General features: G+C 41.4%; 4 protein-coding genes and 1 long non-coding RNA gene across 16 annotated transcripts; 2 read left to right on the top strand and 3 right to left on the bottom strand.

Moving 5' to 3' along the window:
• The first annotated feature begins 38,176 nt into the window (after positions 1-38,176).
• XPO1 (exportin 1) lies at positions 38,177-74,619 on the top strand. Of its 3 annotated transcripts, none has more exons than XM_084202107.1 (25): positions 38,177-38,658; positions 42,227-42,358; positions 46,001-46,102; positions 49,907-49,979; positions 57,242-57,303; positions 57,381-57,425; positions 57,513-57,694; positions 58,168-58,216; positions 58,309-58,428; positions 58,533-58,661; positions 59,248-59,406; positions 61,691-61,888; positions 62,481-62,619; positions 63,937-64,118; positions 64,936-65,092; positions 65,203-65,366; positions 65,929-66,063; positions 66,939-67,122; positions 68,263-68,369; positions 68,722-68,916; positions 69,361-69,529; positions 70,244-70,378; positions 70,510-70,669; positions 70,748-70,844; positions 71,582-74,619. In XM_084202107.1, the coding sequence occupies exons 2-25, from the start codon at positions 42,233-42,235 to the stop codon at positions 71,726-71,728; spliced, it is 3,216 nt and encodes a 1,071-aa protein (XP_084058233.1). In that variant the 5' UTR covers positions 38,177-38,658; positions 42,227-42,232; the 3' UTR covers positions 71,729-74,619. The 3 variants fall into 3 exon arrangements, with proteins under 3 accessions (XP_084058233.1, XP_084058232.1, XP_084058234.1); XM_084202106.1 differs by lacking the exon at positions 38,177-38,658 and adding an exon at positions 39,113-39,294; XM_084202108.1 differs by lacking the exons at positions 38,177-38,658; positions 42,227-42,358; positions 46,001-46,102 and adding an exon at positions 47,328-47,386.
• Positions 74,620-76,250: 1,631 nt separating this feature from the next.
• Positions 76,251-78,957, bottom strand: LOC311151872. Of its 2 annotated transcripts, none has more exons than XR_014616038.1 (3): positions 78,704-78,957; positions 77,334-77,378; positions 76,251-77,062 (listed from the first exon to the last, which is right to left on the bottom strand). It is a non-coding gene; the product is annotated as an uncharacterized lncRNA (long non-coding RNA). The 2 variants fall into 2 exon arrangements; XR_014616039.1 differs by lacking the exon at positions 78,704-78,957 and adding an exon at positions 78,538-78,688.
• A 511-nt stretch (positions 78,958-79,468) lies between these two features.
• Positions 79,469-192,427, top strand: USP34 (ubiquitin specific peptidase 34). 7 transcript variants are annotated; one of them, XM_084203102.1, is made up of 81 exons: positions 79,469-79,558; positions 96,580-96,667; positions 100,017-100,437; positions 105,468-105,518; positions 105,672-105,821; positions 109,996-110,063; positions 117,011-117,203; positions 119,995-120,056; positions 126,489-126,570; positions 126,663-126,755; positions 128,723-128,848; positions 129,228-129,357; positions 129,915-129,950; positions 130,296-130,426; positions 130,866-131,482; positions 132,189-132,403; positions 134,103-134,218; positions 134,302-134,429; positions 135,702-135,791; positions 136,287-136,382; positions 137,454-137,536; positions 138,126-138,280; positions 139,136-139,249; positions 139,940-140,039; positions 140,180-140,339; positions 140,774-140,900; positions 140,995-141,142; positions 142,797-142,897; positions 143,694-143,903; positions 144,525-144,650; positions 145,398-145,520; positions 145,636-145,719; positions 146,037-146,123; positions 147,407-147,607; positions 148,961-149,022; positions 150,552-150,592; positions 152,461-152,585; positions 153,681-153,833; positions 154,774-154,878; positions 155,351-155,406; positions 155,508-155,628; positions 156,863-157,046; positions 160,525-160,688; positions 161,697-161,762; positions 162,816-162,962; positions 163,055-163,111; positions 163,208-163,285; positions 163,970-164,064; positions 164,983-165,155; positions 165,730-165,883; positions 166,627-166,705; positions 167,568-167,621; positions 167,717-167,812; positions 168,723-168,787; positions 168,884-168,959; positions 169,057-169,104; positions 169,466-169,597; positions 170,682-170,762; positions 171,837-171,922; positions 173,153-173,321; positions 173,403-173,477; positions 173,993-174,144; positions 174,550-174,598; positions 174,690-174,794; positions 174,916-174,960; positions 175,920-176,024; positions 177,920-178,067; positions 179,017-179,651; positions 180,721-180,878; positions 181,686-181,764; positions 184,015-184,141; positions 184,496-184,603; positions 185,608-185,712; positions 185,837-185,961; positions 186,993-187,145; positions 188,019-188,142; positions 188,837-188,916; positions 189,472-189,612; positions 189,740-189,886; positions 190,304-190,463; positions 190,714-192,427. In XM_084203102.1, the coding sequence occupies exons 1-81, from the start codon at positions 79,516-79,518 to the stop codon at positions 191,307-191,309; spliced, it is 10,839 nt and encodes a 3,612-aa protein (XP_084059228.1). In that variant the 5' UTR covers positions 79,469-79,515; the 3' UTR covers positions 191,310-192,427. The 7 variants fall into 7 exon arrangements, with proteins under 7 accessions (XP_084059228.1, XP_084059230.1, XP_084059227.1 ...); XM_084203104.1 differs by having other exon boundaries at positions 148,940-149,022; positions 169,466-169,531; XM_084203101.1 differs by having other exon boundaries at positions 148,940-149,022.
• A 1,798-nt stretch (positions 192,428-194,225) lies between these two features.
• On the bottom strand, positions 194,226-203,689 carry LOC311151432 (activator of 90 kDa heat shock protein ATPase homolog 2-like). Its single transcript, XM_084201880.1, has 9 exons — positions 203,563-203,689; positions 203,292-203,482; positions 199,610-199,695; positions 198,881-198,995; positions 197,738-197,826; positions 197,411-197,533; positions 196,583-196,684; positions 195,733-195,784; positions 194,226-195,520 (listed from the first exon to the last, which is right to left on the bottom strand). Exons 1-9 carry the CDS (start codon positions 203,640-203,642, stop codon positions 195,345-195,347), a joined length of 1,014 nt encoding a protein of 337 aa, XP_084058006.1. The 5' UTR covers positions 203,643-203,689; the 3' UTR covers positions 194,226-195,344.
• Positions 203,690-244,832: 41,143 nt separating this feature from the next.
• SANBR (SANT and BTB domain regulator of CSR) lies at positions 244,833-262,953 on the bottom strand (the record flags this gene model as incomplete). Of its 3 annotated transcripts, none has more annotated exons than XM_084202258.1 (20): positions 244,833-245,949; positions 246,360-246,451; positions 246,814-246,902; positions 247,539-247,612; positions 247,706-247,734; positions 247,851-247,945; positions 248,900-248,999; positions 249,570-249,602; positions 250,073-250,172; positions 250,532-250,737; positions 250,911-251,063; positions 251,339-251,462; positions 253,152-253,262; positions 253,375-253,461; positions 254,093-254,253; positions 254,892-254,950; positions 256,263-256,501; positions 257,483-257,576; positions 260,719-260,905; positions 262,804-262,953. In XM_084202258.1, the coding sequence occupies 20 exons, from the start codon at positions 262,951-262,953 to the stop codon at positions 245,913-245,915; spliced, it is 2,220 nt and encodes a 739-aa protein (XP_084058384.1). In that variant the 3' UTR covers positions 244,833-245,912. The 3 variants fall into 3 exon arrangements, with proteins under 3 accessions (XP_084058384.1, XP_084058386.1, XP_084058385.1); XM_084202260.1 differs by having other exon boundaries at positions 247,851-247,942; XM_084202259.1 differs by lacking the exon at positions 260,719-260,905 and having other exon boundaries at positions 247,706-247,737; positions 262,804-262,938.
• Between the last annotated feature and the right edge of the window lie 259 nt (positions 262,954-263,212).

The following is a 263,212-nucleotide window of genomic DNA, read 5'->3' as shown; positions in this document are numbered from 1 at the left end:
AGCTGGGAAAGGGGAAATTATCTTTCACTGAAGAGTGAGAGAGTTTTACCATAAAAGAACAAAATTGGCATTTTCAAATTACAAAGCAGTAGCTTGGAATAGAATATAAATGCTATTAAAGACTACTAAAAATAAAAACAATTGTTTTCCCAAGCACTGACAGTGACTATAAGTCATTCACACATCTTTTGCTTCTAATTTCTCCCTACAGTTTTATTTTCAAAGACCTCAGACACCTTCTTGTTTCAACATTTTAGGAACAGGTATCTCATTTATTGTAGCCAATAAAGCACCGAACCTAAGTCAAGCTCAGCTCCATTTGTTTTACTATCAGGTACAACAGTGCTGCAAGCCAAAAATTTAAAGGCAGGTTTTGGAACTAAGACAATGCCTATTTACAAACAATTATTAACTACAGCCTCCTTATGCAATTGTTTCCACAATTTTCAGGATTGGAATCTGTCTTCCCAGCTTTTTTTCCTCAAACTGTACCAAGCACCAAGAAGTTCTTAGTGGCATCTTCCAAGCTAAACACTCTACACCAAAATGCTCTCAAATGACTCATTTTTTAAAAGACAGAATGATTTAGGCATATTAGTGTTTTTCAGATTCCTTGTGCTTAAATATTCTGTTGAACTACTCAGAATTGAAGAAGTCTTAGAGATGCTGATTTTACTAATGCTGACAAATATGGCCAAAAGCCAAATCTGCTTTCTCCAGGCTCCAGAAGGTCAAAGATGAATAAATGGAACTATGAATCAGCCCAGAAATGTGGGATTGGAAGATGTGCATTCAAATCTTAGCCTCATCAGAGTCACTACAGCAAAACTCCCACTGCATGTCTTTAGTGGCTACAGGGGGAACACTTTGCACCCAAAACATCCTGATTAAGGCATGAACCACTCCAGTTTCCACGCTGCAAACCACTGGATCTCAATTCCAGCAGGGCAAATTGCTAAATCTACTTTCAGGGCAGCTCTGCTTTATGTTGGCAGGCAGCATGCCTGGACTATCAGGCACTTCTCCCTGTCTCCCATTCCCTTATTTGACTTTGCTGACCCCAGCTGAGATATGGGGAATCACATCTCGTCCCCAGGCACGCTCCTGCCCAGCCCTCCCTGTCCCAGACAGCCCTGCTGAGGTGGGGGATTTATTTACAGGCACAGGAGTTCAAAGAGCTTTTGCACCTTTTCATTAAAAACCAGATTCTCTCCAACCTGCAGGTGTCAAGACCATTCTCCTGCAGTTCCTGCTCTGCTTCATGGGCTACTCGTGCTGTGAACTCAGGTCAGCATTTTGTTGGCAACTAGAAAAGCTCGTGCAATCTGCCATTCTACTCATGGACAGAAATGAGCCCAAGAACTTACCAAAGCTCACATTTATCACTGCAAATTCCTCAACAACAAAGATAGAATGTGAATTTAACTTGCATGCTATTGAAATAACCTGCTAAACATTAACACACAGGCAGCAACCAGTGGCTCAAGGGATATTTTCTTCTTCTAACACATCCAGTAGAAGCTTAAAATCCTTTTGCTACCTAGCAGAGAGGCCTGTTTAATGTTTAAAAATAGCACTGAGAGAAAAACACTTTGATTCCTCAGCACCAAGTGCTTAAGCAAGCCCTTGTGCTGAGGAATCACAAGCAATTGATAGAGGCCAAGAATCCAGTGCAACACCTTCCAAGTAGTTACAACCAGAAATTGGAGAAGAATTCTTTTTTTGGTGCATTTTTTAACCAGCTTTTTACAATTCTCCTTACAAAACCTTGGTGTTATGTAAGAAGTCTGACTCCCACAAAAAGCTTAATAGCTCTCTTAGAACTGGGATAAATGATCCTGCTGGCCAAGCAGCCCCAGCCAAAGGAAGTTTGTGCAATGGGCATCTCCAGAGCGATCCCAAACGTGCTGTCACATCTGCCCTTGCTCAGGGAGGGTGAGCACTGTGGGTGGCAATTTCTCCAGAATACACCAAGGCCATGGGAAGGGATCCCAAGGATTTAAGGGCTTTGGATCACTAAAATCAGGATGGAACCAAAAGCATTTCCAGGCTTCCTCCTCCCAACTGTTGCTTTCAGACTGGTAGACAAACATCCACATTTAAACTGTATTACCAACAAACATATTTTCTCTGGATGCTCTTCTTATTTTTGAATAACCTCTTGAAAACAAACAAAGAACTGTATTTTGAGGATGAATAAACAAGCTGCTGTTGTTATTATCATCATCATCATACTGTGTTCTCATATCCCACTGATGAGGGTAATAGCTATGGAAAAGTGTCAGGAAAAATGAATCTCAATATCTACAGAAAAAGTTCTTTAAAATCTGAAACTGATCTGGGCACGGGCACAATTCAAAAATTAAAGCAACTCTGGACTAGTTTCAAGTGCTCTTACCAAAGAATTTCTGCGGCAGATGTAGCAGTGGTAGCTGCAAATGTTTGGAGAAAGCAAATTACAACTTTAATAACATTGCTGGGCATGGGTACTCACCAAGGAACAAGCAGAAGTACATTTATGCAGTGCAGGGACAAATCTCTTCAAATGAGGACAGCAGATAATTAAAAATACACATCCTGCACAGGAACAGGCACTGCAAAGGGAAATAGGGCTCACTGTGGACAAGAAGAAACATGAAGCTGAGTGAACATGCAGACTCTGGAAAGACTAAATCACCACCAAAGGAAATTGGTCAGAGGAGAGAAGCTGCAAACATGGGGAGGGCATGCATTTGTTCAAATTTTACTGAAAGTCTGGTTTTCTACAATGACCTTGGCTGTTGGCTGCTTTAGTTGCAGTAGCAAAACAAAAACAAAACAGGAAATTCCACGGTTGTCTGAATCAAAAAGTGGTCAGGAAAAAAAAAAAAAAGGAAATGACAAAAAATGGAATTATTTTGGCAGGAATTCAAGCAGAAAAATTGAGTGCAGTTGACATGATTATGATCTCTTTAAAAATAATTTTTAAGATATTTTTCTTATTGGTATTTCATTTCAAAGCTTTGTTGAGATAATATCTTGCATTTACATAGTTGAGCATAACATTTTGGCTTTTAATCACTTAAAGTAGTTGCTGATAATATTTTAGCAGTTGTTTTTCAGTATTAGGTAACTTCAACTGTAAAATCTCAGTGACCTCCATTCACACTGAATGTGTGACAGCATCTGTCAGCCTGAATTAGTTTTATTTTGGGATCATGCATGTTTATCAGAATATGCCAACAAAGGCACTAAAAAGCATCAAAGCAAAAATGATCACCCCTGAATTAGGAGGCCTCTTCCCATCAGTGGCTGCTGATATTTCCTTGAGGATGGGTAGGTGGAAGCCTCACTGGGTTGTGTTTTTTTGTGCACTAAGAGCACTCACTGACTTCAACCAGGAACAACAGAGCCTGAAACAGGGAGCACAGAGGGGCCAACACCTGTGCAAAACTCAAATGGAACTAGGAATAAAACTGCACAATGTAAAATAACTGCAAGAAAAAGTCCTGTATTCCTCCTTGGTGCGTAACTTATTCGAGCACAGCCCTGAAGAAAATTATCAACGTGTCTTTTATAAATGTCTTAACACTGTTATCACATATAATGTGCCAGCAATTGGTGTTGCATGTGAGTTTCACAAGAAATAAGTTTAATGACTATTATTTCCTCAGTTTCCGTGATGAGCAGCCGGGCAGCACCAGGGAATTGGGCCTTTTTTATTGTCCCAACAAGAGAAAAAGATGTTTCTCTGTAAAATAAAGGCTGGCAGATAGATCTAAAATATGACAGAACAACAACAACAAAATAATCTTATCTGCAGCTAAAATATGAGATGGAGTTACACAGGGTGGGGGGAAAAGTAAAAGAAATCTCAATATTCCTATTTGAACAAGCACTTGTGTGCCTGTGTTTCACCTGCCAGCTCCAGCTGTGCACAGCAGTTCCACACACTTTACTCACAGACTGCTCCTATTGTCTTGGGGGACTTTTGTTTAGTCTGTGCTAGATGGCTGCATTTTAAAATCATAATAAAAGAGAACTCTGCATTATCAGAACTCATGCCAAGCAACTATAAAGAATTTTGATGGCTCTTTCATTTCACGGGAGGCTTTAATCTGCAACAATTACCTTCTTCCAGCATGTGTGTGTTCCCCCTTTGTGACTGACAGGGAATACAAAAGCCAGGATAAATGATATTGGCTACAAGCCACGTGGATTTGACCTTTTCATGGAAATGTTTAAAGCATTGGCTGCTCCTGAGGTTTAATCCTCAGTTGTCACTTGGGCAGAACACTTACAGATTTGGAATTTTTCCTACAATGATTAATTGAGGCATTTACTTCTGTTCCCTTGCTTTCACAGGCAATTTGATCACGTGTGGCTGACTTGAGCACACACCTTCATGAGATCAACAAAAAAGAGGCAGAATTGCAGTTATTTCTGCATTCCTTCTGATTATCAGGTGGGATGTAGAACATCTGGAACAGAGTTAACACGCTCCAGATAATGCAGGGTTCTTTGCAAAGATATTCTTCCAGTAAAATAAGGAGTCCTTGTGTTTGTGTTCACTTCTAGACCCACTGCTAAAATGATTGTTTTAACAAGATGTAGCTATTGTGTTGTTATAGTAACTTCTCATGGGTTTAGATTCTTACTGCTATAAAACCAAGTAAGCAAATAAGCAAAAGAGGAAAAAATATTTTACTGAGGCAATTTAGTGCACACTATCACAAATATTCAAGAATCACTTCTAAATGACCACTAGGTGCCATTTTCAGTTTATGGCTGATTTGTGACTTGCTTTTTTTTTTTACCTCTTATCCAACTAATCAATAGAAATCCTTGGCTTCTGAGGATGCTGGAAACCACAGAATTATTTGGAATCCAAGGCTGCAAACAAAGCTCTTGGATTCCACGTGGCTGTAGATACAGGCAATGTCACAGCAAAATGAAAATTGATGGGCTTGTACATCACTGATAAATCTCCCTAAAGAAGTCAGAGGAACCCCAACCCACCAGTGCTACCACTGAAAATCACCCCTGGGGGAAAAACTGTGTAAATGGCATGTGAGAAAAGAGCTGGATCCCTGTCTTGACTGAACTCAAAGCTGCCACTGAAACAGAAACAAGTTGTTCTGGAGCAGTCCCTCACTTCCTTCCAGGATACCAGTGGGATCTGCTCTGCTTGCAGGGGAAAGGGATCGTCTCCAAGTGCCTGCACTGGGGGGAATTTTCCCTGCAGTTGTCACAGGCTGCAGTGACTGACACTGCTGCTGCAAGCAAGGGTGAAAGTGAAGTGTCTGCAAGATGTGCCAAGCCACTGAGGCAATCATGCAAAGGCACAGAACTTCAGCCAACAGCAAAGGAAATTCTTTTGCTGACCAACTGCAGCTACAACACCTCGATAGATTTCTCTATTTAAAGACTAAAATATAAAAAAGAATATATTTGAGGTATTTTCTCCTTATATCAAGTTTCTGTAACTTAATAGATGCTCTTCCAGAAGGAGCCTTGCCCAGCAAAAGCCAGAGGGTGATGTGGCATAAAAAAGCAAGGGGGATCAGATTAGGGTAAAATTTAATTCTTCAGTTTTAGAAACAAGTGGTGTTCCAATTGTTAAAGTTTACCTTTATCAATGCCCATTGAGGAGTGACACTGCAATGGGGTTAAAGGGACAGTTCACAGCTCCTGTTTGTCACACTCCCGATTCAAAACTTCCTCTCTAACACAGAGCAGAGCTCCTTAATGAGGCTTTTTTCTGAAAAGCTTGAACAGCACAAACATTTAAGAGGCTTCTGAAAGCTCAGTCAGCTTTCACACCCAAAACACTCAGTGTGGCATCACCCAGCCTTACAGCAGCTGCTCCAACCTTGAAGTTTCCAACCTCTGTGAGCTCCCAAACCCACTGGAGGTGGCAGCTCTGCACAAAGGCTTGGCCATCCTAACAAAATGAAACCTTCAAGCTCAGCCCCTTCCCAGTATTTCAGAGAGACAGGCTGCCAGTCTGCTTTGGAGTGTGGCAAACTGCTAATTAGCAAGTTTAACATGTAGCAAAATATTTGTGGGCTGGTTGTTGAGCAATTATTTATTCAAACCTGAATTCTGGAATTTCTCAAAACTTCTGATGCTTTCCTGTGGTTACTCTGGGAGAAGCAGAGCAATTCTCCAAAAGCCCCCCCAACAAAATGCCATGAAATCTTCATTACCTGTAATCAACCATTCCTACCTGCACCTTCAGCTGTGCTGACATAATCAGAGAATAGAACTGGTGCCTATTGACCACAGAAATCACACCCACAAATTAAGGATAGTGCTGCACAGACCATTGTGTAGGTAATTCTCAGCCTCATCTTTTAAACAAACCTGTGATCTACTGCCAAATTTACTCTAGCACTGATTTAAAAGAGTTGGAGGCTGAAAACCCTTAATGACTCATTTTCAGGGCACATGTTTGTATAGATGCATTATTGTTTATAAACATTGTCAGTATAAAAGGACAAGTAAATGCCAAGATACATGGTTTGAGAGAAAAAAAACAAACCACCAAACTTCTGGAACTTTCATATGAACTCTCAGCTTTCATATAAACTCTTAGTGGTTTTAGCCTAATAATAATTAAAACCCTCAGAAATTTGGTAATATTTATCAACACTTACCATCTCTGGTCACACTACAATTCATCAAACCTCTGCAATTAACTAGCTTGATGGAAATGAGTCTGGTAAATGTGCAAATTGCCAGACACACCCATGGACAGGGTGAGAGGAAGGTTCTGCCTTATTTTATTTACTTCTATGAACAATCTTTCACTTAAAATGCTTACCTTCTTGTTAAACACTTGTAAATGTAGGATACCGAAATAATGGAGCAGCAAACAAACTGTCAATCAAAACTTTCAGTTTTTCTCATCATCAATTAACTGTTATGCTCATGCAATGGAAAACAAAATGTTACATCCTAAAAGATCTGTCAAAGATCTGTCAAAAATCTGTCAAAAATTTCAATTATATAAACATGATCCCCACAGTAAATAAAGTTCATGTTAGACATAGATCAGGGGAAATCTTCAGGTTCACATTTATCACAGACAAATTTCAGGGGCTTCCTGCAAATAATTTATTTTGGTGCTCAGAAACTCTAAGTGCTGTTAAATAAACACAGGGAGTGTCCCTGCACAGGAGCCTAAATGAATTTGAGAGCTCCTCTGTGATCTAAAGCAGTTTTCTTGTTAGAAAGAGCAGGACTAGAGAGTGGTACTCAAATTACACCCATATTATGAACTTCCTCCTCAGGATCCAGAGAGCAGGGAAGCAAACACTGAATTACTGAGCTGAAACTGAGAACAAGTTCTGACAGCCTCACACTCCCAGCTAAACAGGGAGAAAGTCACTGGAATTCAGCTGCTCTTTTCTCTCCACAGGGGTTGTTTTCTGTGCAGCAGAGGAGAGACTTGGATGTGGGAAAACATTCCAAATATTAAATGCTTCTGAAAACTCTCCAAGGTATCTTTCTGTGCCTAAATAGATCTCAAAATGTGACCACTGAACACCACTTTTAATTGGGCCTTTGACAAAATCAAACAGGAGGAAAAATGGATTTTTTACATAAGTGATATGAAAAGTTATTTGTTGCAAAGTAATAATGAAAGTTGGTTTGTTGGGGTTTTGGTTTTTGTGGTTTTTTTGGAGAAAAAAGGATGCTCAGCACCTCAGTACCCAACCTCCAAGTGATCCTTCAATGATGTGCACACACAGAACACCAGTGGAGCTTCTTGTGAGAGTGTCTCCCTTGAACTGGTGTTTAAGAGATATCACAAATGGGAGATCCTAAAAATCTTCAATCCAGTTCTGGCCACATTGAAGTACTGAAGCTGAAAATACCTCACTGACTCCAAGTGTGTTCTCAAGAGCAGTGCCCTGTACATAATGACCACAAAAATGCAACACTGGGTGTGACTGCGCACATTTCTTTTGTTTTGATTTGTCCTTGACTGCTCAGGGAGAAAACCACTCCAATATTCTGTGCCATTACTCATCTCAGAAGGGATTATCTGTTACAACAAGAAAACTCCAGCCATGCAAAATCCAGTACTAGTAAAGCAAGCTAGAGGGAACCTACTGCTGATGCTATAAAATGTGTATATAAAATTTCTAAACTACACATGCTCCAGTTCTCAATGTGAAAATAAATTTCCCATCAGGTTTGCAGGCTCAGAACCACAGAGAGAGTAAAGCATTAAGCAGGTTATACAGTCATATGTATAATGACTACCTCAAGCAATCAGTGTTTTTCCCCCTCCACTGAACTTTATTCTCTTGCATCCTTTTCTCTGTTGTCTGACAAGAACTAAAATCAAGGATTTAGAGTTGATGTGCACAAAAATGCCCCCGTTTTCTCACCACAAACTTGTGTATAAACGAACAGAAAATAACTCCCATTTGTTTTGTCAAAAATAACAGCACTTGAGGACTGGGAGTTGAGATCTCTATGAACCAATGTGGTGGTTGGTGACATCTGAAAATACTTTTTTCTTACCCTGGCTCAGATTGTGCCAGAACTCTGCTGCAGTCCCAGTCAAGCAGAAGACCAAAATGAAGGAATTGCAGAGTAATGTGAACAAGCAGCAACGTTTACAGCTGGTGGCATCACCTGAGAACAGTCACTTACCAGAGGAGGAAGAGCCAAGGGGCTGATTGCAGATCCATTCCACAAGAACTACCTGGAATCACACCATTGCCTCAAAACCCACTTTACCTACGAGCTCACAACGTTACTTTGATGTTTAAGCACCAGACAACCCCTTAACCTACTTTGAAAGTGCCCAGTGGAACACATGTTCCAGTTCTACAGGGAAGAGAAGGCAGAGAGAAATCACAAAACTCTGTTTCCCTGATGGAAGGAGGCAAGAGGAAAAACAAGGCCCAGCATCCCACAAGCTCCAGGAGCATTCCTGGGAGCCCAACTCCACCCATGTGTCATCCTCACTGCTGCAGAAAGGAGCTTCTCCAAAGGTCTGGTGAGGCAGAAGGGGAGCCAGAAGAGCCTCAGGACTCTGGATTGCTCTCCACTTGCCAGCCCCATCCCCATGCCAGCCCTAGCAGCTGCTTCCTGAGCAGGGAATGCAACATTATCACCCCCTCATCCAGCAAAACCCTTCTCACAGGAGCCTTGAGGCCTCAGGGGAAGATGCTCAAACTTTTATTGTGCTCTGCTTCTTTCTGTGTTGAGCAACAGGTCCCAGCCTTCCAGTGACTTTCCCTGAAGGGTGGATTCAGCAGCATGAAAACTTTCATAAGCTCCAACACTTTCAGATCCCACACCAAATTCAAGCATATTTCAACTCAATTGGTCGGCACTTTCAACAAGAAATTTGCCTCACGCTAGAAACCAAGAAATCCTTTTTTCCTAATTATTATTATTATTCCCAGTAGGATCCACAGCACGCCAAGCATTTTGCAAACACCCTGTTCTTGCCTTGAGAAGTTCACAGTGCCTGCAGTAAAGGCCATGGGGTAAGGCACACCCACATCAGTGGCCTGGACCAGAAACACACACAACACCTCTGTCTGGGATTTGTGGGATTCCTTCCTGCTGCATGGAGTGCTTCCACTATTGCATCTCATTCTCCTGAGCCCAGGGATTCTCATCTCTCCTAGATGCCCAGGTAAGATTTGGGCAGTTCTGTTGTGATTAACTTTTACAAAGATCATAATTCTTTACAAGTTTCACTCATGGTGAGTCAGGCCCATCACCTCCAGTAACCCCACTGAAATGTTCCTCACTGTGTTCTATTGTCCAGACAAGGAAATCCAAGGGGACAAAACAGGGTAATAAAAAATTAAGTTTTACTTCTCACTGTGGAGAAGTGAGTACTCACAGAAATCATTTCAAGTTGAAGCCAACGTAGTTTTAATCCCCCTCCCTTCAAATATTGTGTTTGGGTTGCACTGAGGTCAAATTGCCTGTCATTTATCTAAGGTACAAACCCAAATGCTTTCTTTAAACCAGCTGGAAAATATTATGTGAAATTCATAAAATGAACTAATCTTTCCTAGAAGGAGAATAAAGTCATGATTCAGTCACCACCCTGCCCTCTCCAAAAGCACAGGTGAGTTTATGCAGTGGATTGGCACTGAGCTGCAGGCACAACTCCATCATTATTCATGGCAATTCATCAAGAAAAAAAGAAATTCACAAGAGAAATGTGTGAAATGTTTATCCAAATGAAATAAAGCCTCTGAGCCTTTAGAAAAAGGTTTATTTCTAGAGAAGTAGTAATAATGCTCAGAAAGCTCCATGCAAATAACCCTACTGAGATGTTTTACCAGTTAGCAACAGTTCACAAACATCTGAATCAAACATGAGGCAAGAACCTGGCATAAACCTTTCCTCTGTGGATAATAAAATATGAAACAGTGCCTCAGTTCTAATCAGATTATCACATGAAAGGACAAACTTTAAAAGGCAAATTACACTACTTTAATCTATATTCCTCTTTCAGAATTATATTAGAATTTCATCCCAGGAGATCTATGACAATCCCAGAAGCTCAAGACTCCTCAATAGCAAACACCAACAGTTTTGTGGTAGAATAGTGACAGCTTCTTCACCTGTTTGGATGAAAGAGCTGAATCACAACGAGGCATCAGAAACTGTCAGGTGATTTGAGGCTAAAAATAACCATTGTTTCAAGGAAATTCCTTGTTTAAGAGGAAAAATGCATCATATGACAAGAGCAGGGCAGAGCCAGACCCTGTGTGCCTGCTAGCACAGGGAACAGAGCTGGAACTCCAGGGAAAGTCACCTTGGAGTGTAATGCAATTCCCAGAGCATTCTAGGTCTACAAGAAATCCATTTCCAGCTAAGAACTATATAAATATCACATGCAAGAGAATGCCAGGACAGCAATGTGAGAAGGGGGGAAGGAAGATGGGCTATTAAGAGGAGGGAAATGAGGAAATACAGCTCTGGGATTCTTTGGTTGGATGAGGAGGAAGTTGTGAATGATGCCTGATGTGGGGCACTGTACTTTGAGATGTTCCTCAGAGGGCCAGGGAAGAGATTGCAGCGTTGCCTGGAATAAAATTTAAAAATAATAAAGAATATAATATAAAAATAAATAATAATCTAAAATAAATATTATAGTAAAATAATAAATTTTTTTCTTCCTTTTTTGGACATGGGATACATCCTATGCTTTTGATACTTCAGGATTCCAAATGGAAACTGGATCTAATAGAAGGTCTCATAAATTTAGTCTTAAATAAGGGACTCAGCAGCAAAAATGATAAATGGCAGTATAAATGAGAACAGAAGGTTTTCTTCAGTAACTAAATATTTAGCTGGATGATCCCCAAGGATTCCTCCAGCCCCAGATAAATTCTTGCCAGGCCCAGAGCACCCTTCCAGCCTTATTTGTACCCTTCTGAGAAGGGCTCAAGGTCCCAGGGACCTTCATCTGTGCTCTGTTCCAAAAGAGCCTCACCCAGCCCTCGTGGAACAGGGGAAAACAAGCCCAGGGAGGAGAGGAAAACACTGGATGTTCTGAGAGAGCACCACAACAGCTCCTGCACTGCCTCACTCTGTCCTCAGGACTGAAGAATTTTGCCTCCTGCCAGCAGTGGCTGCAAGTGGAGCTGCCAGCTGGGAGCTGCCTGGGGTCAGCAAGCCCCAAACCTGCAGGATGCCAAAAACCTCCTCCAAAGAGGGGGGACAGCAGGAATTGCCACATGGAGGGACAGCTCTTAACAGGGCTCATCTCATCAGCCACTTCCCTGTGCAGGCATTTTTGATTCTTTGGTGTAGAGGACCAAAATTAATTCCTTTTAGTAGATTTCAAACTTATCAAGTTGGAGGAAAATTCCTGCAAGCACAAAGTGTTCTCTATCAGAATATTTCATGGCTGCAGTTCAGGTGCTCATCTTCTTGACACCTCTATTTAGGTTAGTTCCTCCTTTTCATTTGAATGAAATCACACATTTCATTCATTATTTTAGGTTAGTTCCTCCTTTTCATTTGAATGAAATCACACTCTTTAGCCATTAACAGACCTTCCCTCTTAACTCTGGTTCTACAGTTTCCTTTGCAGCCATCACTTCTTTTTCCACATTAGCATTTTAATACAGCTCTGCATAATTTTAGTAAGGAAAAAATTCCCTACATGTCAAGTTTCAGAAATGATTATAGTATTAGAGCTACAAGCAATTGTAGCTGCAAATTATTAGAAATTGGGATTTACAAAAAAAATCAGCAAACAAATTCTCAACATGCTATTTGTGATGTGATCACATAGAGCACTGAACTGTTCCTTGTTAAAAAAAAATTAAATCTTATCTACAGTTCCAGACATGTGACATTGTGCAAAGAAAAACCCCATGAATAGAATCTACCAAGACTGAGCTCTATTTTCTAGTTAGAAACAAAAGTTCCTAAAATTCTTATTAGGGGAAAAAGGTCAATTTTACTCCAAGAATGCACTTCTACACATACACCATTTTATCAGAACTATGGATACAGTGCCTAGCAGCTACACCACAGAATGTTTCATTCATTTGCTTTTGAGTGAGAAGTAGAAATTCATTTTCTCTGAGGAGTAAATCCTGAACAACTCTTAAATTAGGGTACACAGCAGTGCCAGCACTCCATTCCAGAAAGGACACCTGACATGCAGATTAGCCCCAACAGGAATGTTTTATTGATTATAGCCTGTCATATGACAGTCCCTCTGCTATTTATGTACAATTAGCATCAAGTTTCATCCTGGGCCACTGCCACTTTGGATTTAATTTTACTTGGATCCAACTACATACACACACATGGGTCTCCTGCAGTTGCACTCCTTGGTGTGGGAGCTGTTTTCCCTTGAAATTGCTGGGATATATTTCCAGTAAGGGCCTAAAAATGCTGCAATTCATCATTTGGGCCCTCAATCCACTGCTTTCAAAAGGCACCCATCACTAATCTCAGGCTCAGTAACACTTCAGGCCAGGACACAGACATGAGCTCAGACTGAGGCTTTCTTTAGTTTTTCACCCAAAATGAAGTTAATAGATTACAGCAGTCATTGGTACCTGTGTCACAGGCAGCTCACTGTGCCAGACCCAAGAGTACTCTCAATAAAAAGGTACCTGGGAAATGCAGGGAGCAGCCCCCCAGGCAGGACAGTTTTTCTCCCAGGATGTCGAGTCACTCAGTGCCCAGAGCTGCAGAACACCAGCCCTGTGCTGAAAAGAGAGGGGGCAGTGAAGCCTCACCTGCAGCACTTTGGATTTCTTCAGAATTTGCAGAAGATTTTATGGTGCTCTCTAACAACAACAACAAAAAAAGCCTAACAACAACAAAAATCAAAATTCCCATTAGTCCTGTGTGACCCTACTTTTATTCAGTCATTTCAGATTTTGCTAGAAGGGGACACATGATACAGTTAAACATCAAACTCCACAGTCATGTGGGGATCCAATACCAAAATGAACAGAAAATTTCAGCACCAGGTAAGAAGGAGCCAGAGCCCAGACACTGCTCCTTCACAGAGCCAGCACAGGGCCATGCAGAGTTACCCAGGATCATTTTAATCACTATCTCCTCCACAGGGGCTTGGTGTCAGCCTTATCAATACAGAACATTCCTCTTTTTCCTCCACTGCCCTGCAGCCAGCCCACTGCTAAGTGTGAGGGCATTTAGAACACCATGGGACACACTATGACCCAGCAAGCTCAGGGGACAATAAATGCAATTTCAATACAGCCATACACTGCTATGCTACCAGGGGACTAATATTTTTTATTGCTACAGGAAACTCAAACTATACAAACCAACTCTGAATTTCCTAGAACCGTAGAATTGGCTCCAAGTACACATATTCCAATTGTTTGTTTAAACCCACTGAAGTTAAGATACTCATATTGGAGTCAAATTTATAAAAGAAAAAAACAAAAAAAAGTTACTACTCCTAAAAGAGTAAAAAGAAAAGTTTGTGTTTTCTTGGTGTGTGGGTCCAGTTTAAAAGGCAAAGTCTTGCATGTAAATCCATATAGATTGCCTTGGGTTTGGGTTTTTTTTTTTTAATTTGAAACAATCTGTTGCCTTAAGCAAGATTTCTTTCCCCAAACCACTGGCTGACTATGGGGATAAATCCAAGCCATTTTTTACAGTCCTCAGCTGAGCCTGATGGTGGATCCCTTACTGCTCTCCCAAGTAGGTCACTGAGCACTCCTAATCAGTCCCAGTGTGCCATTCCTTTAATCTGTGGCCACTCCCTGGCCAGGGATGGATTTTAAGTACAAGCCATAGCCAAAACAGAGCTGAGAACTGCAGTGGGCTCTGCTAGTGCTGGGGCTGATCTGCTGCCTCCAGGAATGCCAAACAAGCCCTGCAAGCCACTGAGAGTGTCCAAGGCACTCTGAGAGCAGCCTGGGCTCATACTGGCTCTGCAGCCCCATGGAAAGAGTCATGCCAGAGGTCACAAACACCCCTGGCACCTCAGAGGGAGTCTGTTAGAACAGGAAAAGCAATGCTCACTTACCTGCTGCTTGTTTCTTGCCTTCAAGGCATCTAGAGCTGTTTAGGCTTTAGGAAAAAGAAAGGCTTTGCATTTTCAGAGCCTGTCCAAGGCATTCTAAAGAGCAACAAAAGCTCATCCTCCTGCTTACCTTTACTAATGAACTACACATTGCCTCAGTGTCACCTATAAGTGCTGCACACTGCAAGTGTGACATATCTTCCTTTATTCAGTGAATATCACACAAAAATTGTGATGCTGCTGCCAGAACTGAGAACTGGGTTTTCAAATGAAAGAAAAATTTGGTTACATAGCCCACAAAAGAGAAATATGTCAGGAACAAGGAGAATCCTCTCTTTGTGTTTTAGCCATCTGGTTGCTGAGCAAAAGTTCTCTTCCCACATGAGGTAACTGGATGGCCTGTTAGACAACAGCATTTCCACACAGAAGGAAGCTTCCTGAGGCAGAATCTGTGCTTGAACTTTTTTTGTCCTGCAAATTTTTCAGAAAAGACACTTTCCTGAACATACTGAGCTGTCCCAATGAAGTGACAAATGTCATCTTTACCTCTTCATGGAACAGAGCATGGTTAGATATTTAGGGGACAGGGAATCCAGCTCAGAACATTGCTTTTCTCTCTTTCACTGATATGGGAAGGGAGCTCAGGAAAGCTGTCAGTGTTCAGCCAAGTGGTCAGGAACAAGGCTAGAAGACAGGTCCCAGCCCTTTGTCCATATGGTCACTTGGTTTTCATCCATGGACCTTATCACCACAGCCTTTTATGGAGCAGTTGCTGAGGAAAACCTAAGGCTGAGAATGTAATGGATAGCGCAGACCCTGGATAACAGAGTTTTGGAGCTGGATTCCTGTCTAGAGGTTCTTACTCCCACTACCACAAAGCTGGGCAGCCACTTCAACCAGCCTGCCTGGCTTCCTGGGTGAACGGCACATAAGAAGCATCAAAGCAACATTAGGAAAAAAAAAAAGAAAAAAGATCAAAGCAACATTTGAAATGCTGCAGTTATTGCATAAGGTTGTGATTACTGAGTCGAGTAATTCTTTGCTAGACACGTGGCCTCTCACAGCGAAGGGATGTGCAAAACAGTAGGGAGCAGGTGTTAAATGCTCAGCAGTTTGCAAGACTCTCGTGAGGTGTATACCAAAGCTTATCTACATAGCTTCATTCTGGTGCCTGCTATCAGCTCGTTCTGAGCAGCACTGTAAAGCACATCTCTAGTGAAACACTAACTCATACTCTGGGCTTTCTCTGTGCAGTGCCAGAGTTCAGTCACCAGTTAGTGATGCACTTCTGGGGACTTACAACCACACAGGTTGCCATGGATGTTAAAGTCACCCTGAACTGACAACGTGCCTTGTCTGAAAAACTTTGAATTACTCCAACTCTTATCTTTCCTGATAAAACTTTCTAGAGACATGCTGGTATTTCAAACACTATAAAATGTCTATATTTTTGTGTGTCTCTAAATAGAATGGCCAAACAACTTTCAGGTCCATGACAGCCCAGATTGCTGCTGGTTTAGGTCTCACAGGGTTCCCAAGACCGGCAAGTTCTGATCTGTTCCCTGTCTTATCAGACTTGAGGCATTATTGAAATATAAGCAGAACAGTCAGTTCACAGTAGGGAAAAACCCATCCTTTCCAAATAACCAGACCCAAAACATGCTGCATGACCCACAGCTCCAGCTACAACATGCATTTCACGAGGTTTTCTTCCTCTCCTTCCTTTTCTTTTGGAGGTTCACATTAGTTAATGAAATCTCTTTGTAACTGCAGCACATTCATTCACAAAGCATTGGGGAATTCTTACTTCACACTGGTTAAACAATTCACTGATTTGTTTACAGAAAACATGTGCCAAATAGCTGGACTGTGGTCATGAACCTTCACCCAGATCTTTTTTATAGCAGTTACTAGAATGTGATTTAAAATTAAATTAAACAGCATTGAATGAGTTCCTACAAAAGCAGAAAGACAAACTCCATGTTACATTCAGCAAATGAAATTTGGACAACAGCTCTTTCTTGTGGATGAAAGACAGTTTTACACTGGGATTTACCACTGATTTTCACTGGAAACACAAACAGCTACTAGCAAATATTATTGCCTGGCCACGCTCATGGGCTCTGGTACAATACACAGGGAAGGACTAAAGACAGAACAGGATTTGATAAGAATTGGCCTATTTTTGTCCATCACTCTCCTCACACTGAGTCATGTTTGCTATCATTTTCATGCAGAATTATCATGCCTGAGATCAGGATAGTTTTCAGTAAATAAATACTGATAAACCACAAATATTTGCAGTCCCTGGCACTATAAGCAGCAGATTTAGATTAGGGGGATTAAAGCAAATTTCCTCTAATAAAGATACACTATAGATCACCCTAAACTCTCTCCTCCCTTCAAAGGAGAGGAGCACTTGGAAGAAGAGCCCTGAGCCTTTTGCGCAGGGACTCTGCCGAGCAGGTATCACATTTCCGAGGAGCGGGCAGCTCCTGCAGCAGCTCAGGGCTGTAACTTTCCACTGCCCAGCCGGCTCCTCGCTGTGCCCCAGGCTGGCCTGACCTTTCCCAGCGCTGCCCCTCGCTTTGGGCCCTGCTCGTGCACATTCCAGCAGCCAGGGGAAAGCCGGGAGCGAAACTGCTGGGACACAGTGAAAATGCCAGCAGGAGAGGAAATCCAGAGTGAGTTTTGCTACACAGGTCCTGCTGCAAGTAAATGAGACCCTGATCCAGTTTGTAGAGAAGTTTGTGTTGCATTAACCATAAAGCAAGGAGAATCAGGCTCACAGGCTGTTATTTTGTCATAAACACAGAACACTGAGAACAGGCATCTTTTCATCAAATCTTTGACCTGACACATGTGGACCTGAAGCTGATTTTGCAAATTGGAGTCCTAAACATAAAGGAGCAGCACTGTTTTACCTCCAGACAGCTTTTTTTAATAACCTGTCGTGTTTTAGAAAACAACTTGAAGAGGAAGGACACACATACTTCCTTTCCTGTTCCTCCTACCACCAAACTTTCTCTTTTGACCTGAGAGAAACTCAGCTCCTGCTCCCTGTCCTGCCAGACCCCCAGGGACAGCAGCCAGCCTCTGCCTGGCACTGCTTGTACCCCACAGAGGATTTTACTCTTTTGCTCTATGGTCCTTGTCTCCTATTGTCCTTTCTTAAACTTAAAATTTTCACAGGAGAGTGAACGTGTTTTTCACAGCTCTCAAGTCCAAAACAAGAGAAACAGACATCTGCCCTGAAGAAATGCTCTCCCCTTTGTGATCCTTCACCTTTCCTTCTCACACCTTCCAACATAACCAACCTTCCTCAGAAGCACAAAGGGCTGGACCCTGTGCTGAGCTCCTTTAAGGTTATAAATTCCAGGAGCAGAGAGAAGCCTGACTCTGAGTTTGCTGGGCTTTCAAGGCCAGCTGTCTGTTCCCTGCTGTCCTGGAACATGGAAAGGGGTGGCAGTGCCACAGGAGGCATGTGAAAGACCTGGCTGGGTAAGCAGGAACAGAAGCCATATGAGGTCAGAGGAGGAGCTTGCATCACTCCTGTACTGGTGCTAAAAAAGCACGGCTGTACACTCAGTACAGAAGGCAGCAAAAAATAAAGTGCAAGTTTCAGGGTGAAGGGATGCAGGAGTTTGCTCCTCATGTGCAGAATATCAGGGAAGACATGGTTTGATGCAAGGCTTCAGGAGGCTATCCCAAGCTTGGCTAGGCCCTACAGACTCAGCTTTTGCTTAGTTTTATTGACAGTAGGAAAGTAAGAGATTAAAATTTAGTGCTTTACCATGACCACTGTGCTGCCTTCACTGTGTTCTCAGACACAAAACATAACCCTGACAGATTAACTCAATTTGATTTTAGCTACAGCCATGAACATTTTACTCAGGGGAAACAGCATGAGACTTCCTGCAATCCAAGGCTCATCCATCCCTTCTCATCAACAGGATTCCTTTAGGATGACCAACACCTGCCAAAGCCCAGAGTTTTGTCTGAGTTTTGTGGTGGAAACCCTTGCATCCAGAACAGCTTTCCTAGTTAGTGATCAGCAATAATTGATGAACTCTGTATCACCAAATGATTCCCATGAAGTACTGATTCTGTTCTAAAGGCATATTTTCACCACTGGTAGTAACTTCCACTTTATACCAGTATTATCCAATCACCTTTCCTCCCAAAAGAGATTTTCCTTACCTTTTAACCTAGTGACTAAATGACAGAAGGCGTTAGGAGTCATTCCAATTGGCTCTGCAGTATCTCAGCTTGTCTCCACCACAATGTCCTCTGAAGACAAAAAAACCTTTGTGCTGACTCATCTAGGTCAGCAACTGGTGGCTGTGACTTCTTTTCTTGTCTCAGCAGGATGAAAGCCTGCTAAGAGCCAGGAATCCTTCTGCAGGTGGTTGTATGGCAATGGTGGACCTTGGGGTCCTGCTGCTGCAATTAAACAGAACCTGCCAGTTCCTGTCACAAAGAAATATTTACTACCACATTGTCTTGAAATCAATTCACCTGTGCTGGGAACAAAAGCAAGACAACTCTGCTCTGCATGGACACAAGCCCATAAAGCATGGGATTTGTATAAAAACCTCACAGATATAGGTACACATGGCATGTGGAAGCTGTGGGATTTGCCAGTTCTACCCATGACACCAAGACTGAAATGCAGAGGAAAGAAAACATAATTGGAATTTAGAAGAAACAAAGTTATTAGTGAAAAGTACTCCCCCTTTGAATAAATTTGTTTAAAAACATTGCTTTTAATTCACTGGGATACAGTAGGAGCTACTAAAAAATGTTTGTGTAAACCTGCAACTATTAGCTCATCCACAGTCATTTCCCCCTGTGTGTTTAGTATATTAAAGAAGGTAAAAGTTTGCTTCAATCCTAAGCAGCACTTTCCAGCTTGGCCAGAGTAAAAGTGTGTTCTTTTCTTCCACTGGTACAAAGTAGGTTAGATTTAAATTCCAGTCTACATTACTTCCCACTGGAGTGACTATAACCCAAATTCACAGCCTTTTACAGATGACAGAGAGTGTAAGAGCAGTGACAACAGTCATTAGAAAGGGAATAAGGAGGAATATAGAAATCACGAGCTTCTTCTGGTTTAAACAATGAATATGTGAAATGTGCCAGAGTCTTATGGGAAACATTTTCAGCCTTGCTCCTGATAGGAGCTGGGGACATGGAGCTGCAGCAGTTTTGTCTGTCTCAGGCTGTCAGACAGAACTTGACATCTTTCTAATAATTACACATATATTAAAAAAAACCAAAAACAACAAAACCAAAAAGACCACAAAAACCTCGCAGCAAATTCCAGCAGATTTTGAAGGGAAAATAACTAAAGAAAAATTAACAGCTATACACAGGAACAAGAATGTTGGAACCCAGCTGACTTCAAACAAATTACATGGACAATTATATGCTTGACTTGCATGAGTCACTGCTCTGATCATAGTAGCTCTACTGTTGCAATAATTAACTATTTTTCCCCCCATGAAAGTTCATGTTAACTGTGCACTTACTGCAGCTCATTTTCCCAGGCATAACAATCAGTACAAAAAAAAGCAAAGATGATTGTTTGGGACATTTACCTGCAAGAGAAGAAAAAAATTCAAATATTAAAAGGCTGAGCATTTTTCCTATATCATTGCATTTAATCCACCTGTTCATACTTGCTGAAAGCAATACTGTTTCTGCTTAAATTGATATTTGCACTTTGAAATACAATCTAAAATCAACTAATTTACTGTATTGATTTTTGTACCTGTACTTGTAGCAGGTAACATATTTTAATTCAAATATGCATTTAGACAACTCAAAATTAAAGAATTTTAATATCCCACCCATCCAACTTTTCAAAGTATGTACAGTTAGATCACTAACTACATGTATCAAAACCAGCCCAAAAATACATTACTCGCTGCTTATATAGTATTTGTAACCAAAAAAACCTAAAAGCCCTTTGCAAATGAGGTAAACACCTTCATTCTGGACAGGGTAAATGGGGTTTTACTTGAAGCAGACAGAGAATCCTCATTTCTAGGCCAGGCGTGTTTCCTGCAGATTACACTTTATCTGGGAATGAGTTCTTGAGTGTGGAAGAAAGTGAAGTGTCTGGACTCTTGAACATGATACCAAAGCACATAATATTCTAAATTGTAAAGGGGTTTTTTTTGGTTTTTTTTTTTTTTTTTCTTTCTGGTGTTTTGGGTTTTGGTTTTTTTTTAGGGGGTTATCTCTTTTTTTTTGGTTAATAATTTCTTGGATGTTCTCCCTTTGCATAGAACAGCCATAACTAGAGGGACACTGGAGCATTTGTGGATCTGCTCCTTATGCCCTTGAGAGATAAAGGAGTAAAAACCAGCAGAGAAAGAACAAATAATATTTACAATCAGAATGTACAGCAAATGTATTAAACACACCAGTGATAACACTGATGATACTGAAACAACCAAGGATTGAGTGTGACATCTGAGCCTCATAAAAACCCCAGAAAATACAATAGCCTATTATGAGGCTGTAGGATACAAAGAGGTTTCAGCTAAAAGGCCTTATTTAACCCTGCACTGAGTTAGGCTGAGTCTCCCATGCCAGCAGCTTTATAACTCCAGGCTTAACAAGGGAACGAGCATCAGGGAAAACCCAGAGGGGAGAATGTGTTTGGGGGAGTTACAGTTAATTATAAGTGATCATGACATACACTGTAATTAGGAATTATTAGAGAAAGAGCAACAGGTCTAGACAAACCATGCTCACATTCACAGCACACTCAACACCATCAGCCTGGACTGTTCCACTCTGTTAAAACATGAACAACCTACCTGCAGAACAAAATGCTTGCAGAGTCTATAAAAATGGGGATAAAGTTGTAGGGCCCGGTTGGGAGAGCAGGGGTAGGAAAGGGGTTAATGCGTGAGTTAATTAGCACGTGTTTAAGATTAGTTAGCACTAAACTAAAAGGCTGTTTATTATTCATGTCTTTATCTCCAGTGAAGTTCTTTCTTTCCCCCACTGCCCGCTCGAGTCCGTCCCAGCCGCAGCTCCCAGCGGCACCAGTAGATGGCACAAAGCATTTGTTTCACTGGATCCATCACCAGAGGCATTGCAGTGTCTCAGAGGCAGAGCCAGCTCCGGAACATCTGCTGGGATACACCCCTCTAACCTCTGTCATCTCCAAATCAATAGTTTGTTCTAGAAAAACTCAGAATATATACATAGCACTGAACAAAAATTATATTATGCACATGTAGATACATTGCATCCCTTCACGGGTAAAAGTGAGTATAGGTAACGAGGAGAAACACCAGGCATCAATTAACTACAGCAGTTGCTAAAATATCCTGTGCCTCAGAAAATAAATCAGAAGTATCCAAGTAACACAAATCAGGTTAAATTCACCAAAAAGGCAACTATTTAAGAATTAGATGGATAAATAAATCTTCATCTATTTAGGTTTAATAGATGAAGATTTAAAAGAAACAACAAACTTGTCAAAAACTTTATAAAAATTTGACAAGGCAAAAAAAAAAAGGACTAAATATTAGTTCATGATCAATCATACACTATCATCTATGAAATTCACATGATTTCTAAACAACAAGTAAAACAGACACAAAAAAAAAAAAGATTTTTTTATGTAAAAAAAGAAGATACACACTCCTGGAACAGCTGCTTTGCTGTTACAAACATGTTGGAAAACCCCAGTTCCTGGAAAGAGAACAAAAAGGGAATTACACTGAAATACAGGGCTGGGGAAGCAGCTCATGTTCTGTAAAGCACAACACTTGCTCCTGTACAGTTTTGACAAAATTCCTGGAATACTATAGCAAGGAGAATCAGGCTGCCTGACTCCATTTTTCAAGTTGCAAATATAACCTATAGCTACCTAATTATAGGATCTAATGATACTTAATTTTGTATTTTCAGAGAAATATTATGACATCATGTCATTTTACAGGGCAAACCACTTAGCTTAATAGCTGCTATTCACTGCAGAAGCACACATTAAAAGCTATGCAATCATATGGTAAATTATGCTCATATCTCTTGGTCAAATTACAGCTTAATAACATGAGAAAAACTGTAAATAACGTGAAGATTCATGGTTTAATTATTTTAATAGAAAGTAATGTATCAAATAATTATGAAAAATAAAGAAGCAGCCAGGTCTAATGGGCTGGAATACAGAAGCAACGTTTTTCTGCGTTAAGCCAGGAGCTCCTGGACCAAAATGTTCATAGGAACAACATCTCCATTTTTCCTCCAATCCAGGACAACTCCAGGCAGGCAAAGCACCAGGCAGTGCTTGCCTCTGCCTCTCCCGCCCCTGGTGAGACCCAGTGGTTGTGCAGATCAGCTCAACAGGTTGATCTGAAAGGCAAATTTGGTTCTGGCAGGTTTGTTCTCTGCTGGCCCAACCCAGGCTGTGCCTCATGCTCAGATGTCACCCATGGGGACAGCAGGGAATATGCAGCCAGGATGGAAGAGCTGTTCCAAATCAAAGCCTGTTTACCCCAGATTAAGGTGGAAGGCCCAGCTGATTAAGTTTGGGACAATTTAGTCAGGAGCATTTGACAAGAGAATGTTTGGGTGACAACAATTTTACAGATCAACCCAGAAATAACATACATGCCCACCACTGTAAAGAAACCCTATGAGCAGAGCTAGATGACTTAATGAAATTTAGTGTCCTGTTCCCAAAGCAATGCTGTGACAATATCATTTTGCAGGGTAAATACCCCAGTTTCATTGCTGCTAGGGACAGCTGGGCTGTTTGCCTTAATTCCTGAGCAGCTCAGGTGCCCACAAGGGTATCTAGGGGAAGGTGTCCCTGCCCAGGGCAAGGGGCTGGAACAAGATGGGCTTTAAAGCCCCTTCCAACCCAACCCATTCTGTGATTCTGGGAGTGACCAGTGGAAAAACATCTCTTGTGATTGTTGATGTTTGCTACTAGAGAAGTGAGACCCTAGAGAATCTGGTGGGGGCAAATACCAGTTATAACCTTTGTACACAAAGCTTTTTAGGTCTTGGTGGCCTTCCCACTGCACATCACCTTAAAACTCACCATGGAGAATGCACAGACTCATGGAATGGAATTGCTCCTGCTCTGAAGGGCTGGTTTGCTGAGGAAGGCAATGATAGCAGTCTTCACAGTTTTGATCACCCCACAAAGGGCTGAGGAGGGAATCAGAGATAAAGCGAACAGGAAGCCGATACAAATATCTGTCTGTCTCCAGGACATGTGAATTCCCTCCTGCCTGAAGCTCTATGCTGCTTCTCCACCTGACTCACAATTCCTCTGTGAGACATTTCTGCTGCAATGAGCTGCACTGAACATACCTGCTAGTAGGGCTGTTTATAGTCACCCACCTCCATTTGACTTAAACATATTAGAGAAGGATCACAGAAAAAACTTAATTGGCAGTTCTGGGGGAAAAAAAAAGTAGTAAGAGGGATTAGTCATGTCTGTAACCAAGATGGAACAGCACTGATAGTCCCTCATGGTGGGAACAGGCGACAGCTACTGTGCTTGCCCTGGAGATAAGAGAAATGTTTCCAGACTCAGCAAACTGTCACTGCTCCTCTCCAAAGCAGCACGAGGGTCACACAGGGCTGAGGTTTCACTTCTAACCAGGCATCCTGGCAGTGGTGATTTCCTGAGGGGGACAGAAAGCAGAGCACAAACTAAACCAGACAAACTGGGCATCTCAAGGAATTAAGGGAGGTTGCAGCAGTGGACATTTCCCTGGTGGCTGCACCAAGAGCAGCTTTGCATCTCATGAAGATGTCCATATAAACACAGAAATGCATTGGAGCATGGATAACCTGAGAGCACTTCAAGTACAGGAATACCTTTGCTAAGCCTGCACTGGGATTATAACCCCAAATTTACAGGACAGACCTGGAATTTCATGGACCAAGATCCTAACTCTACTGACAGAGAAGCAAATTGTAAAACATCAACACCCTTAACCCTTTACTTCAAAGTGCAAGTTGAAATTTTGCATCAGTAGTAATCCAAGGGCAGATTTGTAAAACAAACCAGAATTTATATTTTTGTTTTTCTAACCCCACAAGGAGGCAATTGGGAAAAGGTTCGCACAAAACTCAAATCCCATTGTCAAAAGAAGGAATATGCTGGATCTGAAACAGGCCAAAAAGACAACCTCAGCAGGAGACAGGAGGGAGATTAACAAGTGAAATTGCTGTTTGACAATGAGTGCTGTTGAGATGGAAAGCACAAAGGACTGGCTGACAAAAATAATTATTACATTCACAAGTGTTTTAGACGCGGGATGATGGAGCTGATGATTTCTCTCAGCTCAGCAGTAAAATACTCCTGTTGGCTGTTTAATTGCAAACCTGGCTGAGCAGCCCCCTCCAGGACACAGAAATGTCATACATTAAGATTTATGGGAAGTTTTCTTCCAGTACAAACCATGTGACTATTAGCCTCCCAAAACTTCAGTAAAAAAGCTCCTTATTAACAAAAGAAATATGAATTACACTGCAAAGGGAAGTTAGTTTAAAAATAAAAGCTATTCTAGGTCTCTGAGAAGACTTTAGAGGTCCCTTCTCCCAACACTGGGAGACAGAAATAGGCATATTGAATTTGCAGATTGGTCAAGGTCCAAAAATTTTCCAAGGTCCTTAAAATTTTATTTTCTGAAGGCACAAAAGACATAGCTTTTATTGCTGCTGAAATTAGCTTCCCTGGGTCACAGGCTACTATTCAAAGAGTGATTACAAACTAAAGAGCTTTTCTCCAGTCAAGAAAGGGAAATAAATGCCATACTTACAGTATTTTAGCAACTCTTGCCACTGAGAATTTATTGTCTCAGAACAATGAAAATAAATGCAAAATAACTCAATTGAAAAATGCAGGCTACAATCTGCAGAGAAAAAACAACCACCCAAAAGCAGAATAAAACCTATTTCTTTGGAGCCTTGCCAGCTTCTTCCTGAAACACACTGATTTTGGATGCCTTCCAAGGCCACCATCTCACCTGTTGTGGCAGTGGTCTGGTAGAAAACATGTTTGACTTCACAGTTTTAGGTCAAAAATATTTCTTGTGCAAGCATGAGCAAGCCAGAGCCCAGAGACTTCTCAGCCCTCACTTTGTGGGGATGTTGTGAGACTTTTTTCCTACATTATTTTCTGATTTGGTACATTTTCTTGGGGGTATATCATCAGTCTTTGGCTCTGACTGTGCACTGTACCTTCAACTACCAGGACCCAAAATTTACGGTACCCTCAGTTACAGGAAAAAAAATAAATACAAATTATAGCTCAGAGGTAGAAACTCTCTTCTTTTCCTCTTGTGGGTAGCAATTGCAAAGCTACAATTAACCTCAATTAATAGGAAGGGTAAACGTTCTACACAGAATATGCTGTTCAGGTGTTCTTGGTGAGAGCACTTGGCACTGCTTCATCTCTCTGTAACAGGGAGCTCTGCTGGGGTGAAAATTAAAAGTGGCTAAACTTTAATCCAAGTGCAAAGTAGGCTTTTCCCCCCTAGAGAAAAAGCAGTCCTGCTAATAAAAGCTACCTGGAGAAGCTGAGAGTCTGTTTGGATCCTGAGTGCATCACTGCCCTGAAGAGCCTCCCCTGAGACCCCCATCCCACGCTCTGGCCACAGCCACGTTTCAGCTCAGGCTGAATTCCTTGTTCTTCCCTGAGGTCGGTGCCCAGTCCTGCCCCTGCTGTGCCCGACTTGAGTGGACTCCCTGGGTTCCTGACCCCCAGCCTGCCCAATCACCACACACTTGAGTCATTTCTGACAGTCACCACATTTCTGCTGATCACTGGGCGGCACCCAGAGCTTGGGAGTGCACCAACCCTGCCCAGCTCCTGGAAAAGTTTCTGCAGCCCTTACCTTAGGCAGCAATGCAACAATTAGGCTATTTTCTCTTGCTCTCACTGTTCATTCCTCCTCTTAGAGGAAGAAATATTCAAAAGTGCCAACTTCCACTCCACCTACAAGATTGGTGGAACTGATAGAAAAAGATCAAGGTCACAAGAGATAAAAATTTGGGGAAAATGACTAAATCTTGTACAGAACTGTCCCCTTAAAGGTTTCTTCTGTTAAGATTACAAATTTCAACCCATCACATCTCCCTCACATCCACTGAGATATATTTTATATTCCATATCCAAAAGCCATTTCCTACTGGCTTTCTCAGTGTTACAGCTGTAGTAATTATGAAAAAATAGCACTCCATGCATGCTATTTGTATGGGTTATGTCTATCCCACAGACCAGCAATATGTACCTTTAGTTGAATCTTTATGCCATCAAGCCAGGCTGCTAATTACTTACATATACTAATGAACTTTTGAACTAATAAACAGTGCTGCCCAAAGTAGAATATAGAATGCTTTCTAGAAACATGCTTTCTAGAAAAAAATAAATTACATCCCTTGAAGTCAAATGCTTTGACTTCACAACTTTAGAATTTTAATTTTAAACCTCCCTGTGCATCTGAATGTAACTTGGCTTTTCAGCTGAGTGCTTTTGAGGGGACTTCATACTGCCTTGTATTTGATTCAATGGGCTCAGTCTGAAGGAAGGAGAGCAAACACCACATCACTGCCTGAGATCAGGTGGCCTTTGGCTTGGGAGTGTCCTCACCTAACATAAAAAGGAAGGTACAACAGAAAATCTGAGTAAGAGAAAGACTGAAAAGATAAAAAGCTTCAAAAGCAAGAGGATACATTTCATTGTTTTATTTTCCCCTTCCTAAATTCCAGATACAGGTCCTGCACCTCCCTTCCCACTTAATGCTAGCTCCATACTCATCCCTACTGGAAAGAATGTTTTCTACAGCCACAGTGCTGCATATTCAGGTTAAAACTAATCACATTTGTCAGGTGAGATTTCAGTGCTGGCTTAAAGCATACGTGAAACCATGGCCTCGTTAATCAGCAAATTTTACCTAATTACCAGGAGCCACAAGGGATGATCCTGCTGCTGTAACATTTCACAGCTCCCATTCCCAAACTTGATGGGCTGTGTTGTCCCCTTCCATCAGGCTTGTGACCCAAATATCAGCACACACGAACAAATTCCCATCCCCCTTGAGACCCAGTTTGGATCTGCAACGGGCTCCAGCTCACAAATTGCTGCTGTTCTGCAGACTGAGCTCTGAACAGAAACTTCTCCCGGTTGGCAGCCCTGGCCTCACGTGCACCTCATCCCACCTGGGGCCAGGAAGCAGAGTGAGGATCAGCATGGGAAGGTGCAAACAAACCCAGGCCCCTCTTGCAGTGTTGTTCCCTGACCCCCACTACAGGCAGCAGAGCTGAGGAGAAGCCTTTGTTTCCCACTTGGAAAATCTGTTCCATTGAGGATTTCAGCAAACAGAACCATTTCATTCCAGCTCAACTCCATAGCTTGGTTTGTGCTCCTCTGACAAGCCATTAATCTAGCTCACATACACAAGGGTCCATATAGGAGAGGAAGAGCCTTGCTCCTGGGCTACTTGGGAGACAACACAGGGCTTTTACAGGCCCTTATTACTCACCCAGCAGAGGAGGGCTGACAATGGCACATTTTCTTCTAGAACAATCTACTGCAGCCATTTCCCCCCCGCTAAGAAAACAACTGAACTATTCTGAAAGGTTAGAGATTGGACTACTTATCTAAAAGAGATGAAGCACTGATTTTAGTCTTCTGTTATCTGTTTCCATGAGAAAATCTCCATGCTTGCCCCAGAGTTCCCCTTTTGTGTCCTGTCTAGACTATCATAATAGATCTGACAATTGTTTTTATTACATAACTTTGGGAAACAGACTCAGAGAATTTGGTTATTAGAGAAATTCTGCTTTGAATAAGATAGGACAATGTGTGGCTTTTAAAAAACAAACCATGAATGCCTCTATTGTTGGTTTGCTTTCAAACTTGATTTCTCAGTCTTAAAAAAAAACCCCAAAAGCCATTAACATATTTTAGATTGTGCTAAACAGTAATATCCACAGGAAGATTTCCTTTTCCTACACTTCTTCCTGTGGATAAGAACACAGTGGAATTCTTGATGCATGGAAAAATAGGATTTGACCTTAAATTTCTGTCCCAGATGATAGTCAAGCGATAATCCCAAACCAACACTGGATAAAACTCATGGTCACCAATTCACCAAGTTAATCTATTAAACCATCAGGGCTGGCCATCCTGCCAGTCACTCACAGCTAAAACTCTGATGTATCATCCTTTGTCATGACTTGCTCCTCCAGGCTGGATGCACTGCATGCTTCTGAGGACTGAGGTGAGATAAATCTCTGCAAAGCAGTTTTGTTGCATTCATGGCCATGATACTCCACTCTCTACTGAAGAAATGCCCTCCCTGTGCCTCTCAGCTGCACAGCAGCCACAGGCAGCCTTACAAGGCAGTCTGTATTAAAAATAAGGCTGATTCAGATGTGGTTTCTGCTAAGCACCTTCATATTAAACTATTTTTGGTACTATTTTGACTTCCTCCACAGTTCAACCTTCCAGATTACTTCTCTGTCCTGCTTTACACCTGGAAGGGATGGAAAAACTTGTTAGTGCTGTTAAATGGCACAAAGATTGCTGCTAATGGATTATTGATCATACCTGAATGATCTTTAGAGTATCACAAGCAGAATGCTTTTCTTCCCTCTGTATAAGAATCTAATATTAAAAATACTAGCATTACATGCTGATTATTTTCATGAGGGAAAGCATTAAGCACAAAGCCCACCTCTGTAAGAGGAGGTGGCATCTCTGTTTTTAACCAAAGATTTTATGGGGTATTTCATCAAACACAGAGAACCCCTTCACAAAAAAAAAAAAAACCCAAAAAAACCCAGTATGAAAGTTCTCCATTACTCAGCCATAACCACGAGATTGTTTGGCTGAAACACATCACAAAGTAATTTGCTACCTCCCCACAATACCAATTTTAAACAGAGCAAGAATGAAGGACTTGGCAGATGAAAAGTGCAATTTTATTTCATGTACATTGTCCTAGAAACCTTTTTCAGCTTTGTGGGTTGTATCTAACAGGCATCTTGAAACCAACTCAAAGTCCTTTTCCATCTACAGTCTAGGACATATTAGACAGATTTGGGTTTAAGGTTAATTTGCTATTAGTGGCACCTAACTAAACCATAACATTTCTTTCCTACAGCTGAAGTCAAATGCCAATATTTAGTTTTACTTTTTATAAAGTCAGTTTTCAGAAATAACTTCAGCAATAGGCTGGTCAAAAAATGATACGTAAATAGAGATCTTCATCTAAGATCCTGCCAGGGGAAAAAAAATCACCAAACTGGAAATCCTATGTATAAATAGCCCCTGTTTTCCACTCAGTTTGTAATGAGGTTAGAATGGTTAAAGGCACCCCAGGTTTGCACCGGCACAGTGCTGTCACACTGTGCTAATCCAGCCCTTCACTCTGGCCCAGACAGCTCCCTGGAACACTCACAGCACAACACATGCTTCTAATTACCCATTTTCTCCGTGCAGGCAAGCTCTGAAGACCTGCATTTCCCAAATGGTTGAAGTCTAATTCCCCAGGAAGGAAAGAGGGAATGACAAAAGGCCTGTCTCCTCTGTCAAACAAAGTGCTCACCTACACCAGCATCTTTCACATTTTGGGAAGTTACTTGGAGATCCTTCCCAGCAGGGGAAGTGAAGCTGGCTTTTGCCATGGAAGGTGTTGCTGACGTGCCCCTCAGAGGTGTGCTGACCTCTGTGACACAAGGAATGTGTGGCAGCCCTGTCCTTTGCAGCCTGGGATGCCAAGTATCTCACTTTACCCCACCTACAAAATTGCTTATTGCTACCTGAACACTGAGCTTGCAGGGATGCTCCCTTCAAATCTAATTCTCCAAAGGATGCTCACAAGGGAAAAATTATTCTAAGGATAGAAATACATTTTTTTTTTTTTTAGTTCTAATTTTCCCTTCACAGTGGAAAAGACCAGCCACAAAGGAACACGATCAAAGACTAAGTTTAGTCACAGGTATGACAGAAGAGAGCAGCAGTTCAAAAATACAGCTTGCCAAAGGCTGAACAATAATTTATGGATTGAAACAGAGAAAAGATTGAAAAACAAGGCTTAAACAGGAAAAAAACCCCATACATAAAATCAAGGAGCTCACTGTGAAAACATGAATAATAACCAAGAATCCTAATGAATTGGAAGACGATTGTGTACATACCATGTGCATTCAAAAAGGTTGGGAAGAATGTGACAGCTTTTCCTTCAGCACAGGGTTATTTGCCCAAAAATGAACACTGCATTTTCCTCCAAATTGTTTCTTAGTATCACCTCTCCAAGAAAAACCTAAATAGTTATTTGGTTTCTACTCCTTCCATCCTCCTACCTCTTTCTTTGCCCAACATTAAAAAAGACATTGCTGATTTCCAAAATGATCAATCTAAAGGAGCCTGTTTTGGAATCACAGCCCCATGTTCATCACTTGGGGAATACATTTTAATTTCAAGGCTGTTCACTGTAGCACTGGGAAGGGATAGCCAAGTTGTACATGTGACAGCATGGAAGGTAAAGGCAGTGCATTAAAAACACCTGGAACTGCTGAGGGACAGTTTGGAATTTAGGCTCAGTTATAAAGCTGAGACTGGCCTGAGAGAAATCAGTTATAAAACTGTCTCACTTGGAGCTAAAACCTGTATTTTATCCTGATGTGTTTATGAATTTGGCAGCCCCCAAAGCCACCGATGATCACGGAAGTGAGACCTACCACAGACTCATCAGTACCTCGGCACTCACATCCTGTGAGCCACAATCCCAGCTACAGAAGGATAACTGCTTTTCCAGTACTGTTACCTGTGGATATAAAGTGGGGTTTTTTCATTTTAAATCAGGTTAATGACTGAAAGTTACCACATGCCTGCTAAACCATAGAGAGAACAGGGCTCCACCAATCTTGTAAATACCAAGAATTTACTAAAGACAAAACAATCTTTAGTGGAGCTGTTCCTCAGTTGCCATCTGGAGCTGTTTTACTTGTTGGAGGGAGATTATTGCCTCAAAAGCTGAAAGATCAAGTAATGTCCCAAATAAAGACATTATCACAACGAATTTAGCAGTTCCATTTGAAATACAAAGTGGACCTAAGTACCAGACAATTGCCCAGAGACAATTGTTAGCTTTAACACTGTGTAAAGTTTATTGGGGAGAATCAATAGTCTCTGCCAATGGCATTTGGAGCACTGACACTATAGAATACTTTACCTCAGATTCCTGAATCCTACAGTTTGATTGCTATTTTGGGACACAAATCCTATTAACTTTCCTAAATAAACCCCAAACCCTTTAAAAGTTGCAATGGGTTAGAGGAAAAAAAACTAAGAAATTGTATCAAAAGCAGGCATAAAAAAAAAAACCAAACAAAAAAGCAAAAAAACCCCAACACCTCCAGAACTAATGAATGCTTCAGAGATGAACAGATCTCGTTTAACAAAAGGGTGGCATCTTGGGGTTTGCCTCCTTGCAAGATTTTATTACCATGGCTTTATGGCAGTCCCTGTGTCAGCAGAACAGCTCTGCTGGGACACACAGCAAAGTTCCCACCATCTTACTGACAGTCACAGCATCACAGAAAATGCTTCACAGCTGCAGATTCTAGAATTGTTCCTAGAGCTGAGCCTAACAGAATTTGTGCTAAGCTTATTACAAGTTAAACAGCTCTTGAAGAGCAGCTGATTTCTCTTAAGTTATGAGTATTACTTCCTAGGTACATAATGCAAAAGGAGTACTTCGATCTCACTGTGCTCACTTGTTACATAGATGCTACATTAAAGACTTATCAGTAGAAATTTTCTAAACCCACTTATTTAAACGTTACTAGAGAAAGGAGGAAATCTCTTACCTTTGCCTTCTGACCTCATTTCAGCATCAGCACGATTCATATGAATATGGCAAGCAAGGTTTGCCTAACAGAAGACCTCAGTTAGCAGTGGGACACCAAAAAGGTGGCATCTTTAAAAGACTGCAGATGGAAAATTTGTTCCCTGTAATAAAGTAGTTTTTCCCAGTGTCTTCTTAGAATCTGTTTTTCATGGATTTGTACATACAGTGAAAAGTTGCTCTACAGTTTGAAGTTTAATACCTAAACCTTTCTGAGAGCTATTTTAATTACCTCAAAATATTCATCAACTGACTAACAGTTAATGACTTGACGAAGTTTATTGATGAATACATCCCTATCTGGCTTTTCCTTGGTCATGTTTTCACATTTCATACCTTTACTCTCTCAAGTGTTAATCACCAACCATCTCTGAAACTGTGCCCATCTGTTTAAAACACATTGATAATGAGATACCCCAGTTCAGCTAAAATATTCTATGAGTGCTCCTGAAATTACTTTAGGCCACTTTTCTGCTGCTGCTTCAAGCAAAGCCCACAGATACTCCCTAACTGTTGTCCTTTCCTGTGCCCTGTCACCAAGCAAAGGAATATTTAATTTGCTCTCCACTTTCTCCCTCAGCTCTATTTTCCAAGTTTTCTCTTGCACTGACTTCTGATTTCCCCGCCCCCCAAGCAAGGACACATCAGTTTTTATTTCTCCTTTCCACTCAGTTACATTCAATTTCCTATTTCCAAGATTTTTAGGTTATGTTGTATTATTTCTTCCTACTTGTGTTTGTACCACCTGACTTATGATCATCTGCAAATGCTGTTAATATTCTTCTTACATCCAGTCTCTCTGAAATCATTGATCTGGGACATTCATCAAAACAGACAGTCTTCCACAGAAGAATAAATGAAATTAAGTGCAAAATTTGTTTGGCCAAAGACACGGTAAAAGTGGAGTCAAACAAAAGTAATTAAAGACTAAAGAAAGTACATTAGAAGCTCTCCCAAAATAAAAATAAAACAATTAGGAATGGCAGCAGATGCTCAGTGAGAAGAGGGATGCTCAGGCAGGATTAGTTCTGCCATTTCTAGAATGACACGAGGCAAGAGTGGAAGGACAGAACAAATTCTCTGCATTCCTTTCATTAGCCAAACATATTTCCTGGTCCTAGCACGTCAATAACCCCAGAACAAAGTGGGACAGCTGCAGGAGAAAGTGGAAGCTACGAGGCATCTTCCCCTGCTTTGAGAAGAAAGCTCTGGCAAGGGACACAGCGTGGTAAAGCGAGAACCAGCAGTCGGGACACGCCCCCCATAAAGGCAGGGCTGGGGAAAGGGCCTTTCCTGGAGGATGAGGTGGAGGCGGGAGCTGTTCACAACGACCCCCGACATTAACAGATTGTTTCACTTGTGTGTTGCCCAGACATCCTTGAAGATTTACAGCTGGCAATTTCCTCTGAATGCCTCATTCCTTCCACTTCAGCCTCACCCAACACCTGCCTTCTCTTTGCCTTATTTCCCCAGCTCTATTTTATTCTCTTCCCTGCTCTTTCCACTTACAAGTCCTACTTCACCACCCAAGAAATTATGATACCAACAGGATATTTTTCCCTTATTTTTATGCCTCCTCCCTCAGCTTTCCCAGATGCACAACTCCTAATGCTGACACACCACCCAAGAAAATCATTCTGGTTCTGAAAAACCAAACTGACCACAGCTAAAGGAGATGATCTGCTAAAGCAAATTTACAGGAGGAGTGTCCAAAAACAAACGAAAAAGTTTTAAAGAGTAAAAAAAAAAAAAAATCTTTAGTAAAAAGAGTAAAAGGAAGGGCTCTCTAACTTCAGGGTGAAAGTTAATAAGCACTGCTTACCTATCCACATAACCTTTATTTTGTGACACTTTCAGACCTTGGTGGCCCATCCCATCACCCCGAACAGGGATTAGACAAGCATTCAAAATATATTAACTCCCATAAATTCCCCTGTGAAGAACAAATAGACCACAAAGCTCAGTTGCTTAATTCTGCTCACATGGCACCCACTCCCTGCTTTGCTTTGTGCTACTGGGTCTCCCCCTCACCCTTTTTTTCTTCCAGGCTGAAGAAGCCCAGCTCCCTCAGCCCCTTCTCTGCCTTGAGGATAGGCTCTGTTGGACTTGCACAGGGTTTTCCACATTTTCTTGTTGTGATGGAGCAAAACCCAGTCATGAGGTGCCAGATGCAGCTGCTGAGTGGCCAGCAGAGAGAAAGAATCACTTCACTTGATGTCCTGGTTGTGCTCCTTTTGATGCAGCCTAGTGTGCAGTTAGCTTTTATCACTACCAGGCCACACTGCTGACCTGAAACCCAAGCAAGTTTTTCTATTGATTCCAGCAAGGCTGAAATACCAGACTGAACATCGAATAAAGGAGCCATCCAACAGGGAACAGTGGCAACAAAACAGCAAGCACAAGCTTACAGCAGCTCCTGATAGCATGTGGGAGAAAAGCTGTGATCAGATACACCCACCCTGCTGAAACAGCTGCTTTTTACTGCCTGCCCCGAGTTCCTGAAGCAGACTTCACCTGGCTCCTCGCAGAAAGGAGGTGGGAAGAGTTCAGTTTCCACAGAGCACAGCTTGCAGGAAGATAGGAAGGCTATTTCAAAAAGAAATTAATTTGTTACTTGAGGTAACAGTGATGAGGCAGGAACCCTCCCCTACTCAAGCAGGATTTAGCAAACAAACTTTAACAGAGCCAACCCCTGCTGTATTTGTTACTCCTGCAATTTATTAAAGCCACATTGCAATCTGGGCATTACCAGTACCTGATGAAATTATGAAGCTGCATCTACTCCCAAAGTAGTTAACATTCATTTAAGAACCTGATTTAAGGATTTAAACATTTGTCTCTTACATACATGTACACACTAAAAAAAAAGTGAACCTTCTGCACAAGCAGAACAAGTTAAAAGAATCTGACTTTTTTGGTCTCTTACATCAGTTTGTTTTGAACACCAGCACTAGCTAGAACATCAAAACACACACTGGACCTGTTTATTTGAAGTGCTAGTGTTACAGCCCTGCTTTTAACCCACCAGCAGCTCGCCATGCCTGTCCATTCTACTGGAATCACTTTCAAATCCAGCCCCAGCAGCTCCAGTGCTATCTTCCATTACAGTCGCTCTGCGGAGGCCAACCCCCCAGAGCAACACAAACAAGCTGAATTAAACAAAGCGCTGTTGCCACCCTGACACAGATGTGAACAGGATGCAGTTCCTTTTAGGCGTGATAAAAAATAAACGAGACCATTCACATTCCAGCTCTTCAAGCCTTAAATTCTGCAGTTTTCCCAAGAAACCTAACTGAGGAATTAAGTGCAGTAATACATCACATTAAGCCAGTATTACATCACGCAGCATTTGATTTGGCACCACGCCATCTTGCATCCTCTGGGATTCTGCCCAAAACACAATTTCCCCCCAGCTGTCCCAGAAACAAAGTAAAGAAATCACATAACACACACCCACAAAATGAAGATTGAGGAACTGGAATCCCCACAACACTTCTAGAATTGGTCAGGCAATCAGAGCAGTGTAAGTATGTGTAATTGTATTTATTTATATGTTATGGTTTTCATTGCAGTGGTAATGTTTTGGGGATGACTACAGATGCCTAACTTCAAACTGTTGCATTCCACAGAAAGTATGGATTAAAAAGATCCTGTGGAAAAAAAAAATACAGGTTTTGACCCCCATCCAGCAGCTATATGGCTGAGCACACAGCCTGTAAACTTAGAAAGCTAACGAAGGCTTCAAAAACATAGTTAAGTGTCCTTCTTGTGACTTATTAGCAACAGCATGGCACCTACCTGCTGGATACAAACTTCACACCAGTGGTAATTCAGCCACTACTCCCAAGCAGCCTACACACCACAAAACTCTATTTATTTTTCCCTTTAAAACTATGCACAAGTGCTTAGGCATCCCTCCCATACTCCCAGCCACAGCACAGGTAAACACCACCTCAACAAAGCTATAGAGAAAGTTTCATTTGAAAATCAGCTAGAGGGCATTCCACAAATCAAAAGTATCACTCCTACAACAAGTTTCACTGACCAGCCTAATGCCCTCCCAAAAACAAAGTAACTGCTTGAATTGAAGTGATGAAAAAGAAAGCTTGTTCCTAGAAGGGTATTTAAATACTTCCTAATAGTAGCCTCCTCATTAGAAGTGAGTCATAAGCTTCAACAGCTATGGCTTTTTCAAATAAGGAGGTAAGACTGAAGAAATGCATCTCTAGGTACAGAGTACATTCAGTGGTAGGAGGTTTTTCACATGGAAGTTGGCAAGTACGTTTTCTGCTCCTTCAGGCAACCATGAGATGAGGAAGCACAGCATGCTGAGCTTGTGCTGCCACAGAAAAGCCCCAAGCTCACCCTGTTCATGTCTGGTTACCTACTATGCCTCACACAGCTTGAGACTTGGATAAACCTAAAGCCAGCCTTGCTGAAGCACACTTTGGAGGGCAGCTGCAGGAAGCTGGACACCCTACGGACAGAGGCACCATAGAGGAGGGGACACACCTCACTCACAATGTGCACAGGCTCTGGTGGAGAGCACAGCACTCACGGCAAGCACCCACCGAGGGCTGGGGCTCCTGCTGCTCTCGGGGCCCACTCCACTGCTGAGATCATCTGCTCCTCTCCACTCCCTCCCAGAGAAAGACCTGTGGGGACATGCTCACCATTTCCACACAGCCTCCACACAGAGGGTACCCCACCTCCCTCAGATACAGAGCTTCAATGTGAATGGGATGGTGCTCCAACCCCTTCCCCTCACGGGCCAGCTCCACAAACCTCCTCTCCTCATAGGCCGGCACCCCCGAGTCGCTTCCCCTCAGTGAGCAGAGAGGCCCCCAAACCCCTTACCCTCAGCGAGCACAGAGGCCCCCAAACCCCTCCACCTCAGTGGGCACAGAGGCCCCCAAACCCCTTGCCCTCAGCGGGCAGAGAGGCCCCCCAAACCCCTTGCCCTCAGCGGGCAGAGAGGCCCCCCAAACCCCTCCGCCTCAGCGAGCAGAGAGGCCCCCAAACCCCTCGCCCTCACACGGGCCAGCCCCTCGAGCCCCTTCCCCTCACGGACCGCCCGCCCCGCTCCCGCCATTGCGCCTCAGGCACGCGGCCGGGGGCGCTCAACGGCCGCGCCTTTCCCGCCCCCTCCCGCCGCAGCCCCGAAAGCCGCGCTCTGGCGCGCGCGTCACGCCGCCACCACCGCCGGCCAATGAGAGCGCGCTGTGGCCTGCGCCCGCGCTTTAGGAGCACGGGGGCGGGGCCTCTCTGAGTGACAGAGCGGTTCGGCCTATCGGAGAGCGGCAGCCCCCCCCTTAGCGCGCAAAGCGCTGCTGGAGAGGGGGCGGATCCCCTCGGCTCACCCCCCCCGCCGCCTCTCGCTCCCCCCGCCCATCCGAGGCGCGCAGCGGATTGACAGCCCGTCCGACCAATCAGCGTGGCGGCCGCCTTCGCGGCGGCACATCCCGGGGCCAATGGGAGCGGCGGCTGGGCGGGGCCCCCGAGGTTTCCAAACGCTCCGCGGCGCCATGGGCTGAAAACTAAACCGAGATGGAATCTCCCAGTCTGAACCGGTTTGAGCCGGTTCCGAGCCTGTGGCATTAGGAGGGGGAGACGCGCCGCGCTCAGTCCCCGTCGCCGCCGCCGCGTGTGTGACCTGCTCGTAGGGGACCCGTAGCTGAGGGGGCGAAGTTTAGTGCGAGCCGCGGGGGGGGCGGCGGGAATGGGGGCGAACTGAGCGCCGGGTGGGGAGGGCGGCAGCCGCAGGGGCAGCGAGAGCCGGCGGGGCCGGGCCTGGGCGGCGCGGGAGGCGCAGCCGGGTAGATCCCCCCGCACCAGCGAGGCCGGAGCGCCGCGCCGGCCGCTTTCCCGGGGCTGAGGGGAAGGCGCGGAGCCGAGCGCGGAGCCCCGAGGGCCGCTGCGGGCGCCTGGTGCAGCCAGGCCGGGCACGCTGCGAGGGGAGGAGTGGCGCCACTAACCCCGACCCACCGCCGAGGAAGGAGCGCTCGCCTTCCCCCCCACCTCCCGCCGTGGTGGTTTTTTCCTTTCTTCCCTGCTGATTTTTTTTCCCCCCCTCCTTCCGTGGTGTTTTTTTTTTTTTTTTTTCCTTCTTTTTGGGAGGGGTTATTTTTGGTGGTCTTTTTTTATTTTGCTTTTTTTTTTTTTTTTTTTTTTTTTTCTTGTGGCGTGTGGTGGTTAGAAACTTGGCTCGCCCGCCCCTACTTTCTGAAGGAAGAGGCTGTGAGAAACCCCTAGGTAAGCCGGGGTTGTGGGGGGGTCGCGATGGGCAAGGCGGAGGGGGCAGAGGGGGGTATTTTGAGGGGCAGAACGGGGGGATGTGCCCGTGCAGGGGCCCCAGAGCCTGGCCTGTGCTAGGAGAGATGTGATGGAGCCCGCGGAGAAGCCCTGAGGGGCGGGGGTGCGCTCGGATGGGGTTCGGGGTACGAGCATCCCCGGCCTGGCCGAGCGCAGCCACGGATGCTGCGGGGGATGCTCCTCGTTAGGAGGGGGCCGGGCGGGCTGGGATCGGCTACGGGCAAACCCGGCGACATAATCTGTAAATTATTAGGAGTGGAAGTTTCCAGAAATATTTTTTTGTGTGTGTGTGTGTCTGTGCAGCAGTATTGAAACGTCCGCCTGGATCACGTGGGGAGCCCTGTATAGAGCGCAGGGCTGGAGCCCAGGGGAGGAGGAGGAGGAGGAGGGAGGGGCTGCGGGGCCACCGCGCTCCGCAGGGCCCCGGCCCGCCCGACCCACCGCCCGGGCCCGCTCCCCGCCGGGAACCGGGGCCCTGCCGGCCCGAGCCGCAGCCGGAGCGGCTGCCCGGGAGCCGGGGCGCTGCCTGCCCGCCGGGGCGCTGCGGCAGGAGCCGGGGAAGGGCCGCGGCGCTGGGTGGGTGTGAGTTATTTCCAGCCGAAAATGAACGCTGCGAGGTGCCGGGCAGATGTTGCTTAATCCGTCTCGTCCTTCTCCTTCACGTGTGTGTGTGTGAAGGAGCGAAGGGAAGGGGCGGTTTCGTTGCCATTGCTGGTGTGTGATGCGAACGCGTTTGTCGTGCGCTGCGTTTCGGAGCCACTCGCCCCTCCTGGGTGGGATTTACAAGTGATGCAGCTAATTCCGTGGAAGAGGGAGGAAATTCATTTGCATTGCGTGCTTGGAAATGGGGCACAGTGACTCTCCCAGGGTGGGTTTGCTTTTTTTTAGTCGCTGCCCCCAATGAGCTTTAAATATCTGGGTTAAAGGTGCTGTAGGATTCATGATAAATGCTCGGTGTTTCTTACTATTAAGTGCCCGCTGTTATTCCTGTGTGCTGCATGCCAAAATGAATCGGGTCTACCACAACAAGCTAACTGTTGTGTTAAAGGTCCAGGGTCATCGAGAGTTGGGATAACTGTGTAAACAGTGCTGTAAATGCAGTTCTTTTGACCTTCGGTAGATGTCACATTCTTGCTGTGTTGTACTTCAGATTTTTTTTATCGTTTGGTTTTTGTTTTTTTTTTTAAACTTTTTCTCTTTTGTTTCTATTAGCCCATTTATTGAAGGACTGATCAGTGGTGGTTCTTGGAGCCGAGGCTTAAATCTGTTCCGGAGTTCAGGCACGATGGGGGAGGGAAAAGTGTAGGAGTACAGTAAATCAGAGATTATGAGCTTCATGTGGGTACAGGGTTAGGAGTGGGAGATGGAGTTGGTTGCAGGTGCTGCTGGCCACAAAGCCGCCATTTCTGTGTTTCGGCTGGCGAAGTAGGTAGGTCATTTTGAAGATAATGCTGGGAGTGGCGAAGGGCCCTATTCAAAACATTTCCTTTCTGCTCCCATGTGTTGAATAACTTCTCTCGGTCACGCTGCTCCTCCTTGGCGCTCTCGGGGTGGCCTGAAAACCACCGAAAGAGACTCAGGTCTGAAATGAATGGCTCTACCTGAGTGTACGACATTTATTGTAGTTTGGAAACCGCTTTCCCGGCTCAGCCATGGAGGCCAGATGTGGACAAAAGGGGCGTGCCTGGGAGCATTAACTGCTCTGAGCCTCTTCGTGGGGGCAGTTTCCTTCCAGTGGTGCTGCTCACTGCCCCTCATTTGCCAGGTGACATTTTCTGCATCCTCCTGAGCCAAAAGAATGAAATGAAGAATGAAGTCAGCCTTTCCTGCTGCTGTGTTTCTCGCTCCCTGAGTTAACATCGCAAATAGAAAACATTCGGGGTTGAAGGAGGGAAGAACAGACATGGAGTGTTAATTTTAATTTATTTTGTTCCCTACTTGATGTTTATTTTCTCCTGATTTTGCAGGAACAGGTTGTAAAAAGATTTGACTGGATGTTGAAATGAAGCCCTTAAAATGGTTGTGTTAATGTAGTAATACTGAGTTTCCTAGTCGAAAATACAATTAGAGTATTTGGGTTTGAAGCTATTTTTATATATAGAAGTAACAGAAATTCCTTGACACTGCATGCAAATACACATTTCCGAACAAAAGAGTTTCCTTGTCTGGATGCTGCAGTAAAACTTTCACTTAATTAGTAATTACTAGGGTTGAGGCACAGGTTTGTCTTGCTCCTTACTTTTGAGCACGACTTGAATACGTAAAGCATGAGTTTATTTAGTTATTTAGTGAGAGCATGGAGTTATTTAGTGAGAGCACATCTGACTTTCTGGGGTGTGTTCCTGGAAGAGTTTCAGGTTGTATCTTTGAGTATGCTGATGGCTCTGGGGTAACTTTTTGATTGATCTTGCACTTCCCAGACTTCTGGCCGTCTGTGAAGTGAGCGGTTTCATGTGGGATCTGTAGGTTTACAGGGTTGGGAAAGGAGGGTGAGTGGCACAGAGGTGCTATAGATGGCAGGGTGGGAGTGTGTGTTAGAGTTGCCATTTTCTGTGAGACCAGGGCAATAAACTTGATTAGGTGTTTGAGCTTTGAGGAGGCAGGGTGGTGTGAAAAAGGTAAAGTGTAACTTACCATCCAAAATTCTGTGGCTTCTGGCTTGTTTTCCTGCTCTTCACCAATGTCTTTATCTTGCACCAGTCTCTGGCTGGTAAAGAATCTCACACACTCCACCTGACTCCCTTTGCATAATATCAGGGCTGCTCTATCTAGGACAAAGAGTTAATGCTTGTGTCCCTGGGTAGTAGTAGAATTCCATTTCAGTTTGGAGTGATCTCACATGGCACACAGAGCAACCTGCTGATTTAACAGTCCCTGTGCTTCATGGTCTCACAGTGCCTTCAGTCAGCTTTAGTTTCAGTGGTAATTTTTTACTTGGATGTGGTTAACTTGTAAGGTGGTTTTCTTTTTTTTTCCCCAACAATTTGAAAAATGCCCTGCGGCTAATTTCTTGCTCTGAGTGTAGATCACGTTTCACCTCTATACCCAAGTGTTTAAAAGCTTGTGGAACTGAATCTTCTGAATGTGCACGTTGGCCTTGGGAGAACTCTATAGTGGCTGAGATTGCCAGTCTGGGTTTTGGTTGTAGTGACAAGAGGCTTTTCGGCCAGCAGACGAGGAGGGGTTGGTAGCTGCTGTGAAGGAAGCCCCAGGGTGCTGGTAGCAGCCCATCCTCTGCTCAGACTGCCATTGTGTGTTTTACCTGTTGAAGACCCTGAGAGTTGAGCCGGGGTAGTGATGGGTGAATTTTTCTGGGGGGAGGGAAAGAAAACTTTGTCCTGGTATGTGCCACAATCAAAGCAGTGTTGTACCCTGTGTTATCTACTACTGCTAACATAAGCATCTTGTTTCAATGAGACAGATGAGCTAAGTTGAAGCACTTGCTTTGCAGCTGCATCTGATAAGAATTTTTTACTAACTGATCAATTTTTAAAAATTTATTTTGCAGTAATCTATGCCAGCAATTATGACAATGTTAGCAGACCATGCAGCTCGTCAGCTGCTGGATTTTAACCAGAAACTGGATATCAATCTCTTGGACAATGTGGTGAACTGCTTGTACCATGGAGAAGGTGCACAGGTAAGGTGGACTTGGAACATACATTTATTGACCATGTTTAACCTTACAGCAAATCAGCTGAGCAAAATCAATTTTCAGCAACAATTAGTAATACTAGTGAATTTACTGAGCTAGTTACTGGAGTATCACTGGCAATCACATGAAATCTGAATTCACATTGAAATGACTCTTGGAGAAATGTTTATTTGGTGTGTGTTCATTTCTGATGTTGAGAATTATTAGCAATTATGATTTGGTGAGGACACTTGGTGCAGCTCACCTTTCCTGACTTAGTTCTTCAGGAAGGTCTGAGCTACCTGTTACTTGTTATCATGGACAGGATTGTGAAGCCATAAATGTAATGTTTGCTCCAGTGAAGAATTGTGTTTAAAAGAAAAATCTTTGTGATGTTATTACTGTGTTTGTATTTATAGAGAAGCATGTCATGCATATTTAATAGAAGAGTTTGTTCCTTTCTTGTGTCTGGACTTTTTTATTTTCCATTACAGTTTGCACAGGTTCTTCTTGCATTCTTTCCTTTGGACTTAGTGCAGGTTGTGAAATATGAAGTTGAAATGGAAGGACTGTGCGTTTGTGTGTTTGCATATATTGCCTTGAAAGTGGATTTTGTATTGCCTTTTTTTTAAATCTCTTTCTTGAACTTCATTGGAAAGGAGACTTAAATGTTGAGAGCAAGTATTGCTACAAAGGGTGTTGGCATAGTTCCTCTCCTGGCAGATTTTAATTGTTCAGGCTCAACAAATGGGAGTTTCAGTGTCAGGCATCTCTTACTAAGATAGTCTTGCACAACAATAAGTGAATTAAATAGGACAAAGTAGTTGATGCTTTTCTATTCTTTCCAGCTGTTAGAATAAACAATGATACACAAAGCAAGTATATGCCAGTATATCTCTTTAGGGAAAAAAAAAAAAAGGCTTTTGTAAAGATGACTAATGTGAATTCCAATAGGTTTTGAAATACCTTGTTGTTTTTTGAAATATTTGCATTTTGGGTGTCCTAAATTCAAATAGTTACTTGCTGTAGTTTTTTAAGTGCTTAAGAATGACAGAAGACTCCTTGTAGCTTTTATCTTTAGAAGTATGGACATCTGTAGTACTTGTTTTGTGATCTTTTACTGCCTGCAAAACAGGTGATGCTTATAATGTTGTTTGGTTTGAAAAGAGTTGAAAAAGTTGGGAAGGTTTGTAGGGAAAATAAAGGATTAACACTAAATACAATGATCAAATTGCCATTGTTCTAGCACTGTGAGAAGTTGCTTCACTTAAAACAGCTGGGAAAACTCTCCAGTATTTAGAAAATCAATGCAATAAAATGCAAAAATTCAAGAGGTGGAGTTTAACTGGCAAAAGTAAATAATGATATGAACTTGTTTAAATACATTTACTTACACTTGTTACCTCAATGAAGCTTTGATCAGCTATTTTAGTACCTTTCCAAACTGGAGACATTTCAGGGAGTCTGAGCTTTTTCCTCTTCCAAGGAGTTTAAAAAAAAGCAGGAAAAATGGTTCTCAGTGGAGCCTGACAGCTCAAGTCCTTTACTAAAGGGTGACAGGAATAATAGGAGTTGAGGAAACTGAATATTAAAATTGAGAGATTACCAGTGGTTTTCCTGGAACAGGTCAGGGTAATGTCAGGGTAGAACAGGTTTAGAATGCAACCTGAATGGCCTGTGCTGAACTTGCTTTCAGATTCACCTGCCTCCTCCTTCTGCTTAGTTCTTATCTCTGCTTGCAAAACTGTTATCTGCTGATCTGTATTAGGCAAGAAAGAAGCTATTTTCTGTCCTGGAGATTTGAATTTTTTCTTTCAGCTTTTTTTTGGGTATAGTTCTCTGAAAAGAAAGAATGTCCCCACCCCAGTGCAACACATGGCTAAGGAGATTTCTTGCAACTCCTAAATGTTTACCCGGACTCATCCCAGCCTCTTAATTCCATTGATTTGTTAGATCTTCACACGTCCAGAAAGATTATTTGCAAATTCCTTTTTGGTACCAGCAACATGATAAAGCTTTGTTCTTGATTAACCATTATTACTAAATTTGTACTGTTTGTGAAACTGCAGGGTTTGATGTCCAGAAAAGGGGTTAGTGGGTATGAGAGTAAACCTCTCAGCTCTGGGAGAGGGATATGGACTGTCTGTGTTTTGTTGGTGTTGAAATTTGATCCTGGGATATGTCACCAGTATTAGAAGCAAACAGGAGGTCAATATAAAAACACACTTGCAGATTGAAATACAGCCATTCCTTCCCTTTTAAAACTCAAGTGTATTAAAAGTGCTGGTTTTTCTGTTTGGTTTTTTTTTTTTGCTTTGATATCACACTGGGGCTGTACTGGTTGTGGTCTTAAACAGAGTATTTGTGTGGTACTTGTCCATATCAGATCTGCAGGCACTTGCTGGTCCAGTTGCTCCACTGTGCTCAATTACATCAAGTAGGGGTGCAAATGATGTTGTAGAGATAGTTTGGACATCCTTGCCCTTTTCTGTTGAGACCTCCAATTTTATTTTGTAACTCCCATGCCTAATTTGTCAGTTTGTTGTATTATATATATATATAGATTTGGGGTCTTGGTTGGGTTTCTAAGTTGCTGAAAATACAAGTTTTCTTACATGAATTGCTGATTAGCTCAAGTATGCACTTGGATGAGACTAGAAAGCTGCATGGCTGTAGTGAGTTCTAACTGTTGAAGTTAATCCTAAAGCAAAGCTTTAACTGCTCTCTAACTGTCCAGTTGGCTCTGCAGTGCAGTAAAGAATGAACTAAGTTGTGTTAATTGTGTTGTAAAATGTCCACCTTGTTGGTCAGGCAGTGCCTGGTGCTTGCAGGGGGTACAACTTGCAGCAAGATTTGTCAGTTCATGGCGCTTCTGGAAATGGCTGACATCACTTTGGCTCCCTAAAAATTCCTGAGGACATGCAGGCTTTTGAAGAGGATAGCTAAAATGAATCCAGCTATTTCAATGTGTAATTGCTTCAGATGAGGTTTTCAGGAAACCACAGCATCTAGGACAGTAATTGATAATGTCAGTCCCAAGGAAGGAGCAAACCATTAGTGTGACTAGCTCCCTTCCTCCTGCCAGCAGGTTTTTATTATGGTTTTGTAGGTTTTTAGGTACACCAAGGATCCCTCAGAAGGAGGGATTGGAGACCTCTAATGCTCTGTTCTGTGGTTCTTCAAAATAAAATCAACAGTTCTGCAGCACAAAACCAGTGTTCCTGGAACCTGGCACTTTATAAGTGTTTCCACTGGAACTAGAAGGTTTGGGTGCCGTAGAGCAAAGTTTTATCTAGAGGGCTTTGTGGAAGGGGAGAGAACTTCATTCCCTGGTAGGTTTTCCCCATCATGTGTGCTGTTCTTGCATGTTTGCTGCTGGTCTGGTTGAAGCATTCAGGATGGAAGAGGGGAAATGAGGAATTACTGTCCTGCATTAATGGGCTTTTGGAGTTTGGTTGTTACTGAACTTCAGCTGTCACAGAAGGAGGCTTAAGGGACTTGTTGCTGCTGGTTGAGTTCTGCATAACTCTTAGATGAGTAATTTAAATGGAGTGTTACATATTGATGTCTTCAGTGACAGTGTATAACTTAAATAATCTAATCTTAAATAATATCTAAATACTTTTTTCAAATCAAATTTTCTTTCAGCAAAGAATGGCACAAGAAGTGTTGACTCACTTAAAAGAACATCCTGATGCGTGGACAAGAGTTGATACAATTTTGGAGTTCTCTCAGAACATGAATACCAAAGTAAGCAAATTAACTTTTATTTATTTGGTTTTCCTCTTTCTTCCATTCATAAACTTTGAGGAAGGTATCTCATTTTTAGCCATAGACTTTCTCGATTCAAACCATATTTTTTGATTGTCTTGTTCGCAAAGATTGCTTTAAGCAAGAACTGTAAATGAAAAAAATATTCAGACTTCATTTTACATTGCCAAGAGTTTATCCCTCCCCCCCCCCTTTTTTTTTTTGAGGATGAGCTAAATTGGATACACAGAATTTTTTTTCAAGGCACATACAAGCATTATGCCAGTTCCCAAGATTGGTATTGTGTCTGTATAAATCTGAGTTATGAAAAGTCTCCTAGAGCCACATTTTGTCCTTGGGTAAGTGCTTGGCTATGTGTGATCATAATGAAAGCCACATGCATGTAACTGAGGAGAAAATTTGTCCCTAGGTGTGTTAAAGACAAAACAAACCTCATTAGGCCAAGGTTTTGAGCAATCAATAAAGGTTAAGCACCCCAAAGTTTATAGTACGTCAGTTCTTTGCTACTATGCAGAACACATTTGCTTTTTACTGCTGTTGGAAATCCATCCATCATGGTAGAGGCTAAAATGGGCAGCACTCAGGGCTTTTTCTGCAGTTTGAAATGCTGTACCTAAGACTTGTGAAGTTTGAGCCAAAAAGATAAGCAAAATGTGTTTTCACTGTCTTAAGCTTGATGATTATTATCTCAAATAACTGACATGCATGTTTTTCTGCTGGATACATACTGTGTTCAAACAGAAAAAAAATTGTGTTTGGATGGTTTCTGAAATCATGTGGTATTCATGAAGCAGTTCATTTTTTTTTTTTCATTGCTCTCTGAAGTTGAGGGGAAAGCAGTTTAAAGAACTTCCTCAAAGTAATACCTTTAAGCACCTTTAAGTAACAGTGTTTGCCTGTTTGCTTGCCTGGTAAACTTTGCTTTTTATACTGACAGACATTACTAATGTTTAAGTTGATTTATCAACAGTATTTTTAAAAACTCAAATTTGTCTTGTGAAAAATGAGATGATTAGAGGAACAGAAAGAAAGCAACAGGTAAAGAATTCTTCAATTTACATAAATTGCAAATGATTTGGTGCTAAATTTATGCACTATGACATTTGGCTTTTATGCAATCATATTTTTTCTTTAATTAAAGCTGTTAACACTACCTGATATTAATCATAATGTTCCATTATGTTGATTGCTTGTAATAGGAAGAAAAGGGGTGTCTTCCTGTGCAACTGACACAGCTAGGCTTTGACGGCAGGCCTCCACAAGGTCTACCCTTTTGATTCCCTTTAACTGAATTCTGTTCATCAATTGTTTTTTGTTTCTTGGGAGGTGGGAGGGAAAGGGATTCGGTGCATAAAATAAGTAATAAGGGTGCCATAGAAATTTCTACCATAGGGATCATTCCATGCTTTTTTTCTTTTTGAGTCTTTTGCTGTTGCCTGTCCCTCATCTTCATAACTGGGCAGTGAATTAGTAGTAGGCAATTAGCAAACCAAGAGCAAATCAGTTTTTGAAAAGCTTCTGTCTTACGCAGAGATAAGATGTGTTCACGTGTGCTGTTGCAGTAGTTTGATTACAAGGCAGGACTTTGTAATTGGTTATCAGAGTGGAGTTCCTCATTGTCAGAGAAATAGGAGTAATTAGAACCATCTAATAAATGAAACAAAGGAAGGACCCCTGAAGGCCCCCTGCAGGATGTTGGGCTGCTGGAGCTCTTGCAGTGAGGTGTGGCAAGAAGGATGTGCAGGTGAGGGTTGTACACTGGTTTTACTGCTGCTGTTCAGTGCCACCTGTGGGTGTCAGGGAAAAGGAGTATTTTTGGGACTGAGGAAGAAGTGAACAAGACACTGCAGAGGGCAGAACTGAAGGCACAAAAGAAGGAAGAGATGAGATGTTTGAGCAGGTAATGAGGGATAGGTGTGGCAGATGGCTAGAGGTGTCTGTCCTTTTCTTTGACTCCAGGAAATTCTCAGTGAGGGAGAAACCCACTGAAGATGAGGTCTGTCCTTAGTCAGTTGTTAGGTTTTTCATTTAAGTTTCATTTGGTCATCTAGTGTTTATTTAAAATGAAAGTAGACTTGCCATTCTGGGGTAAAAGCTAAATAAGTTCACTTGTGGAAAAAAATTTGGGAGAAAATGAGCATTTCTAGTTAGCTGATACCTGAAAAATTACTGAATGTGCCTGTAGAACGTAGAAATTTCACTAGAGTTTTGATGTGCTTCAGGAAAGTTAGCGCTGTCTGATATAAATATTCATACTGTCAACATTGTTAGGAGCTTTTGTAAGTATGTTTTGCATCATGAGCCTGGATCACTTGCAGATGGTGTCTGTAAATTTATAGCAGTGGCCAAAATCAATTCCTGTGGAGCATTTTGCTTAAGAACATTTTTGCACGTTTTCCTACATATAAATTCCCTTGATTTCATTTAGCTTTTATGCCACGTGTATTAAATAAATTTTCAGGTTAAAATCTAGTTGATAAGCTTTTTCTGATGACCTCCATCTGCTTCTGATGGAGGCAATAAAAGTACCCTTCCAGCTTTCTATTATCCCTTCTCTTGGTGCCCAAGGTTTTGGAAGGGGACAGAATATTTTGCAGCTCCAGGATGTGCACCTGAAATCTCCTGGGAACTGGGATCAGATAGGGAAGCAAAGGGATGTAGGTTATGTTAAGATGAGAACAGCAAAACTGCTCTTTCAGTACAATGTAGCTTGGGACAGTCTACATTGTGTATTTTTAATTAAACTGAAGTCTGGATGATCCCTTTGGTGGAAATGCTAATGATCCTACTTTGTGTAACAACTAACCATTTTAAAGAGGAACTCTTATTCTCAGCCAAACTTGGAACTGTGAAAACTTGAGTTTACCTTTCAGGCATTGATTTATTTTTGTTTTTTGTTTTTTTTTTCTCTTCCTAATCCACTGTAGATAAAGTAAATGCAAAACTCCTCATCCCCTTTTCTCTCCTGTCTATTCATGCTAATGGGGTTTTACATAATAAAGTTTTTTGCTTGTACCATGACAAACTTCTTTCCCTGTTACTGTGAGTTGGCAGTAGGGACAAAAGGGCAGAGGGAATGGCCATTTGCAACGTTAATGGTTTGGGTAAGAACATAGGAAGGAATTCCTGAAAGGTAAAATGATTTCCAAGAGCTTATTCATGTTTTTATTGTTCTTTGACTGAGCACAAAAGTTCATCTTTAAATATTAGAAATAGCTGCCATATTGGGGTGGGGATTGAAATTAAATAAACCTGTGGGTTGTCTTGCTGTTCCTAAAGTACACACCAGTGAAGTTTGGGAAATATTTTCTCTAGAAAGTGCCAGTTTTAGGACATGTGATGCTAGGACAAGATTTTTTTTTTGCAGCTCTTAGAGGAACAGTAGGAAGCTTGAGACACCATCCAAGCTGCTAAATATTTTAGGAGCCTGGTTGTGTTAATACTCAAACTTAGGAGCAGTCATTTGTGATGCAAATTCATATCTGGCTGCTACTTTTCCAGATAGCCAAAACTGGCTGCCAGAGGGCTTTTCATTATTGTTTTTCCCCCCTCCTGGTGTGAGCATGATCAAACAGCAGGACTTAGTATAGCCAAGAATAAAACAAGAAAATACGATGCATGAAACCTCAGTAAATGGGTGAATAGACATATATTTAATAAAATTGTTAGTTTAAGAATCTTGAAGTCTTAGATGTTAAGTGTGAATGTCTGATTGAATGAGAGTCCTGCAAGTTAGTTAGTCCTACAGTAATGTACTCACATTTTATTCTTCTCCAATTTCAGTATTATGGACTGCAAATCTTGGAAAATGTGATAAAAACAAGATGGAAGATTCTTCCAAGGAACCAGTGCGAAGGTAGGGAGGGATTTTTGTCTTTTCCTCAGAACTTTGTGTATGAACTGAGATTTAGACTGTCAATCTCGAAGTAACATTCTGTCATGTGTTATGGTATCTTGAATGGTGAAACCACATCTTTCACTTTTGTGATAGTGATCTCAGCGGGTTGGGGAGCAGCTGAAATTCTGTAGCTTTGTGGAAAAGGTGTCACTGATAGTTTTGAAACATATGAGGTGAGCCACTGGCATTGAGGTGGAGGTTTTCATTCCCTGTACTTGGCACAGGAGGTTTTGTTTTCTTCACCCTCTGGAAGCTGAGTGTGCAGCCCCAAGCAGACTCTGTGGCCCACTTGTTACCTTGTGTAGGTTTGTGTTATTATTTTGAAATTGTCAGCAGTTACAGTGATTTTGAAATGGAAACACGAAGTAAATGGACTGTCTTACCTGTTGATGGTTCTGTTAGGCAGGGAGGTGCTGTGCCCTTGGCTTTAATTCCTGAGGTGTAGAAGCAGGCAGATTGCTGTAGTTGGTGCAGTGTAGGGGAAGCCCCGGTCTCCCATCAGTGCAAGGAAGCTGGAAGTCTGTAAATCAATTCTGTGTTTAGTTTGTGGGTTTCTCCTCCCCTGTAGCTTGCAGTGTTGCTGACTTTTAGACATGGCCTCCAGTAAATGGAGGTACCCCTGTGGTTGCAGGGTTAGTGCTTCTCACGTGGCTGGCTGGCAAGTCATCGCAACTTGGACTTCAAAACATTAAATGCAACCACTTCAGATTCTTGACATTAAATGGTGTCACCTTTCTGTACTTGGCTTTTTACTAAAAGCTGGTCTTGGAACTAATTAACAGTTCCATATTTCTGTGTTCTGCTGAGAGCTTTTATTAACCATGCTGAGACATGCTTTAAATTTTTTACTACCAGTGATTAGGTTCTGAAACTATATTAATTAAACCAGAATTTGAAGTGCTGATGAAAACAAATGCATAGAGAGGGACTTTACACTTTTGTGCTCACTCCTCTTCTCAACTTTCCCCCTTCCCTTCCAACTATAGCTTGGCAAAGGGTAGCTGTCTTTGAAAGTAAAACTGAAAGTGAGGTTTCCATTCATGCTGCTGTTGGAGGTTTCTAGGGAACAGCTTCAGCTAAGGCTCAGACACAGCCATGCCCTTTTGAGAAACTAAACAGTGCCTTAGTTAGCTAAAGTTAACTGTTCTTTGTGCTTTTAATTACTGCAGTATCTCAGCTCAGTCAGATTTTGTTACATCCCTGACTATGAGCACTTAGTTTCAGCATTTTGAAGTTGTGGTCCTACAGTTTTTGGCTGTGGGAGCAGAGCAGGAGGAAAAGGAGTTCAGAGTATTGCCCACTGGTGGAGGGAGATGTAGAACAGATGTTACAGGGATGGACCTAACTTGATAGTTTGGAGCTGAACAGGTGCCAAATGCAGGATGTAATTCAGGAATTCAGAGTCTTAGAATTCATGCTCTTAATGCATAGGAGAGCTGAGAAACAGTGGTGGAGGGACGAGGTTGCTGCTGGCTGTGCTTTGGGACATTTTCTCTCCAACAGTGACAGTGCTGTTGGAGTGGTTCCTGCCATCTAAGAAAATGCAATAACTCTATGTTACAAGGCAAAATAAAGTTACTGTCTGTAGGTGTGTAATCATCTTGAGGTATCTTATTCTTACTCTTTCTGACTTACATATCTATAAAAACTCTAGAGGAAATAAAAAAATCCTTTATAATAACAAAAGTGTGTTGTTTGTTCAGCTTTGAAAACGTTTCCCTTTGACAGAGGCAAACTGAAATTGTGAAATTGACTTTTATCCTGTTCTAGGGAAACTAGATTAGGAGCTTTCACTTGTGTGGTAGAAGAGGAACCAAAATGTATTTTCTCTACCATGGCATTTTATCCAGCTTGGCCTCAGTGGTGTAGGAGGGAGAATCTGTTTCATGTCTAATCCAGTTTGATCTGGTCTGTGGTAGTTGTTTTTTAAATTTTTTTTATTTGGCTGATGATACTGGCTCGTACAAAAGAGCTGCTCCAGAGCTCATTCAGGTGGCTTGATTACCTGGGAGATAGTAATGCTGGCTAAATTGAGGTTTCCTTGACTCCAGCCATTCTTTGGTTGACAGGATTTTCCTGTTTGAAGTGTAACTGGTGGAATGCGTGTGCAGGAAACTGAAACTCTGTGTACAATGGAATGCTTAGTGACAAAGCAAATCATGCAGGTTTCAAATCAGTTTTACCTTATATCATAATTTATAAAACATGTCTTCTGCGTGTCTGCTTGGTTTGTGTAGTAAATACAACTGACGAATCTTACTGTTGGTGGAGAGGAAACTAAATGCATTTATGAGGAAACCACTCTTCCCCCTTTGTAGCAAAAGCAGTGCTTAAAAGTTAAAGTCAAGAGCAGATCTGAATTAAATGGTCAGTGAATAAAAAAAGTTTTTGAAATTACTTCCTTAAAACTTGTTGGTAGAAATAAAGCAATGTTGCTAATTACGGAGCATGAACTGTAACTTTTTTACAGGTTTTTTTTTGTTTTTAACAAGTTGTACATCAGAATGACTTGTTGGGCTGTGAGGTTAGCCAGAGGTTTGTTACTGCTTCTGTGTGCTGGAGGGTTTTAGCTTCCAGCCTTGAATTTCAAATGCAAGGTGGAAAACGTTTTCTTCAGATGTCTTCTTTAGATTTGAAGCTCTGTTCTGAAGTTTTTCTTTGGTTTTAAAATAGCTTTTGAGTTTGAGCTTTTCTGGACCTGCTGGCTTTTAAGTTTTGTAAAATAGCTTTCTTTTCCTCGGGTGGTGGTGTTTGTGAGCACATACAAAAAGTAAGTTTTGTCTTTCCATGATTCTGAAACAAGAATAAGGCAGAACAATCAATTTACAATTCTAAAATACTGATGTGATGGCTTTTTGGTTTTTGGTTTTGATTTTTGGTCTCCTTTTGGAGTTAGCAGTGGGAACTGGTTGGTTCTGTAGACAGAAGTGGAGTTTATGAGGCACAGAAAGGGTAAAATTCAGTTAAATCAGATGCCTGACCTGCGTGTTCAGCCTTGAGACATGTTTGGTCATAGCCCCCAGCAATGGTTAGCCTTGTCTGGGTGATTTATTTAGTCCTGGGAGGGTGCTTGGAATGGCTCTTCCACGTACACAGATGATGTCATGTGGTTTTCATTGAAGCCTGGCTGGGCTGGTGATGGATTCCAGAACATCCCAGGCAGTGCTGAACCTGGCTGCTGGCCAGGGTGTTGTGCCATCATTCTCAAGTTGAGTTCTGAGCTTATTGAGGTGCGCTACTAAATTGCTTTAAACTCTGATATCCTTTAGAGTTGATTGTTTAATAACACTCAGAGAGGATGGCATTTGATTAAAGTGCTGTGGTCTCAAAAGGATTTTCTCTGGCAGTGTGAAAACCTGCCTGGAAAGAAAGGCTTTTTGGTCTCCAGTGCAGTGATACGTTTCATTAATCCTGCATTGTGAAATGAAATACTGTTGCCCTGAACAGAGAGAGCTTGTCTGGAGTGTTTGGAGCTGGAATGGATAAAGCACTTCTTCATTATGGAACACAAATTGCTTGTACAACTTTTCTCATCCTGAAATAAAAAAGTGAAGTGTTCAGAGATGCAGCTCAGTGTTTTCCAGGAAGGTCCTGGAGTTGAGTGTAAAGCTTTTGATGCAGTGGAAACTGCTCTAGAGGAGGTTTTTCTGTGCAGTGATGAGATATTTTAATGGAAATGCCTGGCCTGCTTCATGAGGAAGATGTTTCTTTGCTTCTCTGTAATGAAGAGGGGATGAGCTACATGGCACTTCTGTGTGTGTGTAAAGACAAACTCGTGCCTTTTCTGTTGGAAAGCAAACAGGTCATGGATTGATTCACTTCATCACTAAGGGGTAAAGGTGATTATGGGACTCTATGGGAAAGCATTGTTTCTTAACACTAAAAATAAGATGGTATTTTGACTACATTTTGGGACTAAATAGTTCAGTGTGTGTATGCATACACATGTCCCAGAGGGGACAGCTCAGCTTTAGCATTTGAAATTCTAATTTTGATCGCAAAATAATGTTAATTTGCTGAGTTACCTGATTAATTTGTGCCTATTATTCTTTAATAAAAGCAGAGACTTTATTAATCTTAGTAAATTAGAGTGAGCTTGCATCTGCAGCACCAGCTAGAATAATTTTGGACACTTGTTAAGTGCTTGTGCTCTGTGATGGCACAGAAGGCTCTGCTTGTGTGCCTTGAGGACAAGAGGGTTTGTTGCAGGTGTGTGTTTGCCGATTGTGTCCATGGTTATTTACCTGCTGTCCTGGGCTGTGACAGCTCTGTGCTCAGGGTACACAGAGTGCAGGAGAGGTAATGGCTTCCTAGAGCACTTCCAAAGGTTAAACTGGAGGATATTTCCTCAAGTTCAGGCTGCAGAAATTACTCATAACGTGACGTTCCTCACTGTCCCAGTTCCACTGGAAGCGCTGCAGAGCTTGGGTCACTTGGGAAAACAACTTTCCCTCCAGGAAGGGTTTCAGTTTTACTGCCTGTTTGCCTCTCTGTCGAGGAGCAGCTTTCATAGAAGGATGACAGTATCTAGTGGATATCCAGGAATGTTCTTCAAGGCCTCAAGTTCATGCCCTTGTTCTATCATCCCTTTTATGGGACTTGGTACAAAAGCACTTCTCAGGCTTCGCTTTCTAGCAAATTCCAGGCCTGGAGCAGGGTCTGCTCCCTTTGGTTGTCCTGAGATCAGTGCAGTTGCAAGGTCAGATAATCTTTGAAGAACATTTTGTGTGTCCTGGGTGTTGTGGTTGGTGTGGTTTTGTTTTGTTTTATTGGAAGGTCTGTTTTCCTGCCCTGTCTGTCTCTTCCTGCTTGGCTCAGTGAAGGGCCTGAGCTTGGCAGCTGTGGTGTTGGCCTCTTCAAGACTTGTTCAGCTGCTTCTGTGATGGAAGGAGACCTTCTAGGCAGTGGTTGTGGGGTTTGTGCATGGCCTGTGCTTTCCTTTCTAACAGAACACTTCCTTTGAAGTTCCCCAAACACAGTGCTTTTAGCTTATCCCATGGATTACTGCCCCTGAACAGTTTCTTGGACATGTTCTGCTGAAAAATGGTAATGAGCCTCTGGGTTGATTCTTGTCAGAATATAAATTTGACATGTATTTGTTCTGATGAAAATCATCTTTCCTATGGAATGATAAATAAATGAGCTATTAAATATGGAGCAGGAACCATAACACTTGAAGTTGAAGAAGTATAAAATGGCATCTGTGCCAAAAGGAGCATTAGAGAATTGGATAGCTGCTGCTTTTAGGGGATTAAGAATATGACTTTGTTCACTGGATGGACAATCTCAGGAGCCAGCAGCATCATGTGTGAAAGGGAGCAAACCTTTTAGGTTGTCTTTTGAGCAGTGGTCGCCATTTTTACTTCTATTTTAATTTTTTAAATAAAGAAACTGTGAAGCAGAGCAGCTGTTCTCCTCTGCTGGTCTCAAGGCCGGATCGATGGCAGCACAGTATTGGAGTTGTTCGTGAACTGCACAATGCCATTGATGCAGCAAGATGGAAAGTGCCATGGATTTGCAGTTGGAACTCTAAAAGCAATATTAACTTTTTAATTCCTTTTTGAAATGCAAAGAATTGCAACAGTAGGCTTCCCTTAGTGGTTTGGCAGATGGTTATAACAGTTTAGTTTCTGGCATTGCAAACCTATTTCCATACTGTTGGGGCCTTTCATATCTCATTTGTGAATTACTGTAATGCTTCAGCAAAGAGTGTGCTTTAGGTTTAAAACATCAGGTCTGTGATGCTTGGTGGCAACTCTTACCCAGTGATACTTTGATAATGACCATTCTCCTGGAGCAGTGGGGATTGATCCCTGCTGCTGATGATGAATAGTTCCACTTGCAACTACCTGTAGAACAGCTCCTGTCTAGTATGGATCTAATGGCTCAAAGTCTGGAGCTAGTTTTTCCAGATTTCACAAGAATGCAATTAATAAATTGTCCTTTCTAACCCTCTTGCCTAAGCCTGAAATGAAAAAGAAAATACCCTAGTAAATTTGGTCAAGTCTTAGACAAGTTTTGAAACTTGGGGCAGAGGATGTGGATTATGTCTTCAACAGAAGACATTCTTCTTCTGAAAGTGACAACTTCTGAAATCTTCAACATATGCATGTTGTCTGTGTGAGTCAGCTGACTTGTCTTGTGGAAGAAATGATTGAAACAAGATTTTTGGGTTCATGAATTTGGATAGCAAAGTATCCAGCAATTCTCAAACTTCCTTACGACAAGAAAACACTTGCCTGGTTTGAAGTGTGGTGTCAGAGCTGAACTCCTGAAATGTTCACCTGCGTCATGACTCCAGGCCCTCTGTGTGTGCCTTTTCCTGGGATTTGGGTGGTTTACAGAATGGATATTGTCTCTTGGAAAGTCATTGTTCCCATGGATTTAGGAATTAGGAGTGAGTTAAGGGTTAAGTGGCAAAAGGAAACTTTGGGGCTGTGTCACTTCCCTACAGTGATCTGGGTTTTTCTGGTTTTATGGTGGAGCTGAACGCTCTAAAATAATTTAAAAACATTTATAGAAGAAGCACAACAAAATTAACAGTTCTAGCGCACTGTGTGTCCCTGGTTGTCCAATTGCCAATGTAAGGTAAAAAAAAGAAAAAGCACTACAGCAGAATTTACTGAGATGGGGGACTCACAGCATCCATGTGTGCTATAAAAGTCCAGTGGTTCACACTCAAATTGGGCTGTATTAGTGAATGAAGGTTTGAGTTCTGTTCTTGTAAGATTTCACAGGAGAAGCTTTGCTAAGCTTTTACTTTAAAATGCTGTGCATAGGAATTCCTGGTTTTAAAATGGATCACCTGAGTAGACTGGAGCAGCTCTGAACTTCTGCCTGCAACGCAGGTGATGTGTCAGAGCTTTCCATGCACTTCAGCAAATCTGGAATTACAACTGGAGTTGCACTTAGGAAGTTCTGTTTATTCTTGGAGTTCACTTACAAATTGCTGCAAGGACACTCTAATCCTTAGTCTTTTGCTTCAGTGAAATAGTTTTGGTGTAAAGCCCTCTTGTACATATGAGATATCCCCTGTCAGGATTGATAAAGGTGCATTTTTCCCATGTAGCACACAAGAAAGATGCTCACTGACTCAGGCTTGTCTGGCCTGTTAGAGGTGTTTCTGGTTTGAAACCATGAAGAATCTGAATTCAGAAATACTTGTTGCTACATCTGTGATATCTGGCATAGCTGAAAATAAATCCTTACCTCTTCTGCAGGTATTAAAAAATACGTTGTTGGCCTAATTATCAAGACCTCATCTGACCCAACGTGTGTAGAAGTAAGTGAGGAATTCTCAGGGGAGGAGGAGGGAGGGGAGCGTTATGCAAAACCTGACTCCTCTCCTCTCTTTTCCAGAAAGAGAAAGTGTATATTGGGAAACTGAATATGATTCTTGTTCAGGTAAGCCAGAGCTCCTAACACTTGAAACCCTGCAATAAAGCCTGTGCCTTTGCTGTGTGTCTGACGTGGGGCTGGCTCCCTTGGCAGATCCTGAAACAGGAGTGGCCGAAGCACTGGCCCACGTTCATCAGCGACATCGTGGGGGCCAGCAGGACCAGTGAGAGCCTCTGCCAGAACAACATGGTCATCCTCAAACTGCTGAGTGAGGAAGTGTTTGATTTTTCCAGTGGCCAGATTACTCAAGTAAAAGCTAAGCATTTGAAAGACAGGCAAGTATATCTGTTTAAATCTTAATGAACAGGGTAGACTTAGTGCATGCTGCTAAATAGTTGCTCTCACTTGGAGCCTTTGTGTGAGCACCTACAGCTGTGTAATTCCATTTCTGAGCCCAAGAGGCTACTGATTTTTCTTTGAAGCACTACTCCTAGGGGAGCCCTAACTTCATTTTGTACACACAGGGATTTGTACCTAGCTGCAAGTAGCATCTCTTGACTGATGGTTCCTACTCTTTTAACACAGCATTCAGCATTGATTGATTGACTTTTCTTCTTTCCTGACTTAGCATTTGCAGGCACAGGCTTCAAGCTACCTCAAATATACATTATTACCATGAAAAGGGGATAAACCAGATGGCTTTAGAATGCCTCCATGGGCCTATGTCTTAAGGACCTGTCCTGTGGGCATAGATATTTTGATTTATGAAATGGGGAAATGCTTAGTTTTCAATTATTTTGTTTTACAGCATGTGCAATGAATTCTCTCAGATATTTCAACTGTGTCAATTTGTGATGGTAAGTCACATTTCTTTAATGATGTTTTCAAAATTCCCTCCTTTGTGTCTAACAGTGTCACAAGGTCATAAACTCCAAATTGTCATTTACAGGAAAACTCCCAAAACGCTCCCTTAGTCCATGCAACTTTGGAAACTTTGCTACGATTTCTGAACTGGATTCCTCTGGGATATATATTTGAGACCAAGTTAATCAGCACACTAATATACAAGGTATTCTTGCAAAAAAATGATAGCTCTTAATCCTAAATGCAAGTTGCAGAAAAGCTGTACAACAGTTCTGTAATGCTCTTTATTTTTTTTCCTTCCCTCAACAGTTCTTAAATGTTCCCATGTTTCGAAATGTCTCTTTGAAGTGCCTCACAGAGATTGCAGGTGTCAGTGTAAGCCAGTATGAAGAACAGTTTGTAACGCTTTTTACACTGACCATGATGCAGTTAAAACAGGTAAATGGTTATCAGAAATCTCCCTTTGCATTTCCTATCACAAAATCCATTTCTGTAGGAAGCTGACAGGTTTATGGTCATTACAGAGCCCTTGATAGGAAAAGTATTGTTCTTTGATGGTATTTCTGGCTTGATCAGAAGATGCCAAGTGTGTTTTTCTGAACTTGATTGCAGCTGTATTCCTGCTCTATCGATTTGATTAATTTAAGAGCTATTTTGAGCTCTTGGGCTGTCTCATGGGGAAATGTGAGCTATGTGTCTCAAGACCTAAACTGACCTAACTTCTGCAAGTTTCTTTTTAATTTTTGGAACAGATAGAAACATTTCTCACCAAAAGCCATACATCAAATCTATAGAATTTGATGATTCCCCTCTGAGCAGTTCAGAGTCAGGTGCATGAGTCCCTTCCTCAGTGTATTTATATCATAAGTGGATGGGTGAAGGGGTTTTTTGTGACAGTCTTTTCCTCTCTTGGCAATGTTGGTCCATCTTGAAGGTTCTTTATTAAAAGCAAAAAGCAGCATACTTGTTAATACAAAGTAGTTGTTTATAAAAAGGGAAATTCTTGATGATTTGTTTTTGTTAGATGCTTCCTTTAAATACCAATATCCGACTTGCATACTCCAATGGAAAAGATGATGAACAGAACTTCATTCAGAATCTCAGTTTGTTCCTCTGCACGTTCCTCAAGGAGCATGGTCTGCTTATAGAAAAAAGGTTAAATCTGAGGGAAACACTAATGGAGGTAAGGAGCTTGGTTTATCTGGTTTAGAAATGCAGGTGTGTTCTCATGCTCAAAGGATCATTGTAATTCAAGTTGGTAAGAGAAAAAAAAAACCCAGAAATACAAAACCCCCTCAAAAGGCTTGTTTCCTAGAATGCTTCAATGGCATTCTCTTTTCAGTGATCCTTTACCAGTGCAATGTCTGAAAACTTCACTCTGTCTCGCCCTCTTCTTGACTTGTTCCTGCATGGAAGTGTCAAATAGTGCTTCAAAGTAAATGAATATATTCTTTTTCTGTGGGCTTACATGTTTCTGTTTACAAAGTCTCACATGAAGAAGGTAGTTGCTATGACTAAATCAGTCTGTGTTTTCACTGAGCACCCAGAGCTGCTCCCTAGGGCCCAGCACATGCTCCAGGCCAGTTCCTCCATCCTGGTGGAGCTTCCTGCCTAGTTTGCCATTTCCCAACTGAAAAGCTTTAAATAGTCTTCATGGATGAGACTTTTTATGCAATAAAGACTGTGTGTGGCAGTGGCAGAGCCCTGCCAGGTGACTGTAACAGTAAAACCACTGGGACTGTGGCAAATATTGGAGATTGAGTTAAGAAGGAAGGGTTGGAAAGGCTGAAGCTCTGAGGGGTAGATGGGGTAAACCATAATCCAAAGATTAGGGTTTTCAGTTGTGTTGCTTCGCTTGTGAATAACAATTTTGCTGGGACTGAACTGTTCTATGGTGACCTTTTTGCTACTGCTCCACGCCAGGAGAATGGAAGTTGCTCCGTATCCCCTTGAAGCGCCATTTTCTGTGTGCAGAATCAAGCCCTGTGCAGGTTTGGAGCTTGTAGGCTGAGGAACTGTCCTGAGACAGGGGGGAAAACACCACCCCAATTTTTAAACCTGGAGACCAGGTGTATTGGGAGGGGGAGGTGCATTTTGCAGGTTGATTAGCTGTAATCCAATGTGTCCATCTGAAAATTCCAGTCTGTTCCAGCCCGTGTTCTCAATATCTTCTGGAGGTAGCCCTCTAAAAAAAGACAAAACAAACAAAATTGGCTACAAATATCAAATTATTCTAGCTCATTTAGAAGATGGACTCAGAGCAGCTGGGCAACAGTTCCAGATGATTCCTGAATTTGCAAGTGGTAAACTTAAAAAAAAACCTGGGAATCAGAGGCTCAAGGCTCAAGTTGCTACTTCAACTGTGGCTGTACTAGGAAGACCTGTGTAAAAAGTCATTTACAAAGCTGGATTCTGAAGACTTTCAGTCTTGAAATGTTTAACAAAGTTCTTATGCCTACCTAAAATGGCAAATTAAACTTCTGTAAGCTCTGGTGTAACAGAACCTGAGTACAGGTTTACTTTAAAAAGCTGTGTGTCATTCTAACCTGTTAATTCCTGCACTTTGCATGTAGCAGCTGCCATCATTCCATGAATTCACTGGATCTCTGTAGGACTAGCAGAGGAATCTGCATCAGTTATTTTAAGTGAAATTGCCTAGAGAAATTGATGTGTAAAGACTAACGTATGGCTGTCCTGAGTCCCTCTTTTGACACTGTAGGTGGAGATGCTGTATCAGGTCTTTATCTTTCAAAGTGCTTAATATTGGAGTGTTTAAGCTATGAAAATATCTTCAGATTTTATCATTTCATTCTGTTTGTTCACTAATGGGCAATTGCTTTGATATCTTTCACCAGGGACTGCATAATAAGCTTAGGCAAAAGAGGTTTGTCTGTGTAGTTTTAATTTCTCTGGCTGGTATCTGAGCTTGTCAGAATTGCATCAGTGGCTTTCCCTGCTCAGCCTGCTCTGGCTGTTCTGTCAGGAAAGAAGTTGAAAATGTTCTGGTAGATGACTTCTCTGAAGCAAAGGAGCAGTATGCCAGGGTCAAAGGATCCAGAACAAAGCAGCAGCAATAGTCTTGAGAATAGCAATCACTGACACCAGCTGGTGAGGCTTTTTGAGGTTCTGAAAATGCCTTGCAGAAGCTCCAGAGACTGTGGGTTTGATAATTTACAAACAGGCTGGTTTGGTGATGGCATTTCTAAGATGTCTTTAGGCTGTTTCAGATTTCAGAATACAAACACGCTTTGAAAATAACAATAAGTGACAGGAGTGCTTGGTTAGGAGTTGTTCTGCCAGTCACAGCTCTGACCTGTAAGTAATGTCATTGCAATGTTAATGCCTCTTGTTCCAAACTCTCAGATTCATTTGGCATTTGGTCAGGATTTGGATAACTGAACTTGAAGCCTTGTGGTTTGATCTGCAGATACACTCACCAACTGGGTGTTCAAACCACTCTTTTCCAGGCTCTTCATTACATGCTGTTGGTATCAGAAGTTGAAGAAACTGAAATTTTCAAGATTTGTCTGGAATATTGGAACCATTTAGCTGCTGAGCTCTACAGGGAGAGCCCGTTCTCCACGTCGGCGTCGCCGCTGCTCTCGGGGAGCCAGCACTTCGATGTTCCTCCAAGGAGACAGCTTTATTTGCCTGTTTTGTCCAAGGTAACCCATGCTCAGGGGAAGGCACTCTGGAGATTCAGGTTCTCCTTGTGAATTAGAGATTTCACTTTGTGTAAGGAGTGACATAAGAAAATTTACCTTTGAGTAATCGATAGTTAATACAACTCTAGTTATAGGATCAATGTGAAAATACTTTAAGATGACATCAGTGTACAAGAAGATAATTAATGTGATATTTCAGGTTTTTTAAGGTGCTTAATTTTAACATAAATCTGTATTAAGCAGTTTCTGTAAACAGAAAGGCTAGGGTGTTAGAGTTGGAGGAAAACCTATGTGTTTGGGAAAAGTGGTCCTTAAAAGACCCCTAATATGACATAAGCATTTTGGACTTACTATTGTAGCACACATACTACATAGGTTGAGGTTTCTTCAAGTACTCTTGTTCCTTGGAAGGAGAGAAGTCAGCAGGCTCTATCTTCAATGGAAGAAGCTGACATTTGTTAGCTGATATTTCTCTATAGGTGGATAGAACCTGTCTGTGGTTGAGGCTGCCTGGGCAGAGTGCTCTGGAGACACTTGTGCAGCTGGGACAGAGGTGGTGGTTGCAATTTGATGGAGTTTGAACTTCCCCCAGGTTCGGTTGCTCATGGTGAGCCGCATGGCCAAGCCTGAAGAAGTCCTGGTTGTGGAGAATGATCAAGGGGAGGTGGTCCGGGAATTCATGAAGGACACGGATTCCATAAACTTGTATAAAAACATGAGGGAAACCTTGGGTAAGTGAACTGGCTGCAGTGGGGGTGCTCTGGGTTTGTGCAGCTGCAGCAGAGCGCTGCAGTGTGTTATCTTAGCATCTGAAGTATTGTGTGGGTGAAATGGTTATCAGCGAGGAGCACTACACAGACTGGAAGGGGAGGAGGCAGTGGCTGCTCTGAAGTTTCCTGTTTGAGGCTTGTAGTGTTTTAGAACCTGATGGAGTAGTAATGCACTACTTAATTTTTGTCCTTAGGTATTGCAGTGATAATGAGTTTTTTTGAGGCAGGAAACAATATCGAGAATCCAAATCATAACTTGAAGGAGCAAAGGGAGTAGAGTTGTCAGATATTCAGGACATTAGACCTTCAATATTAAATTTATTTCCTCAAATGCAGATGGGAACACTGAGTGTTGAGCATCAGGTTGATGCACTAGGAATGTGTGTGTTGGAAAGTTGGTGAGGTGCAGAGTGTATGTGGGTGCAGTGGGCCTTTTTATTCTCACCTGTCTGCTGGGGATGTAGGTATAGCCAGTGTTAAATTAACTGTTTTAATACATTTGCATGTGGAATGTGAAAACCATTTTTGTTCTGGGAAACAATTACTGTATGTCCTGAGCCGAAGTTGTTTTGCCAGATACAAGATTATTTCTATGAAAATGCAGGCTTGTATTATGTTGTGTTACCTATAAGATTCACTTGGAGAAGAAAAAAGAAAAGGGAGGAGAATGTGGTGGAAGCTGTATTCTGTGGTACAGTAAAAATCTATTTCTGAACCTGGCCATAAATTGCTCTTGACTTGCTGGGATTTAGAGTTTTATATTGGAGACACTAATCCTATTAGGGGCTGATGCAAGTGGCTGAGTTGTGATACCTGAATCTTCCACCTAGACCTGTTCAGGAGCACCAGCTCAACTTTATTCGTGGCTTATTGCAACCAGCAGTAAAATCCAGAGCTGAAGAAAAGGTGTGGGCTTACGCACTGGAATGTTCCCCATAGGCAGCCAATCCCATATTCCCTACAGGCCATCAGTACAGATGCCTTTTGATAAAAATTTGCCTTGTGTCACGTGGGATGTACATTGATTTATGCTTCTCACATCACCTGCATGTGAAGTTTTGCTGAGGTCCTTTAGAACTTAAATTCCCAATGAAATTTATTGTCCATCTTTAAAATAATTTGAACAAATTTCTGCTTTAATTATTACCTCATGCTGTCATGACTTCAGGAAGGAAACAGGACGCTTCTGCCCGAGAGCTTCAGTGGGTTTTTATGTGAGTGCTGATGGAGTTGAGCTCCAGGCTGCTGCTTTCAAAGGCTCACATTGGTGTCTTTCAGTCTATCTCACACACCTGGACTATGCAGACACAGAACGAATTATGACTGAGAAGCTGCACAATCAGGTGAACGGGACGGAGTGGTCGTGGAAGAACCTGAACACGCTGTGCTGGGCCATCGGCTCCATCAGCGGCGCCATGCACGAGGAGGACGAGAAGAGGTTCCTGGTCACAGTGATCAAGGTGTGTGGGGCACAACTAACAGCCTGCTCACACTGCAGTTTGAGCTGGAGAAACCAAGCTTGCAGAAGTACTGCTCTGTCGTCTTAGAAAGCTGCCCTGGTGGAGAAGAATAAATGAATGGGAAATCTTCCATCCTGAATTTAGGGGTGATGAATAAGTTAGTGATGAAAAATGCATTGATCCAAGGAGCCTCTTCATCAGATAAAATTTAATTTGTGGCTAAATGTGTTCTTTGGGGATGCAGAAAGAGATGGAAAGGGATTGCTTATGAAATACAGCAGAGTGGCAAAGTAACCCATGACTGTAACTAGCCTAACACACTGTTCTTTTGCTGTATCTGTATGTTCATTGATCAAACTCAAAGCTTGGTTAATATGTGGATAATATTTCTACAAGAGTAACAGACTTTAAAAAGTCACACAAAGATGCTTGCAGAATATTTTGTTTTTAGCCATACAGAGAAGATGTAGTTTAATTTCTTCTATTTGGTGGGGAGTCTGTATTTTTATCTTATCATCTACTCAGTCACTATTGAGTACTGTAAGGCTTGTTGAGCTCCCCCTGCAGGAATCCTTAGTTATAATTTAAAATGGAGATTCCTCAGTTTAAAACACAGTGATCAGGGTTTGGATAAAACTTAAATGATTGCATTGCCCCAATCTTATCACACTTGTTTGGGTTTTTATTTCTTCATTTGGATTTTGGATTGTGGGCAACCACCTTTAATACAGCTGCTTATAGGATGTTATGCTGTTGTAATGTTTTTAGTGAGACTAAACAAACCTGAAGAGGAACCTAAGAATCTGTTGTGTTGTAGGATCTCCTGGGACTCTGCGAACAAAAGCGAGGGAAGGACAATAAAGCCATTATTGCATCAAATATAATGTACATAGTAGGTCAATACCCACGGTTTTTGAGAGCTCACTGGAAATTTTTGAAGACAGTAGTCAACAAGCTGTTTGAATTTATGCATGGTAATTATCTGCTTTTTTTAATTTGCTGGTTTAATTATTGAAAAAAAAAGAAAAGCCTATACGTGGGGAGGGGAACAATACAAAGCAGTAACTGCCTGAATTTCATTTAGAAACCCACGATGGTGTCCAGGACATGGCTTGTGATACCTTCATAAAAATAGCACAAAAATGCCGCCGACACTTTGTCCAGGTTCAGGTGGGAGAGGTCATGCCATTTATTGATGAAATCCTGAACAATATTAACACAATCATCTGTGACCTTCAGCCACAACAGGTAGGTTCTATTTGGGGTTGTGGATAATTCCTAAAGATTAATGCACAGTTCCTTCCTGTGGAGATATAGGGGTGTTTTGCAAGGGTTGAATTACATTCTTTAGTTTTTGTTAGGGACAGTGTTAAGGTATGAATGCCTTGATCAAGATGCATTGCTTAGATGGCATTTGGAATGTTTGGAAGGAGAATTAAAGTGCATTTAGTTGGAATTTTGATTTCTGGAATGTCTTCAAGAAGACACTGCATGTAACTTGGTGATTCTGCTTTGGGAAAGACCAATATCCTACTCTAACAGTATACTTACAGCTCTTGTATTTGGGAAGGAGGGAGTGGGGACCAATCCAAAAAGGGAAAATGCAAAATCCAGTCCTTTCCAAACAGGGAGCAGTGTGCACCTGCACACTGAATGCACTGAAACTTAAGGCAGAGCCCATCTGGCACCTGGAAAAAGATATTTCCAGGGTTGATGGGAGCCAGTGCACAGTTCAAACTTGTCTGGTAGAGCTGAGTTTTTCCTTAGTCCTTTTTAACCTTGGTGCTTGTGGTGTTGCTGTTGCCATCAGGTGCACACGTTTTACGAAGCAGTTGGATACATGATTGGGGCACAGACAGACCAGAGTGTGCAAGAGCATCTGATCGAAAAGTACATGTTGCTGCCCAACCAGGTGTGGGACAGCATCATTCAGCAGGCAACAAAGGTGAGCTCTTCCATTTTAATGTGTTCTGTGTTCAGGCCAAAAGCCCTGCTAAATGTTTGCCCTCTCCTGGCTGTAGTTTTCACACTAAGTGCACAGAGTTGGGCTGGACTTCATTATATGATGGCTGAGACAGAGACTGACATGACAATGAAGGTGTTGCTTTGAGAGAGGAGACTTAAATGACAAAATAAATACCTGTTTAAATCTGATTTAAAGTACAATCTGTTACTGTACAGACTTGATTTCAGTAGTTTTTTCTAATACCTCCCTTTCACTTGGCGTTTGGGTAACAGCAAAGTTACAATGCTAAAAATACTGTTCACTGTTCTTCCATTCTGCTCCCACCACTCTCTTCAAGTACATCTTTTCTTGCTTTATCTTTTATTTCTTTCAGTCTGCTGAAAATACTTTTATCTCTACACATTAGAGAACAACAGTCTTGCGCTTCACAAGAGACAATCCATTTGCAGTTAATCTAATTAAGGGCCTGAACCTTAAGCAAGCTTGAGTTACTTTTCCTACCATGACTTCTCCCAAGAACATACTGCATTTCCATTGGACCTCTTCTATCCGTTTTCAACTTCTTAATCTCCTTAGTTTTTCTTCTTTCTCTAACTAGAGTAATGCTTGTAGCACTGCAGCAAAATAATTTCTGCAGAAAAGCAGAATGAAATGAAGTTTTATCCTGACTCTGTTGGAGGTAGTGGCAAACGCCATGAAATAAACTGCAGGATCTGTATAAAAAGTCCATAGATTTGAATGATCTGTACTTTAAGGCAGTGTATAAAATAAATTGTTTAAAGTTAGGCTTTTATATTGCAAGCCAAAGGGTGGTTATATTCACTAATGAAGATGAACTCAAATTTTTTTCACAGAATGTTGATATTCTAAAGGATCCTGAAACAGTTAAGCAGCTTGGTAGCATTCTGAAAACCAATGTACGAGCATGTAAAGCAGTTGGCCACCCCTTTGTGATTCAGCTTGGAAGAATTTATTTAGATATGCTGAATGTGTACAAGTGCCTAAGTGAAAACATTTCTGCAGCTATTCAGGCTAATGGTAAGAAATTCCACGGTCTCCCTGAAAATGGGGTTTAGCAGTGTCTGCCATTGGGTTCCAGAGTGCATCCCAGTTAGGTTAATTTTCCTGTTTGGGAGAGTGCAGAAGGACTGGAAGTGCTCACTTAAGTCTTTGCTTGTTAGCAGATGTTGTATTCAAATAAAGAATTCCCAGCTTTAGAGGGAAGAAGAAACATCTATAAATGATCAAGTTTAGGAGAGTGCAGAACACCAGGGCTGCTCACTTAAAATTGATAAGCATCTTGCTGAGATGCAGTGTAGCCTGTGTTCTTTTAGCTTGCTCTGGTTTTGAGTGTTAAAGGACTGTCTGTAAATAGGATCTCATTCATTGCTTCAGAAAATGTCAGCAGGGTTTGGGATGAGAGTGTGCTGCTACAAGGCTGTCTTGCAGAAGTGTAATGAGTGAAGATGCCTGAAAGCCCTGGTAAACCAGGCTTGCAATCACAGAAGGAATTCTCAATTACCTCCCTTATTTTTACCAGCTAACTTAGGGCCTGTGGCATCTCAGCAGAATGTGCTTCTGTAGTAGGGCATTACAGGATGAAATGAGTCAGTTGCTGAATTCTGTGCTGTGCCCAGTTTTCTGGCCAGTGCACAAGATGTACCTGGAAACTGGGATGCTAAATGCAGCTTGGTAACTGCACCGCTGCTTTACCTTGAAGTGGCTTCTCGGAATCCAGAGTAGAACTGGCAGAGAAATCAATAACTTTTCATTCAGCTGATCTAATGGCCAGAATTCATCATTGCCAGACACAGGGAAGTTGAGGAAGGAGTTGCTGAGGCTGAGGGCCTGGTGAGCTCCTAGAGCAGCAACTGCTGTGATTGCAGTTGCCTCTGAGAATGTTTTTACAACTGGCAAAGATTAAAGACAAAGCAAGTCTTTAATAGTCTTTGTCATTCAGATATAACAGTCAAGTATTTTCTGTTTTGGTAAGATCAAGTTAATTTGGTGGGTTTTTTTTTTTTTCCCTGGGTTTTTTGGTTTTGTTTTGTTTTTTCTTCTTTTTTTTTTTTTTTTTTTTGGTGGGTTGGTTGGTTTTGCTTGTTTTGGTTTTTTTTTTTAATTTGAGGGTTTTTTTTGGCACCTCACACAATTAACTGAAGCTTTAAAATTTTCCAGGTGAAATGGTAACAAAGCAGCCCTTGATCAGAAGTATGAGGACTGTAAAAAGGGAAACTTTAAAATTGATTTCTGGCTGGGTGAGCAGGTCCAATGATCCGCAGATGGTAAGTGGATGCATTTTGTACAAATAACTCCTAAGACAGAATTGGGAAGAACCCTGCTTTGCGTTCAGTTGTTGGTCACAGGAACTTGCTTCAGGAGGTGTGTAAAATATAATGGAGGAGGTGGAATTAGAAGAGGTAAGCCTGAGCAATGCTGGAGATACTTCAGTTAATTTTAGCTGGGAGTAATCATAAAGGGAGATGAGATTAAAGATGGAGACAGAGGATGGAAACTTCAACTTCCTCAGGAAAAGGGTCACCTGCAACTGAAGGAGGAACGAACTTGGCTGCTAACTGTGCTGGAGACTCTGCCCAGTAGCTGCTCTGCCATAACCTGGCTTACTCTTCCAACCAGGTAGCTGAAAACTTTGTTCCTCCGTTGTTGGATGCAGTTCTCATCGACTACCAGCGGAACGTGCCGGCCGCGCGCGAGCCCGAGGTGCTCAGTACCATGGCCATCATTGTCAACAAGCTGGGGGGACACATCACTGCTGAAATACCTCAGATCTTCGATGCTGTGTTTGAGTGCACCTTGAACATGATCAACAAGGTATTCATGTTTGAAACTTGGGATAAGGCATCTCCCTCTGAACATCACTGCAGCGTCTGGGATCTTGGGATTTACGGGTTTTTCCAGTCACAGAGCGCATTTGTGGCACGTGACAACATTTCTGCTCAAATGATTGTACTTGTTTTATAGTTGAGCTGTCTAATTAGATACCTTAAATTGCTTTAAATTTCTCTGGTTAGCTCTTGGTTTAAGCCATTAGTAATTTTTCTGGGGACTTGGAGTGCTGCACTTCTGCAGGTAGAAGTCAAATGTCAGTGTAGGACAAAGTGCTAAAATTGATAAATATTTAAAGTGTAAGAACACCACTGCTGCTCAGTCCAGTATTTCCTCACTAAGTGTGCAGTAGTACTGACTTGCTCTGTTTGATGGAAGATGCTGTGATGGAACTTAAGGAGATTTGGCTTTTTTGCCCTTTCCCTTTAGGACTTTGAAGAATATCCTGAACATAGAACAAACTTCTTCTTGCTACTTCAAGCTGTAAATTCTCACTGCTTCCCAGCCTTCCTGGCCATTCCACCTGCACAGTTTAAACTTGTCCTGGATTCTATTATTTGGGCTTTCAAACACACAATGAGAAACGTTGCAGATACAGGTAAATGGAAGTGCTTAATACAGATCAGAGATCTTCTGATATAATGCTGTTATTTTTCTTTCTATTCTTTAATCAAGCTTAGCATATTGTTCACATGAATCTGCATTTGCACAAGGATAGAATTCCTCTGTCTCACCTTCGAGGTGTCAGCCATGGATCCATGGATGGGCTGAAATGTTTGGTTTTTTCATTCCTGTAGCTGGAAGAGAGCACTGCTAGAGTTTCTTCTTGCTTTCTTTGCCACCTGAGCATTGGCAGTCTTCTGAAATGGCTGAACATTTTCAGCAGCACCTTAAAATGGTGCCACAAAAAATTGTGGAACCAGTGATTCTTTTAGCCATTTGGGGATGGGGAAAAAGGATGTTTTTCAGTAGCATTTCGCCAAATCTAAACATTGAGACTTCTTTCCCTGTTTAAATAGCCAGCACTTGTCTGGGTGGAGAGTTTTGATCATCAAGAAGTGTGATTGGCTCTTTATGCTAATGATATGCTAATGATAGTATAATGAAGCTGAAGGGGTGTGCCATGTCTGGGAGGCAGTGCCCTCTAGTGCCAGCCTGGGCAGTGCCTCGCAAAGCCAGCACGTGTGCCCTGCTGGGCATCCTGCTGCCCCTCAGAGTTTCTTGGGCTATTCCTGTTGCTTGGAAAAGGACAGAATCTCCCAGCTGTTGGAATGTTGTTCTCTTGGTCACTCTTTCCACGCCTGTTCTGCAGGACTGCAGATCCTCTACACGCTGCTGCAGAACGTGGCGCAGGAGGAGACGGCTGCCCAGAGCTTCTATCAGACGTATTTCTGCGACATCCTGCAGCACATCTTCTCCGTGGTCACAGACACCTCGCACACTGCAGGTGGGCACGGGCCTCTGGCTGAGGCAGGTGCTGCAAAGCATCCTCTGAACATCACAGGAATGGCTCACATCCTGTTCTGAATAACAACTGCTTCTGAATAACAGCTGCCTGTGTGTGCCTTTGATCTGCAGGTTTGACAATGCATGCGTCAATCCTTGCCTACATGTTCAACTTGGTAGAAGAGGGGAAGATAAGTACTCCTTTAAACCCTGGAAACCCAGTGAACAACCAAATGTTTATTCAGGAGTATGTGGCTAATCTCCTCAAATCTGCATTTCCTCACCTGCAAGAGTAAGTCTGCCATGATTTATTCGTGCTTCTCGGTGGGTTTTTACTTCTTGGAATTCTAACTGATGTGTTTGCTGTTAGTGCCCAGGTTAAGCTGTTCGTAACAGGACTCTTCAGTTTAAACCAGGATATTCCTGCCTTCAAGGAACACCTAAGGGATTTCCTGGTCCAAATCAAGGTATGTTGGGCATACTTTTCTCAAGAAATTAAAAGTCATTTTCAGCAGGATGTTGTTGGAAAGCTTTTGGACAGTGTGGAGTCAGTGCTTGTTTGAGAAATAGAAGTTATTTTTGCATCTTTTTAAACTGCAGTGAGAACTGTCCAATGGCCTGTGTGACTGAGTAGCGTTCATGGAACTTGTTTCACTGGGATTTCACTTCACAAATTGGGTTTGAACATCATTGCTCCTGTTATGCATTGTGCACACAATCCTTATGTCTTAGGACAACTGCAAAACCAATTTTAATGGGAAATAAGTTTTTAGTTTTAAGTTTTAATGGTAAGTCTGTTTTTTAACCAGATTTTTTTCATTCTGCTTGGAATTGGGACCAGTTTTGAAATTCACTACACTAGTGCTATGCCTTTATTTTTTTCTAAGGATGCTGGAATGATAAGATTGTAGGAAATAGTTTGTTAATTTGTTTAGAGATTGCAATTGTCAGGTATTTCAGAATTGTAATGATTCTGCTTGAATGGTGATAGACTTCAGATGCTGGGTTTGGCATCCCATTCTGTAACACACGGTGAACATCTTGAAATATTTCTTTATATTGGTTGTGACCTTAGGAACAGAAAACCATGCAAAAGTAGCCTGTCAGGAAATAGCAAAGGAACATGTTTCCTGTATAATTTTGGAAGCTATTACTCTGCCTTAAGCACTTGACAATAAACTGATGTTTGTGTGAATTATCCCAGGAATTTGCAGGTGAAGACACATCAGACTTATTCTTGGAGGAGAGAGAAACAGCCCTTCGGCAGGCCCAAGAGGAGAAGCATAAACTTCAGATGTCTGTACCTGGCATCCTTAATCCACATGAAATTCCCGAGGAGATGTGCGATTAAAACAAAAATAAAACAAGTTTTGCAGTTTTCTTTCTGTACAGCTACTTTGTTGTGATAGAAGAAAACAGCACTTGGATATTTGTTGACCAAAATGATGCCAATTTGTAAATTAAAATGTCACCTAGTGGCCCTTTTTCTTATGTGTTTTTTGTATAAGAAATTTTCTGTGAAATATCCTTCCATTGTTTAAGCTTTTGTTTGGTCATCTTTATTTAGATTTGCATGAAGTTGAAAATTAAGGCATTTTCAAAGTAATTACTTCATGCCCATTTTGTGGCTAAGGGGAAAATAGGCAAAGCGTAACTTGTAAAAGACTATATTGCAAAATAATACAATTTCCTGTAAGAGTATCGATTTTTAATTCGGAGTCATTTTCTTTCTAGTCTGTCCTGCAGTCTAGGAGAAAAGGTAAAGAGTAAAGCAGACAGAATTAATTGTTAAGCAGAGGATTCTAGCGCTGCGTTTGTTCTGATCAGTTAGCAGCTTTCTGGACTGAGTGGTAAGGCTATAGGCTACGTGTATTTGCAAGTTGTATGGCAAGTTTGCAGCAAGATCATGTGCATATCATCCCATTGTAAAGCAACTTCTAAAGAGTATGGGAACACAGTACAGTTAGTTATTTTTACACAGTTCTTTTGTTTTTGTGTGTGTGCTGTCGCTTTGTCGACAACAGCTTTTTGTTTTCCTCAATGAGGAGTGTTGCTCATTTGTGAGCCTTCATTAACTCGAAGTGAAATGGTTAAAATATTTATCCTGTTAGAATAGGCTGCATCTTTTTAACAACTCATAAAATAAAAAAAAAAAAACTGGCTTTTGAGATGACTTATACTAATTTACATTGTTTACCATGCTGTAGTGCTTAAAGAACACTACTTAAGAGCAAAATAAACTTGGTTTACATTTATTTTTCTTTCTTTGGCTTATTCTTTTATTGGATGAAAATGCTGTGATCATATTTAAGATTTGTATTTGAAGGCGTAGGAAAAGCTCCTTGAGGTCTAGATAACTGTTGCTTCTGGCTTGCCTCATCTCAAGGACTTTGGTTGTGCTCGAAGTTACCACGAACTAAGTTGGGTTCCATTTGGAAGTACAGTAGCTGTTCTGACTTACCTCCGTGGATAACTATTCCGTACCACGTTACTATAAAATGCCAGGAATGAGGTACTCTTGCTCTTTCTCTCTCTGGACTCTTTGCAATTTATTTCAAAGAGGTATTGCACTGTATCTTGACTAAACAGTTAATAATATAGTCCATGTTAATAACATGTGTAGACAAGATCTACGGTTATTTTTCTACCTAAAGTTTTGTAGTTAAATGATTTTCACAGATATATGAAGCAGTATGAACACTAAGGTTGTGTACAGTCTTGGCTTCCCCATCTCTGTCGTGTCTTGTCTCTGTTCTCTAACAGTCTGTGTCGAGCTCTCCCCAAAGTTCTCCATGGATTTGGTGTCCGGTCTCCAGGCTGTTCTGGGATGAAGCGTAGCCATTGTCAGAGCTGGCACAGGGGCCAGGCAGGCGTGGGGCTGCTGTAGTTGTTAGCTTTGTGCTGTGTGTTCCTTTGGAGTAGAAGTGCATGAGTTAGTGGTGTTCCTGTAGGATGTAGCTGTGCCCAGGATGTTTCCAGGCCGGGCTCTCGCTCCCCTGTGTCTGGAGCATCTCCTGTTCCTTCATGTGCTCGGCCCTGGCGAAGCTCAGCCGCTCCCAGGGAAGGGCCTTGGGCAGTGGCACTGAGCTGGCCCTGCTTGGAGACCTCCTGAGACCCCCATGGCTGGGACTGCCTACAGCCTCCCAAAATACTGCCAGAGTTACAGAACCCATTTCTTACTGTCCTTAAATTTCCCAGTTCCAGCTTTTTCATGTCTTCCCATCGGCCTGGAGCCTTCTGCTCCACCCTCAAGGCAATACTGCCTTTATTGGGCAGTTTAAAGCGCAGCAGTTGAAGTCCTGTTGAGGGACACGTCTGGAAAGGACATGAAATGGCTCGTGAGCAGCAGCAGAGCTACAGCTCAGCAATAGCTGTGCAGAGCAGTAAGAGAAGGTTATTAAAATGGAAATGAGCCCCACCAGTAGTGTGATGGCAGATCACATCCCGTGAGTCACAGCCGAAGGCTGAATTGGTTCTGACTCTGCACTCAGAACAGTTCTGAACAGAAACACACACGTGTGTTTATGCTCCTTCCTTCCTTCCTTCAAGGCTGGAGTTAGGCTGAGGCTCACGCTCTGGTTGTTCACTGAAATTTAAATGTGACCTAAACTCGAAAGCAACGAACCCAAAATGTATTTTTTATGTTGATTCAAAGAAGAGTTGTTTGGTTATTTTGATACCTTAAGAGTTCTCTAGTAACAGCATTCTAATCTTAGGTTTTGCTTCCCTTTTAGATCTAAAAATTTAACTGTGGTCTTGTCTTGTTCTCTTAAGATAATTGGTGCCTTTCCCTGATCTCTGCAGCTGCTATAAAAATGCAGCTTGTGTGGAGTTCTGGATACCATTAAAGATTTGACTTGTGTGTGTGCATATTTCTAGTGCAGTTATCCTGAATGTGAAAAAAAAAATATTAATAGGCAATGTACATCTAAGAAAGTTCTAGTTCTAATGCACACTCTGTAAATCAAAATATATGGATAAAAAGCATGAACCATCATATAAAACATCTCCATAACTTGTAATTATATGTAAACCAATGTTTTGTGCATATTTCTATACAGATTTTACTAAAAAAAACCCAAAAAACAAACCAGTTCTGTGTACTCGAGGTACATTGATAAATACAAATATTTTGGGGTGTTTTCTGTGTTTACATGGATTGATTGTCAGCTGATGAAGACACCCCAAGTACTTTGTTTCAGGCTGCCATGATGTGTTTGCTACTGTAACTGAAGCAGATTATCTTCCAAAGCATTTTAGGTTAGTTGGTTTTGGTTTTTTTAAACTAGAATAATTTGGTGTGTGTTAATCTGAATGGTTTAAGTGAACTATTTTCCAATAAAGCTAATATTTATGCAAAAAAAAAAAAGCTTTAGAAATGCTCATCTCTCTAGGAAGCTCTAAGAGTTACTGCTGATAGTTTTTAGCACTGGAAAGGCAGTAAAACTTCAGCTTGAAGGGGGGAGGAAAAAAAGCTGAAAAAGATGCATTAAACTGCCTGAGGTGAGGAATTTGCCTTGGTGCTGTGGTGAGGGACCAGCCTGTCCCAGAGTCCATTTATCACTGGGTAAATGACAATTCCCAATCCCAGACTCCAGGGGTGCCGGAAGGTGTGGCTCAACTTCCTTCTCCCTGCTAGGTGGAGACAGCTCTTTAAAAACCATCAGTAAAAGAATGATCCTGGCCACCAGGAATGCTCCTCTGCACTTCAGTCCTTGAGAGGGAATTTAGGCTTTCAGCTTCAGGACATCCTCACCTCATTGTCCAAGGCTGTTCCTGTCAGCAGGGTTCCCTTGGGAAAAGGCTTGGCCGTTCCCATTGGGGGAATGATTTTTGAGGTCATTATCCCATGTACAATGCACCTCAAGTACCTAAAAATCCTGGAGTTTACACCTACAAACCTGTGAGCACTTTTCTCTGAATTTTAAGTCTGGACAGGGAAAGATGGGATTGAGGAGGAAGGAGTATTTTGGAGCTTAAGAGTATGGAAGAAAACAAAACACTGAGATTTTCAATTTTATTTACTCCTTGTAAATAAAAGTCACCCAGCACTTTTCCTTGGGTAATCTCTTCCCAGTCTCAGATCTGTGTGGGGTGCCTATTTTTTGGTTGTGAACACCCTGTAAATCTTAAATCCTTTCCAATAGCCTCAGCTTTTCCTGAGCCTTGAAGTCTGCAGTCTTTTGTGGATCTTGAGATTTCAGCCAAGATTATCAGCAAGAATGGGCCAATTTAACAACTGGAGCAGGAAGGGGAGTTAAAATTTTCCCTCATGTGTTGGGAGCAGGCTCCAGCCCAGTTCCTGCCCCACTGCTGGTTATTTTAACAGGGACACTGCAAATGTGTGTCACCGCTAAAAAGTCCAAAAGAGATGCAAATGTGCAACAGGAGCTGCCTGGACCACTTTGGTAGTGGTTCAGTTTCTGGTGGCAGCCTCTCATGCTCAGCAATGCCTTGTCTGTGCTTACATGATATTTCTGGCCAAATTTTGAGCATTCTGTATGATCTGGGGTAAATCAATTTGGATTTGTCTTCTCAGGGTGCTGTGACACCAAAGCCTAGTTAGACATGGACCCTGTTAAAAAACTCAGAGTGCTAAAAGAGCAGTGAAAGTCAAGTGCTAAAACTTAAATGTGGGTAAAACCTACAACTGACTCCTGCTCGTGGCTTCCAGTGGTTTCCAGCAGCATTCCAGACACGAGGTCAGGGATTTAACTGGACTCCAGTTAAACTGCAAGCTCAGTGTTGGGGCATGAATTTTGAGAATTGATGTTCTTGCTCTTAATCCAGCCCCAAACTTGGATTAAGGATTTTAGTTTTGCCCAAGTCTTGCATTTATCTAATTTACTCCTCCAGAAACTCTGCTGGCACTTTATCAGAGCAAATATTCCCAGATGAGGAGCACGGCAGCCAGGGGAAGGGAAGAGGCCTCCTGGGGATAAAGCAACCTTGCTGGGCTGGCACACAGAGAGAATAAAGGTTAAGAGGAAACACAAACATGCAAGAGCAGGAGCCTGATGATCTCTGTAACCAGGCCACTGACAAGTCTCGTTTTCAGCTTGGAAGCTAACATTTAATTTTATTTAAAAGAATTCAATGTGGTCTCCAGCTCAAAAAAAGAAAAAAAAAGTGTGCAGTGAAAGGAATCAGGCTTTCAAAATTGTGTTCTGCTCAAAAGCAGGAGTGACTCAAGGTCACCCATGCTCTTGTGCTGTACTCCTTGAGCCTGGCATGTGACACCAGGCTCCAGAAGTCCCTTCTGCTGACTCTGGTGTTTGTGTGGGGCTGCACTCAGATCAGACAGCTGATTGCTCAGGAAAACCATCTCTGAAGATGTTAAACAGTTCATTTTGAGTCTGCTGGAAAAGCAGGGCCTGCTTGAGGAAGAGAGAGCAGAGAGGAAAGTGCAAATTCAAATGAGATGATGCAGACTGTAGAGTGAGGTGTTCTCTACAGTAACTGAAATCCTCTTGGACACACAGAAGGTAAGGCAGCACAACATCAAGTGAAAACTCAGTGCAGATGCACAACATAAAATCCTCTGATCTACCTTCTGATGGACCTCAAGCTTTGAAATCGGTGCTGTAGAAGAGAAAGGTGTCACTACATTAATTCAGGCAGGAGCAGAACACAATTGCAATGTTCTGGACTCCTTTTATTCTTCCGTTATGCATTCTCAGGCCAGCTGGAAGAGATGAAGCAACCAAAAAAGGCTTGGCAGGGTCCATTACATCTGTGACATTTTAATAACCAAACCAGTTAGCTATTAAATAGTTGTTATTATGGAGGTTTAGAGATGTAACCAGTTAGCTTAATAGCTAACTGGCTCGTGCTGGTCAGATTTCTATCAACAGAAAATACATAATTTAGAAAAGACACTGCCAGGAATTAAAACATCTATAAATAAAATATAAGCAGAAAGATTAGTAAAAAGTTTCAGGCAAGTTTTTACTCACAGTCTTCAACCTCTCTCTTGCATTACTGCCCCTTGTTATTCCCATCTGAAATACATTTGCATTAACATGTTACGTGAATTCAAGTGACAGACAAGGAATCTGTGTCTACTGTAGACTCTCAAATTAATTTTCTGTATTAGTTTAAAATAGTAAATTTCAGCACGGAATATTTAGGAATAGCTATCTTTGTTGATAAGCTTAACTTGGAAAGTATTTCAGAACCAAGCAGTGACAAGAACTCCGAGCAAAACATCATTCTAGTATATCCTGACTCGCACTCTAGTTGTTCCCTACCTGTTGTTTACAGTAAATTGCCTCTTACTTTTGGACAGCAGCGGGATTTTTAATGTTAGTTTAACAAAGTGACGCCTCGAGGATTGTTTGGAGTTGAGCATTCTGTGGCCTGCAGTGGGAGGTTAGACACACAACCACCGCGCTGTTATCAGGCTGGATAAATATACACACGGGATTAAAAAAACCCCAGAACTGTACCTCCACCATGCCAACAGATTTATTTCAAGTGGAAGAAATACGAGACAGCCACTGAGGAATTCAAAACAACTTCCCCCCCATCCCCATTTGGTGATTCTATTTGACTTTCTGCTAAACTCTATCGCATCTGCATTGCGGCTATTAATAGGTTTGTGTTCTTAACGCCGCGTCCAGGTGGGCGCGCCGGCAGGTTCGGAGCCGCGCCCGGGCCCGCCGCTGGGCGGCGCTGCAGAAACACGAACCGCGCCTGGCCTCGGGAAGCGCCTCCTGAGGGGAGAGCGCCCGGCCGGGATCCGTCATGGGATCCCCATGCCAGTTACAGGCTCCTGGGACAGGGAGCGCGACTCAGATGGCACAAAAAAAATGGGTTGGCTTTTTTTTTTTAAAGGAAACTGATGCTTGCCTGAAAATTTGTCATCCACGGGTTTGAAACCTCGTTCGAAACGTACCCAAGACAAAGTGAACTAACTGCTAGTTGTAACAGCATAGATTACGTATCCTCAATTAAAGTTTTTCGTTCATTTTCACCGTGTCTTTTATTTAAAAAAGGCTATTTCCAGCCAATGACAGATGCCATTACTGACTGTACAGAATAAATCACGGTGCAAGAAGGGGGGGGGGGGTGTGCACAAAAACCCCAAAACACCCCGTAACAAACCAGGACAGAAAACTACGAGGTAAAAATAAATTAGTTATTAGTAGAAAACGCTACCGTAGCCCTCCAAATGCCCATTCCCGGGGTCCGGGTCGGCGGCGCCCACAGGTGCCCCCGCTCCCCTCAGCCGCGCTGGGCGGGAAGGAGATGGCGGCGGCTCTTCCGTCCCGCGCCCCGACGGCGGAAAACGCCAAGAAGCCACCCCAAAGACCTGGAAACGCGCCTGGAAGCTGGGAGTTTCCTCGCCACGGAGCTCTGCTTTGCGTGCTAAGCGCTCTCTTCAGGCGGGAGGTCCCCGAGGCAGCCCGGCGAGCGCGGCTCCAGGCACCGAGGGAAGGGGCGGGCAGGAGAAGCCGCTCCCCCGCCGCTGTCAGAGCGGCGGCGTGCGCGCGTTCCTGGCGGAGATTCCCGGCGGCGGGAGGCGGGAAGAGGGCAGGGAGAGGGCAGGGAGAGGCGCTTCCCGCCCTTCCCCGGGCGCGCGCCCAACCGCCGCCGCCGCCATTTTACCCTCCCGCCCCCTTGCCTCCTCCTCCCCGCTCGCCATCCCGCCGCTCGGAACCGCGGTGGGAAGGCGGGGCGAGAGGGAAAAGGGAGGAGGAGGGACTCGGCCACCTTCGCCTCCTCCTGCCTGGTCGGAAACTGCCGAGCGGCGCCCGAGCGCCCTGTCCCCCCCTTCGCTCCCGTCGCCTCCTCCTCCTCCTTCCCCCTCAGCAAAATGGCGGCGCGTGGAGTCCCTGGGAGCCAGTGAGTGACTCGGCTTCTCCTCCTCCTCCTCCTCCTCCCCGCCGCTGCCGCCGCCGCCGCCACAGGCTCATTTGCATTGATCAGCCGCCCCGGATCCCAGACCGGCCCCTGCCTCTCCCCCCCCCCCCCCCCTCCCCCTCCCCTTCTCTTCCCATTCCTTCCCGCCCCCTCCCTCCCCTCCCCCCCGGTGACCCCCGCCCCGGCCCCCATCAATCATCAATCAGCAGCACCGAGCGGATCAATCAATGGTCGGGAGGAGGCGGCGGCGGCGGCTGCTGCTGTTAATGAACAATGTGTGAGAGCTGCGCCGAGCTGCTGGAGGTGTTAAATGAGAGTAAGTGCGGCCGCCCTCCCCCGCTTCCCTCCCCCCGGGCCGGGACCCCGCGGACCCTCCTCTGCACCGGGTTACAGCCCCGCTTCGCTTCCTTCCTCGCCTTTCCCCGCCCGCCTCGGGCCTCCCGGCCGCGGGGTTCCCTCTCCCCGCTGCCATGGAGGAGCTCCCTCCATGCCCTGCTCGGCGCTTCCTTCCCCCTTCCTTCCCCGCTCCCCGCGGCCTGGGGCGGGCCTGCCGCCGCCGTGTCCCCGCTCCATCCCCCCTTTCCCTCGGGATCCGCATCCCCGGCAGCCGCGGCGGGGCCTGGCCGGGCTGAGGAGCTGCCGGGAGCCGCTCCGGGGCAGCCGGGCCTGGGCTGGGTCCCTTTTAACCGGCAGCAGGAGCGGCAGCAAAGGCGGCTCGGAGTGATCCTGCCTCCCCTCCCTGTGCCCGGCCTCGGTGCGCGGTGCAGGTGCTTTTCGGGCACCGATCCTCCCGAAGCTGTGAGGGAAGCGGCGCCTGGAGGAGCCTGGCTCGGCTTGGCGAGGCTGGGAAGCTGCTGCCGGGTGTTTGGCTTCGGGGGTGGTCTCTGACTCCCTCCCGAAGTTTCCTCTTTCCGAGTGTTACCGGCAGGGTCGGAGGGGTGATACAGCAGGTGTTCCCCCCGCTGCCGCTGGAATCAGGAGTGTTTGGGGCACGAAATTCCCTGTAGGCCTCGTGTATCCCTTGGAACCTGCGCTCCGTGGCAGCCAAGGTACCTTCCCAGCTTCTCAGGAGCTCTGCCTCACGAACAAAGACGAAAAAACCACCATTTGTACGGATGCTGAGGAATTGAAACAACTTACCGGCTGAAGTTTGTGATTAGAGCGAAGTTTAACTGTCTCGGATCTTAAACATGGCATTTTTCCTGGTTACGCTCTGCAAATGCTGTTCCAGCAGAGTGGAGCACAGAATGCTGCCTGGACAGGGTTTGGGTAGGGTTGTCCTCACTCTTCTGAGGCCCACTTCCATGTGCTGTTTGTTCTTCCCTAGGATCCTGCAGAAGTTGAATGTTGGCCTCTTTCTTGCTGGGGAAATAGGGTGTTCAGTGATGGCCAGCGTTTCGTTTGGGAAGTAAAAATTGTAGGTGTAAAAGTAACTTCTAGGAGAGTTGAGAGGCTGGGTTAAATCAGAATATGTCGATATTGCCCACCAAATGGTTATTTAAACAGTAGGTTCAAAATAAGACCTAATTATCAATTATATATGATGACAGCTGCTTGTTGGAACAGAAAACTTCACTTGCTTTGTATAGCTTGATAAGTAATCATTGCTTAAACTTGATTTGGATTGGTATGATCAAATAGAAAAATGTTGTAACGTTAAATTTGATATTTCAAGGAATCCCTGAAATGAATTGATTTTTGCAGATGTTTTAAGGTAGTTGGGATTGAAGAAGATAGATATTTCCCTATAGATAAAGCAATGTCTTCAATCACTTTAACAATTCCTTTTTAATGTAGATATATATATATATATATAAAAAAAACTGGAGAATGGATAATTTAATGGTTCTGCATTATACAAGATATATCTCTGCTATTAAGTAGAAGGAAATATGTCTTTGAAAGTCAAAATTCATTAGGAAAATTCTGCAGTACTGCTGCTATGTAGTTAATTTTAAAAAAATGCTGCTTAAGTGACATGAGGTTTGGCCTTCCCTGCAGAGAAAGAAGCCCACTGTAAATCAGCAGAACTGTTTGGAGTGTGTGTTTGGGTACAAAGACATGTGATGGTGCTCCCTTCTCACTGGATGAGACTGAGTTGTGAGGAAGGGATGGTCTCTTTTATAACTTCCAGTTGAGTTCTTTGTGTTCCTTAAGTAATAATGAAAGGTACCTAGTACCGAAATGATGTCAAGCTCTGGTTTTTAAAACACTGCAACAGAAATGAAAAGTGGTAGTAAAGAATGAGGTCATGCCTGAAGTGTGAGCCACAGGCTGCCAGCAGCTTCCTTTGCTGCCCACGGAGCATTTGGGATCAGCTCTGCACCTGAACTGCCCAAGCAGGGTCTCCAGAGAGGCCCAGGAAACAGCATCTCCTTCCTTTTGGAATTTTCTTGCTGAACCAAATATCTTTTCGGGGCACGCACTGGCCTTTGTTTTCATTTGCTCTGATGTTTACAAAGTAGGATTTGGTGTCAGTTGCATTGCAGGTGACTTGGAGAGGGGAGTGACAGCAGCTCCCAGCGTGGTGTTCGGGCAGGAACACGTGGGAAGTTCCCTTTGCCTTCCTAGGAAGTTCCCAGCTGAGGGGTGACAGAAGGGTGAAACTGAGCAGCTCTGCCCTCAGACAGATGTATTTGCATTGGAGCGTGTTAGTCCCCCTGCAGACTGCTCCAGTGTTAACCCGCCCCCAGAACTGCACAGCTGGGCCTGCTGTCCAGCAGTGACCTTTGTGTAGGCCCAGGGTGGTGTCCTGGTGACACTCCAGGTCCTGATTTTGTCACAGGCACTCCGTGGTCCTGGCTCTGGCACTCAGGGGCTGCCTGAGCTGCTGAGCTGGACACCTGTGGATTGGTAAGCTTATTTTTTTGGCCAAGAGTGTGTAAGTATGCATGTATGTGTTTGACATGCATTGCTGTGCTTAAGCATGAGAAGCAGGCAATATTCTGTGGGCAGGATCAGCAGTGTTGGGTTTTTTTGTATATATTTCTTTTTCTTCTCTCGCAGCATCTTGATTTGCAGCATTTGATCTGCACGTTCAACCCAGTAAATTCCCTGATCTTGAAGTTATTTCCTGAGAAGTAGTAATATCAAGTTTTGATTAGATCCAGGAACTTGATAAAATGCAAATTCCCCTATGAAATGTCCAGACTTTAGAGGAGTTTTTGCACTAGAAGACAATCTGTTCAATCAGAGCAAACAGTCTTAATTTCTCACTGTAGGTTTCTTAGCATCATTTGCATTATCCCAGGCAGGGTTTAATAGGAGTAAAGTCTATAAAGAGTCTGATTTTTCTTTAATTAATCTTCCACAATATAAACATTTTTAATAGCCTTTAATAGAAGAAAAAAAAAGGGAAGACACAATGGGCTGCTTTTTAAGATAAGGCCACTTATTTGCAAAAGGCTTAAGAACAGATTCTCACGGCATTAATTATAGGGGCTCATTTAAATGTGCACAAATTTTACAGGAAAAGTGCATTGAGGACATTCTGTGCTTTTGTGTTAATCTACAGCATTCTGTATCCCAAAATGAACCCTGATACACTTTGCATTCCTTGGTTTCTCTGGATGCCAGGTCTTGTCAGTCTAGGAGGGTTTATATTGAGTTTCATTTGTTCTTGAGTAGTATTTACATTTCTGTGCTGTCCAGAGGCCCTGATCAGGACAGCTCTGTTTTGCTAGGCACTGCACGGATACCCAGATAATCTCAGCCCCAAAGTGAGCCAGAAGACACAGAAGTGGAGCCTCAGAGGTGGGTTTGGCTGTCTCAGGTCTCTCACGGGAGTTCTGCAGGTTGCTGTGTCCCACTGGAGCCACGAGCATGGTTTGAGCTGCCTGGAGATCCACGCCATCCCTGTGGAGGCTTCACTCCCAAGTGCTGAGGATGTGGTGCTCAGTGCTGTGTTTGTTGAGTGCAAGGCTGTCCTGGGAGTGCCTCTTCTTAGCTGGTTCTTAGCCAGTGTGGTTCTCAGGCCAGTCCTGAGTCAGTGCCCCCACAGTCCTGGCCCTGGGGTGTCCCAGAGAGCCCAGCTCAGCTCGGTTGCTACGAGGCTTCCCTTTGGGACTCCAGCTGATCTTGGTGTGTGTTGACTTAAAACCCTGTAGATGATTTTGGTTTAGGTTTGGTTTGTTCTTCTTGTTTGGTTTGGGTTTTATAAAAGTAAGAAACAAAGATTACAACATGGAAAAATAGGTTTTATTATGTAGTGGCAGCTGTGGTTTTAGGTTACCTTGGTAGGCCTCGGTTATTCCCAGTTCTTGGTTTCTGGGAACAAAGTTTGTTTTCTTCCCAGCATTCTGCTTCACTTTTTTCAATTACTACCTTTTCAGCCCATTTTTTTTCCCAGTCAGCTCTGAAATCTTGTAAAATCAGTTCACACTGATGATTAGAGCCTTCTAGATGTTGTTCTACTACACCAGCTTGCAGGCTATTATTCTTCTTATGCTTTCTCTTTAGTAAACCAGAAAAATAAAAACCCCCAAGGACCAACCCAAAACAAACACCCCCAATTTACTGAAGCAAGAGATGAATGTGGACTCACACTGTTGTTTTTCTCTCTGTTATCACTATCTGCAGAACTGCTCCCAGAGTGGTCAGGTCCATAAAACACTTGAGGTGCTGGAGTGCTTGACTGTTTGTGTAGTTTCAGGATAGCCCTGAATTTGGATGCTGGAGATTCTTGGTTTGACTCCTTGTCATGTTCTGGTGTGTAGGGGGTACAAAGAGTGGTCATGGAGGTTGGGTTTGAGGGTATGTTTACCTTGAGGTAGGTGAGAAATTGTGTTCCAAAACATTGCAGCATTCAGTTTGCTCTTTGGGATCTGGAGAGGATCAATATTTTATGCTGTGAGAACTCAGATATTGAGGATGTGCTATAAAATTATTACAACTATTGCATCATTAACATCACTTGGTCTCCAAGAGCTGCTCTCACTTGTTCAGTGGTTACCTGTAAACTTAGGATTGATTACTCTGTGTTTTGTGCAGATCTAAGGTTTCATTTGGCTCTTTGATGATGCCTCTTGTGCAAAACTGTAGAAGTTGTCTCTGTTGCATGGCTTTTTTCTCTCTTCTTTTTTTTGCCTTTTTTGAAAGATTCATCTTTTTTCTCCCTAAGTGATATTTCCATGTTCAGAATCTCTGCAGAGATGCTATGGAGGATTTATTGGGGTAACTTCCCAGCCTGTTGGATTGTTGCTGTCTCCTGTTGAAGAAAAGAAGGTCACTTGTTTATAACACTGAAATTCAGTAATTTCTTCATGTTTACTTTCGTCTTTGACCCTTTTTAAGGCAATAAGCACCCAGGCCTAAAGGAAAATGAAAATAACCTTTTCTTTGTAGCAGCATTGCCAAATTGCAGTTATGGACTCTGAAGTGCTACTCCAAATGAACTGGAGTAAACAGAGGGGAAAAAATGGAAGGGGAAACTTGTATCCTCACTAATTGTGAACTTTCTAAAGTGAAAGGGAAGGTGGCACTAAGACAATGTTGGTTTGTTTGTAAAGCAATGGAAGGAAAAACTCTGTGACTTTAGTAGCTTCTATTTTTGGAAAGACATTTCAGCTTTTGTTCTGTACAATTATTTTGGTTCGTGTTATTTGATGTGATCAGGAATGATTTTGTCCTGAGACTTTTCCTGTTCAGGCTGCTGCAAACTGGTTCCTTCTCATAGCTCAGGCCACTTGATCAGTGATGCTGAAGATGAGTTATGTAAATCCTGTTCTGCTGAGTTTTGGTGTGACTTACACAGCACTGAGGTGTATTTACTGAGGTGCTTCTCTTTGTACACAGGGAAATCTTCTGTTGGATCAGTACTTGGACTAATATCCTTAAGGCCATGAGGTTCTAGCACTGTAGAGTAGTCAGGGGATATGTTCAAGGAAACTGAAGAAAGCAAGAAAGGAAAAGAAAAGCATCCCTTGCTTCATGTCCAAAAGAGACTTGATCAGTGTAGAACTTGAAGTCATCATGTTTCCCATGCAGGAAATCTTCCTGTTTGATCATTCTTTTGGTGTGTTTGTTGCTGTGTTGTTTTCCATCCCTACGGGTAGTTTTCAAGTCACCCAAGTCCCAAGCAGTTCCTGAGCCCAATCCAGACAAGGTGCTTTAGGCTGGCTGGGGGGTTGTTGGTGAGCAGAGCAGCTCCTGGAGCTGTCCTTGGATGCAGAGGTGGGCCAGGGTGTTGTGGGGCACGGTGGATGCTCGGGCTCTGCCACTCTGGGGTCCTGGGGAGCAGACCTGGCTCCATTTCCCTTGGCCTGCCTTGGAGTTGATGCTTTGGCTTTGGGAGATTGGTTTTGTCTGCCAGGAGACACTTAGGAGTCTCACCCTTTCCTTTAATTCATAGAATTCCTTTTTGCTTCTTTTTCTTCTGTGTTTCTGCTAATACAGACTTTGTGTTAGAGGTTTTAATTCCTTGTTTACTTGATTTCTCCATGTCACTGCAGTTTGCTTCCATCTTTTTGTGCTCAACTAACATTGAGTCAGAACAGCAAATCTTGGAATTGTGTTCTGTGTCCAAGTGATGAGCAGGCTGTAAATTGGCATTTTAGTGACTGGGAGGGAAGAGCAATGTTTACTTCTTGGTTCCTTTTATTTCATCTGTTTTCTTCTCTGAGTTTTTTCAGGTAGCTAATAGGATTTCTGCAGCCCAGGTTACACCTTTGTAGTTGTCTGGATGCTGGGACAATGTGAAAAAGATTCTCACAATCCTCAGGAGCAAGTGGTTGCACTGATTACTCAGTGCTGCTTGTAGTAACAGCATGCTGCAATTAAACAGAGTTGTGGCCATTTAATTTCTGTTGTTTAAGCTTATATTGAGGTGATTTTTTCTTTCATTTTGCACAGCAAATTGGCAATTTCTTGAAAATGTGAAGAGGTGAGAAGCCATTCTTTCCGCTTTGTTCCTTTCCTTGTATGGGAATTGATTTGCAATCTGAATGCTGAACACAGACATGCAACTGTGAGGATTTCTGTGGTGTTCTTAACATGTAGTAAAAATATCCAGCTTGTTGGAGATTTGCAAGGTTTTATTTCTGGAGTTGTTCAGATCCAGCATGTCCAGTGGACAGTGAGCTTAGAACTGCTCATGAGATTTAGTGCTGGAACAACTGGTGGAAGAAGATGAAACTTGTCAGAATAAGTCCCTGTGGAAAATGCACCTTTGGGAGTGGACCCTCTTCAGCTAATTTGTAGAAGGGCTGTGAATAAGACTTGAGAAACCTGTGCCAATTGAGACATTTCTAGATCAGCATCCCTGCAGAACATTGGTTCCCATCAAGGAGATGAGGAGCAAAACTTTTTTTGCCTTTTTCCACACTTTCCACACATTGAAGAAGCCTCCAGTTCATTGCACTGACTTCCACTTGAGAGTTTTTAATCTATGTAATTGCATATAGAAACATGCTTTATGCTGTTTTGTTCAACAGTCATTGTCTTTATTTTTCTGTTGTGCTGCTTGGCTCATTTTGGGGGGGATTTGATAATTTTTACCAAGAGTTTATTTTCATCTTCAGGAAGTGCTCTGTTGCCTATTTATTATTCTGTGACATGTAATTATTGAATTCTTCATAAAAAACCCATGGTTTTCACCAGCAGTGAAATTACTTTTAAGTGGGTGTGAACTGAAAAACTGGTATTTTTCAGAGTCATTTTCTGCCTGTAGCCTCTGTTCTTCGCAAATCTCATCATCAAATTTCATTTTAAACTCTGTGGGCATCAACAAAACTGACAGCGCTTTCACATCTGTGCTCTGCTTGGAGGAGCTGTGAGCAGCGCTGGAAATGGACAGAGAGGTGTTTGCTGGGGAGGGCAGCTCCAGAAATGGGGCCAAAATATCTGCTGAGGAATTTGGGATGTGGGCTGTCTGTGGAGGGGGCGTGGAGCACAGCTTACCCACCCGTGTCAGGCACCTGTGTTCTGACAGGAGCTGTGTGCTGGGGCTGCGCTCTGGGCTCACAGGCAACAGCTGGTAGGAGAGACTGAAAACTTTGTTTTTCCTTCTTGGAACTGTTGTGGGATAACATTGGGGAGTGTGAACTCAAAAGCTTGATAAAAGAAAGTTCTGCTTAGGTGAAGGGTGGTGAGTGCAGTAAATCCTTGTCTGTATTGGCTGGTCTCTTGACTTTTTTCACAGTTAATTATTGTTAACTGTTGCTGGTTTACTTTGGGTTGAACTATTTTTCCCTCTGAGCTACTTTTTTTTCCTTTATATTTGAAGTGAAACTTGTGCCAGAGTATTTCAAGTCCAAGTGTCAGTGCTTGATCTATAATATTTAGAGTAGATGCAGTCTGGTCAAGCTGATCAGGAATTGGAATCAGTTTCCATCAGTGTTTGGAAACTTGGTGGGTGTGAGCAGCAGTGCCAGTTTGAGTCTTTCCAGAGTGACTTGGCTTTGAACTCAGTGTAGCCATAGCTGTACTTGCTGATGTGAGGCCTGGAAAAATATTCGTTTATATCAAAATGGCACCTGTAAATATGTTTTCTGATCATGGAGGATGCTTGTCATGAAACTGAACTGCTCTCTTGGATATGCTTGTATGGACCCTGTGCATTGCCTTCCGCCATCTCTTATTTCTCTTACTTCTTTCTACCTATCAGCTTTTAAAAATTATATAATTGTTTTAGCCAATAAATTACCTAATACACCATGTGTTAGACAGGATTACTAAACACAGATTATCTGGCACAAAGGAATGTGAAATTTGAGTGTATATCTGAGGGTTGAGAGACGGTGACTTCATTGGTAGCCTGTCCTTTCTCAGAATTTTATTGTCCTTTCTGAATGAGTGTAGCTTGCACCTGTGCTGCTGGAAACAAATAAAGCCTTGGAGTTCAAATGCTGAGCAAGCTCTTCTGGGCTTTCAATGAACTGCCTGAAGCTCCATGGAGGATAATGACCCATTGCCCATTTACCTCTCATCTCCTTGTTTAAGCAGCCTTAAATATACTCTGTGAGAAATGAATTAATCATATTTGTCTCTCACAGATTTTGTCCCTGAAACCCAGAGCACAGTCATTACATGCTTTTGTTGTAAATCTACTGGTAATCTGTTGCTTCTTATGGACCAGGGTGGCTCAGTCCTGGGCCTTTTCTTTCTGGTTGTGGGGGAAAGCTGCTCTTGTTGTCTGAAACTGATTCACAGCGTGCCAAGTAGTACAGCTGAACTAATTTGCAAAGTTCTCTCTTGAAAATAGAATGCTTCTTGGAGTAGGTATTTTAATTTTTGCATTCCTTGCTACTTTTAATTAAAACTGATAGAAAACGCTTCAGTTTTTGGAACCTTGTTCATGCAATTCAGTGTTTGTTCTACTTATAAAGCAGTTTGATAGACTGAGTTCTGTGTCTTCACCTTAAAGTAGTATTTAAAAAGAAGTTCAGAGCTGGAGTATTAGAGAAAATGACTCAAACCCAGAGTCATTCAAGTACTGATACATTATGTTACTGAAAGGGAAGCAAGTACTCTCTTGTAAGCTGAAGGCGAGCAGTCCTTTATCTGAGCAGTAGTTTTGGCACTGGCACTGCCAGCCCTAGCTTGGAAATTCACCTTGGGATAATTAGTGATATGCTGGGAAATGCTCGAATTATGCAGCGCTTGTCCAATCCTGCGCTGATTCCTTAAGAAACTTGCAGTGGCTGTTGTCAAAATATTATGATGGGCAGCCTGACTTCCCACATCTAGTATGTGTTTTGGTGATGTCAGGCAGACTTGATTGTGGAAATACTGCCTAAGTTGAGCTGTTTGTTTTGTTTTGTTGGTTTTTTTCTTAATTGAAAGAGGAACTATGACAACTTCAATACAAAGAAAAAAACACAGCCCTCCCAGAATTGTAACATCTTGTCTTGGAGTCAAAGGCAATTCACAACACTGAGTTAAAATAGGGCTCTGAAATTGACTGCTACTTTTTTTTCAAAATTTTTTTTAAACTCCAGTGAGTGGCATAGATGCTTTGAAATTGCTTTGTGGTTTTTTTTTCCTTAGTAATATGTAACTTGCCTTTCCCTGGAGAGGGGGGACTGCTGCTGAGAATCCCAAGATAACAGAAACATGAGGAGGTGCAGTGCAGAGATCCCACAGGTCCTTCCATGTACTGCTGTCTGACATGACTGCCATGGAAGCAGCGCTGAGGAACACTGCTGGACCCAGGCTCAGCCCTGCTGTGCTGCCAGGCTTCCATGGAAATGCAGCAGCCTGGACATCCCGCTGGCCAGGAGCAGCTTTGTGCCTTTCTGCTGTGCTGGGCCCAGGGAGCCCTCTCAGAAGCTGAGGGTGTGATAAGGACAGTGTGGAGACTCCTGGTCAGTCTTCTTGGGCCAGCAGAGCCAGAGCAGGATGCAGTTTGGCCTGGTGAATTCCATGCCCAGCCTGATATCCCACACGCTGGTCTTACCCATTTCCTCCTGGTGTTTGATCAAAAAGGCCATATGTGCATTACACAGTGTTGAACTGATGGAAGCTCATTCTGCTCCCTGAACCTGTGATGGGCATCTCCTTTATATCCATGCCACTCAGTGCTGCATAGGGTACTGCTGCTTCCTCAGTCATTGGCATAACCCAGCCTCAGTGATGTATTTCACATTCCCATCTTATCCTGGCCAGACTGCCACTGTCAGGCATCTGTGCATTCAGTATTGCTGAACTTTGAGCTGTGGCTCACTGAGTGGCAAAAGTGAGTTTCCATGGTGTAGTAACTTAGGCTGGGCTTTGTGTGCAAGGTGCAGTGCTGCTGCTAGACCTGGCCTGGCTCATGCTGCAGCACAGCTGTCCTACATTTGAGATGCTGTATCTAAGAGTTTATTTAGATTGTGGTTCACTAGGGTAGTTCTGGGTAGAGCCAGCTCCAGTGTGCTGGGTAAATCTGGATGTTGTCTGATAATTGGCATTTGACTGCATTTGAAACAGTGTGGAAGTGCTCCGTGGACCAGTGGCTGTGGCAGGTTCTCTTTGAGAAGGTGGAAGTCTAAAGATGCTCTCAAGAAGGACTTTTTTTGTTTAGGTGGACGTCTGCAGCCATTCCAAAGGGGGCATTTTAACCCAAAGCAAACGTGGCCTAGCCTGATGAAAACCTCAGGGTGACATCACTCCTGCAAGGTGCCAATTCTTAAATTGCACACAGCTGCCCAGAGCCAGCTGCTGCTGGTTTGCTCCAGAGTGCATTCACTTATGATTAAAGGAGGACAGGTGTTTGCTGGAGAAGACAGGGAGGTGGGATGGGAAGGGAAATGGAGAGATGGAAAGAGAGAACTTGTTGGTGTTTGCAGAGGAGCAGAAGATAAAGGCAGCAGTTACCTGAGGTCAGCTGATTTGCCCTGTTCTGGTGAAGTTGTTTCTTAGAAGTGCTGTTTGGTTGGTGAACGTACCAGGGCTGGTTGTGCTCTTTGTGTAACTGTGCTGTGCCCTGGAATACTGAATTAAAACTCCTCAGTTCCTTCTGATCTCAGGGTGTGAGGAATTACTCAGGTGCTGAATAACCAGCAGATGATGTTGGGACACCAGTTGAAACTGCTTTTTCCTTGCCCTTTTAAGTAGCTCCTGTATTGCCATTCCTAAGAACACAGCACTGCTTAGACTTGGAAACCTTTGCCAGTTTTGTTGAAATTGCCTTGGTTCAAAAGTTTGTGTCTGACACGATCACATTTTGTTTTTTCCTAGGGAAATGGGACTCCTAAACTTGCTAATTCCTGTCTTTAAGCTATTATGTTGTCTTCAAAATATTTGTGTTTTAATATTTGTATACTTCATAGTCAAAAAGTTGCGGGAAAGCAATCTATTTATCAAGGTGTAATATTTATAAGTACAAGAAGTTAAGAGTTTGATGTAGACTTGAAATGAACTGAGGTGTGTTATGGGATGGAGATGGCTGTAGGTACCTGTAATGTTCTAGTGGTGTGATGAGTGTGATCATCAAGGTAGCATTAAAGGCACTCAAGCACCTTAACCAGGCCATTATTATAGAATTTTATTGTGGTAGAGTTTGGGGTTACACATCTGATTGTTCCTGGCATTTGAACAAGTGTTTCTAATACCAAAGAATTAACTTTTTGTGCTTTCTAGTACATTCTGCATTTGGGTTTCTCTTTGATTATGTGTATCTAGTGAGTATTCTGGGATGCTTTTGTGTTACAGAGACTGAGAGGTAGAAAGAAGACTTTATCCTCACTGAAAAGTTGTAGGAAGTTTGGCCAGTTGAATTTGAAGCTGGCACTGTCCTATTAAATGCTTGTCAAGGATGGCTCGATAAAGGTTGGGAAGAGTTCTGGAGAATCAATTTAAGGCAGTCATGAATTCTTTATAATAAAAATAGTAATTCTAATAGGTGAAAGTAGAAAGGGAATGGGAGATGCTGAGCTCTGTGGCTATCATCTTACATGCTGTTGATCCTAAGCAAAAGAAACCCCCTGCTAATCACTGAAAACATCTCAATGCATTGAAAAAAAGGTGCTGGGTCTCTGTGTGAGCAATGGTACTCACAAAAAAAGTTATACATTTTTATATATAGAGTAGATTTCTTTCAAGATTCGTAGTATTGCTCCTAATGCTGTTTTGTTTGGTGTATGGCTCATTTCCTCTGGTTATTCTGTACCAATGACCAATTTCTGATACTAATGTCCATTCTCCAAGTGGTCTGGTCTTTCCCATGAAAAGCTGATACCACATGAGGCTTGGGGGAGGAGGGGGAGGGAGCACAATCCATATGCAATGGACCTCGTCACAGTTTGGAATATGGAGGAATTAAGAGTTACAGATCTTAAAAGAGCTTGAATTATTTACTTTTGACTCTTATGTTGCTGAAACTAGAGAAAGTATGCTTTTAAAAATTATTATTTTTCCTTGCCATTTGATTTTGTACTTGGTATGGTAAGTGACCTTTGGATATAAGATATTCCCCACAAGTCCAGCATGATGGTTGTCCTTGAGGTCTAATTACAGTGTGTTCCTCCAGCTCCCAAGTTCTTGCTAAAAATGCACTTAGGAGCTTAGCTTCCTTTGGCCACAGTTGTATTTTGAAATTGTATTGCCTGGTTCTTTGCAGTTGATTTGTATTTTTCTCGTCTTCTGTTGTTTTCTTGCTTTAGTCAATTTATTTATAGGGGTTTTTCTGAGTTGAGGAGCTTGTGTTGTTTGTAGTACTGTAACACACTTTTAGCAAATCACCCTTCTGTGAGAGATTAGGTAAATCACCCAAGTTTTCATTTAGAGCTGGCCAAGTAAAACAGGAGACTGGGGAAACAGCAAGGAAATTATATATATTTTTTATTTTTTATATGAAATGTTTTAAATTTTTACTTTGACCATGGTGTGTTTTGGCTTCTCATCAGCTGCTTGAATAAACAATTACACTTCAAGTCAGTCTGTTTGTCTGTTTTGGGTTTTTTTTCTCTAGTTTAAGAAGACTTATACACTAGATGTTAAGTCAGGTTAGTTCTGAGCTCAGCTTTTTGTTCTGTGGTTTTACTGTGATAAACAGATCTCTAAACCATCTTGTGACTCCTCAGTGAAATGAGCCCTTGCAGTATGTGGAAAGACCCCATTTCCTGCATTATATTGAGAAAATATTTAGCTGGAATTTACCTGCATCCTAGTTTGCCTTCTTTCTGCTGGTTAGTTCTGTGTGTTTAAAGCCTTCAATATTCTGGTTTTTGAGACTCTACTAGTAACCACATCTTTACCCACAGATGGGCAATGTTGGGGTGAAGTTGCTCCAGGTGGGGCAGGGCAGTTTTACAACTCTGGTTACTCCAGAGGTGTTTACTTCTCCCAGCTTTACATTCCTCACACTTCCCAGCTTCCCCTGCTCCCAAGGTGTCAGCCTGAGTGTTGCATGGTTTACAAAGCCACCAGGAATGTGGGCAGATTTCAGCTGGATTGGCCAGTTGGGTTTGTGCAGTTCCCAGGGGTTCCTGCAGGAATGCTGATGCTGTTGGAAATGCGTGGCCAGGATGCCGGTGTAGCGTGGGCTTGAACTGGGGTCCATTGGTTGTGAAATTGGATCTGGTGCAGGGGGAAGGTGTCTGTGTGCATGGAATAGAAGAGGGAAAAGGAAGGACTCAAGGAGGGAAAGGTCTAGGAGGCTTTAACTGAGCAGGAAGAGTTGATAGAACAAATTTAAGGAAGGAGAAGACAACTGAGCACAGAGGTAGAGAAGGGGAGAGCATCTCTGACATTGCTGCCTTGTGAGTGCCTGGGGCAAGAAGCAGCCACTGCAGATGTGAAGGAGCTTGAGCCTAGGATGGCAGTGTCCCTGCTGAGACAGAAACTTAGAGATCCTGGAGTGCCTGGCTGGAAAGCTCTGGAGCACATCTCATCAGTTCTGGTTCATGAGAGCACTCTGGCAGCTCTGAAGGGACACAAGGATAACTTGGTGCATTCTGTGGGGATCTCTGTCTTAGGTGTGAAACCAGGGAGCAGTCTTGGCTATCAAATCAATTTGCAGGATGGAGGCTTGGTGAAGTAGTTGGTTTTGGAAAAGTTTGACATGATTGGTACTGCTGGATTTGAAACAGTGTGTGAGAAAATGGGGAGGCAGCAGACTGAGGAGTTTCTGAGACGTGGCAGGGTGCTGGAGTATGGGAGAGAGTCAAGGACAGGCTTTATTCCTAAAGTCTGGTTTAACTACTGGCCCCTTCAAGGTAGAAGAGAACTGATTTAAAAGGAGAGGCAGGCATCATCATTTGAGAGTGAAATCGTGCAGCAAGGAAGTTCTTACAGAGCTGACAGAATCAGAAAATGCCCAGGAAAGACAGTGAGTGCATTTGTTCCTATTAATTTTCCATCTGTACTTTCCTTAATGAAAAAAATCTTTGAAATGCTTCAGAACCAATTGTATCTGTACTTGGAGCTGCATGTGCCCCTAAAGAGAAGTGTTGTAAATCAAGAGCATCCACAGAGCTGATACTCTGATGAACTCAAAGGCCTAAGACTGAAATTTTGGTTGTGAGGACACAAATTAACTGAACAAGATCATTTCTGCTGAGGAGCAAAAGAGAACTCAAGCTAAAGTCCAAGGGGAGAAGCCCTGCCACATGTAACACTGCCCCTTTGGATAGGGGCACAGACTTAGCTAAGCTCCATGGAAAACTGCAGCCTCCCTGTGGTTCCTCCTGCATGGAGCCTCCTGCCTTTTCAGGAATAAACCCAGGATTATTTCTAGGCATAGAACCCAAAGGGAAATCACCTCTGTAGCCACTGTATTAATTAGCAGTGATTCATAAATAAGACCAGTAGAAGTTGGTCAGTGTGTGAGATGTAGAATGCATAAACAGGAAAATAACAGGTTCTTCAGCTTGTGCAAATACCTCCCTGTTTTTTGACATTAGTTTGGCATTAGTCTCAGTATTTCCATAACTTCTCTATTCTGTCTTCTTTACATGGCAGTTGTAGCTTTTAAGGAGCCAGTTTGCTTAATTTTCAGTTCTTTGTAATCTCAAAGAGGGAAATTTAGGAGTGATTCAAACTTTTGCAACAAAAAGGCTGCTCTGTGAGTTGGAGTTACTCCTGCTTGTTAGAGTGGGGTCATGTGGGGGTGAGGGAAGTGTTAGAAATGTGTGTGTAAGATCCTACAAGGTAAAATCCCATTTGTTGCTACTAAATTGTCAATATTTTTCTGTCAAGTTTCAAGCAATTAATCTTAGGAAACACTACTCACAAAATTGGGAAAAAAGAGGTTTTATGAAGCTTTGATGCTGGGCAGGGTTTTTTTGGTGGCTTTTTTTTTTTTAAAGATCCTATGTATAGCTAAAGATCTGTCTTTTGTGGTAAGCTTGACCTAAATTGTGTGATGGTTCTGAAAGCTTTGGCTTTCAGAGAGTTAACTGTCCTGCTAATTTGTAGTGTTGAAAATAAAAGGTGATATTGAGTGATTCCCATCTTTTAGTCTTCTTCTCCATCTTGAGTTGTGTCCAGTGTTGTGTAGCATCTTTAGAGCCTTCTAGGAGTGAGACAGAAAAGTGGTTTTGAAAGTTTGATGGTATCCTGCTCAGAGGCTGCTTTTTGGGTAGTTTTTATTTGTATGTTTGCATATGCATGGAAATGTGGATGTCTGCATATGTGATGTTCTTATTTCAAAGAAGTCATAAGTATTTGTTCAGTGTGATTATTCTGTGAAGTGGTTTCCTTCTGAACTTTGCTTTCTGATCCATGCCCACAGACTTTCATTAGCTTTAGCTTTTGAGAACCTGGATGGATGGATGGATCACACAGGACCTTGCAGGGCTGAGGTTGGAGAGGAGGTTGGGACAGGGATGCTGAGGAGCTCAGTGCTGTTGGAGAGCCTTTCCCACAAAGTTTGCTCCTGAAGTGGATTTGTGAGTGTGTGATACTTGAAATGCCGTGTGAAACGTGGAGATGAAAACTTACATGTGTTAAAAGTGCAAAGATCCACTTAAAAGAAATGCTGCCCTTGATTTGTGTAGCAATTAGATGATTGTACAAATGTTTGTAAGTTCAGGACAATGAGGAAGTGGGAATTGTGCACTGCTAGTTGGGGAAAGCTGTGTGGCAGAATCCAGTGCCCTGGGATATAATCAGGTGCTGCCTAAGTGGAGCTTGGGCCTACTGATGTTGGCCTTATTTGAGTGTAGAAGCATTTTTGGAGGAAAGTGGGACATTTGATAATCCCTCAGTGAAGCATTCAGGGTTTGAACTCAGTACAGAGCTGTTCTGGTTTCCTGTGTTATAAATGTGGTAAGCCTTTATCATTTTGCCAATTAGTGATTCATTATGGTTAAATGTCATGATAGATGTGTCTGTATTTGAAAGCAGTGATCATCAGCTCAGTCTGAAATAACCTTATATGTACACAGCACATTGTTCTTATCTTGATGGTTCTGTTGTGGTTCGGGCTGTATTTGTTTGCTTGTTTTTCTCAGTTTTTATCTGATCAGGAGAAGGAAGTGGAGGTCTCAGGGTCATCTCAAAGTGCAGGCATTTAAAAATCTGAGGGGGAAAAAAACCCCAGCAAAACAAAAGACCAAACCCAAGGTGTCTGGTTAATGAGTAAAGTTGTTCAAAGTTCATACTTGAAAGTGCACATCAATCAGGAGTTCCCAGTAAAGCTTATGAGGAATATTTGATAAAAATAGAATTACAAGAAGGGTCTGTTCTCAATCTCAAATCTTTGGAGCAGTATTCAAGAACATTGTGCACTTTGAGTTTCCAAGTCACTTGCATCTAAACCTTGTTAACCAAATCTACAAGATTTTACTTCAGTAAAGTATTTATTTTCTGTGCTATCAAAGGTAGTTTCTAATAACAGAACAAGTGCATGTTGGGTTTTTTCCTCCTAAAAATCTGTTAATGGTTTTATTTATGTGTTTATGTTTTTGTTTTCTTTAGTATCAGACATTGAAGGTGGTGATGCTTTGCAGCTCAGAAAGGAACATGCCCTCAAGATATTTGCTTACATCAATTCATGGACGCAAAGGTAATTTTGGATGGAGTTTGAATGCTGAGGATGCTGAATCTCAACAGCAGCTTTCCTTTTTCAAATACAGTAGAGTGTTTAGAATTAGCAAATTATTAATGTGTAGCTAAGTGATACCTGGAGAATAAAGACTGTTTTACTACTTGGGAAATAAAAACAAACTCGTTACCCGGTTTTGCATGCATTTTGGGAAAAGCATGTTTTGAATGCAGTTGGCATTCTGGATGCTGTAATAATTGTGTAGAAAAACAAACTGCTCTATTGTGGTGACAAACAATGTGTCTTGCTGCTTGAACATGAAATTTTGGGACTGTCTTCTGAAAGGCAGGGTAGGGTAAGAGGAATTTAAGACAAGGTGACTGAATGGAACCATCATGTTAAATTTTTCTGCATGTTCTGAGTCCAGGTGATGGATTGCAGCCTGTAGCTAAACTGATAAAGAAAAAGAAAATGCTTTGCATGTTTTTGTCTTAAATTACATTATTCCTTTTAATCTAGTATTTAAATTCCTGTTGTTTTGAGTTTGTTTCTTTAAAGTAATGATATCATTACATTACGATATAATGATAAATTACTTCACAGCTGCTTATTTTTTTCCAGCACAAGGAAATGTATGGATATAACTTTTTAGAAAAAATCTACAGTGAAGGTGTTTGGGATTTAGTGTTCAGCAGTAGTTTTAAAACCAAACTGAATCCACTGAATCATAAGTAATATTGGGAAAAACATGGAGGATAAATTGGAAAATACTAGTTGGGTGTTTAGAAAGAAAGAAAAAAAAATGGAATGTCACATTTTGGATACCTGTGAAAGTAGGAAACCTCCTCTTTCTCATTTTGCCCAAAAGTTACAAGCCAAGTTCATTTTCTTCTGCCATGTGCTTTTAGACACAGAGAAGGAATTTTTAAATCAAAATAAACAGCAGGCATGGAAACCAGACTCCTGACATTTCTTGACAGGTCCTAGATGCCAAGTTTGTCAGAGAACAATTGCAACCCAGTTTTCCAGGTCATCATCTGTTCAGAGTTTTGTTCTGTCCTACAGCTTGACAAATCCAACCTGAAGGAAAAAAAAAAAAGATTGGATAATATTTAACTCTTTATTTTCTTCTGGTTTCCTTGTTAGCTTTCATATGTAGTGGGTTCATACTGGAAGAGCCTGGAGAACAGTCCTTAGGCTGGTTAGAGTCTAACAGAGAGGCCACAGGAAGGAGTTTTAGTTGACATTTTAATTTCATGTCCTGTCTCTACTCTGCCAAATGGGCTTTTGAGAGTTCTGCTTGGTTTGGGTTTGAGGCCTTCCTTAAGAACTACTTTAGCCTTTGTTGCCTGGAGTTTAAATCTCTGCTTTCCTTCAGAAGATCACTTGGTGACTGGTCCTGAAGAGCACCTTTTTCTTCCATCTGCATGTGGTGTTTCCATTTTAGTTTTCTTCTGGAAATTGTTATGTTCAAAGAAGTAGCATCCTTATTTTTTATTGATCTCCTCAATTTTTGGTGGAGCTCTTCTTCCACATTCCAGCAGAGCAAGACTTAAGAGGTTTTGCACATACCTGACTTATAAAAGAATTCTCTAGTATGTGAGAAGTCTCTACCAGACTGTTTTCATTGTTATTGAGGATGATTTGTTGCTCTTAAGTGGGGTAATAATTTGTAGGCATAAGTGATGGACCTTTTGAACATCATTTTCCCCCAGGATAAATGCTTGAGGATGCCCTGGGTTTTACCTGCAGTCCCTTGTTGTCATTTGTTGACATGAAAATACATTTCCAAGTAAATGACAAGAATGTTTTTCACATGGGTGAAATTCCATTTACACAATATTAAAGGGATTTTTCTTCCCTGCACAAATGAAACAACGAGGTTTATGTGCTTCAGTCACTGTATCTGTGCTGGAATTAGGGAATCCTGAATGTTACCTTTTGGTCTAACCCACTGAAAAAAATAAATATCTGTATTCAGAAAGTATGTGTAGCTCAAAGGCATGTTGGTGTTCCATCAAGAGAGGCAGCACCCTCTACCTGTCATAGCTCTGGCTCTCTTGATTTTTTTTCCCCGTAAAAATTATAATTTATTAATCCCAGTCTCTAAATTAAATGCTGTGTTTGCAGAAAAAAAATTTAGTTGCTACTTACTGATGATTTCTTGCCCTGTCTTTTGTCTACTGATTTCTTTTTGAAGTGGTAGATGTGATTTTTGTATTATTTTAATAGCTGAGAGCTCTGGTTGTGGAGTGGAGTCCATTGTTCTGTGTCTGACAGGAGATGGAGAAGATCTCTGCTGCAAGCCAGCTCCCAGTTTATGTAGCAGTTACTTTGTGCAGTAGAGTTTGAGTCAGGAAGGGCTGAGTCCATCTCCCAGAGTCTGTCACAAGCATGTAGCCTTATTTTTGCTCCCCAGTCAGTAAGGACAGTGCAGTGATGGCTTTCTTTGCTGTGCTCTCCAGGATTTAAATCCTTCTACAGGAATATCCTCCACCTTTTCTGTCAGAATGAGGGAGGTGCTTGTTTGCATGGAAGGAGCAGCTGTTCCCAGACAGCAGGTTTAGGTACCTGCCTCAGGGGTTTGTGCACCCACAGTCTCTTTGGCATCCACAGTTAATCCTTGCCCACAACTAGAGTTACGTTAGAGCTTTTGAACTTGATGGTTTAATTGATTTTTTAATGATATTGTCAAAGGGATGTTTTCCCCTCTTGTTCTTTGCAGTTTACAGTGGGTCAGTAGATAAGCAGGGGAATAATCTCTGAGCCTGCCAAGTGAAGGAAGTACTGAAGATACTTGAGCTGCCTTTTCCTAGATGGATAAAGGATATCAGTGTGCATGGGATCACCATCCAAATGCAGATAAAGGAAGTGAACTTGAATACTCCATTAAAAATAAAAGTACTTTGCAGCCCTGTTGATTTGAAAATAACAATAACGAGTTCTTACACAGCTGACAAGAATGTCAGGATGATTTATTACAGTAAAGAGCAGCAGAGAAAGCCTGATGAGGAAATGGAGTCAGAAACATACTGAAAAACGTGACTTCTTCAGTAGCACAGTGACCTTGCCCACAAGGATTTTTTTCTGTATTTTACTTGCTGTACCAGCTGCTAAGTGATAACAGGGACTTCATAGTTTGGGTAAGCATTTGGAAATAATGGGATGTTCTCAAGGCTTGAGGAGGGTTCTGTGACTCCCACTTGCTGCTGGGCAGAGTCTGTTTCATTTGGATTGCCTTCATTTTATGATTCTGTCAAACGAGTTGTTGTTTAAAATGTATTATTGTGAGGAGTCCTCTCGGTTAAGTACCCAGCTGATTTTAACAGTAGGAATTTTTATTCATTTCTTTTTTTCTCTTTTCTTACAGGCAATGTTTGTGCTGTTTCAAGGAGTATAAACATCTGGAGATCTTTAACCAAGTAGTTTGTGCGCTGATTAACTTAGTGATTGCCCAAGTGCAAGCTCTGCGGGACCAGCTCTGTAAACATTGCACTATTAACATCGATTCAGCATGGCCAGAGCAGAGTCACCATGCTGATGAGCCCCTGAATGTAGAAAGAGAGTCTCACCAAGAAGAAAATGGAGAACGACAAAAACCTCTAGAGAAAAAGTTTGATTCTGCAAGAACTTGTATCCTGAGCGAGGAGGAGCCCGCCAAGAGCACGGAGCCTTTTAGCTTGTGGAGCACTGATGAGAAGGAGAAGCTGCTGCTGTGTGTGGCAAAAATCTTTCAGATTCAGTTTCCTCTGTACACAGCTTATAAGCATAATACTCACCCCACAATAGAGGTATATCTTCTCTTTGTGTCTGTCTTGGTGAAAGGTTCAGTGTTGTCATTAATGAGCAGATTGGTGTTTGTTGCTTTCGCTCAGGATGGGCACATTCAGCTCTCCTGTTGACTTCAGTAGAGCTTTTCAGAGAAGCTTTTGAAATATATACATTCTCTTGCACTTTCTTTAAACTATCCTTGATTGTTATAGGTAATATATTGGTAAGAGCTGGCTGGAACTGTACGCTGAATTATTGTGCTGTTTAAATAACAGGTAGGCAGAAAGGGGACTGTAGCAAAGCCTTTCTTCCAGAAGGTAACCCATTAATAGTTTACTATTTTTTCTTTCCAATCTGTGGTTCTTAAAGCAAAACTTCATAAACTAAACTTTGTGCAAGACCAGACTTGTTAGAACAGCTGGTTAATGGACTGGGATAGCTGAGATCAACACAGATTGCTTTGTTCCAGGGTGCTGATTTTTCTCTCTGATATTTCTTATGGCTGCCATTCACATTTTCCCTGATTTTCCTCTTAAAAAAAATTAATTAATTCTAAAATCCTGCCATGTTTAATTCACAGTTGCTGAAATAAATATGGTGGTGTTAGCATTTCCTAGTGGAAACAACACATTTTTGGAATGGTTGGCTTTTGATTCAACCTGTGGTAGTCTAATAACAAGTAAAGAGTTATTTTTCAAAATTTGTATGCAAATTAAATGTACATTTCACTACATAGGAAAAGCTTCTATCCAACAAACTTCTGAGAAAGTCAGAGTGGAGAATTAAAGTGCAGCTCACCCACTTCTTTTATTTTATATTTAGAGAGTTGTGGGAGCTCACTGGAGCCCTGAGGGTTGAAATTTGCTTTTTAAACTTCAGTCCAAAATGAGGAAATGCTGAGTCAGATATAACGATGTGAGTTAGGGTGGTCACATCATCTGATCAGTTCTGATGGAATGGGTGCTGCCCTATCTGACAAGAAATGGAGTTAAACTCCCTACACAGCAGGTTTTTTAGGTGGGCTGGATCTTGCTTCTTGTCCTTCTCCAAACCATATGGGCATAAGTTAACAGAGGTAGTTTCAAGTATATCTGAATAGCTCTAAAGTGAATTGATTTATCTCCTGCACTCCTGTGGGACATGTACTAGGACTGGCTTCAGAGGAATGTGGAATGAACAATTCTGGAACAGCTTTTCTGTGGACTATCACATGTCCTTCTTTTAAATGACTATTTCATGTATTTTTTTCCTTCTCTTTGAATTTCACTTCCAAACGATCAAAAGGAAATCTCCAGGTGCCTGATGGGATTTCTTTTCCCTTGGTGTGCAGCCTTGGAGTGATTTAGAGCCAGATCTGTTGTAGCTTGCTGTACTGTGATGATGCCCATCACTCCAGACATACTAATGTATATCTAATATATGTATCATCTCTTATACATCACTTGAATTATCAAATACATTCATTAGCTAGCCTAAAACATAACTTAAGGAGAAGCTGGAAAGAAAACCACTGTCCTGAGGTACAGGCAGGTAAGGGAATTTCTTTTTTCCTTTCTGCTAGACTTTGTGTGTTTCCAGGTCTGGATTATGGAGGTGTGCCCGCCAGCCATATTTGTAGACCCTTTTTTAGGGGGGGTAGATTTTTAAATTTTGCTTTTAAAAGGTCCCAGCATCAATAATTTTTCTTACAAACTGATATTTTCTGTATCTGGGAAGCACTAGGATTCTGTTATTCTGCTGTTTTAATGTCAGAACTTTCTGCTCCCATGAATGACTCACTGAAGTTTAGAATTTAATTTTGGATTTCAGTCTAGAGCGCATCTTAGCTGAACTGAGACAAGTTATTAGTCCCAGTAATAAGAGCACTTCTTGCTTTAAATCAGGCTTGGTTTCAGTCCTCAAGAGATCCTAAAATAAAAAAAATCTCTGCTTTGAGTGCATTAGCTATGCTTGTAAGTTAAACAGGTCCCTGAACAGCCTAAATTTGCAAAAAATTTATTGGGAGAAGCTGGTTTAGCTCTCCCTCTCGCACCAAACATTTCCTTTGCCCTGGAAAAAGGGAGATTTGCTGATCCAGAACAGACTCCAGTCTCCACTCTGAGTGACTTCAGAAATTCCTTGTTTTAGATTCTTGAGGTGAACTTTGCCAGTTTGATGGCATCCACAAAGGTTTTGCTGTACCTAGGCTGCCTCTTAGGCTGCCATTTAGGAGTTCCCAGTGTGAGGCTTTCCCACAGTAACAATTAGTGGTCAATATTTCCCTTGTCCTTTGCTCTGAGACACCTCCAAGGGCTTTGTTCTTAATGGCAGCAGACAATTCTTGAAGTCTGATCCCTTCTCAGCTGCTGGCCAAAGCCATTGGACACTGGGCTGTCTGCTGGAGAGGGAAAACATTCATGTGGAAGCAGGAGGTTTTCACTTCTTCAGGAGTTCATGAAGCTGGATGAAAATGAGCACAAAGGTATCTCTACCTGTAGGATCGTGCAGATCTTTCCTTAAATGATATGGGCTAGGAATTGTTCTTGTCCCTTACAACATCTCTAAAGTGAGAGAGAGGACCACAACAGCCTGATTGGTGTTCAGAGGAGCCATGTACACACCTCTCTGAAATTCATCGCTATTTTTGGTGCCCAGAGGGGTATTTGTGTCTGTTTTTCATCCTAAACAAAATTAACTCGAAGAGTATTTTTAAAATATGGTTGGTTTTTTGAGGAATATTCATACTTTGAAATTTTTTTAATGGGATATTTTTATCCCCTGCCTACAGGGTGGTTTATAACTGTATGCCCTCTCCTTTTCATACTTAGTGCAGTCAGTGAAATACCTGGAATGGGCACTTCAGAGGAGGGGAAAAAAGAATTTATAAAAGGAAGCTCTCAAAATCCTGTAGAGAAAGAAGCAGCAATGTGAAGTGCACTCTTGAACTTTGCACTGTCTCAGAATGAACAAAGAATCTGAAGGGAGTTCCCCAACCATTTAACAGATCTTGACAGGATGAAATGAAAGAGGAAACAAAATCAGCTGTTGAGGTGCCTCTAGCTGCAGTCCCCAGCTCTCTGGGGTCTCGTGCTCTCTGCTTCTCCTTCTCAAGTAAATATTTTCTTGGAAGATGTGTGCTTTCTGCCAAGGTTGTGCCCAGGTCAGACCTCAGCCAGTGCATTTTATTGTGGAATGTTTGGAATGGACCTTAAAGCTCGTCTCATTCCAGTCCCCTGCCATGGGGACACCTTCCACTGTCCCAGCTTGCTGCAAGCCCCATCCAGCCTGGGCACTGGCAGGGATCCAGGGGCAGCCCCAGCTTCTCTGGGCACCCTGTGCCAGGGCCTCCCCACCCTCCCAGGGAAGGATTTCTTCCTAATCCCAAATCTGCCCTGCCCTCTGGCAGTTTGGAGCCATTCCCCCTTTCCTTTTTGCTCTGAGACAGCTCTATCCCTGCCTGCCTGTCTCAAAAGTCCCTCTCCAGCTTTTCTCCTGGTAGAGGTCCTGGAAAGCTGCTCTGGCTTCTGCTGAAGTCATGGTGGGTTTTAATGCCCTGTTAGATTCTCTAATTTCCTCATACATTTGGAGGAGTAAGAGGAGGAGAGTAAGGAACTTCAGACTGTTCTGTTTCCCATCTGCAAGAGCAGAAGTCACATTTCCAGACTCAGTCTCTCAAAGCAGCATTTTCCAAGCTTTGCAGGACTCGTGCAGCAGCCCTCTGTGAGTTTGGGATTTCTGCATTCGAAGAACTGCAGTTCACTTGATAACAAATCTCTTGTTTTTTCAAGAAAACTAATGAAATTTCTCACACCATTTCTGCAGTTTCCATGAGCAGAGCACTGAACACCTTTTCTTGCTGCTTAAAAACGTACCACCTACTGCCTTCAAAGCTGGTTTAAAAATAACTGGTAGAGTATCACGAGTTCAGGCATGACTTAGAGTTCAGCAGAAGAAAAAAAGAAAATAAATGCTTAGTTATAATATGAGCATATTGAATAATTCAAAATGTTTGTATCACACTTAATCCATCCAAAATTGCTTGCCTCCAGCATCCTCTGGTACAGTTCTAAGATTACTCCTACACAGCTATTTAAAATATATTCAGGAAATTTCATTAAAAAACTTAACTTTGTGTTAAACTTGCATTTGATTTGTGACTATCAGTACTGGGTGTTTGCCGTGGAGGGATGAGAAGAGGAATGTGTGTCTTTACCTACAAGTATCCATGGCAATGCTGGGTTTTACAGCCACTTTTTATACCTCCAGTGCCCTTTTGCCCCCAGCAAGTGCATGAAACCCACAATATGTTACAGCCCCAATAAAGAAACTTCCCACTCTGTCCTGCCCAACAAGTGGATGTTGTGGACATTAAAAAGAAAAGCTATTTTCCCAAACCATTTTAAGTTTAGTGCTTCTAGAAAATAGATTTCTTGTTGCAGCAAGTAGCTAACAGAGTGATAGGGTGATAGAATTCATTCCCCTTCTTCACTTCACTCACTCCAGTAAAAGTCTGGCATTTATTTTGTATGAGGTTTTGTTATGTGTAAAAATGTAGTAGTTGAAATTAAATGACAATGAATGTTTTGACATTGTAACCCTTTCAGTCATTATATGTAGGATGTCCTGCAGTACATTGGAATTCAGATGTTTGCATGTATGTCTCATCTTTGTTAGAAATTGCATTCCAAAGTCCCTGGATTGGTTCTGTTCTGGATTTCTCAGGCTGCTGTGACAGACTGTGCCCTTGGCCATATTCCTGTTGAAAAAGTGGCTGATCTGAACAGGGGTGGGATGGAAGAATAATCTGTTCATCCAGCCTTTGAGAGACCCTGCTGCAATGTTCTCTTAAGTATATTTGTGTATTTATATATATTAAAAGAGATAAAAAGTATGGAAAAGTCTGTTTTGCAGTGGAAAAGTGGAGCAAAACTTGAGATTCTGTCTTCCTCTGAACGAGGAGTTTGGGTTTTTTATTGTTGACTGTGATACCTGGTAAATGGCAGTTGGTTTTTTTTGTTCTGTAAATGTGTTTTTATTGCTTGAGTTAATTTTAATTTTTTTCTTTAAACAGGATATTTCTGCTCAAGAAAGCAATATATTAGGGGCGTTCTGTGATATGAATGTAAGTTGTTCACTTTTAAATAGGTGCACATTTCCTAGAAGCTTAAAATAACCAAGTTCTATGGATTTGTGTTACACTCGTGCAGCTTTTGAATTTCCTCTATGTGTGAATGATCTGGTGTTGATGCTTGTGCTGGTTTTGGACTCTTTGCAGGATGTAGAAGTCCCTTTGCACTTGCTTCGTTACGTGTGTCTGTTCTGTGGCAAGAATGGGCTCTCCCTGATGAAGGATTGCTTTGAGTACGGAACCCCCGAGACGCTGCCGTTCCTCATAGCTCATGCATTTATCACAGTGGTGTCTAATGTAAGTATTCCCTTTCAACTCTCCACTTCAACACCACAAATAAAAGCAGTCTGAAGGCTGCAAGAAGTCCCTGGGACCAGGGGAGGGATACAAAGGCTGTAAATTTTCCATGTTGGCAATGAGGTTTGCTGGTGTTGTTATCCAAGCCCTCTGCAGCTCCTGGCAGCACACAAGGAGGTTTCCAGGTTGTACCTAGATAGGAAGATTGTAACAACCCCCAAAGATACTTTAAAGAATGTTGTCAGAGGCCATTTTTATCCCTGAAATTGTGCCATGGAAGTGGTTTTAGTTTCTTTTAGGGTATTTTAACTTCTTAGCTATTCCCTATGAGGCACAGAGGAAAAGCCTGTGGATTTTTTTTCTCTTCAATTTCCTGTGATTTTATACCATTATACACATTTGCAGCATAGAGGTAATCATCTTTTTTTCCCACTTAGTTTTAGAATGCATATCCTCCATCATGTCTGCATTTTGAAATCACAGGGATTTTTGATTGGCAGAATTATGGATTGATTTTAGTGGAGATTTGAAGGAGATTGGTGCTAAAAATAAAACCCAGTCCCTGAAGAAGGACATATAAAGACTCAGTGTAATGTCAGGATAGAAGTTGTGACCTGTCTTGTGGGTGGGCAAAAAGAAAACCAGAAGTTTGTTATACCTTGTACAGAGTGAGTTTGACACGATTTTGACACCGATTGCAGTTTGAGATGCTTCAAATCAGATCCTTCCTCCCACACACCTTCCCTGCTTCCTCACTGCTGTTACTGCCCAGCCAGGAGGATGTTCTGGGGGAGCCAGTGCTGAAATCAGCCTGGTTTGGGGCTCTGTGCTGATCCTCAGTGGGGTAATTCCTGGCTTGCAGCTCAGAGAACAAATGGGTGAGGCCATGGTCTGCTCCATTCTCCTCCTCCTGCCCAGGAGGGCTGTGCAGCACCTCTGCATGTTTGGCTGGGACATGTTCTCTGCTGGCCCTTTTGTGTGAGCTGTTCTTCACCTCCAGCTGCTGCCAGTGCAGTCCTCATCAAACCATCTGCTCAAAGGGTGTGTTCTTGTGTTACTCTGGTTCACAGGGAAATTTTGGTCATGGAACCAAACAGTTTTGCATTTTTGTTTTAGTTTTTGTGAGAAGGGGCAAAGCTGCTTGAATAATGAGTGGCAGCTCCCTATAACTCCAGCATGTTTTTAAACCAGCATTCTGTCTTTCTTCATTGTCCTTTTCAGAAGTCTTTATTTTTTTCCACATAAATAGTTTATTTTCTTTATTCTTAGTGATGTGCCCTGTTCCAAAATACTTCTCAGCAAAGGTTTCTCCTTTCAGATCTTTACTTAGCCACTTTGCATTTCTCTTTGGTTCTAGTAGGTAACCCATTAAGCTGGCTCTTGCAGCAGTTTTAGGTGAGTTCTATAGCTAAATCTGGCAGATAAAATGAAATTCAACCCAAAGCATAACTAAAAGTACTGTTTCTTCAGCCTCTTCCAGCATTGCAGCTTTTCCCATTCAACAGGCATCTTTCTTTTGAACTCTGGCTTTGCTGACAAATCTGTGTGAGTTGAGGAAAACTGTTTAAAAAAATTCTATTTAGATTTTATTTTTATGTGTCAGTTTACTACAGAAAGTATGAGAAAATGTTCTGTGTGTAAGGTGCTTTATTCATCCACTTGCTGCATTTTGGTATCACTCAGTGTACTTGGAAGCACTGCTGCTGCCTTTCACATGCAATAATTCTCATTGCAGCTAATTATTTTGGACAAAATACATCTTATCTTGCCAATATTAAAAAGACATTTCTCCACCTCTCTAATGATGCATGAATTTAGGATTTTGATGTAATGTTCCTCTTTCCCTGTTTTTTATATCGTTTCACTGTATAATTCCTAGAACTTAGGTAAATATAAATAATTGAAGAAATGTTGCTGATTGTCAGCCAATGCACCAAACTCCACTAAAACAAAAAGAATCATTCACAAAACTGAACAGGATAGTGGTGGTCTCAGCAAGAACTCTGCTAATCTGCCTTGGTTTTATCCCAACACATTTGATTTTATGAGATAGAAATGTTTATTCCAACAATAGCTCAACAGTGTCAATTGTTACCTTGTTCCCAATGTGTAAAGGCAGCCCAGAGTGTGTAGTAACCCTTAAATACAATTTCACAGCTGTAGGAATTCTCGAGAGTGGCAGTTAAGTAGCCAGTCTTGTAAAGATTCCTTGAAATACCCACGCTGGAATTTTTTTTCAAGTCTGTAAGATGGAGTTCTTCAGCCACTATCTTCTAGAAATTCATTACCTGTGGTAAAGAGCAAATAATAGGAAAAAAAAAAACTCTCTGAAACCTGAGAACAGAACAGATGCAATGAATATTTGTCTTAAAAGCAGGTGGAAGCAAAAAGTGATGTAATTTTATTTTTTGTCACTTTGCAGATGTCATTTTATTGATGTTCTTTTATGTAATTTTAACAAGTTAGTATACAAATGTGAGCCTGTGTTCAAAATCACAATTTCATTTTTAACATGTGAAATGATGCTGTAATTGAATTCAGAGGCTGAAGGTTGTGTGCAATGCAAGTTTACAGATGCATGATTTCAGCTTAGGAGTTGGGGCTGATACAGAGTGAAGAGCTTACTGTGAACAGTGAAAGCTGTAAAACAGAATGATAAAAACATTTCATCCTTTTATTTCAGAAAGAAATGTATTTTCTTTGGTATTTCAGACTGTATTTTAAAAACCATTTCATACTCTTATTTCACAAAGAAATGTATTTTCTTTGGTGTTTCCTACTGTATTTGAAGCAGAGTACATGGTGTTAAAAATCAAATGGTGTAATCACAATGGTATCTTTGTCACCCCTGCAATTCCTTGTCAAAATGTTATTTAATTCCTGTTTCTAGAGCAAGCATCTTCTAGTGACACTTTGTATCTTTGGGATGTTAGCATTTTTTTCCTTCTTGAGGCTGCCAGTTGGATCAGAAGCTTATTCCGAGTGTGGTCTTTTTTTGCAGTGGGAAGATTTGGCTGGTTTGTCTTGCAAAGTAGGTTATATTGTTACTGTGCAGTGCTTGTTGCCTTGTTAAAAGTAAGCCTGCAAATATTTTTGTCAGAACTGCCTCAAAAAGTTCCTTGGCAAATGCTGGAAACGTTGAAAAGAAGCTGCTGAGAAGTTTGACTGCAGCCTAATACTTTTCTCTCCTGTCAAGAAGGAATATATACATTTTCTGCATGTGGAATTGAGTCCTTAGGCAGAATTTCTTGCATCAGCTGCAAAGCTGAAATTCTTTTAAGAGCAGAGGTGGGGATGCAGAGGGCCCTGAGTGAGTGGCTGGGTTGCTTCTCACAAGGGCTGTGCAAAGTGCTCATGATTGAATTTACATTGAATTTACGTGGGCAGGAGCAGCTGCTGCTGCTGCTGCTTCATCTGTGCTCCAGTCCTTACCTGGCACGGAGTAACAGGTTTAACAGGCTCTGAATTCCTTTTTGAAATGCAGATGGCACTTCTGACTTTGCCTCTGGAAGTCCTTTGGTTGGTGCTTTTCCTCACAGCGGTGCTAAGTAGCTGTTTCAGGTTGTTTGTTTGGTTTTTGGTTTTTTTTTCTCTGCATTTCTTTTCTTCCTGCAATCAGCTTTGCAAAGGTAGTAAAGGCAGAATGGTAAATATGAGAAATGCAAATATGGTAGGAAAAAACTGTGCTTAATCACTGCTTGTAAAACATCTTATTTTAAAGGATATGTAAGCCCTAAGAAGTAAAACAACACAAGTCAAACAGTGTTACTTGGTTTAGGAGTGGTTTGCAAGGAACTGAAAGAATGGAATAATTTTCATGTAAACTTTTAAAGAAAAAGGGAAAAAAAACCCACGAGGCTGAGTAGCAGTTTTTCCTACTGAAGAAATTACAGAGAATACAAGATACAAAAATACACCTGGGCAATATGATCCTATTTATACCAAGTCTGTATTTTCCAGCTGACTAGCAGGAAAGATGCAAATCCTCGTTATAAGTCAAAAAAGCATTCCTCAGGTACCAGTCTGGAAAATCAGAAAATGAAGAAGCTGAACAAAAACCACCAGGAAAGCCTTTTTTAAAGTGGGGTTGCATGTGAAAATGTACCAAGAGTATTTCAGTTCTCTTTAAATGTCATTAATGAAATCTTTATCTATTTATGTTTTTGTATTATAGATCAGAATATGGCTACACATCCCTGCTGTCATGCAGCACATTATACCCTTTAGGACTTATGTTATCAGGTAAATTTTTATTTTAAGACTTTTTCTTGTGGGTCTTTTTGACGGCACCTATTTCTAATTGCAGCTGCTCCTTTTAATTGTACAGGTTGTTGCTCTGACTATCATTTCAACAAGGAGGGTGGAGGTGATGTTTGTAGTTTGGGCAGCTCCTTGCATCTGATTTCAGTATCAGTCAGATCAGTCTTGTTAAGAACGTTGTGAGTGTGACATCCAGCCCCATTCTGCCACGTTGGGCCAGGTCCAGCTGTACTCCAGTCTCTCCCTCACTGTGATGTCTTCAGAAAACTGCATCAAGTTTGCAGTGAGATGCTGGAAGTACGAGAGCAATGAGCAGTCACGGAGATTTCAGCCCCTGAGTTTGAACACAGCTTCACATTCTGATGTTCTGGGTTTCCAGCTGGCAGGAGCTGAAGTGTGATCAAAAGTCTGCTTGCACTTTTATGGAGCTAAATATATCCAGTCCCAAAGATTTGCTTTATATCAAGCTGTCTATCATGAAAATAACACTTTCAAACTGAAGTACTTGTAAGGGTATTTAATTATACAAGCAATTTGTTTTTATTGGCCTTCTCAGGACAATAGAAACATTTCAGTGAGCTGCTGATGAAATTATCTCTGTGTGTGTATCTGCCTGGAGGTGGAGGGGTGTGGTCACAGCTAATTCCCATTCCAGTGGCCCAACTTCAATTTTCCTGGTGCAGGCCACTGCTTTTGCATAGACCCACAGCTCCTCCAAGGCTCTGGCTTTCCTCTAACTAATGTTAGAAATGTGCTCATGCTGCTCATAGCAAAAAATGGGCTTTTACACATTATTCTGTCTTTACTATACCAGTGTAAAATAACACTTAACAAAAATAATTACATTGGCTACAAGCAGGGTCCCAGAACAACGACACTGGGAATTGTTTCATATTTTAAAAGGTCTGGTTTTATATTGACTGTAAAAATTTAAGTACTGACTTGGCTGTCAGTCTAATTTCCTATACTGTGGTTTCTACTAAAATGATACCAGCAGAGAGAAGAGTATTTTGATCTTTTATTAAAACCCATCACTCTTGAGTTACAGTCCAGCCTTGTGCACTCCTTTAATGCTGATGTGCTGTCTTTGAAATCTTCCAAAGGTAATTATTAATCTTGAGGCAGTCAAGAGAGGGCAGGCAGAGGATTTTCAAGTGCTTGTCTCTGTACATACTCCATTAATGCTTGTTGGTGTACCTGGGAATTTGGTCATGAGCCCTCCCTGTCTTCTTGCAATGTATGGAAATGAAAAAGAGCATTGAGGGACCAGCAATTAGAGTTAGGCTGATGATAAGGAACTACTTGAGGGAGACAGAATAACACATCCTGTAGTTGCTGCTGCTAATCCTTGCTTGTCATCCTGTAATGCTTAAAACTTTTTCTATTTTATTACTATAGGTGCAACTGGGTCACTGGAATGTATAGAAGATCTTTTTTTTTTTGGGTCCTCATGTCTTCCTCTTTACCCATTAGAAGATTTGATTTGCAGTGTGATTTGTCAGCAGCTCCTTGCCATAAGTAATGCCCCTGATGTCTCTTTGTAGAATTTCCAACAGGTTGGCATCAGTCAGAAAGGTAGCACTGACACAGGATGCATCCATGGAAAACCCAGCTTAGAGCAGGAAGGTGATGTTCTCCCAGGTTTTATTTTTCACAGCTGAATCCTGATGGGATCTGAGGTTGCTCAGTGTTATGAAATCCAGAGCTTTTTTAGTGAAGGTTTTCTTAGGGAGTGTGTCTGAAGCTTGGAGCCATCTAACAGAAATAAGCTCTGGTGCTGTTCCTTTATGTGGGACAGAAGTGAACCCAGATGCCTTCAGGGAAGGATGACTTTCCTGATGGATGCAGCTCACCCACCCCACGTGGCTGTCAAACTTACAGATCTTGGCTTAGCAGCTTGGGTCTCTGGGTCTCCATCTGCTTTTACTTCAGGAAAAAGGCAGAAAAAAGGGGACACAATCCTGGGCACAGCAGCACAGCACCTTCTAAAAAATGATGCAGAGCTTCTGCTGCCCTGCAAACTATGGGGCTTTGGAGAGGGTTTTAGTGCAGAAGGAGCTCCTGGGGCTCTGATTTAGTTCCAGTTGCTGCTCCTGTAGATTCCTGGCAGGAAGTGCATTTTGCAGGGGTGACCAGCAAGAGTCATCACCTGACTCTTTATCAGCTGAGGGCAGCTGAGGTTGCCCTCATGTAATGGTTATTTCTACAAGGAGTAGATGAAGGAAGCAGCAAAGTGTGTATTTATACAGAGGAGGCCACTGCTGGAGTTTCCAGAGATTGTGGACACAATCCTGTCATTATTGCTGCCACTAGAAAAAGATGAATAAATGTTATTTTCTGCCTGGCCAATAAAGCACAGGCATTATTCACATGTTGCCTCTGAAGGGCCTGTGTTTTTAAGCAGTTTAGGAAAGAAATAAAGGATTAAATTTAAAATTGCATGAAATAAAATTTACATCTTTCAGTAAGAAAACAAAGTGGTTTTGACCTCCTCAGAAGGAAGCTCTTACTGATCCTAATACCTTAGAATTCTGCATTTAAAATTGCAAAACTCCCATTAAATGAGACTTCCAAAAGTGACTTGAGAAAATAAGTCCTGACTTACTGCAGTGATGAATGGGGGTGGGTTGATGATGTCTCTTATGAGCAAAGCCATGGGTTCCATGTCTTCTGCCTCAAGATCAGAGATGAGAGGTGCTCTGCAGGGTTGCAGAGCCTGGCTGTCTCAGGGCTGCAGGAGCTCTCAGCAGTGCTGCTCACAGAGCAGAGTTTGTTCCCTGGTGAGGCTGTTGGCTGAAAGTGCCATGGAGAGTTCAGTCCTGCAGAAAGTGCAGCAGTACCCTGCCCAGGATCCATCCTTTGTGCCATCCTTTTTCTGCTCCCATCCCTTTCTCCCTGTCTCCTGCTTGAATATGGATCTGGAGACATTTTTGGTGAAGGATTCTGTCTCTGCCCCAGTTAGGCAGAAGCAGAACAATCTGGGCTGGAGAGGGAACTCCAGGTGGCAGTGGCTCCTGGGAGGCTGTGGCACAGGGCAGACTCAGCACTGGTGTGTGCAGAGGAAGTGGAAGCTCCAAACAATTCCTGATCCATGATGCTTCCCATAGAAATGCAGCTGAAAGAATTCAAATTACTCTCCTGTATTAAAAATATTCATCTTAAGATGGGGTTTATGGGAGTACCCAGGACCACTCCTTGCCCCACTACATGTCATAAAAGCCTCTTGTAATGAGTCTTGAAGGTTTGAATCACAAAAAAAATAATTGCCTTCTCCAAAAAGTCTGAAAATTTACAGTAGAAGGAATAGATAAGACAGAAGACAATAGCCAGACACTTCAGGAGAACTGACTCATTCTGCTGGATGCCCGTTTGCAGCTGTGGTTCAAAGGAGTCAGATTAAGGAAAAAAAGATGATTTCACTGATGAGTAGCTGAAGTCCTGAAGCATAAGATGTGATTGCAAGCATTACATTAGCATGGAACTGCATGTTTAAAACTGAACTCTCTCTGTCCCAAATACAGCAAAGTGGAATCATTTAAGTGGGTTAAAACTGATATTTAAAAAGCTAAACTTAGATACTATCTATTATTTGATTATTGTAAGTATGCCAGGCTGGCAGGAAACAGCCTATAGTATGTGAAGTATCCTTTCTGCAGTTGTATAAAAAAGTTATGTTTTATTCTGAAAGTCTCATTTAGGCTAAAACTCCAGATTAAATAGATTACACAGGTCCTGGCATATCATTCATCTCTTCCTTAAAGACTTAATGCTCATCAGACTCAGAAAGATAAAAATGTAGGAATTAAAAAAATCATGAAGGACAGAATGGAAGCTATTATTAAGCCATTACCTGAGTCAGTCACACGTTCACATTTCTATACTGTCTATACAGTTCTGGTCCTTCCATCCTGCAGATAATAACAGAACTACCTCACTGGTAGGAAGGGTGACAAAGAAGGTGGCAATAAAAAATTTACGTTGAGAGGAGGAGAGACAGAGTCTAGGAGGGTTTTTTTTTTTGACAGGGCAATTCATATCATGTATGAATTATATGAAGATAACAAGTAGGAAATGGTAATTCACAGGTTTTTAAAAACAAGGAATGGAGAACGTGCCACCCAGTTGTCAGGTTGCAGGTGGAAGAAGTGAAAGGAGTTTGTTTTTCACTCAAGCATAATTGTCAAACTGACTGGCACAGGTTAATGAGAGAGCCAAAAGTAGAAATAGAAAGAGATAAATGAATTCACAGGAGTAGATGGGTTCATCCATTTTTTTATACACGGGATAAATCTTTAATCTGCTTTTAGAGGGGCTCTTTTGGCTTAAATAGACATTTCCCTTGCTCCACTGTTCTTACATGAGGCAATGCAGCAAATTTACAGCTCCTCAGTGTAGGGGAAGGTGTGAGTGAATTGCCAGTGCTAGGTTTAATGTTATACCTCTAAAAACATGAAGTGTTCCTGATGCAGACAAGTTTAAGCCATTCCATCTTTCCACAATAAAAAAGGAGGTGTGGCCTACTTGGCAAGTTTGCATGGTTTTAATCTTTGCTATAAAGATAGGATCATGTTTGATTTATGACCAGTGTAGTGGTGCCAATAAATTTTCTAGTGTTGGCTGCTGTTACACTTCTGAGAGAAGTTTGCCATCTTCTGCTTCTTTTTAGGTTAGAAAAGCCTGTTGTGTTAAAAACTGGGTGGTAACAAGTGCTCTGTTCTCTTGCTTTAGGGCCTTGGCAAAACAGAAGACACTGTTAAAGTGCTTCTGTAGCTTTGAAAATGCACCTACACCATAGTTCACTTACTATAAAGTGCAGGTTTTTTAACAATACACTCTCAATATCATAATAAAGAAAATATGACACAAGTCTGATTCAGGTTCAAAATGTGGATGTAATGTGAATTGTATAAATGAAAGTAGGTTTAGACTGATAATGTTGCATTAAAATAAGAAATGTTCTATTTTATTAACTATATTAATGTAGTTGCTTTACCAAACTTTGTAGTGTGAGGAAGATTTCAGGTGCAAGTCCTGCTCCAGAAATTGAGTGAAGCCACCAAAGCACCTTACCTTTGTGTGTGCAGGTGTGTCCATGGCCCTGCTCAGTGCATGCAAACACTCCTCTGTCCTTTGTCAAGTGAGGGAGTTCATGGGATGTGTTTGGGCATGTCTGAGATCTTTAGAAATGCTTCACCAAACTATTGAGTCTGATTTGATGGGAATTATGGACACAGACAAGCTCTGGGAACCAGACCTGACGAGAGTTTCCATATAACAATGGGAAGATGAAAATGGGTCTGATATTGCTGAGAGCTGTAGGATCATGAAGGGTGGGAAACACCCCTGAGATGGAGTCCAGCCTTTGACCTAGCCCTGCCATGCTCACCACTAAACAGTGTCCCCAGGTGCCACTTCTGCCCTTTTTTGAGCACTTCCAGGGATGGCAACTCTGAAATCCCAAACTCTGTGCCTGCTTAGGCTGTGGGAGCTTAATTATGGCCTCTGTTCTTTCACTCCCTGCCACTCCCAGAAAAGAAATGCTCAATATTTCATTTGCTGTTGGCACAGCTGGACAGAGATGCTGGATGTCCCTTTGTCAGAAGGGCAGGACGTACAGGATGGTGGCTGGAACACAAGTGCTGTCATCACTATTTGCTGGTGACAAATCACCTGGTTTGCTAATCACAAAGGATTGTTGGGTAACACAGGTCAGGACATTTTCTCCTCGGAGTGAAACTCTCACCTGTGTGCAGGTTAAAGGCCGGGCACTGGCTCTGCTTTGCTGCTGCCCTTTTCCCATGAATGTTCCCCTTGCATCCCTGCTTTGCTTCTGTTCAGAGCTCAGAGCACACAAGCAGCATTTTCTTGTCAGAACTTGATTTCCAGTGCTCCACACAAGGAGACAAATTTCACAACAAAGAGCAGGGAAGGCTCTGACTGCCTTGGCCTGGAATGGTCCTGCCTTTGTCTCCTGCTCCTGATGTGTGATTCCTGTCCACATCTCCACTCTCTGGGATTATTTGCACTGAAGTCTCTTTTCTCTGTTTGACAGTGTTAAGTATCATTTAAGTGTGTTTATTTTAGGCTTCTACACAAGAGCTGTGGAAAAGAACCATCATCTAAATAAGAGTCACAGCCTGTAATTTTGCTTTTGACAAAAAAGTACTGATGTTTATATGATGTAAATGCAAAGGAATGGTGCATAAATCTGGTTAAGTGTAGTTTAATATCTTGTGTGTTTTTTAAAAGATTCATGCATCTATTTGGCCAGTCTCCAAGGAGAGATCCAGGCTTAGACTGTCAAACAAATGGATTTTTAACACATTTCTGTGTAGTTAAATCTAGTTTGGATGTAGCTGAAACTTCAAAACCCTGAAAAAAGCAGAAAAAATTATTTATGCTAACTTTGTATGCATGTACCTTTCACTGTGCCATCTTTAATGGCATCAAAATAAGCTCAGGAAGGCTTGTTTCTAAACATTTTTCTGTTACACATTCACTTAGAAGAAATTCTCAGTTGTGCTGGTGTTTTGTATATGAACTTTACTGGCATTTCACTGTAGATTTTCTGTGCATTGGTCTTCTGAGGTTCCACCAGGTTCTGTACATTAGCTTTTGTAAGTATTTCTTATGCTTTCCATTTGCAGGGAATATTTGTGTTGCAACTCATTGGGCAGGATTAGAATACTGCAAGAGAAAGGGCTTAAGCAAAGTTCTTTAGCAATTGTCTTACTTTAAAAAAAGTATTTATATTTATATTTCTGGTTTGCCTTGGTGGTTTTCATTAATCGATGCTAACTTTTAATAGTGGTGTTTTAAGACTGAGTGATCTTAGAGCTATTGGAAATCCATCTTGGCTGTAATCAGGATGGCTGCAGGAATGCTGTAGTTTGAGTCATGCCCTGTTTGTTTTGTTGTGATTTCTGCAGGTATTTGTGTAAGCTGTCAGACCAGGAGCTGCGGCAGAGCGCGGCCCGGAACATGGCAGATTTAATGTGGAGCACGGTGAAGGAGCCCTTGGACACAGCCTTGTGCTTTGATAAAGAAAGTCTTGATCTTGCATTCAAATATTTCATGTCACCAACTCTGACAATGAGATTGGCTGGGCTGAGCCAAATAACAGTAAGAACTTTTTTAAAATACCAATTATGTTTGCAAAAAATGTTTCTTGTTGAGATTTATGATTTACAGGCTTGTTTGGGGGGGCTTTTTTTTAATGTGTGAAAGCAGCAGGATCCTCTTACATGCAGCCTTAGGGGATTGCAGCCACGGTGGTGAGGGTAGGGTTTGCTGGGAGCTGACTCCAAGTGCTGCCTGTGTTTGCGCCATATGGAACTGGCTCACATTACCTGAACATTCACTGAACAGCAGCCTCAGAGCTGGCCTTTGTGACAGCTGGGTTGAAATGGAGCCCCCTGCCACAGCAATATTTGGTGTTGAGAAAGGCTTTTAATCTGTTTGCATTTTTAGCTTTGCAGCATCTTGACCCTGCTGCAATTAGCTGCTGCTTTGTGTTGCACAAACCTCTTTTTCTGTCCCTTAGTGCAGTCTGCTTCTTCAGAAAGAGCATTTCTGCACTCATCTTTAGCACAGGGTGCAATTGAAGAGGTAAATACCTGCAGCATCAAATGGGAAACAATTAAAACTAAAAACATCCCCATCTTTTCCCTTTCCCATGGAAATGCTCCACGTTGCACCAGGCAAGATATATTGGGTATTCTTGATTTGTCATTGCTGCCTATCACCACAGAGAAACAATCCCACAGAAGGGCAAAAGTGAAGTTTTTATCCATCTGAGCCTTCTCAGTTTTGTGTTTTCTGAACATATTTGGCCTTCTCTCTTTTGGTGATGTGGTGTCACTGAGTACAAGTTTACTTCAACTTGATTTTGCTTCTCACTGTAGCCATATGTAGAAGTACCTTCAATTTAATAAATGGCAATTTAAAGAGATCTCTAAGTACTTTAAATCAGATTGTTGCTGGCTTTTACCCAAAGTAAATATTTATTTACATACAGGTAACTTACTAGCTTGTAAAAACAGGCTGTGAACTACATCCACCACTATAATTGATCTTAAAATCTGTTTCCACTTTTGCATAGTTCCAATTACATTAGATTTCAATTCCTATAAATACTTTCCTTTGGTTTTATACAATTCTCCTTGTTCAGCTACCAGTGTCTGTTTTTTTGTGTATCCTTGCCAAAACAAAGTCTGAAAACAAGAATTTTTCAGCTGCTTTATTTTTTCAGGCATTTTCTAGCTCATTTAAGGGAGTGTGAAGTTGTGTTAAGTAGTTATATGTTTTCACCTGTTGTGATTGATGAATATTGCTGTAAAAATGAGAGTTTTTAAAGAATAGACATGTATTACCAGAAGAAAAATTTTACAGTGTTTTTAGACTCAAGCAAATAGATTTCAGCTTGCAAAAATGGAATATTGTAAGCTAATTTAGGCTAATAAGTTACTGAGTCTGGGTTTTTTATGTGAATAGTCTTTAAAACTGCCCTGAAACACTGAGACAATTTTATCTTCTTATTCAAATCATAGAAAGTTTTATTTTTGTTGTTACCTCGTTTCTCTTCCATTTCATCTCTCAGTCACCTGTAGAGGTGGTTCAGCTCTAAAATACCCTCTCTGTCCACTCTTGCCTCACAAACAGAATGTTATTCTCCTCTCCTTTGGTGCCTGGCTCTGGAGATGAGCCCAGGGACAGCTTTTGGTGCTTTTTCTCTGCTGAGGCCTTTCCACCTTTGTGTCCTTTATCATTGCCACATTTGTGTTGCATCAATTGAGTGTCTTTAGTGCCTTTAGTTTCTTACCATGTTTCATAGATAGTAAAAAATGAAAGGATTTTTTCTCTTCTGGCATTGAAGGAAACAAAACTTGAAGTGAGAAACCTGTAAGGAAGAGAGGGAGAGCAAGGTGTTGCAAACTGTGCTTTGACTTGTGCTGCTGGGGCAGAATGCTGAGAGTTTAGCTGAAGTTATTGGAAATATTGTTTGCAAATCCCAGTATGAACAACCAGCCTTTGTCAGAATTGCTTTGGAGAAGGATTTGCTATTATGGGAGGTGTTGGGCAGGGGTGAGCCTGGATTTAAAACTGGTGATAGGAACAGCTCAAGACTGTCATCCTTTCGAAATATTTTCATTTGGAGGTGAATCTTGAGAAAAATCAGTGAGCTTCCACTTGTTGTCTGACCCAGCTCTAATTTCCACTCCTAAATATGTTTCATTTGAAATTCTCTGTTGGTAACCAATCTATTAATAATTGTGTGCTCAGGCTCCCACATCTCACCAATTGCAGTGCATGTTTACCAGTTGGGTTTTTCCAAACTGTTTTTCCCCCCTGAAGATTGTTGAGATTGGACACAAATAACTCTTGAGAAGTCTTTACACACAGAGTTACTGAGAAGATTAGTGAATTCACCTGAATTATAGAGTGCATGTACTAGACTTCTTTCAAGAGAGTAAATATTTTGACAAAGTTATGCAACAAGTTTAATTTTAACCTCAAAAATTCACATTAGTGTGCCTTTAATTCAATTTTTTTTTTTTGGAAAGTAAGTTGCCAAGTAAGGTCTATTACATAATTTAAAGTATTTTTAAAAATGCTGTGTACATGCAAAGAATTGGATACAGAGCCATTGATGCTGAGGGAAGAAGTGGAAAAGAGATGCAAAACTTTTAACAGGCTGGTTTTTTCCTCTTAAATTTAAGAGCTTGGACATGTTTGAAAGCTTCATTTCCTGTAAAAATGCATGATTTTTCTTCTCTAATTTTGTCTAAACAACTTTCTTAAAAACATATAAAGTCCTGTAGTGTCACTAATATTATTTTGAAATATAAGAAAACTGCCTCAGCAAATATTTGGATGAAATTGTAATTTTTTTCCTTCCTTTTTCTAACTATAGAATCAACTTCATACCTTCAATGATGTGTGTAATAATGAGTCATTAGTTTCAGACACAGAAACGTAAGTAGGAACCTTATTCTGAATTCTTCAAGTGTTTTACATGATTGCATTTCTTCTCTGTTGTTGTTGTGGATTGTACACAGTGGGGGAGCAGGGAAAATCTGAGACATTTATTAGAAATATTCTAATCAGGGGGTTAATAAATGCTTTTAAATGGCAACTGTAAAATATTTCTGAATGTTTCTGGGTTTGGTTTTTTTTTGTATTAAAATACTTAATCAAGGTAAGCTTTAGAAAAACACAGATACTGAAATAATAAATACCTCTAATGGCCAGTTATTTCCATGGTGATATATAAATAAGAACCAGCTAATTCAATCCAATTCATATCATTTTTGCCATTTTCTCATTTCTCTGGATTATTTGTTGAACCAAGACTTATATTGCCATCACTGGCTCCCAAACTTGTTACTTTTCCACCCAGTTTGTGAGGCAATGCTCTTGTTGTTTTTTTCCTTCAAAGTCCTTACTTGTGTAACTCAGGTGTGTTGAACAATTTTAGAGGGACTCACATAAATCTTCAGGAAGATTCACCTGTGGGATTGTATTCCAGCCAGGAAATGTATTCACTTCTCTAGTAACTCTCAACTTAATGGTGGAACTGTCAAGGATTTAAATTAAAAATATGTATTTTGGTAGTTGAAATAACTGTTCTTATGAAATAACAGGCAAAATGTGTAAATTGTAGACTTTTACTCATAATCTACTTGTTGAGTTTCTCTTGGGGGGGGATGTACTCTGCTGATGTTGGGAGCCACAGACACTCTCCAGTTCTTTATTAATGGCAAGTCTCTCACAGCAGCAGTGTCTTGCTTTTGTCTGGATACTTTTATTACAAATTGCATTTGAACACTTTCTGAAATCTGCCTTCAGTCATGACCACAATTCTGGAGACTTCATGAAAAAAGCACCTTAGACATTTGAAGAGAAATTTCTGGGAATATGTTGCTATTTTAAACACAAAGAACCAGAATTGAGGGCACTTTTGCTTCTGTGGAGATGTGGAAATACCTTGGGAATAAGAAATAAATAGGAAATAGTGCAGGAGGGGAACATGTTGGGAATGTGAGGTCCCTGCACTGTCCTCCCAGTTCCTGGTGTGTTGTTACACTGGGACTGACAGACCTCAGATTTACCCAGTTCTTCTTCTTCCCTCCCACTGAAAATCTGAAACAGAGGTTGTTTTTAGGTCCCAGTCACAGGTGATTGTGCCAGTTCAACCTAATACAAAGCTGTTTGATTTTCTGTGTCACATGTGAAAAGGAGAAGTTACTAAGGTGGAAAAAGAGAAGAGTGGTTAAATTTCCCTGCAGAAGAGCAGATGTACTCTGCAAGAGCATCAGAGTTATTTTAAAGCTGAAGGAAATTGTCAGATTCTCCTTTGGGATATTACTTTCTTGGCAGGGGCATCTGTAAACAGGCTGTCATTTGAAAGGAATGCAGCACGAACAGAAAACGTTCTTTTCCACTTTTGTAGTATGTGATTTTTTAAAAAAATCAGAATTCCAGTTGTTCTGATGTTGTACCTGTAAGGTTGGTTGCAAGCCAGTATCCAGCATTGCTGCTCATCTTCAGATATCTTGTGGAATCAGTGTTGTCTTCCAGCCAAGTAATCAGGAAGGGCTGGAGCAGAAGGATGGGGAAATGTCTCACTTCTCCAGTTTGTCCAGTACAAAGCTTCCCTCTCATTACAGACTCTGCTCATGAGAAATTTTTGGATGAAAAGGCACTTAGGGAGTTGGCAGTGACTGAATGAGCAGCAAAAGGAAAGCTTTTCATTCCTGTGTTCTTTCCTCAGTGGAGAAAGGAAGTCTTAAGAAGTTTTATTTTGTACCTTTGTAGCCTCTGCAGATTTGCCAAAAGAAGATGTCCTGCATTATGTCTGGTCATCCCCATTATATGTTTTGACTTTTCCAGATGCATTTGGAACTGTCAACCTTTGGGATTTCTCCTTCTGTATCTTGATAAGGTGGGTTTGCGGGAGGTACCTTTAAAAAAAAACCAGCTCTCAGTTAGTCCTGGCTCTTCCCTGTTCAGAATTAATAGCAGGAATTTTTTAGCAAATATTTTGCTATGGTAGCTTCCCACCTTTATCCTCAGCACTGCAGTTTTTCCTGGTAAGACAAGCTAAAGCATCCTCTGTCTAGGAAAGCACTGGATTTCACAGATTGCACTGGGGAGCAGCAGAAAGCTGAGGCAGAGGGATCTGGTTTGTAGCTGCAAGTGTTGGTTTGTGTGGCTTTTGAGATTTCATTTCCCTGTCCTCTCAAGGGCTGAGCTTTGTGCTGACCGTGCTCCAGGTGTGGGCAGTGGCTCAGCCACCCAACTTCATCATTCCCTCAGAGATGGACTTCTCATTTAGCTGGTCCTGCCTCTAAAGATAGAACCAAATTCTTTGCAATCTGAGGTGCTGAGGAGTGTGAAATCTACTGAAGCTAAAAATAACAAGCCTGAACAGAAGAGGCTCAGAGTCTTTGAATAAGTGATTCCTGCAACTGTTTCACTGATGTCACTTAGTGAGAAATGATGATGCCTTTCAGGAAGTGAAAGATACTCTTTTTTTTTTTTTTTTTTTTGGTGTTACTTGGACCAGAGGAGGAAAAAGTGTTGGTCTTTTCTTTGGTGAGGACACTGTCAGCTTCTGGAAATAACATGTGTAAAGAGAGATTTTGTTTTGCTCTTCCCTTGGCAGGCAGCCAAGTGTTCCGGTTTCAGGTTCCAGGTTGACACTGAGGCAACTTCCTGACTCATTTAAAAACCTTGATTACCCTCACTTGAAAAGCTTCCTACAGAGCAATTTCAGGTGTCCAAAATTCCTTTCACAGAAAGAACTGGAATATTTCTTCTTTCTTTCCTTATTTATTGAGATATTCAATTGCAAGTTCTGTGTTGCTTTTTCCCTTCGCTCTTTTACCTTATGTTAACTCTTGCTATCTCCATTTTTGTCTGAGCTTACTGACTTGAGTTTCTGGCAGCATTATTTAAACACCTCAACTCTCTCTGCCCCATTTCAGGGATCTTTTCAGATTTTCTCTGAAAAAAAAAGGTGAATTTTTTCGCTCAGCTCACGAATGTTTCTTTCTTGTGGCCACACAGCAGTTAAACAAATATTCCAGATGATGTCAGAGTGGTGGTTTCAGAGCATCAAAGAGGAAAATTTGTGCTCAGAAGCAAAAACATGTGCTTGAATGTGTGTTGGGAAGGTGCCTTCTGTATCCTCTTTGCATTTCTGATCCTAAATAGTTGAGATCAGGGTTTCACATCTGTTGTTGTGTTATAGATCCTATTTCAGTGATGTTGTCAGGAGGTGTTAGTGTTCCTCCCTTGCAAGCTGCCAGTTGCAGAGCTGCATTTTTCCCTTGGAGCTTTTCTGTTCTGTGTTCAGTGACGTTGTGGACTGGCTGTTGTGTTCCATCCAGCTCTGAGCTGGTGTGTTTTTGTAGCTTTGTGGGGAATGGACTGCTTGAATAAATAAAGTTTTCTTTGGGGGGGGGTTACTTTGCTGTGGGATTTATTGCTGGATTTGGGTCATGTGGGTACCAACTATTGCACCACAGCCTTAGATTAAAATGTTTCCAGGACTTTAACCCAGTCCTTGCATAGAGGGGTGTTCTTTGACCTGCCAGGAAAATGCATAAACTGGAGGATAAGAATGAACAAAATTCAGTGCAGTTCCAGACATCAAGTTTTATCACCAGCTGCACAGTCCCCCTCTCTTCTTTGCAGTCTCATAGAATGCTTGGGGAAACTCATGTCAGAAGTGCTTGAATTACATTTCTTGGAAGTAAAGCAGTTATTTTTGACAGACATGAATTATCTGTGAACTCCCATTAAAAAATCCTACAGAGAAATGGATTAAGTGTTATGTACAGTGCCAGTGTAAGAGAGATTTCGAGACAATTAAACCAGAGTAGCTGCTACCTTTGCCTTTTTATTCTCCTCTCCTCCCTCAGCCACAATACAGAGCCATAGAGAATATCAAGTTCTTGAAATAACTTTTCCTATTGCTACCCAATTATTAAATCCATGATAAACACCTACTATGTGTTACTGCCAAGGTGAATTTTCTTACCCCTAAAGTCTGTCTGATTTGGATATCTAATTTGTGAAGCCATTCCTTGTGCTGCTCCTTTGATGTGAGAGGGAAAAGCACATTAATGCTTTGATCATAATGCATGATTTTCATTTTCACTCTCACCATTTCCTTTAATACAAAAGAGTAACTTTTTTTCAGGAAAACCTTTGCTGAAATGGAAGTGTTCAGAAAGGAAGACAGACACCCTTCATTTACTCTGAAATTTGCTTTTTTGGTGAATCCTTGAATCTGATATTGTAAATATATTCCTTAGTAAATCAAAGAACTAAACACTTTGTGGGAGTAATAACTTGATGATTTTAAAAGGTACTGATTGCTGTGCCCTCAGCCAAATTTTCTGGGAGGAGAAGTTCTCTCTGGGAAACACAAGGGCTTCATTCTGCCTTGCACAAGGATCCTCTTGTTTTTGGTCACCCTCAGCAAATCCATATCAAATGCACACTTACCTTCAGAAATCTGAGATGTTGTTTTACCAGAGTTGAGCTCACCAGAAGGATAAAGAGTTTGTTACTGCTGAGAATACATCCATTAAAAAAGGCATTTCTTCAAAAGAATTAGCTGTGGTTTTTCAGAGTAAACATGGAGTGAATTAGAGACAGAGAACTACCATGGTAATTTAATAAAATGTGAAGGCACTCATTCTAGAGGAGAGCTTTTGTTCTTTCCTTTGGAGTGGTTAAAATGCAACATATGACTGGATACAAAGGCTGATGGGTGTTGTGCCATGAGCAGAAGGGTTGGGATAAAGAGACCCCATGAGGAATGTGTCCTTTCATACTGGCAGTGCCAGTGAGCCCAGCAGTGGTTATTTATCTGGGATTCCTTCTCAGAGCTGCAGGCTGAAAAACTCAGATGCAAGAAGAAAGGAAAGGTCTTCCTTCAGCCTTGGTTAGCCAGAAATGCAAACCCTGGCTGAGTCACAAATGTGCATGTGCCAAAGTTTGGTTTGGGTGCTGGGGATAGCTGGGGTTTGCTTTGGGTTTGAAGTGAGGCTCTGTGGGAAGCTAAGGACGTCTTGGATTCATGGAACAGATGCAGTTTATCTTTTCAGTTCCTCTTTGAGCAGATTCTCTGTCAAACTGACTTTGCAGTGTGAAACTCATTTATTGATAAACCAGAAATGATAACTGCTGGCAAACTTTTGTACCCTGCAGGCCAGTCATTCCTTCAATGTTATGGGACATTATCTTTGAACAGTGGGGGAATATTTGAATGCCAGTGTCCTGGAGTTAGAAGAGAACAGTCCAGAAAGGATGTGGAGTAACAGGAGCTTTGCTCCTTGAGCTCAGCCATGAGGATCAGGCAATTCAAAACAATTGGAGCACTGGCAGCGTGCCCCTGAGTAGTGAATCCTGCAGTGTCTTTTTACCTAGAGAATCCTGGTTCCTTCTTGAGGATGATAAAGATTGGCAGTCCTGGATTTTAATAGTGACCATAAATGTGACATGAGCTGGAGTGGTAAAAATAACTCTTCCTCAAGTCCTCCAAGGCATCCCCCCCTCCATCCTCTCCTCCCTGTGAGACACAGCTCTGTTATTCCAGGGCCATTTAAACCAAGAGCTGGGCTTTGAATGTTCTGATGTCCTGTAATTGCTTCTGGTGCCAAAATCAGGGTAAACAAACGTTTGCTTGAAGAGAAGGAATCAAAAGCAGCTTAGGCACTGCTGTGCAGACAGGGCAGTGCTTTCTGGAAGTTCAGCTTTTGTTTTGGCAAACTCAATTTCCTTGTCCTGGTCAGTTTGGATATTTGCTCAAGGAATGGCACTGGGTAAAGGTCTCTGTTGGTGTGGATGAGCAGAGTGAGAATTTGGAAGTGTCTGTGTGCTGCATGTGTGTGAGTATGACCATGGCAAATGTAGTTTGGGAGAGCTGCTATTTGTGTAAGAGAATCTCAAAATATATCCATGGCTTCCTTAAGAAAATAATTTCTGTCACTCCCACCTTTAGCTACATTTCAATACTTGTGGAATTTCATGATAAACTTGGATTAAGTAGCAGTGTGAGAATCTTACCTGAGAGGTCTTTGCAATTGTTTGCACATGGTCTGTTGCACATTAACTAATACAATTAGTACAATTATTGGTTGTGTTTGCTGATGATCAGTGGGGAAATGTTGATATCTGGCATTAGTCTTCCAGCTAAAGAAAAAAAGTACAGAAATAATTTGCTTCCTGCTTGGAAACATGAACATTGACCATGGTTTGTGTTCAGAAGGTTTTGGTGCTCTCACTGCAGCTGCAGATAGCAGCTTGCAGGATGTGCTGTGCTAGAGAAGAGCACTGAGTAAATATTAACAGGCAGATCATTTTATGTTTCCACTCTTTTTTCATCTCCAGGTCAATTGCAAAAGAACTTGCAGACTGGCTTATAAGCAACAATGTAGTTGAGCACATTTTTGGACCAAATTTACATATTGAGGTTTGTATTTGATTATTATGAATTCAGTATAAACATGGAGCATGAACTTGTTGTTCTAGTAAATCTTTCCTCACTATGTTCTCACTTTGCAGATCATCAAACAGTGCCAAGTGATTCTGAATTTTCTTGCAGCTGAAGGGAGACTTAGTACTCAACATATAGACTGTATTTGGGCTGCTGCACAGGTATATATTGAATTTTTGTAATTGCAGGAGTGATAAAAGAAAACCAAAATAGAAATTAAGTTGATTTTGTTTCACATTTTAAAGTTCAGTATTTTGCTTTTTCTTGGCTGTCTGAGCATTTTGCTGACAAAAATGTCAAGTTAGGTAACTGGCACAGTTACTGGGTTATTTATTAGATGCAAAATATCACCCTGGCTACTTTTATACAAGGAAAAAAATGAAGCTGTATAGCAAGGACAGAGTGTTTTCACTGAGAATGGGGATGAAGGTTGTAGGCTAGTTGCAGTATTTTTACTATTGTGCTAAATTGCCTTGCTCCTGTGTGTTGTAGCTTCCATCTCTGGTACTCCTGGTGGGAACAATCAGGTGAAAATTGTGGCAGTGAAGTTTACAGCTGTGCTCCTCTGCTGCTGTTAAAGTCTATAGAAGGCACTGAAATTTTATTTTTTGCTTGCTAAAGCTGGAAACTCTGATAGGCTTTTTGCCTTCAGAAAGATTTATTTGTGTGCTACTTTTAATGGGTCACTCTGCTTGTTATTTTAGGTTGTGACATTTTTTATTTAGGGGATTTGAATACAATAGGCATGAGCTGGCCTAGGGAACACACTGTTACAACAGGTTAGAATTTAAAGAGGGTTTTTTATGTGTTCAATATTTCTTAGTCATTTATTTCAATCAAATAGTACCGAACACACATTCTGAACCAGTGTGGTCCATTGTCATTAAGACATGTAGCTGGAATGTTAATTAAATGCTCATTGGAACAGCATTTGCTCCACCATTTTTCTGTGTCAGAGTAATTAATAATTACTTCTTTTACACTGCATTTTAAAGCAGTATTTTCACTTCCTTGATGTTTTCACACAGTATGTCACACATTGTACAAGCTCTGGATTTTTTCAGTGTATTTTATACTGTTTTAGTAATAATATAATTCCCTAACTTTGATAATGCTTTTGCAGTTTTAGGTGTTCATTTTGACATAGTGATATTTTCACAATATGTTTGATATCAGAATTGAGCGTGTCCTGATCACTTCCTGTAAAAGGCTTAAACCTCTAACGTTGTTTAAAAGGCTGACACTTTTAGGCTGAAAGAACAGAAGGCCTTCAAGTGTGTTTTCCACTTTTTAAATGAACTTTCAGATAAAAAATCATCTTCCCTAAGTTGAAGTTATCTCAAGATGTTTAAATGCATCTTTGCATAGAACCCACATGATTTCCTTCCACTGTGAATCCTGTGAAAGTTGGCCTGTACACAGTGAATTGCTGACACAGATATTTTAATGCCAGGAAGGCAAAATGAAAGAAATCATGAAAAAAACCCTTTTGAGGTGCAAGTGTGGTAACACACGTAAGAATTTTTTTTTTCTAGAAGTTTCCTGTAACCATTATTTTATTTTTTGAATAACGACATCCTTACAAACGTAAAGAAACTCTTTAAAGTGGCTGTGAAAAGCAGCATTTAACCAAAGAGGAGTGATCCAGGAGCACTGTCCCTTTCATGTGGAAATGGAGTAGTTAGCTGAACACACTGTCATATTTTTTGACATCCATCCCTGGAAAGACAAAAGATTTCTTTATAATCCTCACACAGTCTGTTCCTGAGTAGTCTTTATTTGTATTTACCTCTGCTAATAAGGTAATCATTGCAAATACTGCTTCCCTCAGATTTAGCATAATATTTTAGAAGTTATATTTAAGTTCAAATACAAAACAAACTTCCAGTTCTTCTTTTCACCCAATCTCTCAGAACTAGAACTAAGGAAGGAGCTGTTGCATTTGATTTGTACCTTTGTGGGCTTTACAGTGTCAAAATTACTTGAGTCAAAATAGCAAATCTGCCGGAGTTTGAAATTATTCTACAGCTGCTCCTGAGAATTTGTACAAAAATATTTATTTGCTGCAATATTTGATTGATTTGTTGATTTTGCTGTTCCTGTTACCTTCTCTGTTTGTACCTTGCAGCTGAAGCACTGCAGTCGGTACATACACGACTTGTTTCCTTCTTTGATCAAAAACTTGGACCCTGTCCCACTGAGACACCTCCTTAACCTTGTCTCGACTCTTCACCCCAGTGCTCACACTGAACAGGTAAAGACAAGGCCAGCAACACCACTGGCATGAGAAAAGCAATTAAAGGAGTGTTCAACAACCATGATGGGTTTGTCTTCCTAAGGGAATATTCCCTAATGCAGAGAGGGGAAACTCTAGGAGTAAAGTTGTCATGTTTCTTCAATTACACCTTTCCTGGCTTTTGAAGGATAATTTTTAGAGATTATGTAACCACTGATGGAAGATTTTAACTCCCTGTCTGAAGTTAGAATGTGTTTCACACAATATTTAATTGAATTGTTTATTTTGATGAGTTTATTTTGGTGAGCTGTAGTATTGGCCTAGAGAAAAATGAACAGTGGCTCTTTCTATCCAAAACCTGCTGCTTAATGGGACTGTTCCCTGGTTTTCTTTCCAGACCTTGTATTTGGCATCCATGCTGATCAAAGCCCTGTGGAATAATGCACTGGCAGCTAAGGCTCAGCTGTCAAAACAAAGCTCCTTTGCATCTTTACTGAGTACCAACCTGCCCATGGGAAACAAAAAAGGTGTGTGCTTTTCCAGTAGATCTGGGAGTTAAATTTGGAATTTTCATAGTCTCCATGTTGAGTTTGGACAAAAAGCAGGTATAGAACTTTCTCCTTTAAGTATTTTTTAAAAGTGTCATGCTGGTATATTTTTCCAGCAGAACTTGAGGCTGTAGATGAAAGCATGAAAAGTCTGAGAGTGCTTTTGGGAAGCTTTGTGTTTCAGACCCATTCTGTTTGTATAGCTATAGTAGTCTGCATTTTTCTTTTTTCTTTTTAATTCACAAAATTATCCATAACTATTCTTGTTCTGCTGCACATCTGTAACTTAATAGCTGCACAAAAAGCTGGCTTACCTTTTACCTAGTTTTTGGTATTACATGCTGTTTCTGATTTGGTGATTTTGTTTTTTACTGGACTGTGTAATTCCCCACAGTCATTACTAAAGGTGCTGCCAAGCCATTTTCCTGTAGTTTCTCTTTCTCTTCATACTGCTGGCTTTTATGAATCATTGACAACTATATGCTGACAGAATGATTTTTAGTCACTTATTTTTCCATCCTGCTTTTTTCCTTCAGAAGAAGAGGAGCTCAGAAGAGCAGCCCCTTCCCCTTGTAAGTATAATTTTAGTTGTACACCACAATCTGGCTCATTTGATTCTACAGTGCTTTTGAATTTGGAACAGAATTAAATTTGAAATTTGGTTTTTATGAGAAATCAGATGAAATGGTGTTTTGAGTAGAAATTTGTATAACCCTGGCAAGAAGAGGCATCAAAGTACAAACTTTGTAAAATGCTCAGTGTTGGAAGTGAAATTTTTAGTGTTGGGGTACACATAGTTTAAGTTATATCCATGTTTCCTTCAAGAATGCTCAATATTTGAGGCAGATTTATGCAATGCTGTTACATTCCAGTAATTACCTGTCAGTGAGTAACTGGGAAATGTGGTTTTGAATTAGGGTCACCAGCAGCAAGCCCTCAAAGTAGTGACAACAGTGACACCCATCAGAGTGGAGGCAGTGACATTGAAATGGAGGAACAGCTGATTAACAGAACAAAACACGTCCAGCAGCGACTTTCGGACACAGAGGTGAGAGTGTGGCTCTGACTCTAGCTAGAGCTGCCTGTTACTGGCTAGGAAATGATGTTTTATCTGTACTTGTTTCCAAACCACCTCAGATAAACGTATTCCTGCATTTGAATTGTGTTCCAGTTAGGTTAATCTCTCAGTAACAAACAGCAGGGCATTGTCACACTGGGGCTCTGTGCCCATGCAAAGTCTGCACATACACCCTGCTAGCAACAAGGTAATGCAGAATATCAGTTATTAAATCTGAATCTTGCTTGGAGCATTTTGTCCTCAGCAACCAAATTGAGAAGGAATGAATGGGAACTTCTAGAGGTGACACATTTCCTCCTAAAGGAAGAATGATGTTTGAATGATGATGATGATGATGGTATTAATTACGTGTTTCCAGTGGTGCTTTATTTTTTCCCACCAATCTAAAAAAACCCCAAAATAATTTCAGGAATCCATGCAAGGAAGCTCTGATGAGACAGCCAACAGCGGTGAGGATGGCAGCAGCGGGCCTGGGAGCAGCAGTGGCCACAGTGACGGATCCAGCAACGAGGCCAACTCCAGCCACGCCAGCCAGTCCGCCGGCAGCCCCGGCAGCGAGGTGCAGTCGGAGGACATCGCGGATATCGAGGCTCTCAAAGAGGAGGAGGACGAAGAGGAAGAAGACAGGAGTCACAATGCCCAGAAAAGCAGCAGGAGCACGGATCTGCGAGGCAGGAAACTGGAATCCCAGGCGGGCATTTGCCTGGCAGATGCGCAGGGGGCAGCGGAGAGGAGCGGCGCCAGTAACGGGCAGGGCAAGGAGCACGTGTTCAGCGCGGACGCCGTGGCGCCCGGGGACGGCCGCCTCCGCATGCTGGACGCCTGCCCCCACAGCGAGGAGGCTGAGCACGACATGGCAGGGGAGATGAGCACTGCTCACATCTCACAGGGCTCTCAAGATTCTTGTATCACTCACACAGGGGACTTCCTTGGGGAAACGATTGGGAATGAGTTATTTAACTGTCGGCAGTTCATTGGGCCCCAGCACCACCACCACCATCACCACCACCACCATCACCACGATGGGTAGGTAGCTTGGCATCCCACAGAATCACAGAATGGCTGCTTTGGAAGGGACCTTAAAGATCATCGAGTGCAGTCCATGCCCTAACAGCTCAACTAAACCATGGCACCCAGTGCCGCATCCAGGCTTTGTTAAACACACCCAGGCATGGTGACCCCACCACCTCCCTGGGCAGCCATTGCAGAACTTTATCACCCTTTCTGTAAAAACCTTCTTCCCAATATCCAGCCTATATTTCCCTTGAAGCAGTTTCTTCTGACTCCTTCTATAACAGAAATAAAAGTGGTAGCAGAATGCTCCATCTGGGCCGAAATTGGTGGATGGCCGTTCTGCTGTAGCTCAGGATAATTTTGTCTTGCAGAGATGATCATTATCACTGACAGTTACACAGATACCTGATTTATTAACATCTGATTAAAGGTATCTCATAAGTTTTGGTATTGAATAAATGAGACAGCATTTAAGAGAATGTTAAAAATGTTTTGCAGAGTGCTGCATTTAGTTAACATTAAGAACCCAACTCAGTCATCATGCTAGTGAGACCTTCAGTTTACTTATCTGTAGTTGTTTTTCCAATTCATCCAAGGGCTGCTGTTCAAACAGATGATTCATCCTGACTTTAGCTTTAGGGAGATGTCTGCTCACTTGTAGTCTACTATAAACAACTTCCTCTTTGATATTGTCCATTCTGATATTCTTCTTTTACAGGCATATGGTTGATGATATGCTTAGTGCAGATGATGTCAGCTGCAGTAGTTCTCAAGTCAGTGCAAAATCAGAGAAAAATATGGCAGATTTTGATGGGGAAGAGTCTGGCTGTGAAGAAGAGCTTGTACAGATTAATTCCCATGCTGAGCTAACATCTCATCTTCAGCAGCACCTCCCAAACCTGGCCTCTATCTATCATGAACATCTGAGTCAAGGTAAGAATGATCAAAGAAAACCTGAAAAACTTGGTTTGTCATTTTGAATTAGTCTCCAGTAATTCAAATAATGAAGTTATTTTAACCATTTATTTGTATTTGTCCAAAGAAACCATGATGACTGCTGAGAGCTTAATGTTCCTCCAAGAGATGAATTTTTGTTTCTCTGTTCATTTGTCAACACAGAAATATTCATTTGTATTTAGTTGTGTTTATCTTTTTGAATCCCCCACCTTTCCATTTTATCTGGAACTTTGAATGCAAGTTAAAACAAATAAAGGCACAAAAGAAGCTAGTAAGTGATTTTTAATAGGTTATTTAAGTGTAAAGAAAGGTGGTACTGAAATGCAAGATTCTTTAAAAGATTTTCCACTCTGAAACTTTCTGCAGTTTTTGTGATGGTGGGTGCACATTGCTGTGATTTTGTACATTTGACATCATAAATTAACCTATAAATGAATTAACCGTAATGGGCTCTAGAGAAGATAATTCTGGAAAAATGACTTAAAATATGACCTGATACTTTTGGGAGTTTGCTATAAAGGGCATTTTATGCTATTTCATCTTAAACTGCCAAATCTTCTGTTTTACTTCAGGGTGAAATTTAAAATGCTCCTAAAACACTTCACAAGAATTATATCATCTTTCCATATGCTATTTTGGCAGCTTTATTTTCTCTTTTACCCTGTTTTTAAACATAGTGGAGAGTAGGGTTGGGGAAGGGTTCATGTTTTTCTTCACTGGCCTGCAAGAACCAAGTTTGCTCTCATCCAGCAGACAGCAAACCCAGTGCTGTTTATATATTTCCCTGAAGTAATTGATTGAAAAGTTTTTATGATAATAATTTTACCCTGACATTGAAAATTTGGATTTTTTTCCCTACACTGCACAGTTGAATAAACTACTAAAAACTTTATAAATCTCTAAATCAGCATATTTTTTTCAATATTTTCCATCTATATTATTTGTCTAACTGAAGATTGAAATTACTGGCTGAGCATGAGGCCTCCAGTGCATTTTATTTTTGACACCCCTAGTTTTGCATGTGCAAATAATTACAGTGTTCTGTGTGCAGTCTGAATTTTCTACTTGACTTTGCTGTTCCTTGAAATGGTATTAAATAGCAGATCAATGAATGGTGCCAGCTGTGGGCACAGAGAGCAGAGAAAATGTCTATCAGTGTTTATGAAAACATGATGAATTTCTGAAACCCTGCACTTAGATGTTGTGGCACATGGAAAAATGCTCTTTGTTTTCCCTGGTTTTCAGTTGGATCAAGGGAGTCCTGTAGTAGGAGGGGAATTTATTGAAATGTGCTCCTGCCCTGCATTCCAGCCCTGGTGGTTATGGAGATAACGCCCTTTGGACCACAGCAACACAGAAAGGCTTAAGAAATACATTAATTACAGTATGATTAAATTAAAAAGCAATTGCATCTGCAGTTCTTCAGTGCTGTTTTTAATTGCACTTTGCCATTAGCCAAAAGCAGTGTAAATATTGGCCCAACTGCCCTGTTGGCTTCTGGTATGGTCTTTTAAGAACCCATATGTGAAAAAAGGCTGCAATTACAGTGTTGTTGCACTTTGAAATAGCCCAAGTTAACAAATAAAATGTGTTGTTGTTTGTGCACTTAGGGAATAATGTTCAATTCAGATGGTTCCTTCTGTTTGTTCACTAATGCTCTTTATATTTTGTGCAGGACCAGCAGTTCACAAACATCAGTACAACAGCAATGCAGTGACAGACATTAATTTGGATAATGTTTGTAAGAAAGGAAATACCCTGCTCTGGGATCTGGTCCAGGATGAAGATGCAGTGAGTCAAATACCAGAAAACACTATTTTTACAAGGGAAATAAATACAAAATATTCATTGACCTTTCTTTCTGCTTGCTGTAGATTCATCTCTCTGAAGGGTTAATAAATGAGGCAGAGAAGCTGCTCTGTTCTTTAGTGTGCTGGTTCACTGACAGACAGATTCGAATGAGATTTATTGAAGGCTGCTTAGAAAACTTAGCAAACAACAGGTAACTTCAACCATAAATGATCTGTTTTATAAGTATCTTATTTTTGCAACATACCAGAAATCCAAGTTGGCTATAATGGTTATTTCATTTTACAAGAAGACAACTTAAACTAGGCAAAAGCAGAAGAATAAAAATAGTTTCCAAAGTGCTGTGGGTGTTTCTGATGCTCCATTTCTTTTTGTTTTTATTTTGTCCTGAGTTTCTCATTTTGTTGCATTTGTTCTCCTTTGTGCCAGAAGTTTTTGCTTTCCTGCCTTTAGTAAAACCAGGTCTGCACCTCAGTCAGTCAGGGGCAAGGTCAGGTGCCTTGGCCTGAGCATTTTATACTGAATATTCAGATTTTACACACAGGTGACTGAGGGACAGCCAAGTTCTTTTCCACCAAGTCTTTTAGGGGATCTAGTTTCTGTGAGGAAGGAGCACCTTGACCTCAGAGAACTTGTTTTAATACCAGCCAAAGCTGTGAGATTGTACTGGTGGGAGTGGAATTTGTTTTCATGGTACATATGACTGCTAGACATCACCTGCTGTGTTATGGTGTTACCTTTTTGCTGAGAATGCATTTGTGAGATGAGGTAGAAGCATGCTGAGAGGTTATTCTCACCTCTGTGTCCAAGGAGTTGCATGTAAAGAAATTGAAGTAAGTGTAGTTCAGGTTGAGAAAACTTCTTGTTTGACTTGATGGGAGATTTCACAGGCGCAGGAAGGACATGAGCCTGTTGGAGCACCTCCAGAGAAACTGATGAGAGGGATGGAGCCCTCTCCTGTGAGGAAGGGCTGAGAGAATTGGGATTGTTCAGCCTGGAAAGGAGAAGGCTGCAGTCCCCAATTGTGGCCTTCAGCTCCTAAAGGGACCTGGGAGGGAGACTGTTAAAACAGCCTGGAGTGACAGGACAAGGGGCAATGGCTTCAGAATCAAAGAAAGTAGATTTAGATTAGGTAGGAGTTAAAAATATTGATTGTGGGGGTGGTGAAGCCCTGGCACAGGCTGCCCAGAGAAGCTGTAGCTGCCCCATCTCTGGAAGTGTCCAAGGCCAGGCTGGATGGGGCTTGGAGCAACCTGGGACAGTGGAGGGTGTCCCTGCCCATGGCAGAGGGTGGAATGAGGTGACTTTTAAAGTCCCTCCCAACCCAGATCACACTATGATTTATGATTTACAGCACTTTCCTTTAGTTGGTTTGCTCACAGATGTGGAGCTTCTCAAAGGAATTTTTCAGTCAATTATTTCAGTTTTGTAACAATCACATCTTGCCATCATTTTTCTCCCTTAGATCTGTAGTAGTTTCACTTCGTCTCCTTCCCAAGCTGTTTGGAACATTCCAGCAATTTGGGAGCAGCTATGATACACATTGGATCACAATGTAAGTAGGCCCCTGTCCCAAGAATTTAGGGGGCTCTTTGGTGTATAAAACCCTGTGAAAGGTGAAGATAATCCAGAGTTCAGCATTCCTTAGCAGAACAAACCATGCCTGGTGTAGCTGTAGGGAATGGACTGACAGAACTGATCAGGGGACAGGGATAATCAGCAATTTTTCTTGGCCTTTTGGATGTGACAGTCAAACATATGCCCAGTTCTGTGTTAGACCTTTTCTGAATGAGGACCTTCAGGAACAGCTTTCATGGGCTCCACAGGGAGTGTTCTGTCAGTCCTACACCTGAAAATAGCATTAGGAAGCCTTAAGGATTGCAAGGAAGAGGAGAGTACAGTAGTGGAAGATGCTCCTGAGATGGAAAAATGAGTGTTCATTCTGGGGGGTTACATGTGTGCCATTTTCCTGTAACAGCTTCTGCTTCCTGGAGCTTTTCTGATCTTTTTGAGCAAACCATAATACTTTCTGTCTTTTAAATTGCCACAGGTGGGCAGAAAAGGAACTGAATATGATGAAGCTTTTCTTTGATAATTTGGTACACTACATCCAGGCAGTCAGGGAGGGACGGCACAAACACGCACTGTGAGTACACAGCTGATTTGGGATGTTTGGGATTTTATGCTTTTAACCACTGGTGCTGCTGATGTGTTCTTGTAAGTAAAGGCTTTCTGTAGGGACATTTCCTACCTAGGGAGACAAAAGTCTGTAAAAACATTTCAAATAGCTCCTTTTTCTTAAAAACCCAACTCTCGTGTCATTTTTTGTTAGACATCGTTGAATATTTGTGTGCAAATTAAACATGAAAGTTTTGATCTTCAAGTTAATTTTAAATTTCATATACTAGAACTGTTGAAATGTTTTAGTTTTAAAATTTGTCATTAGCCTTTGCATGATTTTTTTGTTTGAATACATCCATCTGCACTTTCTAATCTGTGTGATTAAAATCAGGTGTATATAAACAAGCAATGCAATTTCCAGCTCCCCAGTCCCAGAGGAACAGACTGTTCATGTTTTGACAGATGTCAAAGTCAATATGGGCACCCACATCTGAAAAATGTTGCTATTTATGGGTCCAATTTAACTTCTTCAAATCTAACTTCACCCTTTATGTTAGATGTTGCTTAAGTGAGGATTTACTTAGGAAGGTGGGATCCTTTGAGTTCAGGTAAAATGAGAAATTCTTCTGCTCCTTTTACCATCAAGCTTTTACTGTATAAATAGAAGTAAAGTCAATATTTATATGTAAGTTATGAAAATATTTTCATAAAGAATATGTATCATTTGGAATTGGAAATTCAGAGTAGAAATATCAGCATTTTGCAGCTTGGGGGGAAAATAGGGTAGATCCTGCAAGGTGACAAAATGATACACTTGAATTGAACTGTAAGACAAAAAAGCCCCTCCTATCTCCCTTTTCAATTCTCAGGAAAAAAGGACTTTATCTAGTGACAGCTGTTGTGTCATTCTGCTGTTTGGGGTGCTTCTGCAACATCTTCAGCTGGGGTTTGGGTCATACACTGAACTAGAAATTCAGAAAGAAGCTTGGAAGAAACAATTATTTATGCTTTTAAGAGGCAGAAGGATGAATAGTAAAGAAGTTATGGAAATAAACAAAGAAACAAACTTCCATTTTTTGTCCAAATGTTCATTTAGATACAGCCACAGTGCAGAGGTTCAGGTTCGTCTCCAGTTTCTGACGTGTGTGTTTTCAACTCTGGGATCCCCAGATCATTTCAGTGAGTATTTCAGGTTATCCTACCACAGCAGCACCCCAGAGGAAGGCAAAAATGCCTCTTAGCAATCCATGTCAGCTTACTTAATGTGTTCTTTTAAACATTCCATTTGGAATAATCTCTGAGACAGTTTCAACAGAAGGAAGTTTTTTTGGCAAAGGCACAGAACCTGTGTTGGAGTTCAAAATCTGTTGCAGTTCTGTGAGAACAAATTTTGACGTTCTCTGTGCTGCAGTTTTCCTAAATAATAGGATTGTAGTAATTATTAAAGGAAGATAATACATTATGTACTTATGGGCTTTGGTTTGTGTCCATAATGTTCCCAGAGATCTTTTACTGGAGTACTATATTCCAAAAAGAAATAATTCTTCATATTTTAATACTGTAAGAAATTAATTTTCCTTATGAAGACAGAAATTACATTTTTTACAATTAGTATTTGGGTGGTCTCCCTATAGATAGTCAAATTGTCATATGATACATTTATATGCTGTGACCTGACAGAAATATTCTGATTTTTCTGTGTGTTCTTGGGTTTTATGGAATATTTGGTGTTATAAAGGAGTAGTTAAAAATACTTCCCCAAATGTAGGGTTGAGTTTAGAACAAGTGGACATCCTGTGGCACTGCTTAGTAGAAGATTCTGAATGTTATGATGATGCACTACACTGGTTCTTGAATCAAGTCCGGAGCAAAGACCAGCACGCCATGGGTATGGAGACTTACAAGCATCTTTTTTTGGAAAAGGTATGTGCAGAGTTAATTGCAGCCTCATCATTCCAGTAATGAATAGAATGTTTCATTCCATATCAACACTGTTTATTGCATTTCAAATAGTTTCTATGGAAATCATCTCTTCTGTGGTCCAGGAGGGCCCTGCTTGTCATGGAAAGGTTTTTCTCTGCTTGGAGAGAGGAAGGAAATGGATTAGTGGGAATTCTTTTCACACTACAATTTACCTGATTGCTTCTTTACAAATAGCTCACAAGTTCTGTCTGCAGCTGTGTAGTGCTTTATTTTAATTTGGAAAAAAATCTTCACAAAGCTATAGTTTGCTTTATGCTGTACACCTCCACCTGACTGAAAAATTGACTTTTTCAGGGGGGCCTATAAATATCAGCAATACAGCCACTGAAAAGACAAACTTGCAGAGCTTTCTCCAGGGGGTTCAATTCATCCATCTATTTTGACAGATGACATTACAAAAATGGGTAGATTGTGCAGTAATGAACGTGGTCTAGTTCTTTCCCAAGATTTGTCTAGTTTTGCACATGTGTAAGTTTTTTTGGGTGGATGTTGTGTATGCTAACAAGTTCTCCTGCTGTTGATAAGTTAAGCAGCTGATGTTAAAATGAAATAACTTTTTTCCCCCTCTGCATTGTTACAGTTCAAATCAGTGGTGAACTGTTTAAGCCAATGATGATTGATTTTGTTACTCTGTCTAAAACTCAGGCTATGATCTTTTTCAAGAACAAATCTATTTGATCGACTGCGTTTGAGTGGGATTAATAATAGCAGTGATTAGTAATAACAGTGCTAGTGCAATAAATACCCTGCAATTGCTCTCTGTGCCAGCAGTGACTTTTATTTGTATTTGTTTAGATGCCCCAGCTAAAACCTGAAACCATCAGTATGACTGGCCTGAACCTCTTCCAGCATTTGTGTAACTTGGCTCGACTGGCTACGAGTGCCTACGATGGTGGCTCCAACTCCGAGGTGAGCCTGCCTCCTGTCCCTCTGTCCCTTGCTTTTCTTCTCTCTCCCACCTGTGGAGTTTGTCTCTCAAGGCAGAGATAGGAAACCACCAAAGCCTGATACCTGTTGCCTGCATCTCTTGATGCAGTTTGTCATATTTTATCATAACTCAACTGTATCCACTGCTGAGTTTAAAAACCAGGTTTGTAACATTTACTGACCTAGTGAAGAGTCAAATGACATTGTTAGTCATACTTAACTCCAGACATGTGTTGTAAAATGTGTCTCAGTTTATGTATTATATACTTAAGAAGTTTTTTATCCAGAGCAATTACCTCATAAATAAAATTATATTTAGAATATATTCTCCAAATTGATTTGAGGCATTTTTTTCCTTGCAATGAATATTGATTATAGTTTTGGTTTTATAGCTTCATTTGGAAGTACTCCTGTTTGTCAAAAATGAAATTTCACTAATTTGAATTTCAGCCAGCTCTCCTCATGTGTGACTTTGAAACTGTTTCTGAGAAATTGACAGTACTGTAGTGATTGGTGTGTGCAGTGATGGCAGTGCAAACAGGGGACAAGATGAGGTGTTGTTAGTGATTGAGTCAAGAGGTATAAAGAATGTCTCAGATCAGAAATCCTCACTCCCAGTGAAATAATGAGGCAATGTTTTGTTCCTGTGCTTGTTTTCCCTTTGTCCAACAGCTGTGTGGCATGGACCAGTTCTGGGGCATTGCTCTGAGGGCCCAGTCTGGAGATGTCAGTCGAGCAGCCATCCAGTACATCAACTCCTACTACATCAATGGTATCAGCTTGCATTTGCATCTTGCTTTTGCCGTTTGAAATGCTTTAAAGAACACTCAGCACTATCCTTTTATTATTCTTAGTATTAAAATCTGTTGTTCCAAAGCTGTGCCTATAAATTGACTTGAACTGATATTGCAGGTAAAACTGGTCTGGAAAAAGAGCAGGAATTTATTAGCAAGTGTATGGAGAGTCTGATGATAGCTTCGAGTAACCTGGAGCAAGACTCTCATTCAAGTCTGACCATTATTGAAAGAGGGCTCTTAATGCTGAAAACACACCTGGAGGCTTTTAGGAGAAGGTAAAAACCTCTATTGATCTATTTGGATGCAGAATTTATTTCTATTCCTCTTACCATAATGATGAGTGTGTTAAGAGTGATTATTAATTTAAGGAATGGTTTCTTTGTGTAGAGGAAAGACAGTAGGGAGTAATTGTGAAAGGTAATAAATAAAGTTTAAACAGTTACCAGAGCTGGCCCTTGTTGTTGTATAAAAATGTGTTTGTAAAATAAAAATGTGTGGATGTGTTTGTATTTCCCCATCCCTCACCAAAGAAACTTCTTAAAAGTTATTTTAATTTTATTTCCAACTCAGCAAGGCTGTCAATAACTTCTTACTGAAAAAAATCACATCAACATTTGTAGGTTTTGTCTTTCTTTCATTGTTCAGCAAACATTTGTGTTAAATAGCTTTGACAAAACCTCTTTTCCCATGTTTTTCCCTGCTTCCTAAGGTTTGCATATCACCTGAGGCAGTGGCAGATTGAAGGCACTGGCATCAGCAGTCACTTGAAAGCCCTGAGTGACAAACAGTCTCTACCTCTAAGGATTGTCTGTCAGCCAGCTGGGCTTCCTGACAAGGTGAGGGAAAATCCCTTTCCAGGCACTCCCTCCCCTGCTCAGTGCCCTAATCCCAGAGCTCTCTTGGGAAAACCAAACTCCTCTTTCCTTCCAGATGACCATAGAAATGTACCCCAGTGATCAGGTGGCTGATCTGCGAGCAGAAGTCACCCACTGGTATGAAAATCTGCAGAAGGAGCAGATCAATCAGCAAGCACAGCTGCAGGAGTTTGGCCAAAGCAGTCGCAAAGGGGATTTTCCTGGTGAGCTCTTCCTACCTGGAGGTTTTGCCTTTACAACTTAAATGATTGTGGGTTTTTTTTTCCCCAGGTACCTCAAAGCAAGCATGATTTATTATGATGTATTTTCTTTTCTTGTAGTTCAAATTAGTATCACCCTCTCTTCTAATTAATAGTGTTGTTTCTTAAGCACTGCCATTTATTTGGAAGAGCAAAGAAAATGTAAATCCTTTTAAGTCCTTGAATCTGTCCAAATTCCATGTTCCAGCAGATTTTTCCCCCACATTATTTTTCCTTCTTGTTGTTTGAATGATGTAATTTTCTGTAAACTGGAGATTCTGTTGCACATGACTTGATAAAATTCTACATTTCTGTATATCTTATTCTGTATTTCATCTGATTCATACACTTCTGCCTCTGCCATTGAGTCAGAGTTTGAAGCCACTATTCAAATCCATAATTTATGCTCTGTATACATGTATTCCAGTCAGGTGGAAGATTTTCCTTACTCCTGCAATTGCTTTTTAATTTATGGTCATCCAGTAGCAGAAATGATTCTTCATCCTGCTTTGAGGCTGCTAATGTGGAATATCACCTTGCTTTGTATAGTGAATATGAGTCCTCTTGTTGTTCCCTCTTTGTGTTTGTGAGTGAATGAAAATTCCTGCTTTGTCCTTCAGGAGGGTGTTATATTCCTGATATTATATATTACAGCATTCTTATCACTTACAGCTGTTCAAAGTGTTTGCTGAATTTCCTTTATGTTTCTTGGTTTTTCTTTCTCATTAGAAGCATGAGTTAGCATGTAATGAACAATTGTCTGAATAAATTCTGTCCATGAACAGCTCTTTCCAACCCCACTATTAGTATTTGTTTAAACATGATTTAAATTTGCTCTTCACAGTTTAACAACTTCTAAAAAACACATTTTAATGAGACACAATGTAAGTCAACCAGACTGAATTTTGGACACATTAATTGCCTTCTTTGTAGAGAATCCTTTTCCAGCCACTCATTAGAAGCAGTTGTAGTAAAGAAACTGTCTTGTTTTCCACCACATAGCAGAAAATATTTATTTTTGTTGTAACTGGCATTTTAGAAACATGGTCATGTTGGGCAGTGTGCTTGTTAGAAGAGAGGCTTGGTTTTCTGCACCTAATGGAATTGAATTCTTCATCTTCTGATTGTTCAGGTTTCTTGTTCAGTGTTGAGTTCTTTGCAGGGTGTTCTCAGTTTTTCCCTTCTGAAGTGGGCGTGACTTATTTGGTTCCAACTTACATTTAAGTAAGATTAATCAATGTTTCTTTGACTTGACCATGAGTGTGTGGTACAAGGCATTTTGTTGATGATCACAATTATTTTCTATTATCCTTCTGTGGCACAGTGTCATTTACTACTAAACGTGGAAGGCATGTTTGAATTTCTATTATAAACACTTTCCACTACAAAGTTGGGTGACCTGGTGTTGCAAAGGTTATTTGTGAATACAGATGCAAGTGAAGTAAATTTATGCAAGTAAATTTCGTTTATTTATGCAAGTTTAAATTAGTTTAATGTAATAACCACTTTTGTTAAGGAAATGGCAGCAAGTTTTTGCCTCTGCTGAGGGGCGTACTGTTAAAACTGTGAAACTGGAACAATGATTCCAGAATTCTGCTGAAATAGGCTTTTATCCTAGGTGGCCTCATGGGACCTGTGAGAATGATTTCATCTGGGCACGAGCTGACAACTGACTATGATGAGAAAACGCTGCACGAGCTGGGCTTTAAGGACATGCAGGTACTGCAGCATGGCTGCTGTGGCCAGGCTTGGCTCTTGTCTTCTGCAGCTGGTCCTGCACCTGGGGCTGGCTGGGAGCAATCCCTGGCTGATGCCAGCTCAGGACTGGAGTCTCCCCAGCCTCAGGGGCAGAATCAGGAGTGTGATTGATGCCTTGTGAGGGTTGACCTAGAGCAGAGGCTGGACAGAGCCAAAGAATAAAGCAGGGATTTATCCAAAGGATCTCCTCCATGGATGCACCTTGGGCAGCACCAGAGCCCAGCCAGGGCTGCACCCCAGGTGAACCAGAATGGTCCCAAAATGCACAGCCGGGCACGGGGTCTCTCCCTGGGATCAGTTCTGCTCCATTTGCACCTTGGAGCTAATTGTCCAATTCCAGCTCCAGCCCATCAAGTCTCATCCTTCTTGTTTTTTCTCTTCATTCTGCCATTATGCTCTTGGGCCTGAGATCTGGGTCATTTGTCCTTGTCCCCAGCTACAGCAGGAATTGTTTTGTCTCCCTGCTCCGTGCACAGAGATCACCATCCCCTAATATGAGCCTCAGACCCACACACTAATGCAGCACAGAACCTGAGCAATAGAAAAGCTAAACCTGAGGCATCAAGTGCAGCTACACCATGAATGCCTTAAGTGAAATCAAACCCAAACTTCATTTGTGGCACTTGCTGAAAATGCCGCAAAGCCAAGATTTGACTACAAAACAAAATATTGTCTTTAATTTTTTTAATTGTGCCCCTTGTGAAAACATCCCATGCTTGTCCTGAAGCTGTCTCTCTGCTCCTTGTCCCTGCTGCAGATGGTGTTTGTGTCCCTGGGTGCCCCCAGGAGGGAACGCAAGGGTGAAGGTGTCCAGCTCCCAGCCTCCTGCCTACCTCCTCCTCAGAAGGACAACATTCCAATGCTCTTACTCCTGCAGGAACCTCATCTCACCACCCTGTTTGATTTGTTAGAGATGCTGGCCTCTTTTAAGCCTCCTTCTGGAGAAGTGGCTATGGAGGATAGTGAGGTAATTTAGAGGGATTTTATTAGAACAATTACATTTAAGTCTTACTTCACTGGATCTGCTTTTCCTGTGTAGGCTATTTTTTGTCTACTCTGTTCAGGTGCTAGAGATGTTTAATGCCTGCTCATTCATGTGGTAAAATCTTTATAATTCTCCTTTTTTCTTAGCAATAATATTGTTCTGATACATTTGAATGTTCTAAATATTGTAGAAGCTATAAAAGCAATACTTAAGAAATGATATTGATTAGTTAAGATGATGTGGTGACTCATAATGGGAATTGGCTTGAAGAAAGGTTTGTAAAGTTTTATTGCAAAAACCCAAGCTTCATCTTGTATGCCATAATTAGCTTGAGGGAAATTAAATCATATATAGTACATTTGACCCTGTCATTTATTTATAAGTTTTATCTGCATTTAAATATTTCAAAATATGTGATATGGTTTAAAGATCATGTAACTTAGTTTCTTGCAAGTTGAGACCTCAATTATCATGTCCTAATTATGGATTTAGTTATTAGATAGGAAACAGCTTCTTAACTACAAATAAATAGATTTTTGGGCTTTGACATGTCGTTTTCTCAAAGAAGTTCACAGTAAGAATGGTTGTGGTTATGTTTGTCAGAGTGCAAGGTGTGAAGAGCTCCATCTCCATGCAGAAAACTTATCCAGACGGGTCTGGGAACTGTTAATGCTCCTACCAACATGCCCCAATATGCTGCAGGCATTCCAGAATATTTCTGATGAGCAGGTGAACCAAATTTTACATGTTTTTCTCTGTTATACTCCATTTTTTTAGCATCCAGTGCTTTAGCTGAAATTTCCCCAAATAAGAACGTTATGCAGTAAATCTGTTAAGTGTGCTGAGACAAGAGTAAACCTAATAAACCTAAAACTAACAGAGATGTCAGCTTAGCTCCCAAAGTTTGTTTTTATCTTTTCTTTTCAAAGTTTATTTTATAAATTAAAAGAATAGTCAGTACTAATGATCACAATCTTTTTACTTGGATGGAAAGAGCAGTTTCTTCAGCTGCAGCCTGGCTTTAACACTGTGCCTGTTGTGATAGTGATACTTTTGGACTTTATTCCCTCAGCTCACAGCACGGCTTGCTTGGAAGCACAGTTGATTTCTATAGATAAAAATATTATTCAGCCTCTTTAAAAGTGGTTGAAATTGCATCCTAACAGATTGTAGACATTACAGCTTTTTATGCACGCATGCATCAAAGTTTTGGTGGCAGTTACAGTGTGACATTTGCTTTCCTCTAATGTGAAATTGTGTGTATTTTAGCATGTAATGATGTTGCCTTTTCATTATTCAGATTGTTAATCATGTATAGGAATCTGTTTGATATTGTCTAATTTCAGATAACAGATGAAATTAAACCCCAAATAATTCATCCGTGCCACTTGAAAAATCCTCTCCTTGAATTTTTAGATAGATAAGCATTACATATAATTGTATTAATTGTTTTTTATCTTTTTTTCATCTTCTAAGGGTAATGATGGCTTTAGCTGGAAGGACCTCCTGCGAATCAAAAGTGCCCATAAACTTTTGTATGCCCTGGAGATCATTGAGGCTCTGGGGAAGCCCAACAGGAGGATAAGACGGGAATCGACGGTAATTCCCTTGCACAGAATCTCAGTGTTTCTCTGAACCAGTCACAGATTGGTGATTTATTCTATAATATTGCAATTCCTTAGCTCTTTTTACAGCTAATCTTGTTTATCTTTAGGGAAGTTACAGTGATCTTTACCCAGACTCAGATGATTCAAGTGAAGATCAAATAGAAAACAGTAAAAACACGTGGAGCTGCAAGGTTTGTTTTTCCTACAGTATTCTATGATACTTAAGACAATTTTTCAGGAGAAATATAAAATAAAAACCCATTTAAAACATTATCTATCAAAAAAATCTTTTCTCTCAAATTTAGGGATAACATTTGCAAGTTTTTCTGTGTTATCAGGCTTGTAAATTTGTGGTGGCCATGTACAATTATTTCATTTGTTTTCATAAAATATCCAGCCGAATAGTTTGTAATTTATTAATTTATAAAGCTTAGGTTGGTATCTAACTGATCTTAGTGGTATTTCTGTATCTGCTTTTTCTCACATTGATTCCAATATATGCTTACAGTTTGTTGCTGCTGGAGGGCTCCAACAGTTACTGGAAATTTTCAATTCTGGAATCCTAGAGCCTAAGGAGCAGGAATCGTGGACTGTGGTAGGTGTTCACTCTGCCTTTCTCTCCAGAATAACATTCCTGGTATTTGTAAAGACTTTTAATACTTTGAGCCTTTGTTACAGTTATTTTTCTGTTGTGAAAGAGATCCATTCTCTGATTGAGACCACCAGAGTCTATGTAGTAGCATCTTTTTTTTGAATATTTTATATGCCTGGAAGACCTTATTTAAAAAAAGAAAGTATACATATACTTCTGCTTTTTTATCTTTTAAAACCACCCTTCCTGTTTTTCTGTGGATTTTGGGGAGGGTTGTCTATTCTTCTATGTTCTATAAGAATGACTAATAATCATCTTTTTCATTATTATTCTATCATTAGTTTGAGCTAAATTCAAGTTACTTCTAGATTTTTGTCCTTTATACCTTGCTGAGGTTTTCAGTTGCAAATTCCATAGCAGGCATTGAATAAATAAATCCCTCAAAATTGAAGATTTCTCTTGTATTTGTGGGGTTCCCTGATAAAGGGAGGAATGATGAACCTGACTCCATGTTTTTAGAAGGCTAATTTATGATTTTATTATATCATATTATATGAAAGACTACTAAACTAAACTATACTAAAGAATACAGAAAGGATACAGGCAGAAGGCTAAAAGAAAACAGTAAAAACTGGTGACTCCTTCCAGAGTCCCGACACAGCTTGGCCCTGATTGGTCATTTGTCACAGACATACTTTATGAAAAATTCTTTTGCCAGGATTTTTCTCCTGAGAAGTTGAGAAGCCTCAGAGGAAAAGAAAAGCAATGATTCTCTGCTGCTGTGGAATGCAGCAGGTGCAGCTTTGATTGGTCCATGGTGGTTGTTTCTAATGAATGGCCAATCCCAGTCAGCTGGCTCGGATTCTTTGAGAGTCACCAGCTTTTGGTATCATTCCTTTCTATTCCTTGCTGGCCTTCTGATGAAATCCTTTCTTCTATTCTTTTCATATATAATTTTCTTTTACTATAATATATAACATAAAATAATAAATCAGCCTTCTGAAACATGGAGTCAAGATTCTCATCTCTTCCCTCGTGCTGGGACCCCTGTGAACACCTCCACAGTCATTAAGTTAAAACAATTCACATGAGACCAGTGAAACAACCACCTGTTGGATAAAATATCTCCAAACACATTCCAAAGCAGCAAAACCCAGGGGAAGCAAATGAGATATTGTTTTCCTTTTTCTCTGAGGCTTCTCAGCTTCCCAGGAGAAGAATCCTGGGCGAGGGAATTTCTCCAGAAAATATGACGGTGACAGATTTCTTTTCCTTCCCCATCCCAGTGGCAGCTGGACTGTCTTGCTTGCTTGCTGAAGCTGATCTGCCAGTTTGCAGTGGATCCCTCAGATCTGGATCTGGCTTACCACGATGTCTTTGCCTGGTCTGGGGTAGCAGAGAGCCACAGGAAAAGGACGTGGCCGGGCAAGTCCAGGAAAACCACGAGTGACCACGTCAAGGGCCTTCATATCCCCCGGCTGACAGAGGTAGGAGACACACAGAGGTTCTGGGAGCTGTAGGAAGCAACTCCTTTGCTAAAAGAGTAAATGTGAAGTCCTTATTTTAGTTATAAAGTCATGGAGTGGAAAAGTTAGTAGTAGTGATTGAGCTCAGTAATATAATTGATCTCGTACTTGTTCTCTAGAAAAGTATTTGAAGAGTTTTTGGCAACCAAGAGGTGTTTTGGTGATTGATGAACACATTAATTGGGAATTCAGAATTCTAGTGCTTTGTCCCTGTTTCTTAGATTTTGCTTCCTGAATTGATCAGTCCTTTTTTACAGTAGCATATTATTATTAACCTGTATTTATAACATGAGCTGCCCTTGTCCTCACTAAATCCATGTTGGGTTCCTTTAGTAAACACAAAAATAACCTTTTTAGGGATATCTGAGTGGGTGTGAGCTTACCTGCAGCTGTGAACCTTCCTGCCAGATTCCTGCATGCTGATTTCCTAAGGCAGGCTGAGCACATGGGATATTTTGGCATCAGGGGAACATTCAGTGTAAATCAGCTTTCTTGGGCACAGGACCAGCTGTGACTGCCAAAAACTGCAGGTCTGGACTCTGAGCTGGAGCCAAACTTCCCCTTTGTTATACCTGGAAAGACCTTAACTATTCTATAAATATCAGCCTTTTCTGGTAAATCCCTAAATCACCAGGGCTACTGTCATACAGGGAACTTACCACATGTATTAAATTTTTGAATATGTAAATGCTGCTGTTGTTTTCTCTGACTGGCTTTAAATTTTTAGTTGTCAATTGATTAGTATTTTTGATTGCTGTGGCTTTGATATTTCAGTATTTTAAGATTTTCTTCACACTTGCATTTTAATATTCTGTGTAGTCTGTCATTTGGCTAAAGATGAATATTTTTAGAGAGTGGTTAGTCAGTAAAATGTGTTGATCACAGAGATAGGCAAAATTTAAGTGTCCAACCTCATCCTCAGCCCTGTCTCCTCAAACAGAAGGTTTTTAAAAGGCTGTGAGTAGTTTATGCTTTAAAAAAACACCGTGTTTTTACTAAAAGGATTGAATAAATGGTTGATTTTCCTATTCAGTTGAATTGTCTTCTTTAGAGAATGAAATTTTAGCATCTAGACCTAGTCAGTGAAACATGGGATTTTAGCTCTGCTTTAATAAAACCAGTAAATTGTTAACTGTGAAGATGCTGTGATTTGCCTTTGATCCTTCCTCCTCTGCACAGGTGGGTTGATTTAGATTCACACAGTGTGTATAATTAAAAAAACAGATCAAAAAGCTTGTTGTTATATTAACTTGTTTTTTTTTTTTTTTTTTCTTTCGACTTCAATTTTTAAAGGTGTTTCTTGTACTTGTCCAGGGAACCAGTTTGATTCAGCGACTTATGTCAGTTGCTTATACATATGACAACTTGGCACCTAGGTACAAATCTTCTTATTTTTGTGATAAAGCTGATGAGTGTGCGCATTTCCATCGCTGCTTCCCTGCAGGACCCACCCCGGGGCTCTTCCAGCTGTGCTCCCACTGGCAGCCACATCACACTGAGCTCCAGAGGCTCTGCACTTGCTGTTCTTAGTCACCTCCTGCAGAGGGGAGAGGGGGGAGAAGAGAGCTCTGTGCTCAGGGTGTAAGGCGTGGATGGATAAACTGGAAATGACACAAATTCTCCTGCCAAAATGTGGGAATGCTCCTCACTCGGGATCACCAAATGTGGAGGTGTTCACAGGGCTCCCAGCACGAGGGAAGAGATGAGAATCTTGACTCCATGTTTCAGAAGGCTGATTTATTATTTTATGATATATATTATAGTAAAAGAAAATGATATACTAAAACTATACTAAAGAATAGGAGAAAGGATTTCATCAGAAAGCTTGAAAGGAATAGAAAGGAATGGTAATAAAATCTTGTGACTGACCGAGACAGTCTGAGACAGCTGGACTGGGATTGGCCATTAATTAGAAACAACCACATGGGACCAATCACAGATGCACCTGTTGCATCCCACAGCAGCAGAAAATCATTGTTTACATTTCATTTCTGAGGCCTCTCAGCTTCTCAGGAGAAAAATCCTAGCAAAAGAATATTTCATAAAATATGTCTGTGACACCAAAATCCCTTCTTTGTTTTCTCCAGAGCATTCTCAATTTCAAGGCAGCATAAAGGAGAAATTCAAATAAATTCACTTTCATGTTGCTTAGTTGTCTGTCAGTTTTTACTTATTTTTCCCATCCTGCTGATACTGAAGGCAAAATCTGACCTATTGGAGATTTTGGTCCTGTTGCCTTTTTATCCTGAGAAAAGCAATTCTGTGTAAGGCTGCATTGTGGCAGGCACACTGATGCTGGGGAGGTCAGGTTTTTGCTACATTGGTGTTGTAGAATTGATTCCAAGTGATGGATAGTTGTTTTACCTTATTTTTAAAAGATTGTTAAGGAGATTCAGAACGTTTCCAGTCTGCAAGTGTGCTTAACTTTGACCTCTAGTTGAGTTGCAGGAAAATTTTTTAAGATATATCCTATATTTTTGGTTTCATAACCTTTTATTGTAATTAATAAAAATGGAAGTAAATAAATAGAAACATTTAAAGTTTGCAAATGCTTATTCAGAGTGTGGTTCCTTTATGAAGAAAACTAAATTTCTTCTGTATGGGTCAGTTCTTAGCTCTGACACCTCTGTTTTGGATAAAATAAAGAAGGGGCTGTGGGTACTTCTCCTTGGCTTTTAATCTTGTAGTCAGTAAAGCTTTATGGGGGGGATTTGAAGGTTTTCATAGTTTTAGTATTGTTGCTAAGTTTGAATCCTGCAAGCAATGAATCCTTTTGAGATGAATCATTTTTCCAAGTGGTTACTTAAGAGTAACTGTGTTGTGCCTTGTGTGTACTTGTATTTCTGAGTGATAATCTGTTATGTGCTGTGATAAAATTCAAATGATTTTCTCTTCTTCCCATCAGGGTGTTGAAGGCTCAGTCTGATCACAGGTCAAGGCATGAAGGTCAGTGCTGCAAAACAGCTGTGTCAGGAACTAATAATAGGGACAGCAAATTGATAATTTATTATTTTGGTTTATTCCACCATTAGAATGATGGAAAATCATTTTACTCCAAGGAGATGTCCCTGGTTCTGAGTGCAATCCAGTCTGGGCTTTTTCCCCAGTCTGGATTCAGGTTGAAATCTGGTCGTGGTTATTCCCCAATCCACTTCCCAGGGGAAACCCAGTCCATGTTTTCCCCCATTTGGATTTTCTGTGAAATCTGGTCCAGGTTTTTCCCTGAGCCACTTCCTGGGAGAAATCCACTCCAGTTTTCCTTCAGTCCTAATTCCAGGAGAAATCCACTCCAGTTTTCCTTCAGTCCTAATTCCAGGAGAAATCCACTCCAGTTTTCCTTCAGTCCTAATTCCAGGAGAAATCCACTCCAGTTTTCCTTCAGTCCTAATTCCAGGAGAAATCCAGTTCGCTTTTCCTTCATGCCTAATTCCAGGTGAAATCTGGTCCTGGTTTTCCTCCTGTTGTAATTCCAGGTGAAATCCAGTCTGGGTTTTTCCCTGATGAAGCATTCCAGAGAATTCCTGTCTGGCTTTTTCCTGCTTCTGTTTCTGGCTGAAACATCATTGAGATTCTCCCAATCCTCTTTCCAGACTAAATCCCATCTGCTCCCCATTCCCCCATTCCTGCTCCCCAAACTTTATCTAAGACCAGGAAGGGGGGGAAATTCAGTTTATTTTGGGAGTAAAGCTGGGGCAGTGGTTGGAAGCATCTTTTGCTAAGTGAGTTTTTCAGCTGCTTCTCTCTTGCCAAAACATTTCTTATTGGGCTTGTGGCAGAAATTCCATGTGAGAATTTTCAGCTCAAGTTGCATCCATGAGGAGAACAGCAAATTCAGACCAGTGCCATACTGCACTACATCCTGCATTAATAACCAGTGGCAGAGGTATGCAAGCAGGATTCTATGGAAATGTACCACTTTGCAAAGAAGAAAATAGGAAATTCAGGTGGAAGTTAAGTAGAAGGTGAGGGAGATACCAGGAATAAACTCTGATTGCACCTGAAAAGTTAAATTCAGACCTTATTCCAAGAGCAGCTTTCTTTATTCTGCCACGAGGAAAAGCTTCATTGGCAAAACAGGTGGGGTCCATAAAAAGCTGCTCTGGACACATCTGTAATTGAGTGTTCAGGCCTTGTTTGCTAGGAATAAATCCCAGATGATATTGGCCCCAGAAATTGCTGCCATTCATTTGATAGGTCTGTGCTTGGGCTCTTGCTGCTGGCAGTCTCTCTCCTAAATAATGAAAGATGAGGAATGGTTTCTCTGCTGATAATTCCTTCAGAAAATGGAGTAATTGAAGTGGTAGTCCTGGAAAGCATGCTGGCCTTATTACCAGAGGAAAGGTGACACTGGATGGAGTCTGAAGCACTGCAAAATTCTCATTCTGATTTCATTGCAAAGACACGACCTAAGAATTTCCAAATTTCCTTGGGGGCTGCAGGGTGATTGAAATGGAACTTTTGTTTGAGTAACACAAACGTGGCCAGAGAAATTAGTACAAAACAGGAAATCATTGTGAAGATATGATAAAAAGCACCAGCTCACAGGTCAAGAAGTAGAGATTTAGGAAAGGACTGTGCCCCTCACTGGTAATATTTCTAATATTAATTGATCATCTAATTGGATGGTCATCATTAATACAGTGGTGAGTATTTAATCAGCATATTGGTAAAACTCTGAGGTTTTTGTATCCTAAGTGCCAAGAGAGATTTTGTCTTGCCTGTTATTGTGACTGAAATAAGTCATTTTGGGCTGTGCAGCCCTTCTGCCCAGGAAGCCTTTGCTGTGCTGACAGGGGGTTTCTCTGCTCTTGCAGTCACTCACTATTCCATGTGGCTCCTGGTGAGCTGGGCTCACTGCTGCTCCTTGGTGAAATCCAGTCTGGCTGACAGTGACCATTTGCAGGACTGGCTCAAGAAACTCACCCTGCTGATTCCAGAGGTATGCTAATGAGGAGCTTGGTTCCTAATTAGTGTCATTACCTTTGGCTTGCCTTCAATCCAAGACTTGTGTTTTCCTGCTCAAAGGGGCAGGATCTGCTTCAGTTCCTTGCAGTGCTGGGTAAGAAGGGATCATTGGAAGGTGGCACCTGGCAAACCAGGTTATAAACTCTCACCTTTCTCCTTGGCTTCTGTGTGGAGGTCATTTTTTCATTGCCATTTGTTGAAATTTCTGGGTAATTTGTTGAAATTTCTGGGTGATGCCACCTGACTTGAATTAGCTGAAATGTACTTCCCCCATTATGTTTTTTACATGATTAGATTTATTTTTTTTTTACTATTTATTTTTCTATGCTTAGAATCACAAAATCAGGTGAATGAGAATTGATACAAAAACCTTTGTCATGACCAAAGACTGGTCTAGCTTTAAGGAATATTTTACTAAAGCTAAACCAAATTTTTACTAAAGCTAGACTTATTTTTTACTAAAGGTGGTCCATAGGCTTAAATGGAATAAAGGCTTAAAAATTGCATCAATTATATTTACAGTAGAATTTTTTTGTATTTATTGGTGATTGCTTAAAGGTGCAAGGTGGACATGGTGTGATAATTCTTATCTGTTGTTTTATTACTCAAGCACAGGAAAAGCTTGCAGGCTGGCTCCATTTAAAATCCCTGGAAATGAGAGAGTGCAAACTTTCAAAGGTTGATTAGACTGTGGATATTTTTCTTAATAAAAGGAAGAAGAAAATAGTTTTTCTAGTGAAATTAAATTAATTAGTAGTTATGAAAGAGTAAGGGTAAATTGAGGATTCACATAGATTTCCTTGATTTGCCTGATGTGATATTTTCTATTCTAGTCACTGCAATCATTCCCATGGAAAATACATAACTTGAGACACAGAGCACAAGCAAATAATCTTTTTAATTAGAATAGTAGCAGTTTAAATGCACCTTATTTCTAATCCCTGTTTTAGAAAGACGCATTCAACCCTGATAACCTCTTGGATATTATGAGAGGAATTTATGTACCTATACAAAAGAAAAAACCTTCCAAAAATGTGTGTAATCAAGTTAATTTCATTATTTTTCCCAGACTGCAGTTCGCCATGAGTCCTGCAATGGTTTGTACAAATTGTCTCTCTCTGGCCTGGATGGGGGAGACTCCATCAATCGTTCCTTTCTGCTGCTGGCTGCATCAACCTTGCTAAAATTCCTCCCTGATGCTCAAGCTCTGAAACCAATTAGGGTAAGAATTTAAAAACTGACAAGACTTCCTCAAAGATAAATTTCAAATTAATGTAAAAAAGTAAAAAAATTTAAAATTCATATTAAAAAAAAAAAGAGAAATTAATTGAATTAATTAGTTGCAATTAAAAATTAAAACTAATATTAAAAAGTAAAATAGAAAACTATAAGATGTAAAATAAATAGTTTAATATAATCTATAATAATTTAATATTATATATAAATAATAACACATATCATATATATTGTTAAGGATTTAAGTCCTTAACAATGTAATATATAATATATATTTTATAATTTAAAATATAAAAGCTAAACATGGTAGCATGGTAGTTATTGCTGTGTCTGACATACTGTTTCAGATACACAGAGATGTGAAGGCTTCTGGTTTAGATGTTTCCAGAAACTTTCCAAAAATGTGACCCTGCAGTAATTTACAGCTTGGCTGTGCCTGGAGAAATGCAGGACAGCTTTTGGAAGGTGCTCTTGTTTTTAAATTTCAGTGTTCATGTACACAGATATTTTTAAAAAGTTAAATTAGAACAATCTACAGAAGATTTTGCAATATGTATCTGCTTTTCAGGAGAGTTTAAAATTAGAGATGTATTTACTAATTGAAATCAACCCAAGTTTTTCATGTTTTGTCCAGTCTAATCCTGAATATTTTTGTGATTTGCAGTGGGTGGGATGACTCCACACTGTTCCACAAATCTTTTACAGGTCTGGCAGATCATCCTGACAGTTTTTCAAGAAAATTAATAAATATTGCAGAAGAAAAACAGAGCATACACTGTTACCCTTGTAAAATACATTGTTCTTATACTCACCTTGGAGGCTTGAAGAAAGCAATACTCTTGTAACACAGTTACTGGCTTCACTGTGCTTTTTTAATACAGCTGTTTTGTGTTCTGCTTCAGAACAAAAGCAATTTCTTTCCACAGATAGAGGATTATGAAGAGGAAGCTGTGCTGCGACCTGGTTGTAAGGAGTATTTTTGGCTGCTGTGCAAACTGATTGATAACATTCATGTCAAAGATGCAAGTCAGGTAGGTTTGCCTTGTGTTCATACCAGTGTTTATTGCTTTTAATGAGAGTCTTCAGACATTTTTTCTTAGGATCTGATGGACTGTGAGCAGCTCTTGGATGTTTTCCATCTCCCAGTTTACTCTGTACTTAGTAGCTCTTGAAGCTTCATGTAGTGACTCTGTAGGGTCAAGAAAGGGGGGTTGTAACACACAAGGTGAACTTAGTTGAAGGTCACAGACATGGGAATAGTGTAATTACCTGTGATAAATACACTGTTGATAATTCCAGTGTGTTCCAAGGAGGAGCTAATCAAGTATTTGATTAAAGCTGAAAGAGTTAAATTCCCTTAGCAGCCACTTAGCATAAATCAGAAAACTTACCTTAGAGCATGCCTGAAAATGAGTTTGAATGATCTCTGGTTTTCTGTGTGCAGTAATAACATTTCCTCCATAATTCTTTCCCGTTTGTGTTCTTTCCTTTCTTTTGGATCAGACCACCCTGCTGGATTTGGATGCTCTGGCCAGACACCTGGCTGACTGCATTAGGAGGTGAGCTGTGCCCCCAGCAGTGTCCCTTGCAGCGTGCCCTGGCTGCAGTGGCAGCGGGGCAGAGCTGTGACATTCCTTCTGTCCCTGTGTGTGCCCTGCAGCAGGGAGATCCTGGACCACCAGGACGGGAACATCGAGGATGACGGGCTCACGGGGCTGCTGCGCCTCGCCACCAGCGTCATCAAGCACAAACCGCCTTTCAAATTCTCCCGGGAGGGCCAGGTGAGCAGGGCACTGCAGCACACTAAGAGATCAAATCTGGGCCTTTTTCACCACATCTGGATTGCAGGGCTCCATATATGAAAGTTTGTCATATTTCTAGCCTTAGGATGATGGACAAACCCACACACGTTCCTTTATTAACAAGCAGCACATACAGTTCCTTCTCTTGCTATGTAATTCCAGGATAGAATTCTTCCAAGATAGAATTCTTCCATCCCTCAAGTTTTATCTGGTTTCATTTCTTGTCTTTAAATGTTTTTTCTATTGACCAGCATTAACTGGTTTAAGTCCTTAAGAACAGATGATTTTGACTAGATGCTGGGCAGTCTAATCTAAAAGTAACAGTTTAATCCACACCTGTGCAGTGGCAGAGATCTGTTACGAGATTATTGCATTCCACCTGTACATGTAAGGTGCAAAAGTGGTAAAACAGGGGAAGTTTGCTAAAAAACTATTTTATTTGTATCAAAACTGTTTGTTTATATTAAAACGATTTTATTTATATTAAAGCTATTTATTTTATCTTTGAGAACTGCGTTGTCTTAAAAAAAAAAGGCAAATTGTGTGTAAACAACTTTAGATTGATTTTTTTTTTTCTGTAGGCTCTATTATTGGGCCTTTTTAGCTGAAGAGTAGACCCTGGTGTCTGATGATGTTGTTTATATCTTGTCTGTTTATTCTGTTGCCATAAAATGGCCCTGAAGGTAATTTGGTTGTCCAAATGTGACATTGCTGACAGCATTTGAACAGACTGCTTCTCTTTTGCTGGATAAATGTATTTAACTTAGCGAGAGCTTGCAGATTAAATTAGAGTAAGAATTCAATTCACAGAGTGCAGTGTGGAGGAGGATGTGGAAATTAAGATAGAGGTATGCAAAGAAAGGTCAGGTTTATGTAGCTTGGATGTATGGCAAGCTTAAGAAAAGCTTGAGAAGCTAGTCCTAAAAGTAACTGCAAATCCACGTCTGGTTTGTCAGGTTATCATAAAACCAATCATATTTTTTGATTCTTTTCCAATCAGTATGTTCCTCTTTAGCCTGTAATATGGTTACAGTGCACTTCATGCAATATAAATTGTTGACATTTGTGATTCAGAACTTGTATTCAAGTCAGAAACTTCTGCATGATAGGGGTCCAGAAAGTGTGCAGAAGTTCCTAGAAAATTGTTGATTTATGTTTCATGTTTTAAGAATACATGCAGGCTGCTCAGTGTGCCAGTTTAACTGTTTTCCAGGAGTTTCTGAGGGACATCTTCAACCTCCTGTTCCTCCTGCCCAGTCTGAAGGACAGACAGCAGCCCAAGTGCAAGTCCCACTCCTCCAGGGCTGCTGCTTATGACTTGCTGGTGGAAATGGTGAAAGGCTCAGTGGAGAACTACAGGCTGCTCCACAACTGGGTCATGGCACAGCACATGCAGTGTAAGAACCTCTGGAGAGTTTGTGGCCACTAACTCTGCTCTGGGAATTCCCTTCATAGCTCTGCTCTTTATCCCCTGTCACCTGGAGCAGTGTCACACAAGTGTTGGCATCTTTGCTCACCTACCAAATGAAATCCCATAATAATTTATTTCCATATCACCCATTCTTGAATATTATTGTGTAGAGTGTGTGGTCCTGTTAAACGACAGGGTAACACTGGATTCTACATGGGTCATCCTCTTGGGCTGGATTTTAATTTCCCTTTTTCCTTTCTGACATGAACCATGGAATATTTTTACATAAAGCAAAGTGTAGAAACCACATGGAAGAATTGGAGTTCTGAAGGGCCCTGTCATGTTTGCAGAGCCTCTGGTAGTTGACTCCAGTCTGTCCCCAGATATCTGCATGAAGCAGTTCAGCTGTGCCTCTTGGCTTCCATGCTTCCTGCCTTTTGGAACCACAGTTCTTATGTATAATATGGAAATCACCAACATTTCAAGCTAGTTAATATTTTATCTTTGGTTTGCAAATCCTCATTATGCATTTTTAGCTAGATTTCCTTTCACATTCCCAGTTAAAGTTTCTCTAACCTCAGGTTCTGTAATTTATTATAATCTGTGGAATTGATTTTAGTGCCTTACAATTCAGCAAGCAAAAGAGAAATCTGATCATAATAATGCTTTGTGTTCTATTCTCTTATGCCTGGGGCCTTCAGGGTCTCCTGTGTACAGAGGAAATATTATGAAGAATATATTTTATGAAAAGATTGGCTATTTATGTTTGCTATGGGCACATTATCTGCTGCTGAGGTTGTCTCTGTCTCTCCAGGTGCAATCATTTGTTTTTAACAATCAGTGTTTCCTCGCTCCAAGTCTCAGTAATTCCTCTGTAACATTTACCACAGTTGTTATTTTCTTTCAAACACTCTTCCCTAGATTGTTTGTTCATCCCAAGTTCTCCAGAGCCATCTGCTCTGTGCTCCTGCTCCATATCCAGCATTTCTCACTTGCATGAATGTTAATTTTATTACAACTGCCACAGTGCTGTTGTCCCTGTGAAGTGCACCCAACACAGGACTTGTGATGCCTCATTTGTTTAAGGGCTTTTTATTCCATTGTTGTGATCCAAAGATTATTGAAACTGGGCTTTTCCACTTTGTTATCCCTGTAATCTTCTAGTCTTCAAAAATCTTAGTCTTAGGCCTATCCCTCCATCCTTTTTGGAGAAACATTAAGGGAAATAGTAGAAATTTCCATCCTGACTTTAGTTTTAATGTGGTTTTTTGGCAGGAAGGGCTCCCAGTTCATTCAGGTTGATCTCACTGAAGAGTGGATTTAGGTATCTTCAGTTATTCAGAAAATTTCTTGCAGTATTTTGGAGTTTTGCTTCTTTAAAGACTGATAAAACCCTTCAGTTCAAAGAGTGGTGCTTCACTTTCCAGCAAGATAAAGATCATGTCTGGTGTTAGCAGTGGAGCAGGAGCATCTTCAGAAGGTGGAATATAAAGAAATGCATGGTCATTCTGAGAGGAAAAAAATCATCTTTAGTTTGCTTAAAATAGAATGTGAACATGGCAAGTTTGGTTTCAAGTTTCCCCATCTCTTCCTGAGCAAAAGCTGGTTTCTATAACAACAGTGAGGAATAAAGAAGATAGACATCAAGGAGCCTCAAATTTGCCTTTCTAGTTAAGATCCATATGGAGAAGGAAAAATTTTATTACACAAATGAAGTCAGTCACTTAAAAAATCCCAGGGTGGGGAACACAAGGTCATCCTGAGAAAGTCCTTGTCAAATTCCTGAATGCTCTTTGTCAGATGGAAGGAGGTGGAGGAGCCTCCCAGCTGCTCTGTGAAGTACAGAGGAGTCAACTGATTGCTTTGCAATTAGAGCTTGATGAGCTCTAGGCAGGGAGAGATGCTGAGCCCTTACACAGAAAGGGTGAATCAGGATGCTGTCATTTAGGGATTGCAGTTCAGGGAGGGAGTTTTGGATTATTCTGCCAGGCTAATGACCTCCTTTAGGAGGTGAAATGTGCAGGGGAGCTTTGTTTCAACTGGCTGACCAGCCCAGGTAACCTGAGGTCACAGCACTGAGGTTTGCTGAAACAGGAGAATTAAACCTCTTTTCTTCCCTCCTTGGAGCTTCAGGGCTAATAGTTGTTTTGGTGCCAGTGCCAAAATGAAGATTACAACTATTATTTGTTGTGCAACAGAAAGTCTTGAGTGTCTGGTCTCTGAAGATGTGAGGATGCCAGATATTTCCTGAATTTCTGTCTGATAGTGTGGATTGAGAAGAATCCCTAATGATTCTTTCATCTGTGACAAAATAAATGAGGATTTAAAGCTTAAGTCTTGAACCCCACATAGCTTTTATGGATTGTAAAATAAATCCAGGCTATTTTTGGGGATTCTTTTTCCTCTTTACCTGAACATGTACTTCAGCAGAGGTACTGAATTATTTGTGGGACACTGTGCTTTCAGAGAATGACATCTTTGGGAATGAATAGCAAGCTGGAGGCATTGCAGGGGTTTGTGTCCAACTTCTTGGGTACCAAGGAAGATTGTCTAAGCTGGTTACCATCTCCCTGACTGGCAGATGAGAAGAACTTTGCCATTCTTCTGATTTCTTGGCAGCCATGTCAGAACAAGGCTCATGAAAGAGTCACTCAGCCCTGCCAAACTTGTCTGGTGCCTCCCTGTGTAAGAAATCCATCTCTACATCTGATATGAAATTCAGAGGAATAGAAAGCTTAGAGGGAAAGAAAATGGCTTTTTCAGTCTGATTCACTTGACATTTGGAGAGCACAGAGAGCCCCTTGCAGCCCAAAGTGATGTTGCAGGATGGCTGCTGCTCTTTCCAAAGATTTTAAAGATTTTCCTGAGGAATATATAATCCATTTTCCCAAAGACCAGGCACAGTCTGGCTCATGCCTGTACACGTACTGTCACCATGATATTTTCTGAAAAATCCCTTCGCCAGGATTTCTTCTCCTGGGAAGCTGAGAAGCCTCAGAAAAGAATGAGAACAATAATTACCTGATTGTTTGGGAATGTGGTCTGGAGGTTGTTTACCAACAGGTGCATCTTGGACTGGTGCCATGTGAAAGGTTTTTAGTTAATGACCCATCACCATGAGCTGGGTTGGACTATGAGGAGTCAGTCACGAGCTTTCATGATCATTCTTGTCTAGCCTTCTGATGTATCCTCTCTCTCTGTAGTATAGCTTTAGTATATCATTTCTTTCAATATCATATCATACAATAATAAATCAGCCTTCTGAGAACTTGGAGTCAGAGTCTCATCTCTCACCTCGTCCTGGGGACCCTCCCAACACCACAGTGTGCAGTGCATAACCAGTGACATTTTATTGGTCAGTAAAATGACTAGCTTGAACATCAAGCTTTTCACTGTATTTGTATTTTTGCAAATTGCACTGTGAATTGACTGTTTTCCTGCCTGTGTGATTGCTGCTTTCCCAGCTTCCCATGCCCCTTACAAGTGGGATTACTGGCCCCACGACGACGTTCGTGCTGAGTGCAGGTTTGTGGGGTTAACCAACCTTGGAGCCACCTGTTACTTGGCCTCCACTATTCAGCAGCTCTACATGATCCCAGAGGCCAGACAAGCAATTTTCACTGCAAAGGTGAGTGGGGGGCTTGGGTAGAAATTCACATTCAGAATCTGTGCAAATACTGAAAAAATACAGATTGCTTTCTAAGACTTACATCTAGATCAAGAATATTTCTTCAGGGTTTAGTTGGCTTTTTGTGTAGTTGGATGCTTTTGCTGGTGTCTGAAGTGAAAAGATTTTTTTCTTAAATATTTAATGTGGTAGGTTCTTAAGGTGGCAGTGAAATGAAATGTTCTAAAAGTCATATTTCTGTTGCTTTCAAGTAGCTTGATTCAGGTTTGGGTTTATGTGAATTGTCTGTTGTTTCTTAGCTGCTGATTTGTCATTTTGTTAAAAAATGTTTTTCCATGAATGTTTATAAAGTCCCAGAGCACGTTATCTCATGCTGCCAGAAGTACAGCAGGCCCTGTAAATTATGATACTTTGGTTGACTTCCAGAAGTTCAATATTATCACTTTTGTCTCTTTATTGTAAGAGAGAAAATATCATTTTGGTCCCTGATATCAGCAGGGCACATGGAATGTGTGAAACACCCTAATTGGCAGTGCCCTCATAATTTTCTGTTATTGTTCATTGCTGGTACTTGCCATGTAGCTTCTGGATTTGCCATTTATAAATGCAGCTAAAAAGCTAAATAAGAGAAGCTGCTGGTCTGCACAGGAAATGCATTATGGAGAAGGCTGTTCAGAGCCCTCACAACATCTGTGAATTAAAAAAAATATTCCAAAACCACTAATCCTTGGCAGTGCTTCCCCAAAAGCTCCTACCTGCAATAAATTTTTAAAAAGTAGAGTTATTTTATTCTCAGGTTTAATGCTGACATCCAAAAAAAAAGTGTAAAATAAGTATAAAAATTCTAAATAGAAAATAATAGACTGTGTGTTCATGTCCACAAGCATTTTTCCTAATGGTCCATAGTAAAGTAATTGGGTTTTTATTTGGATATTACAACTTTTTAATGTATGTTTTTGGAAAGTAACAAGCAAAAAGATCAAGTCTTCTTTTATTAATTTCTGATAGTATTCAGAAGATATGAAACACAAGACCACTCTGCTGGAACTCCAGAAGATGTTTACGTACCTAATGGTAGGTGTGAAAGGGTATTTTCGAAAGTGTCCTATTTTAGAGGTTCTTTGTACATAGTTCAGGTGAATCAATGAATTACAGAGGTGTAGGGGAGGTGCTGATAAAATACAATTCATTAGTTTTTTTATTTGCATTTTCCTTGCTCCAGTATTTAAAGATTAATCCATTGAAATGCAGCAAAATATTGAAATTTTGGACCAAACAAAATTAAAGCAGTTGCCAGGTGTTCACTGCTGTTAAAACACTGAAATAATCCTGAAATAATGAAAAACACCTGAGGAGAGTTGAGTGTCTTGACTGACACTGGTTTTGTGTAAGAAATTCACAAGCACTTTGGAAACAGATGGGGAAAAGAATCTTGACTTGTAATATCTCCCATGAATCTTAGAAATTATTAAATTAGGTGTTCATTAAGCAGAAAATAGCCTAGGAACAGGAAGTCATACCAAGACTTACCATTTACATCTTTAAGACTTTTTTTCTAAAAAAGGCAATGTTTTATTTTTTCTATAAAAGGCAACATTTACAGATGTGCTGTCTTGCTGCACATCCTTGAAAGAGAGCAGAGTGAGTGAGTCCTGCATTCCCAGTGTGCAAGGCAGTGGGATGGGCGTGGATTCTAAAGAATTGCTTTGTACTGCACATTCTTTGCTCTGGCTAAACACATCATGTTGAAAACCAGATGAAAACATAAAGGAGTCTGAATGAGAATTGAGCACTTGGCAAGATTTAAGTCATCAATGTCCAGAAATACAGAAATACAAGCTGATGTTCTCACATTTTATTTTAATGATTCATTGAATGAACTACTTCCTAAATAGTTTAATACTTTTTTACTAATGATATTTTACTCATTGGTATCATGATAATGGTTATCAATTAGTTAAAAACTGCTTTGCATTTCAGAAGAAATATTTTAACATTTAGGAAATTTTTGTATGTAAAAGTTTTCTTTTTTAAAACAGATATATATGTGTGTGTGCTACATCTGTGTAACTTAAAAAGAAAAAGATTGGGGTTGATTTGGTGTTGTTTGCTATCTTTTATCCAAAGGAAAGTGAGTGTAAGGCCTACAACCCAAGGCCTTTCTGTAAAACCTACACCATGGATAAGCAGCCCTTGAACACTGGAGAGCAGAAGGACATGACTGAGTTCTTCACTGACCTAATAACAAAAATAGAGGAAATGTCTCCAGAACTGGTGAGTTATTAAGAGGGAGCAAAAGGGAGCTTGAGAACTTAGGGATTTGCTCAGATTTCCTTGACAGAATGTATTTCTTCTTTCCTTCACAGAAAAACACAGTGAAAAGTTTGTTTGGAGGTGTTATCACAAACAACGTCGTTTCTTTGGTAAATGCTCCTTCTCTAGCCTGATCTTTTAAAGATAATTATTTCCTAACTTCTCAAAAAAGGTGATTTCATTGCTTTTCTCTTGCCTTTGTTCAGGACTGTGAGCATGTGAGTCAGACAGCTGAGGAGTTCTACACAGTGAGGTGCCAGGTGGCAGACATGAAGAATATTTATGTGAGTAATGCCAGGCTGAGATGAAGCTCAGATCTCAGTACAAAGGGCACAAAACACTGCCACACACCTAAAGGTGTCAATGCTTTTTGTCTGCACTCCAGTTTTGGGGTGTTTGGAGGTTGATATTATGGGGTAGTTTCAGCTTTCACTGCTGTGTGCCATCAGCTGGAGCCAGCAATAGTCATTGGCTGTCGTTTCACAGTCAGTAATCACTGTTTACTTGTTTTAAACATGCTGTGGTCATTTTATATGAGATCTGTAAATGTCAAAAGATTTAACCTTTGCAAGTACTACTGTTAATGAAATTAATTTAAAGCATACACTGGCATAATTCTGTGGTTTCAAGCTTTTTAAACAACCATTATTCCCACCATTGAATTTTGAATTTAACGGATTTGAATTCTTGGAGACAGCTTGGAATATTGAGTGCCGTTTTTAAGAGTTGGTTCCTTAATTCTGTGTATGGGTTAGGAACTGTTTTGCCTGTCAGGCTCTTCTCTTAGTTCAGGTCTGTGCTCTTCTGTAAAAAATTGTGGGGCTTTATTTTAATAACTTAGGGAAATGTTAAATAAACTCAAAGTAAGATTGAAAGGGAGGGTTTTTGGAGAGCAGGCCATGTAAGCACAAGATAGAAATATCCAAGATAAATGTAACCTGCTTTTTTGTTTGGTTTTTTCCATGTAGGAATCTCTTGATGAAGTAACTATTAAAGACACCTTGGAAGGTGACAACATGTACACGTGTTCTCACTGTGGGAAGAAAGTGCGGGCTGAGAAAAGGTGTGGCCAGGAAAAAATGAATATCCCTAATGGTTCTTTCTAGTAAATCCCTGGAATTCCATTGGGAGGAACAGTAATCCTTCAGATGGACAGGACTGCTCTTTCATTCATTTCATACCATGTAGGCCTGTAAAGATCCCTCTGCAAACCAGAAATTAGAAGGAAATCAAATTTCCATGACAGAGAATCCAAAGTACCTAAGCAAAAGACACAGGAAAATGATCATGACCTTTGAAATTAAAAACCCCAGAAATTAGTACCTTTGGAAACATTAGTCCTGGGTTTAAAATACTAAATGCTTTCAGAGGTTGGTTGGTTTCTCATTATGCAGGATAATTGCTTAGGTTTCATGTCACCCTGAATTTCTTAATTAGAATTTGTAGTTTCAAAAATGTTTCCATGTTTTGCAAAATCTGCTTATAAAGTAAATTAAAATTTTACGTTATCTTGGTATTGGAGCTAAGAAATTCCTTTGTTAGAGTTGGAACACCTTGTTGTTATAAATGACATGGGTGAGAGAGTCACTTACTTGAAAATCCTTATTGGAAATAATATGAGATTTTATGCAGGAGATGTTCTGCCTCTGTCTTTTGGAAGATGGTAACTCCCTGCAGGGAGGGGTTTTGCATTGTTGAATTCATTCATGGCTTATCTTATGAACTATTTTAGAAAGCTGGTTCCTGCCATATGAGTTATTTGCTGTTTCTTCCAAGGTACAATGACAGCCTAAACAGAATTGTTTAATGGGCTGAACTTGACCTTCCTGCTGCCACTCAGTCTGCCCTGCTCTGGGGCACTGAATTTTATATTTATGTCTTAGCAACAATGTTACACTTGAAATAAATGTTTAAAATCTCTGTGAAAAGCCAAATCACCCATCAAAGCTTTTGTAAATCATGTTTGTTTGTGATCCTCCAGGGCATGTTTTAAGAAACTACCTCGTATCTTAAGCTTCAACACCATGAGATACACATTTAATATGGTGACCATGATGAAGGAGAAAGTCAACACCCATTTTTCATTCCCTTTACGTTTGGATATGACACCCTACACTGAAGATTTCCTCATGGGAAAAAACGACAGGAAAGAAGGTTTGCCCTTAAAATGGATTCAGCAAGCTCTGGCTCTCTGTCTGTGTGTTTATTTGTGTATTCACTTTCTGTATGGAGAACAGAAGCAAATAAAATCAAACATAGCTTTGATCAACCTATATTACCCCAAAGTCACACACATATTTCACATAAGAAAAATGGCCAATTTTTGGTTTCAAATATTTTTTTAATTTGAATTAATCTTATATTTTTTCATAAAGTATGAGAGAAATTGCAAATAATTGCATCCAGTTTGTTGCTGATGTTGAAGTTTGGGTGTTAGGAAATAAGTGATTAAATATGCTATTGAATTCTTTCAGGTTTTAAGGAAGATGGTGGTGTTTTAGTTTACTGCATTGTTTAGCTTATCTTTTTATTTTCTTCCCTAAAGAACTGTTATTCCTGCTCCTATATTTTTTGCCTGAGAGCCCCTTAATTTAAAATTTATAGCAATTAGGAGGGAGGAAGTTTACATTTTCCATTTCAGGGGAGGCTCCTGCCTGCCTTAGCAAACACCTGTCTTTAAACCCAAGACAGGAAATAACTGATTAAATATGGTGTTGGATTCTTTCAGGTTTTAAGGAAGATGGTGGATATCTGAAGGAAACTGAGAGTTATGAGTATGACCTGATTGGTGTAACAGTTCACACAGGAACAGCAGATGGGGGCCACTACTACAGTTTTATCAGGGACATTGTCAATCCTCATGCTTACAAAAACAACAAGTGGTGAGCTGTGCCATCTCTGTTTCCATATTTTTAATAACTAAAGCTTGTTGGCTTTGTTAGGTGCAGTTATGGGGGGGATTCATCCTGTAGGTTCCTCTGGAAAGCACACAATGTTGGAATTTGTATTGATTTATGGGCCTACAGATCAGTAGCCAGGAGAGTTTTGTGGTCCCTCAAATACAGGGGTGGCAGGGAATGCTGTGCTGGCCTCAGCACAGCCAGGGATTGCTTCCTGATGGGACTGGATTGGAATTATTGCAGTGCAAAAGATTTCCTAGATTGTCCTTCCTGAAATCTGGTGGTACCTTGGATGAGGATCCAGCTACATTTCTGGCTGGAGAATTTGGGAAAGGGGAGGGACATGGACGTGGGAAGGAGGAGGGAGACAGAAGAAAGCAGGGAACACTCTGCCTGCTGTTTTGGATATGGTGTCTCCATTTCTCACTGGAGCCCTGGCATGGGAGATAAGGTTTCATTTCTGCCTGTTCTCCAGAGCATTTCTGAAACAGAAGCAGCTGATGACCTAATCCCTGCTCCAGTGGGGATCCCAGAGGTGCCTCCTGGTTTGGTGTTACTGGAAGGACGTCACTTTGGGACCAGATTTTCATTCGCTGGGATCTAAACAAGACATTAGAAATGAATAGGAATATTTCAATCTGAGCAATTTTTGGAAGTGCTCCTGAGGCTTTGTTTGCCCCTGGAGATGAGCAGCAGTTGTTTCAAAGCCTCTTCCTGCCTTGCAGGTACCTTTTCAATGATGCTGAAGTTAAACCCTTCGACTCTGCCCAGCTTGCTTCTGAATGCTTTGGTGGAGAAATGACTGTAAGTTGTGACCTGAATTTTTGTCATGTTCAACTCTTCCAGTATCTGTTCCAAGCTCTTACAACCCAGCTCTTTGTGTGAGCCTTTAAAAGGAAGCTGTCAGAAGTACAGCACAGGTATTACCAATGAAGCAAAGTTAATTAGTGAAGTGTCTCTCCAAACAAGAGGTATTTCTGTAGTAGATCTGCTTTTTATCATACCATTTATTCAGGTATAAAAAAGTGAGTCTGAAGCTGATTTAGGAATCCTTGCTTGGGGTGGCTGCTTAGCTCAGACCATTGATGAAGGAATCATTACTTCCAGCTTAGGTGTATTCTGGGGAAAAAAAAGGGCATTTTGATCTTTGTCTATGCCTTATGTTGCTGCCTGTATTAATAATTTTTACACATTGTTAATACAAACAGCACTCAAATGTTCTCAGGTTGTGCCTGAATTGATCATTGTTTATAGCTGTGTACAGGATATAAAGCACATTATGGATAACACAGTACCTTACTAAAGCAGTTCTGGGCATCAGACAACTTCTCTTGTCTGGGAAAGACAATATGCTGAAATAAAACCAAAAAATTCCTTTGTTTGGCACATAGATAAAATATCTTTAGATGCCTCTAAAGAAGAGGTGTCAGTGAGATGGATGAGCCAGGAAATTGCTTGGGATGGGGGATACAGCATTGCATAGTAGTTTGAAAATTCAGAAGAGGCCAGAGAAGAAAAAAAGAACAAGACTGCTTTGAGCAAGAGCTAAATTGTCAGCAACCCTCATAAATATCATGAAATAAATGTGCAAGTGGACTATTACAAACTGTTAGAAACTAAAGCATTAAAAAGCTTGTAATTAATGGTTTTGCTTTCTTCTTGACAGACAAAAACTTATGATTCTGTTACTGATAAATTTATGGACTTCTCCTTTGAAAAGGTATTTCTCTTCCAAACCTTTATTGTGTGATTATATTTCTGCTGTAATGATTTCTCTCTCAAAGCAAAAATTATACAGATGTTTTTTTCTCCAAGACACACAGTGCTTACATGCTGTTTTATAAACGGATGGAGCCAGAGGAGGAAAATGGCAAAGACTACAAATTTGATGTTTCATCAGAATTGCTAGAGGTACAAGTTGATTTGTTTTAACACCAATTTTAAAACACTCTAGGAAGCCCTAAACACATCAGAAATCTGAATAGGAAAGCAAAAATAATTTAAAGCACTAAGGTGACAGTCCTTTCATTTCACTGTCTTCTTTAGGAGATTGTCATGGGGTAGGAAGGGAATTAGGATTTACATTTTATGTGAATTTTAGATGTTTTCTCATTCTGTCCTGCTTATGGGATAAATCCCTTTTTGCCACCTGGAAAATTTAATGTCCCTGCTCCCTCTGGCCAGAAGTGTTGCTTCAGCATCTGCCGCATTTTAGGTTCTTAATTGAAAATGTCTCTCCATTCCCAGGCAGCAAATCAGATCATGCTTTTGTCCTTCTTGGTCTTAAAAATATTAATAGATTTTTATCAGAATTAAATGTTTAAGCTATATTGCTGTGAAAATCACTATGAATTGATGTGACCAAAAGCATCACTTTAGAGAGAGGAACAGTGGACATGGCTGAAATCCTGTTCTAGTGTAATGATGGAGATTCAAATCTTACTCTTTAGGAATTTATCAGAAGTTCTCAGAGCTCATCAAACTTTGGGTTAGACTTCAGCTGTGGTTCTTTTTAAACTTGTTCTCAAAATTTTAGCCCAAAACTGAATAATTAAGTTGTAAAATGAGGCCACAGAAGGAGGAGAAGGTTTGAAGCTCTGCTCTGCAGTCCCATGGCAGGCACAACCAATACTCACTGTAGTATGAATAAAACTGCTTTGAGCCACTTCTTTGAACTAAAGAAAGTGCTTTCAGAAATAGTTTTTCATACAGAAAATTTTTGTGGCTTTTAGCCTTGGAATCATTTAAATATTTTTAAAATCATGCTTAAGTAGTGAAGTAAACTGCTTTCTTGTATCTGATGGTAGCATTTTTTCTTCAGTGGATATGGCATGATAACATGCAGTTCCTTCAAGACAAGAACATTTTTGAACATACATATTTTGGGTAAGTTTTTCTTTAAAAATGTAATATTAATGCTTCTTTTCTTCTTGCAGATTATCATTGTTTATTTTAATTAACAAATCAAATTACTGACTCTAGGTTTATGTGGCAGTTGTGTAGTAGCATCCCAAGTACACTACCAGATCCCAAAGCGGTTTCTCTGATGACAGCAAAGGTAAGGATTTCCAAAGAATCTCCTCTTCTCTTAACTATTTCCTTGTTGACATTTTAATTCATGCATTCTAAATTAATGGTTCCATTTTTTTTTCCAGTTAAGCACTTCCTTTGTGCTAGAGACATTTATTCATTCAAAGGAAAAGGTATTCCATTTACTTGTAAATTCTCATTAAGTAGCTGCATGAATCTAGTGAAAAGCAGATCTGTACTTTCCATGTTGGAAGTGGGATTTTGAGCTGTAAAATTACTATATATGGTGCAAAGTTAATGTTTAGAGTGTCATTTACCACATTTATAGTGAGCACTGCACAATGGAATATAATGTGGGTGTAAAAATGTATGGACTGGTATTATCTGTAGGTGCAATGTATTATTAATTCATAAAATGTTTATTGTTTATAATTCTTAAGATGTGGTGCTTTACTGAACCATTTAGAAATGTTTAAAGATGATGCTGAAATTCATTATTTGAAGTTACAGTTTTTCCTGTATTTCTTTTCACAGCCTACAATGCTTCAGTGGATTGAACTGTTAACAAAACAGTTTAATAACAGTCAGGCAGCTTGTGAAGTAAGTGACTTAGGAACTCAGCAAAGTACAAACCAACTTTCTATATATTGTTTAACTTTCCTGGAGGTTCGTATCCCTGGAATATTTTGGACTATGAACTGCTGTATTTGGTATATTTGTGCTCTGTGAGATGAAATTAGTTCTCTCTGATTACTGCAGATCCTGGGGAATGATTTAACTTTTATTTGCAGAAATCTCTGTTGAGACCACAGGCCAAAATCATTTTGTCACTGGAATAAGAGAGAGCCAGTGTCACAAACTCTTTATTTGAGTAATTTTTATATAGTGGCTTGTGCAGTAAAGACCTGCTTAAATTAACTCACCCAAGAGACATGGAAAGACAAAGAATTTGCTGTGGTCTTGCTGAAAGCAATTTTCAGGTACTGTAGAGAAGTTTTGGGAGTGTTTCTGTAATAATTTAAATGTCCAAGGAGCCTAGCATAGACTGTGTCCTGCCTTAGACTTTATTCAGTAGAAAGGTGTTAAATTGGTGATGCTTTTATAAATTCATTCTAAGTTGATAAATTATGTGACATTCAGTATTGGGCTGTACAGTTACCTCAGTGGGATGTAGTAGTAAAGAATACTCGAGTACAAATAAAAGTGAGAACATTGACTCTTCATTTGTGACTCAAAATTCTGGGAGTGAGAAGACTGAGCTGTGTTATTTGCTGAGTCTGACTTGGAATGAGTCATTCTCTGGTAGTTTTATACTTTTTGGGTCTCTGGAGGCCATGAGGCTTTTCCACATGTTAAAATGCAGAAGAGATCTAACTTGGGAAGCTCTGTTTAATCCTGTCATTCTTCTACAAGATTCTTCAGGATATGCTTTTTTGTAAGCACAGTTTTTATGCTGTTGACATCACTTTGCAGGATAAGTGTGTTCTTCCAGGTCATTTTCTAATGGCATGCAGAGCACAGGGATAAGAAGATACCAGATAGAAATTTATATTGCTGTTTACTGCTGTTGATCTTTATTTCTTTATTCCTTCATGCACAGAAGACATTTTAGATTTCCCTTGGATTAAAACTTGCCTATTCCTTAATAATAGTAACATCGATTTCTCTTCAGACTTTAATATCATGCAAAAAAGAAGATTGGACTAGAGCAAGTGTGGAACAAAACTAACACAGTATGTATCTTCTGCAGTGGTTTTTGGATCGTATGGCTGATGATGATTGGTGGCCAATGCAGATTCTAATAAAGTGTCCCAATCAGATTGTGAGGCAGGTAAGAACAAAGTTCCTTTGCAAGTCAGGTGACTGCTTGAGCCATGAGCAGAGGCAGCCAGTTCTGGTGGCTGTGATTCTGCCAGTTTCAGTGAATGCCTGTCACTGTCTGGAGCTGTTTGGCCATGGGAGTGTTACTGTAGCTGTACAGGCAGCATCACTAAATCACAGTAGATACAAATTAAGGTTTCTGTGACTCCCTCTTGATCTCTACAAATCTGAACACTTTACATTTTAAAAAATTGTTTTTTTCTGAATTAATGCAACAGTAATTCATCAAGCTCCACCATCAGAAAAAAAAATCAAAGTGCTTGCATTCAGTACTCCTCAAAGCTCCAATTTGAAACTTCTGTAGTAAATTCTTGTGGGTAGAGGTAATTTTACAGTACTATGCCACAAAGCTTTGTTAATACCCTTTTCTGGAAATATTTTTTAAAACCCTTATATTAGTAGCATTTGGACATTCACAAATCCAGCTATTAATGGTGTTACTTACAAGTGTATACTTCTTTACAAGTTGTTAAGGAATACCTTTAACAGTTACTCTGTCACCTGAATTCTTCTGTTGGATTTCTGGCTATTAAAGTGATGTTTCCATGCAGACCTATACATAGTTTTTGGATGCAATGCATCAGTAAAAGAATGTATTTCATGGGAAAACTCTGTGTAAGGTAGGCAAGGTCTTCTCATGAATGCTTTACAAAATAAAAATTACTGGAACGAATTTCCTTCAAATTTTCACATGAATTCCTACGATCCAGCAGCAAAATTCAAAAACATCTTGCCAAAATATCAAAATGTTTCAGACAGTAGAGATAGAAGGAAAAAAGTGGAGTTATGTTTCAGTGCACACCAATAATTAAAGGCTGGGTTTAGGGTTCCCCCATGAGATCTGTTCATAAAAACCAGGTTTGGCTCTTCTGTTAAAATACAATCTCAGCTTTGTTTTTGAAACTTTGAACCTGTGAGGAGCTGGCAGTGGGATTTGGAGCAGAATTTTCTTTGCTTAGGAGTGACACATTGCCCTTCTTGTGAAGGACTGAGGGTGTGCAGCTCATTCCCTTCTCTGTTGCAGATGTTCCAGCGTTTGTGTATCCACGTGATCCAGAGGCTGAGGCCAGTGCATGCTCACCTTTATCTGCAGCCAGGAATGGAAGACTGGTAAAATAAACCCCCTGCCAACTTCTGTTCATTGCTGCAGCTGCTTTTATTGATCAGTCACTCAGAACAGTCATATAAAGCTGAAATAGTGCTAATTGCTCTTCATTATTCTGCCCAAACTGCTCTGATTTATTTAAAAATACCAGTAGGATTGCAAAGGGCAGTGGCACATGGTGGGAAACATTTGCTCCCTTAGAGCAGGTTTTCAGCATGGTCTTTGTTTTTCCTATCACTTGGATACTACATCCACTGCTCAGGCTTGAGAGTCCTTCTGTGAATTGGACCTGGAGGCACAAAGGTGGAAGTTTTTATTTCTACATCCTGTAAAAGAGTTTGGAGATCAGACTTTAATCCTATAACTAAATCACAGGTTTTGTCAAAAAGGAGGAAGAGCCCTCTTGTATTCTCCTTTGCTTTGCTTATTATCAAGAAAACTGTCACTTTTATCTCCAATTACAAGATACTTAAACTCTTTTTGATACACGATGAGAAGAAAAAGAGTGGTTTTTCTTTCACCTCTTGAGTTGAAGTTCTGTTTGTGATAATAAATTTCCCCCAGAGCGAAAACGGCAGAGTTAGTAATAACCAGTAGTGCTGCCATATCAAAATTCAGGACATGAAGATACAATTTTCATGGCAAAAAGCAGAACTTCATTTGCTTTGGAAGCCTTACTTGTGTCTGTGACTTGGTTTTGTTCAGTGACAAGGTCCAACCTTGAGCAGATGTCTGAGGCTGAAATTCTCATTAAGTAGCTACGTGAATCTAGTGAAAAGCAGATCTGTGCTTGCCATTGTAGAAGTGGGATTTTGAGCTGGAAAATGACCATGTATGATGCAGAGTTAATGTTGAAAGTGTCTGAGGCTGAAGGTGGATGGTGCTCTTGTGTTCAGGAGCGTGCCTTGCCTCGGTTCCATAGCTATAATTACATTCCCATTAAATTCAACAAGCAAACCAAGAGGATGATTTTAAATAAAAGATCCCCACTAGTGTTCTGAGAGTTCTTTTCCTGAGTAGCATCTTGATTCACAACACCAGTTTGATGAACTCTTCAGCATTTCAAGTGCCTGATGCTCCCTCGGCTTGGGCTGGTTGTTCCCCGGGCTGCAGACGAGGGGTGGGGGATCAGAGAGGAGGGCAGAGCGGGAGTTGTGGTGACCTGCTCAGTTTGCACTGGCTCAGGGTGGCTCTGTGCCCTGTGTGCCATGCCCACCTGGCTGTCCTTGCTGCAGCTCTGATGACATGGACGGGCCCGTGGAGGACATCGGGAGCCGCTCGTGCGTGACGCGCTTCGTGAAGACGCTGCTGTCCATCATGGAGCACGGCGTCAAGCCCCACAGCAAGCACCTCACCGAGTACTTCGCCTTCCTCTACGAGTTTGCCAAGATGGGAGAGGAGGAGGTGGGTGTGCCCTTGGCTCTGGGTGTGCTGCTGCCTGGGCACAAATGGCTTTTCAAGTAACCCCGTGCCTGCGTTTTTCAGAGCCAGTTCCTGCTCTCTCTGCAAGCCATCTCCACAATGGTCCACTTCTACATGGGCACCAAAGGGCCTGAGAATGTGAGTTGGAGTATTTTATATGACAGGAACTAATCTTGCCTCTTTTACATCTGTGATCATTGCTGCTGGATCTTTCAGCTGTTACATTAGAATTGCTTCACTTCCACAATTTTTTTCAATGTTTAAGTAAATATAATATTTTAAATTATGTTGAATTGACAATTATTGTTTAGTATAGAAATAGGCGCTGAGTAAAAGCAATTAAAGTTGCCCTTAACTTGTTACTAATGCTAATGCTATTAACAGTTGATTGCTTACTCCTGTTGTACAACTTAGGTTCTTAAATTTACCTGCTCTTTTTGATAAATAGACCACATCTTCAGCCAGCCTACCTCTTGCATTTGTAAATGGAATTTTGCTTGTGCAGAGCGAATGTCTCAATGTGGAATTCGGTTGATTAGGTACTTACCTGGTTTGGTTCATGCAGGTTGTTTGCAATAAGGACAGGGTAATGCAAAGGCCTTTGAAATGAAGGCGCAGAATGTCCACACTGAAGTTCTCTGGTTTTTCCCTAGCCCCAGGTGGAAGTGCTTTCTGAGGAAGAAGGGGAGGAAGAGGAGGAAGAGGAAGATATCCTTTCTTTAGCAGAAGAGAAATACAGGCCTGCTGCTCTTGAAAAGATGATTGCCCTGATAGCTCTTCTGGTGGAACAGTCTCGTTCAGAAAGGCAAGAGCTCCTGAAAAAACAAAATCAGTTCAGACTTTATAGTTCAGAAAGGAGTCAGAGATTTTGTGGGTTTGTCTGAGGGTTTTATTGTGGGCTTTTTTAACAGCATAAATAAGCTTGTATATGAGCCCATTATATTTTTAATAACTCAAAAAGGGACTGTTATTGTTGACCAAATGTAAGACTTGGGATAAAAACTCGAACACATTCAGTTGGCCACATTTGGTTTTCTTTTGTTATCTCAGTCAAGTACAGTATATTTTTTGTTGTTCAGTTTTACATCAACACCTTTATTGTCTCTTGTATATTGTGATACTGAAGAATATGAACTAACACTCAGTCCTGAGTGTCTCCCTGACCATAATCATGGCTGAAGTAAAATGATCATTTTCTTTTGTATTTTAGGCATTTGACCTTGTCACAAAACGACATGGCAGCACTGACAGGAGGAAAGGTAATCAGGTTAAAAATGAGTCCTGTAGCCCCCCAAGCCCTCTGTGGTGTGTGGCTGTAGGCAGTGAACTACATCTGCTTATTTGTTGCAGGGTTTCCCTTTTTTATTCCAACATATCCGTGATGGGATCAACATCAGGCAAACCTGCAACCTCATTTTCAGCCTGTGCCGCTACAACAATCGCCTGGCAGAGCACGTGAGTAGCAGGGACCTGGAGCTGCTCTTTGAGTCTCCTCCAATCACTCCCAGGGGGTAATTGGGGTTATTTTGACTGAATAAACACAAATCTGATGAGTTTTGTGTGTTTTCTTTCCAAGATTGTGTCCATGCTGTTCACATCTATAGCAAAGCTGACTCCTGAGGTATGTAAACACACCACCTGTCAGTAAATAATCTGTAGTCATAATTTCCCAGTTTAAATCACTGAAATAATCCTTTGCTCATCAAAAATCTTGCATGGAAGATGGAAGTCTTTGTGCCATTGAATGAAGTCTAACTGCACTGTTTGTGGAGTTCTGTAAAACAGAAATTTGCTGTGCCACTTGGGATGAAAGTTTTATTCAAATCAAATAACATTTCTAGATTCTCCACCCATATGTATTTCTTTTAAAAAGTTGGTAACATTAAATATTGTATGCAAGAATAAGTGGAGATAATTACTTATTATCAGACTCTTCAAGATTTGGGGCACTGTTTTGCAGCTCTGTGCTGGCAAACACGTTTCTCATTCAGAGTAAATTCCTGCCCTGGTAATAACAGAAATACTGAGAGTTCCAAATGGGTTCCAGATGCAAAATATATAATTATAGTTGTAACCACTTTGTTGAAACATTGTTAAAAGCTGGATGAGTCTTAGTAGTGTAAAACCTCAAAATGAGATGCTTTTGGATAAACTTCCCAGGATCCATATTCCATGTTATGTAACTACATAAAAATTATAACTTATCTGAGCTAGTGATATAAACCAGGATAAATTGGTGAACTCTTCTCACAATGGACAGTTTGATTCTTTCCTTTTTCCAGAATAATGTTTATATTTCCTGTAATACATCCATATGTACATACATATATATATATATTTCCTGTAACTTCTCCTAGACTGATCCTGTCTCATGATCCTGTTGCTTTGCACTGACTGTAACCAGTGGCTTAATTTATAGCTCTATATGGATTATGCACAGATTAAATAGTAAGGGATTAAAGTATTATAAATGTTCATGTCTGAAGTTCATAGAAATCCTACAGACATTGGGAATTTTTTAAAATACTCTTAAAAAAAAAGTGGATGAAATTGGGTATTTTTCCCTTTTCTGCATTACAGGCAGCCAATCCCTTTTTCAAACTGCTCACCATGCTCATGGAATTTGCTGGTGGACCTCCAGGAATGCCACCCTTTGCTTCTTACATTCTGCAGAGGATATGGGAGGTACAATATGTAAAATAAAACAGAAGCTAAATTGTCTTCTCTTGTTGGTTCTTTTATGTCTCTTCTGCATTTTGTTGTCATCCTTCCTGCATCAGTCCATGATTTTTTAATTATCATTCCTCTTCTGAATAACCAGCAACAGCCAATAGACATGAAAAAGTTCTATTGTAACTTAATGGCTCTTCCAGTTTAACTTCAAATTTTAGTTTAATGAGAAATTAATTGATTCATAATAAGGACCTAGAATGCTTTTTCTAGACAAATTCCACATTGTTTTCTGTTATCCTTTTGCAAGGCCTGTAAAATGTTTCAACACCCATCATTTGGTTGTGGGGTTTTTTTGGCCTTTATATACAGATTCCTTGAAGATTCATTTGATGGTTTTGGTTCTCTGTAAAATGTCCATTAACACTTTTAATGCTTAAAGTAGTGCCAGACTGAGTCTGCTGGATAATTGCTGCATGCAGGACCAACCTTGCATGTGTTTCCAAATGAGAGAGACTTTTTAACCAAGTGGGCACAAGGATGAATTCCTTTATCTGAGCCATGGATGAGCCATTAAAGCTTTCTCTTCACCTGCTGCTCTGAGTTCCCAGTACAATTCACTGTCTTCATTCCTGGCTGAGAACAGCATGGCCAGCCTGGAGACTGCTGAGGAGCAGCTCATTCCCCTTAATTCCCTTTAAAAATGGGGCTGGAGCACTGTGGCAGGGGACATGGATTGCTGTTCCCAAGGGTTTCTCTGCTCAGGAGCAGCTGTAGGGTCACAAGGGATGTGATGGATGAGCTGTAGCTGCTGCACCTCAGGTAAAGGGAGTTCAGATGGCACATCTCAAGGGGCACAGTGACACCCAGCTAGTGACACAGGTCCAGGGATGTGAGACCCAGCACTGAATACACAGACTTGGGGTTAGAATCTACTTTCACAGCCTCTCCAGCTTCTGGAAGTCATTAAAAGTGATTGAGCTCTGCAGACACTGAGAAATGATTGTCTCTTTCTTGGACATTCCCTCCAGCCATTACCCAGGAAACCTGACAGAGCAATTTGTCATCTCTAAATAAAGGGAGGAGATTGTTCTTAAGGTGTTTATTTTTAAAATGAGATTAAAATTTGATAAGGAGAATTATGGTCGTGTCAGCTGCTCATATTCTTCAGGTGGAGTAGGGGAACTGGGAACAGCTTCAGCAACCCAGTTACTACCTCTGGTTCCTTAGGGTAAAACTTCTTCTTGTTTGGGCACCTGGGCCTTGAGGTAGAAAGAAAGTAGTTTTTAAAAACTAACAAAAGAACAAATGACATTTATTGGCCTCATGCCAACAGATTTCCAGCTACACAGAGCCAGAAAAGCACAGGAAGCCTTGTTTTCTCCTTATTCTCTCAAGGTTGCACAGCAGCACTCATTGCCTTTGGAAAGTACTGGATGAATTTATTCCTTGAAATTGTATCTTCAGTAATAAATGCAGTAGTTACCCTCAGCATGAAGCTGTTTGAACATCTTTGCATATCATTTATTTTCTTTTGATGTAACTTATAAAAATACTGATTCAGTGTTAAGGTTTTGTGTTAGATATTTTTAAAAAATACTGGTCTATAAAGACAAGGTTTTCCCATCTTGGGAACTCCTAAATATCTCATAATATGCAGAAAGAATAGGCAGAGTAATTTCCTGGGCTTACACTGAACTTTCAAAACTCTGAACAAGGTTCAGAAGCTCAAACCAGTGAAATTTAATGAGGTTTCCTTTCTGTGTAGAGCAGCTCAGTCTTGCAGGTGCTTTGACAGCCCTAAGTGATTTTAAAAAGAAATGTTGACAGTGATTTTAGGAGTTTCTAATACAGTCAGTGCATAGTAGAAAGATTAATGTATTCCTTTTGCTTCTGCCCCTCTCCTGCAGGTGATTGAGTACAACCCCTCGCAGTGCCTGGACTGGCTGGCTGTGCAAACCCCTCGCAACAAGCTGGCTCACAGCTGGGTCCTGCAGAACATGGAGAACTGGGTTGAACGGTTCCTCCTGGCACACAACTACCCTCGAGTGAGAACTTGTAAGTGCATTTTAATTGGAGACATTTGTCACCTCTTGCAGTGAGTTGCATGCTCCTGTGTTTGTCTGTTCTTCCTTTTCTAGTTGTTTTAGAATTGCTGGGTTTTAAAATCTTAGGATAACTGTGGTAGAGGTGTTACCAGTTTTGATGAAAAAACTGTTTTCCTTTGGTACCTTGAATGATACATTGGTAGGTTCTTTATTTTAAGTGGTTTATCTGCAAGGTCCAGGAAAACCTAAAGAAGGAAAAGGGGTAATTCCAGAGGTTTTCCATTCTGTCCATCACGTGGCTGCACAATAGGTGGGAGGAGTACATGTTGTTCTTCCATGGGAATCTCAGCTGAGTCCTTTGAAGTTGTGGATCAAGGAGAAGCCGTCTGTGCTTTCTCCCAGATTCCAGGGTATCCTGGCTCTCTGGTTTGTCCTGCTGGGAATCACACTGTCACATTGCCAGGGAACATTTTCAGCCTTCCCTGTGTCCATTTTTTTAACAAAGGAGGCTCCACAGTACAGGCCATTTTAACACCTTTAACACTGTGTTTCTGTGGCTGAGGGAGATGGGAAAACTGGAGGTACAGCTTTGCAACACGCTCCAGTTGTAAACATCTCTGAGGGGGTGATGACCTCTTGATTGAGCAATGGCCAACTTCACTCATGGAAAACCTCTGGGATGCATTGTGTGATGGGATCTGGGGTGCATTGTGTCAGCACAGGGAGGATCAGGCAGCAGACAGGGATGTAGGTGGCACATCCCAGCACCGCTTTAAGGTGCTTTGCGCTGCTGTTATCCACTTGGGTTTTCTTTCTAGTGTGAATACAGTAACAGCAGCTTCTGTAAAACGCTTTGAAATCTGTCAAGGGAGCGCGGGGTGCAGTTGAATTGCTGTTTGCATGGCTGTTAAGCAGGTATGTCACTGTCAAAGGCGTAACAAATCTGTTTTTATTTGAAGCCGCAGCCTATCTCTTGGTGTCGCTTATTCCGAGCAATTCCTTCCGTCAGATGTTCCGATCGACGCGCTCTTTGCACATCCCCACGCGGGACCTGCCCCTCAGCCCCGACACCACAGTAGTTCTGCACCAGGTCTACAACGTGCTCCTCGGCCTGCTCTCGCGAGCCAAGCTCTACGTGGACGCCGCCGTGCACGGCACCACCAAGCTGGTGCCCTACTTCAGTTTCATGACCTACTGCTTGATCTCCAAGACCGAGAAGCTCATGTTCTCCACTTACTTCATGGACTTGTGGAACCTCTTCCAGCCGAAGCTCTCGGAGCCGGCCATCGCCACCAACCACAACAAGCAGGCCCTGCTGTCCTTCTGGTACAACGTGTGCGTGGACTGTCCCGAGAACGTGCGCCTGATCGTGCAGAACCCCGTGGTGACCAAGAACATCGCCTTCAACTACATCCTGGCCGACCACGACGACCAGGACGTGGTGCTCTTCAACCGCGGCATGCTGCCCGCCTACTACGGCATCCTGCGCCTGTGCTGCGAGCAGTCGCCCGCCTTCACCCGCCAGCTGGCCTCGCACCAGAACATCCAGTGGGCCTTCAAGAACCTCACCCCGCACGCCAGTCAGTACCCGGGGGTAAGGGACCGACGCCGCCCTGTGCCAGCCCCTCCTTCCCGTGTCCCCTCTCACCCGGCGTCTCTTGGAGCTTAACACGCCCGGTGGTGAAAGTGTTCTGTGCATTTCCCACTGGGAGTAATTTGTGTCTTTCAATCCATTGGATCTTCGGGGGGGTGGTTTGGGCTCTCCTCGCCATGCAGCAGCTGCACAGCAGTTGTTGTTTTCTGGGAGCAGGCGCTGGTGTTTCCGCTGTTCAGTATCCAGCCTAGTCATAAGAAACAAGGAGTAAGCTTTGATGGTGGTCTCTAGGGAGGAGGTTGGAGGTGGAGGAATAACAAAGGTGGAGGAGTTCCCAGTTTCTTCTTTGCTTTCAGCTTCTGGAATAGGGCCAAGACTTAGCCTGTAGCATTCCAGGGGAGGACAGCCTGGTGCTCCCCTTGGAAACACCCAGGTACCTCTGGCAGAGCTGGGAGTTGTGCTGTCAGTGACACACAGTGACACCCGCAGAGAGCAGGTGCTAGGTAAAACAGGCTGTGTGCAATGCTCAAACAACAGGCTTACAGAGGCTGGCAGAGACAGCAGGCCTGGCTGTGAGTGATCACACTGTGAATATTGCTTTGGGGTCCTTTGGGGTGTGCAGGGACACAAGGAGTACAAAGCTTCCCATCAATGTGAAGAGGAGGAGGATGCAGGGGATCTTCCATATTGAACTTCTGCCTAGATCAGCTCACAGGGAAATTTTGCATCTGACAGTCCCATTGCTCTCCTCGTTGGCATCTCCCCTCAGAAGTCTGTTTGTCTGGCAAGGGGCCTGAGTTACTCCGCTGTGTTTGGTGTCTGCCAGGCACATGGGACTGCAGCAGGGTTTGGCACAAGCAGCTTTCTGCATATTTGGTCCCAGAGATGGGGATTTCAGATTGCTTTGTACATGTTATATATCTGAGACACTTGTACCTTATGTACACACAAATGCAACAGTGAGCTGTGCTCTTAGGCAGCATCAGAATATCTCATAACTTTGAAAGAAAGTCTGAACTGTAGCACAGTGAGAGAGCTGACTCTAACCAAGTATTTCTGTGTGTTTTAGGCAGTAGAAGAGCTGTTTAACCTCATGCAGCTGTTTGTAGCTCAGAGGCCAGACATGAGAGAGGAGGAGATTGAGGACATAAAGCAATTTAAGAAGACCACCATAAGCTGTTACCTGCGCTGCTTGGACGGACGCTCTTGTTGGACAACTCTCATAAGGTACAGCCCTGTGCTCATCCACAGCTCAGCTGGAATTCCATCCCCAGCCTGCCCCCACCAGCAGAGCTGTGCTTCCAGCTGCTCCTGCTGGCACTTGTTACTTTGGAGCAGAAATGTGATGTAGAAATTGTGCCTGTGGGACAGTTTTATTGTATCGTGTCTTCAAAGAGTGTTTCATTTCTGCTCTGAGGAGGTGCAGCTGAAAGTGCTGCTTGGGCATTCTCAGCAGAGCTATAAATTGCTGTGCATGTAGGTCAGGGCTGGGGTTTTCAATGGAGCTGTTGGTGCACTGAAAGCCTGGTGCAAAGGACAGCCTGTGTTACCTGGACTGACCTGTCACAGAGCACAGCCACGTTGTCCCAAGTCATCTTTATGGTGAAAGAAACCACTCATTAGCATAATGCTTTCCTTTCTGTTCTGCTGTAAGCATAAAATATTCTGATAAAAATGTTTTCAGACATTTAAAAAGCCAAACAGATGCTTGACTGAATCTATTTAAATGGGTTATTTAAGAAGCATAAACTTCTGGCTTTCCAAGTACATAATTTTCCACGTTTGTGCAGGGGTTGTATGGGAAATATTTCTGTAAAGGTTTTATGTAAATTACTTTCCATAACCTAAAGGAGGTTGATGGCAGAAGCATTTTTAAATTAAAAAGGGGGTGGGGGGGTAATGATGAGAAGAATTACTTTATTTTGGGGTTTCTTTGTTCTTTTGTATTATTTTCCAAAATAACAGCATGAGTATAACAATTTTAATCTTGGGATGAGATTTTCAGTGTTCTCAATGTTTGGATTTTTTTCCTAGTGCCTTCAGAATATTATTAGAATCTGATGAAGACAGACTTCTCGTTGTGTTCAATAGAGGATTGATTCTGATGACTGAGGTAATTACTTTGTTATTTAATTATAGCAAACATCTCACCCTGGTACTTCCCCTGTCAGCTTTAATAAGATTTCTTTTTAGTACTAAAAAGATCAGGAAATTGTTTGTCTGCTTCTCAGGACAGAGGGAAAACCACCAGCAGATTATGCTGAGAGGAATAAATTCATGGTTTTTTGGTGTCATTCCTTTTATTACAGGTAATTGGGGATGAATGGCTCTGTGCAGTCACACAGTTGTTAGTAGTTAAAAAGGGTTAAGATAACAGGTTAAAATCCAGAAATAACTTAAAGGGTGCTCAGCTGCAGTTGTGGTTGAGATTTCTGACCCTCCTTTGAGGCCCTCCTGAGGCAGTTCTCCTTTTCTCTCCTACCTGTTGTGTCTTTGTTTGCAAGGAGTGGTCTGAAACACATAAACTCGATTTCTTTCTGATGGAATCAAACCTAAAATGCATTTCTGGAGCACATCTAACCGTTGTAAATGGATTTTTGGTCGATGAGACCAGACCAGAATTCTTTCAGAATTGAATGGAAAAAAATGGACTAATGCACCTCTGAAATGGATGCAGTTGGAATGTCAGGGCCCTGCTGCCAGCAGTGCACATCCACATGTCCTGAGGGGTGGAACATCCTGGATTTCATTCAGCACTCCATGGTGGAGGTGATGGATGAGAACCTGCGTTCATGGAAAGCTCCGTGGGGCAGGATCCCTTTGAGAACAGGAATAAAAATCTGCATGTGCTGGAGAAAGCATAAAGCCAAGATTCATTCTTGGCACCTGCAGAATGGTGTATTCAGGAGATATTAAACTGGGAAAATCCATGGTGCAAGACAAGTGGCTCAGAGGGAATTGTGGCTGTGCAGAAAGTGGAATTTTGGAATGGGATTTTTGCTGCAGGAGGGAGCAGCGGGCACAACTGGAAGTTGTCAGAAGGACTTGGAGCAAACATCTGTCAAGGATATTTTAGTCTGCCTTTAGCCATGTAGCTGGACTGGAGGGTGATTGCAGGTTGATTCCAGTCCCATTTTTATATGGTTTCTATAAAAAATTCTTTTAACTCTTTCTGTGTCACTGGTTTGCATTTTCTGGGAAAAATTGTAGTAGAAAGAGCTGGAATTACAGAAACAATGCAGTGCTGTGTGAAAATTGAGTTTTCAGGAGCTTGTTATAAATATAAGGCTATATATTAATTAATTGTAGTTAATTACTCCAGAATATCTGTTCCTTTTTGTTATGAAAATATCTCCATCCAGTAAACTGGGTGTAAAAAGTCAGGAACTGGGCTATAAGGTTATCCCTACATGAAATGGAAGTAGATCAAGGTACATACATAGATATGTATAAAAAGAATTTGGTTTAGCTTAGTTAGCCCTCATCTGTGCTCACACTGGATAATTAAGTTTGTGAAGAGTGTGTAATAAAAAATCAGTTTATCCTGTGTAAAACATAGCTAGAAATTAAATTAAATTGATGCTACTTTCCTGCTTGAGGTTACAGGCCTTATATTGTTGCTGGCTGGCAGTTTTTTGCCTGGAGACAAAAAACTGCATGAAGGAGTTGTCACATCCAGGAAAGTTTTCCACTTAAGGGTGGCTGTGTGTCTTTTGTCTTCACTGTAATATAAAAAGGGCCTGGCAAGGGTTTGCATTCTAGGGGCTGAGGCTGCTGTTCCTTTATCTTTCAAATACCCCAGCAGATTAAATATCTGCTCTTACATCCTGTGCTGGAATTTTTGCAGCTCGGAAATGAGTTGCTTTTCCTTTCCAATATTTCTATAAATCACAGATGCCCACAAGGTATAAAAGGAGAAGTAATTCATCTGATGTACAGCCATATATCCTTCAGCAGCATTTTGAAAAATGACTGGCATCCATCTTAATCCTACCTTTTTTTCCCCAAATTCATATATCTGTCTGTCTTTGTGCACCTCCTGTATCACTTTGTCTGCTGGCTAAGGCAGTTTGGGATTATAGGGATATAAAAATACTGTGTCTCAAATGACACTTTGTTCACTGTCTTGTAGATAAAGGTGGGATAACTTGGTAATTATTTTGAGCTGGTAGCACAGACCTTTTACCTGGAAAACAAATGAAGGACTTTGTGATTATATCCAACACCTTTTATTTTTTGAGTATAAAATACTTTGTTTGAGCATAAAATAAATGTAAATCTATCTGTAGGATAAAAAGAGGAATACTGACAAGTACCTTAGTTTGGCAACATGAAGTTTTGGCATTTTTTTTCTTCCTCCCAGTCCTTTAACACGTTGCACATGATGTACCACGAGGCCACAGCTTGCCACGTGACTGGAGACCTGGTGGAGCTTCTGTCCATTTTCCTGTCGGTTCTGAAATCCACACGTCCCTATCTGCAAAGAAAAGGTTTGATGAGAACTCTTGAAAGGATTATGCCTCTTGTTTCTAAGTTAATTTTCCTCACCCAAACCCTAGTGGTTTTTCTTGCTGACTAGCTGGTTTTTTGAAACTTGCTGTACAGTAGAATATGTGTCTGTTAATGGATAGTAAATTGTTACTTGCTAAATTACTTCCTGACTTAATACCAAACTAGAGTTCATCAATTTAACAGCAGTAGACCCAGTGAGATTTAGCAAATTCCTAGATGCATTAAGACCATGGTAGAGGAAGAAGAGAGTCCTCAGCAGTAAAATTCTGTGCTTTTTCTAACAAGCTTTTGAGCCATGAGCTAAGCAGCCTCCTGGGATGTTTGCATTGCAGATGTGAAGCAAGCTCTCATTCAGTGGCAGGAGAGGATTGAATTTGCCCATAAGCTCTTGACTCTGCTCAATTCCTACAGCCCTCCTGAGCTGAGAAATGCCTGCATTGGTAAGTCCTGGCCATGCAGACCTGTCCTGCACAGGCCCCTGCTGTGAGATGGAAATGCCACTTGCACAAGGGCTCTGCTAGGAGCTGCTGGCAGGTCGGGAGGGTTGGTGTGGTACTGTCAGTACCTCTGTTCTTGCTCAGACAGCTCTGGGTTTGTCAGCTTGCTGTGAAAACTCCTGTGGTCAGTCAAGGCATGCAGATGGGGGGCACAGAAAGTCACAGGTCACTTTGTGGGACTGATCTGCCACCTGATAAGGGGCATGACTGAGGAGGAGCTCCTCAGTTCAGGTGTCACTGAGTTTAGAGTCAGATCGCAAATCTGAGATTAAAATTCAAACATGAACTAAAGCTCCCCTCAGAAGGCAGTGTGGAGACCAAGTTATTCTGAGGAACAGCTTTTCCTGTTCATTTTTATGATTCAGTACTGTGAAGTGCAATAGTGGAACTAAAGCATAAATAGCTTGTAGAGAGGAATGGATTTGCTTTTTAAGGTGTAGACACAGATAATACATACAAATGCCTCTCTTGCATTAGCAGAGCTATTTCAGAAAGGCACAGATTTTCTCTAGTTTAGATTTTTTTAATATTATTTAATGGATTTCTGGTAAAGGCCTAACACTGTGTCCAAACCACCCTTTTTGTGTGTGATTTGTATGCATTTCCCCCTCTTTTGAGTATTTTCTCGTTGTCCTCCTGACTGCTGCTGGTTGCCATTTTCCAGGCATCAGACGTGCTCTGTTAAAGAAGAAGCAAAGAGGGTAATTGTGCAGAGGCTCTCCCTGTCCAAGCTGGCCCCTCCCTGGTGGTTGCTGCAGCCCTGGGCAGGGTCTCTCCGGGGGCAGAGGTGAAGGGAGTGGGGATGGAGTCAGGGGTGTCACGCTCTGGTGCTGCTCACGGCAAAAGGGACACGAGAGAGAGTTTGCAAATGCATGAGCCTTAAGTTGAACTGTTTGCTCTTAAGAAATAACAATTTTGTAATAGCAAAAACAACTTTTTGTTTGTAGATGTCCTCAAGGAGCTTGTACTTTTAAGTCCTCATGATTTCCTACATACTCTGGTTCCATTTCTACAGCACAATCATTGTACATACCACCACAGTAATATCCCAAGTAGGTATTTCAGTGATTGTCTTTTGAAGTTCTCTTATACTGTTATTACTCTGTCGTGTTCCTTGCTGATGTCAAATATTGACCTTTTTAATATATCCCTATTTTATCCAAACTTACACTACAGTGTCTCTTGGACCTTATTTTCCATGTCGTGAAAATTTGAAATTAATAGGGGGGAAAAGCAATATTCGTCCTCCACGGCCCGAACTCAACATGTGCCTCTTGCCCACCATGGTGGAAGCCAGCAAGGTATGTAAACAAGTGGTCCTAATAAAGAATCATTTCTCTGTTGTTTTCCCATTTTTATAAAGGTATTGGCAGAATCCAGTAGCTCAATGCTTTTACCTTTTCTTTGTAAACAAAGCATAATTCTTCTTCAAGATGTGTTGTCCTCATATACTCCATTCTAGATGTGCACTTCAGGAGCACCATTTCCCTGCCCTTGGGGATACACAGCTCCACACTGCAGGCACCAGAAGGCTCTGGGCCTTGCATCAGGAAAAACCCCATAGCACACATTTTGATAGTTTCCCACTCTGTCTGTGGCATTTATAAAGGAAACTGAGGCACCACCCAGGGATTGTCGAGATGGGTTTCACACTATTTTAAGATTTATTTCCAGACAGCCGAGGAGACCCCGCAGGTTCCATTAGAGTCCATTCAGCTGGGGCTGAGGCGTAATCTGCTATTTGTTTGGGTAAAATCCAGTGCCTGAAATGTCATCAAGGGCTTTAAGTCTTTTCACTTGCCATTTTCCCTTCTGTGGGCTTCCTGATGGGATGCCAGCTTTGGTGGGGCTACTCCGTAGTGACTTGCCACATCCCGTTGTTACAGCTGCAGCAACGGTGGGATTCAGCTCACGTCACTTTGCCTATCTAAAAGGTCAGCATCCAGCTCCTCCTGGGGCTCCTCCCGGGGCTCCTGGCCATAAATAGTTACCCTGGGAGGGAGAGAAAGAGCTCCCCTCCTTCCCGTGCCAGGCACTGAGTGTGGGCGAGGCGAGTCCCTCTCCACGGCGTGCAGGGAGCGGCAGTGCCTAGATTTTAGATAGCTGAAGTCAGGTCAGGTGAATCCCACCCGAACAGGAATATGTATGGACAATCATTTGAAGCAGGAGAACTGGTTACTTGCTGTCCGGTAACTGTGGTTCTTCAAGATGCTTTGTCCACACAGATTCTGTGCTCCTCCTGCTGTGCTAATTCCGAGTCCTGTCCTAGGGGATTCTTACGGGTGAAGGAATTGAGTGGTGGTTGAAGCCGCCATACCCCTTGTGCCCTCAGGTACAGTGGTCGCAAGGACACACTGGGTGCAGGCACAGCCCCAGTGGACACAGCTATTCAGAAAGAATCCAATCTCCTGCACATGGGGCCTATGTGCACGTAGATGGGAATCTGTGTGGGCAACACATTTCGAAGAAGCACGGTTACTGTAGGGTAAGTAACCCTTCTTTTTTAAAGCTTTCAGAATGATGCTGTGTCTATTTGTGCACCATCAAATTGACTGTGTTTGAAAAGATGGTAGAGAGCCAGAAACTGCCTCTAGTGGGTTTCCCCGTTGTGCATCCGGCAGTGATGCTACAAAATGTAAATATCTGGACTTAGAAAGTTGTCGTGTTACGTGACAGTATTTCACCCTTTATATCCAATTCCTAATACATTAGGAAGGAGAATATTTTTAAAGCTCTAGAACCACATCCACAGTCACATTGCCCTGTGGGCTTGCATGCTTGTTTTTCATTCAGTTGCTTTGTATAAGGTTGTGGTTTTTTTGCTTGAGTTTTAGAGGTTTCCTTGTGGCTCTCTGATGCCATTCCTCTGGCTGATGCCATTTTAAGCTTATGTATGTCCAAAATACTAAAATATCCACATATATCTGTCATTGGGTTTGAGACATTCATGAAAATTCTGCTCTGAAGCTGAGTCTTGAGAAAATTCTGATTTCTGCAGATCACAACTGACAAGCAGTAGTGTGTATATATTTAGGTGTCTGTATGTCATACAAACTTACCGTGTTCTTTTCTGTCCTCTTCAAGCCCTGGTATTTGCACAGCTTTGCACCCTCTGGGTGCTGGCTCAGAACCCTCCAGTAAGATTTTCCTGGCAGGGAGTTGCATTTGCCCTCCATTCCATCACACCCTGGTGCTTGCCAAGGGCTGGCCTTGGAGGCACCTGGAGGTTCCCAGTGTTCTCCTGTAGTCCAGGATGAAGCATTGCAGGGCAGGTGGCAGCAGGGAGGTGCTCAGGGCAGGCTGGGAGCTGTGGCTTTGCTGGCTTTGGAGGTTAAATGAGGCTTCCTTAAATCTGCAGGGCAAGGACGATGTTTATGACAGGATGCTGCTGGACTATTTCTTCTCCTACCACCAGTTCATCCACCTCCTGTGTCGAGTTGCAATCAACTGTGAAAAGTTTACTGAAACTTTAGTGAAAATGAGTAAGTATCCAGGTGGAACAGCCACAGATTTTTTTTTGGTGTGTGATACCTCTGAGTCCTTCTGCACTAAGTTTTATATTCAGAGTTTTTAAGGAAAAGCAGAGCTTGTGAAACTTGTTGTGGTTTGGGTATTATTTTATCCACAAAGCTTTTGATGTATGTATCATAAAGTGCAGCCTTACCCACATGACTGAAATGTTTTGGGCTTGTCTAGAAAAGACTGAGGTAACCACTGAGAATTCAGTCTTACTGTACAGTAAGAGTTTAATACAGGACTCACTGAGGCTGTTTCTGGGTGATTGGCTGTTTGAATGGCTTTGGATCACACCCTGAATCCTCAGCAATGGCAATTAACCTGCAATATTTTAATTTTTGTGTACCTACACAACCCCGAGGGCGAGTTCCTCAGTGTGCACAGACCACAGTGTCACACCAATAATCTCACCCAAAGAGCAATGAGAGAATGTCCTTTTATCCCCTGAATCACCCATCTGCTTGTTGTTTGTCACACTTCCCCAGTGTGTTTATTATCCAACTGTGAAAAGCTCACGGACACTACAGCTTTCTGATCATACAGAATGCTTGGAATGTGATCCTGTAAAATGACAGAGCACCTTGGCACTGCTTTTCTGAGGAATTTGCCTGTGTCTCTCAAAGTTCTCCCCCACTGACTTCTTCCCTCATGCCATTGCAGGTGTCCTGGTTGCTTATGAAGGTTTGCCACTTCACCTTGCGCTCTTCCCCAAACTCTGGACTGAGCTTTGCCAGACTCAGGTAAGAGTCAGAACCAACAGAATGGAAACACAGGCAAAACACCCTGAATGTGGAACAAAGAACCCACAGCTCTAACTGCTGGGTGGTGTTCAGTAAAATACTCTGCCTGTGTTGCTGCTGTGCTTGAGAAGCCCTGCTAAATCAGATACAAAAATCTGGTAAATTCTGATTGCTCTCTGCACATCCTGCAAAGGCTTAACAGAGCAGCTCCCCCCAGTAATGGTGGTGGGAGTGCAGGAATCCCCTCATCCTGCCTCTGAAATTCCAGCTTTTCATGTAGCACAAACACTGGGAGGATGAAGGAAGAGTGAGGAGGTGTCAAAGTCTGGGTGTGACTGCAGAGCAGCCTGTGGTTGGCTCACAGATCAGGAGGCTCTGTCCCTGTCACTCACTGGCCTTTCTGGGGAAGGAGCTTCATCCCAGGAAAATGGGGAATAAGAACTGTCAGTAATTGATCTGTACCATTTACTGGCATCTGATAGAGCTGAGCTGTTCCTCAGTGGGTCTGGCCTGCAGTTCCAGTGCTGACTCTGCCACCTTCTCTCTCCCTGCCAGTCTGCCATGTCCAAGAACTGTGTGAAGCTGCTCTGTGAAGATCCAGTTTTTGCAGAATATATCAAATGTATTCTGATGGATGAAAGGACCTTTCTTAACAACAACATTGTCTACACCTTTCTGACACATTTTCTCCTCAAGGTAAGTGATCTTTTAGCAATAATTATTACTCCAAGGAACGTAGGCACTGATGCTGCTTCCTTTTTCAATTTTTTTTTCACAGTTCAAATTTTTTGTGGCTTAAAAAAAAAATACTTTGTTTCCACAGGTGCAAGGGCAGGTATTTTCTGAAGCAAACTGTGCCAACTTAATCAACACTCTAATTACAAACTTAATAAATCAGTATCAAAGCCTAGAATCTGACTTCAGCAACCAGAGAGTTGAAATTTCCAAAGCAAGCTCTACATTAAACGGGGTGAGTCTTTTCTAAGGAACAGGAGGCAGCTCATTTCCTCCAGAAACTCCTCAGTGCCTTGTGCCAGGTGTTAGGCACTCCCTGCCTCACCTGAGCTCCTGGAGGGGCCATGGGAAGTTGGGAATATGAATCTGACTGTGAGGAGCAAAGTGTTAACAACTGCAGGAGCATTAATGGTGGGAGTGCTGTAACCCAGCAAGGTTTTGTGTCTTGGCACGGCTCTGTCACCTCCAGGATGGATCTGTGTTCAGGTCAGCAGATAGTGAGTGGGCAGTTCCAGTGGTGTGAGTAGCTCCAGAATGGCGTCTTTGGGCTGCTCAGAACAAGAAAAGCATCTCCTTATTGCACAGCCTCTGTGTGCAGGATTCATCAAACACCAGTTTGAAGTAAGGCTCAAGTTTGTTTCTCTATTTGCAGGACCTCCGAGCACTTGCCTTGCTGCTTTCGGTGCACACTCCCAAACAGCTCAACTCGGCTCTGATCCCAACTTTACAAGAGCTTTTAAACAAATGTAGAGCTTGTCAGCAACAGAGGAACTCATTACAAGAGCAAGAAGCCAAAGAAAGAAAAACTAAAGGTTTGGTGTTGCACGAATGAGCCTGTTAGCAAACGAGTGCAAGGTTATTTTGTTATACAGAATACAGGGCGGGCCATTCCCTGGCTCCAAGTCCCAGTAGTGCACAAAAATCCCGTTTTATTGCGGAGCTGAAGTTGCGAGTGGCACGAAGTCTGTGAGGAGATGAGTGTGTGCTGCTGGCTGTGCTGTGTGCAGGAGGGGGGGTGTGAGCGGTGTTCTGAGCGTTCTGAGCGCTGCCCTGTGCCCGCAGATGACGAAGGAGCCACGCCGGTGAAGCGGCGGCGCGTGAGCAGCGACGAGGAGCACGGCGGGGACGCGGGGGACGCCAAGGGCGAGCCCCGCGAGGCGCTGACCCCCAGCAGCGCCTCGGACAACGAGACCCGGGACTCGTCCATCATCGACCCGGGCACGGAGCAGGAGCCGCCCTCCCCCGAGAGCGGCTCGGGCCGCGAGTTCCGCGTGGAGGGGCCCGCGTTCCCCGAGGAGGCCGCGCTGGCCCGCGCGCAGCACGAGGAGCAGCCCGGCGAGGCCAAGTTCGAGGAGTGCAAGGAGTTCAAAGAGCTGCAGGCGCCCAAGGACGCCGCGGGCGCCGAGGAGGACTCGGAGTTCCCTTCCACGTCCATCTCCGCGGTTTTATCCGACCTGGCGGACTTGCGGAGCTGCGATGGCCAAGCCTTACCGCCCCAGGACCCCGAAACTAATTTATCAATCAGTTGTGGCCATTCCAGAGGACTTCTTAGTCACATGCAGCAGCATGACATTTTAGACATCCTGTGCAGGACCATTGAGTCTACGATTCACGTGGTCACACGGATATCCGGGAAAGGAAACCAAGCTGCTTCTTGACATTAGATGGAGCATGTCTGCTTTTAAGTCTTCTTTTTCTTTTTTTTTTTTTTTGTTTTGTTTTTTTAAATCCTTCTTCCCCCCCCAAAAATGCTGTTTGTATAAGTTTTGCTTATTTCTGTTTTGTGCTTCAGTTTGTCCAGTGCTCTCTGCTTGAATGGCAAGATAGATTTAGATGCTTAATTCTTGGTCAGGCAGAATTCAAGATTATTTTTTTTTAATTTTATTTTATTTTGCATCTACCGTACACTTTCTTAAAGGGCAATCAGATAATGGCTATGTTTTATGTAATTAAGAGTTCACTGTAGTGGCTTTCATTTAATATGGCTGTCTGGGAGACAGGGCCTCCTGGCCCTGTATGATGTAATTTAAACTTATGGCATTTTTACTGTGTATAATATGGTGTCCTCTGTGCCAGTTTTGTACCTTATAATCGAGGCAGATTGCCTCAGATCGCTGTGGTTCTTATTATCAAAATTAAGTTTACTTGTATACTAAACAACCACAAGAAATTTGATTCTGTAAAGAATCCTCTTTAGCTGTGGCCTGGCAGTATATATATGGTGCTTTATTTAACAGAATACCTGTGGAGGAAATAAAGCACACTTGATGTAAAATTAATTGTTTTATTTTTATTGACATGATCAATTGCTATTCTGTGCACTTCATTAAACTGATTGTGATGACTTTTCATTGGTTTATAATATGTTGCTTCAGTCTTTGGATTTCTCAGCAAAGAACTTCATAAGTGCCACGGCAGCAGAGAGAAATGATGGGCAGAGTTGAGATGTGATGCAGATTTTGGTGCCTGTTCAGTGTGCACAGTGTTCAGCCTCCCACTGGAGTGGGACTGGTGCTTGTGTTGGACCCCGAAGTGCTGTCAAAAGCCAGCGGAACTTGGGACCTCCTCTTTCCCTTATTTTAACATCTCTTACAAAATTTCTCTCCTGTACCATTTACAGACTTCCTTTCTTCTTTCCCTCTGCTCTCTCTGGCTGTGCCCCTCACTTTCTGACAGCTTCTGCACCCCTGCAATGACTTTATCATCCCTCCCATTATACTTCCCCCTGTTATTTCTGAGTAATAGCAGTTTCCTATGTGACCTTATGGACTGTCAATGCTACTGGTTCTAATATCTGATTAAACTCCATTTTCAGCTTCATTTTCCAGTTGCTCATTTGTTTTTCTATTGTCTTCATCTACCTTGGTCTTTTTTCTTCCAAGTTCTTTCATTCCATCTACCCTTCACTGCAGTTTTGCATCACTTGCTTCTCCTTGAGTCTGTGATGCTGTTGCTTCCTTTGAATTTACTCTCATTGGTTTCAATGTTCTGTAATTAATTTGTCTTCAAAGTTTACAAATTTATATGCATTTTTATCCTGAATTTACAGTCACTGCTGACACTGGTAAGTGCTTAAGTTGGTATCCTCATTATTCAGACATGAAATAATTGTGGGTTTGTTCTCTTTAGGAATAATTTTATTACTTTTTCTGATAAGTCTTCCCCAGATTGTAACTCCAGAGAAATCATCAACAGCTTCTAGTCATAGTCTTCTACTATCAGAATTTTTCTGTCAAGGAAAACATTGGCCTACGGATGAAAACCTGAGCTGCAGCAGTTGTTGGAACCCCTTTGGGTGAGTAGTTCTCTCATTTAATCATCCTTATTAACACTGTGCAGTTGGGGTGGTGTCTGAGCTGCTGCCTGTTGCTTTATGATTTCATAAAGGACACACAAACACTGCACCATTAATCACGTCAGGATGACCAGAAATACGGTGACTCTTACTGCTCTTCTTTACCTCCTCATTTCCCCACTGGGTATTCCTGCAATTTTTACCAAGACTTTTTTTGCAATAGAGTTTTTTGAACAGAAGTCAGCAATACCTGCACAAAGGTGTTTTCATTTTCCAGAGCCTGTTTCCAGGTGTTTGTCCTCTGTCTCCCTCACCTTCTGTGCTCTGGAAGTCATTATTTCCTCCGTTCTGTTCCCCTTCTCTCACTTGAAATCAGTTTTCTGGTTGTATTTTTCTGCCTTTAAAAATGTTCCCTTATCCCACCTTTGAAGGCCCTTTAACCCTAAACCCTTTAATCTTCCATTGGTTTCCTCAGTCTCTTAAAAGCTTTGATTTTCTTCCAGGTGTTATGCCATTTCCCATTTATTATTACTTATTTCTACCTCCCATTTAACCCCTTCAAAATGAAGCTTTTAAATACCTTCTCCATGCACAGGCAGCCTCTCCTGTGGCACTTGAAATGCTGAGATCTGTGAAGAATTCTGCCCATAATCTTACAAACCATGTCTTTCCCATTGCACTCTTTTTCTCTTTGCCTTTCTCAGAGAATTACCATCTAACATCTTTCATTGGGAAGTCCAGGAGAAATTTGAGCACCAGTTTTAGAGGGAGATGGAGCAGCTCCTCCTGATTTTCCAAGGGTTTGGCAGGCTCACACATGGAGCAGGGACTGCAACACTGGGAGCACAAGTAAGTCCTGTCTTTTTTAACACCAGTGAGGGCAGGGAGACAGGAAAACCAGGGGATTTCAGTCACTGGGACTGCAGTTTCACTGTTTGAAGGAACTTGGAATGCACAGAACCACCTGCTCTCAAGGATTAAATCACTGCAGTATCTCTTCAACCACCTCCCCAAAACCTGCTGAAGCCTGAACTGTCTCAGACCTGCATTTCCCTTTGTCAACCCCTAGCCTGAATCATGTTTGTATTCAAGGCATCTGGCTTTTCTTCCTTGAATACTGAGGGGGCAAAAGGTAACTAAATTTTGAGCATTCAGAAACAGATTAAAATCCCAAATTTCTCTAGAGGTTGCTCCCCACCCAGCACCTGGACACTTCAAGCAGCAGCAGGCAACACCCAGAGAGTGCCCTGTGCCTCTCCTGTCCCTGTGGGGACTTTTTTCTTGTCACTACCACAGAGCTCACCTCACTTCAGAGGGGTTAAGAACTGACTGCAAACGTTTCAGGAGAGCCTGGCCTCTAGCAGGGAGCAGCACCTCTGGCTCCTCAGGGTGATGGAAGCTTTTTGGGTGGTAAGGTTGCCATGTGTTGGCATTCTGTAAAAATAAAATATATAGGACTTAACTTCTAAGAGACTTATTTAGTGTGGCAGTATCAGTTTATGGAGAAAATCAGCTTGATGTAAAGTCATATTTTTATTGAGCCAAGCATGTTTTCCAAAAGCAGCCTGCCCTATTGTGGTCAAATTGTTTCAGATTGCATATTTCATTTGTACATTTTATTTATAAAGCATTTGAGACCTAAGTCATCCTTGCTCACCTCGAGATGGTTGTATTAGGAATTACAATTTGTTCCTGTCAAAATTCTCTTTACAGTTGTTCTCTTTGAGGCACAGCATTGCAGAGGGCTGTCAGTCATTGCAGTGGAAGGTTTTACAGAACTGCAGAAAGAAAGCACTACTACTGTTTGTTTCTTCCTAAATAAATGTCACACTGAGGTCAAGGAAAGGAGTACAGTGCATGCAGACCTAATAATTACATGACATTGTTAATTATCTTTCCTAACACTGCAGCTGCAAAGAGTCTGCAGTTAAAAGCATCTAGCAAGGATTCCACAGAGGCTGTAAATGTTCCCCCCCCCCCATCTACTGCCATGGATCAGCAGTTTTGTAATCCCTTGCAGCTCACCTCTGCTGGGAACTCCATCTCCTACAGGGATTTAATTTTGCCACTTGATACACTGAATATTAAGGAACTGGAAATGCTTCTATTGATGGTGTAGCTCACCTACCTCTGAGGCAGGGCTCGCTGCAACTGAATCATTATCACTCTCAAGTTCCAGGCAAGCAGAACAGAGATCACTGTCCCCAGGTAAAGCTGTTGATATACACAGTCTGACTTGCCTCTCAAAAAACCCATAAATAGCGCTTAAACTATGTACAGTCTCATAGAAGTGGGTCTTTATTCTTCCCACAAATAAATTATATTTCTTCTTTTTTTAGAAAACCAAATGTTAACAAAGTATAAAAAGTAATGCCCTAACAAAACTACAGTGCTGTTATCATTCCATGTTGTCTTTTGATTGCTGCAGTAAAATATGTATTTCTTCAAAATATTGCTTCTTCCAGCATTGTCTTGTACTCTCTTCATGGGAGACAGGAACCCCTTTGCATTCCAGCTCCAGTTCCGACTGAGCCGCCAGGTCCTGGAAGGTCAAGGCCACGGTTGCATAATGTTCTGAGGGAAGAGAACAGGACCCTTCAGTCAGGAGCTTTTTAAAGAATGCCATTCCTTGCTGCTGCTTCCCTCTCAGCCCTGCCTGGCTGAGCACAGCCTCTTTTCACAAGGCCAGGGACCAAGGACGTGTCCAGCCCAGGCTGCTCCCTGCCAGGACCGGTTCTTCCCCCTGCACAGGAGCCCTGCAGCAGCAGAGCTGCTGGAACACTCACCCTCAGGCCAGCTCCTACACCGCCACTTCAGGACAAGTCTTTGGCTTGGCACCTGGAGAAGAGAAGGAGGTTCTCCCTGTTAGCACCTGAGAGAATTCCCATTCCAGTTCTCCCTGAGACACAGGGAGAGGAGCAGCATCCTCTGGCATCCTGGACACATGCATGTAAACAAGAGCAAGACTGGGGTCTGGTTTTTGAAATAAACTCTCTTCATTGAGCTCTCAGTGTGCTGCATTCTGTTCTGTTTCTGCTGTGGGAAAAGACCAGGACTCACTGGTTACTGCACATAAAACACTGATTTTCTTGCACACTTGGAAACAAGGACAAGCCCAGTTTTCCCCACTGAAATTTCAAAGTGTGACTGAGTGATTGTGTTACACAACCCAGCTTGGCCCAATACACAAGTCAGGCGCTCCTGCAGATGAAAATGGTTTTTAGGACATTTCAAAAATGCAGCTGAGCTCTAATTATCAGGTTTTTCCCTTCTATTTGCAACAGCATTCAGGTGGGACAGGGTAACGCTTGCCCTGAATAGAACAGAGATCATTTCCCCAGTTAAAAAGAGGGATTTGGTTGATAAACCTTAAACCCTTCTCCCTCCTCTCAGTTGCAAAGGATTGTGCTGGGTTTTCTGCTCCCCGTGCAGGTCCTTAGGTGTGGTCAGTCCCTGCTCTTTGGATGAGACACAAAAACCACACAAAAAAGACCATCTGTTTGGCTTTGAAATAGAGGAACTGAAATAGTCACTAGGCAAGCTGAAATTCACAAATTTATGCTGCTTTTTAGCTCAGAGAAGGAGGCACCCTCCCCCCCCCCCCCCCCCTTTTAAAGCAGAGCAGGAGCTTTTTACCAGTTCTGTGTATTCACCACTGACACAGCCCTCAAACATCTGGAGTTTGCCTCCTTTCTCTGCTTCAATCACAGCTGGGCACTTGGAGAACTTCTGTACCAACTAAAAAAAAAAGAAAAACACAAAATGCACCAGGCTGGGAGACAAGGGAGGGGAGCTGCAGGAATTAAATGAACTCTGCTACACCTGGAAGTATTTAAACACTCATGAGAGTTTTGATTTTATAGAGCATGGCAGGGGCCAGTGAGAATGTTAATGCTGAGAAAGTTGCACTGGTAAATACAGACCAGCACAGGCTCTGCCTCCAGCACAGCCACACAACTGGCTGTTCCCAGTCTGGGAAAAGGAGCAACAGCTTTAGGAGGGCGCAGAAGAGCTGCTAAGAGCCATTTCTGTGTCCCAGAGGTGGCCCCAGGGTGGTAATTTAAACCTCTCCAATACCAGCCCAGACTTGTTTGAAGGACTCAAACCCAAAATTGGTGATTCTGTGTTTCATACCCCATAAGCAACAGTATCATCAGCTCCAGTAATTAATCTAATTAAGCTGTGGCTAGCAGCAGTGCCATTACTGAGCCCTTCAGGCTCCTCAACAACACCAACATCAAAGAGCAAAGCTTTTGTTAAGGACAGCACAAGGAAGCTGCACCCAAACACCACAACAATGCAGCTCCACTTTGTTAAGGGAACAACTGGCAAAAAAAGCTCTAAGGCAGCCTAATAAACTCTCATCAAATGGAATTTGTACTTGATGTGTTCATTATTTATACAACTCTTCATCAGCATCAGCAGCCACATTCAGTTAAAATGCCTCCTGAAAGTATCACTTACTTCCTTCTTGGTGAAGATGCTGTAAAGTTCATCAGCTGGAGAGTTGAAGACTTCCCTCATATGTATCCTCACTGTTGGAATTTTTACTCCAACCATATCCAGAGCCTGTGATGTAACAGAGTCCTGCAAAGCAAAAGCACATTCACAGGAATTAGGGCGAGATCTTGACCCTTCCAAGTGCAGGCAGGGCCAGGGAGTTGTCACCTGCACCTTCTCAAACACAGGCTGTGAGCACATGGCAAGTGCACACTGTGTTTCTGCATTTCCTCAGCAATTTTACTACTCAGGAGTCACTCAGTTCAGAGGGAAAACCTGAAGCCAACACACCTGCACAGGGCTCCCACTTGGTTTTCGCTCCGTGGCCAATTCCTGACCAACAGGAGCTTTTGTTGGCAGAATCATTCCCAAGGTGAACTCTGCAATGAAGAAAAGCACTTTTCAGTGTGAAATTGAGCTGTTCAACACCCCTGACATTCAGATACTCAGTGGAGATCACCAAAACCCTGGAGAATGGGTAAGACTGGGCAGGACATAAAAATCCAGTTTTCCCAGTTTACTCTTATGCTGCCATCAGGAACAGACCTAACAGCAATTTCCCTTCAAAAGGCTTTTCCAAGTTACCTGACCCCAAACCAGAAACATCTGCACAGACAGATGTTCTGATCAAAGAGAAATAACACCCAAAGAAATTATTCTAAGTATGGCAGAAGGCTGGAGTGAAACTCAGTACAGCACAGGAGCCATCCCTGTCAGAGGCTGCTGCCCTCTGAGTTTCCAAAGTTAAAGAATCTTTGGATACCCTGAAAATCATACACAGTAGTTTCTCAAGCCAGAAACTGGTGGATCCAACTTGGGAAAATTAAACAGCATTTAACAAAGAGGTAATAATTTAACAAAGTATTTCACAATCAGAGGTGTACCTGATAACAATTTGACTACAAGCTGTAAATTTCGGAAAACTTAAATTTGGTTCACCTCTGGTTTACAAGAACAAGTGAAAATTTATAAATTTAGCAAGTTCAGGGTAATAAAACCTTAGAATCTCAAACAATAATGGCAAGCTTAAAGATGAGCAGAGAATGAAATTGTAAAGAACAGAAATAAAGACAGCATTATAAATTCTATATAAAACAAAGGGACACAAAAATAAGGCAGCAGTTGAGGCAAGGAAAGCAGTTTTTTAAAATCAGGCAACAAAAAAATCCAAATATTGGCCAGTCCAAGTAGGGCCAAGCTGAGCCCTGGCAGGGCCTGTGACCCAGCACAGCCTCAGTCACTGCAGGACCTCGTGGACATGGCCAGAAGAGATGCTGAGTGTCAGCACTGGCTGAACTCAGCTCAGCTGGTGACAGTCACAGACCCCAGCAGTGCAAACCCGGGGATCTGTCACCATCTGGGCAAGCTGTTCAGGAGAGGCACCTGCACAGGAGCGCTCCCAAGGTGCTGATTAATCCACCTGCTTCAATTTACCTGTTTTAAGTGCTTTCAGGTAGTCCCTCAGGGCCTCTCTGACTTTGGTGGTTCCTTCAGTTCTCATCAGCTCCTTCAGAACATCACCTTCCCCTTTCTTCTTGCTAACATTTATCTAGAAACAGAAAAATGACAGCATGTAAGAGAGCCCAGCCACGAGCCTTTGGGATCTGCCAACAAAGGAAAGTGTTTGGGCTTTGTTTACTATGCTCAGAGGACAGCTGCAATTTCCAATTCATGATCTTGGGGGAGCCAACCTTTGCTACAAGTCCTCTTAAGACACAAATAAATGCAGTAGCTCTACTCAGTCTAGTTCATCAAGCACAGCCAAGAGCTGCTTCCCAGCAGAGGCTGAAGGATCTGTGGAAGCCCAGTATCCATCATTATCCAGCCAACACAGAGATTCCCTGAGGTCTTAGGGCTGGGAGTGGTTTGCTGTGTTGGTTTGGGGTTTTTTTAAGACTACAAGCAGAGTTCTTCTCAAAATTGTAGTTAAAATATTATCACAATCAATAATTAGCAAAGCAAACTGCACATTCCTCATTGGTAAATGTGAGAACAGAATAAGGCATTATTCCAAGTATAATAAACAAAAGCATGAAATAAACTATCCACCTGGTAATTAGCCCACTTATTAACAGCATCAATCAAAATATGATGCCTAGATGTTGATTAACTTTATTTAAGAACTGTGGACCTATAACAGCCATAGCAGTGTTGCACACCTACCTCTGTATCATCTACCTCATTTTCTTCTGACAGGTTAGGAATTTCAACAGATCCCTTATGTTTCTCACCAGACTCTTTCACTGTACCTGTATTAACATAACGAATTCTTAAATGCATCATTAAAAACTATTTCCCCCACAGCAAGAGTTTTACACTTGGAACTCATTTGTACAAAGGTGTTACCTGAAGGGAGGGAGGTGCCTCAAGGCTGATTTAGAGGAACTGAGCAGCAACCTGAGCCTCTCGTGGGAGCTGTGTTCCCCATCCAGGTGCACCGAGGGAAGGACAGGACCCAGCTGCTCCCTGCACTGTGTCACCTGCAGTTGTCACCTGCTCTGACAGCCTCCACAGCCTGTCCCCAGCCCTGCCTGTGCATCTGAGGGTGGGGAGGGGAAAATCTTCTCCTTCTCCCCTGAATGTGTCTGCTCTGGATTCAGAAGCTCCCTGGAATGCTGGCCTTGCCCTCTTTAATTGTGAGAAAGCTCCCAACGTGTTACCAGGAGACACACACGAGGATAATGGAGAGGATACAATTGACATTTTTAAAATAGGAACTTGAGGTGCACATTCAGAGCACTTGATATCACTTTTAACCACTTTACAATGACTGCACACTGCAGAAAGAGTCAGCAAGCACAGGAATTATGCTCCACTTCTGATCCTTCAGGGCCAAGGCCCACCCCACTGAGCTGTCCCTGTGCTGCTCTGCCTCAGATTACACTGCAAAGATGGAAGTGAAGGTCTGAGGCTTTTTTTATTACACTGAAGACTCTTCCCCTTGGCCTTGCAGAAGTGCTTTGTTATTTAAATTAATTCACTAATTGGTAAGATCTCTTCAGAAAGCAACAAGAGATACAGGCAGGTCTGTCAGCTCAGTGTTAGAACATAAAAAAATCTAACAAGGTGCTTCATCAGCGAAACTCTCCAATTCCAACAGCCCAGGGCAGAGCAGGACTGCACAAGGGGAATTATCAGGAAGGCAGATGCAGAATTTCTGGGGATTCTGCACTTTCACAGGAGCCACCTGGGTTCCTCTGCTCCTCACCATCACTCTCACTACTTTAATGACTTCCCTGAGCCCCCATGACAGAACCCAACTGGTTGAGATCCCAACAAAAGCCCAGGTGCCTCCTGGCACGGAGAGGAGTGCAGAGCTGTTGGACCAAAGTGCAAAGATCCCTCCCCACTCGGGTCTGAGGCCAGGAGGGATTGCACAACACACAGAGCTGTCCATCCACACGCACACAGGGACAGCAGAAGCAGAGCTCCGAGTCTCCCAGGAGAACCTGGCACTCTGTAAAGCCCTGGGAACTGGTCAATGCCATCCTTGGGACACTCCTGGGCCCACAGAGCCACTCAGGGTGCTCTTCCCTGTCCTCTTCCAGCACCAGGATCAGCACAGGAAAACCACACAACGTGCTCTCTGCAGACAATGAAACCCAGCTCATTTTTGGCTGCTCCCCAGAAAGGAAGTGCAGGCGTGCAGGAAGGAGTTTTGGGGAGCAAAACACAAACCTGACTTCAGTCAGCTAGTCCTACCAGCAATGTTCACAACTCTTAAAATAAAGTTTCACAGTGACAGTGTCTGTGCTGGGCAGCAAAGTCCAAGCAGTGATCAAACAGAGCTGGTGCATCCACACCACACAGGCAGAACGCTGGTGCAGCTCTGCATTTTCACTACCACTGTAATGTGAACAAAGCTCTACTGCCTTTTTATCAATCAATCAAATTATGTGGTGGAATTTCACTGGAATTCAATAACAGACCTGAGAATAAATTATGTTTTGGTTTCCTGCCAGGCCAGTGTGAAGCACACATCTCAGCAAGAGCCAGCTATAACACACTGTTGAAATACCTGCTTTAAAAGGACAGACGTGTTTCCACAAAGCTTGCACCACAATGTGGAATGATCCATTAAAATCCTCATTACATCCTCTAAAAATGATAGAACGGCCATTTTTCTCAATTTTAGTGCCATTAAGTACACTCAGTCCCTCACTTTCTTGCTCCTTTCTTACCTAAATTGCTAAACACAATGTTTTTCTTACACTGGACTTTCCAAACCAGCTGCAAATCTCAGGGTTTTTATCATTTGTCCTTTCATACCCACCTTTTAATCAAAGCTTGAAGTCCTAGTTATCCTTGAAGACTTGTAGAACTAATTACAGTTTTTTAGTTCAATCTGAACTCTCACTTCTAATTTAGAGACCTCAAAACACACAACATGATGGCTAGCACAAAAAAAAAATCATCAGCCTCTGGGGTTTTTTTAGAATTCCCTGTGTAGTAGCCAACTCATTTAAAATGAAGCTCTCAAAGCCATGATTCACTCAGCACAGCAAAGCAGCCAGCACAAGTCAGAGCTGTCTCTGAAACACTGACCAGCACAAACACCTTGTAGAGAAACAGACCAGAGAGAACTTACCTAGAAACACAAACAAAATAGTCTGCCTGCTTCTAACTTTATACTCTGAAATAAACCACACAAAGCCGAGCTAACCTCTGCTTAAAGCTTCAAGTGATCTTAGCTGAACGTAAAGAAGCCAAAAAACTGATTACAATTATTTTATCTACACTGATTTAAAGTGCACGAGAGTCTAAGATTTGCCTTGCTCTCTGTTAACATTTACACCACAACTCTTTAAGTGTGGTCTCAGTTTATAACACTTGGCACATATAAAACTACCTAAAACAAACAAGAGTTCTCAGTTTGAAGTCCCCTCTTATTGTGGGTGCAGACTTCAATTCTAGATCTGTTCTGGTCCCAGCAATATTCCAGCCAGGCCGGGGCTGAGGAATGAGGACAGCATTTGGGGAAGCACAGCCTGTCACTTGGCACTACAATATCCAGGGACAATTTCCTGTGCAGGCTCATTCCATCAGCTGCTCCTGCTTCTTACTCCAGTGCAAGACAGGAGCCACAATGCGCTGTCAAGTTTTAGGCATTTAATAAACGGGAAGAATTCCTTGGCATCACCAAAAGCCAAACTGCAAACAAAGAACTTGTCATGGGACAAGCACAGCAGAGGGCAACTCCAAGAGCCGGGATTGCAAATGGATATGGCACAACAAAAAAACGCACGGGCATAGCCCCCACCACCCCAAATAATCAAAATTTTTTCTATTTCCCACTAAAGAGTTTTATCCTCCTGTAATTCGTAATTCTCAATGTAAACTACAGTTGGTTTTTGGAAAGAGCTGTAATGTGGGGTCTCCTCGGTTTTCCCGCTCCCCAGAGGCACGGAGGAGCACAGAGCTGTAACCAGGAGCTGTAATCCGGGCACAGCGGAGCTCCACCAGCGCCGGCACTCCGCTGTCAATGCCACCGCGACGCAGGCATTCACTTCTTGCAAAGCAAAGCGAGTAACCGCGCTGGCAGAGCGGGGACGCAGCGTTGAGGAATATGAATATGCGGTGGGAAAAGCCTGGCTGAAGGGGAAAGCCAAGCTCGGGTTTCAAGGTTATTTGCGAACACGCATTTCTCCGCTCCGGACTCCCGCAATCGCCTGCAGCCCCGGGGCCGAGTCCCTGCAGCTCAGCGAGACGCTCGCCTTCCGCCGGCCCGGCTGCTCTGCGGAGGGGCGGCCGGCCCGAGGGCACCGGGACAGCGCCGAGCCCCGAGCCGCCCCGGCCGGGCCCGGAGCCGCCGCCAGGGCCCCGCAATCCCCGCGTCCCCCCGTACCTTTCCAGCTGAGGCGCAGGTTCCACTCGTAGAAGAAGATGAGTTTCCCTTTGCGGCTGTTGCAGGACGCTTCGCCCTCCACGTGTTTGAGGTCGCCGATCTCGCAGCGCCCGGCCTCGCCCTCCACCACCAGCCCCTCCAGCACCTCCTTCAGCTTCCTCTTGGACCAGCTGGTCGCGTCCCGCTCCGTCCTGCCCCGGGAGCGGCGGGGTCAGCGCCGGCCGCCCGTTCCCCCAGCCCTTCCCGCATCCCGGCCCGTCCCGGCGCTCACCAGTGCCAGTTGTTCACGTTGGTGGCGTCCGCCCGCTCCTCCACGATCCAGCGCGGGTCCCCCTGGCCCCACTTGGCCATGGCGCTGCCGCGGCGCCGCCTCCGCCGCTCCCCCCGCCGGCCGCTTCCGCCGCCACCGCCAGAAGGTGCCAGAAACTTCCCCGCCCCGCCGGAGGAGGAGGAGGAAGGCGAGGCCCTGCCCTGCCCTGCCCTTCCTCCCGGCGCGGGGGGCGGAGGCAGCGGGGACGGCAGCGCCGCCGGCTCCGCGCTGCTCTGGCGCTCGGCGGCCGCTCCTGGGCCCGGGGAAAGGCTCCTTCGGGAATGCTCCGGGGAAAGGCTCCGCCGCGCTGGAAAAGAGGAGAGAAGGGGGTAAAAATGGAGGAAAACAGGAAAATTAGAAAACAGACTCTCGTTTTCAGACGCTGCGGCGGACGCTTCTGCGCAAAAGAACAGAATTGATGTCCCAAAATTCCTCGATGTGAAGCAATGACACGGCAGCGCCTCTGGAATCGGGTTTATTGTCTTGCCCATTTGACACGTGCCAGAAGAAATTAAATACACAGTGAGCCAGCGCTGCTGCTGGGGAAGCAGCCCTGCAGCACGGCACTGCAGCCCTTCCCGCATATTACACGTTGTCTTCCTTATCCATCCTTAAAACAGCAACAAAATTAAAATCTGGATAACATTCCCATATTCTTATTGCTCTTTTAATTCTGAGCTGTTCGAATGAGTCTCATTGTGGTTTTTCTAAAAATGTTCTTCATCGAGTGTCCTTATCAGAGGGATAGATCATCACCAAACTCATCGTTTTCAGACTCATCATCTCCAGGCTTATCGTCTCCGGGCTCATCATCTCCGGGCTCAAGGTCCAAAATCACTGCCACCTCTGAAAATTTTACTCCTTTCAGTTCTTTCTCAGGGGCCGGCAGTGTGGGCTGAGGTGTTAAGGAGAGAGCTGGCTTCTGATTTGTGTCTGTTGGAAAGGAGTCCTGCAAAAAAGCATAGCGCAGGTGAGGCAGAAAGCACAAATTATATATACCAATATAATTTCTCCAGAAAGCGTGGAGAAATTATAAACGGTGGAAATCATAGAATTGTGATCCCCTTACTGTTCACATTCCATGAAGAGAGTCATCACTTCTGGATGAAAGTCCTGCTCCTTCTTCTAGGCATAGACAAACAGCCCCTCCTCTTAAGATTTTTTTATAGAATCACAGAATGGTTTGGGGTGGAAGGGACCTTAAGAGATTGTCCAGCCCCAACCTCCTGCCATGGGCAGGGACACCTTGCACTACACCAGGTTGCTCCAAGCCCTGTCCAGCCTGGCCTTGGACACTCCCAGGGATTACTTCACAAGACTATTTTTTAATTCCATCAGATTAGATTTTTTGATAATTGCTTCAGTTACTTGGTGAATAACGATAAAATACTTTTCACTCCATGCTTTGCAGTCAAAAATCTCATTACCTGTTCTGTTGTGAATCTCGCTGTGGGCTGGACCTCCACATTTCTACTTTCAGCAGCTTTTTCAGGTGCTCCATTTTCCTCACTTGCACCCTTGTACTCCAGCAGCACTGTCTCCAGGTAATTGTCTTCTTCAGGGGCCTGAATTTTGTCTTTTTCAGCATCATCTCCTCTGGTGCCTTCCAGGTTGTGAAATGACATCACCTCAGTTCTCCTAAGAGAGGTCAGAGAATTCAGAGCACCACAGACAAAAATCTCAGCCTCCCTAGAACCAAGAGCAGCATGTACACTGATCTCAAAATTAGTGGGGTTGTACCCAGGAGAATTAAGTAGCTTATTGTATCCTGAAGGGTCTTTTCTGCATTAGGATTAACGATTTGCTAAAGAGTAAGTAGGAGTTTGCCTTTGATACAAGATTAAAAGGTATTAACTTCCTTCAAGTGTAGAGATTTTTAATTTGTCATTTTAAGGGTCCTTAATAATGGACCTACAGCCTAGTGGGAGATCCAAGGAAAATCCTATGGTACCAAAATAAACTAGAACCACGGTTTTTATATGCAGTTTTTTATAAATTTGTGATTGTAGTAGTCTACTTACCCATTATTCATGTGCTCTGGTTTCTCTAAGCTTTTCAGACTTCCATTTTTGTCATCTGCCCACGGGTTATCAATGCCCTCCATAATATCAACTTTCTTAACCAAATCCTGTTTCCCATACTTTCTGAAAATAATACATTAAAATAATAATTTTTTTAAAATCTTTTTGAAGATTGGCTTTACAGTTGTTTTAGAAACAGAAGATGAATTATTTGTGTTATAAGTTTAATACACAGCATTTATTTTCAGTGTTGTTCTGGGGATTAGTTTGGAGTATTTCCTATTTTTCCATAATGGTAGCAGGGTAAATTGTTTGGAAATTGTTTTCCTCTACCATGTGGCCCTGCTGCCACTGAAGTTAAGCAGCAAAAACCCCCCTTGATTTTGTCATTCATGGTGTTGGAAGAGACCCATGTGCCCCCCTTGACAGTGAACATTTCTGCTGCCCACATTTCTCTGTTTCAGAATGATTTGTTTCTGCTTTTGCTGTGTGACAAGCACAAGAAGAAACAACTTCCAGCTGTGTGTGGTGCATCCAACAGAACAAATCTCGGGCAGTGCTCCCCCAAAAGCCGCTAATTTATCAGACAAACACCTTTCATTAACCCCAGCAGCTGTGAAGGTGAATGACAGCGTGAAGGCAACCCCTGGGTACCTTTTCCTCTTCAGGTCCAGCAGGACATAGGCCAGGAAGGCGATGGAGGTGCAGGCCAGCAGCACCCCCAGCACGATGGCAGCCGTGAGCTCCGGGGGTGCCGGGGCCGCCGCAGCCTCCGGCACGGCAGCGCTGACGGATGCTGAGAACACCTCCTGCAGCCCCAGCTCAATGGCAGCCCTCTGCTCCCTCAGCTTCCTGGGGACACAAGGGGAGATGGCCATGTGCACCTCACCTGCCTGCTGCCTGCAGCAGGAGTGAAGATAATACAGGATGTACCCCCCTGGTCTCCAGGATTCGGGCTTGTCGTGCCTGCCCTTCAGGAAAAGCTCTGCTTTCCAGCCAGCGGCCCTGCTGCTTGTGACCTAAAATGCTGCAGAGCTTGGGCACCTGAACTAGAGCCACATCACTGAGAGTCACCAAAGAAATGGAAAATACACCTCAAGTGTGGGGTTTTAACCAACAGTCTGCCACTCTCATATATATCTATCTATATCTATATATCTATATGGCATGTGTATATATATATCTCTCAGGTGTATATATATATATAAAAATATAGATATCAGGTCAATATATATTTTAATTACATTCTTTCTTTTTTTTTTTTAAACTGACTTTTAAATCCAATTTGCACAATGAAACGGCCTTACTCATGTTTTTGGCAAACTCAGAAATAAGCTTTCAGTAGATAGTGAATCAGCTTTCTGAATTCTAGAATGTCCTGTCTGCAGGAGCTCTGACCCCCAGAAGTTGGGCTGTGCCATACAGACCTTTTTACATCTTCTGCAGGTACTTCCTGGTGGGCCTCATCAAAAGCAATGATGTCTACTTGGGTTTCATCAGTGCTGCTCCTTGAATTTCTGTCAGACTCTTTGGAATAGATATTAAGCACATATATATTCCATCCAAGTTTCTCTTCCAGGACCCTGGCATCATATGAAGAAAACATTTTTAATTAACTGGGCAATGACAGATTCTTTTACTCTGGAAATTAAATTAAGTAGTATTTAATACAACACTTGGCAGATATTAATTGATACTAATAAAAGTACCTTGGCAGGTATTTTGATTGAAGCATGTAAAAATGCAGGATTATCATCAGCCAAGGAATTAAGCTATTTGTCCAAAATTGTTGAGTGATTGGGTAGCAGAGGAAAAAAATATCTATAGATTACTATTAACAGTAAAGGTGGGGAGGAGGGAAATTTGGTCTCATAATCCTCATTGTTTTCTCCTCTTCCTCCAGAGAATTCGTGCTGGATGGGACCAGTGGCCCAGTTAATCCTTCATTCTGGTAGCAGTCAGCACCAGCTGCTTTCAAGAAAGTTTTCCATTTTACTGACAAGGACTGGTCCATAATAGCACCAACATCATAAACTCATTTTTCCCACCTTCAGAGGGGTTTCCCTTCACAAGCACAGGACTCAGTCTTTCCAATGTAAATACATGTTTTTGTGTAGCCAGACAAAAGATCTTCCATCTTTGTTAACATCCCCAGAAGGCCAATTGGTTTTAATTTAATGGTGGGTTTGCTTTGTGGTGTCTGCCCTATGTCTCCACATTTTTGTCCTGCTATCCATGAAAGCCTTTATCCTAGGCTGTTAAAAATGACACAAACATCGAGGTGGGAAGAGACCACATGAAATTGTCTAGTGACCTCTTTGAGATGTGTCAGCTTCAGGGTAAAAACTTACATGGCAAAAATTGGATTCCTGTGAAAATTGGATTCCTGTGAATTCGCTCAAATTACTCTGAGCTATGTCAGGTTGAAGGCCTGGCTTTTCCTGAGCACTGGCTGTAGGCTGTCAGACCCCTATATCCCAAAGGGACTCTGAATTTATCATTAGATATTATACCAGAATAAGCTTCACAGTTTCAAAAATACCTTTGTACTTCAACACTCTTTCTTTCCACAACGCTGATCTTCTGATTAAGCACCAGCGTCACAACGTTGCTGCTGGAACTGGAATCAACAGTTACCTAATAAAGAAACACAGGTAAGATTTTCTAAAGCATTTGTACCTCTTGTGGATTCATCCAAAAAACCTCAAACTAACAACAATAACAAAAACCCTCTGGTACAAAATAATTGTCATCCCAAAGTCAGTTTTTGTGCCAACTTATTTTTATATGTCAATGAAAATGGCAACCTCAATTCTAGTATGTAAATATTAATGTATCTGACAGCCCTGTTGACAGAGTTAAGTAATTTTGTAGTTTTGCCATTACCAAAATTAGCCCTTCTTGTTTACAATTTTGACATGGAAGTAAATCAGGATTATACACAAAAATCTCCCTTACATTGACTGTTGTCTGGGCTGTGAGTCTTCTTGTGCCTTGGTCTGCAGCTTGGACTTCCAGGTAAAATATTCCAGCTTTTCCTGCTACAGAAACTGTAAAAATCTGCCCTGTGTTCTCATTGATGTCAAATTCGTTGCTTTGACCTCCCACTAAGCTGTACTGCAGACGTCCATTGTCTCCTGAGTCTGGATCTGTGGCCTGGGTTTAAAAAAGGTCATTTGTGACACTCAGCCCGTGCCTGCCGGGCTGCACCTTGTCCTTCCAGCCATGAACTCAGCACTCAGGAGCAGATTGAAGGCTTCTCTGATGCAGTGGGAGAAACCCAGCTCTGTGCCAGGATTTGTCCTTGTGGAGAGCACGGGGAGTACTCTACCTGGACTGTGGTGACAGGGTACTTGTAGGGCACGGAGCTGGGGATGCGGGCAGAGTAGGAGCGGCTGGAGAACACGGGCTGCTCGTTCACGTCCTGCACGGAGATGGTCAGCATGGCCGCGTTCTGGGCAAACAGGCCTGGGGAAACACAGGGAACAACCTGCACCAGCACCTCCTCACATCAAACTTCACAGCTTCTAGAGAATCACAGCTCCTCTGTGGATTGCAAACACAAAGCATGTGTCCACTGCTCCCCTGGAATGTCGCTCAAAGCGAGAAGTTACCTGAACGCTGGACTTGTGCAGCAGGGAAGACTCTTCTGTTTGCTTGAATCAAAATCACATACTGAGAAACTTCCTCATAGTCCAAATTAACTGCTGTCCTCAGCTCACCGCTCTCAGGATCCAGTCTAAAGTGACCTGAAAGGACAAACACGCACTTCTGCTGTCACAGCTGCTGTTAGCTGCCCTTGGGATGTTTCCATACTGCTCTGCTCTGAACAATGTGAAATTCAACACTTCCACTGGCCAAGCAGCAAAGGCATCACCACAGCTGGGCTCCTACCCCACACCAAACAGCTCTGAAACGGGCAAAGGAGCAGTAAATGTGAAAAAGGATTTCACGTGATTTATTTCACAAATAAGGAGAATTGCAGGTCTTTCTTGCATTGCTCCATTTTTAATGCATTTCCAAGTTTTCTCTCAGTTTCTATGTACTTCCTTTGTTGGGGGCCAAGTGGAGCCTGGGCACAGCTGCAAGAGGGCAGATGCCTTAATATGAATGCAAGGAAATGATGGACTAAAAGTGATTGGCAGGGAGGAAGCTGCTTGTTAACAACACTTTCTGTTTTGGCTCTCCCAGTCTCTAAATTACCCTTATCTTATAGTTTAAGATTAAAAGAAGCCATTTCTTAGCAAGTTACCACCCTTCCTAAAGCCAAAGATCAGCAAAGTCAATGCTGAAAAGCCCTGAAAAAAATTCTCTGCGTACTCATGTTTTTAAAAAAAGTTTTATCCATGCTCTCCATCTCCTCATTTATGCACAGCAGCACCTGCCATGCAAAAGACAGGTTATGATGTTCTCCTGGCTATTTTAACTCATAAGGGGGCTGGTACTCACCTCTTTCATTGCCAGATACAACAGAGTAATCAACTGGTTTTCCTGAAGTTTCAACCACAGCAAAATCATAAATTAAATAATCCACTCCAGTGTTTTCCGAAACAGAAACGCTGATGCAGGAAATAAATTATGAACCATAATGTTAAATTTGCCAACAGTGGTTGCCCAGGCAGACTTTGAAATTTAACTTTTTAAAAGAGTCCTCTGTGGAAAATCTTGCTCCCTCCCCCCAGTTGTTTGCCAGTTCTGCCCAACTTTCAGAATGCAGTGCAAACCCTGGTTTTACAGCCAGATTTTGGGTCCTCCTTGAGTAAAACCTAAGGAAAAATGTTTTCTAGAGTTCAAGAGAAAAGGGACGAAGAGTCTGGCTTATAAAAGCTGCAAAGTAGAGAAATAAAAGCCAGTGCCTCAGCTCACAGTCACAGAACCCAAGCATAGCAGAATTTCCTATGTTTTGCTTTAAAAAAACCCCAAAACTGATGTCCTTTCTTCTGCACGGAAAAATATGAACGTGACCTTCAGCTTTGCTCTGTTTTTTACCCCCTGGTGAAGACATCCCAGTTATTGAAGTGAATGTGAAAGCCTCACCTGATCTCACTTGTGTTGAAGTGAGGAACGAATGGACGGTTGTCAGACACAGTCAGAGTAACCAGGGCAGTGCCATTTAGAGGAGGAGAGCCTTTGTCCTTTGCCATCACTGTTAAATGCATCTCTCCAGATCTAGACAGGTTTCCAGTTGTAATTATCTTTCCCTCACTCAAATCCTCTATCAGGAAGAAGGGGCTCACTGTAGCATCTGGGAGGATGTAATACTCAATGAGGCCATTCTGCCCCTGCCAGGAAAGGAACACAATTTCATGGAACTGGGAGTGTGTTTGGAAGGGCAGGATAAACACTGAAACAAGAGATCCAAAAAACATCTAAATGTCTCTAGTGAAATTATTTTGAAAACAGTGGGGTTTTTTTAAGAATTAAAGCAATGGTAGGGTGTGTACAAATTAAAAAAAAAAAAACAACCCACAAAGCAGAAGAAAATACACAATACATTGGTAATTTACACAGTAAAAACGTGGCAAAAAGTCCCTAATGAAAATAAGTTAGATGTGTAGAGGGGGACAGTCCGAGTAGTGAGGGTGGCACAGGGAGGACAAGTGCCACTCTGCACAGCTGAAGGAGGAGTTTCACTGGATCTCAATGCAGATCTCCCACAGTTCAGCAATTTTCAAAGCCAATTGAGCTTTTTATACAGAATCATTCAAAAGGCTGATATAAAAAAGGGCTGTTAGATGATTAGCAGCAATGTACCACAGCTGCAGCTATTCCAACCAAAATTATGCGTGAAGAAATAGCAAGGCACCTGCTACACCTATTTTGTTGTCACTTGGAGATGTTTCATCTTGTAAATGATATAATTACTAGTGATGTTGTCATGGTGATGTGGTTGACTACTGGATATCCCTGCCAGTGCCTGGATCCTATTTGATGGGTGTAATACAGATATATCAAACAACATTACATTTAAAAATGGGGACAGAGAGAATCAGCTGGGGTGCCGTGCTTCAGAGGAGTTTGGCAAGCAGACATTTCCTTGCTGAAAGCAGCTATATGATGTTTAGTTTTTACAGATTCTTCTCCCTCAAAAGTTCAAATAACTTCAGAGACACTAATTTGTTTCAGTCCTTGTATGCTTCTGAAGCACTGGTGCATGCAGCTCTGTGTAGGAAAGGGTCAAATTAAAGGAGATGCAGCTGAGGAAACATGCCCAGAGCCAGGGAGTACGTCAGTGCCAAGGCAGAGCCAGCTAAACTCCTAATTTCCAGTGGTCAGTAGTTAAGCAGGATCCCTTCCTGCTGGGTTTGGTGCTGCATGCCTGCAGGAGGAGCAGGATGTGCCCGTGCTGCACCCAGAGCAGGCTCAGGGTGGCGGAGGAATCGCTCACCTGGTCGCGGTCGGTGGCGCTGACGGTGAGGACAGGAGCACCCACGGGATTCAGCATGTCCATGGCAGCAGAGTAGGAGCTCTGGGCAAACACTGGGGCATTGTCATTCACATCCATCACTGCAACACTGACGTGGCTGGCTGCCTAGAAAGCAAAATGGTGCCATGCATCTCAGAGTATTTAGAAACTCTCATTTAGCATTGTTTTTTCTTTACGTGCACATGCAACAGAAATGATGAATCAGGCTTTGAAAAGGCTGCAGTAAAATATTGTCTCGGTTTAATTGTGTGAACTCAGCATCAGAGATCCCTACAGGAGTTTGACAGGAGAGGCAGGAATTCAATGTGGCAGTAGGATTCTTTTTGAAAGGTGTCTGGATGAGTAAGAACAGGACATGCTTAGGAGACCAACATGTCCTCCTTGCAGTTAAGGACACCACACACATTGGGATTCTGTTAAAGAAGTGTCTGATAACTTTTCATAGGAAAGAAATACAGCAGAACTAGAACAATCTGCTGAAAATACTTCTTCTCCCACAAAAAATTATCACATCACTTACAGTTCTAACAGCAGGAGACCGACTCCAGTTCCCCAGCACAGGTCAGTCAGCAAACAATTCAGGGTCAAAGCCTACCATGCATAATTTTGAAGTATTTCACATAATTAAAGTATACTACTACTTGATATGGTTAAAGGCTGTAGAAGTCTGACTCTAAACATGATGAGGTGACTCATTTACTCTACACAATAAATGGCTGGGATGGACCTCCCTCCCAGCAGTTCAAAATGCACTCTGAAGGGTTGCTGTTCATTACAGTAATGGTCTCTTACCTGATAGAAAGGGGCAGATTTATTGTTGACTGCAGTCACTGTGAGGTTGTATTTATTCATGGTTTCATAGTCTGGAGAGTTCCTTATCTTAATGATGCCCTGTATTGCATCTATTTCAAATATATTTTCTCCCTCACCTGAGATAGATTTAAACAAGCATCATTAATTAATACATCTGAACAGCACATAATTAACTACACTCTTAAATTATATGTTTGTGCCCTGAACTCATCAAAACAATTTTTTTAAGTAGTGTATGGATAATGTAGAAGAAAAGCAGGAATATTTTGAATGGATGGTCATTTGAAACATGAGCATGAATTAGTAACATTCCAAACCAGGTGAAAGTGAACGTTTTTGGCTTTGGTGGAGAGAGGTTGGGAAATAACATGGATATAATACTAATTATGCTCCTAATTGTATGGACAACAAATTGCCAGTGCAGTGGCAGAATTGCTTGTTACCTGTGAGGTTATACAGAATAAAGGCATTGTCTCCTGTGTCTCTGTCTGATGCTGTGATTTTTCCAACTATGAATCCCACAGGCACGTTTTCCTGGACACTGAAGTCAGGCACTGGATCAAACACAGGTGGCCAGTCATTAATGTCAGTGATCTTTATCACAACTGTGCAGTAACCCCTCTTCTTCTCAGGGATCCCATCATCTTCAGCATACACCACAACCTGTAAGTTGCACAGTTATGGGTAGTGAGAAGTCATACAAAGAGGTTCTTGCATAAGGATTAAAAAAACCTTGGTGCATTTTAAACTTTGAAATATTCTTACCTAAATGTATGTATTCTTATGTTCTGAATTCACCTCAAAATTATTATTGAAAACTTAAGGAGTGTTTGGGTGAATAAAAAAGTCTTTCTGTGTAAAACCAACAAATTCACCAATATTTTTGCTTGAAGCAAAATAAGACCATAAAAATATCCACTAGAGGCAAGAACAAAAAGGAGATTAACTGAGAATCGTATCTGCAAGATCTCAGCACAGGTTCAGGCAATAGACAGTGCTGAGTACATGAGCTGTCACTGTGAAATTAGTTATTCATGTGCTGAAGTGTTTTCAGGGCAGGTGAACAATGAGCTGTGCTTGAATTTCATTCTAGTCAAAAGGCAGTGGCTTGTTTTAATAATGCCTCATACCTTGAGATGCTCCTGTTCTAAACCAGTGCAGGAAACGTTCAAGCATTATCAAGCTAAACAAAAGCACAAGTGCCACCTGTTTTCCAAAAGAAAAATAGAGAGTTCTGAATAAAGAAGATTTAAAAAATCTCAAGCAAACCTGATACTCTGTGGGTTCCTCTTCATAATCAAAGGGGGCAGTGGAATAAAGGATTCCAGTGGTTTCATTTATCCTGAATTTCAGTCCTTGTCCATTGAGAATGCCATATGTCAGGAGACCATTTCTGCCTGTGTCATTGTCCTGAGCTTTCAGCTGCACAATCTGAGTAGCAGGGGAATGCTGGAGGAAGAAGGATGGAGGCTCTCAGAGACTACTCTGCTGCAATTGCTTGAATTATGTGAAAGTAACAGGTACTGCATCCATTTACAGTAGTAGAGACATTTTAAAATCAAAATTATACAACTTGTTCAGCACAGCAAGAGAGTCTCTTGCTTTCTCTAATTTACAGAAAATAATGGTTTTCCTCCCCCCATGTCTCTTCCTATAGATGCAATTTTCAGGAAGAAATATTATTTCAAACAGCCCAAATGTTAACCTCAAGCATCTGACTTTGTATTTTTTCTGTGTAACAGCCTGTTCTCCTATGAAACTCAATGGGTGTTCTCAACTCCAAAGCCACATTTCTTTCTGAACACAGTTTGGCTAATAATTCTCAAAATAAACAATCTAATTTTTCCTTTTTAACAATGTTATTTGCACCAAGATTGACAGAAGGTATCAGTGTTTCACTTGCAGGGCCATTTGAGACCTGAAGTTATTTGATCCAACAGGGCATCCAGCAATTCCCACTGTGTAAATATTTCACGTGGAAATCAATTTTTTAAGGTTGGGAAGTGTGATTCTAGCGCTTCTCCATTAAACTCACTGGGAACATTAAAATTATGTGTAATAAGTTGAACCTCTATTTAATTCAGTGGTAGAAATGGACTAGACTTTAAATCAGTTGTGGCTGCTAAAGACAATATATGTGTGCATCAGCTGGGGATCTCCAAGGCAAGGTATGTGCTCTATAAAATATTAACATGATCAATGTGCTTTTTTTTTTAAAAAAAAAAAAAAGCAACAAGCAGATTAAAGTGTGAAAAGTGTTGCTTAAAAATTGAAGAGTGAAATGTTGAGCAAGATGCTTTTACATATTTAAATCCTGTGGCTTCTTCTGTAGAGAACCACCATGTCTGAAAATCTGACTGAAATCTGGCTTGTTCTCTGCTGCTGATCCCTTGTGCCAGCAAAATCACAACAGATTGTGTGTGAGCAAGAGCAGAAATATTGTTAAATTAGAGACTGTGCCCTGGTACTTCCCTGCATGAAGCTCCCTCACAAAAGGCTGAGTCAGGGCCTATGGGGTGCCCAGCATATCCAGCAGATTTCGAATGCACCTGAATATTCTCTGTGTAAAATATTCAAAAAGGAGTGGTAGTTCTTCCTTCATGGAGCCCCCTATTAGAAAATATTCACTTTCCTTCAATAAGTCCACACTTCCAGATCATTCCTGTTGTGCATTGGGATTGAAATAAACCTCACAGCATCATGTGGTAAGACAGAACAGCAAGTCTGCCCAGTTCCAGAAGGTTCACTTGTATACTCAACAAAAGATTCTTTTTATTATTATTTTGAAGACTTATTTTTGTGATTCAGTTTGGATGACATTTTCTTACCTCTGGCAATCTCTCTTCTAGTAGAGAAGATGGGAAAACTGGGGGGAAATCGTTTTCATCCATGACTTCCACCTTCACTTCCACTTCATTAAATATGGCAGCATTGGATGAGTCTGTTGCTTGTACCTTGAAATTTACTGGAAAATCTTCCACTTTTAGATTCTTACTTGTTCTTACAATACCATTGGATGGATGGATAATGAAATATCCTGTTTAAAAAAAAAAATCAACCAGAAATTATTCTGGTTATGATTTCATTAGTTGAAACTGAAGATATGAATCCTTCAGTGAAAATTACACATTATTTATATGAATATTGTATGCTACAGTATTCTTCAAAGAACAAAATGAAATTCAATGTTTTTACAAGGTTGACAAGAATGTCAGATATATCCAGGGCTGTAATGAACAAAAAGAAACAATTCAGAAGGTCAGATGGGAACCAAAAGGGAGAAAATTCACTCTCCAGTCAGGTATTCACATTCCTCTGAAACAGTCAGAGATTATTTGTCCCTCTTTCAGTCAGAAACCTTTTATATTTCCTAACAAGTCCTGTTCATAATGAAGATGAGGAATTTTGCAACTACCTTCAAGATCTCGACTTCATACAAAACACTTTACAAAACTGAAGTACAAATTGGCTGTTTGATGATGGATTAAAATCAGCTCTAAATTTAGCAAAAATCCACAAGTGCAAAGCACTGGTGCATTTGACCCCATGCAAACTCACTCTAGGCACTCATATTTGTTAGGAAAACTTTGCTGAGTTAGTTTTTCTCCTAAAAGTTTTTGTGCTATTAGGATTTTTTTGTCCAGCCAGAGTAACTCTATGCCTGAGCAGGTACAGCCTGCTCTTCCTGCAGCAGACACAGCACACAGCCGGTGAAGCCAGCCCTGCATCACGTGCCTTGTGCTGCTCTGACAGAAACTCAATCCCATGCCACACCTGATCCACCTCAAACTGGTGCCCTGGCTTCACTCCCAGCCAGGGGTAGTGGCTGTGGAACTGAGGTAAGAGCAGGAACCAGGAGAGAAGAAACCATCCCACCCTCAGTGCTCTTCCTGTGACCCCACATGCAGGGCTCACTCACCCTTCTCATCTCCAGAGGCGATGCTGTAGTTCACAGGGAGCTTGTACAAGGCTCTGACCTCCACAACAAAGGTGTCTGCAGGGCTCTTCTCTGACAGAGGGGCAGGGTGATAGGCTTCTTCCAGGAACACTGGGAAGGACACATCCATGGGAGCAACCATGACTGACACCTGCAGAGAAAAGGCCATGGCCATGGGGCTGATGTTTGTAGCTTTAGCAAAAGGCTTCCTACTGAGGTGTGGGACAGCACAAGTTCAGGCCTTGGCCAGTGAGGAGAAAGAAGCCTGGGATTGCTGCCTGCTGTGTTTGACACTGCAAATACTGCTGGGAAACACCAAAAACCTCATCAGTTTAGGTTCACCTGGGTGCTTTGCTAAATGCAGAGCTCCAGTTCCTCACATACAGCACATTCCAAAGGACTGTCTAACTAAGCAGCTCTCAGAGAGATGCACTCATCTCCAGCCTTCCACTGGAGAGCTGGGTGTAACCAGAGCAGGAATTTGCACACACAGTATTTTAAAACTATTGTGACTGATTTATAGATTAAGAACAAAAGGTGATAGGTGGTAAATAAAAATGCCTACTGCTTCACAAAAATAGTTTATTTCTGTTGCCAGACAGCTTCTGTCCAATCTTCAGAAGAATTATGGCTTGTAAGTCTACATTTTAAGGTTGTTGAAGGTAATTTTCTGCATCTTTATCCATATAGATTTCTAGTTCTTTTTTTACTTCTGCTGTGATATTTAGTGGCAAAAGATCACCAGCAAGTTATAAGCACTGTGTAAAAATAATTTTTAAATCACATTTACATTTCTCACTCTTCAATCTAGAAATTATTTTTTCTTACATTATGGGAAAATAAACAGGAACACTTAATTTGCCATCTCCTGCTTATTTATCACATATTCCCATCCTTTCTGGCTGTCCCACTCTCTGACCTTGCACAGAAATCTCTACTGTTCTAACCCTCCTCCCTCACAGCCTGGAGCTTCTGTCTGTCTTTCCTGAAGTGGAATGATCACAACCATTTTGGGTGGTGTGCCAGCAATTGCTAGGGCAGCATAACTTGGTAACTGTTATCTTGTAGCCTGAAACAGAAATAAATCAGACATTTATGTCATTCATGTCAGAAATACATCTCTGACATTCTGATTCCTGGTTTGCATAGTTTTGCCTGACTAATACCCCTCTCCTGGTGTGGCTATGCTCAGTTTAGAATAAAGCAATCTGGGGAGTTAACTGTGCAGTAAAGAGAGGGCCAGGCAGAAATGTTGGTACCTTTACAGAGGCTGAGAGAGGCGGCAGACCCGAATCCGTAGCGGTGACGTTCAAGGAGTGGTACAGGGGAGCAGTTTGTTTGGATAAGTCTCTTGTTAACCTGAGCTCTCCTGTGGAACTGGAAAGACTAAAGAGGCCTTCTGAGTTTCCACCTGAAAACAGAAAGAGGAGTGTTGGAGATGCTCCCTGGAACCAGCAGAGACAAGGGACTGAAGTGTATGCCCAGGAGTGAGGAGACACAGGTTGAAATCCTACACTTGGAGCAAGACACCCCCTTCTAGTCCAACCTCGGTTCAAAACATGGCCAGGAGTGAATTCAGCACAGCCTTGATCCATCAGGTGGGAATCTCCAAGAACAGCCTCTCTGGGCAACCTCTCCCATTAATTACTGATCTTCACAGAGGACTTTTTACCCCTTCTATCCAGTCAGAACCCACCAGTTCAGTTTATGACCCTTCTCTCTCATTCTGGCATCATGCAGCTTGCTTTAGCAGTGTCAAGTATCCCAGTGATAAACAGCCCTAAGATTTTTTTTCTGGCATACCTGAAATATTGTAGAAAATGCCTTCATCATAACCCTTGCCTTCATCTCTTGCATTGATGTCAACTACCAGAGTGCCAGCTGTAGAATTGTCTAGGAGGATCTTGTGGTATGAGGACTGGTCAAACACGGGTCCTTCTTCATTGACATCTTCCACAGTAACTGAGAAAGAATCATCACATTTGGTGAGTTTTACCCAAATGGTTCCAAGGTGGTTTCTTCAGCTAATATAAACCAACACAGCTCCTCTGAATGAGACTATATCCAGTCATACTGATCAAAAGTAGGGCTGGCCAAAAGCTAGGATACCAACTTCACAGAAATCTTTATGCCTTTTTTCCTCCAACAGAACAAATTTATTTAATTTTTGTTAAGGAAAAAAAGCCAGCAATCAAGCACTGTTATTTTAACAAGACTAAAAATCACTGTCAATACTGTTAGTCACCCTAGAAACTGCCCTTCTGTTTACAAGCAGAAAAAAAACCTGAATTATGTTTTTGGAAACCTTTGCAATTGAAATGTCAATAAGCTCTCAGAAAACAGAAAAAAAAAATGTGACTATACTGAAGGAAGTAATGTCAGTTTGTGTGAAAAATCCTCATTTTTGACATGGCAAGCTTTTTTAAGAAAAATTTCATTTGGCTATAGTGAAAAGATCACACTATCATTTTTGATCATTTACTCTAGCAGATGCATTAGTATTGGTTTATGCCTCAGAATTACACATGCTGAAATATTCCCTAGGGTTGTTAATGAAAGTTCATTTTCTGTGGTAAAGTAGAGCTACCTGTAATGTTTGCTGTGTCCTGGAGATGTGGCTCTCCAGGATTGAAAGCTTTCAGAATAAACATGTACTGGGATTGACTTTCATAGTCCAGAGGCTGAAGGGTTGCAATATCTCCAGAAAGTTCTCCAACATGAAATGAAGCTGTCTCTCCAGTTATGGTGTAATGAATGATGGCGTTGTACCCTATATCTGCATCTGTGGCTACTGCACTCAAAATCTAAAATAAAAGGAAAAAAAGTTAGCAACAAAAGGTTTAGAGCAGAACAAAGAGAGGTTACTGTCCTTTCCAGGTGCCCAGAGAGAAAACAAGTGCAGAAGAGGCTGTTTGTTCTCAGGGCATCTCACCACATGTGGAGGCTCATTCTCCCTCACAGTCACGGAGTAGGATTTTTGGGGGAGCACTGGTGGGTTGTCATTCACATCTTCCACAGCGATGCTCAGAACTAAGCTTGCAGATTGTGCTGGCTTCCCAGAATCAGTGGCCTGTGAAGGAACAACTTGTCATTAAGAACAGCATTACTTTGATACAAATTCACTCTGCCCGTTCAGTTTTGCTCCAGAAATTGTGAGTTTTCGCCTCTGAAGTCTTCCTGCTGGAGCAGTTATCCCTCAGTTACACTCCTCTGCCCTGTGCTTGGTTAGATGCCACATCTTCCTGCAGCTGCATCCTCACCCCATCACATGCTCTGCCTCTCATTAACAATTAATCAAAAGCTCAAGCCTGGATGCAGATCAAGCCTGTCATGTGATCAGATGTGGCACAAATCAACACAAGACTGTGATGTACAGATAGCTGGGCTGTGGGAGTTGAAAGAATGAGGAAATCCCTTGCATTTTGAGGGTTTAAAGGATCAAAATAGCAAGTTGTGAAAAACATCCTGTATGTGGCAAATTCACACTCAGTTTTACACTGCTCCAACACCTGCCATAGAAAATTCTCATCTGTAGGTACATATACACAGTTTTCAATTAGTCTTTAAAAGTGTTCACTTTTATTAACTTGAATTTTTTCTGAAGACAAACAAATATATTTGTCAGTGCTGGAACACTTCTTTGTATGCACAGTAATTGATGTGATTAGTAGCTGTAATCCATGAAATCAGCTAGAATAAATAGATGACCTCATGGATGTTGAGTGAAAGTTTATGCTTTTTCTTTTTAACTTGAAAAATCTCATTTCAGGTATCTTTTTAAAAGATCTAAGGACATATATGTTGGAAGATGAAAAAAAAAAATAAGGGAAAGGGACAAATAACATGGATTGGCAAGGCAGCTGTATGGTCTAAAATGGACCCAGGAATGCTTTGCAGATGTCACAGTCAGCTGTTGTGTGACTGTGACCTTTAAAATTTAGGGTTCACAAGTCATTTATTCACTAGTACCAATTTACAGAGCAGAAAACAGAGCTCTGCATACAAAACATAAGGAACAGTCAAAACTCATGCATGAATTCAAATGGAATTCTGTAAGATTAAGTGGTTTTCTTGTGATGGTTCAGTATTTCCTCTTTTTTAATGCTGAGAATTGTGTGAATTTGCATCAAATTTTTCAACTTACAATTATTTTCAATTCATAACTGTCCATTACTTCTCTGTCTAAGGGTTTTTTTGTCATCAGCTTGCCAGTAGAACTGTTAATATGGAATGTTCCAGCAAAATCATCTTGCAGAGAGTAGCTGATAAGTGTATTATCTCCCACATCCAGATCAGTAGCAGAAAATGTGCCCAAGTCTAGACCAGCTGCATTCTCAGGAGCTGATAAATGAGTTTGGATCCATGCTGAGAAAACTGGAGGGTTGTCATTGATGTCTTCAACTCTCACAGTTACCTATATTGAAAAAAAAGAAACAAAAGGAGAAAAAGACACAAATTTGAGCTGTAGAAGCTGTATCCAAAGGAGAATTTTGATTTATTTTAGTCCATGGAAGCCTATAGAAAAAGAAAACAACCAAGGAACAAAAGCCAAAGGGAATAGAAAACAACTTCAACATTTCTCAGCATTTGAGCATTTTCACAACCTCTGAATTTTTAATCTTTTAAAATTCTCAGCTGCAAGATAACATATATGTAAGATAACACTCTCTAACTGGAAGAGATGCACAGAACTAATAACCTGGGGCTCTTTGGCTCATCTGCCTCATGCATGTGACAGAACCATGCACAGAACCAGTTTTGGTGTTAATCAGTTTCTCTGGTTGTGAGTTGTTCATAAGGAGCTCTCAGGGAGTGACACAATCTGTGAAGCTGACACTATCTCCAGATGGTAATATCTCCTCAAGATATAAAAAAAAAAAAAGGGAAATTAAATAGAAGGCTCTCAAAGCTTCACATTTGCATGACAGAAGACACTTGTCTGGATTTTGCTTGATTGTTAATATTTTTACAGATATTTCATATTCCTTGACAAAAAATATTTTGAAATGCATATCCCATACCAAAGCAACAGCTGTGTTGGGTGGCAGCAGGGAATCCACAGCTTGCACAAGGATGCTGTACAGGTCTCCTTCCTCCCTATCCAGCACAACCTGGGCCACGATGTCTCCTTGGTCCCCGATGGAGAACTTGTCCCAGTGGGATTTCAGGGAGTAGCCAACCTGCACAGCTGTGCTGCCAGTCAGAGCCTTCACAGAGCCCACTGCAGTCCCTGGGGCTTTGCCTTCCTCAAGGCTGAACTCGTAGCTGGAGCTCTCAAAAGTCAGCCCAAAGCTGGTGTCATCGACCAGCACGTACAGAGTAACGGAGGCTGAGGAGAGAAAACAAATTAAAATAGTGAAGTCACTGCTCAAATCATCATGATCTGGGCTCTGTTTCCTTCAGCTCTTGAGGAACCAGTAGAAACTGAAAGAAATTATCGCACAGGAGAGGGAAATGATAAGAAAAAAGAAACCAGTATTAATAAGGATAAATACTTAACACCAAACGTGATGCTTTTGCACCTCATTGATTTTCCAATCTTCCCTGATTACAGAAGTGTTGCTTCAGCCTGACAGGAGAGCAAGGATCACCACTCTGAAGCTAATGGGATGTGCAGGTGTTTCACACTGCTTAAAAACCTGACCCTTAATTGCTTTGTAGCAAGAGAGGAGGGATGTACATAAAACCACGAGTGCAATTTCTGTTGTGACCGCTTGTCCTGTTTTAAGGAAATCAGCTGTTTTCTCCTGTTCATGATAAATCAAAGTTGACCTCCAAAAAACACATGAAAAACTTACAAAAATTACTATATGATTAAATATTTTTTGAGGAACAGAAACTCAGTTGAGGGTGATTTGCCAACTTCTGATTGTTTAAATGCTTCTAATTTTAGGAAGCTAAAGGAAAACAGAAAAAGAAACATGTCAACAATATTATTTGAATACATCTTTTTAGAGTGACTACAGCTGTGGAGTCTTGGGTTTTGTACCATAAGTACAACTGCAATAAATGAATTTTAAAGAATTATTTCTAACCAGGGTTACTAAAACCAAGTTTTCTGTTAATATGATCAGCATGGAGGAGATCAAAAGGTAAAAAGCAAATATTCATCCTTGTTCAAATGTAACTTTTTTGTTTGCTAGATTCAGTTTGATTGACAGCAATGGGATTAATTTCAAATGTAAATGTTTGCAAGGCTTGTGTTTATGTGGGAAAAGAAAAAAGGGTAAAAAAGATGGCATACCACTTGAGGCAAGCTGAGGAACTCCATGGTCAGTGGCAACAACTGTCAGTGTAACAACTGTGTCAGCTGTGATGTGGTCCAGGTTATTGCTGAGAGAGATTTCTCCAGTGCCATTATTGATATGGAAATCATCAGAATGGTTCATGAGGCTAAGGAGCAATCAGGAGAGCATTCATATTAATGACCTTGGAAGTGCCATCTACTTAGTGCAACCTCTGCAAGGAGCACTCACCAGACAATATTTGCCTATTTATAAAGAGCAGCTTTTAATTGCTGTCTTTAGCCTAAAATATATTGGCCTTTTATTTCCAAGTAAGTCTTCCCTCATGAAAATGTGCAGCATTCATGCCTTCAGTTCCCATTACACCCCAAGGCTTTGATGCTCCCACCAGGAGGAGGCAGATCCTGCACACTCAGCTGCATATTCAGCAGTGGGAGAAGCCCAAGTGACATTCAGCTGAAGACCTGCTAATTCCTGGCCTGCCATGACTCCTCCCAGATAACTGGATTGCTCACAAGTGATGTGGTTTAGGTGGAATGCTATCTCATAGTTAAAAATAACCTCTTCCAAGGCAGTAGTTCTAAACATCCACAAGTTTACTGCTCATTCATTTGTCCTTCTCAATCTATGCTTTTCATCTCAAGGTATCCTGGTATTTTCCATGATTTAGGGCTCACAGAAATATCTTTCTCCACTGATTTTTTTCTATGTATAGTGCATTAAGGAACTTATTTTCTTATCTCCTCCTCCCAGCAAACAGAAGATATGTAAAAAGATTCAGAGATTCATTTACTTCCTACCCAGACACTCCAATGTGTTATTCAGAATTTCAGAGACTGAACCAAATCTTGGCTGTGGGCTTTTGTTGCCAGTTTACCATTTGTTTGTGCCCTCTTATGACATACTCATGATTTGATAAGCTCTAAAACACCCAGTAATGACTGTCCTTCTTCCTAAGTATAGAAACCATAACCGATTATAGCACTTGTGAAATATTTATGAAGAGATCTTATCCTTCTGAAGACCAATAAAAGTACCTTTGTGTGTCTGTCACAACAGGTACTTATTAACCTGACAGAAGTGTACCTGTATGAAATGACAGCGTTGTTCCCAAGGTCAGGGTCAGTGGCAGACACTGCCAGGACAGACAGTCCCTCCTTTGCTGCTGCCACAGGGATGCTGGCTGAGTACTGTGCCCTTGTGAACTGAGGGGGGTTGTCGTTCACATCCAACACCCGAACGCTGACGTGTGTGAAGTTCTGGGGTGTGGCAGGAGACAACCATGATTCAGAGAGTGCACAGACACTTGGGTGTACAAATAAAAGGCAGCAGTGATAAGGCATAACCTGCTACTCCTTACCTGCCTCAGAGGCACTCCGTTATCAGATGCCAGCAGGAGCAGCTCATACTTGTCTTTACTTTCTCGGTCGACAGAGCCAGTAACCAAAATGGTTCCATCCTAGAGAAGGCAGTGGTTCGATGCACAGATCATTTGGAGAACTCTTGTACACTGGATTCTCAGAAAGCATGAGGGATTGAAATAATCTATTCTCCTGTGGGCTAGTTCACATTCCAAGCAACACCTGACCAGGAATGTCTTGTTTTTTTGAATATCAACATAGATTTCTAACCTACAGGGCATGTGCTGGTTGTGATGTGCATTAGAATGGTACTGCCTACTCTTTTTTACCTGATGTGTCTTACTATGCCAAATCACTTCACAAACAGCAGGATCTAAATCTTGTTTTCAGCATACCCAAACCCTTACCTGCTGGATGCTGTATGGATTATCCCCATCCTCAGCTGACAAGTAATAAGTAATTCGTGCATTCTCTCCCTCATCCAAATCAGTAGCAGTCACATGTCCAACTCTAGTGGGATTATTCAATGTGTATTCCCCTTCCAGGACCTCAAAACTGTATGGCTGATTCTGAAACTCAGGGTTGTTGTCATTGACATCCAGAACAGTGATGTGGAACAGGGCACTTGAATTAAGCCCATTTGTTGCATTATCGACTGCCCATACCTGACAAAGTAAGGAAAAAAAGTCATTTTAGTTTACTGTGTTATCATTTTCATTTTAGTTGACTGTTATCATTTTCAACCTCTGATAAAGATATAAAAGGGAATGAAGTAGAGATGAGCCAAAGCTGCAGTCTCTCCCCAGATTTACTTGTAAAGTGAATGCAGATGTAGTCTCTCTGTCCAGTTCTGTGTCATTCCTTAATGAGAGTGTTCCAGGGAAATCCACAGTAAATGAAGTGCTGCTGAGAATAAAGTATCCCTGAGAAAAGCCAGCCTAAAAAGAAAACATTGTTCATGTAAGTTTAAAATTATTAAGATTTAAGGTCAACAAATAGTCGTATTACTACCAATAAATGACCTTTTTATAGGACTTCTCATTACAGAAGTACAAGTGACTTGCCAGGTTTAATAAAGGAAATCCTGCACCCTGAGCTATTGGAATAGACTTCTTCGGCAAACAGGAGCTGGGCTATGTGGAAGCACTTATGGGCTTCCCTGTTTGGGTCCTACACATTCTCTTTCCCTAAAGCTCTCCAAGACACATCCCCGTGATGGAAAGGGCAGCAAAACAGTTCAGTGGAGCATGAACCGAGCATTTATGCTGCTCTAAAACTGACATGAACAAGAAAAATATTGCAAATCAGAGATCTCTTCCACCAAAGCATCTCCCCAGTGACACAGATACATGCAAAATATATAAAACAAGGGGAGAAAGAAACCACTTGTTATAAAGCAGAGGGAAATTTCATAATTTCCTATTATAGAAGAAACAACTCTGTCAGGGTTACAAATTGCCTCTTGCTCTGAGCTGAGACTAAAGGTAAGTTTATCAAGCAACATTCAATCAGAAGCTATTATTGGTGTAATAATATATAATCAATTCTCTGTCTGGTATAATAATATATAATCTATTCTATTTGGTATAATAATATAGAATCTATTCTTTGTCTGTTGTGATGCATGCATTTCATATGCACAATTACAGAAGCAAACACCATTCCCTGTCCTGGGTCACATAGACAGTGGGAGAGAAGCTCTCCCCATCTTCTCTGATATAGCCACTAAACTATTTTGTACAAGGTCTTAACATCCTTGGGTTGGGAATGTTTACTGCTGGCTCCAGAGAAAGCAAGACAAAGTTTTCATGAACCAAAACATACTTAGTGCCAACCATTTAAGAAATCTCCTTTTGCCCTACTACTGCTATGCTTTTTTGCAGGTTAATAGAGAAATACATGTCATTTTGATTTATCAGGATGAGATTCATGTGGTACCTACCTCGTCCTTGTCAGCAACACTGAATGTATAGACAGGACTCCCCTTCAGATGGTTTTCAAACACAGATACATCATAAGCAGCCTGACTGAATTCTGGGGGGTTATCATTGACATCTTCTACATGAACAACTACGACTGTTTCAGCGCTCAGAGCTGGCTGACCTCCATCTGATGCTTGCACTTTCACTTCAAATTTCTTTACAGTTTCATAGTCCAGCTGCTGGCTCAGGCTGAGCTGGCCCGTTCTTGAGTTGACAAGGAACATCGGGGAGGGGGTTTGAGGTTGCTGCTCAGTGATTCGGTACGTCACGAGGGCGTTGGCCCCAGCATCCCTGTCTGTAGCAGACAGATTCAGCAGGACACTTCCCAGCTCCTCGTTTTCAGGGACCTTCGGTTCATACCTGCTCGATGAGAAGACCGGGAAGTTGTCGTTCTCGTCATCGACGGCGAGGGTCAGGTTGAGCGCTGTAGATCGCGCGGGTTGGCCTTGGTCACTGGCAATCACAGTTAAGTTATAGAAGCCTTGTTCTTCTCTGTCCAGCGCCTTTTGCAGGAAAATGAATCCTGAACTGTCAATATCCATTTTTCCTTCTCCACCCTTCAGGGTGTAAACCACTAATCCGTTGAAGCCCTCATCCACGTCCGTGGCCGACACGCCGGTGACGTTGGTCCCTGCTGGCGTGTTCTCCATGATGGCAATGGTGGTGGTGGCTGTACCAAACACAGGGCTGTTGTCATTGACATCTGTAACTCTGATAAACACTGTGGCATAGTCAGCAGTGCTTCCATCTGACAGGGAAATATTGAGAGTGTAATTTTTCTGGGATTCATAGTCCAGTTTGGTTTTGGTTGAGATGACTCCCTTGTCATCGATGGCAAATGAAGCAGATTCTGTCAGCACCTGAAACTCAACTTGTGTGTAGGGATTTAAAGTATCATACTGGACCTGTGTAAGATACAGCATATAATCAATAAATGAATTAAAACACACAAACCACTGTCTGAGAAAGAATAGCTGTTTTAACTATATCCAGACTCATTTTATGGTTGATATTGTGGATTGATATCAACTTATGGTTGGTACTGTATCCTCTTTTTACTGTATCCTATTTTTACTCTTTTAATGAATTCTCATTCAAATACTTGTTAACTTCCCAGATTCTTTAAAAGAAGTAAAGATCAAGCCTCGATAGATATAAAAATGCAGAGAGGACTGCCTTTATTAAAATGTGAATATGTATAACACAGAATAAAAATAACGGACTGCACTTTAACCTTTGCTTCTGCCTTTCTTTACAGGAAAAAAGGGGGAAATTAACTCAAGATGTCTATAAATTAAAACACTTAAACACACTACACCTTCTCACTGTTTTGATATGAAACCTTCCATGTGTGTTCAGACCTTCATCCAGGAAAGAGTTATCATGGTGCATTCTGGTGCTCTGCTTGTCTGAGCATTTTGTTTTTGGATCAAAATGAAGAGCAAGTTCCAGAGCCTTCTTTGAAAATGCCTTTATGGCATTCCTCTGATGGGAATTTTCATATCATGTCACAGGGTTTTAGGCTTATCACCAAGAGATGAGGGAATATTGCCTATCCCAAGATTTGAGCTGCTAAACCCTTTGAAGGTTTAGTCAACAGAGGGCTATGCACAAAAGTTTACTTTCTCAAGCAATTCAGGGGTTCATTTTATTTAATTTGGAGGGCTGCTTTGGGTCTGGCTTTTTTTTTAATGCTAAATGGTAGCAGATGCTGTTTAAATATTTGCAAAGGTTTAACTGGAAGCAAACCCACCTTTGTGGGTGATAAGCTTGTCTGAGGGATGTACTGCATGTGAATCTTGTTATGCAGAGCACACAGTGTCTAGTTCTCCATAACTCAGGGAGATTTGGATATTCAGAGCACATCCATTACAAAATTAGGATTTTCTTAGAGCTGCCCTGTCCTATATAGAGATAGAACAGAGTTCTTCTTACTTGTGCTACTTCAACAGGAGGAACCAGCTCTTCTTCCACAGACACACTGTATGTTTTCTGAATAAACTGTGGTCTGGAATCTCCAAATGCATTGATTTCTACTGGCACTAATGAACTTCTTGGAGTGATCCCACCTGCAAGGAAAAGGAAACAATTTCTCAGCAGATGCACAAAATACCTACTGACCCCCCCAAAAAATACACTTTTCTATGGGTACTGCCTTTTTTTTAATATTTATTCCTTGGTGCTGCTGTTATGGTAGTGCCTCAGAGGTCCTCACCAAGACCACAAAGGATGGACTGAGCAATCCCTTTTGTATCCATATTCCCCACAAGACCCATTTTATCCATGTGACCCTAAATTTGAAGACACAGAGGTCATACTGTCCAAATAATGGAAAAATCACAAGCCTGAAAACCACTTTATATTCTCATTATACCTGGAGTGGGATGCCATTCCTAGGCTACATTTATTTCTGCCCTTATTCAGGTCATGAATGTTCACTGACTTCTCTGTTATTCTTTTAAAACAAAGAAACCCCCAAAAACTATGGCTAATGAAATGCTGTTCATGCTGATCATCCTAAAAATGGACTTGGCATCTCCAGTTTACCCACAAGGATGTGCAAATAATGACCAAATTACTCAGCACATTTTACTCCTTATTGACTGATGAGAGAGTTTTATATGTCTAACTTCTGCTTGAATTTCTGTTTCCTATGCTGTGCAACACCAGTTAGTAAGTTAAAGGAAGATAGGATTAAATTTTTATATATATATATATATATATATGTTATTTCACCTGTTCTTCCCACAGACATTAAAAAAAACAGATTTGCTATTATGCCATCAGCAGGAACAGTTTTACCAGAGATGCAGCAATTACTTTGGATAGATAAGACAGCCTCTTACCTTCAACAAACAAGAGCAGATAAAATATATGGTATTATTCAAACAAAGCCTGTGAACATATTTGACAGCATTCCTTTAAGTAAAAAATCAAACAAAACCAAAACTCATCACCAGGAATAGCTGTGTTGACCAGTACTAAAACCCTCTCTTACCATCAGTAGCTGTTATCCACAAGACAAACTTCTTATGCTGGTTGATTTTTAATGGGATTACTGTTTTTAAACTGATTTGTCCTGTGGATGGATCCAATTCAAAGTGTCCATCTTCATTGCCACCAGCTAAGCTGAAGCTTATCTCTCCATTTATACCATCATCTGGATCAGCAGCAGCAACCTGGAGAAAAAAAAATATTTCTTTTACTCTAGGTTCTGTGCTTTCATCAAATTTTCTCCCATTTTAGATGTACAGGAAAATAGGTAAATATTGCTGCAGTTCAATTTGGTTGTACCTTTGGCTGTCCACTTCCTATGTAATTCCTGGGTTAAACCTCAGGAACAAAGTTTGCTCTTGGATGCAAACACATGATATCACTCCAGCAGCACGAGCAATATCCTGCTCCTGTGGAACTCATGTGAATTACACCAGGTTTGTATCTCAGAGAATTGGTTTCATAACAATTCCAAAGGCACTGGAGGCAGATTGTTCGAGAGATTTCATCAGGAGCCATGAAATCAGCACATCTGGGTATGAGCACTGATAGTGACTCTCTACAGATCTCAACTCCTATTTCCTCTTTTATTTGGTCAACTGGTTTACTATGTTAGAAAAAGTTTATTGGATCTAAAAATTATCCCTAATGCTCCAGAATTCAGCAGATTTCAAAAATGTTGTGCCCTTATTTGAGCTCCTGGATTTTAACAACATTCAGTTTTTAGTAAACACTTTACAACTAAATTCAAGAATCTTATTTTCTGTCATATATTTGTGGAATTGAGGCTGATGCACAGTACCAGAATAAACATCCTTTATAATTTATTCCCCAATCTGGGATGTGATTAAAAAATCCAGGACAGTGTGATAATGAAATATCAATAGCTCTGAAAGGTGGATTGTTTCTGAACTGAGAGCTGTTCCAAAAAGATTCCCTGCTTCACAAGTTTAAGCAAGGGCTCATGCATGCATTCCACTCAAAAATGCCGTTTTTGTTCAGTATTTCTAGTACCTGAAGAAGGGCCATTCCTGCAGTCATGTTGAGGAAAATGTCTCTCCTGTAGGGTGTGTCTGTAAAGGTTGGGCTGTTGTCATTCTCATCCAGCAGCACTATGTTGATAGGAGAGCTCACATTTTGGTGAGGTGGCAAATGATCTCTAGCAGTGACCTGCAAAAACAGCGCAGTGAGAAGACTGTTGCTCAAAGGAGTGCTGTGGTAGGAGTGAAAAGGATGAATGAGAACTACAAGCTGAGGAAGCTGTATCAGCAGTGGTATTTCCCTCCAGAGGACATTGCTGTCAAAGTCTGGATTTGTTTCTTCATTTAAGCTGCTGATCCCTACTCAAGGTTCAGCCTCCTGCCAGGACAGATCAGGTCTCACCTGCTGGCCTCAGGTTACCTTGGAGAGGAGCAGGCTTGTTGTTAATACCTGTAGGTGAACAGAGGGGACTCTCTCCCTGTCCAGCAGCGTGGAGTTCCTCACAGTCAGGATCCCAGCCGGACTCAGCTGGAAGGGACTGTCATCTGGAGTGAGGCTGAGTGTTCCCTGGAAGCCTCCCTGCAAACAGGAAACACATTTGTCATTAAACAGGACAACCACTGAGCTACTCCCTTAAGATGCTTTCCTCTTCTTTTCCACATGGAGAAGATGAAATCTCCAGTTTAATTGAGATTACAGTTCCAAAAAAAACAATTAAAAAGAGAGAGAAGCAAACAACATGGAAGAAATAATAGACTGAGAATGACTCACAGCCTTGTGTTCATTTTGCACTTGCACACTTCCAGATTTGGGACCTTATGCAAACCATAGGAGTTCCAGAGAGACAAAATTTATTCTTTGTTTGCAGTGCTCTACCCCTTAAAGAAGTGAAACTAAGTTTGCTTTGTTTAAGGGTATTTAGGCAGTCAGAAGAAAAAATTCTATTCACAATGGCTGTATACTTTACATTATATTTCAGAAGTCCAGCACTCGTAGCAGCCATAAAACCATCAATCATCTTTTTACCTCATCTGCGTCAGTAGCTGTTATTTGAAGAACTTCCATCCCATTTGGGAAATTTTCTGGAAGTGAGACATCATAACTTGCTTGTGACAGTACTGGAGCATTGTCATTTTCATCTCCAATAGTAACCAGAACTACTGCATCAGCTGTTTTGAAAATCTTGTCTTGCTGAGCTGCCTAGAAAACAGAGTTTACAGCTGTAAATTCCATGCCCTGATAACAAGCTCAACACAAGGACATGACAACTGCATGTTTATAATGAATTCCTTTTCCCTTTATTTTGGTTTTTGAATGGCAGGATGGAGCCTTGATATCAATGACTAAGAGAAACATGATTAGCAGCAACTTGGATTTACATATTATTTTCTGAAATTGAGACTAAAATACCAAAACAATCTCTACCTGAATGCCCACCACAAGGTTTGGACATATTTCTCTGTCAATTGAGGTCTTGAGTTCCAACACTCCAGCATCATTGATTGAAAAGTTGTTGTTATAAGCTGGGGGGTTCACTGAAAAGCAACAAATTGGGAAGAGTTAATGAGAATGAACCAGAAGTGGAAGTCTGGTCTGTCCTTTGTATGAGTGTTAACTTCTCAGCCACAGGAAAAAGGAACATGAAAGGCTGTTTTCCAAACACTCTGTCCTCAAAACAACTCCTAGAAAATACACTCACACTTCAAGGGTCTCAAATTAAGCATTTCATAAACTTCTGGCAATTTATGCAGGAGGAACGGCTCCTGATGGAATTCTCTCTCTAGATGGTCCTGAATGGAAATTCTTTGATCAAATTGAAGCCTTTAGAGTGGCTTACACTTGAAATCAGGAATTGATTTTTGTTCCTTGGAAGGAGGGTAAGAACAATCAAACATTTAGAAGTAGCTGGACCCCACAATAATGACTGAGATCAGGCTGATTTAGCTTGTGGAGCAGCTCTGCAGTGAAGCTGAGGGCACTTCAGGACATTGGAACAGACCCTTATCATTCCCTCCAGTAACAGATAAATGAATCATGCTGAATTACTGTCTCAATGTCTAGAAGAATATAAAGGCTCTTACCCAGCTTGATGCTGTAAATTATTTTTTCATTTATACCTTTGTCTCCATCTTGAGCCAAGACCTCTGGGAGAACAGCCAGAGGACCCACCTAGAAAACATACATTGACTTGAATATCTTGGAAAAAACCACATATTAACTTCAAATCTTTCCTTAGATAGGTCACAGTTTTGATTAAAGAAACAAGAAACATGTATTTAATCAATGTGATCCAGAAAAAAACCAATTTCTTTGCCATTTGTGTTTTACAGAGGAGAATGATGACCAAGATATTCAATGGATACATTGTGTTTAAGAAACACCAGATTATGAAACTGCACTCACAGATGGAATTTATGTTAAGAACATTGACTATTTCAGTTCCATTCCTCTCCTGGAAAACAACACACGAGTCTATACTGCAGCCCATATAAAAACAGTAATTTAAAAGATAAAAACATTTTAGAAGGGCTAAAATTATTCCTTTCAGAGAATTAGAGATGAACTTCTAACAAAAGGAACCCTGGAGGTCTAACACTGAAAGAATATGTGATTTGAAATACATATCAGGAAGATAATGACATAGAAATATCAGGAAGATAATGACATAGAAATAAGGGTAATAATGAACCTTTTTAATTTTAGTGGGTTACATTGATAAAACTATACTGTTATTTTTTTTCAGAATACATGCAGAAACCTGAGTCAAACAAATACATTTCACCAAGAAATCTCTACTCTATATAGAAAAAGAAAGTTACAAAAGTAATATAGACCATGGATTGCCATTCAGATCCTTATTTTTGCTTACCTGATTGTAATGCTGTATGAAGGAATTACACTAATTTAAACTAATTTCAGGACTGATGGACAGCAGCCAGTTGCCCTTCGAATTTTACATTAAAAGCTCTTTTAAAACAAGAATTTGGGGTTTTTTCCCTCTTCTTCCTTTTTTTTTTTTTTACCTTTTCCCCCAAAAATATAAAAGAATGTGTTTCTATCACAGAAAATTCTATGCTTTATATAATACATGGCATAGTTGGAGATCTACAGCTGATATCTTTTTTGCTGGTCAGCACAGAGGAAAGCAGCTCCATCCATCTGAAGCTGCTCAGGGAGGAAGAATCCTTGGAAGAAAAGCCCTATGGGTAAGGATAACAGCAGCATTCAGAGAAGAGCTTTTACCTGGTTTTCACTGATATTCCCACTGTATGTGGATTGACTGAAATAGGGGTTCAATGTATCATAATCTTCCACATTAATTATTAATGGTGCAGTAGCACTCTGGTTTCCAAATCTTTCCTGCAGCCCAAGGGAAAGAAGAAAATTAGAACAACTGTCTTGAAAAAAAAATATCTAAGTGGAAAATATAGCAGAATATTATTACATATACTTTGCAGCATTTTTAACCTGAGAACACTCAGTCTCAGGTTTAATCCAGATTAATCCAGTTCTAGGAACAAAACTATCCACAGGTAATCTTCCTTTAGTTTCTCATTTTCTATCAGGCATGTAGAATATAGAATAGAACATTTGCTACAGCTGAACTATTTGCTAGGTACCACAATAATCCTAGCAAAACTATTTATTTTTAGTTCTAAAAGGAAATGAAGGCAAATACATACTCAAATCTCAAAATAAACCAAACAAAAAACCTGGTAAGATGCAGCAAAAATTTGAGAGATCTGCCAGAATGAATAGGTGAATATGTGTTATAGTGGTGGAGAATGAATATGTACAGTATTTATACTTAGAAAAATACAGAAATAAACTTGGGCTGGTGTTTGAGAGGAAACAATGGCTGAAATATTAAGAATGTGCTACTTTGTCTCCAGTATAAACCAAGCTGCAGACACAACTTTTGGGTTGGGAACTCCCAAAGCTGTAAATCTGTAGAAAATGGGGTGCTATAAAACAAAGGAACTATTATTGTAGAACTATTATGGGTCTCATTCTTCTTTTAATTTGCATCATACCTTTGCTTGGACTGTTAAATTGAAAAAGTTGACCTTGTTGTAATCCAGGGGTTTTCTCACCATGATGTTTCCATCTCCTTCCCTTATAGAAAAGTAATCAGAGTTTGGGCCCTATTAAATGAATAAATCAAATATTTTATATGATTGATGATGAAATACATTTTATTTTCCCTTTTTTTCACCTTTCCTATTGGACTATTTTCCATAAAGGTGCAGGAATGTCTCAACCACCACCAATGGAAAGTAAAAAGGCTGATCCTCCTCCACACATGCCTCCCCTGTCAGTGCCAACAGAATTTCTACCTGATTTATCTTATCCTATGGCACACAGGGGAATGGCATCATCTTCCCTTCACCAGCTATAAAAGGAGCATCTGTGAAGATTTCCACTGCAGATATCTACATTTAGTTGAGATGATCTTACTTCAGTTGGCTTGAGGACTGGAGACTATCAGCAAACCAGACATAAACTTTAAAAAGAGGGGAAACAGCTCTCCCTCCTGCTACTGCAAAGAATCACTGAGTTCCTTAGCTGCAGCTGAAGAGCGCCATAAATCATTCCACAAAAGTTAAGAAACAAGATTCAGGCCTCACTGCATGCCAGGCTGATCCTGTGGTACAACTTGAAAGGTTTCTTGGATGTTTTGCAGATTTTTAATCTTCACAGTGCAAGGGAGCACACTGGGATCAGGTCCCAGGCTATGGATCTATAAAATTCAAACTGGTGTTCGCAGTTCCCAGCTAACAAAGGGCACTCACCCAAAGGCTGTAAGTAAGGATGCTGAATTCTGGTGAAATGTCCTTATCCTCAGCTTCCACTTTTACAACTGTGGAATTAACTCCAGCTACCTAAGGGGAAATAAAGGTCATCAAATCAGGAACTCAATCACAAGCCCCCATGCACATCCTTCCTAACTTGGGGCAGGAAAGTTGTGCCACCTGCTTAGCAAATCACCTCCTGTGGCCATTTCTGGCTGGGAATGTTTCTCCATCACCCCACTCCCCCAGCTATATGTGCAGCCCAGCCTTTCCTTTCCACACCCACGGGATGTGGCAGATAAGTCCCATAAGGGTGCACGTGAGGAACTAATCTCAGTGTGGTCACATTAGAAGCTCCCCAGAAAGTAATTTAAAAATATCCCAGGAAAAAAAGTATCAGCATTTGCCAGAACCCACCTCTGACACTAAAGTACTGTAATTAGCTTGTTGAAATTCTGGAGCATTGTCGTTTACATCTATCAATTTCACATTCCGTCCGTTCTCTATCTCGTCAGTCTTGGCAGTGGAAGAAATGACAACAGTGAGGTGGCAGCATTCTGCTAACATTTAATTTCATCTAGAATGAGATCCTCAAAGAGACACCCTTTCATTAAACTACACTTTAGAATTAGACTACCATTCCTAAAATTAACTTTTTAAAGTTTACCTTAGTTTTCTGTGAACAAAAACCCTCCTTTCAATCAGCAGACTTCAACAGGTTATCTTCTACAAGGTACTCTGAACTCCCTTTCAATTAAATAGTGTTGCAGAAAATAATCATTTGCATTACATTAGACAATAAATACAGTTGATAAAGCATGGTTTGTACTCACTGTTCCAATCCTCTGGCAAACAATGGAATACCAGATCATATCACCCTGAAATTGAACAAACGAGCCAATAAATAATATAATTGATGAACTAATAATATGATTAGCAAAGATAATTTTTGCCAAAATCATACAAAATTACTTCTAGCACTTGAATCCTCGGGTATGCAGTACCAAAACACTCTGCTTAAAATTAACACTTTGTAATTACTTTGCTCTGTATTATAAGGTTTACTGGACTGCCATTCCTCTACTACTGATACCCACCTACCCAGACCCTACTATCCCCCTGTACCTGATTGCTCTCCCCACAAAAAAAAAGTTGACAGAGAAGACAGGAGAACATGTGCAAGAAGCATAAAAGTGTTTTAATCCATTTGGGAAATATCCAAATGAGAAATGCAAATTAAAAAAAAAAAAAAAAAAAAAAAGAAGTATATTTTCATCCATTGGAAACACTGATTGTAAGAGTGTTTTTTACAATATGCCTGGTCCAGGTCTGTCAGGTACAGTGCTTCTCTGAGTGTCCCAAACACAAATCCAGTGCTACTCTGAAATAGCACATGTATAATAAATTGTCTCTACTCTGCAGTACTACACCATTTTCATATTCAGAGGCAACTAACTTCAGCCAGGCAAAACACTGATAACGCTTTCTGAATTCCTCCAGAGCAAGAACTGCCTAAGAAGAAGGATCTATCCCTTTGTGCATCAAAAGTCCATAAATCCATTAGGGAGTGAAGTGCTTGTGATTCAGGATTCCCTTCTACCAAGTTACATCTGCCAAGTTTCACTTTGATGAGATGACTCATGCTCCTGAGAGGTGAGTTGCAAGGCAAGTGGCACCTCTCAGAGTGCATATTTACAGCTCTCAGTACAATAAACAGCTAGGGAAGAACCTGGCTGGCTGTCAGATGACAGGAAAGTTTAGTTATAGGAAACTGGAGACATTTAACAGATATTAGTGAGAGGTAGATGCTGAATTCTATTCAGACAAATCACTTTTTTGAAATACCAACCTGTATTGTGAGAGAATGTACAATTAAAATGCATTATCTTAATGCTATTTCTTTTTCACTTGTCAAGAAAACTTTTCTCTCTAGGCTTTATATGCAGTAAAAATAATACCTCAAGAGCCTCAACATCCAGTGGCCTTCTGGTTCTCACAGTTGCATTGCTAGATTGAGAGTCGGTTATCAGCTCTACATAATTCAAGTGTTCAGGGAACACAAATTCTTGCAATTTCAGATGCACATTGGGTGGGATTTCTGTAATCCATTCTATAACACCTGTGAGAGAAAATGGAACAAGATTAGATTGCTTTATGGAAAAGAAATGCACAGGTTCATTTCAAATGTATTTTGGTTGCATTTTATATCATTTTGGCATTTTTAGCCAAACTGTAAGATCTGTTAAAGTCCCCTTAAGTACCCTGCACAAGTGTATTGGTGCATATTTCAAATCACATAAACCAAATGTTCCCAATATATACACACAATATATCCAGAATTAAAAAGCTTGGCGTTATTTACACCTAAATTTCCACCATTTTTTTGAAAATAACTTTATGCTGCAAAACTTTTTTTCCCCACGTTTACTGTGAAAATGTAATCAAAGTCAGCCAAAGTCATTGAGGGGCTGCATGGGGTCAGTTCCAGTATTTTCCAAACACAAGGGTCTTTCATATATTTTAGCTGCATCTATCAGGCAGTAGAATCTGCTGTGAATCTGGATTCAGGTGGAAAGTGTGTGGCCTTTCCCTTCACGTGTTCCTGTTTTTACAGGACACAAACACAAAAGGCTGCAGCCTTCAAATCAATTCTTATGAGATTTTCTGCAACCATGCACTTAGGAGCTATCCTCCTGAAAATATGATGATGTGTTTTTTGTAGCGATCAGGATTCCTGTTAGACTGACTGTGTAGTACTTCCTTGGTTAAATACCAAATCTGTTTGAAATTGTCTAGGAAATGTATCCTTTTAAACCACCCAACATGATGTAAGTGGCAGTTTTATTAAAGAAATACATCACCAAGACATTTGTGTTTATGTAATCATACTTATCTTGTCATGGAACACATTATCTGGATTACAAACCCATAATCCCTTCTCCTTTCCAAAGGCTTCCCTGAACAGCCCAAATATTTTCCACGATCTTCAGGAAACTTCCAAGCTGTGTTTCTTCCTTCTCCCCTAGTTTTGTACCCCATCACTACTAGCTGAAGTTAGTAAATGCTTTCTGCAACAGTCCCATCTCTAATCTCCATGCACAGCCCTGTGCTCTTGGTCTCCAGGTTTTTCAGGAATATAGCCTCATCTTCTTCCAGCAGCAGGGAGTGTCTGGATTGCTGTCAGCCACTGGAGACACTGAATTTTATTTGTGTGTGAGGACAAAGTGCAGGGAGCTGACAGCAAGCAGGGCTGGATCTCAGGGGCACAGCTTTGTGTGGTGCCACCCTGCTGGGTGTAGTGCTGAAAACCCTCCAGGAAAACAAAATCCAGCTTTGCCTGCTGCCATAGGCTGTCCAGTCCTCCATTAGGAGCTGGATACATCCAGCCAAGAAGTATCAAGCAGCTGCCTAGGAAACAGATTCCCTCCAGAGGAGAAAGCCAAATAAGAAGTAATGGGGAAAAATTAAAGCTGATTAACCCTCTTGCTTATTCATCAGACATACCAGCAGATTCATTCACACATACAATGCACACAGAAGGCCAGAGGTCTTGCTGGCTGATTAAAAATCAAATGGAATCAGAGTGAAATGGAGTTATCTTCCTTTCCAACTCCATGCAGGAGTTAGACACAGCAGCTAAGCTTCCACAGCTCAAAAAGAAATGTTTCAATAGTGATTGTAAAAAAAAAAAAAAAAAAATTGATGCTCTGGATCATGTTTGTTTTCTGTATACTGTTGAAAGCCAGAAGCAGTGAAGTTTGCCTGTGGACAGTCAGCATGAGATCCTAAGGGTTATGACATATCCCAAAGGGAAAGCTTTGGCCATAACTTAATGTTTTGCCTTGTAAAACTGCTGGATATCCATTAAGGACATCAAATACTGGCTGGACAAGGTGAACTAAGAACATTTTCTGTGCTCGTTTTCTTTCCCATTGATGTGTCTATTCAGACAAAGAAATCCTTGGATCAGGGAATTTGGGGGGTTATATTTATTTATTCCACTAAGCAGTATTTCATGTGGGCAGCTGCTTCATCCAGCCATGGACACTGCTGTAAATCAATTAACAATACACACTCACTATAAAATCCACTGACTCTGTGAGGCAATAAAGTGCATTTGGGAGGAGATCAGACAGCTCTAGGATAGAATCCTGATTTTACCTGTATATTCATCCAAAAAGCTTGACAGCACCAGTGGATTGGGTGGTACATCACAGTTGATAGTTGTGATTTCTAGAAAGAAACAGAAATGTCATGTACAAAGAACACAGAGGGACTGTGTTCAGAAATAGAAGGAGGTAAATAAGCTGATGCTATGTAAACCCAGATGCACACAAGAGTTCAACTTAAGCTCCCAGACATTTATCATGGTGGCACCTTGAAGGGTTTAAAGCAATCCCTGACAGGGAGTAGGCAAACATTGGTGTCCTAGAGCCAGTCTGGGACTTTACTGCCTGACAGGAGTGACTCACTGCTCAACAGTGTCCCGATGAACCATTTGTGGAAATCGTAATCGAAACTGCTCCTGTACCTTGGCCCTGGAATTGTTTTCTACTCCCCAGACAACTACAAACACAAAGCTACTCCCCACAGAAATGGGGGAGAAATGGTAGCAAGAATCCAGGAGCTTTTTACCTAAAATTTACTCTCCTTAAACTTTTAGAGAAGGAGCCCTTTGGGAGTATATTTTTGGTTCATGAGAAGTGGCTTTTCTAAGTGGCTTCTTGTACCTCAGTCGCCTCTTTACATTTTCTCTGTGTGACAGAAGTGACAGACTTTTTTTTTTAACATTAAGATCTGCACACTATACACACAAAATTGCAAAAATCTACTAAAGCTTTCCCCCCTTCCCTGACTAGACTTCAGCAGGAAAGCTTCCAGAGGGCAATCCATGCTCTTACAGGTACCTGTGCAGCTCTTGTGGTCTTTATGTGAGTTTGCACCAATGCTAAGAGTGTCCCTGCTCCTTATCCTTGCCATCCTAAGGGATACTCAAAGGGACATTTGGTATAAACAAGTAGTGGGCTATTTTCCCCTGGCTAGGTAGGTGCCTTCATATCTGCACCACTTTATATGATCTCATTTATAAGTGAGCAGATTTCTACACGAGTCACTGAATAGAATCCTAATGACTATTTCTAGGCAGCAGCTGCTGGTTTTAGGTTTAATTCACCACCTCCATCTCTGAGTATGCCAAAGCCCAGGCTCTGGAGCAGTGAAAAAGAGAAAAATTTGGCAGTTTTCACTTTCAGGAAGCCTCAAGACATCAAACAGAACTTTTAGTGAAGTACTTATCACTGTGAATAACAGAAGTAACAATATTAACTACTTCAATCTAATTTAGCTGAGCAGCAGCAGCAAGGAATGCAACTGATTCCAACTTTAAAATTTTCCATCCTCAGACTCTGCTTCAGCCTAGGTATTTAAATTATAGACTACTGCAGATATAAAATAGTCAAATCCCCCAAAGTTAAAGAAAACTTGTAAAAACCCTTGCATATACAAGAGCATGGTCTTCACCTGTCCATCACTCAGTCCCAGAAAACCCAAACACCACTTCCAAGGGCACCAAGATTGCTTCTTTAGAAATTATTTTATCAATAAATCAAAACATTTGAAATTTCTAGGTTTGTGACTCGTATGAATTTAATAAATTGAATTTTGTTCCATTTCAATAAAAGCAGTAAAATACTCAGGCATTTATAAACACAACAATACTCACTTTGTGCATCAAGACAGAGGAACATAACCCAGCCAACCACAGCGAAAACCAGAGCTCTGGAGAGAGCCATGGGCACTGCAGGAGAAATATCCAACTCAAGGCAAAACCAGATGGTTGTTTCTCATTTGGAATACTAGCAAAGAATCATTTCATTTGCCACATCACAGGTTAGTTATTATCCTGGCAAATGCTTCACCAAGAACAGGGCAAAAGGCTGGAATGAGCCTCTAAGAGCAACCCACAAATTATATAACGTGCTTATCATCTTCAGCTTGTGATCAAAGTCCTTCTGGGCAATAAAAAATAAACCAGCAAGGAAACCCACATCTGTGCCGTGACACAAAGTATGACAAGTGCATTTTTATTGTAACTTTCCAACTGAGAATAAATGAGCAAGGTGTCCTGGCCAGTGTGAGAGAAATGCACATATTCCCTGGGAAAGGAAATTAATGGGGTGTGTCAAGAGGCAAAGGGAGCAGCACTGCCCCTTTTGATCACAGTGATGGCAGAGTAGCTTCACATAACTCTGTTCCACAAGGAATAAATCCAGAATTCCTGCTTGAAAACTAGTTACTATTTGATGTGATGAAAGCAGACACCTGTGAAGCATATCTAGTACTTGACAGATATTACACACTGGAAATAAGTTTGGCAGGCAGCTAAAATATTTTACTTCAATGAAATTACCTAAAAAAACCCAACCAAAACCACCAATAGTTTAAGCTTACAGAGAACTTCAAAGACTACAAACTACATGATTGAAAGCGTCACTTGCAGGTAAATATACCTTGAACTGGAAGGAGCTACTGAATACACAGCAGGGAAACTGCTGCCAGCCCAAGGTTTTTCTGTGATTGTGCCAGCACATTCAGTCATTGTGGACACTAAAGTAATTACTGTAGGCTGAATGAGAACACAAAATACAATAAAACTGCATAAAACAACTAAAAATAAAATTACCATTATGCTGTCCTAGCCTTGAATAAATGAAATGTGGGAGCAACTCGAGCAGAAGCAATTAAAGAAATACTAAAAGAAGTTCAAGCATGGGAACCATGTTTTTTGAACAAAGGCCACATGCAGCAGCGATTATGCCTTCAGTGGTGTTATTTATTGCTGGTGCCAATCTCAGGTAGATAATTTTCCTCCCTGGGCTGACATTTCCCCATATCTACAATGGCCAAGCCTTTGCAGTTTATATGGCAAAGGAGGAAGGCAGGTCTGTGCACAAAATGCCTCCTGTGAAGAAAAAAAAGGAAAAGAAGTTCCCTTACCTAATTCACAAACACCTTCAGGCTATCACAGCCAGGCCAGAGCCTACATAATCTGATATTTGTACCAAAAAGTTGTACAAACAAGTCCTCTTGACCACTGGAAATATAAATGTTCTGGATGCCTTACATCCACTAATAACTACCTACTTTTGGATATCCCAAAGCAGAGGGAAGGCAATGCAGCCTCAGGGCTCTCTGGGAGCTCTCTCAGCAAGAGGCCTCCCCAGAGAGGTGGAAGCTCAGCCATGAGAGATGGCATTAGACCTTAGAGGATCAAACTTCAGCAAGATGTTCCACATTATCCATGTGGAAGCAGCCCAAAAGCTGAAGAAAGAAGGCCCCCAACAGGCAGGTGTAGGATGAAAACTGCTGCTGAGATGCAGCACAACTGTTAATTCTCTCTTTGGAAGCTGCAACAGCAGCTTTGCCATGAGGATCTTGGTCTAAAACAACAGCAGCACCTCCCAAAACTTGGCATTCAATGCCCCTATGATTCCCAGAGTGGAGGGGCTCACAGTCCTGTTAGACTTTGCCAGTTGCTGCAGCCTTCCAACAGGCTGATGGATCCTTCAGCCTCACCGTGGTGCTGCTCAGAGACAGGACAAGCACCTGACATCCCGGGCACAGCCATTCTGTGTGTCACTTGGCCTCAAGCCTGGAAAAGCCTTTGGCTGCTTTTATTTATAGATACAGCCAGAAGGGGATTCAGCAGTGAATCTATTCCTATAAGAAGATAAATTTAGCATGAGCCAAGTCTTCTTTACCTGCTCAAAAATGGGACTCGATCGTGGAGGTCTTTTCCAACCCGAAGGATTCTGTAACTCCCTAATTATTAAGAAATAGAGGAAAAAACTCAGAACACAGTGGTACAGTTCATGAAGGTCAGTTTTCACTGAGCTGCAGGAGGAATGTCTGCAGGGTCTGTGTGTGCTGCTCTCTTGGACATCAGGAATAATTCAAGGTGTTGCACTGGCCTGGAGTGGGGAGGGAGGTGCCTAAATGGAAGCAGAAATTTCATATAGCGGCTCAAGCAAGCATCTGATGCACAGGAGCAGTTTCCCAACACAATCCCATATGTCTGAGCCCCCAACAAGAACAGGAAACAACGATTTTAAAACATTGATTCCCTTCTGGCCAAGAGAAAGGTGTTACTCAGCCACATCAAACGTGCCCATACTATTCACAGACTGGGGAAACCATATGTCCATACTTCTCCTAACACAACATCTTTTTCCCTTGGAGCCAAGACTGAATTTAAAATTCTGTCCCTTTCTCCAAGATTTCTGGGCATCCAGGAGACAGGCACAGCTCCAGGGTGCTGTAAGTTGATTGGTACCCATGTTTGAGAGCAGGATGTACACTGTAGCCTTCCCAACAGCCCAACTGCAAGTACAGGACATCCAAGACATCCATACAGCAATTCCTAGAAACAGAATCGTGGAAACTAATTGTATTCACAGATTTAACAGATTGCACCCTTTAAACAATCTGCACTGGCAGTGCAAAGCAAAGTTAGATGTTTCTGTAACATAGCTTAGCCTGACATTTTGCATACTTGGGTCAGTTGTAGTGCAGCTCACTGAGGAATTTTTACTCCAGCTTCAAAACTTGATGCAGATAAAAATTCTTTGAAGTTCTTGTAGATTTGGAGTAGCTCTGCATTTAATGATATCCTGTTCTTGACAGATAAAAAGCCTGTATGAGATGCTGCAATTTAATCACAAATACACATGCATGATTGAGACTATCAAACAATATCTATGCACATACTTAGCTCTTAAAAGCATCTACAAAAAACTCACACACTTCTTAAATTAATAATGTTTATTTCCATTAAACCGAGACAAATTTTCAAAATTAATACAAGATAAAAATTCAAGGTGGTTGGCATGGAGAAAAAAAGATAACACTGCACATCATGTATATTATTTGTATATGCTCAAAAATATTTTTGAGTTAAACAATACTGGCATGTAGAACTGGCACTTCCCCACAGAACAAAACCAGCAGAATTTTCCTTTCTCTTCTAGTCAGTAGTTCTATGAAAACTAAACAGACACACATGCAGCCTGCAACTTTCAGCCCAGGTTTACCACGGGAATTTGGAACAACCCTCTATCAGAAGTCACAAAATTGTAGCAAAACACTTTTCCTACTGCATTTTTCATACCTGATGGTATGAAAACAAACAATCAGTTTTCTAGCATTGACTACAAGTGCTTCAAACTGCATTAGAGCGTGCAAACAGGCCAGAGGCATTCACAAAACCTTATTTATTTGATAACAGATTAAAGCACTCCTGCAAAGTTACAGCTCCTGCCCGAAATCAAAACCACTGAAATCCAATTTTGCTTGTTGGTTTTCACTGGGCTCCAAATTTTCTACAGCATTAGACAAAATACACAAGTAACACTGATTTTTAATTATTTCAATAAAAATCTTCCACCCTGACAGCAGTATTTTCAAGTATTGCTACCCTAGCCTTCTAACACCTACCGAAAACCATCAAGAAACAAGACAAACAAAAAAGCTCAAATGGAGAGAAGAGCATTTAAACAAATGTCCCTCTCCTTACCCCACCCCACCCTCCCACCCAGGAACTTGCTGACTTAATTCCAAACTCACAATTTATTGTACAGCCAGGAGTTGGAATAAGCTTTCCCTGAGCTCTCTACCTGTTTCAAAAAGTCAGAACATGTTTCCTTGAATTCAGCCATTATTATTGTTATTATTGCATTTTCTCTGCTAATATGCAACATATTTTCTAGGCAAGTTATTTCATTTTGGTAGCCCTGGATTTGTGTTCTATTGCTCCACATACAGAACTTGAAAGTGCATCTGACTTCTAAACAGTGTTAATCAGGCAGGCTTCAGGGAGTAACTAGACCCAAAAGATCTATGTGCACAAGCCTTTGTAATGATACATCTCTGTTGCAAAATGCAGAATTAATAACAGATCTACTCAGATATTTAGTGGCACAGCATCAGTTAGAGAGAGAACTGCTTTGCATCACAAGGTTTGGCTTTTAGAAGGGAACAAAGCACTGTCCTGTGCAGCAGGGGTCAGGAATGGGGATGGGTACAGATTTCATATACAAGAAAAGCAAGTGGTCCACATGCAGATGCAATGCTGCACCATCACTGCACTGAGAGCATCTTTGGAGGTCTAGTCCCTACCTGCTACCCACCTTCAGAGGAGTGGGAGTTGTGTGATGAACACAAGGAAGCCTCAGAACTGCATGAAAATTTTGCTTAAACTAGTCTAAGTCACAGGTATTGTCATGGACTTTAAATGCAAATCCCCAGAAGACTGACCTAAAATGTACCATCAAATACAACACAATATAAATACACAAGGAGACTTGGGTTAATGCTGCTGACTGCATTCAGAATTCAGTAGTCTTGCTTTTTCCTTTTCAGTATTTCTAGCATACCAAAAGGCATATTTGTATCTTCCCCCATAAATAAAGCTAGTCTGATAAGTTAATTTTGTAGATTTATAAAATATTTTCTATGCAACTTAACGCAATAGCCTAAAAAAAGCAATTAAATTTAACTTTAACAAATAGTATATTTACAATTAAAATAAGTACAGACCTTAATGGGTTTGCATTCATTTATAGCACAAAATAATTTACAAGGCTTAAAGTAATAAATAAGTCACTGGAAAGCTTTCAGAGATGTGCATTGTCCATATGTCAGAGTGCAGCGGAGCTTCAGGAAGCAGTAATGAGTTCTGGCTAAAGCGTGTCCACAACTCCTTATGTTGGACGGCCTTGGCCAAAACGGGGTTTTGACCTGGGTTAAAAACACATGAGAAACATATTTACATCATGAATGCAGGGTTTTTATTAATAATGCAGGTTTTTGATGTCTGGGGGTATTTTGGTTTAGTTCTACGAGGTGGACAAAGAACAGGCTAAAAACCTTGCCTAACACTTTTCCAATTTTCTCTAGTTCCACAAAAAGAAAATGATGCTGAGCTGCAGGGAACCTCCCCCCAGCATGGCTCCAAGACTTTCATTCTCCCAGCTCTTCCTGGAGACCAAGGGAAGCTTTTGCACCTCATATGGCTTAACCTGGTGGAAGCTGATCCATAAGAAGTATGTGAAATGAGGCCAGTTTTTCTTTAAAATATTGCTTTAAAACCCAGCACGCCACGCTCCCAATATCCAGGAGTTTTTCTTGCCTTTATTTTAAAATCTTACCTGGGATTCTTCTCAGCATTGCTTTGTCGGGCACTGACCTGTGCTGAGGCTTTTATTTGAGCTTCAAGTCTAGAATAAATGCCTCCTGCATACTGGAATCCAGAAAAAAAAAATAAAGTTTTGACATGATTTCAATGTAATCAGTGACTTTCCATAAAACTCACTAATATTCAGCACAATCTATGGCATACTTTTGTCCATTATCACAACCCAGTTCTGATTTCTTTAAACCCATTCTACTTTCCATGAGAACTTTTTAAAAGCAGTGAACTTCAAATATTATTTTAAACTCCAATCCTCAAAAAATCACGCCTGGAACAAAATGAAGATTGATAAAATTAATTCTGTAGCTTAAGTATTGAATAGATATTATTTTCATTTGTGTTTAATATTTTTGTTAACCAAGGCTCACTTCAACTCTGCAAACATTACATTTTGCCAGGACAAATCTTACTTCTTTGCTGTCTTTGGACTTGACTCGATCAAGGTCTCCCAGTCTCATTTTTATTAAGTGCCCTGTGATCTCAGACATTCTTCTCTGATCTGTCAGAGGTAAGAAAGGAGATTTAGAACAAAGGTTTTCATTGCTACCAAACACAAGGAGGATTAGACACAGATTTTAGTGATATGGATTAGTAACTTTTTTTAGTTCATATAAAAATCTTGAACAGCCAAGCTCCTAAATCCTGATGTAGCATCAGCAGCCTTGGCAGATACCAGAATCAGCCTGAGGCTCTACACTGAGATCAAAATCTCAGGAAATGGTCTTGAGGCAGAATTTTTTAAAACAGCAAAATTGCACAAGAGTTTCAGGAGAGATTAAAAAAGGCAGAATAAATTAATCCAATTCTGAATATTTTTAGCCACAGAGACTGGGAAAGAGATGGAAGTGGATGTTTCTCTGTTTATCTGCACAGACAACAAATGCCACAGGGCTGCAGGAAAAAATATCTGCATACTTTTATAATCATGAGATGACCCAACTATAATCTCTGTAGGTTCTGTGCTGACATTCCAAATAAAGCACATAAATCACACAAACACCCCAAATCCCACTGCTGGATCTGAGATTAAATTCACCCTACAGGGATGTAACTAACTGAATTTTAAGAAAATTAGCTGGATCATCTCCTTTGCATAATGTTAACTTTCTGAAAGCTAAACCAGGCAGGAACAGACCATCTTCTCTTTGAGCATCTTGGTTGTATCTCAGGGACCTGGAGGCATCCCATTTGTTCTGCTGCATGCTCACACTGCAAGAGAAAGGAGCACACATCCTGTATCAGGAACAGCCTAAAAGAGGGAGATACTAAAATGTGCTCTCAAGGGCTCTGAAAATGACTTACATGAAAGGAGAAGCATCTCGGGAACTTGACTGCTGGAGAAAAAGACAGATTTAATGTGGCTGTCTAAGGTCAACTCCAAAACTTACAGAAAATTCCTCACTATTTAAGCCAGCCAGAGAGCCTGGATTCACAGCTGTGATTTTACCTTATCAGATGGCTTCTCCCTTTTCTGAACACTAGGTGAAGAAACTGCTTTCTTTGGGTGCCTGTAGGATTTCTTTAATTTCTCCTTTCTCCCTGCTAATGGAAGAAACATCTATTCATACCCTCAGATGTTTGGAATGTATTTTTCCCCTCTATTTCTTTACAAACAGTGTAAAGCAATAGGCTCTTTTCTTTCTATTAGTGTTGCAGGCATGGTAACACACAGTACTCAAATGCTTTTCTATGAGAAATATACAGAAACTCAAGTATGCATTTAAAATGCAGAGTGACTGCACAGAACAGCATAGATTTTTTACATTTAAAAATTAATGCACATACAAGCTACACTTTTGACCATATTGATTCAATGACTAAATTCTGAGCAATATCAGATCAAGCAAGTTTAATTTAAATTACAAAAATTTTCTATCAAATTTTTTTTTTAACTGGTACAATTCTGATTGCCCATGAGTAATGACAAAAAGAACAAAGAAATCATTGGAAGCCTCTCTTCCAATGAATCATTAGTAGGGTGAAAAGGAGAAGTTGCTTTTTGGCTTTACATGTTCTTAAACCCATTAACACATTCAAAAATGAATACAAATATTTTTAGATCATATACAGCTTAGCTTCAATTCAGACACAATTTCAGCTACATTAACCAGTCATTCCTCTATATCATCAAGAGACAAATCTGCAAATTTTTTTTTGCATGTAAAAGCAGTCATGTAATTGCTGCCTTTTCTTCCAACATTTATTACATGAAATCTCATTAATTTGAGAGTTTCCTGCAAAATAAGTGCTTGATAATTCCAGGGGCTTTTCAGAAATGAATAGCTGCAGCTTTTCTTGTTTGCCAGGGATTTTTGATGGCACTGAGCAGTGGGGTGATGTGTATCTAACCACAGGAAAACCTGGGACAAAATTCAAGTAACTTTGGGTTTTATTTTTGAAACACCTAATATTCAAAATCTGCTTACAGAGGACTTCTGCTGCCTCAAATCCCTATTTGATAACTCCAGAGAGGAGGACTGTAAAGACTTGATGTACCTGGTTTCTTGCACACTTCTTCTTCATCCCCCACTTCATCCTCAGTGACCTCTGAGCCTGTGGTGTACTCCTCCTCTTCAGACAGCAGTGATTGCTGCTTCTAACCAACACCAGGAGAAGCCAGAGATTAAAAGTGAGGCTGGGTTTCTACTAAATCATATATTAAACCTGTCTTGCAGGTGCTGACATCCATTCCCTATCTCAGTGACCAAAGAGTGAATCAGCACAGAATTATGGAAATGTTCAGTAATGTGATATTTACATTGTTTGAATATAAACATTTTTCTAAATAAGTGATAATGAGAAATTATGAAGCTTAACAATGAAGACCTGAAGCACCTCAGACCAGCCAAGAGAGACAGATACTCAAAACCTTGGATTTTGATTTATGTTTCTGCCAGCCTAAAAAACTCCTAATAACTGATATGCAGTGCTAGTGTGGCTTGCTGCCATTCAGAAAAACATAGAAAGGAATTTCTCATTTCTATTAATGCCAATTCACACTTACCATACTGTCTTGTACAAACTGTTGCTATACGGTAACCTCCAAATTAAAGCAAAAAAAATGCATTTTTTGTCTCATTTATTAAGAAATAAGTCAAAAATCAGAGCTAGTTCTTTGCTAGTACAGAAGATCAAATTTTTTAAATTAGTAAAATATTTTACTAACCAGCTGCAAAGTCCAGTTCTTCAGAGACAAAAACTGTAGTCACAAAGAGAAAAAAAGGCATATAAGTTTAAGAACTAATAATAATTAAAATTAAAAAGTGAGAGGAATTCTAAAAATAGGAGTGGTATGTTACAGTACAGCATTCTACACTCGTAGCTCCCAGGCCTCCTCCCATCTTGAACTTCAAATTTTGTTGCAATGATCAAACCCAAGTAGGTTGAAAACCACTGACCAATTAAATGCAGTCAATTCATGTTTTAGTGAAAATAAGCTTAGTATTAAAAATATTTACAGCTGATTTTTTGATCAAAAATCAGGGAAGTTATGCACTGAAATATTTCCAGCAGACATGGGAAAAGTTTTGCCTTTTCACCAAACAAGTATTTTGCACCTATGCCTTACTCCAACATTGTATGGGGTTTATTTTTATTAAAAGTTGTTCAAGAGCTTCTTCAAAGAATCCTCATTATTAGAAAAAAAGAAGGAAAAGCATCAGCACTCACAGCATTGATCTCTCCAGTTTTGGGGCCCCACGGTGTATTTGGTTCTACAAGCACATCACATTCAAGGCCTTTGTCATCACCAAGCCCAATACCAGAATCACTTTGAGAGAAATACATAAACCAAAATTAAATATTTCTATTCCACTACTTCAGAATCAGTCTTAATTGACTGGACATGTATCAAGAGAGCAGACAGATCTCTGAGTCAGACACATTGCATCTTGACAGCAATACATTAAAATATAAAGATAGCAGTGAACACTTATGGAGGTTGAGTGACTAAAAGCCTGCTTGAAAAGTGAAAGTTGCTCTTCAATTTCCAAGTAAACAATCAAAAATAAGTTACCCTTAGAAAGACCTATGACTCATTCTGAAATGGGAGAGAACTCCAATAAAGCAAGCACACGTGTTCACTGTTGAGAGCTAAGTTATTTCAGTAACACAATACAATGTTCTTACCTATTCTCATCCTTAGTGAAAGGAACAACTATAACATCTCTGTGCTGCAGCAGGTCATTCAAGATCTGAGCAGTTTGAGATGGCAGAGCATCCCCCTCTTCACTTTGAGATGGCAGAGCACCCCCCTCTTCACTTTGAGATGGCAGAGCATCCCCATCTTTGCTTTCTGGAGGTAACTCCACCATATGATCCCTCACTTTGCAGCCCTGCAATACACAGAGGCAGAAGATCAAATATTGGAGTTAATGGGAAGAACTGATTCCACTCAGTATAACAACAAAAGTTCAACTTCTGAATTACAATCCTTATTTTGGAAAAAGATCTATTTTCCTAACACACTGTTGCCCACCCCACCATGGGTAAAGGAGAGCTGAAGTACCTTTGGGAGGGTTGTGGGGTCAAACCGAAGAACTTTCTGGTTACAGCAGGGATACACTCCTGTGCCAGTGGAGCCCAGAGCACTTGCTACACCTGGATAAAGAACTGGCTGCGAATGGTACTGGCAGTGGGAGAATTCAGTGCACAGGAAAGACTACATCAGCAGAAAGACAAGAGAGAGAGAGGTGAGATGACCTATGGAAGTAAAAATTGTGCACTGTAAAGAGTGTGTACCTAGCTTTATTACCAAATATTATCCAAACAGCTTTAATCCCTGCTTCACCCCTCAAAAGTCACCCACCACAAACCAAAGTGAAACTACCTAACCTGGTTACCACAGGCCAAAGGGAAATTACCTAACCTGGCTAGCACAGGCCAAAGGGAAATTACCTAACCTGGCTAGCACAGGCCAAAGGGAAATTACCTAACCTGGTTACATCTTGAGCAGGTCAACCAGTTGACCGTCCCCCAAAGGCGCCAGTAAACATCCCGCCAGGACTTCAGTTCCTCGTGAAGGCCAATTAAATACTCATGCACTTCCCAGGTTTTGTCTCTGAAAAAGCAGAACATCAGAGTCTTGACTCTGTTTCAATCCTGCCACCAGGATCACAAGGTGGAGAAAGAGCAGAAAACACACTGGTGAAAAGCCAGGCTACAATGTCAGACAATACTAAATTCAGAGCATGACAGAGGAGACTTTATTCTTTCAGAACATCCTAAACTCACTCATAGCAAAGAGTTACAGCTTGATTCATCTCAAGATCCATATACTGCAAATTTACAAGCTAAGATAAACATCTATCTGCAACACAACAATAGCTAAGAAATTGAATTGTTTGAAAACACAAGCTCATGCCCTTTTGATGAAGGTACACACCTGGCAGTTTTAGTATTAAAAATACAGGACTTTGTTCCTTCCTTGTGATCAAATTAGACACACCTCTTCAGAATTCAAAAGAGAATGTGCAACTTGCAGTGGGGTATGTTATCTTCAGAAAGAGCAGATAAAATTTCCTCCCAATTTTAGGCCCTGGCCTGAACCATTTTTGTTAAATGTGTGCCTAGCCTAGGCTAAGCAAGCAGCACATCCAGTTGGAAGTCAGCTCTAGGCATCACTATAGGACCAATAGAAACCTGTTTTTAAATCATTGAAGATAGAACTGCATTAGCTCCTGAGCCTGAATTCATTAGTGGCCAGCATCTCTTCTCAGTAAACATATTCTGTGTAGCAAAGCATCACAAGTAGCACAAGGCAAATAATTAGAATCTAGATAATGCTCTGAGTAACTTTAAAGCCCTGCACATTTATCTGCTGGGAATTGCAGAGCAGCCACATACACTCAGCTTAAGTGAAGCAATACAATTAATGAATTTTATGTGACTAATCACCAAGGATCTTAAATAGGTCAGGACAGGGGCACAAGATTTGGTTCCATGTAGATTCCAGGCACAACTTAACTCCACACCTTGGAATAACTGGTGGGAGCTATATGGAACTGTCTAGGCTGCTCTGAACAAAAGGGATCTGATGAAAAAGGTCTCCTGTCATTAATCTCCCACCATCCCCCTTAAAATGGGCATGTGGGGAGGGAGGGAACTGCAGCTGATCTTGGATGATCTTCATTGACAGGAGAATCCAGCTGTTCACAGCCATGGATCAGACAGACAGAATTCAATTAAACATTTGTGCCAAATGAATCAGGCTTGCATACAGAACACATCCTGCAAGCTCCTCTGACAAATACTTCAGGAACAGAAAAACAACTGGCAAAGTTTATTCATGGCAACCTTTAAGCAGGTTGAGCATTTGATTTGACAGTATAAACTCAGATTAGAAAGTACCCTTTAGCCTTTGTTTGCAGGCATAGTGGGGTCTATCCTTCACTAAAAAACCTTGCAGAAATGCAGCATTTCATTCAATCTGTCACCATCAACTGCATGCATCTTAAAACCATCTGATGAAAGAATTAGCTGAGTATTTTCTATTTAAAGCAGTGCAGCCCAAAAATAGCCCTCCCAGTAATCATGGCTGCAGTTTCCCCATTTCCATTCAGCAGCACATCATCATAATCACACTCCCCTGTTTTATTTTTAAAGCTAGGTAACACAAGAAGTTGAGATACTTCATACACTCTTCACATATCTGTGACTTAATTTTGTAATGTATCTGAGTATGTAGTACTTCTAAAATCACCCAAAATCAGAGTTCAAGAAACATTTTATGTATGTACATATTCACTACCTTATATGAACATAGACAATATTCCCATGTTGGTCTATGTTGATTTTTCCTGGTACACAAGGAATTCTCCTTTCAGTTTCTTTGGTTAGCAACTTTTTACATAAACAACACCTAGATTAAAAAAAAAGAGAGAGAAAGAAGGAAAGAAAGCTGGAGTAAGAGCAGGGCTTCTAAACACAGGGACTGTCCTTGCTACCGAAGCAGCCATATAAAAATGCCATACCTGTATAAAGTTGCTGCATTTCCTCTAGAATCTGGATTTACATACTCAGGATCAAACAGTCTCTCAATCTTCTTGCAGAAAAGTTTACTATTAATGACAGCAACACAGCTCACCCATTAGAAAAAAACCTGAAAATTGCTTTATGTATAGTGAGATTAACATTCACATTCTGATAAGCAAAGTCACTCACAGAATCTAGCTTTTAATGTAATTTTCCTTTAAATTATCCTGTTCATCTGCTTGTCTGTCAGTCTGCCCTCCAATAATTGGCCCTTATCTTGATACTAAGCTGGGATCCTGAATGAAAGAACATTCCAGCACAACTATTCAGCCTCCCAGCCACCCTGAATTCTAAGTCCAAATATCCAAGTTCACAGGATGCTGAAGCCAAACCATTCTCTACCAATTAGGAGCATGTCATCCCATAAAAGGTTTCTCCCCCTAATCCTTGCTCCCATGTGAGAATTCATGAATAATTCTCCCATGCCACACTCCTAGTGTGGCCTTTCCTTTTGCTCATTTCCTATAAAAGCTCCTTCCTTCTGCTCATAATTTTTCTATAAAGTTCTGGAGTCACACCATTATACTCTGCATTAAAAATACATTCCATGAGAATATATAGAATATATAATTTCAAACTGCACAGTCTTAGCAGTTATTAACATGATCTCAAAGCTCAACAGCACTTCAGAAACTTATTACAGGGCAAAAAAGTTACCTCTTAAATTTGTCTCTTTTGTCCTTCAGCTCTTCCACCTCATTGTGCCTGAAGAGATCAGCAATGTGTGTAACAAGATTAGCGTTGATACAGTTCATGTTACATGGCGTGGCTACAATAGCATTCATATTTTTGTGGCAATAATGAATACACTTCTCTACCTAAGAAAAATAGAAATATCAATGTTAAGGAATTCTATACAACCCCCCCCCCCAATACTAATTGCTTCAAGATTTTTATTTTAAGTGTGGTGTTTTGGAAAACTATTTCAGTTTGACTTAAAAATAAAAAACAAGCCTCAGATTGGCCTAAAGCTGATGCTGAATAACATGACTTAGTTTATGTTCTCCTCCAAAAATTTCAGTAACCTTCCACTTTCTTGTTGAAAGAGAACCACAAAACACATGGATCTCAACTGCAACAGCTGTGCTTTGCTGTAGGCCACCCCAATGACAGAACTTTTGACAAACATTTGAAAAAAGTCAGCAGCTATTCCTTAGACAGAGCTGGAAAATCAGATCCTACATTGCAGGTATATCATTCATGAAGAAAAGGATATAAAACAAGCACTCTAGATCACACTACCACATTTGGAAATAACACACTCCAAGTTTTATTGCATTGAGATTCTGCAAATATTGGATTACTGCACTGAATAGAAGAAGTGTTAAAAACCTCAAAATGTTCTCCTTGCAGCACCTGTTTATGTTACAGCCAAAGAACAACAAACAAGCTGCTAAGACACCTGGTAATTAACTGTGTCCTCATGCTAAAAAAATCAATCTTTCTTAATACTTACTAATGAATCCATCTTCAAAAACTCAGAAGAAATAAGGATTGAGATGACATTTGATGGTTCTGGAAGGCAACAGAACAAAGGTGGGGTTTTTTACGTGGATTTTTTTTGTAATTTCACATCACATCCCTCTCTCTTCATATTTAGCAACTGTGTTAGCTATTATTTTAGCGAACAATTTGTCATTCCATCTTCTACTATACAGAACCTTTTAACCATCTTAAGAAATAAACTTTTGTTTACCATTTCAGGGGCCAGAGTAGAACTATAACCTGGAAAAATTATTATAATTGGAAACCTTATTAAAATTGGAAAAGGAGGCTTCACAGGGATGCAATGACTAAACAATTACACAAGATTAACTTCCATCTGTAGCCATCACACCCAGCTGAGATTTTTTCAACATAACCTTCAAGTTGCAAGTTATAAACAAACCAAGAGAAGAAAGTTACATTTTAAAAAGTGGTAGTAAAGGCTTATTAAAACATTAAAAACTTGCCTCAAAATCCACAAAGGCTCTTCTACCATTGTATTGGATTGCATTGAAATTGTAGAAAACATTGCAATTGTACCAAGAGGGAGCAGAGGAGAAACAAACAAACCAATCATCAGCATTTAAAATCTACCACTCTGCCCTTGGCCAGAAGAGGTCTGAAGAGCCTTAATTAAAAACATCACATCCCACAATATATTAGGGCTTTTTTATTGCTTCAACTTTCAGCACGTTTCTCCAAAGCTGTCAGTGCTAGCAAAGCAGAGCCATCTGCTGAAATGACCAGAGGATCTCTGTTCCAACACTCTTCTAACAACTGATGATGCCTTGTGAAGGCTGCCCTAGAGCAGAGATTAGATGGAGCTAAAGAATAAAGTAGGGGTTTATTAGCAGGCCTCCATGGATGCACCTTGGGCAGCACAAGAGCCCAGCCAGGGCTACACCCCGGGTGAACCAAAATGGTCACAAAATGCACGACTGAGCACGGGGTCTCTCATTTGATCAGTTCTGCTCCATTTGCCTATTGGAGTTCATTGTCCCATTCCAGCTTGAGGGGATGCAGTCCCATTCTGCTGCTTGTTTTTCTCTCTTCAGCCCATGTTGTTTGTGCTCTTGGGCCTGAGATCTGGATCATTTGTCCTCGGTCTCCAGCTGGAGCAGGAATTGTTTTGTCTCCCTGCTCTGTGCAGAGAGCTCACCATCCCCTAATATGAGCCTCAGACCCACACACTAAAGCAGCACAGAACCTGAAAAATAGAAAAGCTAAACCTGAGGCATCACTGACAACAGTCACAAACAGACTGGGGCTGAACGGCAGCAAAACCATTCATCTTCAATTAGTACAGAACATAATGAACCTACAAGAAATGATTTGCTTTTACCTAAAGTGGGCACTTCATTAGCCTCAGACTCCTTGGAGTTCCTTTTGACATATCTTATCAGCCAGTCAAAGATGTGAACGTCACAGTGCACAGAAATATCCACCTCCTCCCAGCGCTGGGCATCCACTGACAGGTACTCAGCAAAGTATTTCATCTCTGAAATTAGAAGGTCTCTAGGACACACAAAATCTTCTTTGAGGTTTTTGGCTTCGTCACACACATGGATCACCATGTTGGGCCTCCAAAGGAAAAAAGCCACAAAGCAAATTAGGAGCCTAAGCCAATGAGGACACCAAATCCCAACGACCTCATCTCCAGCTCTGGGTCATGCATTGCAACACTGATGGCACCAACAGGGTTTTATTAAGAGAGGGAAAACAAATTGCAGTTATTAACTATTAATAGAAACTATTGTTGGACAGGTGAAGAAGACTGAGGCATATCATCTACAGATAATCAGAGTGATTTAATTAAGGAAGCAGAAATAGAAAGCTTCTAGCTCCATTCCCCAGTTTTGTCACCTGCTTGTTATAGGATACTACTTGAATTATATGGAGAACTTGTTTGCTCTCCCTTCCTAATTTTCTTCAAAGAATAACCAGATATGGATGCCTAAGTCACTGAGGCACCGAGGACAGTAACAGAAATTTTCATGAGTGGAAATTAAGATTTGGTTTATTGTATATTAAAAGTCTCTATTTCTTAAGAAAGGCTTGAAGCTAGACTCAGTAAATGCTGTCTCTACAGAGAGATGCTTAAGTTTCAAACAAACATTATTCTATGTGTAATTATATAGTGTGGAAAACAGGGATATGTGATGGAATAAAAGTGACCTGGATGGCTACTGGAATTCATGGGAAAATTTTTCATTTACAGCTCTTTTACTGCTTTTACATAGGACAAATATATGTTCAAGAGTATCTTCAAATTGTAATTGACCATCAGTCTTGTTTCATTCCTTTATAAAACCAGGTATGTTTCTCATTCCTGTCACAGCAGTGATCAATCACGCAGAGGAACATAGATTTATAAATATCTTATTACACACAACATATTCTCAAACCAACTCCTTGAATTTCTGCAGCAATGGAAGGTTTCCAAATTTCATTAGGCTTTTTCCAGTTGTTTTCTTTCTGGTAGTAGATAAATTTCCGCAATTTAGACATCTTTCTGTCAATTCAACAATCCCCTAGATAACAAACACACAAAGCTCTTCTTACCCCTGGGTTTCGTCAGTGCTTTCCCCATTGTTATGGGCAGGACCTTTCTCAGATTCTGAAGAACAACTCCTTGTGGAGGCTGCACTGGGCCTTCCTTCAATGTAAGGAAAAAAGGCTGCATTAGAACAAAAACTCCTGGCCTTTTGCTCTTCAGCACCTTGGAATGCCACTCAAGTATGGCTGTCATGGTGGAGCAAGGGCACAGCTGGCAGCAAATCTGCTTCCCTAAGGGCTACTAAACATTCCAGATTCCTGCTCTGAGTGCCACCCATGGGAACTCACAGCAGCACCACTGCTGGGTTGCCCAGACTCTTGGCTACAAACCCAGATCACTTCTGGCTCAACACTGAGCGTGAGACTCACGGCCTGTGGCACTTCCTTCTGGGAATGTGACCCTCTCCTTTAGCTCTCCTGGTCTGCTTTGTGGGACATGGCTCCTAAGTCCCAGCCACACCAAAGCTCCTGCCAGGACAGAACTTGAGACCAATGCCGCTCCTTACCCATCCTGTACCAGCTTTGGGAATAAGCAGCCTCCAAAGAGAAGCACGGAAGGCTCTTAGGATGTGTTTGTTTTTGCCAAATTTCTCACACACGTGGCTTAAAGCAGCTGATCACATCGAACAATGCCCAAAGAGAGCAGACCAGGAAATCTGCCTGGTCCTAGAGCTACATCACTGAGGTGGTTCCAGGAATAAAGGACAGGTGCACTTCAAATAGCTCATCTTCACAAAGGTACCACAAGCAGTGGAAGGTGCACACAACAACCTAATGAGGTTCAGGAGTTCAGCCACCAAATCCACCGAGTTCTGGACCAAGGGTTAAAACAATGACTTTCGTTTCCAGCTGTGAATGGATTATTACAATGTGAAACTTCAATAATCTGGCTTAGAAGTCAGAAAGATCATTATCTTTTTTAAACAATGGAAGGGCACTGTATCTGTCTTCCACTGAAAACCCTAAGATGGTGATTTTCCATGATTATGCCACTCTCTCAGATTTCTGGGAGTTCCAGAAACATCATCTCCCACTTGAGTAATGTAAGAGGCTGAAGAAGATTAAGAGAGACCTCTTCCTCTTCATCTAATGGCTGAACAACTACAGCAGACTGACAGCAAAAATGATATGGTTCAGAACACAGTAGTTTTGCCCTTCAGGAAAGCAAAATTACTGCACCAGAAGCAGAGGAAACTAAACTTTCTCCAAAGGAGCAGCCAAAGGCCTTGCACAGTTAAGTCTTAGTAAGGCCTTAATGGAGGGAGGAGAATTAGCAGAAGGGAAGATTCACTCAACAGATTCACTCCCAGTAAAACCTTGGGCAGGGCTGCTCCAGCCATGGCTCTCTGAGAGCCATCCTCACTGCAGGTGAGGCGGGAGCCCTGGGCTGGAATCAAAGGTGTGAGTTTTGCAAGAAGGGACTGTGGAGTTCTGCCTGCGAATACATTAACAAGTCCATTGTGAACACAGTGAAGTGATTTATTGAGGCAATAATGCTTCCAAGAAAATGCAGCACAGCCAAATTAATGGGGACATCCGAACTTCACCACACATTGTTTCGTATCTTCTTCCCTCCCTTCCAAAGCTAACAGATTGATTAACTTTTGAAACCTTGTAACAAACCCTTTAGGTAAAAGGCTAACCTCTGTGTTTGTTTACTGTCATGAGATGCAATCAGAGGGACTTACCAGCAGTTGGCCTTATAATTAGCAAGTATTAAATGAGCTTCTATCACTCAGCCAAATCCAGAATCCAGCTCAGAATGAGTACGGTCTGATTTGCTTTTTCTCCCTGCTACTCATGACTACAAACAAATGCAAACAGGCCCAAAATTCTTGATCCTAACAATAAGATAATGTGAATAAATCCACTAGGAAGCAAATAATTAAACAAAGAAACATTTACAAATAGGATTGTCTCAAATCCCCAATTCTGAAATGTAGAAGTGCCTCACAAATACTAAGAAGGTGAGTTCACCCAAGCCCGTGAGAAAAAAAGATTAATTACCCTAATTTCATGTCAACAAATTACACTCAAACAGGGCAAATGATTTATCCAAAGTCACAAAGAAAACAGAACAATCTCAGGCTAGGATCTTGTCAAAGGAAACATTATATTAGTGGACTTGACTGCATTAATACTCATTACATGTATTACATCGTTAGAAAGAAAACATGCACTAATTGTCTCAGGAGTTCTAGAAGCAGAGCTGGCTCGTTAACTGCCTCCTGGGAAGCTGCTAATCCTGTAAACAGGGACCTGTGGGTGCCAGCAGCATTCATCCCACATCAGGCATGGAACACATAATTGAAAGCTGATGGGAAGCACTTCCAGGCTTGACACTGCATATACATTTTCCAGTACCATCCCTTGATTACAGTTGTTAAACCGCTTTGAACAAAGGTCAAACAGCTGTTTTTCTGCTGCAAAGGGGACAGTGAAAGCTGCAGTGAAGGACATTTTAACAGAGAACACATTTAAATGCTTCACTGTCATCTTAATTTTTAAAGCAGAAATTATTTATTCATCACTGAAGCAAATTTCTCGTGCAAATACGTCTACCAAGTTCTAAAGAGACTGGAACATCTCTGTACTGAAAATCAGAGAATAACAACACACACGTTTAATTACAACTTCTGACAGAAGTAGTACAAAAGGAATTGTTAACAATATTTAACTGTGCTATTGATTGAATTTACTACTAGTGGGTTTGGTCCTCTTCTGCCCAATAATTACTGGGACACATAATTGACCAAGACACATTTTATGTCATCTCAAGATTGTCTTGAAGCAAAAATTAGCTACATTTTGCTCCAACTCCTCTGTACCCATCCGTGGCAAACACAGGGCCTGTAGCTGGGAGAGGAAGGTTTGCCCCCAAGGGATCACCTCCTCAGCTTCCTGCAGCTTTTCTTCACAATACTCTCCAGTTATTTTAATAACACTGCTAAACATGATTTCAAATGGCTGTAGGGTTAACAGCACACCACCAAAATTCCTAAACAGAACTCAGCAGAAAGATTTATGCCTCTTGGAAGGACAAGTTCCCAAAAATACCCAAGCAAACATTGATTCTTAAACTAAACTAATGGCAAGTGCCTTGTTGTATGCATTATATTCATACTTCACCCTCCAAAGATGAATGAATGACTACCATTCCTGGGTGGACTTAACCACCAGGCCAGAAGCATGCACACACTGATTATCAAAGCCAATATAGGTCAGAATGACTAAAGACATACCAGTTATAGTAATGGAATCCTGCCCAATAGCAGGCTCCTGAAACTCTGTCTGGGAATCGAGCAAGGAGGATTTGATGTACGTAGCTAAAGTTTCCACAGGACTCCCACCAGCAGCCATCAGGGGATTATATTGGTTGTCAACAGGTGAACTTCCACTGCTTTTTAGCTCATCAAACCTTTTTGCACACTGTCACAAGATTAAATGATAGGACAATGAAGCAGTAGCTTTCAGCACATTTTTAATAACTTTGATTTGAGATGGATACTGTATTGCACATTTTTGCACGTGAACAGTTACTGACATCAAACTCAAAAACGCTGCCTATGTTGTTAGTGGTATCAGTATATATAAACACAGTAAAATAATAGCTACCATAATTAAATACTCTAACAGAGAGAGGAAAAAAATAGACAGAACCTGTTTAAACTTTAATTTCCTTAAACCCTATGAGTTTTTAAGCCTGAGGTTTTAAGCCCAGTTTTCAAAAGAGAAAAATATGGGGAGAGTTTGAATTCTCACTTTGTAACTAGTTCTTTTACCATAAATATGGTCAAATATTATTAAGCGTGGCTATAGAAAATGATTCACACTTATTATCCCTTTACCTTATGATTTCCATTCCAATTTGGACAAAAGGGACTGCTGCCTTCCACTGCAATTCTATAAACTTCCCATCCCCTGTTTCTGATGAACTAGAAAGTCTTCCTGTTCTGTAAATTTGTACCAACACAATCGTAATTATAGGTTTGGTTCAGCAAAGTCCTACACAGAGGTAACTTGCACATACAAATAAATCTACTTAATTCTACAGGTGCTCCTCCTGTGACACAGGTGTGGAGCTCCATTTGCAGATGGGTTTATCTATTTATTTAAGGTTGAGTTAACAGACAGGTCATGCCAGTGCCCCTTTGGGCCAGGGGCACACAGGGAGATCCTTCTGATAGTCACAGTGTCTCAGATTTGGGATGGCATCAAATTCGTGATGCCAGTCACATAAGTTCAACAGATAAATAAAGAGATATCTGTGCTTTCATCTACCTGTCCTAAATGGGAACTCCTTAAATAGAGACATATTTGAGACATTCGGTCCTGTAGAAACAGAGTAATCAGACATGTACTAATCAATCACATGAATTAATGTGGAGAGGGCTCACTGATATTGTTATTTTATTTAACATGCACAGTGCTGTCTGCACATTGAAAGGTGAACAATAGAGATATCCCCAAGCCTCTGCCAATAACTTGAAAGGCAGCAACATTCCACAGAAGCTTCTACACCCAACCCTTCATTTTTCTGTGTGAAATACGAGGTTACAGCAACGCCCAATAGCACTGCTATAAATGGGAGCTGACACACTTGATTAGGTTTGCAAGAAAGTCAAGACCACTGTCTTGTTTTCTTTCAGCTTTGCTGAATCACAAGGGCAAAAGACATTTTCTTTTCTTAGCTTACGCCCTCTCAGAAATGAAAAAGTCAAAATTATTATTAAAAAAGAGCATTTCACCAGGAAATTCAGCAATCCAGAAAGAGAAGTATACAGAGGTTCTTCCAACTGTACTCCAACCAAAGAAAGAAAAACCCACAGCTTGTAGGATCAAAAAAGCAGCAACTGCACTCCTTACCCAAGAGAGATCTGCAAGCCCTCCTTGTTTAGAGTTGTAACAGCACACCTAGAGAGTTATTAGGTTTCCTGGTAAGAACACTACAACCTGCACAGGGTTAGTGGGCACTGGCACCCCTTCCATCCAAGTCTTAGCTAGGGAGTTTGGAATGCAGTAGCACAGCTACCTTTTTTTAATACCACTTTGTAATTTTTCCTTCACAGTAATTTTCCTTCTTATTCTGTGAAAGTTCTAATGAAATACAATGCAGAACACATTTCCTTGCTCAGGTTCTGTAGAGACAAAACCAAACACCCTACCTCTTTTCAATCTACTTCTCATTTAACATTTTCAGTTAGGTACAAATTCCTTCAAAAAAACCCAAAACATAAGCTTCTATTTCCCTCCCTCCCCCCAAGAAATGTTGTCTTCTCCATAAAGCATTGCTTAAAGCATACAAATTCTTTTATTAGTGAACTCACTTCTTTGGATGAATATCCTGGAACCAGCCTTGCCACACTGTCCCAGTTGATAGGCTGAGGAACACCAATTAGGGAACACAAGATCATATCCAAAACCATTTGGTTGTTGTCATAGGGGAAGTTATTGTTTTCTGAGAATCCACGACTCATCTTTGGCTACTTAAGCCTAGAAGAGAAAGAGTTTTTAGCATGTCTCACTGCCTGGTTTGCTAAAGCTTGATCTACTGCACCTGCAGCACTCCATTAAATTACTGGGGATAAATTACCACTGCATTAAAGTCAAGTACTGGGGCTTTTTTGACAAAATTTTCATATTCTCAAAGCCCTGAGGGAGAAGCAGATGTGCAAAGCGCACCAAACCCAAGCCAAGAGCAGCAGGTATTATCCACCTTTCTTCTGAGCTGCCTCT

This window comes from Fringilla coelebs, assembly GCF_963513975.1.
Source record: "Fringilla coelebs genome assembly, chromosome: 3".
Taxonomy (NCBI): domain Eukaryota; kingdom Metazoa; phylum Chordata; class Aves; order Passeriformes; family Fringillidae; genus Fringilla; species Fringilla coelebs.
The sequence above is the reverse complement of the archived record's forward strand: the minus strand, read 5'-3'. Positions and strand labels throughout refer to the sequence as shown.

Bases quoted from the DNA above. Each gene is read 5' to 3' on its own strand.
- LOC311151432 (XM_084201880.1), bottom strand. From the start codon at position 203,642: ATGGCCAAGTGGGGCCAGGGGGACCCGCGCTGGATCGTGGAGGAGCGG. The intron at 197,827-198,880 runs GTAAATTGAAGC...TCTTCATTGCAG, and splicing joins CCTGAAAGCACTTAAAACAG to AGTTCACCTTGGGAATGATT. The intron at 195,785-196,582 runs GTAAAAAGCTCC...TCTCTTCTCCAG, and splicing joins GTGGTGAATACACAGAACTG to GTGCCAAGCCAAAGACTTGT.
- XPO1 (XM_084202107.1), top strand. From the start codon at position 42,233: ATGCCAGCAATTATGACAATGTTAGCAGACCATGCAGCTCGTCAGCTG. The intron at 65,367-65,928 runs GTAGGTTCTATT...TGTTGCCATCAG, and splicing joins GTGACCTTCAGCCACAACAG to GTGCACACGTTTTACGAAGC. The intron at 70,379-70,509 runs GTGGGCACGGGC...TTTGATCTGCAG, and splicing joins AGACACCTCGCACACTGCAG to GTTTGACAATGCATGCGTCA.
- USP34 (XM_084203101.1), top strand. From the start codon at position 79,516: ATGTGTGAGAGCTGCGCCGAGCTGCTGGAGGTGTTAAATGAGA. The intron at 160,689-161,696 runs GTGAGTGGGGGG...AATTTCTGATAG, and splicing joins AAGCAATTTTCACTGCAAAG to TATTCAGAAGATATGAAACA. The intron at 170,763-171,836 runs GTAAGAACAAAG...TCTCTGTTGCAG, and splicing joins CCAATCAGATTGTGAGGCAG to ATGTTCCAGCGTTTGTGTAT.